General features: G+C 45.2%; 3 protein-coding genes across 13 annotated transcripts; 2 read left to right on the top strand and 1 right to left on the bottom strand.

The window, feature by feature from the left end:
* Positions 1-4,437: 4,437 nt before the first annotated feature.
* Positions 4,438-5,571, bottom strand: LBX1 (ladybird homeobox 1). Its single transcript, XM_050976425.1, has 2 exons — positions 5,247-5,571; positions 4,438-4,940 (listed from the first exon to the last, which is right to left on the bottom strand). The coding sequence occupies exons 1-2, from the start codon at positions 5,569-5,571 to the stop codon at positions 4,438-4,440; spliced, it is 828 nt and encodes a 275-aa protein (XP_050832382.1).
* Positions 5,572-97,774: 92,203 nt separating this feature from the next.
* BTRC (beta-transducin repeat containing E3 ubiquitin protein ligase) lies at positions 97,775-216,901 on the top strand. 11 transcript variants are annotated; one of them, XM_009087234.4, is made up of 16 exons: positions 97,775-97,913; positions 114,306-114,374; positions 125,000-125,107; positions 146,222-146,299; positions 157,505-157,594; positions 188,053-188,284; positions 192,845-193,031; positions 196,596-196,692; positions 197,580-197,717; positions 198,195-198,313; positions 200,624-200,873; positions 201,537-201,655; positions 205,805-205,915; positions 206,519-206,597; positions 209,893-210,086; positions 211,101-216,901. In XM_009087234.4, exons 1-15 carry the CDS (start codon positions 97,866-97,868, stop codon positions 210,052-210,054), a joined length of 1,887 nt encoding a protein of 628 aa, XP_009085482.3. In that variant the 5' UTR covers positions 97,775-97,865; the 3' UTR covers positions 210,055-210,086; positions 211,101-216,901. The 11 variants fall into 11 exon arrangements, with proteins under 11 accessions (XP_009085482.3, XP_018766219.2, XP_050831990.1 ...); XM_018910674.3 differs by lacking the exon at positions 211,101-216,901 and adding an exon at positions 210,271-211,063; XM_018910675.3 differs by lacking the exon at positions 114,306-114,374 and adding an exon at positions 123,277-123,392 and having other exon boundaries at positions 97,778-97,913.
* Positions 216,902-222,300: 5,399 nt separating this feature from the next.
* LOC103814146 (solute carrier family 2, facilitated glucose transporter member 5-like) lies at positions 222,301-230,047 on the top strand. The gene is given in 13 exon segments (XM_009087652.4): positions 222,301-222,370; positions 222,373-222,533; positions 223,473-223,571; positions 224,025-224,185; positions 224,267-224,391; positions 224,632-224,777; positions 224,858-224,990; positions 225,337-225,524; positions 225,651-225,761; positions 226,922-227,023; positions 227,570-227,645; positions 229,152-229,279; positions 229,495-230,047. Coding segments are annotated over 13 exon segments (1,725 nt in total). The 5' UTR covers positions 222,301-222,315; the 3' UTR covers positions 229,735-230,047.
* Positions 230,048-238,781: the final 8,734 nt, after the last annotated feature.

Genomic DNA, 238,781 nt, shown 5'->3' with positions numbered 1-238,781 from the left:
CCTGTGTGAAGTGAACAAGATCAAATATGGATCTTCTCCACCCTCCTCTAGGGAAAAAAAAAAAAAAAAAAAAAAAAAAAAAAAAAAAAAAAAAAAAGCGCTTAACTCCCCCCCGAAAACACTAAACAGTGCCTTTTCCAAGCAGACAACACCCCCCACCGCCTCCTCCCGTCCCGCTCCCTTCAGACCTCCAAACGAAATCTAAGGCAGTGTCAAGTTTGGGGATGAAAGATGGGTATGGCAGGGGCGGGAGGATGGGCGGGAGAGGGGGGACACGCAGGAGGGCATGTCCGGCTCCTGCGTTTGAGAAATGGGGTTTCTGCCGAGAGGGAGCAACAGTGGACGAGGTGCGGGTTGAACCGAGACCCTCGGGGGTCGCCACTCCCGCGCTGTCTCTGTCCGCACCTGTCCGCGCCCGCCCCGACACGGGGAACGCGGGGCAGCGCAGCCCCCGACGGGGCGGGTGATGAGCTATCTCCGGGCCCCCAGCTCGCTCCCGCAAGGCGCTTCCACGTTCCCTCACACCCTTTTGCTAGTTACTAGATTTCACCTCTCCGGGCCAGGACCTGGGGTGTTTAAGCGGATTAACGCCTTTATTTTTCTTGTCGGGAATCACCTGGGAAAGACCTTTGTCTTCTCCTGCCCCGTGCCCACCTTTTCCCAGAGAGAACCGCGGTGAGCCAGTTCCCAGGGCACGGAGCATCGGGCTGGGGGCGAGAAGCTCCGAAACGCTGCGGGTTTGCCGGGAGTGGACACGGGACGGACTGTGCCACCCGCTGTGAATCCGTGCGGGAAGTACTGGGGGCAGGTTGAAGGCCAGACAAAGGGACCGCTGTCCCAGGTGTCCCCGGCCAGGAAGTTCCAGCTGGAGGTCTCGGCCCAGCGCCCTCCTTCTCCGGGATAGCGCTGGACACGGACGGGAGCGCCCGGCGGCCCCTGGGACGGCGAGGCAGATCCGGAGATCCCTAATTTGTAGTAAATCTGGGAATCTGGGGCGGGCAGGAGGGGTTCCATGCCGCGTCCATGGCAGCAGCCCTCCGAGTGGGCCGGGAAGGGCTGCGGCTGGGTCAGCCCAGAGGGCACGGTTCAGCGCTGTCACCGCGTCTCTATTGCTGCTGCGGGGGAGAAAAAAAAAAAAACCAAAAAAAAACCCCCCCCAAAAAAAACCCCAAAACCACAACAAACCCAAACCACCCGACAAATAAACAGCAGTCCCACTCCCACACCCACCCATCCATCCCCGTCCTCCGAAAAAAAGAACAGAAACAAGGAAAAAACCCAAATAAACATACCAGTGAAAAGGAAAAAACAAACAACCCCCCCCCCCCCGTATTGCTTCTAAAATTCGAGGAAGAGCGAACCCCGAGCAATCGATCTACTCATGTAGGTGATCCTAGGGAACGGCGCACTTCAAACTAGATGACAAACGACGGGCACAAGCCAGAGCTTCATTTTTAAGCTAAAAAAAAAATCTTTTGTTTGTCAAAACGCAGATTAAACAGCCAAAATACCAGTTATCTGGAAATAGGGTGCTAGCCAAATTAACAGGCTACAAATCTTTAGGAGGAGGCTTTATTTACTAACCCGCCCCAGCCACGTGTGGTAAACTTCTGTGGGTGCAAGGCGGCCCGGCATCTCTTCTCTTTGCACTCAGAAGTCAATAGATCAGAAACCCAAATTAACTCCCAGCCTATTTTCCATACACCCAGCCACTCTCTTTTTCCTCTTCTTCTTTTTCTTTTTTTTTTTTTTTTTTATTTCTTCTTGGTTATAGTGAATTGTACTGTTTGCAGCCTCATTAAATCCATTCCAAGACAAAAGAATAAAAGACTGGGGGGAGGGAGGGGACAGGAGAGGAGGGGGAACAGGAGAGGGAATGGGGAAAAAAAAACAGATAAAGAAAACAAATAAAGCCCTTTAACTAGATCTTCACATAAATGTCACAGTTTCTCAGCATTTACGATTTCCCTGCTTAGCATAAAAACACTTAAGGACAAGAATGAAGGCTTTCCGAGAGATCTGGACAGAAGTCAAAGCTATCACTCGGAGGTTAAAAAAAAAAAAAAAAAGAAAAAAAGAGGGCATGGCGAAGTGGGGGCGGGAGGTGGCGAAAAACAAGTGCTCTTCCAAATAATACTAAAGAAAAGTGAATTTCATTGTAATTCATAGGCTTGTTCCAAATACCAAGAGAGAAAGAAAAAAGAATAGAAGCGCACAGATGCCCCGACGAAGGGAGAACAGCTCTGCTCCCATTGTTGTGGAGTTAAACAGTGGAAGGGAGGGTTAACCTAATCCATCAAATTGTCTGGAAATTGTGAAGAAAATTCAAAAACCATATGGTCTCCAAGCGCTCGCCTTCTCTCTGCTGCGGAGGGGCACGCTTGTTTCAGCATGGCGAACCGCAGGAGGCTGTATATGCTCCATTGTCGCTTGTCACTTCAGAGAAGAGGGCTCATTTGTCCCCAGTTTTCATGCTTTACGCTAAAAATTACAACCCCATCCATTCTCAAAGAGGAGAAAGATTTATTTAGCCTCGGAGAAACTGGACCAAAAAAAAATCCAACCCACAAACCAACCCCGTCTTATCTGGACACTTCTCTGCCGACTCTACCACTGTACGCCAGATTTGCCTTTCTCACATAAATTTTACAAAGAATAGGGAGAAACACACATTGGTCGACTCCAAAGGCAAGTCACGCTGCCAAGAGAAAACACATTCACCAGAGCTTTAATTTTGGCTGGAAAAAAAAAAAGAAAAAGAAAAAAGAAATTAAAAAAAATAAAAGAGGGAGGAAATTAAAAGAAAAAGAATTAAAGGGAGGAAACGGAACATTTTCCATCCCCGTGTCCCCGCGGCAGCTTTTGCCCAGGTGCGGAAGGCCTGGTCTGCCGGGCAGCTCCACCCGCAGCACACCCGCTCCTTTTGTCCAAATAGCTGATAACTCCTTGCTGCCGCTCGGATTTGCTTTTTCTTTCAGTTTTGTTTTATTTTTTCCCCTCTGCCCTTCTTTTTTCCCCTCCAATTTCAGGCTGGAAATGTCCTGCTGACAGCAGGAGGGCCCGGGGTGCCGGTGGTTCCGCTCGCCCCTCCGCACTCCCGCCGCCGCCGCGCATCCCCCGCGCCCGTGAAGCACTGCCCGCACCTCCGGCCTTATCGATGCTCCGCATTCTTCCCCTGCTTAACTCTGCCTGGCATTAGACTTAGAAAAAAACCCTAAATAATAACATTGGTCTAGCTTGTGTGCTCCTTTCCCCTCATTTTTCTCACAAGTACTGGTCTCAGAGTAACTTTAAATGCAAACGGGATGGGAGATTCCTGCGGCGGAAAAGTCTGGTATAGCCTCGGACCGGCGGGGTGTTTTTTCGGTCACAAATGAAGGACGTTAAAAAGTATATTAAAATGGTAAGGATTTTATTGTATCGGAAAAAAAGAGCTATCTGTACAATTTTAAGAGACAGTAAATAAAGCGACATTGTCCCTATCGGAACTTAAATAGCAGGCCTTTTAAAATTTGTACAATTCAAACAAAACCAGGTCTTAAATCTGTACAATTTTTTTTTAATTTATAGTGTAATATTTAAATGTATTGTTTTTGGGATTTGTCCTTTTTTATTTCCGTAGCATGCAAAATTCTAAAAAGAGTAAAAAATAATTCTAGGATTTTTTTATTTTTCCTTTTTTTTTGTTACTACCTTCATATCAAAAATACGAAAGGCAGCTTTTTAATAAAAGCACAACAATAGCAGAAAATGGTAAAAATAGCTTTTAATTGTTAAAATGAGGCAGAAATTGCATTGGAGACAAATCTCTATGCTCTAGGAAAAAAAGAAAGTATATATTTTTCAACTTGCATTATCACCCAGCCCCAAGTTCCCAAGATTGCAAAAGAAAAAAATATTTTTAAAAGGAAAAAATATTAGTTCGTGCACATCTGAAACATGCAAGGAAAGGAAAGCGGCTAATTTTTTGCTGTTGCCGTTTTAAGCCTAACTTAAATCTTCTCTAAAGTGGTTTGTTTCGGAAGTCTTTGAAAACAATTGCTTTCTCAAACATCTGTTGGAAGCCAGGTTTATTCCAAGGTTACGCATCTCCCTTATAGATAAAATAATCATCACTGATAGCTGTTAGAAAAAAATAATAATCAAAACCTCAAAAAGAAGGGGTAAGGAAAAATTCCAATATATAAGTTTAAATATTTATACAGAAGCCGTCCGTAATTGCACCGTTCCGAAGATGTGGCAGGCGGAGGGATATCGACTCTACCCTAAATTAATCGGGGGTGTGTGTCTGTGGTGGGGTTCTATTGCTTATTGCTCCGACCGAGGGGAGCAGCCGCCCCGCCGCGCTGCCGGGGCCGGGATGAGGGGCCGAGGGTGACGGTTTGGAGCTGTCGGGATGGGGGGGGGAGGGACATGGGGGGGGACGCCGGCCGCCCCTCAGTCATCCACGTCGATCTCCACGTCCTCCTCCTCCTCTTCCTCCTCCTCCTCGCTGTCCCGGCGGCTGCGGGGCCGCTCCGTGGGGGGCGAGGCGGGGCGGGGCGGCGGCGGAGCGCCGGGCTCCCGGGCGGCTGCGGGGGGCGGCGGCGGGGACCCGGGCCGCGCCTTGCCCCGTCCCTCGGCGCCGGGCTCCATCTCGGCCAAGGCCACGATGTCCACGGCGGGGTTGGGGCCCAGCTTTTTGGCCGATTCCACGTCGGCCTTCATCTCCTCCAGGTCTCTCTTGAGCTTGGCGCGGCGGTTCTGGAACCAGGTGATGACCTGGGCGTTGGTGAGCCCCAGCTGCTGGGCGATCTGGTCCCGGTCCGCCGGCGACAGGTATTTTTGGTAGAGGAACCGCTTCTCCAGCTCGTAGATCTGGTGGTTGGTGAAGGCCGTCCGCGACTTCCGACGCTTCTTCGGCGTTTGCCGCTGCCCGAAGATGGTCATCCCGTCCCGGCCTGCCGACGAGCCGCCAGATTGTCCCCGCTTTCCCGTTTCCACCCCGACCCGAGTCCCCGGACCCCACACCCCTGCCCCGTCGGTATCTGGAGGGAGCGGGACAGAGTCCCCTCTCCCGCACCCGAGGGCAACGGGGGAGGATGCTGCCGGGTACCGGCCGGGTGCGGGCCGCCCAGGGACACCCATCCCACCCCATGCGACACCCTGGGAGATGGCGGGGGACGAGGAAAGAAGGAAAACCAGGCCTTGGGGAGGAGCGGGGTACCCACCCGTTGGAGGACTCCCCTACTCTGAGAGGGGCTTACCTTCGGCCGCCTGCAGCACGCTGACTTCCAGCCCCTTGAAGGTCTTGCTGGCTAGCTCTTCCAGGGCGCAGAGGGGCGAGGTTTGGGAGAGCAGCGCCCGGCCGGAGAGGGGCAGCCCGGCCGGGGGGTGCTTCTCGGCGGCGGAGAGGAGGTGGGCCGTTCCGCAGAGGGTGTAACTCCTCCGCACCGAGGGCTTGTTGAGGATGTCCTCGATGCTGAAGGGGGTGAGGGGCTTGTTGGAGTTGGCCGGCGGTGGGAGGTGATCCAAGGGGCTCCGCCGCCGTTCTTCCCCCGAGGAGGGCTTGGGTTCTTCTTTGGAAGTCATGGTGGGGCCGGGCTGCACGGGGCTGCCTTCCCCACCCGCGACGAGGATGCGCTGCCGCGGGGAGAAGCCCCCGGCGGGACCGCGGGGTGACGGCGGCGAAGACAGTGAGCAAAAGTTGAAGCCCACCTCCAACTCCGGCGGAGCAGCCCCGGGTCCTCCCGGGGAGAGCCACGTCGGGCGGCGGGCCGGGCGGGCAGGGCGGCGGGCGGGCGAGGAGCGGAGCAGAGCTGCCGTCGGTCCCTCGCCGAGAGGTGGTCCTGCCGTACCTCTTGTCCCAGGGTTTTGGGTCGGAGATTTCCCCCCCTCCTGTCTGTCTCCTCTCTCTCTCTCTCCCTCTCTCTCTCTCTCTCTCTCTCTCCCTCCCTGTCTCTCCTCTTTCTTTCTCTTTCTAGCTGCTATTTTAAGAAACACCCCAAATCACAGCACTTTCCCTGCCCCCCCACCTCAAACTAATACCCACCCCAAAATAATTTTTAAAAATAATGGAAAAAAAAGAAAAAGAAAAAGCAGACTTCGTCGAGGGGAAGAGCAGCCCTCGTACCGAGACCTCGGACCAGGGGAAAGAAGCGAGAAGAGATGGGGTAATTGACTATTGCTAACAAGTTATTGTTGATTGGGAGGTAATCAATTATCTTCAATGACACTTTTCGCCCTCTCTCTCTCTCTCTCTCTCTTTCTCTCTCTCTCTCTCTGTCCAATGCAGGCTTTTGCAAGTTCGGAGACCCATTAATTAGGAGGCGGTATGGAGGTGGAGCCCAGTTGAATTATAATGCTGAATGCACTTGTCATATTCTGGCCCTGCTATTTGTTTGGACATATATATTTTTAAATTACATTACAAACCAGCCTTTATTGTATCAGGATAATACAGTATAGTGAAAAATAATAATAAGCGAAAACAAAACAAACCGAAAAATATCCGGCTGTATCTTTTTTTTCTTCCCCCCGAGATTTTTTTTGTTTGTTTGTTTGTTTTTTTCTTTCTATTCTCCCTCCTGCTAATTTCTGCTACCAGGTTATTCAAAATATCTCTCTCCAGCTCTACCCAGAGCCGTTTGATTTTTTTTTTTTTTTTTAATGAGGGGAAGAAGGGGAGAGCCTGGTTCCAGGTAAGGCAGACCTTTCCTTTCCAATAAAACCCGAAGGTTTCCGCCGAATTTGTCGTGATCCTCTTTCCCAGCGCCCTGTGTCGGAGCGTGCTGCGGGGGCCGGGGCGGGAGCAGGGCCCCCCGGTGTCGGGAGAGCCTACGGAGAGGTTGCGTGGCGGGCTGTGGGCCGGTAGCGCTCCGGGGATGTCTTGGGCTCCAGTGGCGCCGGGTGGTCCTGGCCGGGAGCAGCGCGGGGGAAAGAGTCGTGGAGGGACGGTTTCTGGCCCGAGTCCTTTTGCTGCGAGCCCACGGGTGGCTCTGGAGAGGGGCAGGGGTGGCGGGGTTTGCTGTGTCCCCCACTCTCAGCGAACCCGACCCGGCCGGCTCTCCTCGGGGCCAGACCCGCTCCTTAGTATTTCAACGCGGATCACTATTCCGCGTCTGTCTCGCCGTTTCGCAGGGACGGAGACAAAGCCCAGAGCCGGGGTGAACAGCTTGGCCCCCACTGCGGGCGTGAACGCTTCCCCACGGTCCCCGGGGGGACCTCGGCCGGCACACGAGCCGCGGCCCCGGCTGGGGCTGAACGGGACGGGCAGTGGCTGGAGAGGCGGTGGGGCAGGAAGAGAGACAGGGGCTTGGGTTGGGCCCCAACTTTCCCTCCTCACCTTGAGGGCCAAGAGGAGGACGGCTGGCAGCTCCCAGGCCTCTAGGTACCAAACAAGCACAAAAGAAGCAAATGGCTCCTCTCCTTAAAGCGCCCTCTTCCCATTTTTTATAGCTCTCTGGGAGTCTCTTTATGCAGTGACCTATTTTTAAAGGCCTATATTGGGTTATTCATCATATCAAATACTGCGAGGAGATGGGGGGGAGCCGGTCGGGGGGGAGCGAATTACACTGATTCTAAATCGCCCGGCTTCTTTGCTTTGCTAGGTGGATTATTTGCTTTGCTTTGCTTGGGTTTTATGAAGTGATTTAAACATATTTTAACCAATTAGAGACTTTCCTCCTCTCCCTTGTGTCCCCTCGCATTGTTTTCCAGCGTGTCGTTTTATGTCAGGATCCAGGTTTTATTGAGAACTCAGCCGGGGTGCTGGTGTTATAATTACAGAAATAAGATTTAAAAAAAATAAAAAGGAGGGGAAAAAACGAAAGAAAAATAGCTTCGTTTCTGAGTGCGAGTTTGGGCGGGCTGGCGGGCGTACGGGATGCTCTGAGATGCAGCCGGTTACCGGCTGCAGCCTTTTTCGCAGAACGGAGTGCGGACACGGGAGCAACTTACCTCCCCCCACCCCCCCCCAGCACAGCCTATTTCGCTCAGGGCACGGGCAAAAGTGCCTCAAACACAGCGAAATCCTGCAAACCGTTTTGGACCCCCGTTGTTCCCCCAGCCTTCATCTCCCCCTCTTCCTACACGGCAGGACAGGGCTTTCAAAGCACCCTGCTTTTATTTTGCTTTTGGCTCCCTTATAGGGGCAGAGCCCAGGAGGAGGATGGACAGCAGCCTCAGTACTCAGTACAGACCTCCTGACACAGAGAGACCCTTCCTCGTTTGCCTCGGCCGCTGCCTGGTAGGGGATAGCCGGGTTCATGCTTTGCATGAATAGCTTAGCCCGGTGGCTCGAGGCCTATCGCCTGCCCTTGTGCCCAGAGTCCCTCCCCAGATAGCACCTCACTGAAAAAAAGGGTGGTTGAGAGGGAAGGGGGCAGATCCTGGCCCCCTTCCCTGAGTCCCCCGGCTCTCGGTGGTTGTCCCGGAAGGCTTCGACAGAGCCCTCTCCTCTGCGCTCTCGGCTGCCCGGTGCTGCCTTTGGCCGATTTGGGTGCGTTTGTCCTACGCTTACTTTTCCTTTGCAACCGCTGCATCTCCCTCCTCGCAAACGACTCCCTCTCTGCACACTGGGTATGGGCTGTGCTGCCCCCAGCCTAGCTTAGGGGGTGAGCTCTTCATCTCCCCTCCTGATCCTTCGGAGTTGAATTATTTTAATTTTCTTTTTTGGCAGCCCGTTTGACATCCAACCCCGAATTAGGGACCCTCAGTGCCCCCCGCCGTGTCCCATTGCATCTCACTGTCCTCGGAGGGCACCTGAGAGCAAGGGAGCCCCGAGGACAGCCGGGGGCCTGCTCCAGCCACCGCCACGGAACTTCGCATCCTGCCGGGCTCTTCTGCCCGTCCCGCCGGGACGCAGCTGCTGGTCGTGTGTCCCAGCTTTGAGGTCGTTTGGGAAAGAACACCCTCATCCAATGCTCTCCAACAGCCTCCCTCCCCCCTGCTTCTGCCTGTTAACAGCCCCTCTAAGTGGGACCTGGAACTGACCTACTCCTGGGCCAGGCAGAAGTTTGAGTCGGTTCCCGATCGAGAGACGGGGACAAGCAGGGCTGGGGGGCACGGCAGCCCTTGCATGTCCCCGGGGATGGATGAGGGCTTCCTCCCAAACCTTTGGGGAAGTGTCGGTCTAGGTCCCTGCCTTCCATCGTGGAAGAAAAGCGAGTAATGCTGCGGCGTTTCCTCCTGACATAGGAGAAAAGTGCCGCTGAAACCAAAACTCCTCGTGAGTGGGAACACAAGGAAAAAAAAAAAATCTCAGGCTCCGAGTGGCGTCTTTGGAAGCTTCTCCTCTTGGCGTCTCCAGAACCGTATTTCGGGGTGTGGGCATAGCTGCCCTCCCAGGAACTGTCCCGGGCCCGGCGGGCAGCAGCAGGACGCTCCCGGGACTGCCCGGCTCTGGCTGTGTACGGTCCGCTCCTGTCCAGGAAAATGTCACAGGAATATAATTAAAACAGGCGGCATATATCATTCAAGTGTTGATCACCAAAGTAACTGCGTACAAATGACACCTCCTTTCCCGGCATAGCTGAGCAGTGCATGGCTTCCAGCTATGTCTGCCTAGTTTAAGTGGTCTAAACACGTTACCACTCCCTGTTAGCAGCGGGGAGAGGAGCAAAACTCCGTGCCCTCGAGCTGGTAGCTAGTCCTGGCACAACATCTCTCCAAGGCCGGGAGGGAGAGTCGGGAACCTAAGAAATAAACTGTTTTAGTCTTCAAGACCCCTCCAAGTTTGGGGCTGCGGGTGCCGAGGGGCGGAGAGGCCGCGGCGAGACCCGCGATGAAGGACGGAGAGCCACGGCGGGGTCTGTGGTCCCTTTCCCAGTCCGCTCCTGAAAAACGGCCGGTAAAAGGTACCTACAGGCATCCCCTGATGCCGCCGCCAGGCACTTCATGGCGTTGCTCTCTTCGGAAAACAACCGTCCCGAGTTGGGCGTCCATCGGCTCCCAGCTGTGATGGGGAGGGGGCACCGGGGTACCGGGGAACACTGTGGGGTTGGGGAAAATCTTCCCAGCAGAGCCCATTTCTGGAGCTCGTTGTACAACTATCGGCCGATCCTTCTTTCCCTCGCAACCACCTCTTTACAGGAGAAGAAACTTTTCTGCACCAAAAATAAATGTGACCCGAATGCTCGCATCCGGCCTGGGAGCTGGGGTCAGAGGCACCGCGCCCGGCCCGACCCGGCTGGGACACACCGGCTCCGCGAAGCCTCAAAGTTTCCCCGGCAGAGAAAGATGGAGAAGTCGCCGTTCCCTCGGAGGTCTTCGGCCACGGGGCCGGGACCTGAAAGAGGCCGACCAGGGACGAAACCCGCGGGCCCAGAAACCCAACCAGAAGCGGAACGTGAGGAGCAGCCCCCCTCGGGCGGACAGGCGATGCGGTGCCCAGCTCCCCGACTTCACCTGGGGATTTTCGTTTGCAAACCAGCTCTCGGGGCGACTCAGCGGCGCCAAGATCAGCAGAGCTACCGGGTCGGTGCACTTTCTGCCCACCCCTGGGACTGATTTGTTTACCTCCCGCAAAGTCCCCTCATAGTGGAGCTGGCACGGCAGTGCTCTCACCGCTCTCGCAGTGCCGCTGTGGGGCCGGGAGAGGGGGCGTGGGGTAGCCCCAGTTTGGGCAAGTCCCTGGCCTTGTGTAAGCAGGCAGGCTCTCGGGCTGGTGTAAAGGAAATAGGGGAGCCCGTCTCCCCCACAAGCCGTTTTAGAGCACAAATGGAAAGGAGCGACGGGGGTGGATCAACATCTCCAGCCTCCTTATCAACCTGCGTGGGGTCCCAGGGAGCATTTCCCATAGCGGGGAAGAAATGCAGGGGTGCCTCCATCCCTAATGTCCAGAACCAGTACATTGTCGCTCCTCTTAGCACAGCCGGGGGCCCTCTCGTCCCGCCACTCCTGGTGGATTTTAGGGATTCCCTGGGGTTTGTTGGAGCTAAAGAACCAGTCTGCGCTGATGGCTCCCCATCCAGACCCCCGGGTTTCCCCAGAGTACAAAGGCTCCAGTAGCTGTTCAAAGTTTTCCCGTGAGAGAAGGGCCAACTGAAGCGTCTGAATGTATTTAAATTTTTACATTCCAGTATTTTATCTTCTAGTCCAAGAAATCCAGTAGGACTCAAACTTCCTGGCAAAAACCGTCGGGACGTGCCTGTCCCAGCTCCAGGCAAGGCGAGAGCTTGATTTTTACCAATTCATAGTTTTAAACCCCCCTAAATACTCCCATAAATGCCATCCGCACAACGCCTCCGGAAGGCAGGGAGGTGGGATCGAGACTGTCCGGGGCATTTCAGGTCTCCTGCCCGTGTCAGAGTCTGTAGATGACAGAAATTTAGCAGCTCTCCGACCCTCTCTGTCCCGTCCCAGTTCTGGGAGAGGCAAGGCAGGCCGTAGGGCAAGCGAGGAAGACCCTTCAGAGGGGATCAGCGCAACCCCGGCTGTTCAGAGCCTGTCTGTCCCCTGGGCCGCTTTCATTTTGGGAAGAGGAGCAGCCATCGCCTTCTCTCCAGTCCCCCTTGATTCCAGGGAAGAGGATGGGAGAGGGGAAGGGATGGCCACGGAGCTGACCCTGGGACATCGAGGCTGGGCGCTGAGGAGGCGGGGGCAGACGGCTCTCGGCCCGTGCAGCTGCGCCGGGAGGCGGCTGGAAATAGGGCACAGCGCTGGGTTCCCCTGTCACCTCTGAGGCCGCGGGGCTGGTGGTGGAGTGTCGAGACCCCAGGTGTTGCCCATCTCACCCCGGCCCCGGGTATCCGTCGCTTCCCCGGGAGACAAGCCGTGGAGGGTCTGCCGCAAGACTTCTCCCTGCCCCGCAGCTGCGCTCCGGACTCGGAGCTCCACAAAACTTTAGTTGGCTGGTCGGCAGGGGGGACAAACGACACAGCCACCCAGGACTGTGACAGCCGAGCCGCGCTGGCTCCTCCGAGACCTGTAATATCTCTGCCGCTCCCGGCACGCGTGAATAATTCACCAGGCTGCCAAATGCAAGTAACGTTTGTGCCAGCTATGAAAGAGCTGGGGAGGCGAAGGCTTATTTTTGGGGGGCAGGAGGAGGTGTGGGGAATCAATTGAAACTTAATAAAGGGAGTGGGGGGGGACAATGGTGGAAATAAGGCAGGCAACTTCTTCTAATAACAACTTGGTGTTAATAATTCAGGAGCAGTCATTGGATTATAGCGCAATATCCGAAGTACACGTTGCCGGCACTGTGCGGGTGGATAATGTAATCGGAGCTCATTTTGCCTTCCAATAAATTACAGCAGCAAAAGTTTCCTCTTAAAGCAGTTATTTGTATTTCTTTTTTGAAGGTGATTCCCCTTCCAACTACTGCAGTAAGACAATTAATAAAAAACTAATATATCCATCCATTGCAAGAGCAGCACCAAGACGGAAAGCCACAGTTTGACTGTGATCTCTTCCAAGTTTCAGTGCTGCGAGGCTGCTCCTCCTTCTCACTTCTTTCTTTCAGTCTCCCTGTTTTTTCATCCTGCCTTTTTTTTTTTCATCCTACTCCATCTGGACTCGCAGGAGCCCTCCAAGCTCAGAGAAGTGCTGCTGAAAAGAAAACTCTCCCTGAAATGCATCTCTTAATGTTAGACTTGCCATGTTTGTTCCTCTTGTCCATCTCAGGTCCTGTCATGACAGGGTAGCAGCTAGAGGTAGGGTCAAACAACAGTTCACTTGTCTTTCTACTCACACATGAGGTGAGTTTGCAAGGCCTCAGATGACTTTCCTGTTTATTCCAAACTGCAGCAGCATTTAGCAGCAGACACATCCCCCAGACCCAGCCAGGGTATTGTAGCTTTACTTTTCTCTATTACCCTGTTTTTCTCACCAAAGGCTGGGCTATACCATTGCCTTCTTGTGGTGTTCATCTTCAGATGGGGTTCAAAAGATGGTTTTCAAACCTCTCCCAGTCTCTGCTGCTGGACACAGGGATCCACTGCACTGATCTCCGGTGCCAAGCTGTTCTCTGCATCCTCAGACCTGCTTCGTAAAGGAATCTTTCCCCAAGAGTTTGTCCATGACCAGCAGACATCTCTGATGAGAGGCTTTACACATATGTTTGTTTTATTCTGCTTTCTGTTTCAGGAACCCTTAACACATTCCTCAGCTGGTCATGTTTCAGGCAGGGCTCTTTCTATGGGTACTTTTAGCATCCTGTAATGGTGACTGGCATTCCCATCCTGCATAATAGCTGCTGTCAGCTTACAGTGTTTCTGTACTGATCGCTGTCAGATCAGGCTGTGTCCCTGTCTCCAGTGCTGCACGGAGGTATGATGGGAAAAGAGAGAAAAGGGCTTCCTGGAGAAGGCTGGAGTGAAAAAAATCTCTCTTGTTGTGCACTTTCCTGATTCCTACTCTTCAGATTCAGACTCTGAACTCTGAGGTTTAATATCACTTCAAAAATCTCTCATATGAGTCCACCTCTGAACATCCTGGAGTCCTGTCCACTTCCCTTCTCTGTTTTGTTTAGTTTGTGACATCTCTTGGCACCAAATTCCCACATCTTCTGGCCTGGCACCCAGGATTCTCATTCACCTGATGTACAATCACTTGTGACTTGTGGAACTTTACAGCCCGGACTTTTTTCTCCTGGTCACTGAGTAAAGCCTGTGTAGTGAACAGCCTCAAGATTTATTCAATTTTTCTCCTTGAAATCTCCTTGGGGTCCGCTTAGCTCAGTTGTTTTTTACAGGTGTGCAAATCAGGTCTTCACTAATGCCAAATACGCAGCAACAGTGGGTCTGGATTCTGCCTTCACATGGAAAAACCAGTCAGGTTCTCTGCACTTGCTTGCGTTGCTGTTACAACTTAACAAGGACCAGCCAGCACTCCTCAGTAAGAGCTAAGAGAATGAGCAAGGGAGGTATTAAGGCTGCACACAGCAGAAATAACTTGATCTGGGGTGTGCAAAGGAGTTGGCGGGCTGTTGTGGGCATCCCTCACCCTCAGGAGAGACTGGAAGTGGTGGGGCCTGAGGGGTCCCTGGCTGGGGAGCTGCCACTAGAGGTAGGGCACTGAGGGCAGCCATGGAGGGGCTAGCTCGGTCTGTCTGAGAGCACAGGTTAACTTCCAGAAGCAGCCCCACTCCCTCACTTGAAATCTTGGGGTTTTCTGCTTCAAAATCTGTGTACCTGCTCCTGCCACCTTTCACAGTCTCAGTGAAGCAATGGGTGTTGAAAGTCTCCTGTGCCCTGTGAACTTATTGCCAAACTCCAGATGGACCTATATTGACAAAGAAAGGAGCGTTTGTGCATCTTGGAGTACATGGACTCCAAGGACAGGAGAGAAAAACTATTTTAATTTCCCAATGTTAAATAAACACTTGTCGACTGATAATGCAATGTAAAATTTATAGAAGATATGATTTTTTTACTGAGATGTGTACAGATCTCTAAATGGCGACCTCATTACGTACAAGGAGCATAGGCAGTGGGTAAGGAGGTGTGGAGTCCAGCAGTGGATCACCTGTGCACCCATGACTGTGGGGCAGTTGCAATGTGGGCACACCAGGGCCTCTCTACTCTTTGGTCTTTGTCCTTTTGCCCTGTACGTGTGTGCAGTCTGCAATCTCACCAGCTCAGCCTGGTGGAGCTGGGCATGCTGTGCTGCAAGAACATGACCTTTTGCTCTGAAGATGGCAACAGCCTTGTGCTGGCAGCAAAACAACATACCCAGTACAAATAGAATCATTCTGATAATAAATCACCATCCATAATAAGAAGACATCGTTAATAATAAGTCATCCAGGGGCCTCTTGAGACCAGAGTACAACTTACTGTAAAAATAGATAGGAAACATGGTGTGATCATTACAAGCAAGATAACAAATAAAACAGAAAATGACTTTTATAGGCATTTAGCTCTTCTTTCCTTCTCCCAGCTTCCAACTAGTTCTGTTTTCAGTCAGGATGGCTATGATTTAAGTTTGGTCACAAACACAGACTAGATTTTTGCAGATGTAGAGCCCTGGGTTTACTACACCTGTGAGCTGGCCAGATCACTATCTGCAAAGGAGTTGTTAGGCAAAAATCTCTCCTTTTTTTCCCTTCTGTTCACAGTGTGATCCTTTAGTTATCCTGATTTCTCCAAAGGTGATAGATAGAGGCTCCCTGGCTATGATATACTGAAGACAACTGGGGCTTGCCCATAGATATCAGCTCTTTCTGTATCCTCTCAGCTGGCAGGATTTGTTTTCCAGCTCCCATGGCTTTGTTTTGGCTCAGCTGACGGGGTAACTTCAGAAACCAGAGGATAGTGAGGGGCAAACACATGGTAAAATGTGAGTTTTGAAATGAATGTATGTTTGCATCGAGAACTCACCAGACCCAGGAATATTTTCACACATAAACTGTCTGGCAGCAAAAGACTTGTGAAAATTGCTTCATGCACAGAAGAGAAGGGAATCTCACACATTTGTTTAAGGACAAATTTGCAAGTCGCCCTTGTACTGTTCTGTCAGCTCTAATCTGCTTGGGATATCAGTGCTGCTTCCTTACAGCAGAGGGGAAAGAGGCTAGAGCTGTTCAAATCTTTCTTGGTTTTTCCCCTTGTTTGCATTTGCCAGGAAAACAATAGCAGATGTTATATAGTCAGTTCGGTTTGCTACTAGTCCCATTATGCTCTATTTATGTTTCACTTTATTGGCTTTTTTTTTATTTTCCTATTATTGTTTCACTCTGGGGGAGGCAGAGGATATAATATATTCATCTTTATTATACAAAATCTGTGTGAAGCATTTAATAAAATGCTGTTTCCACACAGCTAGGAATATTACTGTTAGCTGTTTTTAAGTTAATGCTCCTATTAAAAAATGTTTGATGGCTGCAGTGACTGGAACTTGTGTGGACAAAAAGCACACACACCACTAAATAAGGCACTCATAGCAATTCAGAGATTTCCTGATGCCTTGTGGAAAAGTTCTGTTTAACCAGATTTCTGCTTATTTTGCATATTTCCAGCATTGTTCTTCCCTAGTTTTATTATTAGTTGTATTTGAATGGAAAATAAGTTTTATCTTTTCTCCTCAAAACTTTCCCCTGAGGTTGGAGGGGTCAAATCTGGCCCCCATTCCCATGTCTCTTTCCCAAGCAGGAGTTTTGGCAGAGTTTGAGCAAAGGCAAGTGGGGAAGGACACTGTTAGGAAGACAGTCATAGTTGCTCTCTGAAGCTGGACCTGCTTGTGTCCTGCTCAAGGTGCTTTCCTGTGCCAATGCTGCTGATTAACACCCAAAAATGTCTGCATGAGGTAGGCCAGGCCTGTTCTGCTTTACAAGTTGGTGGTCAGGGGCAGAGGGTCTATGCTTGCTCATGGATATGAAGCTGGGCAGTTTTTGAGACCTCCATGTCACTGCACTTGGTTGTGCCAGGAATGGGGGTGGCTCTCCATGGACCAGGAGCACAGGAGATGGTGCTGCTTCTGGGGGTACTCAGGGACTCATGCGAAATAGCAGTGAAAAGTCAATGTTACTGCATCAGGTGAGAAGAGATGAACAATGGAAAAGAATCTGTTCCTGAGAAACAAGAGAAAGATCTTTCATAAAGGTGTTTCCCTAATTGATAACTTTCCAGGAAAGACTGGAAACCACACCCAAGACAAGACTGACTCAGAGAGTCTAGTTTTAGACCCAGAGTTCAGTCAAGCATGCAGCTTAACACCACGCTTATCCCCAGGACAGGCAGGGGTCTGACATGGAGATGTGGGTCTGTGAATCCTTTCAGAATCAGATGCTTTATCCCTTGGAAGTGCAAGGAGGCAATTCAGTGATGTGAATGTTGCATGCTTGCAGGATCTGAATGGCAGTTGGCTCGGCACTGATCCATACTGGATGTGAGAGGCTGAGGAAGGCCATACAGGGCTTAATGAAATTCTGATTAGCCTCGTATCCTGACTCCATTGCTGCTGCTGCTGCTGGTCATCCTGAGAGAGCAAAAGACTCAACTGTATTATATAAAATTCTGTATATTATTATCATCCAAACTTTAGTAAGTATATGTCATGCTTCCCAGGGATACTTTCCCAGCTCTCAGCTGATTGTGGTTCAGAGACTCCTGAGCCAGAAGTGACACCTTCATGTCTTATGGCCCCAGATAGATTGTTCTTGCATGAATGCATCTAGCTACTTGTTCTACCCATATAATCTTCTGGCATCCATGAAATCCCAGGGCAATGTGCTTCAGGCCTGATCTACCAGCTATGTAGATGAGATCTTCCTTTTGTTTGTTATGAATCTGCCACCTGATAACTCTGCATCCACTTGCACTTGTTCAGGAAGAGGTAGCACACACTTAATCCCTGCTCACCCCCTCTTCAGCCTGTCTGACAGCACAGAAGTTCTTTGGTAGAGCCTGTCAGCCTGCATGGGGCTGGCGTGGGAGAGGTGAATCTCCTGTCATTCATGACTGAGTACTCAATGGAGAAGACCAAGGAAAGTTAAGATGCACCTCAGAGGGAGGATGACATTAATGGTGTGGTGGGCAACGGGGCAGCCTCTGGTGTTCCTGGTTGAGCAAACAACTGAGGAAGGTGTTGCACCACCACAATGAGTTGGAGGAAGTTTCTTGGCTGATAGATGGGGTTGATAGCTCTCAGTGTGAAGGGTTGGCTACTGGGGCCACAGTGGTGGAACAGAAACAGTGGGGACCGAGGTCATCTCAATCCGACAAAATCTCCAGAGCCTCCTGAGTAGTCAGGAAAAAGCAGACCAGGAGTTTGGGGCTCACACATCCTCCCTTGGAATGAACCTAAGCTGGGCATCACTGCATTGAACAGAGAGCATCCACTGGCTGAACCCAAGACAGCACTGTTTGGACAAAAGACTGTCCCTCAGCCTGCCCGCCCCATTGTCTGCAATGCTCTGGGTTTGTTCCTTTGCCCACCCAGGTTTTGGTGCCTTTGTGTACCCCACATTCTCAGGGCTGTGAGGGCTTTGCAGCTGCAAAATTAAATCTAATGGACTTTTTGGTCCTGCTTTGAAATTGTCATGCTGTGGGATGTTGTAGCAGAAGTGTAAGGACAAGTGTGCTCAGTATTCACAAGGTTTTTCTCTAGACGTGGCACTGTTTGGGAGGGAGAGGAGCTGGGGGAGGACATGCCTGCTGTCAGAGCAGTCATTTCATGACATTGCACTCTCCAGACAAGAGCACCTGCAAGACAGGAAGAGTTTGGTAAGCTTGAGAAAGTGGAAGTGTTTTACAAAAGCACCATAAACATCTGCTGAGAGATACCTGGGAATGTGACTGTGAGATAGAATGAGGAGGTGAAGTGGGGAAGGAAAACAGGTCCTTAAAACAGGTGAAAGCCACCAGCCCTGTGGGAGTGATGTGAAAGTCTCAATGGCACTGTGAGGGACACAAACCCTGCCAGGCTGAGGAGGAAGCCCCTGGGGAGACTTTCTGAGGTTTTTGCAATGTGGTAGGAGTAAGGAAAGAGACAGATTTGCTTGAAATACTTCATTTTAGTTGCAGAAGGCTGCCTGCCATCTCCTTGCTGTCTTGCTGGGATGTGATTCTGTCTCAATCATACACATGTGACTTTTGGACTGGTGAATTGTGCCACTGATGGGCAAGGGCCAAAATGTCCTTGCTGTAGGTATCTCCTCCTGTTTAGACAGACCTCTAGGACTTAAACCCTGACCATTGTCCTGCTGGGCAGACTCTTCAGGTCACCCAGTCTCACTGCTTCACTGGATTTTTTCCAGTTTTTAAATTTCACTCAAAATGTCACTTGGAGACAGTTAAACTTGTACATGTGGGTTTTCTCATCTGAGTTTTGTGGTGACAGAAATACCCTTGAAGGTGAGTGAATGTTAAGAACAAACCAGTCAGGGCAAGGGACATGGATAAGCCACTCTTTATTTCATTGGTTTAATCATTCTCTTATGATTTTGAACCTGCTTCCCAGTTTTTTTGGCTGCTTGGTGTTGACAGCACAGAAACAGAGCATGGGTTTCCTGCCAGGATCCAGAGTTCTAGTGATTTTCCCAAATCCCTCAGTCTCCAGAAGCCATTAAACAAAATAACTTTATGTCCTGTGACCTCCCATTACAATTCCTGATCTGCAGAGTGGTAACACACAGCTCCCAAGGCTGCATCCCAAGGGGCACCTTCCAAACCCCATCTGTCTGCTGAGCACCTTGCAAATGAACTGTGGGTTCAGCTGTATTTGATGTGCTCCTTGTTGATGAAGAGTGAATTTTGAAGGGACCAAATCTGCATGCTCCAGAGGCAAAAATGTGGTGCAGATATTTTACCCCACAATGTAGATCTGGAAGACCTAGAAGAACCCTTGTGCTTATCCAGCCCTTCATCCTATAATGGTAATTAATAATATTGGGATTTGTGCAAAATACATCACTTTTCCCAGCAAGTGATCTCCATTGCTTTAGGTGAGGACCCTGAGACACAGAGAGGTGATGATACTGGTTTTCTTTTTGTGCTCTTTCCTATCTCTTGAAGGCTTTATGCCAAAAACTTCTCCTCACTGTAATTTCCCAGTTCAGTTTCCCGTAACCAGCACTGGATAATCTTTCTCCACCACCTAACTGCTTATACCCCAGACCTGAAACTGCACTGCTGAAACAGTCCAACTGAAACAGCTCTACACTACTGTATTCCTTTTCATCAGTTCAGAACCTGCCCAGAAATGAGTGACAAATATCCCTTGTGAGGCCTAAGGTAGGAGCTGCCTCAGTCCAATCCATGCTGGTGTCCTGGTGTGGGTTAGCCACCTTCCCACTGCAGGGCTCGTCCTTCCCCTAGACCCCAAGCTGTGTTGCCCTGGGAGTAGTGCCAAGTGGGATTTGCAGACTTACCTGTCCAATCCTCACTGGTAGCTGAGTTCAGAGGAGGGATGTTGCCATGGTTGTGGGGCCATGGAAGAGCAGGAGTCGTGGCAGTGGAGGACACTCCCTTCCCATGCAGAATCAACTCTGGAGCGTGGAGACTGATGAGGGCAATGGGCAGAGTGTCAGGGGCAGGCAGAGCATCGCAGGCAGCCCCTTACCATGGCATCACTGCATGGGAGCAGATCCCTCCCCATCCCATAAAACTTCCGTTCCCTGCCCAGGAAGGGTCTTTCCTTTTCCCTCCCTTTTGGAGGGTTGGGCACATGTGCCTTTGCTGAGCCCTGGCTGCTTGCTGTCTCTGCTGCCATTTGCTCTGGGAACAGCCCACGGCACCGGCACTGTGCTCTGCTGTCTCGATGGCTCTTTAATCCTGTTTCCCTGGTTTCGCATGGCAGCGGCCCATGTTTCCTTGTGCAAAGCCTTCCTCTGGATTGTTGGCAGCCGTGCTTCCAAACCCAGCTTGCCGTTTTCCCCAGAGTGGTGGGATTGATTGGCTCCAGCCGGAATGGGCATGGCTCTCCGCTGCTTGGACCGAAATGCAACCATCTGTTACACCTCTAGTTAAAAGTACATAAAGTTGAGCATTTGTGTGTAGACAATTCCACCCCTGATACGCTTTCCACCACACATCCCTCTCACACTTTGGCAGGATCTTGCACCGCAATGGGCCCAGTACAGGCTAAACCAGCACTTTAGCTCTGCTGGAGCCAAGCAGCGTGGAGATGGTGAGGGTGTAAATCAGCCTTTCCTTCTTCTGTTGTAGCAGGCCACTGTCAGTTTTGCAGTGGGTTGTGCCCCAGGTTTGCCCTGGCTGTGGCTGGTCCTGCTACATGCTCTGCACTGGGAAGGCCTGCTCAGGCTGGCAGCCAGGCTTTCTTGTGCCTGATGCACCACCAATGCAGGTGGAAAGGGCAGTGCATTGCTGAGCTTCAGCCGATTGTTCCCATCGAGGAAAGGCACTGAGGCTAAACAGGCAGCAGACACTTGGGAAGATGGGACCGGCATACAAGATAGCCCAGAGAGTGGAAGGCGAGCATGGCAGATGCAACGTCTGTATAGCCCTGCACCTGCAAAGGCCTGGACAGCCCACCTGCCTGTTCCCTGCCCTGTGCTGCCAGCCTGGCCTCATGCTGCCCATTCCCTGTCTACGTGGGCCTGTGCAGCTTTGCCAGAAGGGGAAGGCAGGGAGTGGGCTGGGAACACTGCTAAGCCACTTCCTCCTACCTGAAAATGCTGGGCACAATAAGACACTGCTATGGCTATAAGGAGATTTTCATGGACAGGAGAATTCTGGCTTCTCCAGTGTTGCTTCCCAGTTCCCACCCTTCCACATCTTTTGAGACTTCCCTTCCCTGGAAGCTACAGAGAAATACTGCTGGGACATGAAGTTGGTTGCCATACTGTACTCCAGCAGCAGCTGCTTTACATCTGCTCACTCTGTCTCCAAGTCTTTGCTGTGGCTTTCCAGCAAAGTCCATGCTCAGAGATCCACAAAAGCGTCTAACAGACTCCTGCTGAGGCCTGGGCTCAGTATCTAACCTATGCTGGATGTGGGTGGGCAGGGAGAGCTTTAGCACCTGTAGGGTGGAGGAAAGCCTAAATGTGTGCAGCAACAGCCACAGTTGTTGCCATTGCTGAAGTACCAGATATCCCAGCCCAAATCATCCCCTGTTCCAGCTTCTCTCCTCGGAAGCTGTGGCTGCATTAATAAGGCAGAGAAGCAGAGGACGAAGAGAGGCACTAGGGTGGGAAAAGGTCCTGCCAAGACCAGAGAGCAGATCAGAGTCAAGTCATTCGTTTGCTCCAGCCCATTTGTAACACTGTATCACTGCACCATTTGCTTGGCCCTTTATTTTCACAAAAACACATGGCTGAATTGCTAGGATGGGGCTGCTCCTTTTGGAAAGAATCAGGACAGAGAGAGAGCAAACCTCCCAGCCTGCTGAGGCTCACCAGTGGGGAGTAGTCAGTGACAAGGACCCTCAAAATGCAGCAGCATCCCCCAGCAGTGTCAGTGACTGTCTCTGGAAATGCTAGTCTCTTGATGCTTTCACCAGAGCCATAATTTAGATGAAGTGAGAAGAATGCCACCTTTGCAACATTCACATGGGTGATGTCCCAAGGAGCCAATGGATATTGGGTAGCCAAGTCTTCTTCCAGGTCTCTCCTGAATTACAGCCTCCTGGATTATACCAGAGGGACTGGTGGTGATGTATCAGCCATCCCTGACCTTGCTCATCTTTGTGGGGCAGTGAGGGTAGTGGGAGAAGGGAAAGGCTAAATGCACATCCCAGAAGCCAGGGTGGTTCTGAAAGCTGAGAGGAGAGCTGGGGGCTGGGGAAGAAGAAGAGACATCTGAGCTCAACACAAGGACAGCAGATGGATTGGAAGGAGCATAACCTCGTGGCAATGCATGCTCTGGTCCCTGCAGCTGGCATTAAGGGTCAATTATTTTCAGTGTAACAACTCATTTCTAACTGAAAAGAGAGTGACCTGATGACACTGATAGAGCCTGCCGACGTCCATCTCCCTGCTGTGGGAGAAGACAGCAGCACAAGTCTTGAGCTTTGCTTGATGTGTGATCACAGACCACTGTGCCTGATTCCCTTCCAGACCTCCTGGTGGGCCGAATCCGGCACTCCCAGACCTGCAAAGGAAGTGCTCCTGCACACCAAGTTTTGAGGGGGCAGCAGCCTGGTGTTGTTGATGAGTCTGCATTTGACATTCATCCCATTTAAGTGCTCTAGGAAATGTCATCTCTTTCAACCCATCCATATTGTTTGGGTTTGGATCCTCTGTCCTGATCTAGGTCAGAGCCACTTCAGCTGGAGAGGGCTGGGGCAGGACCCTGCATGGAGGGGGCTGGATGCCAGCCTGGCCTCCAGCCCCAGTCTCTCACCTGTGAGTGTATGCTCGCCTGGACCCTGCTTCTTGTGGGAGAAGAACTCCTTAAGGCTAGAGGGCTTTCCCACTGCAAGGTACAGCCCAGCAAGGCAGCAGGGTTTGCATCAGCCCTGCTTAGAGGATGCAAGGCAAGGTTGGGGTGCTGTCCTTGCTGTGAAGCATGAGTCACCCATCTGCAGAAGGCGACTGCTGTGCAGGATGCTCCAGCATGAGCTGCTCTTTCATGCCAGTACTGCTTAATTTAACCCCTGGAGTGATAGAGTCTTGATTTTACAGATGTAGACAGCATCAAAATAACTTTCAGGAAAAGCAACTCCCTCCTGCAAGCTTAACAACCTTCCTGGTGGGACGATCATCCCCCAGGGGCTATGGTGGAGGAGAGCCCTGGCACCCTGACTTTGCCTGTACCACAGTCTGGGGCATTTGACAATCAAGGCACAGTCAGTGCCAGGGCCAGTGATTGCCTTGCTGTGTTTCCCTATTGCTGTTCCCATCAGTGGCTGAGCTCAGGAGCTCTGTGCTCCTTGGGAAGGGATCCAGCCCACTGACATGAGTAAAACCCCCACCAGCTTGTGCCATGCACGTCTGGGAGTTAAGTGATACACTGCACTGTGCCAGATCCTTGACCTGGGAGGAATTGTTTGTGCTGTCAGAGTGCTCTGGCCTGCACTGGCCACTAGACTCTGGGGGCAACCTGTTGTGAAGAGAATCCACAGCACAGCCTGGGGCAGTTTGGCATGTCTCCTCTGATCATCCCTCTGATCATCTCTCTCTGGTGCAGCCACATGACACTGGCGAGGTTCATATGATTGACCTGCTCCATGGTGTGAGGATGTGAGCACTAGTGGGGGAAGATGCTTAAGTAGAACACCCCCCGAGCTGTCTTCTGCCATGGTATGACATGGTCCCAGCATGGTCCCACGAACTGAGACCCATGGTCACCAGCACATCCCACCATGCCAGAACCAGTAAACACAGCAGTGGATTGGATGACACCCTAAATCACAGCAGGGCTGTTCTGGAGTCTACTCTGCCCAGGATGGTAGGAAGAGTATACACGGAGGGAGAAAGGGGACAATAAGGAACAGAGAAAAAGACCCAAAAAAGGCACATGGTGAAAATAACCAGCCCAGATAGCAAAGGAAAGGGAGTCAGTCAGACCTTCAGAGGCTGGGTGTAAAAGGATCTCAAAGGGAGAGGAAACAGGTCCTGTCAGTCCAAGGCCCAGACAAAGGAGATGATGACAAGCAGCTATTTTAGCTGATGGCCTGAAGCCATCCTGCCTGGGGTGGTGAACTCAAGTCTCCTAAACTAAATAAAATTCAGCCTGGGATTGGGAGTTAGGTCAGAAAGCTAAGGTGGTGGGATGAGGGGCTAGTACCAGACCAGCATCATGAGGTGCTACAAGACACAGGGCAATAGGGCACTGCCACCTCCAAGGGCGTCACATTTCCAACACAGTATTTGATGCAGCTTTATTGCTGGGGACTTCTCTGTCTGATTTTGCAATTATGGGAATGTGAGCTTCAGTATCCTGTCCCAGTGAGGGGATCCCAGCAGGGGATGCTCCAGGAGCTGGGGTCCCTCAGCTCACTCACCTATGAATGAGATTTACGTGCTGCTTTCTGAAAGGGCACCTCTCTCCTTCTATAAAACAGAAAATGAGTCAAATCCATGATTTTGCTGAGATGCAGAACTTATGCCTGCTCACGAGGTGCCTTGGGAACAAAAATGGAGAAAAGATGCTTTTCATCATATTTAAATTTCCTTTTATTTTTATATTTTTGGTGGTGCAACAAGGGTTGTGTGGGACTGAGGCACACTGGGGGAGCTGCTGGAGTGCCCTGCTCTGTGGCACAGCAGTGAGCTGTTGGGAAAAACAACCCGCAAATACCCAAGTATCTCTCCTAAAGCCTCTCACTGCTGTCTTCAAGGGACCATGGGAAGATGGTGCTTCTCTGGAAAGGATTCAGGACTCAATCCACAAAACACCTGCTTTACTTAAAGCACAAGCATAAATTCCTTGAAAGCCAGAGAGATTAAAACACATTTGGAGAGAAGCCTGGCTGCCAGCATGCTTGTTGAATCAGAATGGAGTCTGTTATATAAGCATAAAAACTGTTCTGCAAATGTGGCAGCTTTGAATTCACCACCCAAATTCATATGGAAGCACCTTTCTGTATGCTCTGGTAGCCAGAGCAGAGCTGCTGGGTCATGGGAAGCTGCCATTTATAGAAGCCAGACCCTAAGCTGTGCCAGGCAGGCGTGGAGCAAACCCAAGAATGTCACACATTATTTGAATTGAGACATCATTGACAGGGAGCAAAAAAACCCCAACAACCCAAAGCTCCTAAATCCACCAAGCCTTAAAATGGTAGGAGGAAACAGCCAAGTGAATTACACCCAGGATGAACTTGGACCTGCTGCTCCTTCAGCAGTGATTTCTGAGGCGATGTGAAGTCTGGCATTTTTATCTCCTCTGGCATTTTTATCCTATTTCATTCATTCTATTTATTTCTGATCCTGTTAACTTTATCCTATTGATTCAAATGCATTTTCATACTCCCTTATGGTCCCCTTTTGCATCACTCTCAGCTTTTAGGCAAACAGGATGGGCTTTTTCTGTCTTGGAAAAACAATGTTTCTTTGGGAGCACGCTTCTTCCAAACTCCCCTCCTGGTTCTGGGAGACTGGGGTTTATTTATTTATCTTAGTTAGACAAATAGCTTCATTTTCACGCAAAAGAGGATGTACTTCTGAATGCATACAGAGAAGGTCAAAGGGCTTTAACCATGCAAAGGGCAGAATCTGAGCCTGTTGAAATGTTGGTGCAGTCCAGAATGTCTCTGTGAATGGAGCCAGCCCTAAAGCTGCAAATGAATATATTGGGAGGTGGAGATTTACATACCTGACAGCTAGCAGATATATTCAAGCCTTCCACTGCAAAGAGGTCCCAGCTTTACTGCTGCCTTCTGCTTTGTGTTGGCTGCTGGTACAGATTTGGAAATCACATCTCTTGGAGATGCTTGGTTTTACTGTTGTCTGTCTGAAAGGACACCTTTGGCATTTAGATGTATCTGTAGCTGAATGCTGAACATCTTCAAGGCCCAGAGAGAAGCTCTGGTGTGGATTTGGGGATATGAACACACTTGTTTTGCTGATGGTCAAAGACAAAATGTGGCAAAGGAGCATGGGCATCTAAAACAAAGGTTTTATGTATTAGATTCCTCAACAGTAGTTTTTTGCCCTAAGCCAGTCAAAGGCCTATCTCCAGTGGAATTGTAGATACTTGGTATTGTGGGAGAGGAAGAATGGAGAAAGCAGGGAATTTGGTGTTTGCAAGAGCCATTATTTTCAACAATATTTTCTTCAGATTTGCCACCTTGACTCAACAAACTGGGGACCTTTAATAAGCATGTCCCAGTGGATTTAGACCTGGAAGCAGTGGGTGTCTCCCATGTCTTGGACTCATCAGCTTTTATCACCCTACAACTTTTCCTTTTGAATAAAATTTGTAGGAGCCCAGATTCCCACTGCTTCCAGATTGGGCCTCTGGTCGCACTCTTTTGAGATAAAGACCTGTTTTCTGGCACTTACATTTTGTCTGGAAAGAGGAATAAAAGACCTCACCGTAAATAAATACAAACCTCCAAATGGCATGCATGGTGCCTTGTTCAAAGAGCTCGGCCTGTTTGAAATCAGCAGCCCCATAAAATCCAAATGGGTTCAGAAACACTTGGAGTCATGGGATCTCTCCACATGAAGGGCTCAGCGGCTGCCCGTCACCGGGGTATCATGGCTCATTCCTTGAGCCAGTGAGGCTCCACCATTCCCCACCTCACAGCCCGGGGCTGCAGCTCAGGACACGTAAATCAGAGCCTTTGCCCTTCGCCGTGGCTCTCGGCAGTGAGGTCGGGGGTCATGAGCTCTCCTCTCAAAATAATCCTGGACAATCAGGAAGTGTTTCTCATTTGATGAATTAGGTGTATAAAATCCATGAAGGGCTCACAAACGGACAGACCTTTTCCTTTCTTCATGGGGATAATATTTCATGATTTGGGGAGGAAAGAGTGCAGAGAGAGGGGGGGAAATAATTAGTAATTTGTGATTAACTCTTTTCATGGGTATTTTGTTTCTTTGTTCTCTGGTGCTGCCTGGAGCCATTTAAAAAATGACTTAACAACAACAACCAAACTAATCATTCTTTGTAACTAATGGCTATGTCAGAACTTGGAAATCAAACCAAAGAGTCTTGGAGAAGTTGCAAGGGAGATGATGAGCACAGAAGAAGAGGTGGAGAGGAATTCCCTCTCTGGTATCAGATGGATGCTTAGAAAGGGCCCTGAGATAACAGCGATAAAGGGAAAGACAGGAGCCCTCCCTAGAAAGCTGGTTTCTCACAGATCCAAGTTGATCAGACTGCCTGGGATGCACCCTTTCCTCTCCACGTGGGCAAAAGATTTTTTTCATTTGCACTTGGAGACAAATTCCTCCAAAATCTTCACTTCACCTCTGTCTGATGATCATAGTATCATAGAATTATACAGGTTAGAAAAGACCCTTTAGATCATTGAGCCCAACCACTAACCCAGCTCTGCCAAGTCCAACACTAAACCATGTCCTTAAGCGTCACACCTAAATCTTTTAAATACCTCTGGTGATGATGATTCAACCACTGTTGAATCAAGCCTGTTCCAACACTTGACAATCTTTTCTGTGAAGAAATTTTTTGCAGTCTAAACCTCCCCTCACACAGCCTGAGTCTGTTACCTCTTGTTTTGTCCTTTGCTACGTGGGAGAAGAGACACCTATGAATAACCCGATCCTATGAGTTTTGGCTTTGGGCTGGCACAGAGATTCATTACAAGAATGTGCTGTCACTGACTCACCAAGGTGAGTCCATTCTCATAAAAGATTTGGAGACCTCTTCCTATGTAGACCCAGTGCCTGAATTAAAGACAGAGCAGCACTGCCTGCTTCTGGCTTTCTTGAGTTTGTTTTTTGCTGCAAAGTGAGGTGCCTTTCTGGCTGTCAGAAAGTGAGCATCAAGGAGTGCAGGTGGTGGGAAACAGAAAGGGATGGGATCTAGGGTAAGGTCTCCTTCCAGTCTTGAAGGCCACCAACAAGCAGCATGCGTAAATCAGGTTATCAGAAGTGACTGGGTCCCAAAGCCTTGTGGTCTCTAATTGGGCCATGCATAAAAAAGAGTTTCAGACTGAAGGCTTTTTGGAGCTTTGATTTAGAAAGGCAAATCCATTATGATATCTGATTATGACACTGACATTAAAAGCACTGCAAACCTCTAATCGATGAAGGTTAATTTATTTAGACCATAAACCAGGAATTAATTTGAAAGGGGCTGAGGTGGAGCAGCAGCTGAGACTCCAGCCATCCCTTGTATGATGTTGGTGGGGTGGCAGGGACCTGTTGGCCAAACTGAAGGCAGAGACGACAGTTCTACTTACTCTGTAGAGCTCTGCCTGTCCTGTGTTTTAGCCTTGTGCAGACCAAGGAGATCTTATTATGGAAAGATGAGAAGCTGAGTCTCAGATGAGTGTTATCTTTGATTTGCCCTACAGTGGAGACTATCCCTCCTTGGGCATAAGAGGATCCCAAATCATGGTGAGAATAGAGTCCTGTTTTCTGAAATGTTGCTCGCTGAGCACACAGTGGTGTGGCTCAGTCCTCCAGTAGGTACTGATGTACATTGTGCCCACACCTGAGACCCCTTGGGTAGATGTGGCCAAAGAGCATCAGGTCTGGAGGGGTCTGGACACAAAGGTTCATAGCAAGTAGCTCTGGTCCAGAGGAATGATTTACAGCTCCTAGCTCCTACCTAGGGGAGTGCTGAACTGGAAGAGATTTCCTTGGCCCGTCACTTTTATTTTCCTTGGTTATTGTTTAAAATGCAGAGATTATGGGGTCAAACTTTCCCAGCCAATATTTTCCTAATGAAAAATGTAGTAGGGTACGAGTCAGTGATCGAATCTATATGGTGAGTGTTCCACACTACAGTGATTTCCACAGACAGAACTTCAATAAATCTTGTTTTCAGAGAAATTATATGAGGCTGATGCTCTTTTATTTTGCCAGTTTAAGATCACTTTACCCCTCTGCTGTGCTCTCTCCAAGTGGAACTTTCCTCTTATAGCAACTCAAAGATCCTCATGGCTGCAATGCAAGCAGGGCAGGGCAATGAATGTGCCCACCAAAGTCCCTTTGGGGCCACCCCACATGGCAATGTGGTTGTGGGGTCCCTTTTCCAAAGAGGACCAAAGATGCTCCTTAGAATGAACAGCAGTACCGTCAATATTCCAACCTGAGTTCTGGCAACCCTGAGGATGTCGCCCTTCCCTTGTGGAGAGAATCACAGGCATTGGGTAGTGCTGCTCCTGCCACAGACTGTGTGGGACATCAATCACTGAGCTGTATTTGGTGAGAGACATGTATTTGTCCTTCCACCATGCACAGTCTTGCTTCTTGTCAGTATTATTTAATGTTGGAGCTGCCATGGCCTCAGCCAGCGCCCCGCTGTGCTGCGTGCAGTGCAACGGCAGCCCTGTCACCCTGCATGCCTGCAAACATCCCCGAAGTACTGATAGTATTAGTATTGGTTGGATGGATGAAAGAATCCTTCAATATCTTCTCTCCACTCAAGCCTAGGAGCTTTTTCCTGATTTCTATCCCGGTTTAATGTTGCTTATTGGGGAGGCAGATGCACGGGGGCAGCTTGTTGCCCATATTGAGTGCCCTGCTGTCAAATGCCTCCACTTGCTCAGTGGATTCGGCGACAGCCCGTGTACAACCATATTTCACAGCCTGCCCATAGGATCAATATGACATTTCCATTCATCATTAAATATGTCTTCTTTACTTTGTGCTGCATAAATCAACCTTTCAAACATGGCTCCTGGAGTAAAGAGTTGATCTCAGAGATCACTGACCAAAACAGGAGCTTTTCTAGGTGGCTTCAGAGTTATCATGTGCTGCTCATGTAAATGGCACAAACTTTGTGAAGACGCACAGAAATTAGGTGCCCCTTGCGGGAGTTGGTGGAGTTTTAAGCTTCATGCTGTGCCAGTTGCTCAGTGCAGGAGGAACACACTGCAATAGCATCTGCTTGCTCCAGGGATTGGGAAGATACCAAGACCATTTGGTCTCAGGTTGTGCTGGGTTTTTTACCAGTTAGACTGAACCCAAACCAGTTTGGTGTGAGCAAGGTCAGGTGCACAGGCACTGAGCTCAAGCTTGCTCTCAGATGCTGTTGATCCATACACTGGAGGGCAGGTAGCTGTCTCTGCCGGGGTGAGTTTTCCTGCCATCTGGGGATGGACCAGAAAGTGTGGGAGCCATTACCTCCCCAGAAAAGCACAATTGCTGCTTCAACCCACCTCCAGAGAGGTCTGGAAACAGCTGCTTTCTCACCTTCTGCATTAGATGTGACCCTGGAGAGTCTGGACTTTGCTCATGTGCTTCTCCTCCAGACATGGATGTCCTGCACCCACACCTGCTTGTGCAGCTCTGGCTCCTATAGTGGGGGAGAGTGTTGGACTAGGATTGCTCTGCTGAAATGGTGGGGAAAGACAAAAAGCACTGCATTCTTGGTGACACAGAGGCACAAGGATGGTGGATGCATAGGATCCATAAGATGTCTGGGCAGAAAGGTACGTTCAGACCTCTCCACAGCTGTTGTAGCCCTTGGTGGCAGTGGAGACAAAGGGAAGGACTTGAAAGGTGCACATGGAGCTGCCTCTGTGGCATGTTTTGATCTCCCCCGTGAAGAGTGGAGCCCTCCCCATGCGCTGGCTTTTTGTCAGCCGACTCCCTTGTCCCTGCTGCACACACACACACATTTTAGCACTGTCTGCAAAGGAGTTTGGGAATCGATATTGCAATTGTGTTGTAAGTGAATTAGTTATAGATCAGCTTGGGGTAGGATTAGCTTATAGATCAGTAGGCTGGCAGGTGCAGGGAAGGAGTGCAGGCAGACATGCACACATGCACATCCCCCAGCGTGCTCCACTACTGCCCAGCCAGGAGAGGAGGGTGAGTCAGGGCTCTGCAGGCCTGAGACTGCTGCCCTACAAGGTGCTGCCATACTCTAGCATTGTAGGCAGGTGAATGCTTGCTCCTGGATTTTGCAGTTGTTGGGACAGTGAGGCAGCGCTTCAGAAGCAGCAGAAGTGATGTTATAACCCAGTCTTGAATCTGCAGATGTGGAATGAGAACTCATCAGCTGGCTCCATACAGTCCTGGCCCCTTGGCTTGCATCCTTCCTGCAAATGCCGACACCTCTGGCAGGAAGCTGCTGGGGGCCTTTATCCCAGCATTTTTGAAAGAAGTGCATAAAAATACCACAAAGACAAACCAGTCCGCAGAGATTTCCTTTTATGTTTTCTCAGAGACTGAAAAAGTTGCTCTTTTCTAGCTGTCATCTGCACACATGAAGTCTTGACTCTTTCTTTTAGTGACCTCACATGAAAGCTGTATCCTCCCACAGGGATGGGCAAACTGAGGCGCCAATCATAAGCTGCTTGCTATAGCCAAAGTAGCTGATTCAGTGTATCCACACAGACATTCAGCACCAGTCCACACATGACCAGTCCTGGACCTCACTTTCTTCTGGTGCGCTGCCCACTTCTCAAAGTCCCACTGAGACCCTTGTCATGACTCCAGGATAGTCTGACTTCTTAAATTAGCCTAGTGCCTGGGTCCATGCTCAGGGGTTTTCCCTTTAAATAATCTCCCTGCCTCCCCTCCTGCTTTTGCTTTGACTAAGCATGCTGCAAAAACAACTTGCTTCTAAAATAAGCATCTCCTCTAACTCCCAGTTTAAACCTGAGTAGCTGAGCATGACATAGCAGGGTTGGGCTGGCAGCTGTGCCATCTCTCAGGCTACCTTTTGGTGCAATGGCACCTGGAACAGCTGGGGCGAGCACATGTGTGGGTTAGGGCAGTGTGGGCTTCAAAGGGGATCTGCTGGGAGTGTAGCAGGATTATGGGGTAAGAGAGAGAGTGTCCCCACAGTAGTACCTGCTGCTGAACAGTCCATCTTCTCTGAAGAGCACATTTGACATCAGGACGTGTTCATTTGTTGAGATGAAATACAGGCAGACCTCTGAGGAATGCCAGCCCTCTGGGCAAGGCATAGTGAAATGACTTTTCCCTGGCACCTTGTGCTGACTTTCCTAAGTAACCCTGTCTCCATCCTTCTTCTCCTTATGTCAATCCATTTTTCAGCTGTGGGGCCAAGTTGCTACAGCTCAGTTTACACCCACAGGATTTGAGCTGGGGCCAGATCCCAAGCTCAATTTCAGTCATAAATCTGGAGTAGTTCCACTGAAGTCAGGGGAGTTAATTCCAGATTTACACCCGGTGGCCCTGAGGTGGTACCCAGAGTGTCTCTGGCTTTGGGAGCAAAAGGGGTAAAGTCTACAGAGGATTTGCCCTGGCAGGTTGCAGTGCTTGACCCCTGGCAGTGCCTGAGTATCCCGTGGTTGGAGTTATTAGAGCAAGCCTTCTCTTTATTATTTGATATAATCTACTGCTATCCCACCGGGTTTCCCTCACTCTGCACTCTGGGAAACCGAGTGGAACTAAACTGAATAGGAGGATTACAGGCTCCAAATGGAAACGCCAAGCGGAGCTCCTTGCACTGAGCAAAGAGGGCGGCTGACAGCCTCAATGACATGCCAGCACTTAAAATGCTGGATGATGGATGAATGTCATCCTGCTGGGAAAGGAAAGGGGGGTAGGCAATAGGGGGGTTGGGGGGGCAAGGAGGGGAGGGAATCCAGCCTGGAGGAGCCAGGGAAGAAGAGCTGGCACCAGAGTTGACGTCCGCACTGATCCTCATCCGTGGGCTGTGATTCATGGGGAGAAGAGAGGGCTGAGCTCCTGTCTGCGGGCCCCACCGCTTTCTGCATGCTGGATTGAAATTTTACTGCCGCTGGCAGCTCTCTTGCCCACAGCACAGGCACATGCACAGATGCATACATTTCTATGTGCGCACATAGGACATATAGGAAGACTGTTTAACAGAGGTGTGTGCAAATGTATGTATATTTATATAAACATCTTCCCTTGACACACATATGCAAACGTGAGATTTCCTCCAAGACCCTTCATTAAAGGCCATCGTTGTCCCCACCTTTCACTGTATATTACAGCTCATCCACAAATCACATCTATTAAATGACTAAAGGTTTTTGGTAGGTTTTTTTTTTTTGTATTCCCCAGATGTCAGGGGATGTCAGTGATATGGCTGCATTACTCAGAATATTGCAGTCCTGTCTCCAGAGTGCCCGAGCAGGGGATTTCTCTCTCTGTCTCCTGTTGTATTCCTGACAGCAAAGTAATTTGCTTATATAGATTCTGGCAACAAGAACAATGCAAAGCCTGGCTGCTTGACAGTGTTGCATTTTTAACTCGAGGTTGAGCAGCTTCAGTCTGAAAGCCTCTGGGATTCCTCTTGCAGGGTTGCTGTCTCCTGGGATTTGCTCCAGTGTTGGGACCATACTGGTGTCTTCCTCAGGACAAGGGCTGGTGAAAGAGATCCTACTGTTGGCTGTGCCCTGGGCTGAGGACAGAACAGGACCTTTCCTCTGGGCAGGCTCCATGATGCTTTTCTGCTCAGAACCTCACACTGCAGGCATACCACCCCACATGCTGCCCCAGAGCTCTTCCCAGAGGCACAAGTCCTGAAATGGTCAAAGGTCCGTAGCTATTCTGCAAAGACGTGAGGACTAGCCAGGGGGAAAGGGATCCTGTGCCTCAACATGCTTGTGAGAAGAGCACGTGCTCTCCAGGTGCATGAGCACATCGATGCTCCAGCAGCCGGTGCTCAGCCAGGCAGCTGACATGCTGGAAAATGAAGAAAAATCCATCTCAGTGTGTGCAAGTCGTGGTTCTGCAAGGCCAAGGGGGTAGAAGAGGGGGCTAAGCCTGGGAACAGAGCCTGTAGGGGTAGGTGTGATCCCCGGGAGCGGCGGTGTTTCGGCAGGCGGCGCTCCTGCCCCCGCGCAGCGCTGACCCAGCACCCCCGGATCAATCCTGTCACCCACCTCCGACAGCAGCTGCTTAACCGCGCACAGCAACTCGGCACAGCAGTTTCGGCAAGAGAGCGAAGAAGCCCGTATCCAATTGAAACCGCAGGGGGGATTTAGGGAGGCAGAAGGTAATTTCCCGAGCTGGAATATGGCCAGCATACAAGGACTAATATCCTGGCTCTTGGGGAAACAGTCATGGGATCTTTGCTTGCTGAGAGTCATCCTGATCTCTGTTTTAAGTCAGATCTGGAAAAAAGGAAAACGAGACAAAGGGAAAACCCTTCCAAGATGTCAGGGCTTTGGGGCACTGCTTGAAGCTGCCCTCACCTCAGGGAAGATTTTACTGGAGGCAAAGCTGCCAAGCATCCCCAACACAGAAGCCTGGCAGCTGATACAGACCTGCTTCCCCTGGGGCTCCCCCATGCTCCCAGATGTGGCCAGAGTGTCCTGGCTCCCAGAAGGGAAGTAGGGTGCTAGTGTCCATCAGTAGCATTACACAAACTATTGCTGTAAGCTGATCATGCCCTTGTGTCAGTGTTTCCCTTTGCTGGGAGATACCAGGGAGGCTCAGAAAGGTCTCATGTCAAAGCAAATTTGGGGATAGAGGGCTGTGTGCTAGTACCAAACAGCCCACACTGCAGCTGTGGAAAGACTTCTTGGTTGTGTCCAAAATTTATGCCAGCAAAAAGATAACCTGCTGCAGGGTAGAAATTGCTGAAGAGAGGATGGAGTGGGAATAGAGGCAGCTGGTGGCCAGAGCAGTGTCAGTGTGTACACTGGAAAATGTTGCTCCCAACAAAGACAGCTCCCTTGCTTGGTATCTGCTACTGGGAAGGGATCCCACCCACTGCCACAGAGCAGGTAGGAGGGAAAAGCATCCGTGACACACTGGGGCAGGTGAGGGCAGGCTGCCTTGTGAGCTGGCTGAACTCACATCCCCAGCTTTTAAACTGTTGGTTTGGTTAAATGCTTTGCTCAGGCAGAGCAAGACACCCCCACCCTGTGCTTGTGTGAAGGCATCTCAGTGAGTGGTGCCGAAGTGTTGGTCTAATGGAAGTGAGGGCTGGGTTAGCACTGCTGGGCCAGCCCAATAGCTTCCTGCCTGCAGGAAGGAGAGAAAAGACCTGTTTTAAAATTTAAAACACTTGGAAACAGCACTGGAAGCACCTCTTGGTTAAGAATTATTGCTATTCCTATTGTGGCTAGAAAACCTTGAACGTAAGCTATAGGATAGTGTGTCTTTAATCAGTGTCTGCAGCAGGTTAATAGCTACTGCTCTCCTCACCTTTACAAGTGATCCTTTCAGGTCATCTTTTTCTTATGGCTGGGCTCCCTGTGATCTGCCTGCTGGCTGGCAATGACTTCTTGCATCATCCCCTTGTCTGTTGCTGCAACAGGGCAGGGGATAACAAGCAGCAGCCCATCTCACTGCCCCATACATCATGGCCAAGATCTGTATTCTGACAGTTGCATTTTGTCTCCTACTTTCTGAGCAATGTTTCCTCAGAAAGTCAGGAAACAAAAGTATCCTCGGGTTTGATTGAAGACCGGGGCAGGCAGTCACATCCTCCAGACCACCTCGGGAGATCTGGTTGCTGGGAGTTGCTGTCTTTCGAAATTCTATCAAGGGAGAGCAAGAAAGCTGCCAGTGCTTTGCTTTGCTTTGCTGTGTGGTCTCAATGCTTCGCCTGTTCCTCCACTTGTGTTCCTGGCCTGCTGGCAACCAGGAATGAAACCAGCCAAGACCTAATATTAGCAAGCCCTAACCACTGCATTGTACATAATGAGTTTAGTCTCTCGTATTTGGAGTGACTGGGCAGCACCTCTCAGAGGTGGAACATGGTTAGAAAAACAGAGTCACTGTTTACATGAAGCCAGTAGTGAGACACAGCATGGGTTTGGAGGAAGCAGGAAGATTTTCATGAGAAGTAAACCAAAGTTCCTGCCAGGACCTGTGTATCACTGATGCAGGGGCACATCTCTGTGCAGTGAATTCCCACAGAGACACAGCCTGCCCTTGGAGATCAGAAAAAGATCGTTTTGGCTATTATTAATAAAGATCTTGGTGGCAGCCTCTCGTCCAGCTGTTCCTTCCTTGATGGACCAGCTCCGTGTTTCCCAGCCTGGCAGAGAAACCATCTCCCAGTCTTCCCACTGTCCCTCCAAGGAAGCAGTGTTTCAGGAGCAGGGGAAGATGCAGCTCTGTCATGCTCAGTGGGGGAAGTTGCACACGTGTTTCAGAGCAGGACTGTATCGGCTGCTTGCAATTCTCTGAGGGTCCCGGGTGTTTGCAAAGGCAGCTCTGTCAATCAATAAAAAGCAATCACAGTAACGAAGTATCAAGTAGGAAGAAAAGATTTCAAGCTCTACATTGTTGAGGGATTGGGGGTTTTCTTTAAATGAGGCAAGAGAGGCTGGGAAAACAGAGCCCATCAGGGATGACAAATCTGTTTCTTTTGCATGGGGGAAGTGGCAGGACCGCAGCCCCACTGACCAGATCCAATAACAAGGGAAAAGCTGAGAGAGGAACCCCTTTCTGCAGACACAAAGGACAAGCCAGTGGCGGCGACTTTCTCTCTGAAAAGTCACGTTTGCCAGGGGAGGCTGTGAAATCCAAGACGTTCCCAAGAGCTTGTTCCCTTCCCGTCCCCCCAGTCTGGGGAAGAGAATAATTCTGATTTCGTTTTTATTATCGTTATTCCCTCCTGGGTAAGTGCTGGGAAAGTGGTGAATTTTGCAGCTGCCCAAGAGTCAGTGGGAAAGGGGATGTGAAGGATGCATGCCACAGCAAGGGTCTCTTCTCACCTTTTCCCTGCCTTCTCATGGGACAAGGCATAACTGAAACCAAAGTATCTCTTGTTGTCTTTGCCCTCCAACTCATTCAGCCCACACAACCTATTTCCCCCTCAGTAGGACCTGTGGGGTAGTTTGAGGCATGCAAAGTCAGCAGTACTCCAGTCATGCAGGAGTGTGCATTGGCAAAAGGAAAGGTATTTTTCTCACCAGCTGTTTAGGAAGCAAGTAATGAGCTGCCTTATACTGGAGGAGAAGTTGCTGGGGACTCTGGTTAGCAAGGCTGGTTAAAGAGGGGAGTTCCCAGTGCTTGCCAAACTGGCCCATCTTGCCAAGGAAAGGCTGGTCCTTGGCAAAACAGGGCTTTTTTAGTGCCTTTTTTAGAGATAGGTCACTCAAGTCATCTTCTGTAATTAAACCTTACACAAACTGTGTCAGTCTTTACCTGCAGCCATGCAGTCTCCAATAGGGCAAAACTCTTTCCTGCCATAGCAACATCAATTAAAAAAACAATTAATGAGATCTCTACCTGGCAACAAAAATCTCCACAGATCGATGGAGATAAGGGCTGGATGTGATTGTATGTGGTCTGGGAAGGCCTGAGAGAGGGTCTGGGATTACTGTGAAGGGATGTAGGTCAGTCACACTCTGTTCCACGTCTCTGATGCTAGCTTGTGAGGAATTTTAAGTAGTGTTTTATAGGTATGAATTCATTACAGCCACAACCCAGACAGGTGAGTAAGGTAGAGACAGGGACACATCCACTGCCACTTTTGCAGAGAAGAGATGCTCAATGTCCATACACCTGAACTTTCCTACAGGGCAGCTGTAGTCCCTGCACCAGCTTCACCTCTTACCTCTCCTCCCTCCTCCACCTAGTGCTCACTCTCTTTGATTGCACTGATTGCCAGAGAAGCATCCATCACAAAATGCCCAGATTCTGATAGTCTTTGAAGCTACTGATAGCATGAACCATTGCAGTGGCAGGAGGGAATGGGAGGCGCCATGGGCTGTGGGGGCCTCATCAGCGTCTCCCACATGGATAACAGTCTTGCCATATAATGTGTGCTGTCTCTCCAAGAGTGATGCAGAACAAAATCCCCTAATTTATTTGATGTTCTAGCAGAGCTGCTTCTTTAAGCAGGTGGCAGCACCTTGGGCTTCAGTGCTGCAGGCCCTTGGTATAAGGCAAGCTGCGCCAGCTGGGGACTGGCTGCAATTCTCTCCCTGGCCATGACATCCAAGCTCAGCCTGGGGAGATGTTGCACCTGTCTGCCACGAACTTTACCTCTCTACCAGCAGAGATCTTGTCTCAGAGACAGGGTGAGCTGTTCCTCCCGTCCTCTGTGGGCCTTGTCCTCACTGGGGGAGATGCAGATGTGGAGCGAAATGTGCCCTCTTGGCAGGATGGGCATAGCTGTACAGATGCTGTCTGGAAGGCATCTGCTTGCCTTTCCAGAGGAGGGAAGAAGAGAGAAAATACCACTCTATTCCAACTGTCTTCATGAGAGGAACACTTGCCATTGCTGTCCACCTTTGTCAAATCAAAGAGACAATGCTGGTCCCAGAGCTCACTGAGGTTTTAGTAAGGATTGAACCAAGAACAACACTGGTTTTGTTGGGTACTGCTTCCAGTCCAGCAAACAGCCTCCAGATCAGGCCATAGGAGATGGGAGGAAGAAAAGAGGACAGATTTATTCAGTGAAATTAATGGAGTGACACTGGATGTTAATGGACTATTTACCAACATGTCCTCCTCTGTCTTTCACTTAGCCTGAGAAGCTGCCCTGCTCTCAGCTATGCCCATTGCACTTTTCCCCCATTTTGTTTCATACTCACAAGGAAAGGCCCCTCTCTAACAGGAGCCCCAGGGCCAGACCCCCCCAGAAGACCTGACTCAGCTTACCTGAGTGTCTCAAGCCCACATGTTCTCACTCCCACCTTGTCTATACATGCTGGCAGGAAAGATGAAGTTGAACAAACCATTTACACGCCAAGTGGATTAGCCAAATTGTGTTAAGCTCCCGCAGGGATGTCCTTGTTCACAGCCTTCATTTGATTTCTCTTTCAAAAGCCCACCAAGCTGAATGTGATTATGGCCCCTTAATCCTGCCTGCATGTGTCCACGTGGGGTTAATGCAGCGTAATAGATGCCCTTTACAAGTGCATGCTGGTGACCATTGCTGCATGGCTAAACCTTCAAGCCCAGATGTTCAGCAGATGTAAACTCAAAGCTCAGATTCTAACTGCTGCTCTTTGGCCAAAAAGCTGCTCTCACAGGTAAAATATGGAAGGGAAATGCCATCTTCCTAAGGCTGAGCAGCAAATCTGTGTCAGAAGCAAGAACCACTGTTGGCACTCAGATCCAGACTGGTTCAACTCCTGCAGAGCCCAACATCCTTGGTAGATCCAGCCTGTGATCAGAACATGCTTTTTCCTGGAGGTTAGGAAATGGTACCAGAGTCCCAGCCCCATCAGGAGTGCTGCCCTTCCACTCTGATCCCTACTTATCAGCATCTGCAAGCCCCTGCCCAGGGGTGGCTCTGCTGACAGGCAGATTTCTTTGTGAAGGAGTATCACTTTCCTAAGGCAGAAGCTACAACTAAAATGTCATTGCAGCCAAACAGCAACAGTGGAAATCCATAGAGCTGCTCAACTAGGTATTGCAAACCTGTCTGGCTCTGCCCAGCCAGGCATGGGAGACTGTAAAACACATGGGAAGATATTAGAATTGTTGCCTTTTACAAATAAGGAACCAAACTGATGTTGGCTTCAAGGAAGGAGGTCCACAAAAGGCAGAGGGAGTTATTCCCCAAATCCATTCTGTTAATCACACTTAAAAACAAATCCGGGACTTGGTGCAGCAGGATTTGCCCTATCCAGAGCACCTCTTCCTGTTTTCACAGAAGAAACTGCCCCAAGCCACTCACACATTTACAAGGAAGTTTGCCACAGCAAGATGCGCAAGGTGCTTCGTTTAGGGAGAGAAACCTGCCATGGTTCAATCCTATTATCAGCAAGAAAAACCAACCAAACAAACCTCAAAGTCCTCCTTGTCCAGAGACAAGGGGGATGGAACCACAGGGGGTAATTTCCATAACTCTTTCAGCCACCATTCAGCACATAAACTCTCTTTTCTCAAAGTCAGACCGCCTGCCAGGGGAGCAAATCCATTCCTATGGTACCTCAGGACTGTATCACATAATCCCCTTAATAAAGCAATCAAGTCCCAGATTAAACACAGTTAGATTTCTACCCCGCTAAAAGGTTTTTTTCCAGAGCATCTCTAGGAGGAAACCTCCTTAAAATATGTTGGTTTTGCTGGACTGACCAAAAATAAAAAATAAAAAAATAACATTCCTCCCAACAAGTAAACGGTAAAACTGTTATTTCCCCATGGAAACTGTTGGGTTAGCCAGAATGATATTTTCCATTAAAAATGTTTTGCTGGAGAATTCCCAACAAGTCAGGCTGCTGCATCACTGATTTTAATTGAATTTAGAAATTCTTGTTTCCCTTTGTTCTTAAACTTATATTTAGGAGCAGGGATGGTTACAGATCTGTCTGCCTCCTTCACCAGCAATGTAATGTCACCCACCAAGTGACACATACAAAGAAAGATAGCAATGAAAACCCAACGTAGCTCTTGCTACACTCGGTGCTCCCCAGGCAGAGGCATAATCTCTCACAAGGCTGCCTCAGCTCTCAGAGCCCGCTTGATCTCCAGCTGGTTTTTTGGAGATGCTCATTTTCCTAAGCACAGCTCTAACAGTGAGGCTGTGCTGAATTCACAGATAATCAGTACCTAATTGGATTAGGAGCTGATAATATCTTTGACCTTTTTTTAATGGCTTGCCTGGCCTGGCTTTCTGCAAGGCTGAGGCTTAATTTTAGGCAGGAGGTTTTTCCACAAGTGAAGCGTGACCCTGTTAACCTCTGAATCAGAGAGGTGACCTTCCCTCTCCCCAAGCACTGTGGAGCTGTTTGAGATTGTGAGGTACACATGGGCTTCTCAAATCTGTGGACAAACAGACTGAACCTACCTACAGAAGTCTGAGTAAGGACCTGATTTTCAGCCAGAGCTGTGCTGGTATTGGACTAAATCCTCAAACAGAAACAATGAGTCAAAGGAGTGTGAAGCTCCTGTGTAGTCAGTGTCCCTGCCAGGGTCTTCTGCACAAGTCACCTCCTTTCCTCACCAGTTCTTCCACATGCAATTTGGGGGAAATGAATCGCCAGTGCAACAAAGGATCTGGAGATTGGGATATTGGGTGCTTGTGAGACAAAGGCACGAGGATGCTTGTGCGTTTGTGTGGTTACATCTTGCTCTGGCTCACCCAGCCCCATCATTGCAGCTAAGTGTGTGCTCCCACACAAGTGAGTGGGTTCCTGCACAAGTCCAGCACAGCTGAGAGCAGAGACAGCATGTTTCTGTTACACCTAGCTCATGCCCAGCACAGACACACTGTGGTTTGGGGCGCTGGGATTTAAGGAGATGCAGAGAGCACGAGGGGAGGGAAGGCTGCCTGATGAACAGCAGATGTTGATGATCATTGGATAGAGCTGTTAATTTAACTGGAGTTTATTGAATAGCAATTAGGTTGGGGTCTCATTACTGTAGCCAAGTGGCACAAAGATGTGCTGTAAAAACCCGGGGAAGAGGGATGTGTACCGTCAGAGTGACAACCCTGATGGTGTATTTAGGACCTGGGGCAGTAAATCTTCTCACTTGCCCAGAGTTCCTTCACCTAGGTGGTGCTGGCTGGAGCTTGGCACCTAAACCAAGCTGCTGGGCTTGTCTCAAGATGGGACACTGCAAACACAGTGAAGGGCAGTGAGTGTGTGTACTCGGGAAGCAGAGGAGAGCAGAGAAATGAAGGTCTGAAAACATGTGTCAGTTAAGAGGGGTGAGTGACAGCCTGGGTAAGACAGCAGCTCTCTAGCTCAGCCAGAGACAGGGATGGAAGCAGGACACAGGGTGGAAGAAGGGTTTGGAAGTCTGTAAGATACATTCAGGTGTCCTAACCTACCAGGGGATGAGACAGGGTGCCTTGGTGCTTTAGAAAAAGCATTACCACAAAACAAGCAGAGCAGTACTACAGCAGCGTGGGTTTCCATTTCATATGGCAGTCAGAGACCACATATTTAACTGCTACTTCTCCAGGAAGCTAGGATTTGTGTTTCACACCACTGCTGTGGAGGGTGGCCCTGACACTGACAGAGAGGGAAGTCACTGCCCTGCTCATGCTGAATGTGGGCATGAGATCCACGAAGCCTATCTCCCAAGAGAGCCCCAAACGTGCTCACAGCAGTACAGACTGAGTATTTGGTGTGGCTTAAACAGTGCAGCAAGGGCAAAGGCACATTCCTACCCCTGCACAGCCTGACCTGAGCCTTTCAATGTCCAGTGCAGAGTAAAACCCAAAGAGAGGATAGAGCCAGGGCAGAAAAGTCCCAAGCAGAGCTTGTTTCTAACACAGGTGACATACACTGACATATACAAAACCACATTCACTCTCCTAATGACAAGATTATATCTTGCTTCTGTCTTGGGGGAGAAATCAAATGATCCAGATTCAAAAAAACCAAAAAACTTCCACTAATGAACAAATTGCCAAACTAGAGTGCAGCAGGGATTTGGAGGGTTAAAATGTTTGGGATTAATTAACTGATTAATTAAGCCCTCACATCAGCCTTCATTCCTGCATCCTTGCTATTGCATGAGGGATGTACTGGGAATGTGTGATCCTGTCAGCATGATGCAGGAATGCTGGGGGGAAGGTGCTCAGCAAGGGAATTTTACACACACATTTGTGATTGTGGGGTTAAAATCAGCTATGCCCTGCAGACCTCGTGTGAGACACCTTAACACCTCTGCCCTGATTGGAGTGGCTGCACATCAGGGCTGCTGGTTGCTTTGAGATCTTAAAAGAAAAACATGGTTCTCAAAAGCCAGAGGGATTTCTCTCCCCTGAGGGCATGGGGCTTCCCTTCACTGTGTCCTGCTGTGACAGCAGCCCTGCTCTGCTCAGCAGTCCGTGATTCCCAGTGGCTGCTTATCCTGGAGAAAGGGAGCAGTGGGCGTTGTAGTGTGGTCTCAGAGGACAGTAGCTGTGGGGCTTTTTGCACGGGTCTCTAGCCCCATCTGAGTATTTAATGTTCAAAATTGGGTGGGACCCTTCATTTCACGACTGGCCAATCTAATTGCCTGAGGGAAAAAAAAAGGCATAATGCTTTTAACTTTTTGTCCCTTCCCTCCTGACCCACAAAACAGCCAAAGGAAACCTGTCCATGCTATGAGGCCACCTGTCTGCTTCCCATATCCTGACTGGGTAGATGTCTATTCACCAAACCTACTGTTGGTGGATCTGGAAGACCATCTGCTTCCTGGTACAGTCTTCAAGACTTGAAATACTGCTGTACTCAGTACTTCTAACACTTAAGCTGTTTACAACCATGCTCTTCTCACAGTCAGTAGGCTTAGTGTCTGGAAGGGCGCAAACGACTTTTGTTCATTAACAAGATCTGGCCTGGGCACTTCTCTTGCAGTTTTACAAAGCTGTGCTAGCAGATCTCTTGTATATCAGGAACAGCTTTGCAACCCCTCCCCCCAGAGAAAGTGAGAAAATAAAGAAACTCAAATGGGTTTGTACACACAAGAGTTGACCATGAATCTGAAGCAGGTATTTTTATGTAAAGCAAGAGCAAAAAAAGGAGAATGGTTATGGCAGGGGATTAAGTATGCCCAGGCAGATTAAAATAGCCTGCCTTGGAGATATCCTTCTGAGAGTGGATGACACCAGCTTAGCCTGTCTCACATGTGTTTGTTTTGCTGGGTGCAAGCACAGCAAAGGAAATGGCAACCGGAGCTCAGCCCACCACTGCTTCACAGCTTCACACTATAAATAAAGCATCAAGCTATTGCACCCACCAAATTCTTCCCTGTCTTCCGGTCTATGGCAATGGTATCTGGGCTATGTATAGCATCAGCCCCTTTGTGGTACCAGGTGTTTTCTCTAAAGCCCTAGCTCCAGGATTTTGGGATTACATGGTCAGCTAGGGTTTTCTTTTTTTTTTTTTTTTGAAAAAAAACAAAGAAGACACTGGAAAGAAAAATTTAAGATTAGAGTCCAAATGCATCTAGATAGACAGATCAGCTCTGTCTATCTAGATGCATTTGGACTCTAATCTTAAATGCATCTAGATAGACAGAGCTGATCTGTCTTGATGCTGGAATAACCACATTTTTCTCCATAAGAAGTTCTTTGCTTAAGAACTTCTTATGGAGAAAAATGTGGTTATTCCAGCATCAAGATCCTTATGAGGAAAATATTTTGATACAGTTTTTTTTATTTTCAGATCAGGAGAATCAAAGCAACAATACAAATCATTCCAGCTTCAAATTCCCAGGCTAAGCAGCAGGCTTCATTTTAAAATATGACAAGAAATTTCCTCTTCCCAAGTTACATGTCCAATGGCAAAAGAGATTTTTCTTGATGGTGTTTTCATTTTCTATATTCATTATTTACCTGCAATCTGCAGTTTGAGATTTTTTTTCTTTTGCTTTCTGGAATTTCAACTTTTCCTTCTGATTCCCCGCTGAGTATGATTTGGAAACGCCAAGATTCCAGCAAGTGAAAGTTTCTGTTTATTTTCTCGCATTTCCAGGCTGACAAGACAGAGGGTAAAGAGAAGTTACTCCAAGTTCCAGGCAGAATGTCTTGGTTCTGTGTATGAGCGTTGATTCTTGGTGCTGGCTGCCTCAAAGTCCCTGACTCTGTCCCAGGTGAGCACTGTGAGTGTGTGGAAGTACCTCAACAGCTCTCCCTGGGAGCTCTGCCTGCAGAATATCTTGTTGCAAAGGCACAGAGCTGTTCTGCAGAAGATGAACAATTTCCAGATTGCAAACCCCACAAGTGTCTTTGTTCATTTGCCACCTGCAAAGGAGATTACACCATGGTTGGTAGAAATGCAATTTTCATCGGCTGTCAAATAGGTGGCACAGGCTGTAAAGTCTGCAACATCCACACTTGAGGTCAGGGGGGCTTACCCAGCACAATGAATAATTTCTGCTGTTCTCAGGGTGGGATTCTTCAGCAGCTGAGCTCACCTGGGGGCATGAGGCAGCTCTCCCACAGGGCATAGGCCTGAGCTTACGTGGGAACAGAAGAGATTCCTTGTCATCAGATGCTGAGCAGCAGCACTGTTGACATGGTTGCTCTGTCCATTCATTCCAGCCATGCCTCTGAGGGTCCTCACAGTCCACATAGAATCACATACAATTCTTATTTTTCATTAATTTACTGTGATTGCAGCAGTGCCTGGACAACGCCAGGGAGATGCTGGTCCAACTGCTGGAGCCATTGCATATCTCCAGGGCACCAGACAGGTCAGGATCTAAGAAGAGAAGATGGATGCACAGCGCAGTGAAAAGAAACACAGTGACTCCTGTTTCAGAGGCAGGAGAAATGGAGCAGAAAAAAAAGATTAAGTCCTGGACTCCCCTAGAAAGTTTTGCTGATGAAGGCTTGAATGTATCCATGAATGGCAAATTCTCCAGGTATGAGTGAACCAGACAGCAGGATCAGGCCTCCCCCTTTGCAATCCCTGGTGCCACTGGAAAACACCTGGGTTTAGTACATCCTGGATAAGCACTGGGATGTGCAAACTGCTTTTCATCTCCACGGCTCTGAAGCTGCAACTCCAGCTTCCCTGTTGCTCTGGGAGGGCAGAGCTGAGGGTTTGCTGGTGCTGGTTGGAGGGGGTCCAGCCCCATGCAGGGAGTGTGGGTACCACTCACACTGAAGGTGGGGTGCTGGGCACAGAAAAGTTCTTCTCACCTAGAGAAACTTGGTGATGCCAGCCAGGATGGCCTGAAGAGCTTGATGATCCATCAGAAAAAGGGTGAAAGAAGGCAGCAGGCTGCATCAGCCATGAGCTGGACATGTGAATCCATCAAGTGACCTCGCTGATCTGTTTTTGGGTATAGCAGGAATTTACATGGACTCTGAGATGTACCAGTCGGGCAGAGGGTCAGAGAAGCCTCCAGAGTATGTTCCAGTACCCTCTGCACGACCACCGTCCACCCAAAGTCACCATCTGAGTGCTCGGACAGCAGGGATGGGTGACAGCAGAGAGCCCCCAGTAAGGGACGGCTGTGCGGTGCGGGGAGGGCAGCTCCGGAGCTGACTCGAGAAGATGCTACTGCGAGTCAGAGGCAGAATGCTCTCTCTGAGCGCCGGGCTGCAGGCAGGGGGGAGCTGCCAGCACAGCCTCCCGGCGCAGAGTGCTGACACTTCTTTTTGTTCAGCCTGACAGCGAGCACCTGGTGCCCCACGCGCGGAGCCGGCGGCCGCAGCGAGCGCAGGCACACACACGCGCTCAGCCCCGCAGCTTGGAATCGATGCAAACATATGCTGCCATTAATGTGAAAATCACTTCTGCAAACATGAGGGTCCCTCTATTCACGGTCTTCCTCTCTCCCTGCAGGGAGGAGGGGGGTCAAGTGCAGACCTTTTATGTGAAATCCATGAAAGGGACAAGGGGGAGAGAGGGGAGATGGATGGGACCGATTGTGATAGGGAAAACGGGACAACAGCCCAGACTAACATACAGGAGCTGCTCTACTGCCATGAGCTGTACTAAATCTGCAGTGTTGCCTTCCTTTCTCTCTAGCCAAACACCTCACTGGGACCTCCAGTTTTGCCCTTGCCTATTTCTGAAAAATGCGGGATCGGGCTCTGTAGAATGGTGTGACCAGATGCTGCAATGATGGGTGCTCATATAGGAACTGAGGGACTAAATTTCTGAGGGGGTGGCAAGCCGCCCTTGCATGGTTAAAAAATGCTGATGAGGAGTGCCAGCTAGAGTAGTTGTGGTGACCAGCATTAGAGTACCAAGTCTTCCCCTAAAGCACAGCATATATTTTGGCCAGCCCTGGTGTGCACGGTCATATCAACAGAGGCTGGTTATCCGGATGCTGCTCCTGTGCCTCATTGCAGTGCTTCAGTCTGCTTGCTGCAGACATTTTCAGCAGACTCCTCTGCTCTTTGGGCAAAGTGGCTTCTCTGATATCCTCTATACCACTGCCTGCTTGCTGTGAAACACCCTGAGTTCTTTGCCCAGAGAATGGCAATGTGGATGTGGGTGGGCAGGTTCGGTTCACAAAGCATCAGGGGTCTGTAAAACAGCTGGAAGGGCTCTCTGAATCTGAATGAGAAAAGGGACACAGCCAACATTAGAGGAACCAAATGGAGTTTCTGAACCTCTCAGTTGTTTGTCAAAGGCTTTAGGGCAACACTGTGAGATGTCACTTAAGTGCCTTGCCCCAACTCCCCCATGAGACAGGCTAGGTCCCTTGTCTGTTCTGTACAGAAACAACTTTATGTCAGCAAGATTCTTCTACATATCTGCAAAATCCCTGCAAACTCTCTTCTGGGCGGTCCTTGGTTGTTGGTCTGATACAAACAAAATCTTATTCAAAGCTTGGATAAACACCACCTTTCTTTGCATTTTGTTTCTCAGCACTGAGCTTTTCTTTGAGGGAGAAAATTTTCCTGGCTCAGCTTTGTGCCCATCTCAGACTCATCTCAAAGGACCTGGCACTTTACAGCTTCTCCATTTTGTTTCCTTGTGATGTCCTAGACCAAGTACGCGTGCTGAATTCCCCAGCATCTGGCCTTCGCCCATATCTATCTGTTGGAAGCTGAATGCATCTCTGATTTGGGAAATCAATCACACTTAATTGAAGGGTGATTGTTTTCACATACGAGCCTGCCACATCACTTTCATCTTTATCACATTCCCTTTCTCTCTGGGTTTTGTGTGACAAGATACTGCAGAGCAGGAGAGAAGAGGTTGCTGACCTTGGACCTGGATATAATTGAAAAAAGGAAGGCAGCATCTTCCTTTCTTTCCTCAGTGGATCAGTTTGCATTTCCTTCAGCTGTGGGACTGAGCATGTGCATATGCACCCAGAGCCATATTTAATGCAGCCCCACACACAGCTGTGCTGCCATGCTGCACAGCAGAGAAGCTGGTACCCAGCATGGCCCAGCATTGCTGTGCCATGGAGGTCTGGCCCCTCAGTGAACCACAGCAGGGAAGGCGGAATAACTCAGCATTGGTCTGATGGGGCAGAGTGTTTTGGGTGCCTGGTGTTTCAGGGTGACTCAGGGCATCCTGAAGAGTAGTCCCAGGGAGATCAGCGTGGCTTTTCAATGAAATTTTGGGGCAAGCCTATTTTCTGTTCTGTCTTGCGTTTTGCCTGGCCATACTAGAGACTGTCTTGAACCAGGATTCAGTCTTCTTTTACTGGAACATTATGCTGCACAGCAGGGCTGTGATTTTCTTCAAGAGCTTCCATAACACAGATGGTGCATGAGCAATCCCTCCCTGTGGGCTTTTGCAAGGACTCGTGCAGTCCAGTCCCACGTGGCCACCTGTATTGTCACCCCACTGGGATGTACCAGTCCGAACTGCTGCCAAGCTCTCAGCTCACAGGGCTGTCTTCCTGTCTGTACCAGCAAGCTGAATTGTAAGCTGCTCCCCAGACTCCAGTTTGAAGGTCTCTATAGTATTGACTTTCTCGCTCTTGGAAGTGCCTCATTTATCTTATGCTCTGCATTTGTCTTTCCTGCCAGTGCAGTAGTAAGCAGCTGAAGCTTGCTGCCAGCTTTTCTCCCTTAATGATATTCCACATATGAAGACAAGGATCTGAATCAGAGCTCTGGAGTCAGTCCCCACTCCTTCACTTTGGAGAAATGTATCTTAACGCAGTAGCCTTCCTTTGCAGTTTGTCTTGGGGCTTGTCAGTGAAGCAGCCCCAATACCTACCTCTGAAGGCTGTGGTCCAGGGCATGTGTCCAGATTTTAAACTCATTTGAAGGCTGATTGTGTCTACAGGAAGTCTGCTGCTGACTCTGATGGCTCTTGGACTGGGCAGTCCCAACTATTTCCAACTTTGGCTCTTTTCCACAGGGGACAGATTTATCCCTTACAGATGTGGGGAGACCCTTTCCCAGCAAAGACCCAGTACAAGCCTTTATCAGATAAAGGTTCTTTTATAGATAGCATGGGAGAAATTTTAGGTTCCTCTGGGTGGATGGTGCCTGTTTATTCTTATGTGCCTTCACCACAGGCCTCTCTTTCTGACAGGTGCTCATGACTTGCAGCCCAGGCAGACAGGACTGAGAAGGGTAGAAGGACTGGATTGTGTGATGGAGCTGTAGGTTTCATTGATTTCTAAATAAAACTTTCATCAAGACACAGAGCCCCACTTTCCTCCTAATTTTATAAAGCTTTTGTCAATCTCTGACACAGCTGCCAGGGCAAAAACCCAAAGCTGCTGGCATCATTGTGAAGGTGTGTACACAAGCAGAACAATGGGTGGGGAGTTGGATATCTTCCCTTGTGGAGAGGAAGCAAAGCCCAAGCCCAGTACCCAGCAACATAGCCACTCCCTGGCTTTACCTCAGGACAAAGTCACCCCAGCATGATGAGTGTGCTCTGCTTCCTCTGGGCCTGCTCTTGCCCAGAGGGGATTTGTGTTTGCAATTAACTTTGTGGTGACTGTGTGGGCTACAAATGACACTTTGCAAAGTCACAGTGGAGGTGGGCAAGGAAGAGTATGATGTCCATCAAGGCTGGGGGTACATGGGCAGAGCTCTGTGCTGGCCCAGCGATTGAATGAAGTCCCTGAGGTCTTCTTATGATGGTAGAAGGTCACCATCCTCTCCTAGACCTACTTTCTGAAAGCTGACAGGAGTGCCTCTAGGGAGCCAGCAGGACAACATTTACTGTGAACCACATCTTTGGTGGAGCCTTCCCCATCACTGGGAGGTGGTAGACTCACTCCTCCCAGGGCTAGTGGAGGACACACAATCTCCTTGCCCAGAAAATGCCATGTTCTGGAGCAGGAGGATGGAAAAATCAAGCCAAAAGCAATGATCCAAGTATTATTTGCCTCTTGTATAAAATTTGATGAAAACAGATGGAACATTTGCAGGTTTTTATTAAAAAAAATCAAGCCCAAAAATTTGAAAGCAATCTTGTATTTGCTATTAGTCTTTTCAGGCTTTGTTTTTTCCTCTTGGCAAAAGAATAATTGACAACATTTTCCATCACCAAAAAATTCCCCTACTGAGAATTAAGTGTAAAGACTGTGTTGAGCAAAGATGAGAGGAAGGAGAAATGGTTCACATTCTCTCTTAGTCCAAGAGGGACTGGAGATCTGCTGAGAGTCTGTCTGTCTGTCCACATCCAGAGGGAGCAGACACTCTCCAGAGCACTCTGAGTTGTTGCTCTGCCTGACTAAAGTGGCAAAGCTCTCTTTTGTGAGCATGAGGAGTATCTGCCATTTTCACCAGTGCCTGGGAGTCCAGAATGAGCAAATTTTGCTTGCTGGCAGAGGGAGCCACTGGAGTTTTCGGGGAGGACCATCTGTGGTGGGGAAAGGGAGACATCACAGTGGGGGTGTATGGGGCAGTGGACCACAGTGTGTCCTGGGGATGACCACAGGGTGTTCTGGGGACATCCCCAAGATAACAACCAACGCTGCAGTGGCCAGAGCATCTTGTCCTTGGAAGCTTCTTTACCTGCAAGAGTCAAGGGAATGGAGCCAAATGCCTTCACTCTCATCCGTCAGCAGGGATGGAGGAGCCCATGGCCTCCCTCCTCCTTCTTCCACTGGCATTTGATTCAGACATACACTAAAAAAGGAGCTGTCGGTTAAAGTAAGAGCTGCTTTTCTAGCTCCCAGAGGATCCCCCTGGTGTGACCTGCAAGGTGTTGCAATCCCTCTCTGCCACTGGCCTGCCTGGTTTTTGTCACACATGCACACACCTTCCTCCCCCTTCCACAGTGCTTATCACAAGCGTTTTGGTAGAACTGCCCTTGTCATATAAATCTAAACATAATTCTCTCTTTCCTGTTAAGCTAAAGAAAATAAACGTGTAGGGCTGTTACTGGAAGCCAAGCTGTAGGACTGCCCTAAATTCTCTTCTTATTGAGTCTGGGCTGAAAATCACTCAATTCTGCTGAGGACACACATCTATGCTTGCACACACAGGGAGGGAAGGTGGGAGGGGGAGGGAGAGAAAGAGAGAGAGAGAAAAAGAGAGAGAGAGAGGACACGGTGTGTATAAATATCTCCAGCTCTCTAGATAGTCGGCAGATTTATTCCGCTGCCAAGCCTGCAGAAAATTGACTTGTTTCATGGAGGCAGGCTATTGACACATTACCGCAAGGAGGGTTAGGAGAGAAAGCGGTGCGGCTGGCGCCCCTCTATTATACGATAATGTAATCAGCATTGTGGGAAATGACTGTGGGTAAAATGGCATCGCTGACATTTATATTAGAGGATATTGATGGCAGGAACTGTGACCACATCTATCGTACCTCCCGTTTGCCAGGATTGACACAGACGGCTCTTGTTGGCTGGATTTCCTCTCTCTCTTTCTCTCTCTCTCCTTCCTCTTAGCTCCGTTGCTCACTGCTGTCACTGCAGATAGATAATTGAAAAATGGATCTCACCTTTCCAGCAAACAGGAGTGGTTCAGGCAATTACTGCAGAGGTTATCTACTCAATCTCGAGGCCTCTTCTCAGAGAGAGATTCAGAGGAAATTGGATTTTACATGGATGTTTTATTCTACAAGGGCTTTAGTATAAACAGAGGCAAGGAGACTGTATGGGTGAGGATCACATGCAGAGGGGTAGGGTGAGGTTTTGACAGGGGTGTTTGGCTGTACATGTGGTGCTAGTACCATTTGGTGGCCCTCTGCAGAATTTCTGATCTCAATTTTTTTGGAGGTTGCTATTGGTTTCTTTTTACGTTTTGCAGGGGTTTCTTTAAGTGGAGGCTAAGAGAGTCTATGTCCATCTCCAGCCATTTGGTTACATTTTGCCCCTGGAATTTTAAAATTAAAGGGGGTTGTTCCCATAGGAAAGAAAGGCAAAGAGAGATCAAAATGCTCTGAAGATGAGAGGGCAGAGGAGAGCAAGATGTATTAAAAGAGCTCTGGAAACTGTCTGTCTCTGAAAAGAGAGGAAATTCTCTCAGGCAGGGAATATTGCCCATTGGCCTATTCTCCATCAGCATCCCTGAACAGCATTACACCTTGAGGTTTGTGGTTATATGAGAGGCAGAAATATACCCATGGTCCTTTCGTACACGCTGCAATGCCAGGCTTTGGGCTGAGCTTGGTGGTAATCCAGCCCTTCAAAGCAATTTGCAGCTGGTACCCTTGCCCTCAGAAACTGCTGAGCCAGGGAGGCCAGAGAAGGGCGTTGAGGGTCTTGGTGACCTTGAGAGTTTCAGTGAGCACAGAGGAAGGCTGTGGAGTGACCCTCAGAAAGGCTTGGCAGATGTGTCTGATCAGGGACCACTTTTCCAAGAACAGCAGCCATAAGTAGGGTCTTCCAGGGAGTGCTTGGAAGAAGCTCAATCCCCATTTAGGGAAATTCACCCATCTTTTCATGCTTTATGTTACCCTTTCATAGGTACCACTTTTTCATGTGGGGTGTAAACACATGTGGATAAATACTCATGCATGTGGGTAAGAGCAAAGGTCCTTGCAGAGTCCGATTGGTTTTACTCCCAGCCAGTGCAGGATGTGTGGGAGCACAGCTTTGCACCAACAGCTCTTAAACTGTAATCCCAGATGGAAGCAGCAGGGATGGTTTTGCAGGAGAAGAAATTCAGCACAGCATTAGACAGTCTCATCAACCCCTTGCTGTCCGCAGCAGAGATTCGTGCCATCCATGGGTGCTGCTCTGCAGCCCTGGGTCTCTGCACCCTGCCACGTGCTGCAGTCCCGCTGTCCATCACCAGCTTTTTCGCACTCTCCTCTGTCTGTCCCCTGATGTCAGTGCTAGAGGTGCTCATCTCTCTGGCTGATCAAATCATTCCTGACATGCACAGTGGCAGACTCTTCCTCGCTGAAAGTCTGTCTCCAGGGTCCTAGGTGAGGTTCTGCTCTCTCTTCCCTAGACAGTGAGAAGGCAGAGGTGGGGGAGGTGGGTGAGGAGGGGGTAGGATGGGCTCCCCCAGCCCTCACACCTCTTCTCTCCATGATGCTGGAAGCCAGAGGGCCCCCACAGCCTATTGCCTATTCTGGCAGTGAATGCAGAGCTGGAGATGAAGCCAAATGGCTTTGAATGAGCAACAAAATCCCCATTTTCAAGTGAAAGAAGAGAAAAGCTGCTGGAGCTCAAGCCTAAGGCAGTGATGGCTGTTATGTTCTTCAAGATCCCTGAGTCTGGGAGGGATGTTTTTTGGGAAGCTGAGCACAAGTAATGTGGCTGATCCTAACCCAAAATCTCCCAGCATTAGCTGGCAGGCTGGGATGGAGAGAGGAGGTCCAGGACAAGTAAGGCTTTGTGTTTGCCCTCGTCCTGCATCAGTCCTGGGCTTCCAGTGGTGGCCATGAGAAAAGGTCTGGTCTCCTGAAACAGGACCCCAAAGCAGTCATCTAGGTTCTGTAGAAAGAGGTGGCCAAGCTTTCTGAAACTGGCTCAATTAAAAAAAAAAATATGCGCAGGGTCAAGCCTGTGGAGTTCAAATTTTTGCACATCTTTTTTGAGTAAAGGAAATACTAAGTGATGTGACCCTAACCTGCATCTTTTGAAGCATGACAAAAATCTGTTTTTTGAGCTGCAATGATAGACCAAAAAGAGGGTGAGAAGAGGAAGAAATTTTAGAAATCAGCAGCAAAAATTTCGAATCACAGTGAAATAACACATTGGCTTCATTTCCCTCTGAATTTTTTCATTTAAAGAAAAAGGCAATGAAACGCTGCTGAAATGACATTTTTGACAAAGTGCCATTTTTCAGCTTGACCTCTTGGACCCATTCACACCAGTGCTGCTAACTAGTTCTGCATTCATCAAAGCCTGCAGGAGCAAGGGACAGAGCAGCATGTGCTGATGAGCACAAACACCTTGGATTTTCAGCACGTGCCTCAAATTTTTTCCCCCAGGTCTAAGTCCAAGAGCAGTTTTCACTGGAGAGGTTCAGGCTGAGCTATTGATGTCTGTGGTCATCAAGAAGCTTCTCTTATGGATGTGATTTACTTCTGTGGTCATCAAGAAGCTTCTCTTGTGGATGTGATTTACTCCTGGGGATTGCTGGTTCCTGACAGGCTTGTGCTGATACAGCTCTGGAAGGGATCATGGTTTGCGGAAGAGGGTAAGCTTTCCATCTCCAAGGTGTTGGTCCCAGTGGACAACCTCAAGTTAGTACATAAAGAAAAGCCTCCTGCAGAGTGCCAGAGCAAGGCTGTGCTGAGTCACACAGAGGAGACAGCAAGGCTCCTGCTTTCCCTGCTTTCAAAATCGGGAGCATATGGAACTCAGAGCAGGATGAGAGACCACACTACTGCCGAAGGTTTTAGTGGTTGACTACTGTAGGTTCTGAAGACCATAAAAGTCCCCTAATATATCCAAAGGCCTAGAGGTTCAGCCGGGTGTCCTGGTACCCTGTCTCTTCTACAACCTCAGTACTTGTCCTGAATATGGCATTTGCTTTCATTACTTTGTCTAGATTGTTGTGGACTGTTGTTACCTACCTAGAAATAGCTGCTGTGCTCCACCTTTGAGGAGATTGCATGCCACAGAAGTGGTGAGAAGGCTTTGCAGCTATATAAGCTTTCTTGAAGTGGGATAGATGCCATGAGACCACTTCCTTTAAAAGCTTAGAGCTCCTTGGATGGAGGAGCCCAACATTATTTTATTAGCATTACCACAATTATTAGTGGTATTACTAATATCAGTCTTATGGTAGACATAATATCTGCTCAGGATGAGAAATTATGAAGCTTGACTAGCTGAGTGAAATGCTCAGTCTCAAGCCACATTTCCCTGGTGGACACATAGTGATTGTCTACCAGTGATCCCAGCCTCACCACAGGAGAGGACATAAGCCCTGAAGATCTTGTAAAATGCAAGACATGAGCATGTTGTTATTTTAGTTAATTTTGCTTGTTATTACCCTACTGTGGTGAGATATGCACCTTGTATCAGGGTCCTGCCTGTCTCTCCAGTCCCAGAACAAAAAGAACTGTCTTCAAATTGCTCCCAGCCCTGATTTAGAGATGTTTAAAAGGTCCTGTGCTTTGCTTAGCTGGTGTTTAACCTTTTCCTACATCCTTGCCCTGGCCATGCTGGCCTTTACTCCCAAACAGAGCATCTTTTGAGGTTTGCTCTTCTCACTTCTCTTGGTATGTACCCGTGGGCAGGAGGAAGGTGGGAAGGATCCATGGCATTGATCAATAACTCTTTCCTGTCCAGCCAGGAACCCAACCCGCTCAACTTTATTGCTGCAACCAGATCCCAGCTTGAGGGATGTTACGGCAACCAGCCTGGGCCGTGGGGGCCAGAAGAACAAATACCTCCCTAACAGGCATGACTTCAGCCAGCACATGCCCCGCTGCCCGGATAGCTCCTCTGACAGAGGAAGCCCCTGTGAGGATTTACAAGTCCCAACCACTTCCTGAAATCACCACTCCTGCTGGTTATCTCACCCTCCCATCACCTGCAGGGTCCGGATACTGTTTGAAGGGAAAGGAGAGCCCTGAGAAGGAAGAGGAGGAGGTGTGTGAGTCCTGGTGATCTGGCCATTAGGCTGGGGGGTGGCAAAGGACCCCAATGATGAAATATCTGAGCACTCTGGCTCAGTCTTTTTATTACCTGCAATGGAAAATGAGTGCCAGCTGCAAATCAGGGATTTCAACAGCCTCTCTGAAGGCATGTCAAGCATTTTATGGCTGGAAATACATTTAGGGTTTATTATGGGCTGCCCACTGATCTTTCCTGCATGCACAGAGTGGCTGGACCCTGTTCCCACCCTGTCTTTGGATGGGAAGGGGTCCCCACAAATTGATCGGTTTTTGGATGGCGAATTGATTGGTTCCATTTGCTGCTTCTCTACTTTCTTTATCCCGAGCAAGGATTTAACCTCACATTGAGACAGGCTGGAAGCTGATTTGGAGGACAGCCTCAGCTGCAGTGGGATGCAGCACATGTTGCAGACCTGTCAAATGTCACACAGAACAGGTCCCTCCGCAGAAGAAACAGGCTCTCTCCCTTCCCAGTACTGTGCCATCACCTCCTCAAACTTCAGCACTCAACATTTGTAAACTCTACACCTTCATGGAGGAGCACCCCAATCATCCAGTCCCATGCTGGGGTCTTGGGAAAGTGAGCCAACTAATGGGAACAGGACCACTTGGAGGTGGGAAGCTGGCAAGACAGGATGTAGCAGCACAGCTTTGCAAACCAGCCTGCAAGCTCTACAAGAGTAGAGCCTGAACTGTTAGAGAAACTATCTCTTGGCTTCACTTCTAGACATGCTACAGCCATGTCTTCATTGCACCATGCACTCCTCAACCATCCAAGTGCTTCTGTAAAACCGAGTGCTCTATAGCTCCTTTCAATTTCTTATTGACTGGCCTCTGCTCTTCTTGTTACACTAACATCACATTTTGAACCTTCCTCTACCAAAAAAAAAAAAAAAAAAAGAACGGGAATTTCCCTGCAGTGTCCTGCTATTAAGAATTTGGATTTTGAAGGCCTGCAGAAAGTCATCACTACTGGCGATAAAACAGGAGAGGAGGGATAAAAACAGGGATGTATGTGGGGGAAGGACAAAGAACAAAGAAAGGAAACAGGGAGGGCCACTGGAGTAAACCTGAGGAGCTGTGGGAAAGGTCATGGTCTGCTATCATTCACCCCTGAGAGAACAGGGTTGCAAGGTCTCAAGTGGAAGAACCTCAGTACAAAAGCAAGCTGGGAAAAATGGGGCTGTATATCAGTTCTTGCCCCGTGCTGTGACAGCTGTTTTGGCCTGAGCCATGCTGACGTCTTGCCTGGTGCAGTGGCAACCATTCTGGCCTGTGCCATGGCTGTCACCTTGGCTAACCTACACTAACTGGCCACTGAGTCTACAAACACACCCCTGCCCCCCCCACCATTCCGTATCTGAATTCACTGCAGGAAGGGTGAGTCCTTCATGAAACTCACAGTGTCTGTGGCCTTGTCAATAAGGAGGGGCTGTAGCACCCCTTGGTGCCTTGGCTCTGGGTGCTGCTTTCTTGGCCGCCATTCTCTCTGGAGATGAGGAGCAACACTGCAGTGTCCAGCCAGGGATCCCAGAGTGGATGCCCATCCCCTTGTTTACTCCTGCTACCATCTGCTGGAAGGAATCAGCCTGTGCACTTGCCTGCCGCATGGAAACTGCTGGGGGCCATAACGGGAGAGCACAAGGACGAGAGCAGCATTGGGCTGAATCTGCCCATGGACAAAACAAGGATGAGGGCCATGCTGGGGTGAATCTGCCTGCTCTCTGCCTTCCCACCCTGTGTTCGGAGGGACCAGGACACCCAGTCTCCTAGGGCTGTTTAAAGACTGGAATTTTGGTGGCTTCCTTGAGTCTGACACCATCCTGCTCCAGAGCCTGGCACAAGGAATTGGATTGGCCTGAACCTCAGTTCACATGTTGCTACTTAACACACTAACCTTTGGTATGGCTCAGTCCCTACCATTTGACTTACTGTGAGTGTAAACATTGTCCCTTCCTAGATAGGTGCCATCACCTTCACCATGTTCCCATCCCTGCTCCTCCCCACCATTCCCAGAACAATTCCCATTGAGCAGAGCTCCCCTATAACAGAAACACAGCCACGCCTTGAATGAGGCATGAGGGCTGCTTATCTGTGACCACCTGGGAAAAAACCCTGTGCTGAAAGCCAAAATATCTGCTCAACACACTCTCCTGTGCAAGCTGGGCTTGGGACCGAAGACAGTCAGTACCAGGCTGGAAGCTTCTGTATTTTTGTTATGGGTTGTTGAACAAACCACACAGTTTTACCCCACAGGGTATCATAAATAAGCAATGAAAAAGCAGACAAGTGAAAAGGAAAAGTACTTGCCTGCAAAAATACACTACTAAGCAAATGAGTCAGAAGGATGTGGACTGAACTGTGCAGGGCCTGCTATATCTAAAAGTAAAGCTTTTATAAGGTAGGGAAAGTGATTTAAGAGTCTGAAGGTAAACATGGGCTGCCACGTATTGTTCTGGGGAAAAGTGGCAGAATAAATATGCAAATCCTTCTTATGTGACAGCCAGAATGGTGGAAATGATTATGAAATAGACCTGAAGAAGCCTGATTAATAATTTATCCTCAAATGGAAGTTGATTCTTGGCTGAGCAGCCAGGATAATAAGGCTGAGGAATCAATAAGAGCATTTACAACTCTGTAAAATGCGTTTACAAGTACAAAAAGATGGGTTGCTTTGTGGCCATGCCTTGCATGAGCTAGGAGAGAGGGAAGGGAGAGCACACAACAGTGACTGTGCAGCATTGGCCACACAGACAAATCTGGAGAGGGAGCTGAGCATTGTCTCTGGATCATTACTGCTACCTGAATGATTCTCCACCATTAACACATGTCCTGACAGCCTGTGGAGGACACATTGACACATTAATTAAGCTCAGTCACTTAAGAAGGTTTGCATAATGAATACAGTGTTGACAGAGCAGTTCAGTGGTATCTTCAGCCAGAATGTGACTATCCTCAGGGATGCAGTGTGGAAGTGACTGCCGGGACACCATGCCCTTGGGTGGCCTGTGCACATGTGGCCTAGCTAATCCCCCTCTTCACCACACCTGTATCACAGCACACAGGGTAGGCAACTCATCCCGCTCTCACAGAGAAACAAGTGACCATCAGCAGCCTCCTTTGATGTAAACTCTTAAAACTTCATGCCTCAGATATCTAAAAATGTCTTTGTCGAGATCCATTGTGCAACTAGAGGTTCATTGCTTGTCCACCCCACCTGCCCTGGGCAGCTGAGGAATGGGTACCTTAAAGCAGCCCTGCTTTGTGATGTGACAAAACTGGAGGCATTTTTATATGGCCTGATTCAGAGCTGTTAGCAAGCACCTCTGCCTTGAGGCAGATGAGAAGGATGGGGGTCTCTCAGCTTGGGTCCAGACTCTGTGACCCTGGAAGGGACATGAACGCATGACATGTAATTGTCACAACCATCTTCCAATCTGTGGTCCATGGGTTCCCAAAACTTCCCTGAAATATGAGAAAGAAAAGCCAGTGGGGCTGCGAATGATCAAAATCCACACTGCTTCAGCAAGTTTTTCTTTGTGATGTCTTCTGTAATGAGACCAGTGACATTTTGGGGTAGCAGAGGGAGGTGAGAAGGCAGCTCCCAATGGGGATGGGCCTGATACTGAGACCCTCCCTGCCTTGGGCAGAGAGTACAGATAATAGATTTGCACAGATTTCCTCTTACTGCTGCTCCTCCCCTGAGGGCCTTTGGCAGAGCATCTCCAGTGCCCGGCTGGCACGGTCTGTCCTGCCGAATGTTCGACAGTGCGAACATGAAGGGAGAAATGTGAGGCTGAAGGGACCCTGATAGACAGTCTTGCAAGACAGCTCTCCCCAAACCCTCCCAACAGATGGGTGTCCAACCTGCTGGTAAATACTGCCCGTGATAGAGGCTCCATCCCTTCTTGACAACTTGTTCCAGGCTTTGTGTGTGCTCAGAACTGGAGGAGTTTCCTAACATCAGACCTAAATCATGCCTGATGAAAATGGAGCCTTGCTCTTCTTATCTTGTCCTCATGCTGAATATGGAGAGAAATTCATCCTTGTCCTGCATAAAAACCTTATATACAGAAATACATTTTACTTGCCGCCTTCTGGTCCTTTTGTTTTCCAGAGGAAACAAGCCCAGTTCCTTCAATTTTCCTTCCAAGGTCAGATTTTCAGCATTTATTTTTGTTACTGGTGCCAAGGAGTGGCACTCTGTCCCACCTGCTGTGAGCAAAGAGGAATAATCAGCTCTAGAATGGACTCCTGGTCTTCCCCTCACAGGGCATCAGCAGGTCCTCATGGAAATGGAGAAGAGCTACAAGGATGATCGGAGGACTGATGCTGCTAAGTGTGAGCTGAGACCCTTAAGCTGGTGAAAGACTGGAGGAAGGATAGGTGGTAGAGGTGAATGTTATTGAACAGGTAAATAAGGAATGACTATCCAGTGTCTCCTTCAATGTAAGAACCAAGGCTGTCAAGTGAAAGCAGCAGGAGAACAAAGAGAAAGATAAACTGTGCTGTGTACAGCTAATCTGAGAGACTCCTTGCCTTGGAATACATGGAGATTACCTGTTTGAAGAAATTAAAATAGGAACTCAAAAAAATTATTGGGGAAAAATCCACAACAGCTGCTATTAAACGCAAAGCCACAATGTTTGACTGAGGAAGTTCCCCACTGAAGACTGGGAAACTATTCTGAAGAAACCTCATAGCACATCAACTCCCTTCTTACATATTGGTAACCTCTCAGACATGGTGCAGGATTGCATGGACCTAGATTTGACCTGATCGGTCTTTTCCTGTTCTGGTTCACACCATGCCTTTGTTGAGTACCCCAGAACCCCGGTTACTTTAGTGAACAACAGGCCTGGCTAAAAAATGAGTTCAGCATCAGCTGTTAGAAGGACACTTTGGCTCAGTCATCTAGAGTCTCTCAATAGCTAAAGAGAGGAGACCTGAGGAACATGAAGAAAGAGAGAAAAAAAGGCATCAGTGAGTCTTGCAGAAGCCCACATGAGAACAGACCAAACTTACTGGTCCTGTTTAGGAGTTTGTCCTGTAGCCTAACACACTATGATCCTAAGAACTTTGCCCAGCTAAAACTGCCTGCTGGGCTCATGTGGGACACTGAGGTGGGGGGATGCTGACCTGCCTTGCAGCCTTATGTAGCCACAGCTTCCTTTAAGTCTCTGCCCCTGGACTTCAGGCAGTTTAGAGTAAGATCACACACATCCCATCCTAGCCAGGTGTGAGATCAATTTACTGTCTGGAGCAAAGATTAAGCATCTTGAAGGGTGAGGGCCAATGCAAAGCAGTGTCTTGGCCCATCTAGGCTGAAGCTGTCGGCAGCCATGGCTTTTGTGTCTGTAATTTAAGCCTTAACAGACAGAAAGACCAAACTTTGTGAGGGAACTCTCATCTTATTTCACTTCAATCAAGTTTGGGACTGGCATACTCAAGAGCAGGAGATCTCTCTTGTTATTACAGTCCTAGCATGGGTTGAAAGATGCGTTTTACAGGTAGAGGACACTCAAGGCTTTAGAAGCCCCTGGTTTGTAAATGGTTTACTTCTACTGCAGCTCCTTCCAGAAAACAATGCAGACTAATCTATCACACAGCTCAGATGGTGTGAGCAGCAGCTGGTGAGACCCAGAGAAGGGCAACTGAGGAGAACATGAGTTTTTGCTCTGTTCTCACACCCAGCATGTGCCTGATGGTGTCTCTATTTCCTTCCGTAATAAAGATCATGGATGACTTTGTCCAGTGCTGAGCCATGACACAGGCTGTCTCCTGGTCCTCCATCTACACACATTTCCACCTCCAGGGTGCTCAAAAATATTGAAGATAGTATTTCCTGTGGGAGACACTGTGTAGCTGCTCTTATGGAGGCTGATGGTATTAGTAGGAAGGAGAGGGCAATTACTTAGATTAACAAGGCCCCAACACATGGACTGAGAGGAAGGGTGGGCACATTCATAGGTTTTCAACACTTTATTTATTTTTATAATCCTCCTGTTTCCCACCTCCCCCTCCATGGTTTCTTGGAAGTCAAGACTGACACCTGCCAGGATATGAGAAGTCCAGACAAAATCAGAATGATCCTCTCCAAAGCTGGAGTGTAAGGGAACTTTTTTCAGCCCCCACAGAGATCAAAGAGCCAGCTGGGTCTGAGGTTGCAGGGCTGGGCAGTTCCCAGGTGCAGGAGACTAGTAAGGTGTCAGTCATGTCCCCCTGCACATGCTCCTGCAGCCGCTCAGCATATGACTGAGGGGCAGCTGGTGGCAGCTAAACCTTGGCCCGCACTCCCCCTTCCTTGAGAAGCGTGACGGAAGGGATTAAGTGGCTTGTAAGGTGACACGGGGTTGATCAGCTCTCAGTGGCGTGGTGGGAGGGAAGATGCTGAAGTGGCTTTCCATCTCTGCTCCTGGTCTCCTCTCCAGTCTCTATCTGAGCCCAGAAGTCTGTTGTCCTGCTGGAGGAACAGCAGCTCCTGTACCTGTCACCCACTTTCAGACCTTTTCTCTCTGCCCTTTTCTCTCTAGGGGCGAAGGATTTGTCCCTCCAATCTCTTTATGTCCTAAGCAATGACATTCCCAGAGAAGTGTCTCCAGGAGCTGGAGGTGCAGAGGATGAAAGAGGGCAAGTAGATGCTGTTCAAGCACGGATGTGACAACTAGATGGGATGGACTCTGCAAATCTCTCTCTCCTTCTTGTCCTTGCAGACCTGTGGCAAGGCTTCAGCACTGCTCAGAAGATGAGGATTATCTGCAGCACAAAACTCTTCCTGCGTTCATCCCTGTGTCTGCTCCACCACAGTGACACAGGAGCCAGACATATCCAACCAGCTCATCTCCCACAAGCAAATAAACCATCACACACCCCAGCACAGGGAGGTTCCAAACACCAAAGAAAGTGCTGTGCTGCATGAAGAGCTTTCCCTAAGCAGAGGTGGCTCCAGTATCTCCCTGTAATCCCCTTGCTCTGCTTTCTCCTTATTCCTGTCCTCAGCCAGCTCCCTGGGCAGGCATCTCTGGCTCCACACTGGACCAATGCTGGTAACCCCCACTGCCATTGCCAGACAAGAGGATGCCAGCACACGGGTCTTGCTGGCAGGGTCCTAGCAGCCATAGGGAGCAGGATTAGCAGCTCTGTATTCCTCTATTACCACATGTGCTGTCAGCTTTGTTATTCCTCTGCAGCCTTCCCACCCTCCAGTGACACCCAGACTTTCTGTAACACAGATTCCTCTCATAGGGAGGCACCAGAGAGCAGGAAATAAATTTATAAGATTAGTTCATGTGGTCAGGGCTGAAGCTAAACAGATTTTTTCCATCTGATTAGTTCACATCCCTGCAGCATCTCTGGACCCCACCAAGGTCAGGCATGCTGCACTTAATCAGTGGATCTTCGGCAGACCTGCTGAGTTTCACAGGTAGAAGAAACACTTTTGATTGTCCAGTCTTCTCTGTTGTCTCACGGGCAGTTGCTGAGCTTTTCTTCCCTATGGCAGGTGATGTCAGATCAGGTGTGGGAGCACAGAGCAAGGCATGAGGATACTGCTGGCATGAGGACTATCTCTCATGGTCCTAATGAACATTGTTTCCCTGCTGTATCCCTCCTTCCTGGTCCAGGAGACTGTATGTCAGGCATGGATGTGTCAGTAGTAGGGGTCAAAAAGCAGGGGAGATACTCAGTGCCGTGCCCAAGTGATAGCCACACTGGCTGCAGGGCAGGAGACAAGGCTGTACACTTAATCCTCGAGGCATGACAGCGTGGCACTGCCCTCTAACAGGGATTCCCCTTCGTTGTGAAAGCCCAATGATGATGTCTCAATCCGAGAGAGGTGAAAAGGCTCAGAACTGGCATCGGTAGTGGAAAAACCCCCATCCTTAAGTGGCATCTCTAGTGGAAAATATTGCATCTCTAGAGTGGAAAAAATCCAGGCCAGTTCCTCTGGAGAACAAATCTCAGAGAGTACGGCTCTGTCTAAATATAAATCTCTCTCCATGAAGGTCCCCAGCAGCCTCTACGCTGTCCTGAGGTGATGGAAGAGCCGGAGGCAGAGGGTGCAATACAGACCTGGCAACATTAGAGGGAGCTTTGGGAAGAGGTCTGGGAAGAGTAGGAAACAATAACTAGATGTAAATTACATTTTGTGAGTTCGTTTAAATAAGGGATCCAGTTTAATCCCATCGAGTGCTGCTTAGTGTACAGCTGAAAATTAGCATCAACAATTTTATGCACACTAATAAATTCAAGCCATTACTCTCTCCATCTGCATCTTCATTCATATAGTTTAAGAATCAAAGTGATTTCCCTGTAAATTTCTAAGCCTCAGTAATTTACTCCAAAGAATGTAAATAGAAAGAGCCTGAAGGCCCAGAGATACAGTTTTACAAGCCTTCCCACCCCTCCCTCCTCTTCTCACTCATCTCAGGTGAAGATGATGGGAGATGTCCAGTCTGGTGAGCCAACATGGATATCACACTCTGGTCTCTGACTGCCCACTGGTGTTATCCTGCAGCTGGACACAGAACACATCAGCTAGGGAAAGGGAGCCCTGCACATTGGGATGCTTGGTGTGGATATAGCACCGTGCTCTGAGGCGGCTGCGAGGAAATCAATCATCTTTTATTGTTCTTTGCTCCTCCGGTCGGGGTGGAACATTCCTCCTAAAGAGAAACTTGTTATCCTCCCCGGCAGCGTCCCTGCCGAATTCCTGGCATCAGCGGCTATAAATAACCCCCTGTAGATGAGAACAGCATGTGGGCAAGGCTCCCAGGGACTGCAGGCAGTGCAGGATCCATCCTGCACACACACTGGGCCCTGCCATCAAACCCCCAGGAGAGCTTTCCAGCCGGCTGGGGAGGTTGTTCCCCCATTCTTAGCTTAAAAGCCAAGGCAAAAGAGGCAAAAGACTGCAAGGAAACCAGCTGGCTGGAAATTCTCACTCTGGGGTTTTAGGCTAGGCCTGTCCAGCTGGGACAAAGTTAGGATAAAGTTCTATATCTTTATGAGTTTTACAGTCTGAGACCTTGAAATGTGGCTGGAATTAAGATTAGAAAGTCCTGTTTTTTTGTTTTTTTTTTTCCCTGAGAATTGCAGAAATATCTCATCCCCAAGTCAGAACAACACCCACCAACAGTCACAGTAGCCCCTTTCCCATTCCCTGAACTGTGTGGTCAGAAATCTGGATGAACATTTTTGTATGTGCCACTTTGAGCCAGAGGCTTTCAATTTCCAATATTTCATCACACTATTTTATGGTGTAAATGTAAAAGTTCCTTTTAGGCAGAAAACATCTACTTCTTCATTGTAGAGACTGCAAAATGTTTAAAAAAAGTTTCCTTTTTTTTTTCTTTTATAAAATAGGAAATGTATCTAAAGCAGTCCATTGAACAGTTTAGCTTCAGCAAATTAAAAGATAAAAATTAATAAACCCATGTTCTACTTAGGCAAGGTGTTTATATTTTACAGCCAAGGAACTGGTGGATTATACAAGAGGTCTAGGACAGAGCAAGGGCATGTTTGGAGGAAACTAGGGGTGTTAAACTAAAGTGCAATAGAGGCTGCACAAAGATATGGTAAGAAACAGCTTTGGAGGAGAAAATCCATGCTTGTAAATGAAAAGCATTTGGCTACGTAAGAACTGAAGCCCTGGGATTTGAACTGACATTGAGGCTACCATTTTTAAATGCTTCTGTAGCATCGAGCACAATAAAGAGCTGGACGGAGCTCTGCAAAGTGCAGAAGTTTGCAAAATCCAGAGGGGAGAAGGAACGCTGAGAGTTCCAGATGTTCAACACTTAATTAGAAATGTCCATCTTGTTCCCTCTCTCCTTTCACTGATCTCAAAATTATCTGCAAAGGAAGGTCCTCAAGGAGCACTCCTTTCAGATCAGATTAATTAATTTCATTTTAATGTCAAGGTTTAAAAGCATCATACTGCTAAAATGTTAAAACAAAAAAGCTGTGTCTAAACATAGTAGTTTTTGAAAATTCAGAAATGAGGTCTTTAAACATTGACCAAACATTTCCTTTGTATTTTATTTCAAATGAATATCCTGGTAAAATTAGGCACCACTCTGTCCTTTTCCTTAAAGTTCAGGGGACCAAAGTGTCAAGAGGAAGAAGAAGCCTTCTTTCAATAAGCATAGAAATCACATGTTTAAAAACATTATTTTATTACTCTTGTAAAGCTTTCCTGACAAGTCAAAAAAAAGGTCTTATGAAGGTGAAAACAATCTTATTTCTACGGAGAAATAAATGATAACAGACAGATAGTTGTCCCAAATAATTTACCAAGAAGTCTTTCAGTAATGGAAAAACCAAAAAACTTAACTTTTGAGATGAAACACATCAATTGACCCATTTGACCTCAATCAGGGTGTTGCTTGGGCCTTTTCAAAAATTCAAGGGGAGAAGCAGGGAAGATATGAGAGTCAAGCATAGCAAGAAACCCTTACACAAAGCTAGAGAAGGGATCCTCTTCACACCTGTTGGGTGAACAGACTCTAGCTTATCCAGTTTTCCCCTGTTTTCCTACTAATATTCCCCAGGAGTAAACAAGGCTTCAGACTGTCCCTACAGAAGACCTTGGAAGTGCCTGTCTTGTTTAGGGTGACTGCTGGACATTGGTCTCTGTTCTGGAGGGGACAGGCGAGGCACAGCATCTATCCCCACTCCTGGCAAGGCGATGGCAGCCAGCCAGGCACAGGGGCTGGGGGGGTATGAATCCAACCCAGATGTGCTCCCACCTGGCTGCAGAAGCAAAGCAGCTGCACTGCTTCAGTGCAGGATGTCCTTATCACTTCTGGAAAGGGGAGGCTGAGAAAGCTCGGCTTGTTTAGCCCAGCATGACACCCGCTGAGAGGGGATCTGATTGCTGTCCATAAATACGTCAACAGGCCTAACAGCAGGGAAGAGCCACTGAAGCTAAAAGAGGACACTGGCACTGGAGCAAACAGGGCTAAAGCACAAGGAAGAAAATGTAGTCTGGAAATTAGCAGCAGATTTGTAGCCAGCAAAGAGGCTGGATAAGCATCCCACAGGGCCAGAGTGGGCCAAAGTCAATGTTTGTGTAAGACAGAGCCTGCTCAGTCCATGAAGGAGCTGCAGTACTGGATGTTCTCAAAGCATTATTCCCCAGCTCTAGCAATGTTTTACATGCAAGTCAGATATGGCTGGTGAGAGGCACCTTTCTTTGGCTTGTCTGTCTCTCCCAGTGGGGATGATGGCACTGGGAGTCCCCCTTCCTTAACTAGCCTCTCTACTGGGATGCATTCCATCTCCAAGCCCCGAAGGGCAGATGAAGGTTTGGTTTTCCACACATGGTCCAACCCATCCAAGACATAACTTAAGCTGTGCCCACTCTCTGTGCTAGCACAACCACACTGAGGTCATTTAGCACAGTTAAACTTGGGTTGAGTGAGCCACAGCAACATTATTCCTGCCTCCCTCCCTGCCTCTGCTGGAGAGACCAGCCCTGGGGTGGTCAGCAGAACCCACTGCTGAAGATGAATTTGCAGATTCATGACTGGGGTGGAAGCAGTGAAGGCCATGTTCTCTTTCTGCCCCTTCTGCTCCAAGAATAGCAGCATTTAGCAGAAGGGCAGGGCACCCAGCAAGGGAGAGCAAGGGATAACCCAAGTGTTGTAGACCAAGGTCAGATGTCATAGCACTCACCCCTAACTGCCCTAGACCCAAAGCTGCCCCTTTGCAGCACAGCAGCTGAGTGGCTGTATATTTTCTCCCAAAGTGCCACAGCCTAAACCCTGTCTGCAGATGTCCCTCTGTGCTGATGCAGTGGTGCCTAAATGCTTTTGGTAGCTCAGGATGGCTCTGGGCAGGATGCACGATGCATTCAGCTGTCTCGGGTTTCGGAGGGCAGCAACATCTGTGAGAGCATGAGGGAATGGCTGCAAATTGATGTATCACACATGCCTCCCATTTGTGTTGGGAGCTCGAATGCACCATGCTGACGGAGCCTGATGTGTTTAGGCTGCAGCCAGCCAGCTGGAGCCCAGGGACAACAAACCGACAGGTTTCAGCCATCAGCTGGGCACAAGAAACCTGGATTTGGTCCAGTTTCTGTCCAGTCCCAGAGCAGGGGTAACCGACAGCTCTGCTGGAGGCCCTGTGACATCAGTGGCTCAGGCAGTGGTTGGGTCTCATGGGGATTTGAAGTGGGCAGTGCAAGCTCAGCAGGTTTGCAAAGGGGTGACCCACTTTGCTCCAGGCTACATGTGAACTGTGTGACTGGCTATGGAGCTCCTCCAGTCCCTGCTATCCGCTTGGGCCAGACTTCCCTTTTCTCCTCTACACCCAGTGCAGATCATGTTTTATGACAAATTGAATTTAGTTATGTGGTTCATTGATTCTGTGCCCTGGAATTCCCTCACCCCAAGTACCTCCTCCCTTCAGCATGTGCTGGGAATCTACTCTGAAGCAAATCCCCTCTGATACTGGCTAATCCTTTTTGTCTCACTCCACACCACCATGACCTGAGCTGATACCGCTCTCTCCTCAGGGGAGCAGATCCTTCCCCAGTGACCTGCTTAACAGAAACTGCTGCAGCCTTCTGCAGTCAAACACATGCTCAGTCCTTTGCTGTCGTCTCTTATCTGGGCAGTGACACTCATTTTGGCTGATGGCAACTGGAACTGTAATTGGCATCCATAACACTCCTTTCCAAACAAGTTCCCTGGCAGCAGCAAACCTCAGAAGCTGAGAGCAGTGCTTCCCCTGAGCTCAATGACTGCCATGAAGTTTAGATCCTTGCGCAAACATCTCTTGAAGTGAAAGCCACCCCTTCATCTGCAGCAGCAGCATCACCTTCCCAGCCACCCTGCCTGATGACAAATAGCTGTTTCATGCAGGCACATGACTAAGAGAAGATGCCCAGTAGTTGTCTTTTCCCCAACAAATGTTGTGACAGTGGCTCTGAGGCAGGTAGGGGAGGGATACAGACCCAGTCCCTCTCCTGGTCTGCTCTCCTGACGACAGTGTTGTGTAAATGTTGAAATATGGCTCTTTTGTACTTCCAGTTATGAGAGGTGGGTATCCTGCTTCGATCTGTCTCTCTCATACACATTCATAACATTCAAATTTATAATGTAATCTTACTTGCCGTTCCATATTTATGAGAAGTTTTGATGGGTGTTTCTTTATGTGATAATATCAAGCAGAATGCTAACCCATTGCCTCAAACCACTGTAAAGTCGTTTTCTTACATAATTGACACCAGCATATTCTTTCATTATACAAGATTTAGCATGCATCTGCTCCACCATTGCACGGCAATAGATGACTTTTTCCAGAGTCTCCTATTATCAATTCAAATTAGCCCCATTTCCCGAAGCTACTGTATGGATTTTACAGTTGACAGTAAGGGAAAAACACAGGAGCATAATGACTCTATTAAATTATTCAGGCCTAGTTAAACCCAGTTCGGTCTGTACTGGAGAGCAAGGAAACAGGGAAGAGCAGGGAGACAGGCAAAAAAAGCCCTTAACTCCACGCAACTCATTGGTTATAAAATGCAGCCATCTTTACAATGAGTTATAGAGTGCATCACCTGCAAGAAGCCTGGAAGTCCTTAATCAAAGAGAAAAGTCTGTCATATGACAGAACATTCATTTTAGTTAGTGTAATTGGGTTCAGCAAGAGGCTAGGAAGAAAAGTTTGGTGAAGATATGGACGTTTATCACCTTTTACCTTCCCCAAATTTTGGTCGTGTTTGCTTTTCTTTCCAAATTGTCTCATGGGGCTTCCTGCCCCATCCCAATATTTCCCTTCTGTAAGAACAGGCAGCTGGACAAGGTGCCATTGGGTTTTGCCATCTGATTCCACCCTAACCAAACTCACTGTCCTTTGTTCCCTTGTTGGACAAACAAACAGGTAGACAAGGATGGACCTGTGACTTTGGAGTGGGAGATACTGTATGGGAATGGACAGGAAAAGGGGTGACAGCTGGCTGCTCATGAAAGGATTACTGGAAAGAGAAAAATGGGGCTAGGTGTTTTGACTAGACTGCATTTAAAAATGGAGGACAGACGTATCAGGCTACCTGAAACATGGAAAAATAAGGCTCAGAGACTACTCAGGTAGATGGTAAGTAGATGGTAGATGCCAAATTCCCAAATAGTTTTCTAGGGTCTCACACTAAAATGATTATATTGGACATGATCAGCTGTAAATGTTAGACAAACAAGCCCTTTAATATTCAGACAGCCACCTTCCCTTCTCTTGGCAGCCCATTACCTAGTCTTCTCAGCCAGTTGCACCTCCAGGTTTGGCTTTGTGCTGCAGAAACTTTGAGCTCGGTGCAGACAATTGGAAAACAATGGCTTCAGGTGTAGTGATGTTTCAGCCACTTTGCCTGGACTAGCAACAAGCCCTAATGTTTATCTCTATTGTGTAGAGTCTGCACAGTGAAATGATAACAATTTGTAGGTTGCCCAGCTATGCCTTTTAACAAACAGTACTAAGCCTACAGCACTCAATTCCCAACCAGACCCTGCCACAGCATCGAGACTTTCATCTCCATGAGCAAAGAAAACTTTGTTCTAACCCATGGTTGTGAAAGAACACATGAGCAGTGGAGCAAAATCCCCCTCTGTACACCATTTGCAGGAGGAGCAGGAATAAGTCAGGTATTGTTGGGTTTTTTGTTTTTTTTTTTGTTTTTTTTTTTTTTTTTTTGGGAGGGATGAAGACAGAGGCAGAAAAGCAGCCAGGAAAAAGACAAAGGCCAGAAGGAGCTTTCTGGGAGGCATTCTGCATCCCTGGGTTGAGGTTGCAAAAGGCACAAACAACCTTCTCTCAGCTGCCCTCTCCTGCTTGGACATATTTGCCCAGGTTCAAAGCAGCGGGTCCAGTACAGTATAAACTTGTTGCCTGATAGATCTATACAATGCAAAGAAAATCCCTTCCCCATTTTATTGCAAACAAGTATTTTGGCAGTTCTGAAGTGTTTGCCAGGCGCTAGAAAACTGAGCAGAGATTTTCTGTGGAACATGGTGTGCTAGCACCAACCACTGTGCTTGGTCCAGCAGCTGTGCTCTGCCAGCTCACCCAGTGCTTTGGTGATAGTTGAGGCACAATATATGGATTCCAGGCTTGAAGTGCCCTGAAATATCTGTTCTGGGTAGAAACAAGATGGGACCTGACATCACCTTGAGAATCCTGGCCAACCCAAACTGTTCTCCATTAGCAGGAAGGAGCTGATTTGGGACGATGATGAAGAGCAGCAGTAGCCCTCATGCCCAAGGTGGGCTCTGAGGAGCTTGCACACTTGTCTCATTTGAGGTCTCCCCTCAAACTGAGTCTTTGTCTTTTTTTGTTTCTTTCTGTTCAGGCTGTACACAGGCTTTTCTCATTCTGCATTTTTCATCCATTGCAACTTGCTTCAGTAGCTGTTCCTTGCTGTCTCTACAACAGTGTGTCCCTGGGGTCTCACTGACTGCTGGGGGTTTCTTTCACTTTTGCTTCATAGCTGCAGGTGATTAAGCCCAAAGAGAACACACCCTGGGGAAATGTGCCCAGTAAATTGCTGGTTGAATTGGAGAGGATCATTTAACAAAGCTGGGAATTGAGTGAACGGCTGAAATCACAGGATCTGAGGAGCAGCCAGTGGAGTCAGACTGAGGACCCATGCCCCAAATTCCTGCAGTCCTCATGCTCGGCAGATCCCAAAATGTTTTAGTGCCAATTCTGATGATGCTGCCTGGTTTAACAGAGTGGCACAGTGTTTAGTCCAGCTGGCTGGGTGCATGGGTTCACAGGTCCTGTTCTCCAGCTGCTCTTTACTCTTTGGAGTTGCAGGGTCTGGCTACAGGGTGTGCAGGAGCCCAGCTTCAAATTCCCCTGCCCAGATCATGGCTGAGCTTTCCAGAGAATTTGCGTCGAAGGGCAAAGTCTCTGCATAGTTTAGTAGCAGCTGTTTTGCCTGATTTATTGGCTGTTGCAAAGGCCTGTGTAAATGTAGCAAAGTGGTCTATTATCACAAGATATATCCAGTGCCCCCTGCCTTGCTGATGACTGATGCCCTGATCTAGCAGCTTATTTAACACCTGTTCAGTTTTAAGCACATGGGCCCAGCCCTTTGAAGTCCTCTGGGAGCAGTGGCAGAGCTCATGTGGTCATGGTTTAGTGTGTGCTTCAATATCTTCAGGAGTTGGGATCCCAGTGGGGCTTAGCTTTGAAAACAGCAAGGGGCAGGACATAAACCAATCTCTGTGAGGACTTTTACCCACTTACAGAGGGTTGGATAGGATTAGGGTACACGTGAACAGAGGCTCATCTCTTAGTGTCAGTGGGGACAGGGACATGGCTGCTCTCACAGACTGCAAACTCCCAGGAAAATGGGGTATGAAAATCCACAAAGGGGGCCTAGCACAGAACAGGGAAGGTGAAGCAGTCAGGTAAACCCCAAAATATCTTGTACAGGTCCCTGTCAACAGTTTTTGTTCCTAGTGAATGAAAGTGAAGCAACACCAAGAATACCCACTGATTATTCTCACCTCCCTTTTCTAGAGGGAATTTTCTGGATGTAGGGTTACTGTGAGAAAGTACTTTTGGAACCTCAGACAAGACCAAAGCCTTCTTTGAGGCCTTGTTTTACGAAACATATGGAAGTTTCTGGCCTGGCTGTGCCTGACATTTCTGTCTGCATGACATCTAAATCCAAGGAAGTTTTTTTGTGGATATTAGGAAACCACTTCATCCCTTCCCCAACCTGCTAATGAGAATATTGCTTTAAAACCCCAAAATACCTCATAACAGTAAATACTCCAGAGGAGATAGTGATGGGACAGAAACAACCTGCAATATTTTGTTTCATCAGTCCTGCATTCTTCATTTCAAAGGGGCATTTTTAATTTTAAAACTGGTCAAAACTTTAACAAGGGCAGAAAAGGTTACAGGAGGTACAAGTAGTTAAAATGAGTTGGAGCCACAATGAGTCCTGGAGTCAGTGATAAAAAAAGCATGTTCTTGATGGGAAAATGAGAACAGCGTGACCCTGTCACCCATCTGCAAAGTGGACTACCCTTTTCCAGCAATGATGCCTGGTGTTATGACAGCTTTTAATTAAGCTCCCTGTTAATGATCTGGGAAGAGGCTGCTTCATTCCTGAAGCCTGTAGGTGGTAGTAAAGACAGAAACAGACAGTGAAATGACACCAAAATATTTAGCACCCGGTTTCATTCCCAGTGGGAGCTGGATGAAGCCCATGGGAACTGTGACCTGGGGTTTGAAATAGCAGATGAAGGTCAGCTTGGGAAAACACAGCTGATCTGCAAAAGGAAAAGTAACAGATGGGCCTCATCAGGTTCGTTCCAGCCCCAAACCTCAAATACCCATTGGTGGCTTGGTTTCTCACTGGGGGAGAGAATCCTGATCCATTTTCACCTGCTCCACTTTTCATGTGAGTTCCGAGCTCCTCCTTTTGAGGAGGAGCTGGCAACTCACATGAAATAAATCAGTTTGCCTTTCTTCCAAATGGAATAAGCAGAATGGAATGTTACTATCTCTTTTTTCCAGTCTACGTTGGTTCACCTGGTATTGGAACACAGGCACAGCCATGAGTAGCCCATAAAGATGAGATTGCCATGGGAAAGGTGCTGATATGACTGGGGACTGAGCACAGATGCACAGAGGGAAGGAACAGCATGAAAACCCCTTAGCAGCTTTGTCTTTGGCCCAAGTAGAGTTCAAAGGGTCATTTCCAGGCCTATTACCAGAAAGCCATTGGTATGATTGGAAGACATTCAGAAAAAGCTATGAAAACAAGCAGAGGTGTAAAGGCAAAGATTTACAAGGAACTTTTGAGGGAGCTAACTGCGAGAGCTTAACCTAATGATGACACAGTGAGGACATGATGATAGCTTGCAAATATCTGAGGGGTATTAGCACTAGGAGCCAGTCATGGGGGACTGAAAGCATATAATTTAGAGGGACAGGCGTCAGGGAAAGGAGGCAAAGAAGGAGTTTCAAGACAGCTTCCAGAGAACCAGGACTATTAAGCAATGGGATATGCCTTTCAGGCAGTGGTTGAAAGCAACCATGGACCTATGAACAGCCTGAACAAGGAGCTGAAATGTGTGCTGGGGAGCATACCTGGCATGATGGGCAAGCTCGTGGGCTTTTCACGTTGCTGGCCCATGTGATTATTGGTGTGACAGGTTGGTGCATTGCTGGGGAGTAACAAAGCACTGGGTACTAGAGGCAAGCATTTATGGAAGTTCGGGGGGCCAGTGCCAGCCGGCCATGGCTGGAAGCCAGCTGAATCCATGCCTTAGTCACACTCACACGTCAGCTGGGATACATAGTCCAGGCCTTTGATGTCCAACCCTTCCCCTTTGCTTGTGCCCTCAATGTCTTCTGCATCTCTCCCAAAGTTCCCCAGTGCCAGCTCTGCCACTGCTGCTCAGGCACCCTTTTCTCTCTCTGTATCCTTGGGCTTTCCCTGCACCCTTGGGCTTGGCCTGCATCCCTCCTTTCCTCCTTACCCCTTCTCAGGGACCTTTGCACATCCTCCATGTTATGGCATGCCTGACCCTTCCCACCTCTGTTATTTCAGCCCTCTGTTTTTCCAAGGCAAGGATTCCCAACCATCCTAAGTAGCACATTGAGCGATTTTTTTTTTTTTTTTTTTTTTTTTTTTTTTTTGATACTGAATATCCACTGGCAGCAGGCTCTGGAGAGCATGAGCACACTGAGCCACCTCCCTGCATGTCCCCATGTGTCCCAGCAGTGTCAGATACAAGGTCACCTCTGGAGATGGGGTGCCATGTGGCACAGAGATGTGCCAGCCCTGTCAGCTGATGCAAACACTGCTCCTGCTCTGAGGGAGCAGTGCCAGCCACAGAGAAGAGAGGGGATGGAGGAACAGGGGAAGACTGATTGCAGGGCCTGACCTTACATTTGAACCTCCCAGAAACTCTGCCAAGGCTGCCCCCATATGCTTTCCCAATGAGCCCTGTCTCTCCCCTCTGCATCCCTTCCAGGCAGGATGGGGCCTTGGAGACAGCAGCCCCTCAATCACAGCCACATAAGGCTGGCCTGACAGGTCCTGCTTCTTGCAAAAACCCCTCAACATGTCTTTGAACAGAGAGACTCATCCTCTGGAGCAGGAACCCCTTAGAGATGGCGATAGGGTGGGCCACCCCCAGGGGAGCAGTGCTGCAAATGGGCGTGTCACAGAGGTGGCACGGGGACCATGACGGATCACCCAGTGCCTCCACTGCTGGACGATCAAAGAATTCCCCCAACTGGTTGGATTTATCCAAAAGTGACATGCATCTGGGCTGGGGGTGGGGAGAGGGGGCTGGCAAGGGACTCTCCTTATGGTAACAGCTGGGACCAGGCCTAAATATGATTAATTAACATCATAAAAAAAAGAAAGATCAAGACTGAAAGAGAGCAAGAGAAAAGGAAAATGAAAACCCAAATCACAGACACAATTAAGATTTATGGACTCAGAAGGATGAGGAGACTGGGGATGGAGAAGAACACGGAAGGAAGGAGAAAGAGTGCCAAGATGGTAGATTACAATTTAATGCTTCTTCATGCTCAAAAATTACAAGAGGCTGAGTGTTGTTCCCTGGGATGGAGACTGTTGGAGCTTGGTTGGGCAGGAGTGGGGAGGTGGGGGGGTGCAAGCTTGCTATACTTTTTGAGGGGGGAACGTGTCCTGAGCAAAATGCCACTGAAGGAATGTGCAGGCATGATTTACAGCCCACGGCACAGCCTGCCTGGCTGCATCGTGCCAGTGCTTTTGTAGCCCACAGGGACTCAATGCCATGGGATCCTGAATGATGTGGGACACGGGGTGGCTGACTCCATCCCCCCAGCTCTACCCACCCCACAAATGTCTCCTCAGAAGGAAGGGCTCAGAAAGGCAAGGGGGTGAGATCAAAGGGCCACAGCAAGGTGCCCACCACCACCCAAAGATTTTGCTAGACGATGCCAGGTCTGAAATCGAGAGGGAATAGGAGGAGGGGCAGGTGACCCACTTTGGATGAAATAGGACCCATCTGGGACCTCTTCCCAAAACCGCTGACCAGTCCAGCTCTACCCCCGTCAACTCAGCTGTAATTTATGGAATGGAGGGTACGTGATCCCAAACAGCCCTTTCACATCTCTGTTTAAGAGCTGTCTTGTACCAGCTAGAGTTGTGACATAGCATTGACATTTTCCTTCTGCCTTTCCAAGTTTGTGTGCAACTGCCAATGACTTCACTTTTTCTCCTTTTTTTTTTTCCTATTGATGAGTAAATACTCCAGAGGAGTATTGGCTGGAAGCAACCTGTCCTCCCTCTCTTCCGAAATCAGCTTTCAAAGCCAGATTTTGTAAAATGTGCTTGGCTTTCCAAAAATTAGAAGAAATCCCTGGTTGTCATTTTATTATTTTGCCTTGCTAAGACCCCAATTGGACTCAAGGGCTTTGCAGAATTATAAACAAAACAATAACTAGGGGAGTTCTACTGAACTGAAAAGTTTCTGTGAAGGGTTTGGTGGGCTTTAAAAAACATTTAGTCCAAAAATATTTTGTCACCCAGCTCCGTCAGCATTTCCTGCAGATGAGCACAGCTCATCAGCTGGGTTATCCTTTGCCCTTCCATGCTAAGACATCAGTATCACCAGTTCTGTTGTCTCTCATCTCACAAGGAAAATAAGGCTATGACTCCACTGACTCCATCCAAGTAACACCTTGCTGCTTTTCCCAAAACTACTTGTAGAATGCAAAGCACCATCCTCCCAGGATGTCTGCCTGCCCTCTGACCAGCTGGCTCCTGCAGCAGGCAGCAGATGTGAGGTTGGGCAAGCCAAGGGGTTAAAACTAGTAAAGAGGAAGATTGCTGCTCTCTTGTGCCCATGTCCCTGGGTGACTCCAGCCATGCTGTTGACCAGTGAAGGAAAATTTCCTCCACAACACAGAGGTCTTCAGACTTTTCTGATGCTGTGCAAATCACATGGTGTTTAGGGAAGACAGGGACTAGCAACTTTCTTTGTTTCCCAAAGTTCTGCAATGTTCATACCTGTTTCATAGAGCCATGGATTTGTTTGGGTTGGAAGGGACTGTAAACTTCAACCCAACCCCTGTGCCAAGGGCAGGGATGCTATCAACTAGACCAGGTTGCTCAAAGCCTCATCCAATCTGTCCTTGAACACTTCTACAGTGCAGAAAATCAGTGCAGAGGTCTTGGTGGCTGATCAGACTACACAATGTCACAGGTAGGATTGGGGAAAATACAGACTCAGGAGTATCCAGTATCTGGCCCTGAGGGAATGATGCTCTTGTGGGAAGGATGTTAATCCTGGCTGCTTCACTGCAGTGCTTCGTGCTGTGCAGAAGGGGACTGGCAAGCAAAGCACCAACAGAATGGCATCAAATTGATGTCAGAAAGTGGGAATAAGGAAAAGTTGGGGGTGTTTGGTTTCACTGCAGCAGATGGAGAAAGTAAAATAATATAAGGAATTTAAGAATTTAGACCGGAACCTTGACTGGACTTAGCACCCATCTGGGCTGTCCTTCATCCATCCATCCATCCAGGGATCTTCCATGAACCACCCATTCATCCGTTTATCTTCCTCTTCCTGCCTGCAGTAATTGTTGGCACAAGGCATTGCACAGAGGAAACCAGCTGCAGAGCACAATGTCAATTTTCACAGTACTAATTCCCCAGGAATGATGCTCCATGGTCCTACAGGCTTCTGAGCTGCTCTCTACACATTAACCCTTTGTGTGTAGCAGAACAGCCACCTCAGCATTTCCATGGTGCAGGGCCTGCTCAGAGAAGAGCATTGCACCCAATCTGCTCCCCATTGTATCAGGACACAGGGATGCAAGGAGGCTGGTGGTGAGGCCAGCAGGACCTGGAGCAAGCAGAGAAGGGATGGAAGCAGAGAGGGAGAGGCAGAGAGGGTTTGGATGCTGACTGATAGGAGATACCCAGTGAGGAGAAGTGAGGACAGGAAAAATAAGGGCTGTGTGCAGGAAAATAAGCAAGACACAGAGGAGCAAAGAGTCAGCAGCTGCAGTGCTGGGAGCAGATGGAGTTGTGCTGTGCTTGGGTGTCTTGAAGGGGGTCCTCCAGGAAAGACAGAGCTGAGAGAGGTAATAAGAGAGGCAGCAAGACCTGGTGCCCATGTCCCTTGGCATGGGCAGCGCTAGCTCCCCAGCCTGGCAGGCTGCTCTGTCCCATGCTGCTCCTCAGCCCCACTAGCATTTTTCCAGCTGTGCCCCCTCTCCAAGTAAAGCTCTTATTCCAGCAGAAAATGGCAAGAGAGCACACTCCAAAATGGGATGTTCACAGTAATTCACCCTTCACATCCCTGGAACTGCTGTGGGAAACAGTGGCTGGCATGGTGAATGTGAGCCACGTGTAACTCTCATCAGGAATGAGGCAGACAGCATCCTGTCCCAGGTGGTTATCCCACTCCTGTGGCACTGGGAGGCTGCCCTGATGCTGTGTCCAGTTAGGAAGGGAAGTAGAGGAGCTGGGTAGGGTCTGTTGGCCAGGACTATGGCAGGGAGCAGTGAGAACACATTGGGTCAGTCCTGTGCTGTGAGAGGTTTTTAACTGCATTATTCAAGTGTTTCTCTGCATTTCTGCAGGTTGGGCTAGACTTGCAAGAAAGCTGAGTTGTTATTTATTTAAGGCAAATGTGAAATATCTCTGTCCCTTTTCTCTGGGATCTATCCTCAGATGGCTCTTGATGCATCTTAAATCTGACCCAAAATGCTTCCCACTGATGAGCTTGGAAAAGGGACCAGGTGCTCTGAGCTCATGATATGCTCTGTTTGGGCAAGTCACCAACAAAGGTTTTTCTAGTGTGTTAGATCAAGGCAGCTTTCTCTTCACTCCTCTCCCCTGCAGCACAGATCACATTGGGGTCAGTCTCACTGCTTCTGGTTGACAGGCTACATAAACCAGAGGAGTTCCCTGGAAACCAAATCCCCCAGGATCCAGGGAACACATACTGAGAGAAGCTGGAGGGTGGTCTATGTGCTGGAGCCTGTGAAGCAAAATTTCCCCTTTGGAAACATATATGGTGGTATATTCTTCTCTGGTCTCAGCATCAGCACATGGCAGTAAGGTACAAACTCCTTGCGTCACCCCTATGTTCCCTGCTGTTTGGTCCCCCTGAAAGCCCCTCAAATTTTGTGTGGCAAGACTGGGAGAAGACACAGCAGGTGCTTTTGCTATTCTGCACAGTTTTCTCCATACCCTTACATTCTTCTTCAGATTCACTACTTCCCTGTTCTCTCCAGCTTTTCTACAAAGGAAAGTCTTTCCAGTCTCCCTGTCAGAGGTTCAGCCAGACATACCTAGGCAGGAAAAGCTGCAGTTTTCAGAATCCTTGTAGGGAAAAGAAATGGCTTAATGCTTAAATACCCTCCCTGCCATGTCGACACCTTCCTCCCCCCGACCTGGTGCATGTTGAGCGAGCAGCAGGGTACCCCAGGGAGCTCTGCTCCAGCTGCACGCTCATCAGCCAGACGGGGAGCGCGCAGCAGTGCTTCGCCACTAACGCTCACTGTGTTTAATCACACATCTGTGGGTTCAAACAGACTTAGCCAGCATGGGAAGGGATGCACCAGGTAGCAGCAGGTGACAGAAGTTGCTGATTCTGGTTAAACTGTGAAAAACTGATAAGCTAGGGACAGGAAAGAGGCAGTGCCATGGGAAGCAGGGAGCTAGGGGCATTCTGGCCTGGGCAGCTGGGGTAAAAAGACATGTGTGTTTGTGTGTGTTTGTGTGTGTGTGTGCACCCATGTTCATATGGGAATAGCCAAATGCTTGTACCACTTTGGTTACTGTAGGGTGTGCAGCCTTGGTCTGCTGTGTTCCCACTACCTGGCTCACACATGGATTGGCAGTGCCTGAGCATGTGGGTGATGTCTCCATACACAAAACAAACCTCACCTAGGTTTGGGCTGAGAAGTTTTTGAAGCAGCCAGTGCAATGATCCCACGTGGGTGTGTTGGGACAACAGTGTAGTGCTGTGTGTGACAGAGCTCTGTGTGGGCGTTTGGCAGGAGGAGACATTCAGTTTTCTGTAGGTGTTTGCTGAGGTCTGTGTCTGTGAGATGTCATTTTCTTTATTTGTTTGCATGCACCAGCAAAAAAAAAAAAAAAAAAAAAAAAAAAAGGCAGGGGTGCCATGTGCCATGTCTCAAGCAGTGGGAAATGATGAAATGTGAAATGAAGTTTTTGGAGCTTGGGCTCCTGCTTCTTGCATGCATGAGTGTGTGCTTGTTCTCCCTAATGGCATGTGCATGTGTGCAGGGACTGTGTGTGTGTCTCACACATGTTCAACCTAATGCTTGCATGCAGGCTCCTGAGGAAGGAGCTAAGTGGGTTGTAGTCTCCAGCTGTTGGCCATGGTACAGCCTGCATGACACAAAGGCAGCCCAGAGCAGCCCCTCTCTCCTTGTGTCTCTGGCACAGCCTCTCCTGCAGCTGAGGAGAGAGGGAGATGTCAGTCTGGTGCCAGAGCCAGGCACAGCTGGTACTACCATGCCCAGGGATGAGGAGCTGGGCATGGGGACCTGATCTGCTGCTCATAAGCAGCTATTTAGACAGTTCCCACTAGCCATCAGCACAGAGAGCCATGAGGTACCCCAGGCTGTATTTTACCTCAGTGATATTACCCAGCTGCCTGTATGCATGGCCTGACCTTCACTCTGCCTCTCCTGTCCCTGTCCCCAGTTCCATAGTGCCCTGCAGCCTCCTTTCCTCCTGCTTTTGAGCCCAGCTGGCAGCCTTCATGCTCTCCTGTTTCTCCAGCCAGCTCCTTGCTGCCATCCCAGCTCACTGGCCTTTGGTCCCAGCCTAGCCCGTGTCTGATGCACAGGGTGTCCTGGCTGGCAGCCACACTGTGACGGCTGGTGGAGGGGACAGGTGGGGTCACAGGCAGTCTCTGCTCTGCAGCATGGCACATTTTGGAGCTGCATTTGACTCCCTCAGTGGGAGGGAGGCGGACGAGGTAATGGCTGCTCTTTCGGGAACATGAGCATCCATCTGGTGCGCTGAGGCCACAGGGGGTTTGGCACCCAGGAGCTGGCTCTGCCACCACGTGTCATGGAAGGGCCAGGTCTGAGCTCTGCCTGGAATGGAAAACTTGTCCTTCCTTCCGACCTTGGTGCTGAGCAGTCCCTGTGGAGCAAGCGCATCCCTCAGTCCCTCTGCTCAGCAGCAGCTCTCCTCATAGGCCAGGCACAGCCCAGACTTTTCCTGTCTCCTCCCAGGCTGTGCCTGAACTGCGAGAGAAAATCTGGGTGACACTCTGGGTGCTGCACCTTGTGCCATTTGCATCAGTGCAAAATGTGGGTGGAAGAGCATTTCAGACACGAGGTGTGTTTGCAAATGACTGCATAGCAAACCAAAGGGTTAGGAGTCTGGAGAGGCACTGGAAATTCCCACCACAGTGCTGCAGGTCCTCATGGGGGGTTGAAAGGGAAGAGCAACAGCAAGATGGGAGGCACACAGATGAGCTAACTAAGAAGGTTCTCCAGTGGGAGTAGAGCACATTTAATCTTGCTATAAACCCCATTGAAAGAAATGATTGAGCATATTTCTCTGTTCTTCCCACGTCTCCAATATCTGCCTCACTTTACCTCTGCAGCAGTAGTTACATTTATTTTCCTTTTTTGTTTTTTAATAATTTACCCTCTGTTTCCTTCAAACTTTGATTTTTGTGATTCTCTCAAACTGTGCCCAGAAACACAAGGTAAATGTACCCCTTGGATGACAACACATCTCTGCAGATGCAGGAGCCTGCTGGAAAGTGTGTCCTTGGGAGGAGAGCTCAGGGACACCAGGTGCCAATACAACCTCAGTGTTACTGCTGACTGACAGATGCACAGTTCATAGTCTGTCTTTTTAATGTGTGTCCCTTTGGGATCTAAAATCTGGTGAGTGGATGTTGCCTTGTGCTGCAGTATCAGGGCACTTGCTTGAGTTCCAGGCAGAGCAGTAACTTTCCACCCCAGGATCTCCTCTCTGTGACTGCCTGGGGGAAGCTGATGATCACGACTTGTTCTCATCCCACAGGAGGTTTCCCAAGTGCTACTGCATGATGGCTAGCAGCTCCTGGTCTGGAACATGTTCTTGGACTTACGGGCTCTCCAGGATGCCAGGGGCAGGATGGGACCAGGACCTTGACATGAGTGACAGGGCTGGCAGAAGAGGAGTGAGGTTGGAGGGTTTTGAGTGTCATCCTTTGAGTGTCATCCTTTTCTTTGCATGGATTTTTTCCAAAAGGACTCATGTACATCCCCACTACCTGCTGCTGCTGCATGGAGACCCAGCACTGTCCCAGCTGCAAAGCTGAAGCTGGAGTTTGAAGGAGCAAAGTCCAACGTTGCTCCTTCACCCAAGAAGTTTCTGGGGGATGAGGGGGAAAGTTGGCTAAAGGAAGGGACATGCAGAGTCCACAGGATGTCACGCTGATTCTCCATAGCACGGAAATACCAGAGGCATCAATAATTCACATCCCCAAAGCCCTTGCAGTCCTCTGCAGCCTGCAAACAGCACCGCCACATTTACACTGATCCCTTCCTCTCGCTGCTCTGCACTCTCCATCACCCTGGATCCTCAAAACTGAAACCGCGGCTCAGTTTCCCTGGCATCACGAACAAACCGGGGCTGTGAGAATTACTCACAGGCAAACGCACCCCGGTGCTCACACCTACTGCCCCCATCCCTCACAGGCACTGCCCCCAGCCCGCCCCCGGCTCGGCAGCAGCCCGTACCGCCGGCAGCGGGCTGGGCAGCACAAAACCTCCCTGCCCGCGGCCCCGCACGGCGGGAGCCCCCACGCCTGCTCAGCAGTCCCGGCTGCTCTCAGTTTCTCCCTACTGAAGAATTATGTAGCATGAAGAAGCAGGCTCCACCATCTTGAACTGGCAGTGAACTTTGCTTTCTACATATAAATACAGATAGCAATCACACCCCAATCAGCACACAAGCTTCAGGGCATCATCACGGCAACTCTAACTTTCCCATTACGATAATGTGATTTTCACTCAGTCTATAATATCACCAGCCATGAATAAAACAACTGGCTTTTTCTCTCTTTCTCTCTCCCTTCCCTCTCTCCCCCCACCCTCCCTCTCCCTTTCTCTCTCCCCCTCTCTCGGATCACAGTCTTTGCATACTAATGATGGCTGAATAAGGCTTCCAGGGTGCGATCTCTGATGGATAGGGAGGTCAGGCTCTGTGTGGATCCTCGCTGCTCTCTAGTCCTCACACACGCAGCTTCATCTCTCTTTGACTTCCTGGGTATGTGGAACCGGACTGGACTGCCTTCTTGTCCCACCTGCATCATGCCCCTAGAGTGGGGCAGGGACATGCTGCATTTTGTGGGGCTGAGTAGAGGGAACGTCCTGGTCCCCAAAGCCTACCAGCCCCTGCCCGGCTCCCTGGAGCATCTCCATCTCAGCTCGAATACTCTGGTGTGTGGGAAATGTGTCAAGCCGGGATTAATCCTGCCCCAGGGCACCCTCACCCCTGCTGCTCAACCAAGCTGTTTGTCTAACCCCGTTCAGGTCTGCTGTCCCTGAGGATGTATGCAGGCTAGATCAGGGAAGCAATCCCACTGAAAACAACCCTATCACCAAAAAAAACCAAACCCCCCCCCCCCCAAAAAAAAAAACTTATAGGGAACAGGTACCTGATCCAACCCACCACACAGAACAGAGCAGTTGCAGGGCATTAGGGCATTGACTGGATTTTCCCACAGAGAGGCAGCTTGCTGGATCAGACCCATCCTCTTCTGGCTCCCAACATGATTAACAGCTGCTGCAGAGGAGAAACCCCTTTTGCAGGCTTCTCAGGAATTACCCTGACAAGGAGTTCCTGCTCATTTCAGCAACTCCAAAAACTGCAGCCTGATGAAAGGGTTCATGACTGATTTTGGTGGTTTCTGGCAGAGTGAGCATCACCATGCATGTTCTGGTGCAACTGAGGCACCGCTGTCCCTGTACTACATGCCTTGTTCTGCATTCAGCCCCAGCAAACATCCTGTGCCTGCTCTGCATGCCTCTAGCTGAAACTGGCACCCAGCTGTCACAGGAATGGCATGGTAGGGAGCACTCCCATATGGAAACACTCAAGATATGTCAGTTTGATTTTGTTTCCTATTCTCACTCCAGAAACTGTCATGCCAAGGCACAGAAACCCAGGAACTTTCCAGACCATACTGATCCAACATGCAAAGCCAAAGTTTAATTCCCTTGCATCCTTCCCACACTTGTCTGCTTTCAAAGTTTTCGGAAGTCTCTTGTTTGGGAGCACTGGTGGAGCACACAGGTTTTCTAACCCCAGAGTCTATCTCACAGACAAAAGCACTGTTCCTTTAACTCCTCTCCACCCAGTGTTTTGCTTAGGATTATTATCTCATGTGGATAATTAATTCTCTTGAACATCAGCATCTGGCCCTGGGTGGGAGCTGCGCTGGAGAGACCAGCAGAGCACAGGATTGTGTTATAAGGTGCTAGAACACCTGTTCGTACCTTTTGTGATCTTCCTCAAATCTATAAAGCAGGAGAAGAAAGGAGATAAGGTCCCTACTCTGCCCCAGAAACGTGCCTTTGGGCAAGCTGCATTGTGGAAAGGACTAGTTCTCCTTTTTGCAAGATAAAGGGGATGTATTGAGTACTAATTGCTCAAGTGGCTGTTGAAATGTCAGTGTTCCTCACGAGCACTCCTTGCTGTGTCAGGAGAGTTGCAGGGTGAGTGTTGAGTTACTGGGGCCCTCCAAAGGCTGAAGGAGCAATAAAAGGCATTTGGAGCAGAAATGGGATAGGATGGTGCCTAGACTTTGCAGTGGCTGAAATTGTGGATGTTAAGTGTGTGCTTGCAAGTTTTGAGTGCTCAAAAGGGAAAAACAGGCAGGAAAACAGAAAGGAGCAGCAACAGCCTGCATGGGGCAGACTCTGATGCTCTGAACTTGCCAATTTCTCGGTGAGCTGTGGCTGACCCGGCAGGACAGTGCATGCAAAACCAGCCCTGATGCTGTGAGCCTGAAAGCACATGGCCAGGGGCTGCCATGTTCATGGCACAGCTGTGCAGCACTGCCACTGCTCCTGACTGCTTTGCTGGAGAGCTACACAGGGAGATGGAAGACTCGGTCCCTGCAGCTTGTCTTTGAGAGAGACAGGATAAGCAGGGAAGGTGCATATTACAGACACTTGAATCCTAGTTAATATGTGCCATGGGGTAGCAGACAGGGCATCTCTCAAAATGAAAGACTGAGACAGGCTACCTGTTCACTCCTGCCTGTGAGCACTCATGACTTGTAAGTGTCCTTATATAAATCAAGCTTCTTTCCCAGCTGATGGCTGTCCTTGCAGTATAAGTGGCTTTAGGGATGGCTCTGTCTCTGCCATCTCTCAGATGTGATATAGGCTGATTCAGAAACTGTAATGGGTCCTGCTGCAAGCAGCCTGGAAGGTGCCCTCTGCAGATGAGAAAAGTGTGCTTGAGTGGTGTAGCACAAAAACCTGTGCTGGCATCTATTGCATGTCCTTTCCCCACCCCCAGCAGCAGTCTGGGGTATGGGTTGCTTTGGACTTACAGAGACAGGGAGGGATGAGTCCTCACCTTTGCAGCTGCTTTTGCTTCTTCTCTATCTGGAAAAGGCTTCCTTGCCTTCCCTGACATAAAGAGCAGAGGTGCTCCAAATACTAGAAGGCACCTGTGCCAACTGATCCCGGCACAGGGCTCAGCCCAGAGCAGGCTATGAGTCGCCTGGTGGGTGACAGAGCTGGCTGAAATGGATGGGGCTGTAATGGAGGTACCTGCCGGCAGGGCTACCTGGGAGACGCTCTTATCTGTCATCTGATTTATCCAGGTTAAAAGGCTGCAATCAGTCACCAAGGTAGATTCATTCCCCAGTAAATAGTGCCCGAGGGCTTCCAGGACCTATTTTACTGCTAAGCACTCTCTTTCCAATGCTTGAATACCTTTGCTCCCGATGGAGCTGTTGCTGGCTGATATATATATGATATGGGGAGTCCTGGTGACTTTTTTATTTTTGCTCTGTACAGCTCCTGGCCTTGTCTAAGCTGCGTCGGGCTGCACGATGAATTATCTGTCCAAGGCTTCTCGCGTCTGGGGACAAATCCAGCCGAGACTGCTCTCGGCTGCCGGGAGAGCTCTCTGTGAATCAGCTCTGCCTGAAGCCAGGGCCATTGGCACAGCAAGAGGAGAGGCTTGGAGGGGAGGAAAGTGATGCTGGTGGGCTGGCCCAGATTTTGGGCTGGAGGCTGGGAGGGACCAGCCTCTCCTGCCTTGCCGCTGTCACTGGGGTGCTTTGTGACAGGGTGACAGAGCTGGGCTGAAGGACAGTCATATGCTGGGGTGCCCAAACAGTTGCTTTCTCCAGTGACTTTTTCCTGCTGGATCTGCCTAGAGCCTGCCCCCTATCACCGGTGAGTCCTTTCCAGGTTTGTATACCTCCAGAGTCAGGGAGGCTTCTCGAGCTGTGGAGAGCAGTGACTGACATTACTTAGACAATGGTACTTGGACTCCAGTGATCCCCAGAAAAAAGACACTCTCTGCCCTCTGAGGTTCAACTGTCACCTCTCATGACCTGTCACAAAGCCAATGTGATTTCTTCTGAGCACTGAGGTCCTCTACCCTGGCTCTGCTCTCTGGGGGCATATTTGCATTAAACTTGATGGTGGAGAAGAGGAAATGTCTATCAAGAAGGCTGTGGACACAATAGCAGATTATATCCTCATTTTAATTTTTTACTTCTTTTTTTCATCCTGGATGAACTCAACAACAGATCCACCAAACTGCTGGCAAGGGGCTGCCATCCCCATCATGCTACCTGCTCCTCCATCCCAAAAGACAGAGGAAAGGCTGCATCCTGCCCCCTCCTTTGGGGAGGGCTCAGGAGCCCTTGTCTACTACACCTTGTTCTTAAGTACCTTCAAACATTTGTCCTGCAAACATTTGAGGTTTGACTGCTTTTATTCCTTTTCCTGTCTTTGACAAACCTCTTATGTAGTTTATCAACCCAAATCGGTTGTTAACTTCCTCCTGCTTTTCCCATCCCCTCCCACTCCTCCTCCCACTAATTGGAGTGAAGGACTAATGGAGTATTACTGTGAGGGACTAGGCAAGCTTCCCGAAGTGCTTACCTAAGAGGAGAGCACTTTGACTAATAGATGAGCATTAAGGCTGTGCATCCTCTTGTCCTGAGAGTGGGAGGAGGGGTCCAAGAGTACAGAGCAGAGCTCCAGACATCAGTATTACTGGCTCTCTCCAGATATTCAGATTGTACAGTCAGATCATCTCTGCTCTCAGATTCACCAGGTTTCAGATCTAACTTGCCCTTTGACAACAGCCAGCCACGTGGATTTGACTCCCAGTAGGTGCCACACAGCCCTTTGCCAGTTATGGATATCAGCTTTCCTGCTCGGGCAAAAGAGGACTTTTCCCCCATGCAGTGTTTGTACAACATCCAGCACAGGAGGGCTCCTTCAGTCCCTCAGGGGATGTTTTGAAGTGTCTGCACCAGTACTTTGAGTGTTGGATCTCCCAAAGCTGCTGTGGGACAAGACACTGGGACAGCCAGAAGGAGAGCAGGATGGGTCTGTCTGGAGGCACAGAACATTTCAGGAGCTGCTGTATACCTAGACCTTCCAGCCATGAATGTCAAAAGAGTTTTTTCCTGCTAGTCATCTAGCTTTGAAGCCTCCTATGCATTTTCCAGGGGCCATATCCAGCACTGGAGGAGGGTTTGAAGTTGTAACTATGCAGAACCACAAAACCTGAATTTTGGAGATGCTCTGGGATGATAGGCTGTGATGATCAATATGTGCCCCATCCTTTCTCCTGCAATTTGGTTTCTGAACCTATGCTGGGGTGCAGTACCAATTAGATCAGCCTGATGACCATCACCAACGTCATCTGCAACCTTCAAGTGTTTTGTAGCTCAATCCTCTGGACCCCTGGAAGGCATTGCAGTGACATTTATACATTGTAAATGGCAGCAGAGCTCAAAAGCACCAGGAGAAAGGTCAAGTGCTTCAGTAAGAGGTGGGCAGGTGTGGGCCTGCCATGGGCCTTCAGGGAGTGAGAAAGTATTCCCAGAGGCTAGGTTTGGAGAACTAAAGCCATGATGTCTGTGAAATGTAGGTACTCAGGTTCAGCAGATTCCTGATGGCTGGGTCTGGAGACAGCATCAGAGGACAGCTTACAGTATGTTTCTGAGACCCCTTGTTTCACCTGGGAACCTGCAGCTTGCTAAGTGGATACAGGATGTGCATGTGGCCACCCCTGCCTTTGTTTCACTTGGGCTCTCCAGATCCCAGATTTGTCTCTGCCACTTCTTACTGGGAGCCACCCTTAGGGTGTGTGACCTCTCAGCAATCTCACCTAGGTAAGTGCTGGCCCCTTGGAAAGCTCTTGTGTGTTCCTGGCTTTGCACCCTGATTAGCAGTAGCACTATAACAGGAGAGATGGAGTGATAAACAAGATGGAGTGATGAACACAGGACAGATTCAACTTGTCCAGCTTCACTCTCTATAGTCAGCACCTGCTGAGTCACTCAGACTTATGATATTCTTCATCAGGATGCATCAGGAGGAAACTCTGCCAGACTGGGCCCGAGTGATGGGAAATGGCTCTGTGCATCTCATTCATCTCCTCTTACACTGGGCAAGGCCATGAAACTCACAAGTGCAGACACTGGTATGAGAAGTGAGTTTGGCCCAACTGCAGCACAGATTGCAGTTTGTGTCCCTGGCTCTCAGGCTCTGGGCTTTCAAGCACTGGTAACTGACACGGTGTGCGCTGGGAGAATGAGGAATCCATCATAGCAAGAAGAGTGTTCTCAGGACAGCTGCCTAAGTGAACATGAAGATGAGGAGGTGGGATAAAACACTCTCCTGATACAGGGAAGGGGGTTGTCATCATTGTGGCCGCACCCATGCGAGGGGATCCTTCAATCTCTTTATGTGAGCACTGGGGAGGAGGAATATCAGAGCTCCCCATGAGCTGGACACCACTCCCTCCCTGCCCCAGGGAAGGCACAATGAGCGGCCACAGAGCGGGGTCACTCGGCAGTGCTCCCATCAGGGAGGAAGCCTTCCTGTGCCCCGGCAAACCCCTAGTGAAAGACAATCAGGCTCGCTGTCACCGAGCTAATTCCGACGGCATAAAAGCAGTAATGAAATTCACGGCAGGATTAGCCTCTCCATCCAATGGGCCGGCGCCACAGTGACATATCGTGCTTCTTGCCCGAATGTAACACACCATCTAATTTACGTCGTGTAGCGAGCGGGAATGAAATGTTCATAAAGAATTGCTGAATCTTGTCACCTTAACTGCGGCCCCGGGCTCTGAGGCATCTGTCAGGGAGAGGAGAGAGGAGAAGGAGGCTCCTGCCTTGTAAAGCTGCGACCAGGGCTTTGGGAAAGGGGAGATGGCTGCATTAATCTTCTGGGTCTGTGCAATGGAGATGTAGCATTGGATGAGGACTCCAGGCTGGAGGAGGGGGGCTGGAGAGCTTCCTTACATGTGCATGCTGCAGAGTGGTGATAGCAACAAGAAAGGGGCTTTTAGAGCTTCCCCACCCAGAGAACTGCATGCCTGGGATGCATGAAAATGGACCTGTGGTGGCATGGAAATAAGGGGCCACCCTTGGAGATACACATGCTCACAGCAGAACACAAGTTCCCAAATTCCATGTTGGGTCCCATGTGAAGGTACACACTATTTAGCAACTGCAGGTGCTCACCTGACTGGGGAAGCACGTGCACAACCTTTTTACTGTGGTTTGGCAGCCCCGTTCCCCCTCCCCTCCCCTCCCCAGTGTTTATTTGCAGTTAATTTTCATGGATTCTAATGGCTCAGATCCTGCTAGGGGGGATTGTGCTTGCCTCTTCAGTCAGAAAGTTTGCAGAAAAAAATAGCCCTTTCCTGTTGTGTTTGGAGTAATAGTGTCTTGGTGTCCAGAGGGGAGTTGGCAAGGAAACAGGGAAGTTTATTAAGAGTAAGAGATTGAATTCCACTGGGTTTAATTGGAAGTGCTTGAGCAAACAGCAGAGGGAATTGTCCAGTCCAGCTCTCTGGAAACAGCAGTACTAGCCCCAGGCTCATGTCCACGGAGCTGACTAGTCCCAGGGCCATCTTATTCTCTTGACTGTTAGGGAAGCTGCAGGGTCTGGCTTGTTTACTTCCTTGGGGTCATCTGTGCATCTCAGCCTTGGCTTTCTATTCCGTCAGTTGCTGGGTTCCTACATGGGATCTGGAAATGCATAAGATGCATTATTTAGATCTGTATTTTACTTTGGATGTTGGTTCAGGGCACAAAGTGTGCAAGTGAGGCATAGGTCCTGTCCTTCCTGTCCTCTCCCAGTCCTCTCCCATGAAAATCTGGCTTTTCTCCCTTGATAGGGACAGGACAGCTCCAGGCCAGGGCTCAGCAGCAGCTGGCTGGGCTGCAGGTATTGGGTATGCAATTTGCATCTGTGATATGTTTTGGAAGAGTAACCTAAACTTAAGGTGCCTGCTCTGCTTCCCCATTTTAAAGCTGAAATGCAGAAAATCCACTTCTGGATCCTCCTCCCCACACCATCCTTCAGGGCACAGAAAAGTCTCCAAGTCAGATTCCCATGGATGAAACTATCTGCCTGCCTTGGGCTGGTCTGGATGCTGCCTGCAGAATGAGCTGCAGCACCACTTTGCCTCCCCTGCACCGACAATCACAGGTATGCAAATTGGTATGGAAATGTGCCTTTGTGGTAGCAAAAGGAGCTGAGTGCCAAAAGTCTGATTCCCTCCTAGAAAAGCCTCTCCTTCAAGACCTTTTCACGCAGAGGCATCAAGTATTCTCCTTGCAGATGAAGGAAAATGGGGGCTCAGACATTTGCCTTGAATTCAGCTGGTCGCTCTGCTGAAAAATTCAAAATTAAAGAACAATAAATAATTTATTACTTTATTTACTTTAATTCAATAAATTGCTTCCCCACAAATTAAGATATATTGCTTCAAATTAAATGTTTCATTAAATCTGAGATTAAACTTTTGGGGGCTGGGGAAAGTAAGACTTTTTAATTTGGCTGGAAACATGAAAACTGCTGTTCCCAATTGTTTTAATTGCAAACTCTAGAAGCAAAGTGACACACATTTTACAAAGCAGGGTTGTGCTGGTTTGGTCTCTGCTCCCTCTTCTGTGGGAGACCAGTAGGTTTCTCCTTCTGACTCTCTCACATGGCTGCAGACTTTCAGCTGCAAATCCAAATGGAGCATGTCTCTAATCCCAACTAAACCTCACACAAATGTCCTCTAATTGAAGCACTTTGTGTCTTCTAGACTTTGCAGGGCCTTGTTTCTCCATAATCTTGTTTTATGGGTGAAATTGCCATAGTGGCTGGCTGTGTTCCAGCCACACTCTATACTCTTTGTTTCAAATATATATAAGTTAAATATATATTTATAAATTCAATATTATTATTATATAAATATATATATTTAATTTTCTTTTGGTGGATGTCCTGTGCTGCGACACTTAAAAGTGAGATTTCAGCCATATGCTATTTCCCAGTCTCCAAAAAAGGTTCACCTCTAATGAACATGAGATAAAACTTCATGTCTCTAGTGGTTTTATTCATGCAGAGCTCTTCTGCAGAATTTCACCAGTATGATGGCCTAGACAGAGAGATGAATGGGACAGGCAGACTTACAAATGTGGAAATCTACACAGACTGAAATGAAGGAGTTTGTTAGTTTCTTGGGCAGTGATCCTCTGGTAGTGCACCTAGCACGATTGAATCTGCTGCAGAGTGGGATCTCTGGGGCCTGCCTGGCTGCTTGATGTTAGTACCAGCTTTTGTAACTTATTAGAGACTGCTGGAGGGACTTCCAGCCAGTTCAGCACATGCCTCCATAGGAACTCATGCACCTCTGCACCAATACAGCCACTGCAGAGCACCTCAGAGCTCTGTGACAAAGTCTGTGCTGTTTAGTATAGGAACAACTTGCATGAACACAGTTTCAGGAGCAAACAATTGCAAAAGGGCTTCAATTTTTTCCCCCTCAAACTCTGCAAGTAGATGAACTGTAGGTGCTGTGAAACAGTGTTGGGGGATTTCTCCCTTGCTTGCATAACCCCTGGTTGGAAGGCTTCAAATAACAGAAGTGCTCAAAGTAGTGGCTTGTGGCTCTTTAGTGCCCTCTTTGCCCATGGCTACAGGCTTGTATCTCTGGGTTCTTCATTGTCTTGGTATCTGCTGCAGGTTTGCAAAACATGGTTGTCTTTCACAGGAAGGTTAGAGCAGCAAAAGGAGTGTCTGAGGTATTGGATGATGGAGAGAGAAGGTCTTGTGATGCCTACTCTGCTCTGAAGAGAACTGGTAGGAAGCAGGGCAGAGAGAAGGCTGTGTGAGTCATTTCCTAAAGGGAAATCTTTCCTGTGAGGGCCTTTTTTCTTTCAAGAGAGGTGTCCCTCTTGGGCGTATTTTCAAGGGCTGGGAAAATCTCCTTTTCTGAGCTCTCCTTCAGACACCAAATGACAAAGGGAAATGCCCCATGAGGAATGGGGTGCACATGAATGAGTGGGTTAACTCTGCAGGCAGGGTTCCAAACTCCTCTTCTGAGCAGTGAATGATGCTGTTGAAGCAACCTCTAAGAACTGCATGTCTGTCAGCTCCTGGAACCCAGGCCACACTTGGACTCATTTGGTCCATGGCAGAGGGCAGTTGCTTTTGGATCTATGCATTGTAATGTGGCTCTGTGATATGGAGAAAGGCACAGTCACTGCAGCAAGTGGGTTTTTGCCAGGAAAACTCTCTTATGTACTTACTCTCTAAGTCAAAAGTATTTACAGGAGATCTTGCTGCCTGTAACTTAAAGCTTTAGCGAAACAAATTGGAATTGCCTTCTGGAGGCCATTGTTATAAATTACAGCCCCAACATCTGTCCACAACTGCAATGTCTAGACAACCCGTCTCGGCTAGAAGAGCGAGCGAGGGGGCGGCTGTGATCACAGTGGGGAGGGGAAGCAAAGGGTTTGTGCTGGGGCTGGTGCCAAGCACCCTGGCTCATGCTGCCCCTCTGCTTTTGAGCATGATGCTTAAAGCATCCCAGCCTGGCCAGGAGGGACTTCAGGGGCATTCAAGGCAGGAGGAGAAACGTCTGCCTGCCCCCATTGCAGATTGATGCCAGCAACAAATTTGGCCCTTGGAAGTATTGACTGCTGTTGCCTCATTTATTGCATGTTGAAGGATGTGAGAGAAGGCAGTGCCTTCAGCCAGGCTTGTTCCTTGTTTCCTTGGCCCCTGTGCAGCACTTTCCATAAAGAGGCCAGGCCCGTCAGCTGAACGATTGTATTTTTTTACAGTTCCTAGCGAAAACCTTCTCATTTATATGTAAAGTAGCCATTAGTCATAGCTCTGTTCCCTCACACTGCCTGATGTACAATCACATTTTGCAGTGGATGAATCTTTCCACACAGCTGCTCTGCTATGAATAATCCGTTGCTGGGCCCATAAATCAGAAAAAAATCATGCACCTCCTTTGCCTGATCCTTACACAAAGTCATATATTTTACATGAGGACAAACTAAATATTCATGAGGCTTTAAAAGGCTGTTCTGACTACAAGGTACTTGTTGGGGTTGTTTTTGTTCTGTTGGGTCAGGTTTGGTGGTTTGGGTTTGTTCTTTGTCCTTGTAAGAAGAAATCTTTCTTTCCCCTTTGCCACCCTTCAGGCAGCAGCACTGAGCTCCCAGCAATGCTCCTCTGGACTCGTGTTTGCAAAGGACTGATGAATTTGTCATTGCTGCTGTGTCAAGGACAGGCTGATGGAAGGTGCTGCAAACACCAAAGGACACATCCCAGGGGAGGTAGCAAGGCCTCAGAGAGTGAAGGAGCTACTTTAAGGGTAAAGAGACACTTCCAGATCTGTGCTGGGGGCACTGGGCTGGCTGGGAGTTGGGGTGCATGTTTCTGTATGTGCCTGGTGCTCCTCACCGTGGCCTCTGGCAAGTCCACAGAGACTGGGAACGCTGCTGAACAGTTGGTCTAGTACCTGTGCAAGAATGCTGTCACCCTGATTTATTTTCATTCAGATTTAAAACAAAGCACCTGCAGAGTCTATGGAAAGGACTGGCACCAAGGCTTCAGCATCTTCTGCTTCCCAGTGGCCGTGAGAATCTGGTGGGGGAGCAGCACCATGCAGCCACCATGGTAGGATGGGAAACTGGGAAGTGAGCTCAGGTTTAATCTGCTCAGGATCCCTGTAAGGATTCCAAACTTTCAGGATCTGCCCTGTCCAACACACTCTGCCTTGGCCATCCAGAGCCAGTGATGATGATATTAGTGCAGGGAGGGCACTCAACCCCCAGGAGGGTCTGGAGATCCTGACAAGTGGGAAGACAAGAGTTTTCCATCTTCTACTTGCTGAATTAGCAGCTCCCAATAACTGAGAGGGAGCAGTTTCATCCTTCTCTGCCCTGGTCCACTTGCCCTTACTGCAGATTTGCCATTTGTGTGGCCACAAAAAAAAAAAAAAAAAAAAAGGAGGTTTGATTTGCCAGCAAAGTGTTTAGTTAATATTTCCTGAGTATAATTTTCCTGCCACTATAGTCAACTAAGCCAGCTCACTGTGCTAGCAAACAGGTTTTGGAGCCAGCAGAAGGTGAGAAGAAACACATGGCTGTCAGAGACAGGAGAGAGGATGCAGCTCCCCTTTTCAGCAGCACAAGGGATACAATCAGCTCAACCTGTAAATGTTAATCTACAGCCCACACTGCTGTGGCTTCTCTGCACACGAGCCTTTCTGTTTGGTCATCCCCTCCATACGTGCAGCCTTGCATGTCTTCTTATACCGAGTAATGAGTACTGTCCTGCTCAGTGAACATAATTCGTACTGTGTGGTCTTGGACTCCCTCCTTTCACTCTTGCATGACTGAGTGTCCCTTTGTCCTAAAAAAGACCCTTTGCCCACAGGTACAGGGAGCCATTCTGCCCTCAGTTTCCCCAGGCCACTGCACACCAAGTGTTTTTTAGCTGACATGCCAGAGTCCTGGGTGAGACATGCCACTGTTGGGGATCAGCTAGGCTGGAGAGGCTGAGCTGAACCACTGGAGTGTTTCTGGTTGCAGGGGTCCCTGTCACCTTCTCACAAGCTCCTATGCTATCAGAAATTGCCTGTGTGTTCAGCACTGTGAAACACAGCTCCAGTAGCAGCTGCTGCCACTGCTGCTGCCAAGTTCTTGCAGGACAAAGGGAACAACAAAAGATTCTTCCACCAGTGAACTCCCTTCTTTTCACTTCCCTTCCTTTTTGCTCCAAATTGGAAAGAATGAAGCCAAGGCACTGCCAAAGTAGAGGAAAACAAGGCCAAGCCCACACAGATGGTGACTCCACAAATTTAATTTAAAATCATCCTTTATTATTCAAAATTTAAAAATTCAGGCAATAATGCCCAAAGGAATTGCACTCATTAAAAAGTACCCCAATGTTTCATGGCCAAATCTTACTGCTTCCACCACGGGTCACTGGGACAAGAAGGGAAACCCCTCTGGAGTGCAGAGAAAGGTAGGGCTGTACCTGCTGTAGATCTCTTAACCACTTACTTACTGACCCAATCAGCTTCACTTGAAGCAAAGCACCAGCTGTTCCTTACCCAATTAATGACTGCCACAGCAAATTAACATGGCGTTACACCAGGCGTGGATGTGGTCCGCAGAGTCCGGAATGCACAGAGCAATATGCTATTGCAAAAATAATCACAGTAATATCTTTACTGTTAGGTAGCATCCTTCATCTGGAAGGATGGTGAGGCCCCTGAGCACTATATGGGCTCATTTCAGTGCTCTGCAGCGAGGGAGTGGAGGGCAGGGAGGGGGGGTATGGTTGCTGTTTCAAGGAAAAGTTAAGAGGAGCTGGTCAGGGCAGCTCTACTGTGGCAGAGACACCACAGACTACATGTGTCCAGGTCCTGCAATTCAAACAAATATTGTTTGTTTGGTTGTAAATCTGCTGAAGTGTGCCTTCTCCCTGCCTTATGCACCACAGACCTCTCCAACTGGTCTCTTTGCCTGCTGTGTGATGTGACACCTTGATGTCACAGCTTGGTGTGCTGACCATTCTCTCCTCTGGCCACAGAGGACATAGCAAGCTGGTGGATGCAGAGCTGGTCATTCAGCTGCAGGGAGCCTCCCACAGTGAGAAGGGGCCACAAGATCAGGCTGCAGATGCAGGGAATACAGATGAGGTTCCCACAACAAGGTGTTACTCCATGCTCAGTGCTGCTGGGCCAAGTGCTGTTTCTCTGAGTCCTTCCTCAGTCACTCTGTGCTGTGGTTAAGGCTCCTGCCCTGTCTCTCTGCAGTGGTTCTGCATTGTGGGTTCCTGCTGGCAGTGTGGCAGAATAACTAAGCCATGACTTTCAACCAACAAGTTTAAGTCCAGCACCTAAACACTCATTAGTTTTGGCTCCACAGAGTTCAGGGACATTAATCCCCTGTAAGTTACAGTCCAGACAGATCAATCAGCCTGGAGGGCTTTGGGACACTGGTGTCTAATGCTGAAGCATTACACTTTCTAATTTTCCAACAATTAGGTCGGCATCAGATATTATTGACAAATAAACCATGCAATCAAAGCCCCGAGCCTGCCACACTGCTACCAGGAGGATCCATTTACAACCCAAGCCAGCTGCAGGATGCCTGGAGGAAGGAGACATGGGAGAGCCCTGCCTCAAGCATCAGCAGCCCCTGCTTGCCTTCAGTGCTGTTACAGGAGCCCTCCCTTTGTAATTATAGGATTCCCTCATTATAATTACTGTTATTTATATAATCGTGGTGAGTGTTTTCAGCGCTGTCAGCAGTCTGGAAAGTGCCCAGCCCCACTAGAGCCAAGCATTTCAGGCATTTCACTGCTAAGAGTCTGGGCTTAAAGCATGACGGCCAGGAGCACGGCTGGGTCAGTCCAAGAATGGCAGCCTCTGGTCCTGGTGACATGGAAGCTCTGTTTGGGAGATTTCTGTGCCCTGGGATTGTAGAGGGAGAACATTAGGTTATCTCTTCCTCCTTCTCTTAGCCCACTGCTCTGGAAGTGTAGATCATGCCAGCATCACACCGCAAACGCTGACATTCCTTGTCACCTCTGCTGGGTCACTGGCTGCAGCAGACACTCCTGGCACTGGATCATGAGGCAGCACCTAGTCACATGGCCCTGGGAGGAATCCAGTAATGGGCACATTCTCTGCATCCTCTGCTTTCTCTCTAATCATACCGCCTGAAAATCTGGGGGAGATGGAGTGTTTAGAGAAAATGAGGGAAGGCACTGGGACTCAGGAGATACAGGTTTTGTACCTGCCTGAAGCTTCACTTTTGTTCCTGTGTCAAACACGGGAATGAAAACAATGGGTTTGAGCTGCATATGGGCAAGCAAGTGCTGATGGTTGTGGCTGGCTTCTTTGCATTTAAGTAGGAAGAAATTCAGAGTATCTCACTTAAAGTGCAGGGTCAAATATATAAATGCAGCAAGGAAAAGAATCCGAGTGTTTTACTAGATGACGAACTGGCTAGAAATCAGTGTTGTGTTTGCTACAGAGAAGTAAAAACTTATCAGGGTCTTATAGCTGGTATTAAAACTACAGGAAGCAATTCCTCTCTGCTGCTTTATACGAGGCAGCTTCAGTTTTTGGGCACTCTGAAAAATGTAGAAAAACTGGAAAGAGATGAGACAAATTTAATACAGAAGAGGATTAGAAACAATGGTTGCCACATGAGCTGGTCTTGTAGGGTGTGCAACAGAGAAAAAGGAGATATACTAAATGTTCTTCTGTCTATATGCAGCTGCTAGTCAAGGAATGCTGATCAATTTTTTTTTTCTCTTTGCTGCTTAGTACAGCAAAGAAAACTTGGTCCAATTTTCAGGGAAAATTGATCTAGAAACATTATTAGAAAAGGGCACCAAAGCAGCACGGGAGGCTTTTTATGTAAAAAAAAAGGATAGCTTCAAACAAACATCTGTCAAGAATGATGTCAGCCTACTTGATCCATTCCAGTGATGCAAATTGTCCTGTTTCACATCCGCTGCGGACCCTTGGTCTGGTAACTTTTCCCCAGACATTTCTGGCACCCAGAGCACAGGGCTCAGTTTATGCAGCAATCGACTTCAACAAGCAGCGTAGCCGGAGCAAAGCGTGGGGGCAGCCGAGCCCTCCTGGGGGGCATTTGAGAGCACGGGGCCGTGATCCAGGAGCCAGCCGTACCTTCCACCCCGGGAAGGTCTGGAGCTGGAAACTGCCCACACGGCACCCGCAGGACGCGCCTCCTCACCACCCTCCCTCGCCCGCCCGGAGCGGCCGCGTCCATCCCACCCCGGCCCGCACCTCGCACTCTTACATGTTACTACAACCCCCGTCGGCCCCCTGCACTGACACAACGCATGCGCCAGCCGGCTCCCAGCGTGGCCCCAGGTCCGGAATGTGCCGGGATTTGTAGTTTTATTCCGTAGGTCGGACCTTCGACAGGAATGTGGCCGGGGACTCCATTTCCCGTGGGCCTGCGGAGCGGCGCATGCGCTGTGCGGGCAGCGGGGCGAGGTTGGGGGGGGTGGGGGCGCGGGGTAGCGCAGGTTCCCGTCTGCGCTGGCTGCGGCCTTCACTGAGCGGGGGGGCGGCCCCGGCCCGGCCCCGCAGGACGATGGACCCGGCCGAGGCCGTCCTGCAGGAAAAGGCGCTCAAGTTCATGGTGAGGGGCCGCGGGGTTGGCGAAGGTGGCGCGGGAGAGTGGGCACCTCTATCTATGGAGGGCTGCGGGGTTGGGTGGGGGGGCGAGATGGAGCGGGGGGCAGTGGGGAAGGGGATCCGGGCCTCGGGGCTGGGCCGGGCCGGGCCGGGCCGGAGGGCGCTGGGCTGGCGGGCGGGGGAAGGTGGTGAGCGGGGCCCGGGGCGGGGGCGTCCTGCCTGCGGGGCGGGCAGTGAGCAGGGTTCCCAGATCCGGGCAAAGGGAGCTTTGGGAGGAGGGGGAGGCGGCTGCAGGTGCCACCTGGGAGCGGGAGAAGTTAAACTGGAGTGAGGCAGGACCTGGCAGAGGGGCCCACAGGCACCGGCAGGCTTTGCATATGTAATTCTTGGATTTTTTCTTTATTTGTGCACCTTAGACTATCGTGCTTTACTGCTCACCATCCCTCTGTAATTTTGTTTTTCCTCCCATTCTACTGCGAGATCTCTAAATACTGGCGTTTGAATCTTTCACTTGATGCTGCAGCAGCATATCACTGATGCGGGGAGCATGTACATTGTTTAGGTTTTGAGTTGGCCTTTGGTATGGAAAACAGTACATGGGTCAAGATGCTCTTCAGATATGGCTAATCTCCATAGATTTGAGGCATTGTGCACTCAAACTGTAGCTTCATTCTTTTTTTCTTCATCTGTTGATATTTCCAAGCATTTTGGCCAGAAATGTAAAATTTAGAAATGAAAACAAAGTGTTGCCAATTAAATTGAATGTAAATTTCAGGTGCCCCAAACTGTTCTTTCCCCAAGGATATAATTTAAATGACTGGCAACACTTGCTAAAAGTTTGTTTTGGATTAGTGCTTCACAGAATTAAACTTGAGCTCATCAGGAACAAGGAATTCTATTAAATCTTCAGAACATATGCCCAAAATGAAATTGAGGAAAGACTAGATGCAAATTTTAATTTCTAATTGAGCTTTGATACACTTGTTTGGCTTTTGATTTTTAATCTGGAAGAATTTGTTTCTCTCTTGAGACTTTTTGATCTGTTTGCCAGTAGTCTCCAAGTTTGCCGGATTTATAGAGTCTCAGCTAAGTGAAGTGGAAGAATGCTATGGACACCTAAATCAGCAAGATAGCAATTAGTAATAATGAATGGCCATTTTTGGTGTGGGATTGGCCAAAGGAGTGTCCCAGATCCTGCCTCACTTGTGTTTGGCCAAGCTTGGTAATTACAGCCTGCCTCTAGATAGTGAGTTTCACATCCCGAAAAGTTTCTGCTGAAACATTCTTGGCTGCTGCCAGACAGCATTGTGAACATGCTATGCTGACTTCTCATACGTCACTTTTTTCACCCCCTGTGCTAAGATTCTCATTCAAGGGCTTAGTCCAGGTGGTTTGAGATTGTCTGTAAGATTGGGCCTGGAGGCTGAGGGAATCCCTGTCCATCCTGCAGCTGGCAGGATGATGATGGACTCCAACAATAGATGATATAGATGGACAACAATAGATATTGATGGACTCCAACAATAGAGCTCCCTTACACTGGGGGGAGGCATGCCCATGAGAGGAAACTGCTCTTCTGGGATATGCATCTGTTAAGAGCACCAGAGAAAGGGAAGAATTATCAAGACCAGACTGCACTGAGATCTAAAAGCTAACCCACGTTCTTTCATGTTTTATTAAAAAGTGCTTCTTGTATGCAAAGTGCTTGTAAAACCTGCAGTGAAAGATGTGGCTTCCCTCTGTCCACTCTGAACTTTTTAGGGTTTTTTTTCTTACAGGTTGAGAGTAGAGTAAGCAAAGGTTTTGTTAAGCACATCCCAGGCTTTTGCTTTAGTGTGCATCAGTCCAGAACGTGGCTCTTCATTTGATTCTGCTGATCTAGTGAAGCGTTTGTCGGACCTGGGGGGGTCTTCTGGTGTTCCTGGAAGGGTGGCACACATAGATACATCAGGATACATTAGGAATCAGTTGCAAGTATCATCTTGGCCCTCCCTGGAAATGTCTTTTCTGGGCCTTGCAGCACTCAGGCAGTGCTCAGGCACTGCAGTAGTGGCACTGGTACAGTTATCCACACAGAGGTAGCAGATCAGCTAATGCTGAATCATTCACAGTGGGTTACCTTGTCCATCAGAGTGTGTGATATGCTTCATTTGCATCTTCTTATTAGGTGGCTCACAGTTTGACTTGAGGTGGGTTTTGCTATTAATTATTGATTTTCCTGAGAGCTTCCCAAGGAGCATTGTAGCTAAATATTCAAATACATTTTAGAGGTATGAGGCCTATTATCCAAGGCAGGAGAGACAATTTTGGTTTTGATATATGTTTTGGGTAGGTTTCATTTCATATTGAAAAGCAACCCTCTAGGTGGTAGTTTGTTTATGCCCTTCCAGAAAATAATACCTTTTTTCCACTAAAAAATGTCAGGACTTAATTTTTGACATTGACTTTGAGCAGCCCTTTTGAATCACAAGGTACCAGGCAAGATGGACCTGGTGATTTGATTTTCATTTTAATGTCCAACTCTAACAGAAAAATGTCATGGGAAAGCTTCATCCAGTGCTAATACTATGAATGAAATTATTTTCCTTTAAAGCATATATATTTGGTGCTTTGAAAGACAAACAGTTCTCTGTTGTTTTTCTGTCTGCTTATGTCTGTGCAACTTTTTGATGGGAGTAGAGGGCAGCTGCCTTCTCACTGCCTGGTGTTGGCTGGGTTACTTGCCAGTGAAGCAGTATTGCATTTAACTGATATCTGCTACAGGTTCCTGGTTATCTGTGCTCAGGTACAATATGTATAATCTCATATTTTAAGTAATTTATTTAATTTCATTTGCTTATTCAGTTTATGTCTTAATAAGACGTAATTTATTCCAGATATTAAATTGCTGTGTATTAACACTACACAATACTAAGCAACTGCTCACAAGGGAAGACTGTTTTTGCTGGTGAATGAGTGTCTTGTATCATGTGTTCTGCACATCATCTTTCAGAAGTTTTGTTGGTGGTTATTTTTTTCTTTTTTGAATGAAAGATGGTTGATAGATTTAAAGTCAATCTTTAAAATCAAATAGTCCAGTGTTCTGCACCTGCAGCAAGGATTTTACCAGAGTGGAACCTGTCTTAGTTCACTTCAGCCTCCTTTATTTTTTGTCCTGCTGATGAAAGTACACTCTTTATAAAGTACAGTGTTTAGGAAACTGATGCACAAACTAAAGAGAGAGGGGAACGTGCCCATTAACCTAAAAAAATGCACACAAAAGTCCCACTCAAAACCCCTGCCATAGAGAGCTCTGCTTTTATGCATTCAGGAATATGGGATTTCCATAGTCAGTCATTTATAAAAGAACAAGAAATTGAGGTGCTCAGTAAGTAACTTTCAAGTTTGAATAAGTGTTTGAAACAGTAGATATTGAAAGTATGAGTGTGATAGGCTCAACTGAGACTTTGATTAAATGTCATATATAGTAAACTACAAAAGCCTGCATAGACTAGTAGATATTTTTTCAAAGTAGCTTCAAATGGTTCTGTTAAGTATACGAATGTTCTGATGATTATCTTTTTAATTAAAATGAGAAATCTTTGTTTAAAGTGGCATTCTTTTTACGGCCTGTTACAGTCTCTGTAACAATCATTTCTTAAGTCTGAACGTTTTTAATTCCAGGAATCCATTTATATAAAACTATGTTTAGACTTAATTAAGGAATGATTCTTACAAAGCTTGTAAATAGCCAAGAAAAAAGGGACAGAAAATAAAACTGACATTCACACTTAACAGAATGATTGTTACAAGGTATGTAATATGCTATAAAAATACAATAAAGCCCTTTTTATAAGAGTTCATATTTTTTGTTCCTCATTTTGAAAGGTATTTAAGAAAAATATCAAAGCTCTATGAAGCGACATCTGTTTTCTTGAATGGACTAGTGACAACTTCAGTTGTGTTTAATTAGCAGTGCTTGGAACAGTACCTGACCAGTTTGGGGTCCTATGTAGGGCCATTTGAGAGGCAAAAGCTTGATACTTGAAAGAGTTTCACTTTCTCAGTTTTTATGAATTATTTAATTTGCAATAATTTACCTAATTTCCTGGCTCTTGAATAGGAAGAAGTCAGCCTGAGTGTTCTTTGTGGGTTTTTTCTGTTTCACCCCCAAAATACCATTTTCCTTTTGGTTTTGGATGGTCAGATTTTAGGAGCTGCTGATGGGCTTTCCAGTTTCACAGGAGAAATAGAGCCTTCTGGTTATGTATTAAGATTCATCTGTGGGTTGCTTTTTGGTTGTGTTTTCTTTTTGGGTGGCGTGTTTGGTGGTTGATTTTCTTTTGGTTGTGAGTTGTTTTAATTTTCAATGAGGGGAAACTCTGAAGTTTATTTATTTTTATATTTGCATGTTTGTAGGACCTCCCACATAACTGGCAGGTAATATAGCAAAGAATAATCAGTGTAATAGAAGGCTGAAAGGTAATAAAGTTGGAAATTTTTTTCCTGCTGTGTGCATGTATATATATGGAACAGATGGGCAAAGGCTTATACTTTAAAAGAGGCTCTGCTTGCACTGAATCTATGTCATTCATGGTGTCAATAGGACCAGAATTTGTAAGACCTGTTATTTGTTAGCTATTTTTAAAAAAATCTTTTGAGAACTTTACAGTCTTCCCAGTAAGATATTGGTGTCAGGGACATTGTGGCAGAGAACCCTGGGGATCCAAAGCAAGGAAGTCATGAAAGCAGTGAGAATAATTTTGTAAGCTGGAATATCAGAGCGTTGCCTCTTAAATGTGGGGTTGCAAATCCTGCTTGAATATTACACATGCACTTACCAGTTTTTCCAATGGTACTGAAATAGCATCCTGGTTTTTTGGGTGTTTGTTGGCACTAGTATATTATATGGAAAACGTTGATTAATTTTCTTCTACCCCAAACTTCATGCTACAGATTTTTCTGCACTTGATGCAGGCCTTTGGTACTTCAGTAACTTCACCCTCGCATCTCTGGTAATGTTTCATTTCAGCCACTTTGCTCCATTAAATGTATGCAATTAGAAAAGCAAATGGCAAATTTGCTATCGCATCACTGAAGTATTTAGTTTCATAGACTTAAAAAGCCAAATTTGTTGCACCATGCTCTCCTCACTGTAATATGTACTATAAACATCAGAGAGAATAGGCTGACCTTAATATTTGCTTCTCAGACTAAATCGCCGCCTTGCAGCAGTTATTTCCCACTGAATAAAAAGTTTAATTTCACGCCCTGATTAGTGCTAGTATGTGCAGGTGGATATTTATTTTATGCAGCTAAACTAATCTGCCTTGGCAAATTATTTGCCAGTCAGCAGAGCTATAATTCCTCTTGAGTATTTGGTACTAAATTATCATTCTCATTAGTAAGATAAAGCAGACTGTTCTAACCACAAAGTTTGGTTAGGCGAAGGGCTTCCTAAATAGTCTTTGGAAGATGTAAGATGTGTGGTGGCCTCAACATTCTCAGTATCCTAAAATGGTTTGTGATATACAAAAAGGTGATGAGGATTTTAAAAAAATAAAATTATTCTATAGTTGTGTATCATGTCTGGAGGTAAGGTAGGAATGTACAGTGTTCAGCGATCATCTCTTTAAGAGGTGCCTAATGAAGAAAAAAATCAAATGGTCATCTTTGGTTGGCCATGAAAATACTCCAAGCTCTGATGTCAGGGCCATAAATGAGATTAAATATAAAGTTATGTTGCTTTCTTCTTTATTTTCACTGCTAGCAGCTTCTGAGTTAGCAAAAAAAATGACTTGAGACAAAAAGTTAAATGGTTGAGGAAACTTCCTGGTCTGGTCTCATTTAACATTCACTTCACACTCCAAAAACATTTAAAGTGGGGATCAGAAAGTATTTCCTGACATACAAATGTTGAGTGGATATGTTTGTCAAATGAATGTGTTCATCCATTATTTTGTTTTCTATGGATTTTACTGTGCTGGTAGTTTGTATTCTAAAACATGTTAAAGAAAGATACTTATTTTCTGTTACAAGAAGAGTCATTTATACCGGAAATTAGGAATTCTCACTAAGTATCGTGTGAAGGGATCCACTAACTTTTTTTTATCTGTATGGGTTGTCATATATTGTTGTCATATTCATTTTCTCAGTCATCAGCAGTATTTATGGTCTCATTTAAGACCAGCAAGCTGAGCAATTTGATTTTTTGTATAAAAATTTTCCTGCTAAATTCATCAATGCAGATGGAATAGGCTGTTTTCTCACTTCCTTGTCTGCTTGTATTGCATCATCTTAAACTCCTTGCATTTGTATAATATTTAACTGTCCTCAGTAGCAAGCTTAACTGGTATTTCCAGTACTGAGTGTTTTCTTCAGTCTTCCTCATTTCTTCCTTACAATTCAAGGGATGCTCAACAAGGTTTATTCTTTATACATTATAAGTGATTTTGCACAGAAGGGCTGAATCCACTGTGTGTTCAGCTGTGGAAGCTGGAATTAATTGTAGCATAACAGCGTCCAGTGGCTGCAGCTAAAGAGTAAGTGCTCAAAATACAATTAATAAGCAATCAAACATGAAGCTGTTTCCCTTACAGGATACTGATTAGTGCTGTGAAACACTTCTTGATACCACAGGAATGGTTGAAAATAAACATCCTGGGAATTGCATTAAATATTTCCTGCTTATTAAACAACAGAGCTTTCTAATGCCAGTTTTTCTGAGATGCTGGGGAACTCTGGTGTTGGACAAATGCTACCCCTGCTTCTAGAAAGAGAGAGCTGAAGCTCAGAAATTTGCCAGGGGTCATGGGCTGGAGGAATTTGTGTAGGGTGATATGGTACACTGATAATAGGAGGCAGAATACAAAGAAATCAGTTCTTCTGATAGCTACCCTTGTGGTTCTGACCATGTTTTGGTTAATTTTACAATTGGCTAGCCACCTGTTAAGATAACCCATTTTATCATTAAACAAAATTAATTTTAAAAATGGCTTGAAACTGTCTGATTTTAATGGGATCTGAATATTCTTAGTTTTAATCTGCCTCATGAGGCTTGTCTTTCTTCTGGGAAGTACATTGTTACATCATTAAAATATCATCCCCTACTGAGAGAGAAATCGGTCCCATTCACTAAATGGCAATGCTGAAACAATGACAAGTATTTCTAAAAACTGCATTAAAATTCATTTTTTTCTCTTTGATGTGCAAGTTCCATGGTCCCATTAACCAATGGGTGCTCAGCCTATTTGCCACTGTGCATGCACAGCCAGATTTGTTAGCTGTGGTGGCAGAAGGGTTCAGAGGCAGACATGATGACTTATAGTTTTAAATTATTTCACTTTTCCACAATGATTTTGGAAACAAATGACTGATCATAATTTTGTTCTCTCTAGCTACTTCTAGTCTTCCTCTGTACTAAAAATTGAGAAACATCTGATTTAATTTTCCTTCCCCCACTGCTAAAACAGGGTCTTGTGCAGTCGTTTTGATGAGAGCAACGGAAAGGAGAGAATGAGGAAGAATGGGAAAGCTCAGCAAGGGGCCTTTTCAGTCTTCTTGAGGGAAGGACAGAAGTGTTTCCAGTCTGTGGGCAGGAGACATGCAGCCTCTTGGCAGAATCCATTGGAGTAACCAGTTTGGACTAGAAGCAGCAAAAAGGCCTAATGCTGGTTTAATTTGCTTCATCTCATGGTGAGAAGAGAAAGGTTGCAGGGGCATACTACAAAGGAATGAAGAATTTCTTAAGTACAGTTTTATGTTAGCAGAGCAATAATAAGTGTGTTCTTTTAACAGTAGTCTAGACAGACCTATCTTCTTCAGAAGCACCTGAAGAAGATGGTAGAGAGGGAATTTGGGTAACACCAGCCAATGAAGAGCTCTGGTGTGAATTTTGTCAGCTGGCTTAGTGCCCTGGATGGGATTTTTCTATTTGTGGGAATACTCACTCATGATATTTCCATCTTAGAACATAGTTATTCTTACAGAATTGTAAGAATTTTTCCCAAATATAGTGGGATGGATGAAACACTGTAGAGAAGGGTGTTGGCAGTCTTTGCTTGGCTACTAATCGGGGCTGGACTGTATGCTAACTAGGAAAGAGTCTGAATGCTTCCATGCTTGCCCATAGAGGAACAAGTACAGTCTCTAGTTGTTTCAGAGAAAAATGGTCTATCATGAAAGTCATACATTGTAGTCAGTCTCCCTCTCTACACACATCATCTGTAATTTATTGTGAGAGCAATACAGAATGGAACAGTGTTTAGGTGGGAGTTGCTTTTAGTTTATGGATAGTTGGCCTTGAATACTGTCTATTAGGGAGATGTTGGCGGTTCTCCAGGGGGGTTGTTCATTGGGACTGCTCAATGCCCTTAATTCTTTTTTGCCAAAACTGTCAGCGTGATTGAGAAATGCAGCCAGCTATCATTCATCTCCTGCAAATTAGAACAATGAGAAGGGGGTGTAGTCTCAAGAAATGATGGACTGATCTTGTTTTAGAAGATGAGTCTTAGAGGCATCTCAACAGAAAGAAATCCAAATAATGTTAACTGCCTCTTCAAGTGTGACAGGTGTTTCATGTTGCTAATATAGTCAAAAGGAGAAAAATCAGGTTCCCTATTCTTTTTGTAACTTTTTCCCTTTTATTTTTCCTTCTCTTGACTATGATGACTCCAGTGAAGTGTGTTATTCTAGTACTTTGTTACAGATGTTGTTATAAGCAAGCATAAATACCCTGTAAGTTTTTTACTGACAAGAAAATATTCCTGTAATGTCCTGACCTTAACATAAGAATTGAAGTGGGGACAATAAAGACACTGAGAAGACACGTGTCGGTATTGGACTGGAATAGGTCTTGTGGAGCATGGATTCAAGTCTGATATTGGCCACCAAAGTAGTCTCTAAAGCTTTTACAAAGTAGTGAAAGCAGTAGAATGCTAAGTGGAATTCTCTTTGCTAAGCCATTGCAGAGCTATTCCAAATTTGACTACTTTGAAAGTCAGAATCCTAGTTCTTATTTTCCTGCTTAACTCCATTCATGGCCAATTCATTCTCATTAGTTCATATACCAGAGTCCTTGAGCTTAAACAGCTCTCCTTGTTCCCCTGTATTCATCTGCAGATACTTGTGGAGAGCAATCATATTCTGCTCTGACCTGGATCTGATCAGGCTAAACCAGCATTCTTTAATTTATTTTTCCTTCTGTTGTAAGACATTTCCTGGAACTTTTGATCATCTTAGAAGACCTTTTTAAACAGCTGCAAAATTTGGTTAGTGTCCCTGAAACACAAATGATCAGAGCTATACAGAACATTCCAGTAAATATTTTATGGATTCCTTGTGCTAAAGCAGTGATCCTAATTCCTCTCTTCTGGGAATTTTTTACTTTATACACTATCCTATTTGCCATTTCCATGGCCACATCTTATGGGTGAACCATCATTATCTAATGAGTAATGTATCCCAGGGCCTCTTTCCCTTTTCTCAGTTACTGAGTTCCTAATTTATAATGGAATAATGTAACTTTTTGATTTATATGCATAATGTGCCAGTTCTGTTACCAAATCTTCAGGATGCTTTGTCCTATATATTTATGATGTCTCTTTAATTTCATTAGCACATTGGTAATTCTTGAGTATTTTAGCCATTAGTGAGAATATTTAACATTAATTTCAAAAATAATAATAGATTTCAATAAGGGTCAATCTATGTACAGTTTAATAGTTCCTTTTTCAAAATTGCCTTTGATGCTCTGCACATTTTAGTTTCTTAGCCTCCTTATAACTCTGGTATTAATCCTAATCCTCTTCATTTTAAATAGTAACTTCCTACATGTCATCTATCAAATGCTTAACTACTACTAATTTGTCTGGACTTCAATGATCTTCTTAAAGAAGAAGACTGGGTTAGTCTAGCACTAATTCTCATTTGTTCTAAATTGGGAGTAGATTTGCTTAGCCTCCCATGGTGACTGTTTCATTTTGTCAATAGTTATCAATACTCAGTCTCTCTAGATGCCCTTTCTCAGGAGACATACTGTTTGTGTTTTGGCTTTGGCTTTTTCTTTTTTAGCCAGCCATTTCTGCGACATTTTAGGTTCACTCTGGTTATAATTACAGATGGTTGTTCTGCATGAGGATGCTACCAGGAGCTGCCCATTAGGTGTCTTCAGCTGCTGCTGTTGCCCCTGGTTCATTCTGGCTTTGTAGTCCTCCAAGACAGCAGGTGATGCTTTGGTGTTTTATGGTAGAAGGAGGAGTTTGCTCTAGCTGAGCCCAGCAAAAGAACATTTGCATCCTATGCCAGGAATTGAGAACTTGTCATGGAGCTGAACTTGGCACAGGGTGTTTACATAAGGAAAAGAAATTTAATATATTTTGGTAAGTTTTTGAGTCAATTAGTTACAGATTCCAAGTTACTTCTGATGGGTAAAAAGGTCCTGCATTGTAATTGTAGCAGAGTGCTTTGTAAGGGAAATGTATTTGGACAGAATGGCCATTCCTGCAAAGAGGAAGTGGTTACCTTATTGAACAGGAAAATGTTTGGCTAGTTCTGGAGCCTGCTCAGAAGACAAGAGCTTGTAGCTAAGCAGAAAATGTGGTGGAGTGCTGAAGTGTGCTCTTCAGAGTGTCTCGTTCTCTTTAGAAAAAAAATGGTATTTCTTTTACAAATTCATCTGCTTAATGTGTGAAGTGTGGATTTCCTTCTAGGATAGTTGGTACAGACCTGCATGCTTTATGGTCTGTTACCTAAAATTAGGCAGGAGATTGGGAAGGTGAAAGTTAATACTGTAGGTTCTTAGGCTGGTTATGGAGATTGTCATTTTTCAAACTTAATTTGGTTTGCCTTGGCTGTATTTTTTTTTTTTTAAGTACAGGACTTTCTATTCCTGATGCTCTGAATTTCAGTGAAAAATCAGAATCCAGGTGAGCTCTCTGACTTTTCTAAGGACTTACAAAAAAGAGACACAATACTTGGAAGGCAGCGGCTTCATTTTGTTCTCTGGACTAGCTTCCAGCTGCTGTTTTATACATAAATGCTTGCACTGTGAATGTCACTGTTCCTGTTGGATACTTACCTGGCACAAAGTCAGGAAGTAGCATGAGAAGTGGTCTTCACCACCACAGATCTTGCAGTCTTGAATGAGGCTGGATATAGCACTTGAATTTCATACTTAAAGTGTCAAATGGTTGTGAAATCAAGCATGGGCACGAAGAAAATCTCCACACTGCTAGAGTAAGCATGTTTGTGGGTCTTGCTGTTACTTTGTTCAGAGATTAATGGAGTGCTGTCATGGGTCTCCATTTGGTTTTCAATACCTTAGCTTAGTATTCTTGTGAGCCCTAAAGAAGGTATCCAGGTGTTTCATGTTACAGCAGTAGTTTACCTGGTTGCTGCTGCTCTTGAACGATATAAAAAAACCTTGCATCTATTTATCTGTCAAGTTATATAAATAGACACACTCCAGTGGGAGTTGGTTTTGAGCAGATCTCAGCTGAGGAACTCAGGCAGATTCATTAAAGAGCTGGAGTAGCCATGTTCACCACGTGCAGTGAGCTCATTAAGTTCACAGGCAGTCAGAACCTACTGTTCGAGAGTGCTGTGTCCTTCTGAAGGAGCTTGTATCAAACTGTGAGACCTGACAGTCAGCTGACTCAGTGTTTGTTCCTTCTTTCTACAAAATCTCACAAAGGACACACTTAAATATTGGCAGCTTAAGCTTCTACGATCAGATAGCTCATGGGTTTTTCTCCTAATAACAATGAAAGATTTTGAAATCGTGTGTTTGGTTTTGTTGAATTGGAGTCCACAGATCTAACTCTGCTTTATTTTGAGTATTGCTTTGGGCGGTAGAGTCAGGGATCTGTATGGGCCATGAAGTTGTATATTCTGTAATAGGAATTCAGTTTATTGCTGTAATGGATGCAAACTCATTACAAGTTCTAGGCCACAGGGGATAGTTTTCTTTGCTGTGGAAGTCATCTCCACTGGACAATCTTCAGTGCAACTGGCCATGCCCTTCCATGTCAGTGACTGACAGATCTAATTCTGCTTTTGTAGCCAACAGCCTGTTAGTTAATGGAGTCCTGAATATTGTTACTCAGAGGCAACCTTCAGAGTCTTAAAATGCATTATTCCTGTTCCTCACTTGATATTTATCAAACAAGGTGTTATATCTAATGAATTCAATGCTATTGTCAAATAAATACTGTGTGTAGATCATGACTTAAAAGAAATGGTAATATAAGTAGCTTCATTATTGCTTTGCAGTGATGGAGAGAGATGGGTTTAGTTTGCTTTTTTAAATCCTATGTGATGGAAACCCAGAGTGAATGTCTTCTCTGAGGGAACAGCAAGCATTATGGGCGATATGATCAGATTAATAAGATCCTTAGTACATATATATTTCATATAGGTCTCAATTTTCCCCCTCCCTTATTTCTTCTCACATGGAAGCAGATGAAATGGAGAAGCAGCAGTACTGCTTTAGAAGTACCGTAGTAGGTTTCCTTTTATAATTATCATTCTTGACATATTTATCCTTTCTTATGGAAGTGAAGATGCAGATATTTAAGAACCCTTCTTGCACAAAAAAGCCCAATTTCCGCTCAGTACTTAATTAGCACTTGTTTATGACACAGCATCTGATTTGATTTTCGAAACAAATTGCACAGTAAAGAGGCTGATATTTAAACTGTATAGTAACCACAGCTCCAGCTGTGACTCAAATCTTGTAAGCCTTCAGGGGTTGTGTTTAGGCTTAGAAAATAGGAACTCAGGCCTGTAATTAAATGTCCTCTGAAAATCAGCCTTGGTAGAGAGTGGAGAGGGTACCACTGAATTTTAAATTACTGACTTGTTCTCAAGAATCATTCTCTTGTTCTGGACCTTGCTAGGGACTGCAGAAATCAAACGGATTAAAAATGAAAGAGTAGATTACTAAAGGAAAAAAAGTCAGGGGTGGCAGACAAAGAGATGAGCAAAGTAAGCTATTTTGGATCTCCAGTTTGTAGACAGATGCAATATATATAATTTTAATATATGACTAACGTATAGAAAACAAGTTCTGTGGACACCAGGAAGAGTAGAGGGAGAGTTAAGATTTCATACACAATAAAATTGCATTTCAGAACTGTGAGTTAGATGCTGATGGTTGTGGAATAAGCCATCTGGGATAATGGAAGGCTCGTTTTTAAAGCAAGGCCTCAATAATAAGCATGAATGTCTTGGAAAAGGATGTAGACTAAGTTATCTTGCAAATTAGTCACTGACCTAAATCAAAATGTGAAATATTCACAAAATAGCATGATATAAATTAGCAGTTAGAGTGCTTTCAGAGTTACTTTTTGAGGAAAGCAATCACTGTTGATGCTGTTGAAAAAGAGAGCAAAATTCCTCTAGCAGCCTGACTTCTAGTCAAGGAAAATGCTGGAGCAGATGCTAAGAGAAAATACTGTGCTTATGAATGGTATTGAACCATGAGCATAGATGATGTGTGCTCATGAAAATACAAAAATGAGTAGGTCTTGCTGGGCAATTAATTGTATTGATGGTGGAATTGCTTTGAATGGATCATAATCATGGAAGATTTTAGTGTTGATTTATAAATTAATACAGCTTCCAAACAAGACCGTGTTCTGGATCCCACATTTTTTAAGGCTGGGGGAAGGACGAAAATTTTATTTTATTTTTTAAAATTGACAGTCCTCTTACAGTCCTGTCTGCTGTCATTGGGGTACTGCAATTCAGAATATTTTAACCAGATGTATTACTTTAATTACCTTTCTCTGCTGAAGAATGCATTCCTAGGGGTCATTTACAGTGTGCCTTGGAAAACCACAGAAATTCAGAATTTAGGAGATTGGGTAAACTTTTACAGCCAGTCATCAATCTGAGAAATTTTAATTAAATTACACTTTTCTTTTGCTCTTATTTTGATGTTAATGGCATAAGCAGCAGTATGTGGGTGATGACACACATACCTTGTAAATACTGGTAAAATTTGCTTCTCTTTTGTGTAGTCCCTCATTTCTTCTTAAATGTGAGCAGGTTTATCAAATGCAGAGGAGACACCTCTGACAAATACAGTATTGAGGATGAGTGGTGGGTCTTAGTTTCTTCTATTTTTATGTTTCACTTCTCAGCATTAAAAAATAAATTGAGTTCAGCAGATTGGCAGCACAGTTGCTGCCAATCTGCTGAAAATCCTGATTGCTTTTGTTAAAATACTCGAGCAACTTTACTTTTGAGTCACAAAAATTGTGTTGATATGAGTTGTCTAAATAGAAATGCATTGTTATCTTTGCTACTGGAAACACTTCTGTTGAAGAGAAATCCTATTGCTGGCAACAGAACTGTTAATGCACTTACATATTTGCAGGACCAGGGTCTTCAAATTAAATGGTTCAAGTCAGTGTCTTTAAATCAATTATTCAGACTGCTCTGGCCTGATGGGCTAGCAAATGTTAAGCAGCCAGCTGGTCTGAAGAGCTTGACTGTTATCTTTTAATTTGTAGGTTAGGTGACAGAACCAGAAACAAATGAAGTAATTTTTCACAATTTATTGTGAATGCAATTTGATTCTAACATCAGAACAATTTGTTGTTTGAACTTGGGCACATCTGAGCCTGGTATTCGGGTCTCTACTTGTGACACTGATTTCAAATGATTGTTATTTCTGCTTATGAGGACTTTTATTTTTTTCCTGGATAGATACATATTGGGCTGTCCTACTCTGAAAAAAGAAACTGAAGCACTTGAGCCAGAAGTAAAATATGTATTTCTGTAGTGTTCTTGCTAGATATGCAGCACTTCATATAGTTCTTCCATTTCCAAAGCACATAGAAATGTCAAGAGCTCCTCTCAGCAAACCTGTGAGGTGGGTTAAATGAGTGTGGTCCCCATTTTACAGTCGTAGAGAGACTAACCACCCATGAAGTTAGTGCTGAAGGAAGGCTTAGGTTTTGGAGGATGATGCTTCTAGCTGTGTGAGAAGTCTCCTAAAACATAGTTTGTTAATGTGTTAAGCATTGCAAGTGCAAACGCAGCAGGTGAATGCAGTAACCAGACATACTTGACTTTAATTTATCAGCACAATGGTGGTTATTAAAATTCATGTTCAACTGAGATCATTGGCTAGGACACCAGGGCATAATCTTACTACTACTTTGAAAGATTTAGGAGGATTTAAATTCAAACTGGAGAGAAGCAAAAATAAGAAGTGCTTAAAGTATGCTGCAAAATCCTGAGTGTGTACTTTTCTTTAGAGGCAAGATTTTAGTCCCTTCTAGTTCTTATTTTATTTTAAAATTCCAAGCTTGCCCACCATAAGTGTGAAGGTTCGTCATTCAGCTGTAACACTTTTTTTCTCTCCAAAAAATTGTATGTTTTGGTGTTACAAGTACAAAGTGGATGCAGTTTGTACAAAGTAAATATTGTGTTGACTCAAGAACAAGTGAGAGTAAGCTTATCTTTAATAGAGCCATTCTGAAGATGAGTTTTCAAGCCTTCCAGGAGGAGTGAGTGGTAGGGGTGCACATCTGATTTGGCGGGGAAGGACTGTGAGTTAAGAAAGGGATTGTGAAGTAATTTCATGGGGTAAGAAAAATCTTTGGTGTTTGTTCTGTCCGGTCCTGTTGCTTAGATGTGATTTTAATTTCTAAGCATCTCCTGGTTTTGGAGGGAGGGGGAACACTTGAATCCACTTAAATGAGGGAATATCTTTGAACTACAAATAAATGTCATGTCAGACAGTGTTTTGGGGTTTGTTGCATACTTTTTCCTAGCTGTAAGTTATGCTGTAAATGTTTTGTGCTTCTAGAGCAATTTGGTGTCTTGCATTTCCTTCAATCCAATAAAGCGTGAAAACAGTAAATGGGGGAGAGATTATATTTGTCTGTCGATTTGAGGCATAATTTATGGCTGTGTGTAAGTATAGTAACCTGTTACCCTGGTGTTAAGGCTGTACCTCTTCAGGAATTTTCTGTCATCTCTTCATGTTGTCCAGTGTCTGGTCTGGTCATGTTGAGGATGGTAACTGTGAAAACACTCATAGCTTGACTACTGCTGTTTTGACACCATTTGCTTTTTATGTATTGTCAAAAGCATTAATGACCATTAGTCTTTGCTGTTGTGCCCACCACAGACACTGTGCTTATCCAAGTGCATTTTTGTGGAAATTAAAAAAAAAACCCCTATATATACTGAACTGAAATGTAAAATGGTGGAAAACATAAAAATGGTGGCTTTATTAAAAAAGTGTTCATGAAGCAGCTGTAAACAAGAACTAATCTGGGGACTAAACCTTCATATGGTGCTTAAAAAAATCTGCATTGTTTAAAGTGCTCCAGAAATTAGGCTCAGGTTAGCTAGGTCCCAGTGTAAAAGGAGGTCTCTCTTTATGTCTATTCTCTCCTAGCCCCGAATACACATGCCAAAAGATGGATTTCAGCTTATATCTTCTGGATACCAAGCATGGCTAAAGCAGGTTGGACTGTATTATTGTTATTCATCTCATGTGAGGGCCTGTGTTAGACACCTGTGCTTGTCTCATTAGTGAAGTACATAAATGAGGGTGTAATGAAGTTACAGTGCCATGTTAGCTGATACCCCTCATAGCCATCACTGTTTTGTGTTTATGCATGCTGTGTTTGTATAACATTTTCTCACCAGTCTGATGAATGTGCACTTCCTGTAAATAAAAGTTCAAAATGCAGTCACCTGGAAGCGAAGAGGGTCAGAGTCTGGAAACAGATCTACAACACCAGCTTGAATTACAGAATTAAAATGGGCCTTCAAACACAAAGCTGCATGGTGGTGGTGCTGGTAATAATGGGGAGGCCACTGGGTTAAAACTCAAGAGAATTGCATCTAGCATCTAATTCAGATCTGCCTGGGTGAACCAAGTATGGACACTTACTCACATCACATAACAATTGTGCAGTTTGACACAGTCTGACACTGTGGGGAGTCCCCACTCGGAAGTGGCCTAGTGCTATATTACTCTGGCTATTATTAAAGGCCAGGCTTTAGATGTCTCAGCAGTCTGCCTCTAGCAATTGCTGTCAGCTTTTCACTTTTGTGAGTGAAAAATCCCCCTTCAGAAAAAATAGCTTAATTTACAAATGCCCTGTACAGATCTCTTCTCTGATGAACATTTATGATGAATCCTGTGTCCTTGAGAATACATGTCTTAAAGTTGCTGTTTCTGTGGATAGCCAGAATGTGTTGTTATGGCAACAAAAACTGAAATATGAAAACAGCACAGATAAGCTGCATCCTGTTGTCATGGCAACTGCAGTTGTGAAATGACAAAACGTGGTGGTGAAGGGATCTTCAAGGTGGTACTGTGAGCCCAACATAAACAAAGAGCCAAGTCACTTGAGCAGAGTGTGAGAATGAAAAGCTGCATCAGCAAATCCCCTTAAAATATGAGAGTTTCCTTGAAGGTGCTAGCAGGATGATTTTGATTGTCTCCAGTCTGGTGTCAGTATCTTAGAAGCAGTAGGTAGTAACGTGCTTGTGCAGGCTGCCTACTGCTGTCCACTTACTGACAGAGCTTGAACACCGATTAGAAGATGGGCACCAAATCTTATATTTGCAAGCCATTTCTTTGAATGAGTGATGTGCTGCAAGGGTGAAGTGTGCTTTGGAGCTTCTCTCCAAGAGATCATTTCTCTCTCTCTCTCTCTCTCTTCTCAAGTCCACTCCAGTGAAGGTCAGTTGGGACACTGAAGCTTCTGTTTTCTTGATTTAAACTTTGCTGAGCCGGAGGCAAGGTGTCTCAGAGGAATATCAACTCTGCAATTATTGTCTCACAGAGCTCAAGTTTGTTGACCTATGGGGCATGGCATCAGTTTCTGTTTCCTATGTGGGTTGGGAGAATAATAGGAAGAGGATTGTGTGGCTGTTCTGTTTTCCTTTTACTTCTGAGGCCAACAGACCAGCCTTATATTACCAGTGCCATGATGCAGGTGGGATATATGCTTTTTGGACTCTGAAAAATACCAAGGGGGTAAAAAACCTAAAATGCACAGTAAAATTTCCAAGGAGGCTTTACACTAGGCAACCTCAAATAATTGAAGTACTTGCACCTTTTGGAAAAGATAATTTTTGTAAGCATGCTTTCCCTTTGATTTTTAATTTATTGATATTAGTTCTAATGTCTATCTCAATCTTCTTACTCCTTGATCCAAGGAAAAGTTATAAACCTGTGCTTGTCATCAGCAGATACTATCGTGGAAATAGCTTTGCTATTCCAATTTCGTGCTGTGATTTCACCACAGGAAGTGTAAGCGTAAGGCAGTTGATACAAAGGCTGGGAAGAGCTTTCGTGAGAAGCAGAGAGGTTAAATTTTTTTGAGGTGAGTTTGGTTTGGTATAGGATAGCTATTAAAGCTACTACCTGTAGGATTCTTTAAAACCATGTATTGAAAAGAAAGCCAGTTTTGATGTATGTAAAAGCATAATCTACATTTGCATCCAGATGGAATGGGGGCTGTGCATCAGGTTTATTCTCCTGTTTTCTGTATTTTTAACCGGATCCTAACTTAATGATTTTTTTTTCCCTCAGCATGGCTGAGTATTGATCTGGTGCCTGACTTACACAGGATGTGAGAAGTATCCCAGTAACATATTGTATTAATGTGGACTAAAAGCAGTTTATATTACAGATGAGGTGGAGGAAGATGGAGTTCTGCAAGACTGGACACATACTATAAATATCCATAAAACTGACAATTTTATCTAAAACCAGTGCTGGCTGCATTTGCGTATTTTCAGCCCTCTTAAACTGGAGATAATAGTTGAACACTACCTGAGCATGAGTTGCCCACACTGATGTCATTACCCTCTGCCCTTTAATGGCAGGTTTTATATTTAATGTTGCTTTGCCGTGCTCTAGTGGAGAGTTGTATTGTGTTCTTATGTGGGCTAGAGGAAATACATTACCAATGGCCAGAAATACATGTTGCTTTTAGACTGGCATTTTAAGTAACCTGCATTGTTCTCTTTACTCTAGCTCTTTTCTGTTTAGTTGTTTGTCTTTTTGTAGAAAATATGGTTGTTTTATTCAGCTTTGATCTTTGTTTAAGCTTTTGACTTGCTAGCAGTCTGTAACATCCCATCACCTAGATGCTGCCCCTTTGGAGACAAGCCACAATTGACTTCTGAAGGGGGACAGGGAGGGAATGTTTGTGTATAAATACAATCAATAGACATGACATTTTAATTCCTATATTATATGGACACTTTCTATAATTTAAGCCAAACTATGAAACTGGGCAAGTTAAGCTAATTAGGTAAAACACTTACAAAACCTTATTTTGATTATATAAGCAGGGAAGTAAAAGTATCATTTTTAGGTGGCTTCTGAAACATGATAATTCAGAGTTAAAGCTAATGCCTCCCTTTTTCATAGCATTGTGAGCAAGTATGCATTACATAGGATATGTAATGTAATGCACTCATCTGAGCCTTTCTGCCTCCCACTGTCTTTTTGTAGTAGAATTTTTAAAGCCAAGTTATAAACCTGTAAATGTGTTTTATGCTTTAAATTCTTGGTGATACCTTAACTAGATTGGTACCAGCAAAGGCCAGTATAATCAAAACAAGGCACTTCAGATATTAATGGTCTGCACTTCAGTCAAGTCAGCTAGAAAAGAGCATGTAAAAACCAGGACTGTGGTGAAACCAAGATTCTTCTGCTAGAATTGCACTTGGCTGAGAGAAAAATGAAATTATTCTAGATATATTTTGGGTTTGTAATTTTGTCATTTAGCATCCTTTCCTTAACTTCTAAAACATCTATTTTCAGTGGATCCATATGCTTTTTAAAATTCAGATACTAACTCCTTGGGTGGAAAGTTGAAATAAGATTTCTTTCTGCAGTTCATTTATTAATACTTGGCACTCATATAGTACATTATGTCCTCAAAGCGCTATGCAGGCATATCACTTATCCTTGAAACACTTCTGTGTGGTAGGTGCATAACAATAACTCTGAGAGATTTTATGGAATTAAATAAAGCTAGAGATGAAGGAAAAATCTAATGAAACTTCCGTTTCATATCTCCACCAATGTGGGTTTTTTCTCTGCAGTTTGTGTCATGAAAATAGAGAGGAGTTCTAGAAATGTTCCAAGACGAAGAGGTTTCAACGCAATTCTTAGTATGCTGTGTTACTCTGCCCAAATTCATGAGGAATTGCTTGTTATTGATCAGGCTTTAGACACAGAATTAGAGAATCATTAAGTTTGGAAGATATTTCTAAGATCATCAGACATAATGGAGTTTAGTAGCAACTGTTTCTTGCTTAGCAAAGAGCCAAGTGCACTTAGTTTTGTAAAATCTCCATTTTAGGCTTTCACATAGTTTCATGCTTTAGACCTTGGTGAGATTGCTCTTAGTAAGTTTGGTGTTGCTTAAAGAAGCACACACAAGTCTCTGCAAGTTTTACTCCTTAAAGAAGGGTATGGCACCTAAATCCTAAAGTTCTGCAGCTGCACAGGTTTAGATTTATCAGTTTCATGCATTGAAGAGCTATAATTATGAAAACATTAGTATTGTTGAGTTCAGATGTGATCCATACAAGTTTCCTCAAGCACTTAGCAAATGAGGACCTTGTACACCTTATAAATGGAAGTTGGCCCCTTGCTGGGGCATGTCATTTCTGTTGACTTGAAATCACAGAGGTTGAACTCCAGTAACCACTCTTGAGGAAAACAGTTCTTCACAAACATTTACTTAAAAGCTGTGATTTGATCCTCCCAGATCCCACTCAGGTAAGTTATTATTTGGATAATCTGGATATGTAAATCCTTTTCCATGTGTCTTATCTTTGATATTAAAAGTAGTTAGTGAACTGGAATGTTGTGTAAAAAGTAACTGTTAGCTAGGGAGTTACCAGAAGATTAGAGTTTGCATAATACGTGTGTTAAGGAAAATTTACTGAGCAATTACACGCAAAGTGGGTGGCTGAAGGAAAAAGAACCTTTACAGCAGTTGGAGTCCTGTGTGCACAGCAAAGCTGGCAGAATGTGGTAACACCCTGAGGGTGAAGGGGAAAACTGCTGCACTGAAGTCAGTGATCTGTACCAGGGTAAGAAGTCCAGTATTGCCTACGTTTGGAATCTAGGAAGAGTGTTATAATTGAATCTAGTAGCATGTTTCAGCCTCTGATTTGTGAGACCTAATTGTTTGGAAGTCAGACCCTGGTTGTGCCAGAAAAGTACGCTCAGCTTTCCCAAAGTGAAATGTTGGTTTGCTTGATGTGCAGTTCGTGAAAAATGATCCAAGGGTCTTTAATGAGATAGCTGAGCTTTGTTATGGCAAAGCTGGAGCACAAGCCACTTTGAATCATACCCATATATGCTTGTGGAAATGTGACCAAGGTGTCTGAACACAATAGAAGTTGAGGAATTGTGCTAAGCACTGATTGTGATAGCAACCGCATCTGGCCCTTCACCATTCTGGTGCAATATGTGCAGTTAGAGCTGTTGGTGGGCTGGTTGAGCTCTGCGAGATCCTTCTCGTGGTCACACTCCAAGGATTACTACTGTTGCCTCTTTATTTTTATAAATTAATTTGCTTACTGTGGAACGACTTTCAAGAAAAACTGCCAGTGACAAAGTCAGAATTACCTAGTTATAAGTGTGGAAGACGGTTTGGGATTCAAGGAGGTGCACATTTTAACTGTATGGCTTTTGACTGTTGTTTTTTGGTCTTAATTAAGACTTACAGCTTTTAATGTTTTTCTTATTTTCAAGTGAAAACAGGCAAAAAACTTTCTCCAAAAGTTATGAAAGTATTAATTTGCTCTGAGACATGCTAGTCTCTTTGGTAAGTTCATAATTGGGCAGAATTTTTTTAAAATGCATATTCTTGTCTCTCAGGTATATAACTACTTCATAACTGGTAAATCTGTATTCATATGTTAGGGTTTTTAAAGGCATATTATTTACACAATTCACTTGAATGGCTCCTCTGAAAGCTGTGTGGCTCTCTCATGTAATTATGTATTTAGTATGCCTTGCATCCATTGTTGGGATAGGGGAAAAGAAAAAAAACCTAAGCCCCGCAAAATCTACTAAAATAAATAATAAAAGAATATTCTCATTCTGTTTTGGCAGCTTTCTTAGAAGTTGTATCATATGCTTTTTTTTTTTTTTCAGATAAGAGCTACCAAAGCTAAAAAATGAAATATATATGGCAGGTTTTTTAATTGACCATATGCACTGGGAGTATTTTTTTTTAATACTTATATATATTTAATCTGAAAACACCTCTGAGACCAGAAGAGGGAAAAATAAGAGATACTTTTTCATTTTGATGTGTATGTGAGAGGTTAAAAGAATGAAAAGTGGATCAGGGAAAGGATCCAAAATAATTTTTTATCCAGAAGTAAATTTCTGGAATTGTTACTAAGTTTCATGAGACCAAGATTTGTAATGTAAATAGCAGCTGCCTTATCTGATATGTTTCATGCAATGTGTTGCATTCTGTGGTGACAGGAATAGTGCAGACTGAACACAATGTGAAAGTGATGTATGTTATATTTTTGGCATTGGCTTAGTTAAGTATGTGGCCAAAAAAGTATAAGAGGAACTGAGTGAGATTGAAAGGTATTAAAGTTTGTTCTCCTATTTTTTGTGGATAAAAATGATTCTGAGTATTAGGAATCCCAGTAAGATCTGAGCGTGTGTTTGATACAGGATTAAAATTCCTTAGGCACATTTCCTGAGAATTAGATTTTATAGAGCATGCAGGAAACAGTAGTGTAAAAGAGACTTTCAGGGAGAATTGTTCTTGCCAGCCATCCCATATTTGCTTTCTGAAGTGGTGATCTGTCTCCTCATATCAAGCTTACATATGGTTTATATATTTCTAATACCCTTCAGAGCATCCTATATGTTTTATCTGCTCCAGTTTGGCTGGTAGAATTTCTAGGGCCTCTTTTCCCCTCATGTCTTGGTTTTTGTAAGAGTTAGAAATTGTGATTGGTTTGTCTTTAGAGTTCACCTGTGTAAGGTGCTGAATTCTGTACTAGAAGGGAAACAATTCTGAACTAGGGAAGGACTGCAATAGATGTGGTTAGCATCTGAAATTAATCTTATGTACAGTACACAAAACACCGGGCCTTGGGGAGAAAATTTGGTTTCCTCTTTGGCTTTGTCACTCACTAGCTTGTGAAGATGTACAAAAAGTTATTAGGCTTCCTGTAAATCAAAGGTGTTTTAAGTGCATAGGTTGTCATAAAGTTCAGTACAGGGTTCTTACAGAGGAGTAGGTAATACCTTACTGTTTTAAAATGTGCCACAATTAGAGACAGTAATTCTGTACTACTGTCTAATTAATTTCTCTGAATGACTATGAAGAAAATATCCTTCAACTATTGTTTGACTTTCTTTTGGTCATTCTTGTTTTACAGTGAGCTCACTATAGTCAGTTTATGCTTTCATACCTGTGCACTGTAGTTGTGAACTGTAGTAGTTCAAGAACTTTATTTTCCCCTGTGCAGAGCCACTTAGTTTTACAGGACAAGGTGATATATTTCTGACCTGTAACACAATTTACTAAAACTGTGTTAGTTACCCCTAGTATATTGTATTTGCTGAAGGACTAGAAGAGAACAAATTTGATAAGAAAAACCCAGTCTGAAATGGTAATGTATAATCTTGTAATGCAGTAGCAAATAAAGTAAATAACCAATTTTTAGCACTGGCAAAAATTTAGCCATTGAATGTGTATTGAAATTTGTCTTTAGGACATCAGATAATTGGAAGAGAGGGTAGACTATTAGAGGCAGAACATCTGATGTAGTCAAAAAATGTTCTTGCAATATAATTACAAGAATAATTGAATAGGTTAAAATACATCTTCCTTCCCTTCAGCTAATGGTTACTGTCCACTCAGCTCAGGCAGAGGCTATCAATGCTTCTAGCCTATTTTAATTCGAAGTAAGGCAAACCCATTTTAATCACCAGTGGAGCAGCTGGAACCAGCCTCTGTCACAAGGAGGGTGCTGGTCTTGTTTGAAACTGTACTCTCTGTGTTTATTTAGTGGGAAAATACATTTCAGAGTTCAGGGAGTGGGATTTTAAAATCAATTGGAAAAAGAAATTGGGTTTTTAATCAAATAATTCCCTATTTTATGCCACTCAATGTGTATTAAAGATGCTTAGCTTTTCTAAATAAAAAGCTTTGCATCTCTGGGTCTGAAAGTTATGCAGACATCCGAAGTATTAATGCAGTTGGGAGTTAGGAAAGTAAAGAGATTGCTGCATCCTGGCCCAGTACTTAGCAAGCAATACCAGCATTCCCATTTGGCTCTAGTCCAAGCACTGTGCCTCTGTATCTTTGTTTTGATGAATCGATGTAGATTGACTTGAGTTCAGGAGAGGATTTTTTCAGTCAGCTTTCAAGTCATGAACATTGAGGCTGGTCCCTTGTTTGTGGAGCTGACAGTACAAAAGGGAGTGTTTGACACGTGGCTTGCTCAGTGCATGGGGATAGAGGCTGTTGAGATTTTTCAGAGATCAGGCTCTAAATGAAGTTGTTCTGGTGGGTCACTCATCTGATTTACACACAAGCTGTTTCTATTGAAGCACCTGGGGCCTTTTGTTCAGGCTTGTGAGTAAGCCTCTTTCAGTCACCAGCAGTAATTTAGCCTCTCTGCTTCCTTCAATAGGTAAAAGGCGAGTACAGGAATGACATTTCCTTCCACACTGTGCAACTTCATGCTTATGTTTTTAAGATAGGTGACAGAACTATGTCACTAATGTAGATTTTGTGATATACTGGAACAGATTCAGAAATCTTCTAAGGTATTGGTAGGTTTTTACTTCGTACTTCCTAACTCTGGAACAATACTAAGTGGCAGGAGTGCACGAGTGAGGAATGAAATCTTCTGTTGGACAGACAGCTCTGCAGAATAGCCCTTCAGTGTTTTCCTTTGTTATTGTGGCAATTTTAGAGGAAGACATTTCATTGCCCTGTACAGTTCCCTGGCACAATAGAGTGCCCTACCTGCAGATTGTAATGACTCTGACTTGAGCTGTAATCTCACGTAAACCTTGAGTCAACTTCAGCTTGCCTTTCCACTGACAAAGTGCTCCTCATTTTTCCTGCCTCTGTACCTTTCCATGCTTCAGTCAGTACAAATATTTAAAGTAACTTGTTTTTTTATATTGTCAGTGAGTTTTAATGAAAATTAGTTCTTTGAGTTCATTATCACAGTATGAAAACTTGAGGCAGCCCAAGGGATGGGAGAGCTTGAGAATATGGAGTAAATGATAGCCGCAAGTCTTGGATAACTCTGTATGGAAAATAAAAATCATCCCATATTTATTTTGTTTTATGTTATGAATCCTGCGATGGATAATGGTTAAGCAGCTGATCCTCACCTAGTGAATTTGCTCTGCATCGTCAGAGAAACCATGTAGTGAATCTCCTGTTACTGTGATGTTCTTGGAGACTAATAAGCAACTTTGATTTAAATAAATGAAATGGTAAGCATTTCACCAATTTTATGTATTAATATTTTTTAGAAAAGGTATTGTCACAACAGTTTTCAATAGCTGTAGTGATACATATTACATGGCAAAGAAAAGATTGCTGGCACTTGGATGGTTTTTTATGTGTGGGAGTGTTTGGGAGGTTAGAATGGTGGACAAGGAAGTATGGCTGACTTTTGTAGCTTGTTACAATACTATGGCTGTAAACTTTTTGGCTTCAGGAGGGGCAGTACATCCAAGTAGCAAGTTCATGTGATATGTAATACTGGGATGTACTCAAATTCTCGAGTTTCACTATCTTTGTAAAGGGAAGAGTTGTTTGGTTGGGGTTTTTTAAATGAAAATGCAGTGAGGAATGTATTTTAAGGTATCACAAACTTCTATTGAGAATGTTTCTGTAGGTTATATTCCCCAGCAGTCTTTAAATACTATTTCTGGAACAGCAGTGTAAATTGAAACAAAGTACAGCAAAGAATGTGGTGACAGACAAGGTTAATCTCTGTGTCTGTCTGTACAGGACCAGATTATGGATGTTGGTGATCACCTTTCTGCTCATTCAAAGATGGGTTATGTTGCTCTTACATACTCATTTAGTGCAAGATTGCGCAAGGTTTTCTAGCCCTCTCAAGAGCAGGAAGAAACGGAGGCTCAGAAGGCAGCTGTCATTTCATACCCATTCCAGCTGCCCTTTCCACTCAAATTTCCTCCCATCCCCTCCCCCTCTATTAAAAAAAAAAAAATGGGGGCAGGATTGCAAAAAAAGAAGAGTATGAGGGTTTAAAATCTCCAGCAGCTAATCTATCACATCCTTCAGTTTTCATGGCTATCTGCCAATTTAAAATACACTTTTTTTTTCCTGTCTTGCCAGTAATTAGACAAATGCAGTACTGCTTATGGCATCAAAAACTCTGTGTCTGGTAAAAGCAATTGCTATCATAATGCATCCCTAAATTTAATAGTAGTGGTGTAAAATGAATAAGCAGCTCTCTATTTCGAGGGGTAATGGCTTTAGCTATCAAAATGGCTAGTATTTTCCTTGATTGGCTGCTTTGGCTCTGTTTGTGTATTTCTATTTGTAGGAACTGAATCAATTTATAATAAAAATTGTATTTTATTTAACAAACAACAAGGCAAGCAGAAACATGAAACTCTTATGAAGTGTCACAAACTTCCTATTCACCTTGGATCATAGGTTTTTCCTTTTATCCTATTTACAGACAAAACACAAACCTTTTTTACCCCTGCAAGTATTAGACTTAAAGTTGTCATTTACTTTTCTGCTTTCCTTGCATTCTGCCTGGAACATTGCTGTGGATAGAGAAGAGGTCTGATTATTTGGAAAGAAACTTTCTATTACTGGGAAAACTTAACACATTGTTGTGGAATATTAATCAAAATTTACTTTCTTGATCCATAGTGCCTTTTTTTTTTTTGCTAATATGCCATCTGTAAAGCTTCTCTCAAGGAAAAGATGCTTCAGCAGTTAGTGCTCTCTTAAAGGGCAGTTGTGTTGATGCCATTTGGCTAAGCCTTAAAAGTTCCTGTAATCTGTGCCATCCTGTCTCATACAGTCCCATCTCATAGTTGTCCTTTCTCTGCAGTGCTCTATGCCCAGATCTCTGTGGCTGGGCTGCTCCAGCCTGGCGGACAGCATGCCCTCGCTGCGATGCCTGTATAACCCAGGGACTGGCGCACTCCCAGCTTTCCAGGTACTTTCTGTCTCTCCCCACTCCTTTTCTCTCCATCTGTGTGCGTGTGCATCTCCTTTACTTGCCTGCTTGACCTCTATTTATTCTGGTTCATACTCTATGCCTCTCCTCTGTCATTCTGATCTCTGGTATTTTAACCCGTCTTGTGTAGATTCAGGGCAGCTGGGGCGTTTCCATTTACCTTGATATAATTATTTTATCTAAGTTGGCTTGATACCATAATCTTTTTCATTGGTTTTAAATTGTGTCAGAAAGATACCACTTAATTATATCTGGCAAACAGCATCCATCACACCGTCTCCAATCTGGCTATTCTGGCTATTTGTGATTCCCCTCCTATCTAAATTTTCTGTGTGCCACTTAAAGGACTGAGAGGGTGAGTTCATTGCCATGATGATTATTGACGCCAAAAATTCTTTACTTCAGCTTTGTTAGCAGGAGTCTGGACATTTTGACTACAGAAAATTACTATCCAAGTAAGCTGTCAGTCAAAAAGCAAATCAAGGAAAACTTTTTTTTTCTTTGATCTCTGAGTTTGTTAGATTCTGGCTTTTCTCTGTCATGAGTCAGTTTTCTGCCAAACCAGTTTGTTCAGACCCTTTGGGTGACCAGTGAATCTTAAAAAATGCAGACATTCTCCCATGGGTAGAGAGTAAGACAGGTGCTGGGTAAGCATCAAGAAACCTAGTCAAGGCTCTCATGATCATTGCAAGCATTTTTGATGGCATGTGGACATAACAGCAAAGACTGGGCTCCGGAGATGTTATATTCACATTGGAAACTCTGAGGTATTTTATGAACTGCAGTGACTAAGGGACTTTAGGAGTATTTCTACAGAGAGCGTGTTTATTGAGCTTATTGTAGCATGAACATTTACTTCGAGGTTTATGCTGCTAGATTATGCTACTGCTGGCCTAACCTGTGGCAGACAGTTTTATTTACCAGCATCTTTCAAAACCAGATAAAAAGAAAAGGCCAGAATCTTTCTGAAATTTTCACTTGTTTTGGGGTAAGTTCATTATGTGCCTCTAAAGGAAAGCATGCAAAGATTATTTTAAGTTTTACTTCTTGCTCTCAGAGTTAGGATAGTGCTGTGGAAATAATCCTCTTAGTCCCAGAGGAGGCTTAAGTCTTGCATCGTTTTGGTGCAAGTCTTTTTGCTGACACAGCAGTAGCACTGATGGACTCTGGATGGTGTCCTGCCAGGCCTCCTTTGCTGATCCAAGCTTTTAGTGGGGCTTTCTGTGGGGGAGGGGGAAACACGACTTTTCATTAGTCTAAGAGGACTCTAGAGACAACAGGCAGAGTTTAGACTCCTAATCCTGATTTGCATAATTTGACTAAATCATATGGGCCTAATTTTTGAGCTTTTGGCTATTGAAGGAATCTCAAATCTCTTTAAGCTTAGCAGTATATGGAAAGTAATTTATAAACTCAAATTGAGACTTCTTCCTTTCTACTTGAATTATTTTTGATTACTTAAAGTAGGCATATATTACAAAGGGAAAGATTAATTTATTTAAGCTTAAGATGTCCTTACTAATGGCAGATATGAACAATAATTGTTCTGCTAGTGCAGTGCATTGATATTTGGGGTCAAATGAGTCAGCTGCACAGTGATTCATTGTGCTGGGATACTGGTGGGATTGACATTTGCATTTCTGCAGATTTTGAGAGACATTTCCATGTGTATTTATTGACTATGGGAATTGGGGAAGGATGTCCTACTTGCCATCTGAAATGGTAAACTGGTAGTCTTCACTGAACTCTGACTGTTGTCTTGAGGAACACATTTACTGCCAGTTGAGAGAGAAACCACATTGCCAGCAACGGCTTCTGCAGCACTGAGTCATCCACATTTCAGTCCATTTTTTTCAATGGGCTCTGATTGATCCTCATTAGCTTGCATGGTTTTAAGAAAACTCCCCTCTGAGGCATGGCTTCTGCATTTTCCAGTGCAGAATGGAGTGGTTTGGAGCCTGCTTGAAGCAGTGACGTTGCAGTATTTCATCATTCTTTAATGTTTTGGGGTTTTTTTGGTATCAAATCTTCAGGAAAGCATTAAAGACTTTCTTGTAGCCCAGTGAATTTTCTCATATTAAGTTACTTTCTTTATTCCGTAGCAAGCTTGAAGTAACTGGAGAAGCATATCAATGTTCTTTGCTTGTGGCAAAAGAGAAGATGCCATCTGGAAGGCTACTTAGTCTCTGCTGAATTTGTCTAGTTATTTACATGCCTGCCTTCAGATGCTCAGACAGAAATGTGGAAAGATGCTCTTTTTGAATAGCTCAGTTAAAGTCTTGCTGACTCCTCATGGGAAGCATTGGCAGGTAGTTGATTTAGAGATGATTCTGTTAATATGTCAAGTAATTTCATTTTTCTTCTTTGTGTTTTTATTATTGGAGACAGGTGAAAAGAGGATCCTGGTTCCTTAGCCCTGATTTTAGGCAATCATCTTGCAGTGGGAAAGGCTTTAAGGCTAAACCCATGAATAGGGGAATAAGGAGCTAGAAACAGTTCTTTTTTACATCTTTTATCTCAAAGGGCTTTGCAACTGATAGTGTACTGTGTAACTGAATTTCATAGCAATCATGGTGGAAGATGGCAGCAGATTGGAACATGAACTCCTATAAGGCACTGTGGAAAGTGGTCAAGTCAAAGAGGGTATTTGAACAAGAGAAAAAGGCCAGCTATTCCATTTTCAGTGTCTTGGATGCCAGATTTTACAGTACTGTTAATCTGCAAAGCAACTGAAAATTAGTTTGCATGTAGATTGTCCTAATAATAAAAAATAAATTATGAAGAATATACTCTTTTTTCTTAGAAATTTGTGCTTTGGAAGTTTCCAAATGTGCCAACAGGTGTCTGTTTTCATTACATTTTCATGTGAAGATAATTACTTTACCTGTTAAAATATTTTTCCATGCATGCTCACAAGGCTCTATTTATTTTGCTTTTCATAGTTGAAGCTCTTTGAAAATTCAAATTTACAATTGCACCCATCAAGTATGCCAAGGGAATGATTGTATTAATCCTTCCAGGTTTGCAGAAGACCGAAGTATTTTCTTGAATTAATTTCTGTAGTCTGTTGTATAAATGAGGAGGCTTGAAGAGGAATTTGAAAGTCTTGCCAAAGACTTTATGTATCACCATAATAGCAGAGAGCAGTCCATATCTTCCTTTTTACCTAATTCACAGCCAACACAAATACCAGCTCCTGTTTAGATTGTAAACTTCTTGGGACAAGAGTCATGCTTTTACTGCCTTTATCTGGAGCCTAGACACAAGTGGAAAAGAAAAGAGTTGTCTTGTCAGCTTTATTTTGCCAAATCTGAAACTTTTTTTCTGTTACAGGCTCTAGCAGTCAAAGGGGAGGATTAACTTTTGTGGTGCGGGTAGCAGCATCTTGTTGAATACAGAAGTATCTCTATAGAATGTCAGAAATTTGCCTTTTTTTTTTACTTGAAGATCTTGGCCGTAAAGAACTACACCTCAGGGCTTGTCAGGTGAAGGGGATGAGCTTCTGCTTGGTTTTGCAGAAGTGAGCATGCGTGCAAAACTTCCTCAGCCTGGGCTAAAAACCATCCTGGGGAGGAGGGTATGGGTGTAATGTGCTAGGCAAATTGAAGCAAAAGGGAGTGCACTTGAGGCTGTGCAGTATGGATGTGACCTCTGTGGATTGAGATTACTTTTGCAGAAAGGTGAACATGCAAAAGATGTTAAAGGTATGCAGTGATGGAAGTCTGTTGTCCCTGTGAGACAGGCATGAACTTATTCTTCAAATTAGTTTTACATTATTTTTTCCTAATGTTTATATTTTTTGTGTTACAAAGCAGAATATTTGTCAAAAAAGCATTGCCAGTGTATTGATAGAAACAGTTGTGTCTCTCAATTTCCTTCAGCCTGTTCATGCACTTCTGTGTTAGAAGTTGACGTTTTATTGCTGGAATGCAGTGTAAATGTGAGCAGTAGTACATCATTTCTGGTTATACAGGAGGTTAGAGCTAGAGTCTTGGGGTGGGCAAACTGCATGCTCAGAAATGTGTTTGTGAGAAAGACATTTGAAGGAAATTGTTTGGCTTTGCAGTCAGTGTTTGCTGGTGTGCATAGTTCTGTCTCTAATTGGGAAAGATATGAGGTGTCCAGTCATAGACTCCATCAACATGGAGACTAAGCCTGCTTTGTATTCACCCCTCTCACTATGCCAGTGGCTGTGTGAAGCCTGCCCGGGGGCTGTTTACAGTGCACCTCTAAAGGAGAATCCTAATTTTGGTGACTAATAGCCAGAGCATGCGGCTCCAGCACCCCCCTGGCTGGCAGCAGGCTCTGCCCTGGTTGTGAATGTAGTTAGGTGGCCCCCAACTGTTTACAAGACAGCAGAGGTGAGATCTTTGATTGACAAGTCAGAAATGCATTAGATCATTCCTCTGCCAGTCTCTGGTTCATGCTGTTAAAAATGTCAGCCTCTCCAAGTTTGAATGGCAGCCCGAGGGCCTCAGAAGCTTTTTGTTTTCTGAGATGGAAACACAAATTGGATGTGTGCCTGAGCGCTTCATCCTGGGCTGTAATTTCATCTTTTAGCTAAGAACCACAAGGTACATGAGCAAAGCACCCTGTAAACAATAATACTGGGGAAAAAAATAAACAAGGTCGTGTTTCTGGTACGTTGATCCACTGGTGTCCTGACCTCTATCACGTTGAACATCTCCACTCTGATTGCTGTTCCCTTTGGCATTACAATGAGAGGAGATAGACTGACACAGGAGGCAAAGATTTAAAGTTGCAGTGCTGTTGCACATTCCTTGTATTGGCTATGAAATATTGAACTGCCACAATGTGACATCTGGTTTTTTCAGCAAAGTTTCTTGTTGGAGGTGTTCGGCAGCAGTCTTTTCTGTTTTTCCTCATTTTCCTCCACCTGGCAGGAGCAATTATAAAGGCATGAGATGATAAAAGAAGGAGCAGAAATGAAGCCAAATTGTATTTTTGTGTTTGTCTCCAGCCCCATTTGTAGCTCAGACTTTTGGGAGCTACACTGTAGGAAGACCACAATGGTTAGCCTAGCTGGAGATATCTTTAAATAAAGTGCCCAGTGACTACAGAAGAGCTTTCTTAAACATATTTAGGATTTATCCTCTTTAAATCTGGTGACGTTTTCTGGCTGGTGGTGTCACCTGTGCAGAGGCTGGGTGATGCTGGGGAGCCCACCAAACTCAGGTAGTTGTCCAAGGTGTGCTCAAGATCTTGGCTCGCAGGTAGTAGCAACAGCAAGAGATACTTTCCTCCTTTCAGGTGGCAAAGAAATGAAGGGGACTAGAAAGAAATCTTTCTTTGTAGATCAGTGGGATGGGTTTGGTAGTTTTTTGTAGCAGATCACTATTCTAATTACATTGAGTAATTACATTTAGTAACAGAAATCGGCATTTGTTCTGCGCCTCTATTGATCCTCAGAAGTTCCATGTGCTTTTATTAGCTCTTTAATCTGGGTATCAAGAAGTGTGACAGTATCCCTCACTGAGAAATACCACCTCAGTGTTGCCAGCGCAATGATTAATTTAAACTGCATCGTAGCTAAAAGGCCTCCCCCTCCTTCAGCCTCGGTAGTGATGGTCCGGTTACTACTAATGTGCTTTTCCCGCTAAGGTGAGGGCAAGGTTTCTAGCACACCAGCACCAGTTTGACTGTTGGCTTTAAAAAATGAAACAAAACTCATCCGAGTTTTCCTTCCTCCCTCGTTAGGAGTCAGGAAGGTGTGTAAAGCCGTAGTGACGAACGGCATATGCAGCGCCGCGTTGGAGGCATACAGGTATCTTTAAAGCTAGCTCCGGTTCCTCAGGATTGCGAACATCTGCTTGGAGGTATTGTGGAGCTCCACAATGCACTAATTGAATTACTCTTTTCTGGAGTTGCAGGCTGCGCTAATTGAATTAGAAGGCGGCTGTGCGTGTGCGCGCTGCCGCGCGGGCGCGGCGCGGGGCGGGGGCCGAGCCATGGCGCGGACTGTGCTGCGCTCCCCCGGCCGCGCCCGGAACTGCAGCCCCGGGGCTCACCGGCCGCCGCCGCCGCCGCCGCGGGGTTTGGGACTTATAAATAACATTTCAGCGACTCTTCCGTGCTGCCCCAAAGCCTACATCTTTGTCCCTTTCTGTGGAGAAAGGAGGCTCTGAGGGTACCCCACTCCAAGCCCCTCGCACCAGTCATAGGTGGTCCAGTGCGTTTAGATCCAGTCTAGTCCCTGTAAATTGTCCCATTATCACTTTGGATTTGGTGGCTCCACGGGCAGGGAGGACTTCGAAGGAAGCCGGCGGCACAAGATCAAGTTGTATCTATTTGTGCACAACTGGCAAAAAGATAACACCAATGATTTTCATTTAAAAATGCAAATACGGAATTTTATGACAAATTTGGAGAAGTCATGAAATACTTCCTTACCCGTGTCTAAATTTAAGCAATGTTAGAATTCAGTCACTCTTAGGAAATATGCAGAGATAGTTCTGAATAATTCTGTGTAAGGAGAAGAAAATGAAATATTTCTTCTCTGAAATAAGGTGAACACATGCAAAATTTCAGGGAATCAACCCAAACACTCTCAGAAGAAATGCACTCGCTAAGTCTTTAAATTCATAGCTTGAAGTAGTTTGCTACACTGTGTTGGATAGATTTAATCTTATTTCCTCTGCTTTCTGTTGGCTATTACTTACATAGCGTGTAAAAATACTGAGGTATTCTCTTTCATGTATTCTTTCCTCTGCAGATAACCAGATGACTCACTTTTCCATAAAATCTCAGCTATTTTCACTCAGTTTTATCTGTGTTTGGTAGGTCATCTCATAAACATAAACCATATCAGAGACAAGATGGTATTTGTTTTGCTTTAATTGTTTCTTATGTTTTGTTAGATTTGAAATAAAAATAATTTGCTAGAATGCTCTGCAAACTAAGTAAAATTAAACTCTCCTTGTGAAAATACATAACCAATACTCTGTGATATGCATGATTCTTTTTTTATGATGTTTGTATACTTGCCCTGTGTCTGGTGATGTTAAGCAGGGCTTCTAATTACCAGTAAGAATCGGCAAAATTGCTACTAAAATTGTTTAACAACCAGCTGCCCCCCTAAATAAAAGGCTTTTTTTTTGTTAAATAGATGAAACAGGTTTTTGTTGCTTTTTGAGGAGAATTCCCAAAGAAGTTTATACTTTGCAAATTCTGTTTTTAAGATTTTATTTATGTTTATAGTTGTTTCTCTAGCATTTTTAAAATATATTTCCTTACTTAAATATTTGTGTATGTGTGTGTATAAGTGTAAAAAAAAAATCAGGTTGTCAGTCTTCTTGGCTCCCTTTCTAAGTAGTCAGGTAGACTGCTTCTAGTAGCCATTGTGAATGAATAGGCAAATAACTCATTGATTGTACCCAAATCTTTATTTAGGGCTCATGTCTAGTTCTTAAATGACTACCAATATAATTTGGTACCATTGTGGAATTTTCTAAATTGTGTCTGTATATAGCAAGATCAACCATCGCTTTTTGCCTACCTTCTACAAAAAAATCCCTGTGATTTATTCTCTCAAAGTACAACCATAGATCCAGCGAACAAAGGATGCAGCTCTTCATTCAGCCAATAAAGCTGCATACACTTCTGCTCTTTTAGGAATATACCTTGCTCTTCTATCACATCTTCAAAGTAATAAACTGTGCAGCAACCCTTTGATGTAGGTAATAACATTTGACCTTGCACCACAGTACGTTCCCTTGTGCAAATGAAGACAAACTTAACACGTTGGTGTTGTGGTGCTTGTTCATTAAAAAAACCCAAACACACGCACACAAAATTGGTGTGTAAGATAACACACTTCTATCCAGTGCCTTCTTTTGGTAAAAGTCAGAACTGAAGATGGTCGTGGTTAGACTGTCACCTTTATTGTGAGAGTGAATTTGGTGCTGCCTTAAGAGGCTGTAAATGGGAAAGAATCTATTCCATCCAGTGTATAGAGTGTTTTTAAAATCAATCTATTTCTAGAAACTAAATTGTCCTGGGACCAGCTCTTGATATAAAAATTCATAGAAACCTGTTTTTCCGAGTGTGGTAACTTCTTGCCATAGTGCTGTAGTGTTAGAATTCACATTGGCCAGGTTGTTCTGTAAATTAAACAGTGACAGCTTCCCTCGGGGGAACAGCCAATGTATTTATGATGATGTGCTGATTACACAAAATACACTGCAAGCAGAAAACAGCTGCAGAGAACAAACCTCTTAAAAGAATACAATTACAAATAGCACCCTCAGTATTTCTAGTGGTGAGAGCAAAATACAGCATGCTAATGCAGGCTTCTAGTTTGCTTCCAAAGAAAAGCGATCTACAAAGAGGCGGCTGAAGTATGGTTGGATGCACACACAATACCAGTGTGGAGCGGCACATAATCCCCTCCTGAAGGTGAAGGGCAAGAACACACCTCAGGCCTGCTTTTTAGCTGTCCTTGTTGCTTAAAATTCCTGTGACTGCAACGCCAGCAACACTGGCTGGTGAGGTGTTGGGGCTCTCTGGCTTGTCAGTGTTTTGACTGCTGTGGTTCATACTCTGTGTCCTGGTTAAGAGCTGGGATGTGATTAGATGACTAATTTGTGCTACCAGTATGACCATTATGAAGCAGATCGTGGGAGATACTATAGGGGAAAAAATAATGACCCTAGTTTAAAGCTGAGCTTTCTTTTTCTGCTAATTATTGCTTTGAGGGAACTTTCGGAAATAAATTCCAATTGTTGTTTGCAGTAGCCTGCAAGTGTTTGGTTTTTAAAAGGTTCCTGTTTTGTGTGTGTAGGGCAAGGTCTTGTACAGTCCAGTTTAGGATAAGATGAAACTTGAAACGTTATATTACTGGAAGATGGTGGAGGTGAGACTGTGATTATAAACTCAGGACACAGACACATGAAGAGAAAAAGGTCTTCAGCTGGAAACAAAAAATGAGAAGTAACTGGAATTGCTTTGTGTAGTGGAACTGTATGCAAGAGGGTTGTGATAAGGACCACTGTGGTGGGATTTTCTGTGAGGGCTTGTTGAAAATGAGGAGTACGTGGCAGTAGTAGCTCGCACAACTGCTAATATCTCACTTTGGAGGGTTGCAAAAAGGAAAAAACCTCCACAACTCCACAGCACATTCTTTTTCTGTTTGAGTTGATCTGTTGCACTTAAATCATTAAAATATAATGTTCTACTTTAGGCTATGCCATGTATGTGGGAGAGTGAAAATACAGAGAATGCTCTTTTCATCCACTTTCTCAGAGTCACCAATAGATAAGAATGATGCCTTTTAAGAGTCTGGAATTACTGGTGTTTGCTACCTTTATGTTCTGGGACTGTATCAATAAAACATATTTCAGGCAAAAAATTTACCTTTTTAAAATGAAGAAATGTGGTCCTTTCAACATACAGATCTGATTTTAGAGCAGATGAGCTAAAAGCATTGGTACTCTTATTTGGAAGGACTTAATTCACTAGCTTTGAAGTATCAGGTTTTCCAGCTATGGATTGCTGGCTTGTGCTAAAAGACTGTTATTCATCTGTCTGTATTTTCTTTAAATCGTTTTTGAGCCTGTGTGTGTTGTCCTGCTCTGCTTACATGTATCCCATGTGGCAAGAGGGAGTTTTGTATAATCACCCTGCTTTAATCAATAGAATAATTGATAAACCAGATAAGATTTAAACTGATTACCTCCCCGAGTAGAACTCCCCGAGGGCCTTGGACTCTCTTAATTTTGACATGTATGTTGTGTACCCCGTGGATGAAGTGCAGTTTGAATTATCTGTTTTTATTTGCTTAATGATGGGGAGGGTGTTAAAGTCAAATGTTTAATTAACCCAGCAATGGGCTGCGCTGTCACTTACACACACATCCAGCTGATTGAGATATCTCACCGAGAATACTGAATAGGAATGATAATGTGGCACTGAGACGGAAGATTGCTTTTTCAATCCATTTGCTGGGTCACTGCTTTGAATGTCTTACTGGATGAAAGGCATTCAGCCTGGAAAAAAAATTCAGCATTTAAGTACATTTTGTTTTCCTGGCCCCTTTCCACCAAGAAGTTAAATAAAACAGATATGCTGTAGGTTTAATAAGCCATTCATGTTGTAGCAAAAAAGCTGCAACTACTGGATCTCAAATAGGCGGTGGTCTAGAGCTGTATCATTTCCTATAGGAGCAAATTGTTTGCCAGCCCCAAGGTATCTGAAGGTGAGAACCTATGTACATCTTTATCTTTCCTTCTTTGGTTGCTCCGCTACTCACCCTATTTGATGGTCTCCAAAGCATGTCCAACTCTTTTTTCTTGCCCAGTGCAATGAAATTTCAAATAATATTTTGTAACTCCTTGTTCTAGTTAAAGAAAATGGTGTTGTAGAGTTGGAATTATTTTACAGTGGTAGAACCTAGTAGTGAGTTGTTAAATTTCAATGTTACAGGAGGGCCTGTTGTGTTGCCACATTTAAATTTGCTCCAGCCAAGTCAGGAGAACCCAAGGGTTTGTTTCTTGGGTGGCAGCTGTTCCAAGGCTGCAGTGCTTGCTAGCCAAACATTATAATGTGCAGTGCCTAATCTGTAACTTTCAATTTTTTTATTAGAAGATTATAATTTTTTTATTTTTGCTTAATGTGATTGAACAATCACACCTTTTTTTCATATCTGCAGTGAGGTTTTTCAGCTGCACTGTATGGAGGGAAACATACCCTGTATTGGAAGCCAACTAAATTTGCCTCATAGTCCAGTGGTGTGATTGATGCTTCTTGTAATAAATGTGGCTTTGGAAGCTGGAAAAAGCACTGAAGCCTGACTGTATGGACTAATTACTACTGTGAGGCACATTGGGGAGGTGGAGCTGTGTCATCCACACTGCTCCATGGTGACTTCATAGGTACTTTGAACCTATTCCAGATTGAGAACCAAGTAGCTTTGGCTGCAGGGTCACCTGGCTCATGGTGTCCAAGACAAAGATCTGGGTGCCTCCACATTTGGTGGTGTAGACAGTGTGCTGTGAATTCCCATCAGTCTGACCCTGCAGTGAGATCACTGAATCCCCATTTTTTAACAAGTGAGCTACTTTAGGGGATTGTGCCTAAAGTTAACAAGTTTTGTTCCCCTATGCTGTTATTTTTACTTTGGACAGTTTGTGCTTCATGCCTTTGTTTTTTATCTCATTTTCCCCTTTCCTGCAATAAAAATAAGGAAGGAAAAAACAAGAAGTAAAGTACAAAAAAGTACAGTGAGATGAGGATGGTGTGGTTGATTTAGGTATTTGAGAGTGAGAATGCCACAGGCTCTGAGGAAGGGATGTGGTGACAAGTGGAGGTATTTTCTCTGTTTGACAGGAAAGCTCAGAATAAGAGGTTTTAGAAAAAGATAATTATAATAATAAGTGTAAGGGATGACCAGGAATGAGAGGGGAAGGCGTTTTATAGTCAGTCCAGTAAGATGGCATTGGTTCTTTGAGAGAATAGTTTTAAAAGTTAGAAAATAGTGCTTGAAGAAGAATGATGCCTATATAACTTAGATCAAAGTTACAAGGTGATTATACAGCTTGAGTTAGAAGATATCAATATAATTTGATATACCTATATAGCGTGATATCAATATAACCTAAATCATGACTGTTTATATATCTATATAACCTGATACCTATATAATCTGAATTGTAGCTTTTTATACCCATATAACCTGAATTAAAACTTTTATACCTTCATAACCTGATATAAATAACTTTTGATACAATGTAATGGCTAGGATATGGTTAACTAGTTGCTTAATGCTGAATAGGCAAAAAAGAAGAAAAAAACTTGCCAGGTGGATAGCTTTAGAGATAGATAAGTGTAGTATTAATGAAAAATTGGCAAGTGCAAAGCCAGTTAGCCACAAAACAAAGGATTTAGGCCAGTTAAGACCAGGAACACTGTAACTGCGCTTGTTCCAAAGACAAAGTTGAAAAGTTCAGATGTGAAGAAGACCTTGGAAGCCTTCATCAAAGGCCCCCGACCTCCCCGAGTTGGGTGGCGCAAGCGCAGTGCAGCAGAACTGTCTGATAACCATGAGCTCATATGATGTAAATCAGTTCTGGCACCTGTGTGATGATGTTGTGGTGACACGAAACAGTACTCATGGTGTAAGTGTAGCACAGCACTGGACAGAGGTGGGTGAATTAGGTGGAGATATCCCTCTCACCACCAGCACTGCAATAAACAAATACCTGCTCTATAGACATTGATCGGTGGGGGTTTATTTCCAGCCTATCTTTCAGGCATCAAGGACATGAAATCTGCAGCAAAACTAGACACTTTTACAACTGGTTTCTAAGAGCACTTGCAGCTCCTATGCAGATGAAGCTGTAATAAATATTGTACAAAGAAAGTTAAGCTGTATCTAGAGAATTTTAATAAATAAAAAGTTTTTTAAAACTCTCCCTGGATCCGATGGTTCTTGCTAACTCTTGTTAGTACGAGAAATATGTTTTTAACATGTATTTTGAATGTTGGCTTATATTCCAAGTCTGTAAAAGCTGACTGTGCTGTCCCCCCACCCTACACGTAGGGGAAAAAAAATCAAGAAAACATCTTATTCCAGCATACAAAATCACTGATAAAAGCCTAAAATTCATGAGCATGGGAGGGAAGAATGCTGTGAACTGTGAATAAGAGTGTATAATTTCAAGCTTTGGTACTTTTACACTCTGGGATGAGTGTTGAAAATGAATTTTTGTGGAAGGAATGTAGCAAAATGAAAGCAACAAAGAAGTGAGAGCCAAGCCTGGATTGATTCAGTTCTTTTCTAAAAGGCTTATGTTGCATGCAAAATCCTTCTTCCTGAAGTATGTGTGGCACAATTCAGCAGTCTGGCAGAAAAATTTAACCCCAGCTGAAACTGTTATAAAGGAATTTTAACATGAATTTAAAAGATGGGAGAAATTACTAATGTTGCCCTGAAGAATAGAAAGGGAAGAATATTGTTTTGTTCAGTGTGAGGAGCAGATGTACAAGGGTAAATCAGTAGGGAAAGGCAAACCAAAGCACAGCAATAATAAGATTCAGAACAAGTCCTGACACCAGTCTTACATAGGTGATCTGGCTGAATATTTGAAAGTATACCCATATTATGTGTGTTGTGAAGTTAATTCGATGTTTTCAGCCATGCTTTTTTGGGAACGTGTGCTTTCTGTTCCTTAAAAAGATGTAGATAGCTTTGAACTACATAACATTTTGGAGTACAAAATGTACACTATAAAATCATGCATAGAAAGTGCTAGCTATAAAAACATGTGTATACCTGCGAAGATGCTGATCAATTTGTGCTATTTAGGAAAGAAAATTCCAAACCAGACCTGGCTGTGAAGAAATGCAAATAATAAAATTCAGCTAGAGGTCCTTGAGGCTTCTTAAGCTGTAACCTTGTTATGAGGAATGGGGAAGTCAAACTGCCTAATGCAGATGTCTGTGAGTTACAAAAATAACCAGATGTCCTGATTAGCAGAAGCAAATGTTCTTCCCTTAATCCACGTGAAATTACATTCAAAGGCTCTCCGGATGTAATGTGTGTGTAAATAAGAGGCCAACAAACATTGAAATAGGAAGAGCCATTGGCCAACTAGCTTGCAAAGCTTGAAAGATTGAATATTAAAAACAAATTTGCCACTGCTGACTCTCTTAAATTCACAGAACAGAACTGTTAAGCAGGGCTGCTTCCTGGGAAACATGGAAAGCCTGTTTTAGCTTTCCTCTCTCTCTCTCATTAGCTATTCTCTCTCTCTCTCAAAATATTGATGAAATGAAACCAGGTTTTTAAAATTCCCCTAAATGACTTGTTCCTAGCATCTGTATTTTGGAGGGGGGGGTGGGGGTGGTGATGGTTTTTTTGTTAGCTGTACTAGATTTTTGCTGTTCGAAATACATCTGTTCATCAGATCTTTGATATTTGTGCTGGGTTCTGGTATTTTAATGTTAAACTGAATTTGCTGTTCTAGTAATGCGGACTTCCCACACCATTAAATTGCCCTTTATAGCCAACAAGTAATTACTAAGTTAAAGAACGTCATAAGAAGCTTTTCTGTATGTTATGAAATTCTGTTATTAAGTCTCATTACTTTGAAAATTTATACTTTTCCAACTATTAATTTGAATGAAAAATTAAGAAGACCATGAAGGATCCATTCTACAGATGTGAAAAGCGGATTCTTGCCCTGGTTGTTGAAACTTTTGTTATCATCATCAGTGTTAACATGGAGGCAGACCAAATTAGGACTTGTGTGAACATGAATGTATGTGTCTGGTCAGAGGTGTATAGTGTTGTGCTTCCAATTTTCACTGCTGTCAGAGATTCAGTTTTAAGAATTTAAGTTTTAGTAGGTACCGGAGCTGCTTGGGCATGAATTTCAACTTGTAAGCGTTCCAGGTGGGGGGTGAAGTCTTTACCCCCATCACAGGGCATTTATAAATGTATTGGAGAAAGAAAAAGTGCCATGCTTCTGTGCCGCTAACAAGATAATAGATATAATAAACAGAATAGACATGTGTATATCAGTCTGTAAAGCAGACACTGAACTGGAAGGCCTTTTTAGTTTATTCCCTTTCTTTTTCTGTTATCAGTCAGTGCAAGGCAGGCTGCAGATTCTCTGCCCTCCCGTCATTCTAATGCACAGCCAAAACCCCTTGCAAAAGTACCATTTAACTTTAAACTTGTAAGAGCTGGGAAACTTGTCTGTGCCTTCATTCTAGGCTGAAGTCACCCCCTTGTGCCTACACGTTGCAATTTATGGTGTTCTCTAAAAGGATCTAATCTCAGTAAATGTTCAGAGCAGCAAATGCCAAGGAGGAATGGGGTCTGATACTTATCTCTGCATTTTCATTGCTGTGGATCTCCCTGTGTGTTATAGCTGTCATTTTTGTTTTATCTACTGAACAGCAGAGAATTGCCTTCAAACTTGCAGCTTTCATACTTGTTCTTCTCAAAGAGCATTACCAGTCCTAAGGACTGGTTTTATATATTGTAGTGACTAGCCAAATAAGTGTGAATTCGAATGTTTTAGATCTCATTATAGGAGAAAAAGGAGAAGCTATCCTTACATGTGTTTAGTGTACCTTACATACTTTTTTTTCTAACAGTAATACTGCTTCAGGCTGACACTGGCTATGCCAGGATTCATCCTAGCACTGTTTGAAATGGCTGAGATATTTATAAACTGACAGACAGCATTTATAAAATGAGGATGCTGACAGTCCCTTAACGATAACAATGGACTTGGACTCATCTATCACTTACAGAGGTTATTGGAAAGGGAACATAAGGCTTCTATGTGCTTCTGGTCTTAGATTGGCACTTATTTCCACACATAGCTCTCTCTTTTCAGTTCTCTTTGGCTGACATTGGCATTTGGCAATCACAGCTAATTTCTCCATACCTTTACCTGATGATGCTCTGTCCTGTTTTCTGCAAGACAACTAACTTTGCAGCATCTTGGAGCAATACCCTCATTCTCCCAAATTGCCTCCTCCTAAACAAGAGGAACATCCTGATTTCTGTCAGGCTGCTGGCTTGAATTAGGAGAGAAGAACAGCGTGCCCTGATTGACAGACTTAACCTGGGGCTGGGCAGGGGTTAAACAGGCCTTCTGCCTCCTTTTACTTTCATACAGCACCAGTCTGCAGACAGAATGCTGATGTACCTCTTTATTCAGTGGCTCCCTCTTGACTGAGAGAGTACCCTTCTGTCCTTGGTGAGGAGGACCAAGTGCAGCACAGGGACACTTCCAGGAACATGAAAAAGGATGTCAGTTATTTTCAATTTCTGATAAAATGCTGTGTTCATTCAATGCACTTAAGAGATTGAGGGTCAGGTCATATCAACAGTTTGCACTGAAAAAGGAAAAATGCACTATTTCACTGGTGTGTGCTAAAGCATGTATTTTAATGTGGCAGCAGAAATACTGAGACAGCTATGTCTGGCATCCAGTTTGCCCTTGGAACATTTACTCTACTCTAACTGTTTGCACACTGTGTTCCCACTGTATTATTTGCTTAGAGACCTAAAATACCCAAGTAGATTTCCTACATGCAGTTGGATCTGCTGATACCACTAAAAGCACACTCTGCACACCCAGGCTTCTGTTCGAACTGATGTATACGCACGCAATGGCTGGAGCGAGACTTGATTGGCTTGAGGGGGTCTATTTATCAGGGAACTCGATTAAAATACAGACTGCACATGACATCAAATTTGTAATCATTTTTCCACAGCAAGCAAGCAAGCATTTTCTGTATTGGATGCAGGTGTTTAAAGCAATAGTGTGTTTTAAGGGCCAGTGCCGCACAAATTCTGGCCTTTGGGATAAAGACAAGTGTTTTGCCTGCATAAACAATATATTTTTTTTTTCCCCTCCCTGAGGTCCACACACACCTAGTTTCCCTCAAGCTCATCATCTCTGTCAGGTTAATCAATAGGCACCGTATGGCAGAGGGTCAGTAATCAGTGTCATCGTGCCTTTAAATCGTGTTGAAAATTTGCTTAAAGCCTGGGCCAATTAACATCGAGATGATGAATGGATGGGTAGATGGGAAGAGCCTGGCGCTCAGGGGCTTTGTGAGAAGGAGATGCTCAGCTGTTGAGCAGCAGACACCAGCGAATAAAATCAGCCATTCATGTGAGCTCAGTCCACCCACTCTTAATGATAATGTCAATCTAGCAAAATATATACACATTGGAGTTGTCATGAGTTCATAAATCAAAGGAGTTTGTCAAAGGCATTCAGATTAACGAGGCAGCAGCAATAACAAGTCAAATTTGCATAGAGAATTGCCCGAATCTCAGTAAATTATGATCCTGTTTTTCATTTGATTATTTGCTAATGTCTCAAGAGGGAGAATGATTATATTAGCATGCAAAATCTACTCCAGAAGTAGAAATCCGAGGTATAGCAGACCAGCACACGATGACAATTAATCAGTTTCTGCATACTAGCATAAACACGCAAGGCCCAGAAATGAACTCCTTTTTTATTATTATTTCTCCTTGCTACTGATCCAAATGGTTCAGCTTGACAGAGACTTTATATTGCTTTAACAGTGTTCTGAATTGTGCCTGCAGGCAAGACATAGTTATGCAGCTATAACCAACCTATCCATCTGCCAACCAGATTGGAATTCTCCTATCCAAGGCTTCCATTAACCCCCACTGACAGCTCCAAACAGGATTAAGAATTTGAAAGCATAAAAAATAGTTGTGCTCTTCACATAGACACACGCTTCTCCCCCTCCCCCACCTCCACACACTTGGAAAAAAGGCTGTGTCTGTACTCTTTTATAATTAGTGCAGGGTAGAACAGCATCAAAGAAAGCCTCCCCCAGTTGGCAGGGGTTTGATTTCCACCACGAGTGAGGCGGTACTAAAGGTAGCTCTGCCCAATTGGTAGTCCCTGGGAGTGCATTTCTCCATGTATTATATCTCATTCCCAGCAGTGTTTTGCTGGGCTGTGTACACAAAATACTGCATGTCATCTCCTGTCAAATGCTTCAGTCTGGGGATTTTGAATGCATTGTAGCATGTTGTGTTTAGTGGTGGAGGAGGCTTCATGGGGAGAGTTAAATAGTAATAATTTTGTAGTGGTCTTTAAGACAACCTGCCATGGAGTTATATTCTGTTAATTACAGGCTGAAGTTTTAAATGCAAATCAGATTTAAAAGGATCTCATTACAGGCAGTAGCCATTTTAGGAAAAATGAGCTATGGAAGGCAGAGCCCCTTTGCAGGAATCTTCTGTTAGAGACAAATTTTCAAGGTTACAAGAACTATGAGCTTGGGTTTCCTGACTTCTGTTCTCACTACTTCCCCTGTCATTGTGTGACCTTGGGCAAAAAATAAAAAAAATTAAAAAAAAATGTACCTGTCTGTGGAAGGAGAGTGTGCTTTGGAGACTTCAGCATCTAATCTTCCCTGTATTTGTTCAAAAGAAGACACCCTTGCTCACAAGCCCAAATGCTTTTAGCTAGTCTGGCTTTAGTCAAGAAGGCTTGCCTGTGGGAAGTAAAAATTTTCCATGCTGGAAGGGAGTTTGTATGGCTTTTCAGCTTTCCATGTGCACTAGTTTTCTTTGCTTCTTTCTCCCTAGCAAATTCCATCGGTCCCCTACTATGTATGAAGTACAGTTGCTGCAGATCTTTAATATTCCCAGTGAGTACACCCAACTTACCGTCTGGATACCAAATGCTTCTTTCCAGGTCTGTGCTCGGGACGTGCATTTCAGTAACCACGAGAGGGTGCTCAGAGCGGTTCCTCCCTTTGTCTGCCTCTCCTGTGGCCGAGAGCATCGCTGGAGTCCTGCTGAGACAAACCTTATTCTGACCTCGCACATGTTTATCCCTCCTCCCACCTTGTTCAGCAAGGAGAAATATATAGATGTACCGTTTCAGTCGATTACGTTATGCTCTTCCCTTGGCCATGGCTAAGTGTTGCCCTGTCAAGTGAAATTCACTTTCATGCAGCTACAGTTAGTCCTGAAATATGCAGGGTCCTGTAGCTGCACCTGGATTGATAGGTTTCCTTTTCCTGAGAAATGAGCGGGAGTTATAAACATCTGTGCTTTTTCTTAAGTGTAACGCTTTCCAGTCATTCTGTCTTCACCAAGCGTAACTTACTTGCCGACAAAAGTGCATGAGCAGCGCTCCTCTTTAATAGTCTGCTATCGGAGCTGCTGTGTTGGTGCTGTAGAATGGTGCGACGCCAAGCTGTGAACCACCATATGCACTTGGCAGTCTTTGTCTGGTCTTTGTTCAGCCAACCTCTTAGCCTTGCCACCTATAAAGATAATGAATGCAAAATGGTCCTCTGCTTGCTCTTAAAATTAGATGCTCAGCTTAAAGAAAAAGTAGATAACTCGATGCTTTGCAGTAACCAGAAATTTCAAAATAAGGGCTAACAGTTTGCCAGCAGTTCCTGCTTTTTGATGTTTCTGTGAGGGAGGATCCTTAGTGGCTTTGAAAGGCGAGAAGAATGCGAGATTTCACTGTCAAAGAGAGATTATTTGGAAAGGGGAATCGTTCTGACACTTACTGTAGGGAAGGGGGTGGATGTTGAACATGAATCCAGAAGTACCAAACAACCACTTTACCCTACAGCCACAACAAAATGCTTTTCCTTTAGTAACTCACCTCAGGTTCTTACAGGTTTCACTCTTGATTTTTTTTTCCCCCAAAGCACAAAAATTAAAATCCTAACTTGAATGAACCACTTACTAAACTAAATTTCATGAGCAGAAAAGAGCAGCTTTAATGTCTGACCTTCCTTTTTGTATATATGCGATTCTAGCTTGTATGTTTTTATGATCACAGTTCTTTCAAAGCAGGATTTAATGTAATAACTTGGTCCTGACTGTGACCTCATACAAAAACTTTTAAAAGCTGCCCTCTTACAGTGATTTATCAGGCCTGTTTAGGATTGATTTCCATTATAAAACCCTGGTTACAGCATTCCAAATGTCATGGTGCCTTATAGGTTCTATATCTTGTTTAAAAAAAAAATAATTCAAAATCACTAGTTGGTCTGCAAGTCTTGATTTACTCCTGACCGGTTTATGACATCCCAAGTGTGGTTTTACTGTTGTGTTCCTCTTCCTCCACCTGTTGTCTGCCATTTCTCAGCAGCTTCTGTCCCTGTCCTGTGTCCTGGCTGTCCCTTTGGTCCCGTTGCCCAGAGCAAGCCCACGCTCACGCAGTGCTGCAGTGGGCACTCACTCTGCTCTGCTCTCAGCTTCCTGCAGCTGCTGTGCTGCTGCTGGCCCTGCACTGCCCCTGCTCACCCGGCCTGCTCCTCCTCTGCCAACAGATGCCACTTGTGTCTCCTGACGTGTTGGGCTGGAAGCTGTCTCTGTGAGAAGCCAGGCAGAGCCATGCTGAGCAAAGGACAGGTTATTTGGGAAACAGATGCAGAATGCAAACTTCTGCTGTAATAGGGGCAGTCCTGAGCTTGTCTGCAAGTAACTGGAAAGCCACCCTTTTCCTAGCAGAGCTCTCCCTAGGCAGTTTTTCTGCATCTCTTTAAAACCTGTTTAGTTGCTCACTACTGAATGTGTGGGAATGTGGCCTAAGGCTATGAATACTGTGGTGATCAAACTTATTTTAGATGTGTGTGTGGGATTCCCCCAAAGCTGGCTGTCATTTCTTCCCAGTGGAGTAGCTGAACCTGTGCAAAGGAATGCTGTCTTCCAGAGCAGCTGACTTTGGCTGTGAGGTCAGGATTCTCCCCACTGTATCCAGCAGTTTTTAACCAAGTATTTGCAAGAGACTATTCATGTCCTGATGCAACTATAGTTTGTCTTTAAACCAAGCAAAATTTGATTTTAATCATGACAGTAGCATGACAAAAGTTTCCTGGTTATATTTTTAACTCATGCTGGAAAAGCCCTTGCATTTCTTGTCTACATCCTCATCTGACTGATGTTTTTTTTGGAGGTGGCAGCTTACATTTTGGAGAATCAGTCTTTCTAGAAATGGTACATGTATGTGGAGTCAGGCAGCAGGAGAGAAAAACACAGCTGTATTATCATACACTACCTACACAATATTTGGGGGTGTTTTTGGAAGGATTCCCTGACAACCTCTTTTACAAGAATTTAGCTCCACCAAAATTTCTCTAAGATTTTAGGCAGCCAGGCAGACTCAGTGCAATTAGTAATTGTTAGGCAGATGAAAAACAGGGACAGAGAACAACAATTGCACCTATTAGCAACCTCTTGTTTTCAACAGGTTGCACCATTTTTAATGGTTATTCTGGGGTGTTCAGGAGCACCAGTGTTGCCATGCTGATTCAACCACCAGCCTTTGGAAGTGGTTGTTCTTGGTAGTTTCAGAATAAATCCCTAAAGCATGGGCTTCTTCAATGGATACCTGCACAGTGTTGCATTGTTGTTGAAGAGGAGAAATTCTTTCTCTGCCATAACAAGCTGTTTGGCATAAAAGTACAAGTTAGCCTCCAGTATGTGTATATATAAAATGCTACAGCCTGTGTAGGAAAAATATTCTATTTCTTTTCTCCTCGCAGAGTAATATTAGGGATAAGAACTGAATTAAAGCTTACTTTCTTTCACAGAATTCCTCTGAGAGAGAAGACTGTAATAATGATGAGCCCCCTAGGAAGATCATTCCTGAGAAGAATTCACTTAGACAGGTATGTGATCAGTCTCTTTAAAAATGCGATAAAACTTTCTAGCTATTTGAATCCTTAAATGCTTCTGGAAGCTGAAGGCTGGCTTGTGCTCATGGAAATCTTTTGTTTTCTTCTTTGAAGTCTGAGCAAGTCACATTGTACCCAGGAAAATCAGACACAGAGATTTAGCTTTCAGGGGAGTTTGATGACTCTGAAGAAATGTATGCTTCAGTATAATTCAGTCAACTGTGACTTTAGTTTTACCTTTCATCAGTTGGTGTTCATCAAGACCTCTTCAGCCTTTTCTTCTGTAATTGTTCCGGTCTTGTTTGTAGTATATTTTGCCTAGCCTCAGATCAAGACTCTCAAAATGTTGTACAACAATTAAACTTTTTATTGCCCTTGAAGGTAAATTTTCTTGGAGATGATATCCAGTTTAATAACCTGAAAAATGACCTGTTCTTGTATCTTTTACATTCATATAAATTACTAATGGGTAAAAAGGAGAAAGGATGGTTTACTAAAACAATATTTTTTTGTCCTTTATATATAGTAAAGCAATTCCTTACCAATTCAAAATAATTCCTTTTTTTAATCCCTGTGGCAAACAAAGGGAGGCTGACATGTTCTTTCTGGGAAATTTAGGTTGGGTTTAGTGATTTCTGATCCATTTTCACTTTGGTCTTTCTCCCCACTGCAACCTTCAGGCAGCAGAAGCAAAATTATGTCCATGCTTTGGCTGCCTGAGGTTGCTGCCTGGTGTATCAGAGTGAAACCAGTGGTGAATGTGACTTAAGTGAATACCCCAGGCCATACATTGCAACAGCTGAGGAATTGTTGCTGCATTTCCTTCTGCATCTCAGCCACAGGAGCAGCAGCCTCAGGCAGAGGAATAAGATGGCACAATCCTGCCCCACATCAGCTATTTCCAGGAGAAGTTGTGGGTCATAGTAAAGGAAGACTTATCTTTTTGATACAGTGCACTTGTGCTCAGAGTTGTTTGGTTTGTGTTGTTGGTTTGAGGGTTTTTTTTGTGTTTTAATAGGAGTGTTTGATTTTCTGGGAGGAGGTGTTATGTGAAGGACTGCATACATGTGACTAAGGTCCATCTAACAGATGTAGTCCATATAAGTCTTTTAGACATGAGGCAATATGCTGGCATAATGGCTGAGGTCCCATTTATAGCTGAGAAGGATTACCTTGCAGAATTCATTAAATGTGTTAGATGAAACTCAAACTGTTTCTGGCATTCAACAACAAGCAAGAGCTGGAGGAAGAGGGCAAACCTACTAAGTCCCTACTGTGTATCCCCAGGAGAGGAAACAAGGTCCTCAGCATGCCAGAAAATTGGGGTGGGGGGGCATTATCTTAGAGTAATATTATCCATGGCAAGCCATCAAGTTCAGCGAGAAGAGGTGTATGACTCGTCTTTAAAAGAAGATTCATAGTAAGAGATTTTAATTAAAAAGCATCATGAGTTATTTATTTTGTGTGTCTTCTCATCACACTGAATCTTTCCTTGTAATTATTGATTGAGGAAGCAGATATTTGCAAAGTGTATTATACAGATGAGGAAGGTACAGTTTCTTGAGTTGGGTTTCCATTTTGTTACGTCTCAATCTGCAGAAGTATTCGTAGTGTCACAGGAAAGCTGCTTTTCTCTCAGGCCCACAATTCATCATAATCAAGTAGATACCAGGAATACAACTGAAAAACCACTTGTAGTGCCCCAAGATTTCATATTGGAAAGAATTCAGTGGTCATTGTTTACATTGAAGATGGTTAGCTGTGTTGCACAATATTGTTGAGACATTGTGTCAGTTCTTCATCTTTGTGTCCAGTTCTTATGGTGAAAGATGCAGGACAAAATCCGTGGGTCTTCTATTGCTATCTAGGGCCTTTGTGTTGAGAACAGTCTTTGTAAATAAATTCAAGATGTAGTCTTAGTCTTAAAGCAAGTGCCCTCTTGTCTAGATCATAGGAGGTGGTTGTCCATGATTTTTTGCCTGTTATGGAGGGAATTCTGGTTCTTTACATAGGTAGAAATAAAGCTGTCTGAGCATTTTGAAAGCTCAGATTGTTCCTCCTCTCTATTAGCAATGGACAGGAGCAGTGGGAGTTTTCTGGGGTTCTCATTCCAGAAGTCAGGCACATTTAGCCACATGCCTAAATACTCGCAAAGAGTAATGCTTACTGGAAAGATCTGGATCTCCTATAGGAAGGTATGCAGAGTGACTGCTGTATCTTACATCTATCCACGCTTTGTAGAACCAAAAAGATATGACCTGCAAATGCTGTCAAAGCAATAATACACAAAAAATGCCTTCCATTTTACTGAAGAGGTGCTGACTTGGTAAATATTGTGTGAACAGTTTCGTATTTTTTGTTCCTCCCATGAGACTCCCTTAATATTTCATTATTGGGGAACATGGACCTACCTGCACAGAGAAATTGAGTGTATGGGGGTAGGAGTCTGTTTATTTAAATGGTCTTTCCAGTGGATGTATCCTCATATTTAGTACTTTTTGATTAGTCTTAGAAAACTAATGAGATGCATCAGACCACTTCAGGGTAAGTACTGTGTCTTGACATGTTCAGCTGCTAACAAGTTTAAGTAAAGGTGCCTTTTCTTTTCTTGCCTTGTTTGCAGTGCTGTTATGCAGCCTTAGCCATAACATTTTCTCAGGTGGTTGTGTGAATCAGACATACCGGAAGGTGGAAGTGTTAAGGAGGTGCAGTGCTTACTTACACATCTGAAGTTGTGTGCAGGAGCTGAAGACACCCATTGCTCAGTGCTGTGGAACTCTTAGTAAGAGGAATATCATTTTGCTGTTGATTAAAATGGTTTATGGAGAAGGGTGTCTTCAGAAGTCTCAACAAGTGGGGCTGTGTCCTTGAATTGATGGAAGTGGAAGGCACGACCACGGCTGGGTGCATGTGAGGGCAGCAAGAGAGGAAAGACATGGAGATTAGCACTGGGAAACAGAAGAAGGCAATGAACTTGACACTGTTTGCTGGGACAGTGAAAAGATCTAAGCTATGACAGACTTCGTAATATGGATGCAGACGTTCAGTTTTTGTTGAGTGCTTGATCTGACAAAATTAAATTTTGAAGGGATAAACTGAAAATCATAGTATGAAAACAGACCAGAAAAAAACAATGACAAGTGGCAAAAGTTTTTGGCAACTTTATTTAAGCTAACAAACGAATTTTCACACTGCAAAGTTATAAATTAATTTTAATAGGCTGATCCAGATGGTCCATTTGGAAAATGGATAGCTTGATCTGTTGAAAATTAAACTAAATTTATCTCTCTCATACTTCAAACTGAAGTAAGCGTGAGAAGAGTGCCCATTAAGTCCAGCTCATACAGATGGACCGGCAGGTCACACATGGGACTAATCTGATTCATTTTAAAAATAAATGCATGAGTTATTGAATCAGGTTCCTGTTTCAAGCCCTGCATGTGAGCGCGTGTGTGTGCTGCCCTTTCAAAGGGACTCACAAATGCTTCAGTGCATTTTTAACCTGTGTGTTTCCATTTTAATTCAACTTCCTTGCCAAAAAACATAATTAGTTTTCAGTGCCTATCATTTAGTGTTAGACCCAAACACTAGATTGATTAGGTCAGCCATTTGTTATTTTAAGGGCTATGTCTCCATCATTCATTTATGAAGAACATGAGCTCAATAGTCTTGGGGAGAGAGCCGGCCTTTAGAAACTGGGAAGGGGAAACTCTCTGGGGGCCCCTCCAGCCTTTTAGCTTCTGGGTGTTTTTAACAGAGCCATGAATGCAGATTTGTAAATTTATTGCAGTGCCATCTGTTTTTTTGCAGGAACCGTATTATTGTTGGCTCGTATCTGTCTATTGTGGTGGTCACTCCCCGGGAGCTTGCCCTCATAGTCCTAAGGAAAGTGATGAATAGTGGGGGTCAATATGAATAGGTCACAGGGCAGCTGTCCGGGGCTGCCCTGAACTTGATTACCCTACTGGTTTTAAAGAAGACGGGCACAATTCTGGTTGTTTAAAACCCTCCCTCCCTTCTCTTCACTGCAGCAATAATGAAGTGCCTTTTGCTGCTGTGGTTCATCTGTGGGCGAAGGTGCCTTGTGGGGAAAAGCTGGCAGCAGCAAGGCTGCCACAGTGTACCTCCTGCAAACCTCACATTGGACTCTGCTGTCTTTCTGCAAGCTTCCAGATGGAAGTCCGGGGGAAAAAAATCCCTGTCTGTTACCCCATTCAGACAAGCCCCTTAGCATTTTCAAGAATTCTCCCTCTTATGGTTTTGGCACAGAATATTACCTCAATTCACTCTTACAGACTTGAGATACTTTTCTAAAATTACATATAGCACCTAAAACATGCTCTGGGCACTATTTCAAAGTTAAAATAGGCACAGTCTGATCTTAAGAGTTTAAAGCCAGTACTCAAGAAAACCATGAGAAGCAGAAAGTGGCTGAAGAAGGTAGAGCAAAGGGAAAACAAGAGGTAGCAATTGTTAGTGGTTTACTTTCAGTTGGCAGCCTCATCCCACTGCTTAGGGCTCCTCTTCATGTGTATTTCTCTGCTGCAAAAGTGTTTCTGCCATGCAAGATCGAAGCCCTCTTCTTGAATGATGAGGAAAGTTGCATGGTGTGAGGAAGAGAGGGTCCTTCAGCTCCCTCCATCTCTCTGGGGAAGACGCTGCACTTCAGATTGACATTGTGTTGGAGAGCTGTCTTGAGGCAGGGCAGTCCTAGTCTATAAAGTTATCCCGATTACCTCATCTTTTACACAACACTTAGTAATAAGGAGTTGCTGATTGAAAAGCCCCCTGAAATTGCTAGAGGTACACCCTTAGCCTTACTTGCAAGATTATTCTTCCTTTTTAAGTTTTTTTTTTGCTCATTATTCTCAAACAACAACAACAAAATAATTTCCATTCCTTTGTAACACCTAGTGCGTGTTAAAAAGCCAGCCAAAGTGGGATGTGCTGGAGTATAAGTTACAATGGGAATGCTGCCTTGTGGCGGAAAGGCCACTGGGCTCTTTCAGCATTAGTGCTAATAGGAATCTGTCACCCCGCCGCATTGCTGCATTCCTCTGTAATTGAGTAAATTGCAAGTGTTGTCTGCTCCCCCCTGCCCTTTGTGTCCATGTCCACTTACCATCCGAAGAACGTGGGCAGTGATAAATAAAGCGCTGAGCAGGGCTCCCAGCTCTTTGAAAGCAGCATGTTGCCAGCCCCCTAGTTATATTTCTTTAAGTGTTTATGTTTTTCTGTATTCTTTCTCTTGTGTGGCTGGAACCCTGGGGATCCGAAGCCATGAGAGAGGCCAAGAAGCTAACAAAAGTAGCTGTCCCCTTGTTAGCTTGTTCCTTTCTTCTTTAAAAAACAAGATGAAAACCATCTGGCTCAGGGCATTACATTTTCCTCCCCCATGCACCTCTATAGATTAAGAGTTTCACCTGCAGTGAGGGTTTACATTGATTAGGGAGGGAGCAGTAATTCAAGCCTCCATCCACTTCAGTGGTACTTTGCAGTCTTTAAAGGTGCTGACCCATTGAGTTAAACTGTCAAGGGAGGATAAAAAAGGATCTTCATCCCAGGAGGTAACAGCTGCCAGGTTTTCAACACCTTGCACGCTGCTGGAAAAATGTCACAAATTGTCAATGGAAAGAAAAATCACTTGGCTGCCATCTTCCCTTAATGATACGCCTTATAAAATGAAAGATTTAAGGGTTTAAAAATCAGCAAGTAGCTGTTAGGAGGAATAAAAAAAATCCTGGGGGGTTTTGAACAATGGGCCCGACTAGATGTATCTTGAAAGACTGCGAATAATGCATCCAAGTTAGAACAGCTGAGTCTGATTGGGATGACCGTGGTTATGTCTGCATAGTGGGAAAAGAGGGAAGTGAAAGGAGCAGTGCTGAGGTCTAACATTACCATGCCTGTATTAAAGAAAAAAAAGTAGGAAAAGTAGTCTGATTCATAAGCCAGTGAACTGTGAGAAGACATACTGTATTTCTGCTCTTCTGAGGACAATTTGTTTTCAAGCAGCTACCAGATGGCTAAATACCACATTTTCTTTTTCTTTTTTTCCCCCTTCTTTAACAAGAGATCTAGTTTGCCTTGCTCTTTGTTTTTGTTTGTTTTAATGCTTTTACGTAGCTGAACAACCCTGTGGTGTTGGGCATTGTAGCATACTCCTTTTTGTGTTTCTCCCCCTTGTTCATTGATGGATGAGTTAAAAAAAATCTTCAGCTTTAATGTAATTTCAGGTAACAAGCATATTGGACTAAAGCTTTTTGTTTGCATTGTCTTGAGTTTTTTTGTTATAGGGGCCTTTTTTCCCCCATGTTTGTTTTAGGTAAGTCATTTTAATTGTACTGGGTAATTAGAAGGTACACACAGCCAAGGGAGCTTTGTTATGGTAATTGCTCAAGAAAACCCACTCCCCAACTACCACTGCCGTGTGTTAAGACACGTCTTCCCTCTAGTGGCAATATTAAGGACTCTGGCTTCACAGTCAGCAAGGTGTAATTGCAATATGACAAACTGTGCTTCAGGGAAAATCCTGTAAATGATCTAGCTTTTTGTTTGGCTAGTCTTTATTTTGTCTTAAGACTTTCTGTGGAGACTATCCTTCCCAAGGCTGGGCTAGGGATAACAAAAATTTTGTCTTAAGAAAATAGTCGAGGCGGATCCTGGGTAATGTCTCACAGCTTGACTTAATTCTAGTCTTCTTTTTAATTACCACTTTATAAAAACGTTTTTAAATTTGTTAAGATTACTTAATTCTTTCAGAAGAAGCACCTCATTTGAAATAAATAAATAAATTGCATTTATTTTAAATAGTCCATGTGAAAGACCTTTAAATGGTAATTAATACAAGTCTCCTAAGACTCTAAATAAGATGAAAGCGATCTTTCCAAATCTGCTGGAGTGATTTGTTTATATAACTTCCCACTTCTGCTGAATTCTTCAGAGTCTAATAACTTTTTTTCTAACCGTTTGGCAATTTGTGCTTAGCTACGAAAGCCCTTGTTCAAAAAGAACAGTTTAATAATCTTTTCCCTGAAAATGACTTGAAGGGAGGGTATGGGTTTTGTCTTTTTGCTGTGTTTTTATTAGTGTTATCTTTCTCTGATAAATCATGTAATTACTAACTATTGAGGGGGGGAAATCTTATTGAGCTCCTGGGTTGCAGCTTCTATTAAAAAGCGGAGCTTTGTTCAGGGACTGGGGATTCTTGGAATGAATGGCCAAAGAAATGGATTTCAGTTGGTAGAAAAGCTGCACATACATGGAGTTCTGCCTGGGGTTCAAGACTTCAGGCTGGTGCTCAGTGTTCATCCAGAGCTGCAAAGACAAGAGTAGAAATGTTAATGTGTTTGTGTCAAAGAGCGGGATCATACTTTCTTTAAAAAGAAAAATGTAACCAAAGACACTTACGGAATGAGATCAGATACAGCTCTATCTTTAGTGAACCATAGTCTAGTGCCTCTGTGGCATTTTAAGCCTTTGGCTGAGAGTGAATACAGCTTTGTGGTTCCCCTGCTTCTGACATGATTTGGTGCTCCCATATATTTGTAGGTTTCTTTTTTTCTTTCATTAGAGCGTGTTTGGCTATAGGGCTGCTTAACACTCTTCTCAAACGGCTTTTGCAAGGTTAAAGGAATGCAGCTTGGTAACAAGTTTGTGTCATTTTAAATATATACCTTCTAGTAAATAAGGAGGAGTCTTGCAATCAATCCCTTTTAGTGTGTTATATGTTTCACCTGACAACTAAACCCTCTATTGATTAACCATTACTTTGTTAGATAATCTTGTGTCATTGAAGCCACTGTAAAAATTAAACTCTTTAAAATGTTTTACCCTAGCAGCAGTGTGAAAATTGAAAACTCGTTCAGAATTACAGCCAGCTTCCACGAAGAGGGTAGTTTTCAACAAACTGGTTTATGTTTGCATGCTTTATATGCAATATAAAAACATATTAAAGCACTCCGACGCAAAGCTATCTGCCTGTAGCATTGAACCAGGCTACCATTTCAGAATACTTTTCCTTGATGAAGGAACCTCTTATTTTGATGAAAGGTGAGGAAAAACTTGAACAGGGATGTCTGGAAGAAATCTGTGCTGAATATCTGTGGAGCTGCTGTCCATGAGTTTGTTTAGTCCCTTTTTCCACTTCTGGTGATGTTTCTCTGCACAGGTCCTGGGGCAGGAGGCACCAGAAGTTCACTGCCAACCTTGAGAAGAAGTGTTTCAATTTATCTTCTTTAAATTTATGCTATACTAGTTCTGTCAAATGTTAGTAGTCCTGGTACTGCAGGATTTGACAAACAAGTTATGCTGGAAGTTCAGTTGGTGCTGTTCTCACTGAGATGTAATGTGTGGGTGAAAGTAATCAAAATTAAACAATTCACTAGAATAATTATTTGTATTTGCATTCTGACATGTATGTAACTTTTGAATAGTGCATAGTAAGCTTCTTTCGTTCTCAGAAAATGCTGATGTGTCTAGGTTTAGCATTTAGTATTTCACATTTTGTGTTTGGATTGTCTGCTCTTTCCCATTTGTAAATGTGGAGAAAGCCTGTTGTAAGCCCAGCTTTTAAAAAGCTGGCATGCGACCAAGATTTGTGCATACCTGTCTTGGGAGGAAAAAGACTGACAAGATTTGAGTTCATGGTTCAGTTCACAGAGCCACAGACTTCCCTGTTGCTTTCGGTAAATGTTTATGTGGCTGAGCTTTTGATCTGCAAAGTGGAGTTAGTAGTAGCTTTCCTCAATCAGGGCTCCTCATAAAACTTATAGTATGTAGCAGACAAGTTGTACAGAAATACTGCATATGGAATTCTAGGAGATAAATTGCAAGTGAAAAAAATAACAGGTTTACAGTAAATGGGTTAAATTACACAAATGTGAAAACTGAACAAAGAATTTTACCAACTCTTCATGGTTTTGCGCCTTCACAGTCTGGTTGAATTTAACTAATACCATGCCTGTAAAATGAAGTTTACATGGTATTGTCTGAATATCAATGCAAAGCAGATGGTATCAACTTTTTGTCTATCAGTTGGGGTGCTATATCTAAGCCCCAGTATATAGTAGTTTATACCATTCTGATCCTTTCTTTTGAGGAGAAAGTTTTATGCATACCAGGGTGATAGTTTTATGATGTTGGCAAATATTTGCAAGAGGCAATCAGACTTCTGTTTGCTTGTGGCCTAATCCAGTTTGAATCTGAGCCTCTCTTGCTGAAAGATGCACTTTGTTCATCTGCACAGCACCTTGAAAGAATTCATGTGTTTGAATTTTTCAGTTTCTCCTTCTGGGTCTAGAGACAGAAATTGCTTGTTGGCTGCTAGTCAAAACAGATATCAATGTTGTGACATGTAAGGAGAACTGCTGGAGCCAGAATATTCTGCATTCCTGTCTGTCACTGGTTGTTTTCTGGTTAGAGAGCTAGCTAAGAAATAAAACTTGAACACTAAAGCAATGGAGAAGATAGGGTTTCTGTTCTCTCTTTTGTTTCTGTTTTATGGTGAACTTTAAAGGGGCTCTGTAAATAGGTAAGGTGGAAAGGACTGTGATTTCCTTAATTTCTCCAAGAATGTTTGTACCGTGCTAGTCCAGTACAGATCCACCTAAGGCAGTGTACTGATTTCCCATGGTGTGCCGTAAGGAATGTTTGATGAGGATCATAAGAACTTAGGTGAATATTAAACTTAGTGCCCATCAGTTGGTGCTTACCTGAGCTGGGGGCTGTTGGCAATGCTGGCTTTGTGGACACACCTCCTATCGCTCAACATAAACCCCTCTTAATCTCTTTGTATTCTTGCCTCTGACATCCTTTGCCATGTGCCCCTCTCCCAGTTTTTGTGTTGCTGCTGACAACATTTTGCACAGAGTCAGGCCTCTGGAAGAGGGGCAAGAGAGGGAGATTTTTTTTTGGTTCTTGGCACTGAAGGAATCTGGCTCTGGTGATGGAGCTTTAGGGCAGAGGGAGAAGTTTAGGAGCCCTTATCATGCCAGTGTTGTCCACAGGTTTTGTAACCTGTAGCAGGTTTGGGGTTGAAGTAATTTCAAATCAAGCAAATGGAAATCATAGCAAGCCCTAAAAAAAAATCTCCAGAGCTTGCTAGTGAGTATTACAGGGAGATAACTGACAGGCAGCTCACTACAAGTCTTTGTGCATCCTCCCATTAAGGCAATCTTAAAATATAATAAATGTTAGTATGCTTTACTTAGTGCTTTTGAAAATGTCTTTGTAACAAGTTTAATTTCATTCTTTTTCAGCATCTTTCTTGGGGTTTCCCCACACAACTTTTTGAGGTGGCAACATCTTCTCTGTGGTCTGCTTTCTACTCTTGAAACAAATCAAGTTGGTGCTTGCTTTTGAGCTGCCATTTTTGCATGGGAGCATTTTTCTGTAAATGGTGGCTGGTGTATCAATCCCATACTGAAGCTCTTAGATGCAAAGGTGCTGGGGGTGAGGAGAAGAGCCTCAGTTAGAAGCTCCTGAGTTCTTCAGGCATACTAGTTTAAACAGCCAAGTCAACCAAATTATTTTAAGCCTACTTTGTAAGTATTGTTCATACACTTCCCTCAAAAGGGAGAGAGACTACGAGTGATGTATTCTGCAAAGACTCTGAAGTCCGCAGCCCCAACTGGAAGTCACTTGGGCAGGACAGCATCAAAGAAAAAAGACATTCTACTTTAAAAAAATTTAGAAAGCTTTACATAATTGAGAAGATTAAATACAGCAATGAAATGTGGTCTGCATTTTCTCCCTTCTGATTATAAGCTTTCTTGTGTCCCGTGTATTTTACATTTTATATTCTGATAAAGTCAGATTTTGATCTTTATTCACATTTGATATACTCTCTGATAACTAGTGTGTAGAAATCACCTTGCTTTAATTGTTCCATCATGCAGCATTTTGTGAAAGAATGAAAACTAAGATGAGATTTTTTTTCCTTTTTCAAAGGAACAGAGAAGAAAAATCTTTGTCTTTGTATTTCCATACTGTAAAATTGTACATGGCTTCTCAGAGAACATGCATGCCCTGAACATAGACTTTTGCTATAAACTAGTTTATTTTGGTTTGAAACATTTACATCTTAGAAAAAGGAAATGTAGTAGAGTTGTAGAGTTAGTGTAGGTTCCTGTGCCAAAAATGTGGTGCCTGAAAGAAAATTGTGTTCTTCTATTCATAACCATTTTAATCTTTCTGCAGACCTACAACAGCTGTGCCAGACTGTGCTTAAACCAGGAAACAGTATGTCTAGGAAGCACTGCTATGAAGACTGAAAATTGTGTGGCCAAAGTAAGTAAGAGAATGGCTTTGATTTTGAAGGATTTTTAGCAAATTGTTCACTGTTAGTTAATGAAAAGTTCTGGTTAAATGTTACAGTTAGGAAAAAATATTTAAACAAAGAGGAAGTATTTTGGTAGGCTTTTGTGTCCTTCAGTGTAGAATCCTGTTTTGCTGTTTTTCTCTGCTGAAAATGATTACTTGAGTCCTGAGCTATGTGGGATTGAAGGGTTCATTCTGCCATACAAGTAATAGGCTTTTCCAGTGGGATGACCTATGCTGGCCACATAATTAGCTGTGGCAACTTCAAATGACAAATGTCCAGATATATATTAGAAATACTGCAGGAGAGCTCTGTGCATCATGGTTCCCTTGCTTAGCTACCAGAAGGGAGGTGCAAAAAGACTTTGCAATTAAAATACAGTGAACACTGTATTTAAAGGAAAGGGACAAGGGAGATATTACAGTCAGAATGATAAGAAAATGAATTTATTAGCCTGTCGCAATTAAGTAATTTCTTGACAATTAAGGTAGATGTGATTGGAAAAGATGAGGTGCCATTAGCCACACTCTTTTCTTAGAATTCAGCATAACTAGAGTAAAACAATGTACAGCTTGGTCTCTTTGTGAATGGAGGACATTTGAACCATGATGATGTGTGGAAAGGCTGCATGAAAGATGCGTTTAGTCTTGTGCAAGCTTTGTATTTTCACTGAAAGGAAGTTTAGAATGGGCATGCAGGACAGATCTGTGCATGCAGCCATCTGTTACTGAAACCAGCTGGCATTTTGTTGCTCCTCTGTCACCACAAACCTGACCACTCAAAAGCCTGTTTTCTCTTTCAGTTATTATTCCTTGATCTTCTTGAAGTCCATTTCTTTCATACTTTGATTGGTTGTTAAAGGTGCCTTGTCCCTTCAGGGGCCACTTTTGTACTGACCTTTAAGATAATTTCCCAGCTAAATCTTTGCTGGGGTTTTGCTGGTGAAATTTGGATGTCCCATTACTTTTGACTCTTGTCAGGGAATTGGCTACCATAGAAGTTTGTAATGGTGCTTGCAGGTGGCTTAGCACTCATAAACTGTACTTGACATGCCAGTTACCTTCCACTGGAGAAGCACATCTGAGAGAAGCTACCAGTTCTGCTACAAAGTCGTGGTACAAAGTTTGATACGAACACTTCCATTCTTAACATGACTGGTCTTGCACACTGCTTCCTAAGGTGCTTTATGATACAGACTAGGTGAAACTCTTTAAGCAGAGCAATTCTGGCTGAGTTGTCTCATCACAGAGCATTGTTTCAGTGCCATAAAGCAACTCACAGCAAGCTCAGGAAGTAAACCCATTCAACCCCATCTGCTCTACAGTGTCCTGTTTGGCCTGATTGTCTCATTAAGGAGCAAGGGTGTGCAAGAAGTACTGCTAATTTAGGTGGTGCCTCTTTTAAATAAAAGCACATACCTTAATAACTTCATGTCCTTACTAATAAGTTCTCCAAAAGTTATGTTTTCAGCAGGTTTGTGGTGAGAGGTTTGGGTATGGCTCAAGGCAGGAGCATCATCCTGGACATAAAAAAGTGTATGTTTTTGAAATATCATTCCTCTATATGCTGTAGGGCAATATATGTGTATATATACTCTTGGACAGTCTGCCATCATGTATGTATGGAAAACCACATATAAACATACAAATATATATATGCATACATACATGCACATACATGTGTATATATACATATATATATATCTTTCTCTAAAAAACATAAGGACTTTTCTGGGGGTAGAATTCCTCCAGTACTGGCTTCCCTGTCTGTTGTATTCCTTTCCTTTGCCTTCCAATCTACAAACCAAATGAAGTCGGTTCTAAGAAAGCTTGTCTTTCAAATTCCAGAAGCTTCAAAGCATTTATAAATCCAGCTGTCTGAATGCAGATTGTTCAGTGATAGCATAAGCAAATAGCACAACTGTTAAATGTTCCCTAGTTGAAGGGCTTAAATGGGATTTAGGGAGTCCAGAGGCCTTCTCCCAACGCATGCACACAGCGAGTTTTATGCTCCATGACTGATGTATTTTTTAGCCTTGGACTTTAAAATGTTTTGTCAGGGAGGTGAATACTGGAAGGTGCTGCAGTTTTCATTATCTGCAGCACTTTTCCAAATGTAGGGGGCTCAACTTTTTTTAAACTTGCAGTGAAACAGAGAAAGGGTTACTTTGAAAATCATTATTTATTCTTTTCTGATTCTTCAGTGCAGTATCAGCCCTGACTGGGATCCACTGTATGCATTATCAGCTGCTTGTCAGATGTATCAGTCAGTCTGCCAGCTGTGGTTTTTCTGGAAACTAAATTTCTGATTCTGCACCTACTTGCAGAAAAGATAATTGTGCTCTCTTAAGACTGTATTAATGGCATTTGCTGATTGTGTGCTTGACGTTTCTAAAAGTTTGTTCAAAGAATGAAATGCAGTTCCCTTGAGGCCACATGTATCAATTTTGAGGTATCTTCTCTCAGACTGGAGCACTGCCCATTTGTTAAACTCTCTTGTGAGCAGGACATCCAGTGTAAACTACCAACCTAACAACTGGTGTTCTCCTAAAATAGAAGGGGGGAAAAAACAGATACACCTATTCAGGTGTGGAAAGCAGCATAGGGCCCACAGTATTTTGATCACTCAAGGAAGTTTGTGTTTGTTAGGAAACCTTGTCTGTCTGGTTTTGTGTACAGTGTCATGCTGACTCTGCAGCCAGGTGCTCAGTGCCTTTTGCAAACCTATGAATTAACTGGTTTTATTCAGACATTTTAAAATAAAGCTAGAATATAATATTTTGATGAATCTTTGTGTCTTGTTCTTAGCCCTTCTTTTCTGGTATTTGTCCTCTGAAACTCCATTGATAGGACTTGGACGTGTTTGGGTAAAAACAAACAAGGAGCATTAGACATTGTTTCAAGTGTGTGCATGTTTTGACTGAATAGCTGGGATCTTAAATTAAAAATTATGCATTTGATGCATAGATTTCACATGTGTGATCTGTTACATCATTTCTTTTGCATGTGCCAGAGTTTTTCTGTTATTTTTTGGCATCATTTTGCCCATTGCCTCTGAGTGATCAACAAATCTGATGGACATTCAAGCTAATGTCTTTTAAAAGGAAATGCAATCTCTAATTGTGTTTTTACATGTGTGTGGACACACAGAGGCGTATATATAAAAACTCCTTTTTGTTTTTTTAGATACCAAAAAAATCTCTGTAAGAGGGTTTCTTTTAATGATACTAATGGTGTGCAATCACAAGTGGACAACTTCCTCCGGAATTGGTGCTAGGTGCTTAAATAAGGTAGAAATGTATCATGAACCTGGGCTCCAAGGACAGGGTGTTTGGTTTTAATGAGGCTTATTGAAATCTGGCCAAATGAGCATCTGTTCCTATTGTTTGTTCCATATTTTGTAAGCCAGTATCTTCAGGCAGATAATGGTGTTGGTGTGTGCTTCATCCTCAATTAGAGAGGGACATAGTTAAAAGTCCCCTGGCATCTGGTATGTCACTAGGATTCTTTTGATGCTCCTGGGTGTGCAAACAAGTTTCTTTTCTGTTCTGTACCCAGGAAATCTTTCTGTGGTGACCTTCACACTTTCTGTTTGATGTATGGTGAGGGATGCTCTAGTGTGTTTCCAGTCTCCTTGGCTGAGTATTTGCTTGGATGGATTGCATACAGTCTTGTTTTTAAACAGAGGTCTTGCCTTTTCACACTTTTATGTCGTGTGTTAGGTCTGAGTTTTGCTGTTTGCTTCAAGTTTGTGAAATTTTACATTACCCTGGATCCTAGAAATACCCTTTTGATTCCAAGTGCTCTTTCCTTTCCCAACAGGACACTGGTGTATAGCTGATCTCAGAGTTCTGCAGTCAATACCCATGTTTTCATTCATTAGATTGGTCTTACTGTTTGTTAACTCCTGCAGTTAGTTCCAGTTCATCTGTATCTCCTGTACAAAGGAGCGTTCTCAGTTTCGTTTTGCACTTTGAATTCTTTCCTACTTGTGCCAGAGACAGGCACCCTATGGCATCCCTTCAAGAGACAGCACTCATGAGACACCTTCAAAATGGCATGCAGCATCCCCAGGTTTCTTCTTAGTTCTGGACACAGCAGCAGCAGCTGGGAGAGGTTCTCTGCCCCTACCTTGATCTAAGTAAAATCGGAAGAAGAAAAATATAGTCATGCATACCACCCTTGAAAAATCAGATTTCATTTCAGACCACTGCTTGCTACTCACATAACTGGTCCTACAAGTGATAACTAGTCTTGCTTTTTAAGGTCCTGGCAAACTAACAGACTTCTCAGGGTCTTTCAAGCATTTTCTGTCTTTTCTGTTCATCATACTTCTAAAGGTGGGACAGAGCTCTAGTGTGCTTAATTCTGGAAACATAGAACAGGCCTTGGCACTTCCAGCATGCTATGTGAAATTTCCTTTCAAAGATGCATCTTATTATTCAGCTATAGCTACACATTTACACTCAAGGGTGATTCAGCTAGAGCAAGGAGTGGTGGAAGTAGCTGGTAATTGAAATCTTCTTTCCTTTGTCAGTTCTTTCTGCATCGCTACTTTTGAATTTTTAGAACAAACATTGTCTGCACAATAATAACATTAAGTCTGGAATTTTTATATGAATTTAAAGGAGCAGCCACAAGCACTCTTTAATAAAGAAGCGTTTAGGGTTCCAGGCTGGATGTTCCAGTTGGCAGTTGGACAAATTGATCTGAAGATGTCCCACTTGTACTCTCAAGTCCCTTTATGTCACAGATTGATGGCTCTTTTTTTCCAGAGTGTGTGACTGCGTTTACTTTGCATGAATAGCACTACCAGCTTAGAGTTCTGCTGTGACATACCACTGAGTCAGTGCATCTTCAGATAATGCATAGTTTTCTGGTGCTTCTGAAGCCTTTCCAGTCCCTGAGATTGAAATTAGAGCAATTTAATAATGAACAAATATTTGACTAGCAACATTCAGTTTTGAGATATTTGTTCTGCTGTTTTAATAAGAAAGTATGTTAGCTGCTTTGTAATGATGCAGAGGGACTGTCAGTGGACATGCTTCCAGCCCCAAATCCCTCAGTAAAGTATCCTCTACTGTGTCTTTGATATACCTTTCTCTGGGAGGGACAGCAGTGTCCGAAGTTGTTGCAAACTGGGTAAAACACCACCTCAGCCACTGGCTGATAGAGATGTAAGCATGTCATTTTACCCTTCTGTTGGAGGTGTTCTCTCTGTAATGAGAATTGTGTGAATGGCAGGCATTGCAGGAACATTGCTGGGAGTACTTAACATGCAAAAGGTGCTTTGAAAGGGAATTCTCAGACAGCAGAAGTAGAAAATGGCATCAGAGTTTTATCTAAAAGCTTTGCTCTAATGATGATTTTCCTGTCACAAATATGACTATTTTCATCTTCCTTGCTAGTTCATCTATCTTTTTTTAGGTCAAGACAATCTTTATGTTTTAGCTTCATCTTGGTCTAATAACCTCTTTGCAAATGATGGAGAAAGAAATGTGGTATTCTTGTTCCCCCCACTCCACCCCACCATACACATTCTCCAGATTTTGATAGACTTGTTTTATTTATTTCCAAAATTATATCCGCAGGAAACAAGCTGTTTAAATTCAGATTATGCTGAAGCAAAATGGTCCTGGTATGAGAAGCAACGTGCTGTTTTATGAGCGCAGAGTCCCTTTTCTCATAACTGATTGATAGTAAATATTTTCCTGAAGAATTATTGCCAACCATGAACAGTGCAACTGTTTCACTTTTTTTTCTGTGCTACTTGCTGTACCAGCCATTGTCTGTAATTAAGATCTACAATTCACAATGCAGACGTTTGCACTTCCTCTGGGTCTGAGCTATTTATAAGGCATTTCAGCTGTTCAGAGTTTCTTTTGAGTGTTAAACTATGTGTAAACAGGCTTCTTTAGTCTTCAGTTACGCAAACATTGTGGAGTGGTTGTCATTTCTGCTTCTCTTACCACCCAAAAATGACTTTGCATGTCAATGAAACCACAAATTAAAAAAGAATTACACTTGGGGTTTTTTTTAATGCAACAGAGACTTTGAAGAAATAGCAATATAAAAGCTAACTCATACATTGCTTTGTAGCTGAGGGTCTCTTGAGCCTATTATGGAAATCAGTTCTCCAGGCTCTGCAGTAAGGATGGTCAGGCAGGGGATAGGCAAAATCTTGATATGAAGAATCATTTTCAAAGTTTGATCACCTCAATGGAGATGTTTCTACATCTTGGACCCCATGGTTTGGAATCTTGATAAAGCAAATTGCGTTACATTTCAGATTGAATTCAGTAAATACTGGAGGGTCCCCCCACAGATGTTCGAAACTCCATCTCATGTTTGAGTGGTTTCAAGGAGGAGTTTTCCTGTGGTGATGACAGTCAAGCTGGAGCAGGTTACTTGTGGAGGCTCTGCAGCCTCCATCCTTGGAGGTTTACAAGACCAGGCTAAATGAAGCCATGAGCTACCTGATCTGACCTCATAAAGCACCCTGCTTTGAGCAGGAGGCTGAGCTGAAGAACTGCAGGGGTCTCTTCTAAGTGAAACCATCTTGGAATCCTCAGTGTACAGACAGTGAAGATGTAATAGAAGTCTTGTAAAATATAGAACTTGACCTGACATCCTTAATCAAAATTCCTCTGCGACTACATTATGTGTAGTATCACATGCTGTTGTTCCTTGCTGTGTGTTTGCTGGTTTGGTGATGGGTACTCTGCATAAAGAATTATAGCCTTGAGGTCTTCATTCCAGATCCATCACATCTTGCAAGCTTGTAAGAAGTGTTTGCCAGGGTAAGTGTTAGAACCAAACTGGACTTGCATTTACAAAGTACTTTAGGATCCTTCATGCTGGAAATGTGAAACAGTTTGAAATCCAAGTCTTCGGTGGCTTTGGTGATAAATGGTAGCAGATATGGGAAGCATTGCTTTTTAAGAGTGCTGCAGTGACAGCACCCTCAGATGGTACCGAATACATGATATTAGATGTATTTTTAGTATTTTTCAAATACAATAATTAAAAAAGTTGTTTGAAAATATGTCCAGTTCTTGTGCTAAAGCTTGTGGTATGAAATGCTGTAGTAACAGTTTCCTAGTGTAGCCCACTGCAGGGAAGCCACTGATGTGGCCAAGTATCGCATTTCAGAAGGCAGAGTGAGTTCTGGGTTCAGCCTAGCAAGAGAGCACCCAAAAATGAGGCTGTTTTTGTAGCCTGAGGAGGGCTAAGGTGGGATGAGCTCCAACATCGTTGCTGTTGGGAGCGGGCAGGGGAGGGGAGGTAGCGAGGAGCGGGTTCATGGTGAGGCGCGCACTGCAGCACTGCCCACTGGTGCATGCCGGATCACCCGCACGCAGAGATCACATGGCTCCTCCAAAAGTCAAACGATCAATTCGCCTCGTTTTGGCTCTGTACTTAATGCACAAACAGTGCGATCTGCAGGGCTGTAATTGCATTGTTAGGGCCAAGGAACAAGCCTGTGCCTTTTCAGCAGACAGCTGGCAGGGAAAGAGGCATGTTGTTAGGAAAGAGAGAGGCAAGGCAAATAAAATTACTGCTAACGCTCAGAGATCGGCAGGAGTCCTACTTGCCTAATCTTACCGGTGGGAGCAAGCGGCTGTTGTAATCCAATTATAGCAGCATAAGCAATTTGTTAGACACTCCGCATAATGTAACAATTTCCCAATAAACTCTGACTTGTAATAACGTCGGCAAGAGCCCACATAAATCTGCCCGAATGGTGGGGGCTGGAGTGTTCGGCTGGGGGCTTGTAATTTGTGCCATCAGCACGTTTTGTGGAGTGTGGTGTGGTGCAGTCTTTCAGTGCAGGAATTTTAAGAGGAAAAGCGTGGCACGCCCCTCCAAGAGAACACCATTAGCAAGGGTCAAAAGAGATGCCAAACAAAGCTAGGAGGTGGCTTTTCTGGGAGGGAGGAAAAATCAAACCCCAAACGTGCGGCTCTAGCTGATGAGAATTTAAAAATATTAAAAAGCAGTAATGAAAACTGTAGCATTTTAAATTACATCAGAGGGAGGAGGGGGAACTAGAATTACATCTGGTTTGGAGGGGGGCAGGAGGAGAATACCCTTCTTCATATTTAAGCCATTTAAATATTAAAAAGGATGCTCAAATCTTGAAAGGGATGCTCTGTGCTTACAAGACAGAGAAACCACAGATCCTGTCCCAAGCAATTCATAATCGAAAAAGGAAAAAATTAAACCTTTTCTACTATCCAGTTACTCTCTCCCGTTGTCTTTCTTGCAGCTCCTAGCTGGCTTCATGCATATTGGCACAGCATCTTGATGATGCATCTGAGAGATAAAACGTAGGTCTAGAACCATTCACTTTGAGCGTACCCCAGTGAATTTAACTTTTTTGGCACAATGATGAATGTCCCCTCTGGTTCATGCAGATCTACACAAAGAACTAATCTAATTTGGATATTATTTAAAAGTAAAATCAGTCTGCTGTGCTCTGCCTGTCACTCTTGGAGTACACTGCCAGTTAGAGCATCGTAGACACCAGTTAAGGGTTTATGTTTAGCAAGATTTAAGGTATCATATTTCTGTTAATCCCATTATTTAGCATTTCCCTTTGCTAAAATGCAGATAGGCAGCAGGCAAAATAAAGTATGACCCTTTATATACAACATAGAGACAGTCAGAGGTCCAGAATTTTTGGCGTTTTTTAAACAGTGCTGTGGTGTAAAAATTCCTGACTTCATACTGCTAACAATACTTTATTCATTCATTCACTCTGGGATCCTGTGAGGCTTTAGTGTGGAGTGACATTTCTGAATGTGTTCCCAAATTGTGGCAGCTTAATGCCTTTGCGCAGGGTAAAAAGTAGCTCCCAGCCATACAAAAGAGTTTCTCTTATTTGGACCTTCTTCTCTCAGACCCTGTGTTTGGATGCTGGGCTATGCAGGTTCTTTTGCTTAGCCAAAAAAAAAACCAACAGAAAACCAAACCCAATACTAAATCACTGACCTTGTACATACAGCTCACACAATCATGCCTGTACCATGTCTGCCTCTATGGTAGTACTGTATTTTGTGTGAATATGGGGTGTATTTACATATTCACCTGCCCCACTAGTCCTGAGATGATTTTTATTTAAACTGTAGAAGAGTAGCTGAGACGTGCACGCAGGCTGCCGTGCAGATAATGCTGCATATTTTGCCCTTCTTTATGTGGAAGTCAAGCTTCCATTGTTCTTAATCTTTGTTGTCTGCCAGCATATCAAAATAAAAGGCTGAGACAGCAAGCATTTCCAAAAGTATCCTAATAAATATTTTCTTGCTCCATAAGTGCACCTTAAAAAGTGTGTTTAAAGAGGACAGGTATTATCTTAGTTTACCGAAGCTGAATCAATAAACTGCAGTGCTTCTAATAAAGCCACTCAGTGTCTGGGTTTAACTAATGGCTGATTTTCACGGCTTTGACAGTGAGCTGTGTGCGTTATTTTCTCCTGATATTGTAAAAATAATGAGAGCAAATTAGAACAATCAGTTTACCCCGATAGCTGCTGATTGGAGGTGATGGGCAATATGGCAGTGGGTAATCCATCTTCGGGCTCCTGTCACATTAACTTCAGCAGTGTGGAAAAGATCAGGCGGAGCGAGTGGGAATCCTGCCCAATCAGAAAGCTGAAATTAATGAGAAGAGCATTGTTCTGTGATCAACCTTTTAATTAGCAAGAGTGGAGATGGAGGGAGTGATGAAGCTGGCAGCACAGCTGCACAATGTTGGGCATGTTTTCGGCGAGGGGGAGGAAAAACATGGGTTTTAAATTACCCCTTCTGTGCTCCCTGTACACCAGCAGTGTGTCTTCATTCTAACCCCCTTAAAAGATCTTAATAAACAGCCACATCCAGGTTAATATTGCAAACGTGGCTGTTACTAATGAGTAGTTTCGAAGTAGGTCGTTTCAGGGGTCATTTAGGAAAATGTTGATCACTGTTTACAAAAGAGAGAGAGAGAGACAGGGTTTGGTGTTAACGTTTCACTGCATCAAGGAAAGAAGAGGAGGGAGATGGATAAAATTAGAGTAAGGGACTGCCTGTTTTAATACTCCTCTCCTTATTTAGTATATGTTTGAAATAAGATTCCTCAGCATATATTTGAAACAAGACTCCTCAGTTAAAAATACTGTGTACCATGTGGCTTTCAGCAGCAAAAAAAGAGGAGACATCAAATACTGGGTTGATTTCCTAATGCTCCTTTTTGTTGGTTTTTTTCCAGTGTGTTTTTTTGCCCCAGTATTTTTTGTTTATTCACTTATCAACAAGAAATTATAATTAAAAATATTTGACTGCTGTAATTGCTAAAATTGACTTGATTTTTTTCCTGGTGGTTTAAGAAAATCAGTTTTTTTCAAGTGCATTCTAAAAACAGATACTGGAGTTGATGGCTGTCAGTTCTGAATACCAGTCTTAGGAAAATCTTTATTTTTGTAAAGGGAAAAAAATAATGTGGTGGGGCAGAAAGTGATATTACAGAGCAATTTCTAAAAAGGAAAATAAGAAATGTTAGAACATAATATTTGTGTTTTCAGTGGGAATGCAGCTCCTTCTGATTACCACAGTTCCTGTTTTTCCTTCTTTGCTCTCTGTATTGTTGTTTTCAGGCAATTCTTTTCTCCCTCCCCATGATACCCAAAGAAGTTGTAGCGCTAGAAGAGTGGGGCTCCATCACACTGCGCACAGCAGCTGTGCTGCTTTCCTTTCGTTTTTCCAGTCAGAACACAGGCTCTCTTTACTTTGAGGTATTCCACTTTGTGATGCTGAAAAGCAAATAAACTCTTGTCAGTTTGCAAGAGAAGGCAAAAGCCAGCGCCCTGCACCCAGCGAGCCGTATGGGCTGTTGGGTGAGCTGTGAGCTCACTCCCAGCAGCAGCTTCGTGCTGCCTACTTAGGGTAGGCAGCAGTGAGCTGGGGAAGAAAGCTGCTGGGGGTGAGCTTGGCTGCTTTGGGGTTCAGTTCCAGGCAGATCTCACCATCTTTGCTTACTGTAGTATTTGGAACATTCCAACTTTTGTAAGAGCCATGTAATCTTTTCTTCTCACCCCTCTTTATAAAATGAGGTCTTTGTATGAGTTTGGTGGTGTCCACATAGCTTTTAAAAGCTGAAAGACACTGCATCTCCACACAGAAGTTAACCTGGTAAAACATAGGCTTTTTTGTACTATCTAACCAGTTGTATTTCTAATATAATAATGAGTGGGGCTTGGAGTTCTGCTTGTAAAGATTGTCTTAATATTTTTATTTGTACAATACAGTTCCAATTTTCTATAACTTTTTCACTATTTAACCCTTCAAAGTAACATTTTATTTCAGCCTCCCACTCCCTGCAGCCTAAGGCAGAAAAAAAATTGGTGTTTGGGATGAACTGTATTCACTTAACAAACAGCTGTTCAATATTTTATTTTATTTGTATGGCTTGTTCTGTGCCTCAGGCTGTATTTATTGCATGCCTTTCAAATCCTGGTCAGAATATGGAAATAGGGACTGCCTCCTGGGGGTTTCCCCTACACTTTCAGTGCTTCACAAACCTTAATTAATGCTTCCAGTGTTTCTTGGGCTGAGTGTTGGACTCACAGCATCCCTTTTTTGCAGAGAAGTTCAAAAGTTATTTTAACAACTGAAATTTAGGGAGGAAATAGTTTATTTGTAGTAAGCAATGAGGTCTCACAGGGGGAATATTTGATTAGGAATTACAACACCAGATTTTGAGATATCTTTTGTCTTTGCCATATTCTGCTTTTCTTTCTCAGTTCTTTCATCTCTAGAAGGATAATGCTGCTTAACATTTCCTCATTAGACTTTTGGGAATCTAGAAATGTGGTATCAGTTGAAGCATGTTTTGTATTTAAACACTATTTTTGTTTATATACACCTCACGTTGATTTGGGCTCTGTTGTTGTGGCATCTTCTCTCTCCCCAAGACCAGGTACATTTTTTAAGGGCTGTGTTAGGCATACATCTTGGGAAAGATGAACTTACCAATGGTTGCATTCTAATTGCAGTCAAATATGATCCTTGTGGGAGGCAAGAGGAAAGTCAAAGAGAAAGTGGACAGTTACTAAGCCAAATTTTCTTCTTCTTGTGTCATAAACCACCAAAAGCTCTCAATGGCTTTTGTTCTCCTTTAATAAAACTCAAAACTCAGTAAATTATTACACAGCTGCTTAAATCAGTTTGTCATCTTCCAAAGAGATTCCCCTGTGGGTGGAAACCAAGTGGTAAATTCTTGCCCCAAAGTAATCATGCTGCAGGAGAATAACTGGAAAGATGCAGTGTGTTGCAGAATCCACCTTAAATATGGAGCTTACCACCGTGACTCTGTAATGGGATGTCCCAACATGGGGTATAATGTCATAAATACTGTAAATATGTCATTTGTGAACTAATAGGCAGCCTTGGGATTGTTAATGTTTGTATATATGTTAAAATGAACGTAGAGCCAATATTAATTCTTTCTTAACCTAGTAAAATAATTCATTCTAGCTCTTGGCTGGGTTTTGCAAATGTATGTTTTTATCAGTGTTAAATTTCTTGGTTGGGTCTATATTTTACTTAATCTGACTATAATTTCTTTCTTTGCTCTCTGAGGGCTAGCAAACTGTCTACTAGCTCTTGAGAGAATATCAGCAACTTTTTTTTAAATTCCTCTCTTTTTTAAATTTTCTATAAAAACTGTTAAAAAGTTACAATTTTCAGACTCAATTTAGCCTGACTTTTGCATGTTGAAAAGTAACAGCAAATTTCATATGGCAAAAGGTTTTTAATACTCTTTTTTATACTCTTTTACATACAGTATATACATATACTCTTCCACAGAAATCCTTCTTTTCTTAATGCAGTAGTATTTATTATAGGTGAAACACTTTAAAATTTGAGATTCATAATTTTCACTTGGTTTTAACTGTCCCTTCTCATATAAGCAGTATGAGTCAATGTGTGATACATAGCAATTTTATTTCTTGGGTAGTGAAACATAGTATCTGTTCTATAAAGTCTGAGTATGTTAAACTCATTAATAACTTTAAAACACAAGGATAACATTTATTTTAAAAGAAATAACTTTGTAAGTTTACTTATTAGGGTTTTTTTGTTAGCTAAACTGTTTTTGTTAACCAAAGCAGTTAGTTTTTGTTAGCTAACCAGTTACTTGTAAACTGTTCCAAAATGTAATTTGTCTTTTAAGAGATTATAAAACCTTAGCTGTACTAATGAAATTAGTGCATATTTTAAAGTACTAGTTCCTGACATATGTCTTGTAGTTCCCATGAAGGTGGGTCAGAGGAATGTGAATTTATGGATTGCATAGGTAAGTTATCAGTTGGGAAATGGAAGCAGCACTGTTGAGTCTGCAGTCTCATATCCTACAGTAATGCTTAATAGAGTACAGCAGTTCTCATAGGACAACCTGATGTCTTGCCCTCAGTTTACTTCCAAATATGTAATTACCTTTATTTCTTGGCACTTATTACCATAGTAGCTTCTTTGGATCAAGTCCTGACAGGTGGAATCCCTTCTAGTATGAAAAATCAGATCAACATGCTTCAAATCCTGTCCTCAGGTGGAGACACATTTATTTTCAGAGTTTCCTGATACTGCACTAAAGAACTTTTCGTCTGTCTTATGTGGGACCTCAGGTGACTCAACATAAATAGTTGTGTGGAGGTCAGACACTTGCCTCCATCTCCATTCTCTCAAAGTAAATCACTATCAGCTGGCAGGACAGGTTTTGATGGTTGTAAGAGTTGATTTGGTGTCATACTGAGATCCAGCTGTCACCTGAGTCTGAAATTTTGCTCTTTGCAATCTCAGGAGTTTTCAGATAGCCACTGCAGTCTATATCCACGTAACTGATCAGTTAAAGGCACAAGACAGCAACAAGATTAAAATAAACCGTGTAAATTTTCTTCTAATTGTGGAAACAACAGACAATTGGCCCTGCAGAAAATGGAGTTCATAGTTGCAACATCTTACTGCCCAGCAGATCTTGGCCTGATCTTCCCAGTTAGTGACTTGAAGGCAACTCCTCCAGCAAAAGTGACTCCATATCAGGGACTCCAAGGTCACTTGCATCACTCACATCTGGATCTTCATCTAGCATCCAGACGTCACATGAATGAAGAACTTAAAGCTTTGTTACAGATCCTGTGAGAGTTTACCTGGAGGCAGTGAAGGTATGAAAAGAGATATTCTCTGTTCCCATGTAATATATTTATTATGAATGTATCAGACACCATGAGGGATATCCTGTGAAACCAGTGACAAGCACAGTGAATCTGGCCTCAGTGCAATCTGAAGTTACCTGGGACTTTCCTGGAGGCAAGATCAATGGATAAAACACCACCAGAATAGGTACTGTTCCTGTGTGCAACTCAGCAGTTCAGCACATGGTGGAAAGGTGTAGGTTGTACATTTCATAAATCTCAGGCTCAAGCTCACTGGGCACTTGCCAGGACTGAAAATTGACAGCTCTTCAAGTCATTCATGGGAGAAGAATAAAGCCCCATCTTTGTGTATTAACAAAGTGGAGTGCACAGTCCCATCAGTGTTCTCTACTCATTCAAAGTCAGTTTGCTCAGCTGACAATCAGCAAGTTTGCATCTGTGCCTTTTCAGGTTTGCTCTGAGCTGTGAAGTGATGAATGTCTCTTGCAGAGCAAGACATTACCAGCCTCGTTACACCAGAAGGGCTGGAAGGAGGATCCAGGGAACTACAGGCACATCAGTCTGACCTTGGTGCTGGGGAAGGTCATGGAACAGATCATCTTCAGTGCCATCATGGGGCACATATGGGACAAACAGGTGATCAGGCCCAGTCAGTGTGGGCTGTGAGAGGCAAGTCCTGCTTGTCCAACGTGATCTGTGGTAAGGGAAAGGCTGTAAATGTGTCTACCTAGACTTCAGTAAAGCCTTTGATGTCATGTCCTGCAGCATTCTCCTGGAGAAACTGGCCAAGCCCAAAGAGTGGTGGTGAGTGGAGTCAGGTTCAGCTGGTCACCAGTTACTGGTAGTACTCCCTAGGGCTCAGTACTGGAGCCAGTTCTGGTTAGTATCTTTATTAACAATATGGACAAGGGGATCAAGTCCACCCTCAGTAAATGTACAGATGACACTTAATTGGGTGGAGTGTTGGTCTTCTTGAAGGCAGGAAGGCTCTGCAGAGGGATCTCTGCATCTGTAACTGGCTGGGTCAATGTACCAAGGCCAGCTGTGAGGTGAAGTGCCAGGTCCTGCACTTGGATCACAACAACCCCACACAGAGCTAGAGGCTGGGGCAGCATGGCTGAAAACTGCCCATCAGAAAAGGACCTGTGGGTACTGGTCAACAGCAGCTGATCATGAGCCAGAGTTGCCCAGGTGGCCAGGAAGCCCAATGGTATCCTGGCTCGTATCAGAAGTAGTGTGGCTGGCAGGACCAGGACACTGATCATCCCCCTGTACTCAGAACTGGTGAGGCTGCACCTCAAATCCCCTGTTCAGTTTTGGACCCCTCACTATAAGAAAAATATCGAGGTGCTGGAGCGAGTCCAGAGAAGGGCAACAGAGTTGGTGAAGGGTCTAGAGCACAAGTGCTGTGAGGAGTGGCTGAGGGAGCTAGGGGTGTTTAGCCTGGAGAAAAGGAGGATCAGGGGCTCCTTATTGTTCTCTACAACTGCCTGAGAGGAGGGTGTAAAAAAGTGAGAGTCACTCTCTTCTCCCAAGTTACAAGCAACAGGACAAGAGGAAATGGCCTCGAGTTGTTCAGGGAAGGTTTAGATTGGCTATTATAAAATCATTTTTCACTGAAAGTTTTATGGAGCATTGGAAGCTGCCCAGGGAAGCTGAGCCACAGACCTGGAGGTATTCAAAAGGCTTGTATATCTGGCATTTGGTTTAGTGGTGGACTTGGCAATGTTAACAGATAGACTTGATGATCTTGGAGGTATTTTCCAGCCTCCATGACTCTATGATTCCACCTTCTGGAACCTTGCAGGTCACTGGTTCCAGCCTCTTGTAGATACTACTACTTTTCAGTGTCTTCTAGATACTACTTTGTCCCTTTGGTGAACTTACTGAGTTTCATCTTATAGTCAGTTAAGGTCTGGTCTGCAGTCTTTTTTTCCACTGTTTCCATCAGAAGATTTTTCCAGAACCCAGTTGTACCACTGGTTCTTTGTTTCTTCCTTTTGTTTTAATAGTTCTTGTTCCATTTTTGATGTTTATCCACATATAGTTTTAGAGAGCTCTCATACCTGCTTTGTTTTATTAGGACAAATTGAGTGGTCCTTAGGGAGTTGTATGATTTAAGAAATGGAAGAGAAAAGATGTTTGAGCATTTGTGGTTGAGGACTTTGTTTTCTAGGAAGGATTTATTTACCTTTACTTTTCTGATGGCTCTCTCTTAGGCAAAAGTTGTCAGATTATTGCCCTGAACTGTACTTCAGGTATTGACAGTCTTAAATACATGTAAAGATTTAATTCTTCTGGCTGATGCAGTGACACAGCCGCCATCCTTCTAAATGAAAGAGAGGGCTTGGACTAATCACTGCATCCTTCAGCTTGTTATTGTCAGGTATCAGGGTCCCTTGATTTTCCTGGAATATTGTTCTGCCCTGTGCAGTACTCAGCAAATACTACTGCTTGACTGGAATACAGAATCATCAGTAGTCACTGCCACTAATTGGCAGGTTTTAAAATTTATCGTTTTCTCGGAGGGAACTTGTAATGGGAAATAACTCACGTTGTGCAGTAAAAGCAACTGTTCCATATTTTCCTTCATGTATATTTAACACAATCTGTAATTTACAAAAATAGATTTGAATTAGTCTGCCTGTGGAAGCTCATACCTAAGATAACTTCAGCAAGGCAGGCAGTCCCTTGTTGCTTGTAACCGATGGCTTCGTTGAGGCTGCAGCTTCAAGGGAGACAGCAGTAGTCACTGTATGCATTGCTGAGCCTTACTGTTGAGGAAAACTAAAAATGAGCAGCAAAGTAGTTGTGCTCACAGTCCTGAAAATAGTATTCTAAGTGGCTGCAATTTTTAAAATTTTACCATAATAATGAATCTTGACAGGCAAGTAGTCCTTACCTGCTCACCTCATGTGACTAGGCTGTTTGCCTGTGCCCAGCAGGCAAAGTTGCCTTCATGATGCCCTGAATTTTTGAAATACATCATGTCTATCCTAAATGTTTGTGCACAGGTTCAGATTCAACTGTCTTCTTATAACATTAAAGTCTGAAAAACTCCTGTTGCTTCTCAACACATAATGAAACCTTTGTAACAGTGACGACAAACTGAGAATTCAGTTAAAACAAGACTAAAATATTTCAGCATTGTTTTTTTCTGACCTCGCTTCTCTCACTTTAAACAACTGCTTTTGTTTAGACTAACATTCATTTAGAAGAAAATAAAAGTGAAAACCACTTAACAACTATACTACAAAAAATTAGATGGTTAATTAACTAAGACTTGTAATTTCTCAGCAAAGAAAGCTCCCTCTCTGACAAGTAAACCTTCCTTATAGGTCTTTGATTGTAGGTAATAAAAATGTTCTTAATTAATGCCAATTATGTGCATTTGTTGTTTTCTTTCAAGTCACTGTATTTTACAAAATTGTTTGAACTACAGAGCTGAATCAAGCTGTTCTCCTGCCATGTTGATTTACATCTGTCAGCCCTATTCTGGATCATCATCTGTAATCCCAAATAGTTCTGAGGTGGGTTGTAATGGGAGTGTTTCAAAGTTCAGTTGACTTCACAGGCAGTTAATTAATATTAAAACCTGAGTTTTGAAACTGGTTCAGGTCATAAATGAAGATCTGTTTAGAATTTAATAATTTGTGGAGAGTATCAGCAGTAGTTCCTAGAGAACACAAGCATCATTAAAAAATCGATAGTTTTTGAAATTTTTTTTAATAGTTGGATGGATGTAATTGAAAGTCAGTATTGGATGTCTGAACAGATGAATACTGCTTGCTCTCAACTTGTAAAGCCAGAGGGCAGGTATATCTGCAGTACTCTTGAAGAACCTGGTCTTTAATGGCTGCAAAAAATGAACACCAAAGGCTTGTGAACCCTAGAGCTGGAAAGTCATATTAAAAAAAATTATTCCCTATACAGCATCTTTTTTAAAGAGTTCCAGATTTTGCTTATGAGAAATTTTATACATCAACAGCCGACAATTGTAACTATCCAAAAGCCTGTTAAGTGTATATGAGCTTTGACAGTGAGGTTAGAAATACAGAGTCACTTAGGTTGGAAAAGACCTCAGGAGGTCCAATCTTCTGCTCACAGCAGCATAGTCAATATTGAATTCATTACTCTCAAGTAAGCTCCACTGCCAGGTACCTGCTTCTCCTGGGTTTTGCATCTACAGAACATCTACCTACAATCTGAGGTCTCAGACTACACAGAGAAATGAAGCCAGCACGTGCTTTGCATAAGAGGGACTTCTTTTTGCCCTAGCTATGCCTGCCTTTATCTCCTAAGATAGCACCAAGGACCACCTCAAGTTATGTAGTCCTGAAGTAACAAAGACATAAAAACAGCTGTGAGCTGTTTTCATAAAAGGAAGGGCAATATATTGCTGCTAATACACAGAGAAGTGATCACAGACCTCAAAAGTTTCAGTACTTGGTCGTGTATGTGGGGGGAGCTGCTGCTGCTGCATTCCTGCTGGGTGGTCAGCACCACCTTTTACCTGTCTCATTCAGACCTAAGCCACAGCTCTGTGGAGCTGGGGGGAGAACAGATGGATTGTGGTGTCAGCCCAAGAGACACCCAGCTGAAGGTCACCAACCCAACCAACTGATCTGCAACTGCAGAGATCTTGCTTTCACTTGGGATGTCCTTTCACTGCTGCTGGACAGGTCAGATGTCACACTATAATCCTTTCCTGCCATGTGCAAGAGGTCTGGGGACAGAGAAGTTGTTGGCAATGCTTTTCTCCAAGTCCTCTTAAGGGGATAAAAGGAATGGCCTTGGATGCCATCTGTACTGCAGAAGGAAGGTCTGTGTGTCAGGATTTGGGTGCAGCAGCAGGACTGTGTACAGAGTTCGGGCCCAAAATGGCAAGGACAGCTGACAGATGGGACTGAGGGACATCAGCAGGCGATGTTGGGAAGTTTTGGTCAGGTGCTTCTGTCATCTACTCGGGTCTAGTTACTTCTAGTCTTTCTTATTGGACTTGTCAGAGACATAAAAACGTAGCTGTGGATAGCCTAGCACATCCTACTGTATTTCCTCATCTCTGTCACATACAAATATTAAAATCACAAACTTCTAAACCCAGGTGGTGTTCTGAAGTCCCCCGGTGGTTACACGTCAGAATTGCTGTGATGACTAAAGAAACTTACCTAAAGCATATCCTCCCTAGGGCCCTTAGCTTCAGAATGTGAGTTGTTGCCATGTCTGTATTGATTTTGGAGTGGTAGCTGGGTGTTTCAGTTTGAGAAAACTCAACGTGAAGTTTTTTCATAACACTTGCCTATTGGTTCTGCTTTGGAAGGCTGTGGAAACAATTAGTACTGCTGCATTTTTTCTAACTGGTGAAGTGAGACCATGCCTTTACTAACGAGTCTGTTTTGTTTAGCTTTCACATGACAGATTTGCTTGCTGACACTTAAGAGGAAGTTTACACTTGTATGGTGTGGTGTCACTTTGTGACATTGCCTTCAACCAGCACCTTTGGTGCTGGGGCTTCATTCCCAACATTATGCAGTGCTTTGTCTTTGTGTGAAGTGTGTTGGGACACATCTATTTAACTGACAGACTTGTGAAATGGAGTGGCTTGCCTATGGCAGCACAGGAAGGGAGTGGGAGAGTTAGGAATAAAACTCAAAAGACTTGGCTCCCATTTCCCTTTCTCATTTTTACATTTGTTCTGCCAGCTTTCAGTTTATCAAGAATTAATAAGTAATAACCTATGATTGAAAAGGCCTGACACTCTTTCTGTTGTGAGATGTTTCTCTGTCTTCAGCATTGTGCAGAGCTCAGAATTGTTGCACCTTTTTAGCTTTACTTAAGTGGCATTATTCAATATTTAATGTGAAATAGAAACGCGTAATTCACAACTGCAGTCAGCTGCATTGGAGGTTCGTCAGCCAAAAGGAGGTGAGGTAGCTGAACTTTCTTATGCCGTGAAAATTGAAAATTTTCCAACAACTTTTTCATTTAGTTTCTTGCTGCATCTCACATTGTACACACAGCTGACATGATAATCCTTCAGCATGTCCTAAATTACATTTTAAAATAGAGATCAGTTAATTACAGCAATCTGAATATTTTTAATCAGTTGTAGAGGGAATTTCTAATGACACTTGTTTCTCTTGAATTTCAGATAAGCTAGTGGATGTGTTCTTAATTATGCATGTGACAAAAAAAGTAAATCAATTAAAAATTACAAACAACACTACCCAAGACTGTTTTGAGTGAGATCAGATAGTCACAGCTTAGCATCTATGGCTCTTCTGTGTGAAGAGTGCTAGAGGGAGCTCTAACCCCTCGATCGAGGAACAGGCTGTCAATGGTGCATCTCAGAGTTTGGGCTGTGGCAGAAAACGTTGACTTTTTTTGACATTTCAAGTTCATTTTGTAGCAGGAAGTTGCATATGGTTTTTCCAGTCATGAGCCCAAATTGCTTTTCCTAGATGAGAAGATGCAAATAGTGTGTTTGTGAGTGTACTATTGTTAGATTTAATACAGCTGTTGTGAGCTACCTGAAAATACAGAAAACAAGTGAGAGGTATCACTGAGATGTTTAGCAAATAGAGTGCTAAAGTCTAATGGTCTTTTCCTTTCACAAAGGAGAAAAAATTCTCACCATAGAGGACCTAATGGTATTTAAAAGAGAATACATTTCAAACTGTTGGAAGTAGAAGCTACTTTACTCAGCATGTAATAGGTTCTTAGATGTTTAGCCAATTATTATAGTAGAAGTTATAGAAAATGGTGGTGGTTGTTAGATAAATTTAGAAATGGGATGCATCATTGCATGAGGATGGAAGAGATTTCTCACATCATATACTCCACACTGGTAACATTGTTATATGACAGAAAAGTAACTCTCAGAATGGGATGAATAAAAAGAAAAGAAAACTTGTTTTTTATTTGTAGAAAGGGAAATATAGGTGAATGGTATTTTCATTGTTTATTAATAAACTCACTAAAAGGAATAGCAGACTCATTGCTTTGAGTGGAGGAACATTATGTGGAAAATACAATATGTTAAAGGACCAAGTGAAGCTAGCAGATCTGTTTTGCCACAATTTACTGGGGGATTTATATTGTTTATATGCTACTTTCAAAAACATCCATTTTGATTGAGTCTACTATAGGGAGAAGAGTAATGGAAAGCTTCCTCCCTCCTTTAGTTTGAGGTGTTTTTTTGAAAGATTATTGGCAGCTAAACACTGAGCCAAGGAGGGATCCCTAGTGGAACAGTCTGTGACTTGGGCTTCTGAGTTATGCAATTTGAGTGTCAGCTGATAGGGATAAAGTCTGCTCAGCTGTGGAGCTGCATATGCCTTTCTGAAGGCATATGCAGCTGTTATGGTTAGACCTGGTCAACTGCTGTAGCAGAGGCTGCTGGTTTCTGCCTTTCTTCTGTCATGTGCTTTCACATATCAGCAGCAAGTGGCCTAACCCAACTTAATGCAATTTCTGAAGATACAGAATTCATTGTCCTCAGCATGGATTTTTAGAGTCTGTTCCTCAGGTCGTTAATCTTTTGCCAGGTACCAAATGAAAGAATGGACCAACACAATCTTAAGATATAAAGTCAAAGAAAACTTCAAGGTAGATTGGACCTCTGGATGTCTGCAGTTCAGCTGTCTGTTCAGAGGAGGATTACTTCATAACCAGTCCATTTTGCTTGGAAGTTTGTCCACTCATATTTTGAATATCTTCTTTTTAAAGTCCAGAGCTTTGCTTGCCTGTTGCTGTTGCCCCTCTTCCTGTCGTAAAACACTTCTGGAAAGATTCTGTCTATTTCCTCTAAACCTCCCTTTAGGTAGTGGAAGGCTGGTGGATAACCCCCAGTCTTCTCTAGCTGAAACACATCCATCTTCCTTAGCAATCCTAGGGGTCCTCCATGGGAATCCCCCCAGTTTGCCAGGAAGGTAATGTTTGACTGAAAGTTTAGCAGAACACCTCATCTCAAGAAGACAATGCTCATTAGTGAGAGAGGGGTTATTGCATGACCTTGTAGAGGTTATAGGAGGCTACAAGGCAAAATCTCAAGATTTTGGCTGCAGACCAGTGACCAACTTTAACATAGCACTGTACAAGAATATTTAATGGATATTTGTCCTCTTACAGCTGCCTCTGTGGTAGCTGCTAACAGCAGTAGTATTGGTATCAGCCAGTGTAAGCTGCTGAGATGTCCTCTTCTAGATCTGGCTGTACTGGTGGAAAAGAATACCATGCAGCCTTCACCTGGCTGCTGCAAGTTGCTGCCCTCCAGGATCTGTCAGCAAAACTGCAAGCCTGCTCTCAGTTAAGATGAGGTGTTTTAGCGTAGACAGTTTTAAATAGCAGGTCTCTGCTAACAAGCTTATTTTGACTGAAATAGGTTAGGGAGTGCTCATGTAGCCAACTCCTCCAGCAGATCCAAGGAGTACATTTTCAGTGGGAGCAGAGCACATACATGAATCTTGTGCTTCTTCAGAATGCTGCTGGGTTTTTGTTTTTTACATCTCCCCAGTATGCCTGGAAATATGTATACTCCTGTAGCTGGGAAATATTATATGATACCCAGTATGTATATTCCTGACTTCCAGTTCTGAATCTCTCACATTGCCTTGGCCGAGAAGTTTGGTGTGCGTATGCCCTCTTTGTTGTTGGTAACAAAATGCGTCTCAAAGGAAAAACTCATGGGAAATACTACTGAGTAAGCCATCTTGGAGGGCTTGTGTTTCTTGGTGCTGAAAGTTTTACATAGGCAGAACCAAGTGGTTGGAAAGTCTCAGTAGTGTTATTGAGAGCAGATAACAGGTTTTTACGATCATTCTCTCTCTCTTTGTGTTCTTCACAGTGGTATCAGTCTTCACTGCTACTTCCATGTTTTGAATCATTTGAGTCCATCTACCTGTTCCTGATTGCCTTTCTCTCTGTTAAGGGAGCACATGAACTAAGAAGGAAATCAACAGTAACACCCATAGTGACTTCATTCAGGCAGTAGATCATGCTTGAGTGTTTTAAAAACAGAAGCAACTGTTCCAGAAAACTGTAAAACTGCTGCTTAGAGCATTGTTTACTTATGCCTCTCCCTGACATAAATGAGCTCTTTGCTGCTGCTGGCCATTACCTGATGACTTCAGTAGACTGGTTCTCCAAGTCATAATGTGAATATTCCTTCCCTCCATTAACAGTAATAACATGTAATGGTCCCAGCAATTCAAGTGTGGTTCTGGTAGCCATGCCAAGGAAGAAAGCATTTCCTTTGGTGGTTTCCCCTGGAAGAGATTTGTTGTTGCTGGAGTGTCTGCTTTGAAATTAGTATATGATCACTTTACAGCTAGTAAAAGGTGTGCTCTGAAATCTATCCCTTTAAGAGTGATGGTGCCTGCCCTCCCCACCATATGTTTAGGTAGGCATTTGGTTAGGGATCATAGTTTGGGAAAGTAACATATGCCAGTGCTGTGCTGATGCAAGCAGATTTCTCATCAGTGCTTGTTATTTGCGAAGACAACTTGGAGATGAGGAGGAGGAGAGGGACTCCCAATTCACATCCATTGCTGGCATCAGAGAAATTTTATTTTGGAGGTTTTTGTCAACACTTAAAATCTAGGTGGGAGATCTATATCGAAGGAAAGTTTACAGTAAGAGCTATGAGATTCCAGACAATTAAACTTTATTAGCCTGTCTGAAACATTAGGTATTAGCTTAAAAGAATAGTTTTTTAATCTCCTCCCTGTTGCTGTTTACTGTGTAGCAGTGTGGGAGGGGAGCATCTTTTCCAGCAAGGTATTATTGCTGCTCTTTGTATAGCCTATGTGCAAGTGCCCATGGCTCAGTTCTGTCTCCCCAGTCCCAAGAGTCCCAAGAGAGCCTCCCCATGTTACTTCTCTGGTGCCTACAGCTTTTCCTGGCCTTGAACAAAATCAGCCTTTTCCCTCTCTTCTGTATCTGGGGTAATATCCTTAGCCAGGTGCCCTCCAGGCTGACACCATATCATAGGTACTTAGATGGTACCTCTGAAAACTATTGCCCTCCCAGGATTTCAGAAAGTGCAGCAGGTTGGGCAGCTGTGTCCAGCGTAATTCCAGTGATCTTTCATCTAGATGTATCCTTTCTTACAAAGCTTTTCTGCAGTGTGATTAGAAACCAGATGTGGACAAGCAGCCTAAAGCTCCAGAGAAGCAAAATTGCTAGTTCCTAGGGTGCTGTTAATTTCAGTATGTGTGTTTTGAATTTTCTCTTGAAAATAAACAGTAGAGATGCTGTGGTTTCTTTCCTGGTGCTTTCTTTTTGACTCTCAGATGTGATTGATGATCATCTACTTCTGGGTTATGTTCGTTTTTCAGAATGTTTCAGTGAGCTTTGCAGCGTGGAAAGTAATTCACTACTGAGCGAGTAAGTCCATATATGAGCTAAACCCATGGTTAACCTCACAGAGGCTGTTATGTGAGATGGAGGCAGGCAGAAATGGGTAGATTCTAAACTGAGCTTTTAAAATAAAAGTAAATGGAGTGAGTTGTTTAATGACCTAGCATTGTAGCCTTGCTGTCAACTCAAACACTGGAAAAACAGGTTCATCCTACAAAGGAGAAAAATGAGGAGCTGGCTGCCCTACTCATGTCTCTCAGGTGCTATGGCTCATGAGATCGTGTTTTTTATGGTGAGACAACCCCCTCACCACCCCCCAGTTCTCAAAGCGAAGGAGTTCTTTAGAGGGAGCTGCCAGTGAAGAGCTGCAAAGGAACTTCTTTCCTCTCTGCTTTGCCTTGGCAGTCTGGGAATCAGTTCTGCAGCATTTGGTAATTGTAAGCCTAAAAAAGAAGAAGCCAGCCATAGAAACTGAACCGGTATCCTCTTAATTATGGTGTTACTGCCTTTAGGCCATGCAAAAAGCACCCTTTGAACTGCATTCTCAAATAACTCTCTCTGCCTTTATCAGCCATGGAGGGCTGACATACCTCAGCTCCATTTCACCATTTTTGTTACATTGCTGTGGTTGCATTGTTGTGGCACTGAGTGCTACTTCATCAAGGGCAGTAGCAAGCAATTCCATGGCCACACAAGTAACTTTGGGAAAGTCAGCTGGGCTGAGGTTCTTTGGCTAAGAGCCCCTTTTCAGGCATCAAACCAAATCATCCCATGGCCATGCTGGTACTTTTTAATCCCTCTGCTTTTCCCACATGCTTCTAACTTGATCCTGAGCTTTTTGCTGCTGGTGAAAATAGTTTCATGTTTGGATTCAGATTTCTGCACATTTTTAATGTGGTCAATCTTGAAGAATATTCAGGATATAGAGGCAAGCATGGCTTTGCTTCCACTGTGAAGCTCCTGTCTTTCTTCACATTCCTTGGCTTCTGGACATACACCTCTGTGGTTCCTTTCTTTGTCATTCCATTGCTTGGGTTTTTTTCCCCAGTGTCTTTTATCTTGTGAGTAAAGTTTGAACAGTACGCAGAAAGTTAACTGCCTGGAGTCTTTTAAATATAAGTAACACGCACCCAGTAATAAGCTGTCGGTTGTTTTTTTGCTGCCTGCAAAGAAACATAAACACAGCGCTCATTTCTGGCAGGTTTTTACTGTCAGAGTTTCTCCTATTATATTTATCTTACAATTTGCCAGGGGGTGAAGTTATTAAGTTTTAGCAGCAGCCATCGATCAAGTTCACAAGTTAACACGATAAAGGCTCTGTGCCGCTCCGATCCGGGAAAATGATGATCCTCACTCGGTAATTAACTAAATGAGAAAGTTAAATCTTACTTGAGAGCTGGGAGAGATGAAAGAGAGGTGTTTGTCAGTTTCTCAGTGGAAATTAGAAGCAGTTTTCTGCAATTCCCTAAGCTGCTGCTCTGTCATATTTTACATAAGCACTGGGAAAACGTCTTGTAATTAGTGCTGTCATGGAGGATTTTTTTTGCTGAAGGATGTTGGAATAATTCATTAGATTATCAAGAAAGGCTTGTGTCCTGAAATGATTAGCACAGTGAAATTTAAACCATTAACGATAACAAGTTTAGAGCTTGCTGCAGTGCAGAGGCACCCGGGGTATGTCTGTGCCTATTTCAATCATTTCTTATAATTAAACATTATGTCCTCTTTTTTCCTCCCTTCACTAAGACCCATCCAAAAGTCCTGTTAAGGTGGCTCTGTCTAGATCAGTGACTTAACCACAATGGGCAGTGCAAGCAATTGGAGGTGAAATGCTGCAGTTGCAGAAAAGCAGTAAAGGACATTTGTCTGTGTCAGAGCTTCTAGTCCCAGTGAGTCCAGGAAGGAGGGAAGAAACCCAGTATGATCTGTTGGTACTGGACCATGGAAGAGAAGACCTCTCCTCTTACCTAGGGAGAAACTGAAATTTGCACTGGTGGTCTAAGCTCTCAGTATTTTCAGTGTGAAGATGTCAGAAGGTCCCAAACCTTGCTGAGATCATTTAAGCCATTCTTAATATTTTAGGAGGCAGTTTGTCCTTGACTTGAGGACATGTCTTCTAGCATTGAGTAACACAAAACCTGAATTCGTCTACCCAGTGAAAAGTGCCTGAACAAAGTCTTCTGCAATGACTAGAGGATGTAATTTTTTAAAAAACTGTATAAAAGTTGTGACCACTCATATTGGTGGGTAAACACTATTGTTGTTCTACAGTTGGGAAAGTTGCTTGGTTCTGGTTTTTTCTGTGCTTTAGGAGGCTCCTTGGTCCTCTGTACAGAACAAAACCAAAAGAAACCTTAGTTGTCATATATGGGTTACAGCTGTGATTTACCATAGCTGGTTTGTTCCATATGCAAAGCAGTAGATTTATCCAGTCTTTATTTATCTGAGTTGAAATATTGCACCTTCCTACAGTTGCAAGCCATTATTTAGATTAAAGTCCTTTCATATATTAGTCCTCTTCTACTTCACTGGGCATACAAATGTGCTTTGTGTTAAATGTAGCCATTTGGAGAAATGGTCTTGTAATTACGGGCTGCACTGGAGCATAGTACGTGGATCCCTGAGCTAGTACCAACCTGAGGCACTCAGTCCCCTGGGTTTCCTGGCACAGCTTATGAGCTCAGCTCAGCACTGTCAGAGGACACCTCTGCCATTCCTGCAGATGAGTCATGGTGCCCAGAGCCAGCTGGAGCACCTCTCAGCCCTCACACACAGGCCTTTGTGACAAGGGAGCTGGTAAAGCTTCATCTGTTCCAACTTAGGAGTTTGCTCTGTTACACCCAAATTTCTTCCCGGATGATGATCTACCAGTGCTTATTCTTATTCTTTGCCATTTTTGGAAGTGAAGTTTATAGAAAATGTGATTGTGAACAGTGCATTTGGATGGATATTTACCCTAGCAGTGCGGATGGCAAGTAGAACAGGTTTTTCTTTTTCAGGTGACGCCTGATTATTGTATCAACAGAGGGAAAAGGCTGTAGGTGATTCAATAGTACAGATGCTTGATGATGTTGTTTTGTTGATGCTTTTTTTTGTAATAGGCCTTTTTCACTGAAGTGCCAGTGGATTTTCAGGAATCTTTAAATTAAAATTCTGGAACTTTTGTTCTAAACTGTAGTGTGAGTGATTTGAAACTGTCAGTTTACCTGTCTCTACTCTGCAGAGCTGGCATGTTCATGGCATGTCCTGTCCTCTTGATCCTCTGCTGGCACTAACCATATGCCATGCCGGGCACACCTCTGGACTTATGCTCACTCCTTTTGGTGTGAAACCAGAGCAGGCAAGGGTGCAGACCAGGTCTCAAGTGACATTATCAGAATGCAGCTGAAGTATGAACCTAAAAAATATGGTGTTCTCATGTCCACTGATTAGGACATAAACACTGTAATGTTCTTTTCTTTGCAGAACCACTTTATAAATCTGGAGTTCCACTTCCAGAGCTGTTAAAAGTGCTGGTCACTGGATTCTTTAATTTACTCGTTATTCCTATCCAAGAAGCCTGTGTTCAGGCAGAATGAATTGTTTTGTCCCATCTAAGCCATCTATTTGTACATGCATAAGCCATGACTTGTATTTGCAGATGTTGCAACTTCTGTTTGATACCACAAACCAGTGGTAATTGGGGAAGTTGAAGGCTGCTGGGAGAAGGGTGTTCAGAAGACAAGGAAAGGCCAGAACATGGTGCCACCCTGTGAAAGGAGCTGTACTTTCATTAGCTTTGCACATCAGCTGTATGCTCTACTCAGGCTCAGCATGTTAGTCAAACTTCAGAGTCCCTCAAATTAAAAGACACTTGCATAGGATTTTAAAGAATGCTTTGTAGAGACAATCTGTTTTTGTAAGATGCACAGCAAACAAAATGAAAAATTAAATGAGATCAAACTTGTAGGTTACATGTCCCCACTGTCTTAATCCAGCATTTTTACTGGGGTGCCTGTATTGCAGGCAGTTTAACTGCAGCAAAAATTACCAGAATCCCTTAACACAGGCGTTCAGTCCACTGGTAAGCATCTTTTGCCAGGCCCTTAACTACTGTGGCCTTTGCTAGAAAAATTCCAGTCTTTCATACACAGGACTTGATGCCCACAGTCTCTTTAGTGATTTCTCTTGGCCCAAGAGAGAGTTTTTCTTTCCTGCTGCCCAGTACTGGCTCTGTGACTTGTTTGCAGTAGTGCTGTCCATGTGAGGATTGAATGAAATTGTACCTCACTGTCTTTTTCTTGTATGATCTTGCTGGACATAGCCACACACAGCCACAGCCACGTATTTGCAGGGAGGAGTGGGGGTAAACCTGAAAACATTGCGCTGCAGAATGGAGCACTGGTGGTGTGATCACCATGTTCTGTGTTCTGAAATAAGCTTAAGTCAAACTGTAATCCAGAAACAGAAAAAAGCTACTTGTTAAAAATCACAGCTCTTTACTGTCTTTTTCTACCAAAGGAAGGTTTGGCTCTCTAGAAATGTTGAAAAGAGTATTTAGGTGCATTATGTCTAAGGAAATGAAATGTATATGGTGATCAGTTAAGTAGATTTTCAAATTTTCAAATTTTGGTGTTCCAAAGTCAGGATTCCTGTTGGGATTGGGTGGTATTGAAGTTCAGGAGTTATTAATTCCCAAAAAATGACAAATGTCTGCATTCCAAATCTACTACTGGTAACTAAATTTTGTGGTCTCTAAATAGCCTGCTGTTTTGGCACTTGCTGAAAAGAGGCTTTTTTGTTGTTTTTCCTTTTCCTGTAAAATTGATTAATCATTACATACCTTTTAGTTCATTAGATATCTTTGCAGAGAGATTTAGGGATTCATTTTTTTCCCTTAAATTTAGTAAGGGCCCCTGGCAAGGTCACTGCTTGGAATTATTATAGAACAAAAATAAGGCGTCCCTACCTCAGTATTTTATGTGTTCTTATATCTGTAAGTTATTTTTAATTATTTGATAATTAATGAAGAACCTCTGTGTGTATTTTGACAATAAAAAAGATGTGAAAATATTGACTGTTGTTATAATGCTGTCTGGTGTTAAACTGTTGCAATGAAAGAGAGAAAATCACATGTTTTCAGCTTGAAATAGAAACTATTTGACCAGTATAAGAAAAAATAATTTCCCAGCAAATGGTTAATCTTACTTTGACAAAGGATACCCTTGCAATGCAAAATGCACACTTTTCTTCCAGTTAAATCATTTAGAAAGCAGAATTTATATCTTACTATCAAGTAGTAAATTGAAATGTCAGTGTTTTGTTTTGTCCCTGAAACTCTTCTTTGAGCTGGCTCCTTCTGACAAGATATTAACAGTGCTCAGAAAGTTGAAAATATTTTATTCTGTGAAAGAAGTATTTACCAAATGTCAGGGTGTATTTTAGCTGGCTTTGCTCTCGAGGTGTAATTCAATTTTTTTCATCCATTTCGTGCATTCCCTATGAATTTTAGCAGCAATGCATTCTTCAGAAGAAAAAAAAAACCAGAGTACAAATGCAATTTGCTGTAGGTGCATTGAAGTAACTGGTATATGTGTATTAGAAGTCCAAATGTATTTTACTGTCTACATGTTAAATAAAGTTGTGTTTATGTTAAACTGTTGCTGAAGGTTTCCCATGTGACCAGAGTCCTTTGTGTGCAGCTGTGGCACGAGGCAGTGCATTGTCCTGCAGGCTGCACTCGGGCTGACTGCACCAGCCGGGATACGTGGTCTGACAGCTTTCACATGTCGGAGTGCTTTTTGCCTTCTGTTGTCTGCCCTCTAAAAGAAATTGTACAACTGCTTGTGTTTCTTCTCATATGTGTTATTTGGGTTGTTCCTCTCCTTCCTGTTTACAGACGAAACTTGCCAATGGCACTTCCAGTATGATTGTGCCCAAGCAAAGAAAACTGTCTGCAAGCTATGAGAAGGAGAAGGAGCTCTGTGTCAAGTACTTTGAACAGTGGTCCGAGTCTGACCAGGTGGAGTTTGTGGAGCACCTCATCTCCCAGATGTGTCACTACCAGCATGGACACATAAATTCATACCTCAAACCCATGTTACAGCGGGACTTCATCACTGCACTGCCAGGTACTTCTGCAGGCAGAGGGAGCTTGCTCCCTGTCTTTCAAAAAACTGTTCTGTTCCACCCTACCCTGCTGGAGAGGTCTCTCGTAGGGTCAGTTTGCAAAACAGATAATAGCTTTTGAATGAAAAGCTCAATACCAGTATGAATGTCATAATATTTTAATTTGTGTTCCTACTGTATGTCAAGGCATGATCTAACACTGTCATGGTTTGTCTAGGAGTAGCTGATAGCTAATCTATGTATTGCATGGGTAGTTATCCCAAGCCACAGGGCAGGTAGTTGTGCTCTTAATGCCCACAACGATGCATGAATAACCAAAATTTTTAAAATTAAAACTACTACTCTTTCTGGTTGCTCTGCTGAGGTTTTCCCTTTTCTTATTTAGATATTTGTCTCTCTTTACTGAAATAACTTTCTGAAGCCATTGCTTTGATTATGTGTTTATTGCTAATAGAAAATGGAGGGCATAAGAGCAAAACATGGAAGTGTTCTGGTTTTTACACCTTTGTAGTGCTTTCCATTGAAAATATTATCCCAGCTATTCTCAGATGTGGCATTGGGAAGATCTCACAGAATGCACACATAAAGTAGTGTACATGCAGTTTTTTATCCCCCCTGTCTTATAGATCGGAAAACTAAGGTGGTGAGAGATCAGCAATAGAGTTTCAGAACCAAACATAAATTCCTGGCTCTTTAGGTCATATTTTTTCAGACCATTAGGTCATACCTCTGTAGATAGATAAGTAGTTAGACACTTAATAGATTAGCATTCCCACGCCATGGGTCCTTAGTTTGAGAGGAACCTGAGCAAGTGGTACAGGTGTTGTCTCTAAAGAGCCAGTTGAAGAGAGGTGTTTCTTGCCAAAAGCCTATTCCATGGATACCTTTATAGAAGTGCTGAACTTTTGGCAATTTGATCAATCTAGTCACTTGATCATTCTTCAGAAGGGAGTTCTCAACATGAAATATAAATTCTAGCCTTAAAAGATGGAAAAAAGCATGTTTAACTGTGAATTGTATAAAGCATAAAGGCGCTGCAGGAGTTTTGCTAGGAAGTTAAATAGGTAGACTCATTGGATTTTAAGCTCATTGTGCCCAGTAATCAAATGGCTGCTGTAGCATTAAAAAAAAAAATCTTAGTTATGCTAAGTACCTGCTTTATGTTAGTTTTTAGTAGTCCAATGGCAATAATCTTCTTGTACTTAGAGCAGCATTATAGCTTGTGGAGCTTCTCTGTTTCAGAAAAATAGGAAGTGTTTGGAAACTGCATTGGTTTCCCCACTATTAAAGTGGAAGTATACATGTAGGTGCTTACACAATTTTCCCAGGTCTTTCTCCATGGAACCCCATGAAAGCACCCCATGAAATCAACACATCTCACTGCTCTTGGTTAATTTCTTCCTACAGGGCTTTTTCTGAGAATTTTGGGCAGGTGCTATAAATACTTGTAGAGACATTCCAAATTTCCTACCCATACCATATTTGTTACTGGTCTATTCCCAGTTGCCCAAGAAGCAGCTGATTTTACTCTATCAGAATGCAGAATAAATAGGAATCAAGCAGTTAATATGTGAGTATTTTAGTAGTTGGGGGAAATGTGTGCGTAAATAATGTATGTGCATCAATTTACATATTTACAAAGTGCAAATGTCCTAGTGAATATCACTCTGAGGGAGAAAATTAATGGCAAGGAATTGCACTGGTGCAGACTCTACATTCTGTGCAGGATGTCCTGAGTATAAGCAGGTTCTAGTGAAGGGAATGGGAGGGAGGAAGGTAAGAAACTGCCTAGGAGAAAGTGATGAACACAAAATTCTAAATTAAGTCATATAATGAAAAAAAAAAACCTAAACTCTGAAAATATTTTTTATCTTTCTGAAATTCTCAAGCGTTCAGTACTCTGGTTTCATTTTTACTACTTCATTCTCTCTCCTGCTCTCCCCCTTGAGTGAATAAAACAATAAAGCTACTTCAAAATCATGAGGCATCTTATCTCTGTCCTCCTAGCACAGTCCCAAGGAATGACCAGAATTAAAGGTAATTTCAGATCATGGGCGTGTGTTACTAGTATAGAGTAAAGTTGGCTCAGATTATTTTCCCAGTGCTTTGAACAGAATTAAGGTTGTTTGAAAAATACAGCTTAACTGTGTACTTAACAAAGTTTGTTCAGTTTCTGAAAAAATAAGGCTTCTGCTTAGCATTTTCAAGCTATTTAACATTTTTTATGAGGAAAATAATTTTGATAGGGATTTCATGTGTCAAATAGCTGAAACATTCTTGTTGGTTCAGAGAGTTGAAGGGCTAATCGTGTTTCACATCCATTTAGCAAAATCTCCTGTGAGCAGAGTTTTCCCTTTTTAAGGAAGCAGTGCTTTGTTAGATACATGCCTCAGTGAGTTGTGCTGTTCCTAAGAAACAAAATAATAAAATTGTGTTTGCAGCCAATAGCTCTGCCCATCCACTTATCATAAATGTGAGGAGGTGAGGCCAAACCATTAATATTCTTCTGCTGCAAAGGGTCTAGTATCAATGGCAAGGGATGACTTAAGGACATGGCAGTAGTTAGAGCCCCTTATTGCAGCCAAGATCTAAAGTGCAACTCCTAATGAAATAGAAAGGGCACATGGGTGAAGATTACTGTGCCCAGGTGTTGCAGTGTAGCCCTGCTTCCTAAAACCACCAGTTGTTCCCGATATATAATATTAATTCATCCAGTGACACTGCTGACTTTAGGCCACCTGTAAGGATTCTATGGAGGCAGGCATTTGTAAGTGTCCTGGTGGGTCTGTAAATGTCTGTGAGCCTGCTGGAAGCAGCACAGACTGGGAAATCTGCCATTTGCACATAAAGCTGCAGGAACAGGGCAACAGGATGTCCATGTCTACCCTGCCAGTTATGGAATTCCTGCAAATTCCTGTTCACATTCACTAAACCATTATCTTCCTCTTTCCACTATTTGCTGTGGAGTCAATTTAAATTTACAAACACTTTTTTTTTTTTTAAATAGTTGTCATACATGTCTTTTCAGATTAAATACATAATAAAGGCTGATGATGCTTTTATTTTGCAGGTTGACATCTAATATTGCATCTCTAAAGATAAGAAATGTCAGACCTCTTTCTCCACTCTCTGGTTGTGCCTGGTATCATTCACATGCTTTTTCTACATAAAGATTAAAGCATAAAATGCTGAGCAGAATGTCTGACCCAAAGTATATTCTAAGTTTAGTATATTTGAAAGCAGCAGGAGGAGCATGCTGAATTGTCTCATTTTCATGCAGTGGGAGATACTTTTGAGATCTTTTTGTTGAGGAAAAGAAAGGTTGTGTCATTTTTGTGTCATGAACTCTAATCAAAGTCAGCTGGTTGCGCCCATTTGGGTTTGCAAAAGTCCAGACATGTGACTGTAAAAATATACTTACTGCTTTTTCTTACCCTCTCACAAGCAGGGCCTGGTCTTTGAGGCTGTTGTTTTAAAAGCAAGAAAACATGTATTGAACTTTGTCCCAAATGTGAACCAGAGGGGAGATGCATGTAATACCAATCTGCAATGCTTCATTTTTGCTTGGACTGAACATTATGCCTGAGGGGTGATGTGGTCTAAACTTTCACAAAGCGTATGAAATTCAACCTGTGAAGTGAGATAATCTCTTGGTGGTGTGTCTCACTTGTGAACTAAACAGCCTTCAAGAGAAGCTTTATTTACACAAATTCTTATTTAAAAGGCATCTTATTTTTCTGAAGTCTTGATTGTGATTAAATTTGAGTTGGTAAGGGCACATTTTTACTGACTACATCCATCCAGTTAAGAAATATAGCATAACCTTCCCTACATAGACATTTCATTGAGCTGCTTGGTGCTAACCAGGCAATTGCTTTACATTTCATTCCAGTCATGCTGAAGTAAAGCCAGTCGTGGTATTCACACTGGAAAATATTTGCAAATGGTATTATTTTGGTGCATATTTTTTCTTCACCCACTAAAATAAATGAAACTAGCAAACCTGCTTCACTTTCTCCTTATGCAGCCTCTCCTTCCCTCTTGACGTCCCTGTGCATCTGCATATCCTTCCCTCCCCACTGTCTAAAGGTACCACTACCCTTCAGGGCACACATTGGGAATATATATTTTTTTCTTCATTACATTTAAAAGCTACTGCTTTAGCAAAAACAGCTTTTGAGCCGTTGCAACATGAGAACAGCTGTAGCAGTGAGATGAGAAATGGTCCTAATATAGAGAGATTTTGGGGGCTGCGTTGCTGAGTTGGAAATGCCATCCATAGAATATCCCCCTAGTGCTAAAACCCATCGAAGTAGATTGGAATGACTTCTTGGATTCTTTATTATTTTTAATGACTTGTTGTGTTATATCCAAAGGAAGTTGGATAACACTGCTCACTCCTGAACTTAGTCTCAAATGCTCTTCTGTGCATTTTGTCCAGCTCCGCATGCAGAAGAGGAGATGGAAGGAGAGTGTATTTTTGTACTGGCAGGGGGAGTTGTCTGTCCAGCAAATAATGTTTTTCTGTTGTTGTTGTTGTTGTTGTTGTTGTTCTCCCCCAGCTCGGGGATTGGATCACATTGCTGAGAACATTCTGTCATACCTGGATGCCAAATCTTTGTGTGCTGCTGAGCTGGTGTGCAAGGAGTGGTACCGGGTGACGTCGGATGGGATGCTGTGGAAGAAGCTCATTGAGAGAATGGTCAGGACAGACTCCCTTTGGAGGGGTTTGTCAGAGAGGAGAGGATGGTAAGGAAACCGAATCTTTACCTCTTTTGCCCCCATTCAGGACTGGAGGGATTGTGTGTTTCAAACCATATTTGAAGAGGGTTATTCAGCACTGAAACGTCATGTTCGTTCCAAACCTGACAGTTGCTCACACCAAAAGTCAGCCATTGGGGAGTTAGGTGCCACATTTGGCTTTGTGGCAATGTGGGGGATTTTTTCTTCAACTTCCTCTTCTGATCATGCTCTTAGCCCACTGTGACAAGTGAGATACAGAGACTGAGATTTTTACACCCAGCTGTCTTTCAGTTCAAATTAAGAAGCTGTGTGTGCCTCAGGGGAACCCTAAACCGGTCAGCAGTTCAGAGCAGAAGAGCTTTTTCAGGAGTGGCAGTGGGGGAGCATGTGCTATGAATTAGTTCTTTCCTGATATAGGTCTGTTTGTTTTCCTCAGCAGATTTTCACTATTAGATATCTGTTTAATTTTCAAACTGGAAGCTGAGGGTAGGTACCATGGAGAATAGGGGACTTTAGAAATGCAGATAGATTAGTTAATAATCATCTGGAATAGCCTTACTACAATGTAGGTCTCACTCAAGTTTGAAGCTGCTCTGCTAACATTTCATTAGAACTTTCTCTCTCAGGGGTACACCCTTTAATACATAATTTTCTTTTCCAAGGATGTCCCTAGGATGTTGGCAGAAGGGAAACTGGGTATGAATATTTCATAAACAAGATAAAAGTGACAGCTCAGGCATTTTGGTTGCTATTAAAAAGAAAAAGATACAGAGTTGCAAACAAAGACTCCTGGTTTATGGTTAATTTTGTTATACTGTTTGTCTCAGGAAGTAAAGGCAAGTAAATCAGGATTATGAGACATTCTTAAAAAAATAAATACTACTTTGATCTGCTTCCAATACTGCAGTGTTTCTAAAGAGTATAAAATAAACACAAGCATGACGGTGGTAACTTTTGCATTTCTTTTAGTGCCTTATTCTCCTCAGGACTTCAGTCTTTTCTCCCTACTGTTGAGGTCACAGCAGGTCCTAAGAGGAGCTTGAGAGGTCATTTAGTCCTTTTTGTTTCCCATAGGAAGAGACATGTTTTCTTAAGTCATCGCAAATCTGTGTCTTAACTTGTTCTTAAAATCCTCTCCTGATGGAGATTCCCCAGGAGATGCCTGGGAAAAGAATTCAATGGTTTCACTTTTTTATTCTTTCTAACTTCAGGGTTTGAGAAGTTTTACTGTTATCTAGGTTGTCTTCCTAGCTACAGCTTGACTTGTTACATTTAACCTGCACAGATAAACAGGATAGTTTCTCATTCTCCTTTTTGCAGTAATCTTGTCCATGCTGGAAGATGAGCATGTTTCCTATGTTTTGGCTGCACTAGCCAACCATAATGATGTGTTATCTTGTCCTCTTACTATTTTCGGTTTTCTCTGTTTAGACCATTCCCAATTCCCATACTCCGTTCTTGGAGTATTGTGTAATCAGCTGAGTGTCTTCTGCTGAGGCATCACTGGGGTTTGCTCCCTTCACACTTTAGAAATAACATTAACACCAAATACCAGTCATAGAGACACCTGACATTTCTAAATGACAGGTGCAAAATTTTGCTTCTCATCTCAAGGACAGTCACCATGTTACTGCAGCTCTTCTTCAGGTTTTTGCTACGTGCTGGAGGTTACTTTGACACAAGAGCAAGTTGTGCCCAAGTCTTTCAGATTTTCCTCTGGTTATCTCTGTGATGACCAGATAGAGCTGTGTGGTTAGGAGATGCAGACAGGAAATACCCAGTGGAATTGCATCTCTGCCATATAGAACTTGTAATCAGTGCTAGCTCTGTGCATGGCACAAGGAGATTACTAACTGGACGGTTCAGAATGATGAACAACTGGTGTTACTTGGTTGCAGCTCTTCAATTTGCACATGAACTGCCTGATTTCAGCATTTGCAGTTCATGATTTACAACAGAAACTGCTCCCCCCCCACCCCATTCTGCAGCATGGCAGCCTTCACTGGCAGATTGTAAGGGTTACACAGATTTAGAGAAATATAAAACAGAAGCCCAAAATCTGGGCATGCTTGTGTACATCTGATTGAATTGGCTGGTCATCAAAACCTGCAAACAATAGTTCCTTTTATCCCAGAGCTACAGCGCAACAGTTACTGGGATGCCGTGGAAATTCCAAGCAATCCTTCAGCTGAACAGTAAACAACTGACTATGCATGCAGCAGGGCACCACTTACAGGTAGCAACCAGACTTTGTGTTACATTAGCTAGTAAAGTTAGAAAGAATAAAAAGGTTTATAGGCACACAGGCTTCTACACAGGTTTTTCTAGACCTGCCCCAAGTCTTCCAGGATGTCTCTGAGGTATTCTGTGCATCACGAAAGAGGTTTTCGTCTTCCTTGACCAGTAATGCTGATTTTCATGAATGCACTTCCAGGCATACAGGGATCACAGTAAATAGGCATCTGCCTAGTTAGTGGCTCGTCTGCATCCTTGTGTGCCATCTTCATGTGTTTGTTCCCGTATGCATGTCTGCTGGTCATTATATTTAAAGAAAGAGGTAATTCCTCTGTCCAAGCATGAAAGCACCTTTCTCTTGAGTTGTACTTAGAATTCTTGACTTAAAGAAGTATCAAAAGTTCTTTTCCTGAGATTTGTCATTTTGCTTATCCAGTCCTGTAGTTTGGTATTGCCTTACAACCCAAAGATTTTGGTGCATTGTTGTGATCTCTCCAGTTCAAGTATATCAGGGCAGTTAATGTACAGTCTCTGAAATTAGTTTTGAGGTGTACTATGTAGAAAGGATGGGAAGGAAATGCACAAGGAACTATTGAACAATTAATTATGCTGTAATGGAGCAAGGGAGGGAGAAGTGGAGAGCTGGCCCAGTGTAAACTCTGTGCCTCTGATGCCAGGATTACACTCGGAGGCATTTGTGCCTCTCTCCATTTTGTGAGGCATGTTGCCAGGCAGAGCAGCAGTTAGTACGCCCATGGTGGGGTTTACTAGCTTCCACACCGTGTTTGGTGGCTTCTTAACTTCAGGATGAGAAATTAAAGTTTTTTACACAGCAGGCAGTGATTGTCGTTTACAGATTTTTTTGGTAACAAAACTCTAGCTTGGGATATGAGTATTCCAAATCAGTGTTGAGATGAGGGAGGCACCACAGATGAGGTGTTGCTTACCAGCAGAGAGAAGTAGCAGTAAAATGTCCATGTACCCAAACTGATACTGTTCCTGCTAATGCAGATAAAAGCTAGCCTTGAATGTGTAGAGGATTTGAGGGTTCCTTGGCTTCTTTCATTTGCTTTGCATGCTTTATTTTAAAGCTGACCTCTGATAATGTGTGTGAGTATTGCAAGCATGAACCACTGTCAACCCTTACTGAGCTGAATGGGCCCATGTCCATAATAGAGAATTTATTTCTCTTCCCCGAGTTACAAGACACAGATTTTTCTTGGGTATTTCAGTATTAAAATGCAACACTGACATGTGTCAGGCAGGGCAAACAAACCTTTCTCCAAAATGCTGAAAGATGATTTGTGTTCAATGGAAATGTTCTTTGTCTTCCAGGGGGCAATATCTATTTAAAAATAAACCTCCTGATGGAACTGCGCCACCCAACTCCTTCTACAGAGCACTTTACCCCAAAATTATACAGGACATAGAGGTAAGAAACAGCTGCCAGATATGGTGGTGTTTCACTGTTGGTTTTTTAGTTTTGTTTTTTTTTAAACGTACCTGATTTATTCATGATGCTGAAATTCTGGGGATATTCCATTGCAGTGTAATATTTCATTAAATCTGACATGTCTGTGTTTGTCTGGAGTTCATAGATCTGGGATAGTTATAAAAGATCCTGCTGCTCCTTTAGACAGAGGATGAGTTGCATTGTTCAGTGAGCTATTTGCAGGTGGAGTCTCCACACTTTGCACATCAGCAAAGTGCGATATCACAGCAGCACTGTAACATCTTGGGTTTCTGTTTTCCATGGTACTTTGCCCTTCATGCTGCAATGAGACCTAATAGGCTGTTACAGGAAGATATCAAGAGCTGCAGCAGGGAGAAAGTGCCATTTTTAAGTCTGCAGTCCTAAGACTCAGGGAAACAGGAAGCAGCTGAGCATGTTTGCCTTGCATTTAGTGTGAGCAAAATGGCATGTTCTGCTTGTTTCCTAGCGGCAGAAGCAGTGCTTGGGCACTGTTGTGACAAGTTTGTAAATGCATTTAGAGCTCAACTGGGACTTTCTCTTCAGTTATGTAGCTGTTGAGTCACAAGGGGCTAAAGGTTGGAGATAGAAAAAGGCTTTTAGGTTACTTCTTCCTCACTGTTCCCAACAGCACAGATCAGTTTAGCCACGATATGTTTTCCAAACATTTGTCTGTTTAATTGGTTTTATTACATGTATTCTAGAAAGCAGTTATGTCATTGTATGGGCCTGATTGTGGGAAAAAGCTTAGAGTGTCTGCTGCCTTCTTAAACAAACAGAAAAAAAGAGGAGATAGTTCTGTGCTTTTTTTCCCCCTACATCTCATTTGTTTCCTGTCTCTCCTCAAGACAATAGAGTCAAACTGGCGGTGTGGAAGGCACAGTTTACAGAGGATCCACTGCCGAAGTGAGACAAGCAAAGGGGTTTATTGTTTACAGTATGATGATCAGAAGATAGTAAGCGGCCTACGAGACAATACTATTAAGGTGAGAATGCTCCATCATGGCATACTAATGGCTTGGAGTGCCTATGCCATAAATAATAGTGTCCTAATTTCAGTGACACCTACCCAGTCTCTTGTTAGTAACCTAGCCTTATCCTTCCCCTTCCCCCATCTCCCACCTGCACAGCAGCTATTCTTTTATCTGGCTAGAGAGACTGTTTTCAGACAGACAGGCTTCACCAGCAGAGTTTCTGTCCAGCAGTAATTACAGGCTATGTAATTACTGGGCCCTGTATGCTAGTGAGACGGGTAAAACCAATATTCGTAGTAAAGCAGTAATATCAAAGATGTCAATGTATTGCACCAAAGAGCCTGTAGAAGACTCTGCAGATGCCACTAAAGAAGTTCTAAGTGCACTATGGAAGATGTGCTGTAGTAAAAAACAGTTTAGTCAAACCAGTAAGTGCTGAAAGATGAAAACCTTACTGAACTGTCCAGTTTTGAATGTTTGCTGTCTTAGATCTGGGATAAGAATACATTGGAATGCAAGCGAATTCTCACCGGCCACACTGGTTCTGTCCTGTGCCTCCAGTATGATGAGCGGGTGATCATTACTGGATCTTCAGACTCAACAGTCAGGTGTGTGCCCGTGATTTGCACCTTTCTGTTTGCCTCTTAAGATTTCAGCTTTGCAAGCTGCTGAAATGATCTCTTCTTAAATGTGTGCTGTTCAAGCAGTTCCATGAAGTTGTTCAGCATTGTGCTGTCCTTATCAGATGTCCATGCAAATCGCTGTCATGGAGAAATGAGAATCTAAGCCAAGGCCAGTCAAGGTCAAGATGACTTAGGAAGGCCATCTGGCATTTCACCAAGCTTTTGCATGTTTTGACACTCCCTGAGAATGTTATAAATTCTCTTTGAGAATAACTTTTAAAGAGTTGAGGTTTTCAAAGCAAGTTTGAAGGTTTAGTTGTCCATTGTCATTTAAAAAAATATGTATGACTAGATATCCTATGACTTTAAATTAAATTTTAGCATGATGTTTCTTTTCATTAAATCTTTCTAACCCTGCTTTCCTTCAAGTCTCCAGAAAAGGGCTGGACGCCTCAAAGTAGTGCTTGTGGTGCATGTTGTGCATTTGTGAAGTCCACTAGTCATATTGGAGGATACCAAAGAGTGTAAGACCTGTAGTGTAAATAGAGGCACGATGAGTTAATGAATTGCAGTATGAACTTGGATGTGAACGGGCAGGTCTGACTTCTCCATGTTGTTATATACTCCTTCCTTGTCAGAGTACAAGCACTGCTCATGTAGTGAAGTTAGACAGCAAAAAACTGCATTGGTGGCCTTTTCTGGAGCTATTACCATGCATTCAGATGGCTGCAAGCTCATCTGCTTGTATAAACTACTGTTGTTAAGCTAATAGTAGTATTGTTAAGCTAATTAAATTGAATTCCTAACAAGTGATACATGCAGTTCTGCTAGGTTTTGAGGTCCTGTCATTCACAGGAATCCAGAATTTCAGCAACACTGCCTGCCTGGAGGTGATGTGGGAACTGCACTGGGCTAAACAGATCGCAGAAGAGAGGCCGATTTCTGTAACAAGCACTGTCATTTTCCATATCAGGCCAGGCAGGCCAAATTGCAGACTGGCTACTTGCCCAGGAATACTTTGTCTCCCACTGTATCTATAAATGTTTGTGCAGACCCCAGAGGCACATAGGATGCATCACTTTTATCCTTGGGTCTCCTCAGGAAGAGAGGTTTCATCCAATAGACAGTACAGATGGGCTCTTAATGCTTCTGAGATCTCAGGGATGCTCTTGTCCAAAGAAGTCAGTGGGTCTCCAGTTCCTGTTCAGTTTGGCAACCCTGTCTGCAAACTGTTCATATGTTAATGGCTCAGGTCTTTAGGTTTTTTTTCCTTTGCATTTTCTAATTGGAATGTGGTTTTCCTTCTCATTTAGAGCTTATAAGTTGATGCAGTTTAGTTTCCATAAGTTAGAAAATAACACATTAGAAGTGCTTCTCACATCTTGCCTTTTCTTATTGCTTGCCTTATTGGCAGCAGGAAGTTTTAACTTCTGCGAGGTCTGATGTGCCTGATGATACAGCCATTTTCTGCTTTCATATAGTGTATCTGGGATACAGGTGTGATAGTGCCAAAAGAAATCTCTTTATGCAGGGCAAAAGAGGTTTGCCAACAGAATAGCCCAAAATAAATATTTTTAAGGCTTAAAATTTTCATTTCAGGTAGTAAAAGTTCTGTATGAAGTTTTTGTCTAACTTGCATCTTAAATTATCTTTCAGTTGAAACAGTTGGTTCCAATAACATTAAACTGACATAAATGCTACGTCTTCATTTGAGTATTCAGTGCATTTCTGGAATGTAGCTGTGTACCAGATGCACCGCAGGGTAAATGCAAATCATGGTGCAACTTGTGGCAATTACTTGTATTTGTTTGAAAAGAATTGTCTTGTCTTCTGCTTCTGTATAAATTACCACTTGAGCTGATAGTCCTGTGAGAGAGGTCAAAAATTAAGCCTGTCAGGGAATTTACTTCTCCACATTGGCTAGAAATGAAGTGTATAACAGGCTGGCACAACCAGGAAACACCAGTCTTTAAGGCCATCAGTCTTCTACCTTTCCTCAGCATTAAATTCCCTTAATTAAAGAATGTTTTTTTCCTGTGTACATTATTTTTATGGTGTTAACTGCATTGCAGGGTTTTTGGCTGCTGGACTGTCTCAATGTACACATAATCAACAGGTTTATCTAATACATTTTTTAATGAACTATTTAATAGATGTAGATATAACTTGTGGTGTTTGCTTCTCTAATATCGCTAGAGAGTCAATTACCTCTCCCTGGCCCTCTCTGGCTCTGCAGAAAAGTCACAGTGCAGGTTGTTAACTCTCTTGTGTCTGGTTTGAAATGTGAACCTGCAGAGTGTGGGATGTGAACGCAGGCGAGATGCTGAATACGCTGATCCACCACTGCGAGGCCGTGCTGCACCTCCGCTTCAACAACGGCATGATGGTGACGTGCTCCAAGGACCGCTCCATCGCCGTCTGGGACATGGCCTCCCCAACAGACATCACCCTGAGGAGGGTGCTCGTAGGGCACCGAGCTGCCGTCAACGTGGTGGACTTTGATGACAAGTACATTGTATCGGCATCAGGTGACAGAACTATAAAGGTGAGGTGTTTCAGAGGCTTTTTATTTGCTGCTCTGGGGTATTTATTAACAAAGAATAGTGACCAGATGGGGAAGGTGGCCCTTGGCAGGATCTTCCTTTAGAAGCACTGTTCTTCCTCCTCCTCATTTGCACTTGTCCCTCCGCAGTTGAGCTGGCACAGCTCATTTACAGAACCTATAGCAAATCAGTTCCAGGTACAGATGCAGTTAAAAAAGAACGTTTTTTTCTGTGTTCTTTTTTGACTTGACCGCTTCCATAACCTGTTCAGTCATTTAAACAGTTATTAGAGGGCAGCATGGGGACAAAAGTGAAGGTGAGTGGATAGGAGACAGTTAACTGTTGCTGCTACAATCCCAGCCCGCAGCATTAAACCTCAGGAGAATCTGTATCATGTGTAAATAAAATCATAGTCCAAGAATACTAAAACTGGAAGCTAATTTGATACTGTGTGGCAAAAATCTTCTGTGTACAGTGACCCAACCTGCTATGGATTGCAGACTATAATCACAGGTCATCAAAGGGGTGATTTTCCCAGTCTTAATGGTAGCATCTTCATTAAGAGCATTCTGGATGCATCTATTTATCATACAGACACCATCTTTTGTTAGTCTCTTCGTAATAATTTTGTCTCTGTGTGGTTCCCTCCCCGCTTCCTGTCACAGGTATGGAACACTAGTACCTGCGAATTTGTGCGCACCTTAAATGGCCACAAACGAGGCATTGCATGTCTGCAGTACAGAGACAGGCTAGTAGTGAGCGGCTCTTCAGATAATACCATCAGGTGAGAGACACCTTCCCCATCGCAGGGTTCTATGCAAGCACACTGTCTCTGGTGCCCTGGGACATGCTGAGCTTAGGCAGCTGAAGTGCTCTGTACCCTTGTCAACTTTGAAATATGCTTTCTTTAGTATAGAACATTGGGAACTACAAGAAAGAGATATTAGAAGCCTGTTTTACTGTGTTGTCTTTCACCTCTACATCTCAAGAGTCCCATACTAATCAACAAGTTGCATTTGCTCTGACAGTTCTGGTGTTTGAAAGAGCTGGCAAGTACCACTTTCTACGATGTCCTCTTGTGATATTTTAATTGGACTATGTGTCTAGTTAAAGGGGTCAGATTTGCAGTAAGAGGCATTTAATCCTCTGCAGAAATCCTCCTGGGCTCTCGCCAAACTCTTCTTGTGGTACTTGGCACCTGGTTAAGTTTGGAACAGCTGGTTTAGAGCATGAAGTTCAGTTTGCTGCCTTTTGCACTTCTCCAGCTGCCCTGGTTGCAGTCTGAGATTTAACTCTTTCTGGTATCACTAACCAGAATTTCTCCCTACATCCTGCAGCTGCTGGCAGAGGGATGTCCCACTAATTTCAGGATGTATGGAACAAGCTTGAATACTAGTTACATGATATAAAAACCGGCTCTGTCATGGAAATGGGAGCAACAGCAACCTCCCTTTCCCTTTGTCATTTTTTTTAAGTAATTGTCTGCCTTTTGGTGAAACTTGAAAGCTGGACAGTGTAAGCAGAAACCCTTCACTTCACATGTCAGTAATGATTCTTCCTCAGTGAGAATGACCCATGCTGTTGTTTGCCTGTGGACTTGGTTTGCAACATGCTGCCTCTCCCTGCTCTGCATTCTGTAGAAAAACAGTGGTCCTTTGGTTGACATCACCAGGTCACTGTTCCAAATTTTAGTACAGGGCTGTCTGGAACATGATCAAGAGAGCTGAAACTTCCATCTCTTAATCAAGGGAAGAGGTATTACAGGCATTGTGTAAGAACTGCACCACTGCTGAGAACTGCACTTCAAATAGAAAAAATAATCCTCTGCAGTTGTACCATGAAACTTGGCCACAGAAGTAGAGCAAGAAATAGTTAAATACTACAGCAGCTAGGGAAGGATCTAAAATATGCAATGCTAATAAAAGTAAATGTGAAGATAGTGATAATGCTAAACAGGAATACAGTTACTTTTATGCTTACATTGGACAAAATCCCTACTTAATAGATAAATTGTGCTAGAATTTCAGGAATGTCAACAGTGAATCTTAATGGAAGTCAAGTTTAGCAGCAGTGTGAGCAAGGCAAAAGACTTACCCGATGCTGAAAGACAGTTTTCTCCCAGCGATTAGCAGAGGGTACAAGTCAGTAGGAGGATGATTAAAAAAAAGGTTGCTAAGTCATCTTTGTTGATGGCTTGGTGCTTTGTAGGTTTGATTTTAATCCGCTGTCAGATGTTGTATGCTGGACTTCAGTACAGGCTGATTAAAGAGCCCATTATTCCTCAGTTGCAGAGAAAGTTTTTTCTAGAAGATAAATTTGTGATTTCTAGTTTTGCAGCTGCAAACATTGAGGACATGCGAAGTAGCTGAGACATAGAAAAATTATTTAGGTTTTGATTTAGGCCAGAAATTTCACCTACTACATAGACATCGCTATCATTGTGCTAATTTCCATCTAGCAGAAACTGGTCCATCAAGTTTAATCCAATCACTTCAGTATCTTAGCTTCTAGGTCCAAAGTTCTTAATAGCTGCAGACAAAAGGAAAAAAAAATATGTAGAATTAAAAAGGAACCAGAGAATTTAGGGCAAGAAAATAAAATTAGACAATATCATCTTGGTTTAAGTTTTTAATGAGTAGTTGGTCTTCATGTGTCTATTTCTAGGGTGTGCACACATAAGGATCTGATACCAATCTGTTTAGACAACAGCATTCTCTCTAAGAGGTGGGGATTCAGACTCACCTGCCTTCTGTACATGTCCCTGCTCTGCTTTCAAGTGAATTAAAGGCTGAGATAATTGCAGACCTCCCTCTATTTCCAGAAGTTCCCCCAAAGTTATAGGAAAGAGCAGTGGTAGTGGTTTTGACTGCATACACACTTGTAGTGAGTTTTTTTTAAGTTAGTTCTCAAGCCTTAAGTTTCGTTCTTTTACTGTTTGTTTCTTGGAATATGTAAAGAAGTAGAAGTTGAAGAAACTTATTAAAATTGAGAAGGACCCTTGGCACCAACTCTGCTAAGAGACCCTACTCTTAATAGCAGTTATCCCCTTTGTACATGAAAGCCCATTTGCGATGTGACAAGGGACATAATCACCTCTTGTAATCCCATCCAGGTGAAACCTCAGACTGGGACCTGAAAATACAGGCCTGAGTTAGTGTGATGCAGCCTCCCAGAGCTGATGGCAATTTCATGATCAGTGGCAAGGAATGGAAACACATGGCACAAAAGTTCCTGGCACAATATTGCTCTTCAAACCTTTCTGCACCAGTTAATGTCTGGCATTGTCCATCCTGTTTACAGTCCTTGAGAGATGTAATGCTCTCTAGCAGCAAGAGTGCCTTTGGCTGACCTTTGTCATGGAGTTGCTTGCTCTGACCTTGACTGGTGTGCTGTACTCAAGTGAAAACTGTTGGGCCCTTCACAGATTCCTGAAAGATCAACTTCACAGATTGAAGAATCACTTTGAGCTCCTTGTTGGCTTCAAACATGTGCATAGACCTATCCTTTCTCAGTTCTACAGTGACTAAAACGTTCTGTTCATTCCTCTGTTGTCCAAAGTGAGAGCAGCTTGTTGTGGCAAGACAGCTGCAGTCTATCCACCAGCCTTGGGCACACATCAACCAGATCTGGATTATTGCCTGGGGAACCTCAGGAATAAAATACATGGGGATGGTTTATCTCTTTCTTTGTCTCTCAAGAAAAAGTGCCCTGACCTCTCAGCAGCTCCTTCAAGATGTGTCACCCAGAGAAATTCCACAAACCGCCATATTTCTCACTGCAGTGAAGTTCATGCCAGTCAGAGACTGAATGAGCATTTGAGATAATTTGTGACTGCTTTCTTTGTCTGTGTGTCAGGGAGTCAGAGCAAATATTGCTATTACAGGATTGCTGTGTGAGCAGAGCATGTCTCAGCCAGAGATGGAACACCTCTAGACAATACATGTCAATGAATTTCAGTTCTTGTAGGCAAATAATCTTTTTTTATCCATGGTAATTGGGAATCATGTCAAAGAGCTGGCAAAAGTATGGAAAACAAATAGACCTACTTCATAACTGTTTGAAGCCTTTAACTAGTTTTCATGGTAGTGTGCAAGTGTAAAAATTATGTATTTTGATTTATTCTCCATGCTGAAAATCCATCACAAGAGCTAAAACTCTGGGATAGTTACAGTTGAGAGAATAATGTGTTGCTGGGCCTCTTACTGTATACTGGCTTGGGTGCCAGAACTTTTTAAAAGTACTGTATTAATAGAAACAGTACTTTTCACATAGAGCCAGAGGAATTGTTTGAGAGCAAGAAGATAATGCATTTAAAATAATAAACACCGAGCATCCATTTTAGCTTATGCATATGCCTGGATTACAGATTAAACATACCTTCAGGAGGAGAAATGACAAAGGAAAAGGTCTTGTTAATTCTTGTACCTCTCATCACCACATTGATAACTTAATTTGTCTGATGGAAGTCTCCAAATCAGAAATGGGCATGTGGGGGAACAGAAGGGGGCACATCCCCCATGAAGGTAATCATATCAATTGAAACAAGCTGCCAAGAGGATTAGTAAATCTCCCTCTCTTAATATCTTAAAACCAAGGCACAGCACTTTTACAGACTATGAACCTCAGTAAAATAAAGTGAGGCTCACTGTGAAGATAACTGGGAGATGTCCTGTGATGCTAGAGCTGTACATACTCGACACAACTGGTTTGTGACTCATCTCCTGTGTGTTACTGTAACATCCTAGGGTCACGTGGAAAATCATGTATCCATTTAACTGTGGGAAAAGGAGTGATGAGTGTGGTTTGTTTGTCTTTGTTGTTCCATCATAATCTTTATTTTCAAGTTTCCATTAACTACATGCAAAGACCAAATGTTTCACTGCATTGCTAAGGTATTAAAAAATTTTTAATGTTTCTTTGTACTCTCTTCCAGGCTGTGGGATATAGAGTGTGGGGCATGTTTACGAGTACTGGAAGGCCATGAAGAGTTGGTGAGATGCATACGCTTTGATAACAAGAGGATAGTCAGTGGGGCATATGATGGGTGAGGATATCAGTGCAGTCAATGCTTTGCATCTTCTGCATGTCTCAGTGTCTCCCATCCCACTTTGTGCATCTTCCATACAAATATCAGACTCTCTGTCTGTCATTCTAAGAGGACCTTTTCATAGCCAGTAAATGAAAACCATGCTATAGAGCATAGCTTTCATTCCTCTTTTGAAATAAGTCCATGTGATTTGATGTGTGTGGTCCAGTTCTTGTGCTTGGTAAGAATATCTGACTGACTTAACCTGAAACTTCGTCCAGCTCAACCACTTTTAAGAACAATCTTTCCCATCTGTGGTTGTCTGCAGGACCATTTGCCATTACAGACAAGTTGTCTGCACTCCCGTGTGTTTCTGTTAGTTATTACCACCTGCTTTTTATGTGTTTTACTTTATTGACAGCATATTTTTACCTCCCATCAAGTTCTATAAGCTTTACAAAGGGGAAATGCAAGAAGCAGGTCTCAAGAGCAGAAGGATTGCTGTGATTTTCCTTAAACTGGTGTATTAGCTAAGTTGTATTAACAGTTACTCTTTTTCTGTGAGTACTTGCTCTTTTCTCTTTAACACAACCATGGTGTTTGTCTATTTTTCACCACTAGGAAGATTAAAGTATGGGATCTTGTGGCTGCTTTGGATCCCCGTGCTCCAGCAGGGACCCTCTGCTTGCGAACTCTTGTGGTAAGAGCTTTAGATAGAGGTGCTGAGGAAAGTGTGCTTGTTCAGAGCTACCTTGAGCTGTGAAAACTCAAGTCAGTTTAGCCCCAGTCTGCAGGATCTTGAAATAATTTCTAGGGGTCTGGCTTTTTTCGGTGTCCAACTTCTTCTAATTTTGCAAGTTATTAATTGCAAGCATTAAAAGTTAGAATCGCTGACCTTTTCACTCCACTCTGGACTTTTCAACAGTTTTATTCTGTGATTTGAAGTTAATAACTGAATCAATTTCTTAACTCATCCTTGGAATCCATATGCTAGTGGGTTTACATTAATCTGTGTGTACCTGATGATGTAGTAGTAAGTTCTCTGAATTGTTGACATGAAATTTCTTAAAAATATTACATTCCAAATTTGAGGAACAGGGAAAAAAAAACATACTTGGGATTGCTTTTTACTGCCTTTTGGATTCTTAAAGAAAAAGCAGGACAGAAACAGACAGTGAAATTGCCTTATGGTTAAACAGCAACTACTCTTTTCATGCTGTCCACTGGTTTCTAGTGCAGGTCAGTGATGGTGTGGTTAAAATGTCATTATGTGAGTGTTAACAACATTCACAGTCATGTTTAAAAATGGCTTTGCTTGGTCTTAGAATAATGTGGGAAAGTTGTGAGAAAAATGCCAGGACAGCCAAGGCCTTGGGGTGGTTCTAATAAGTGTTCGTCCACCACATTCGACCCAAAAAAAGGGCACTGTTGCTGGGGATAAAGCAAGATTTCAACCAGTACCAAAATCTCATTGAAAAATAAGTACTCTATGTTTTTATTTCTTAGGTTGAAAGTGTTTGGGCAGTCTTTCAATAGGTGTATGTTAGAACTTTTCCTGCTGTGGCTCATGACTGTAGACTGTGCTCTAAAACAGGATCGTACCAAGGCTGTCTGATTTTCTAAAAGTGTGGTTACTTCTCACCAGCTGAGCTGTGCTGGCTGACCTTCTGCACACCCATCAACCACCTGAACTGCTCCTGTAGTAGATTTCACTGAAATGCTTTACGTCACATTTGGTGCAGGCTGTGAGGTTACTGGGACTCAGTTGACAGGCAGTAAGATCATTAAGTCGTGCTACCCTTTTCCAATCATGTATTTGGACTATCAGCTACAAGATCAGAGTCCATGAGGGCTTTGACTGCCCGCAGGTGCTATGTTGCAAAACCTTCTTGTTAGCCAAATAGAAGAGCAAATAGTTTCATGGCTAAAATCCAGAAAAGCCCTTTGTCATTGGTCACCCAGTTCCAAGCTATGGAACAACTCTGTCCCCATGAGCTCATATTCTGAGATTCTAAGACTTAAGACTTGGTATTTCTGCTCCAGCCTGAGACAAATGTGTGCCTAGTAACCTGTAGACTTAATTTAACTGGTGTTATTTCCTCTGCATTTTTCCAGCAGTGGACAGCCAAAGTGCCCCAGCTAATTATATTATAAATCAGAAGCGGTGGGATGGCAACACTGTAGGAATCTTAACACATGGATACTCATAAATCCCTGTTTGATAGCAATGGAGGGGGCCAAAAGCAGGGTGGGGAGCAGAGGAAGCTGTTGTGGTGCTTTTAGGACTTTAATGACAACAGGGTGTCCTTATACCCGCTTACCCATGCTTTGGTGTTTTTTCCTCTTCTCTCATCCTCCAAAATTAAACCTGGCTGCACAATGAACATCATGAGTCTCCTGCTGCTTGTGTTCAATTTTCAAACAGTAGGAGGAAAGTGCACAGATAACAAATGTTCACTGCATGCCAGGTCCCTTCCAGTTTTGTCTTCCGTTAGCTGGAACAGTGGCCACATGAATTTGACAGAAGCTTTCCGTGAACAGAATAAGCTCACGGTTCAGCTTTCCTTATGACATGAACAGTCCAGGTAGGGCAACCTTACTTAGACCACAGTGACTGGGATCAAAAAGAGAGTTTTGAAAAGAACTTTTGAAAGTACGTCTCCCTCTCTCTCTCTCTCTTTTTCTTGGTCTCTCCCCTCCCACCATCTCAGTGAATAATCCATTAGTAGATCTGACTGTTGTAATGATACTTTTTGAAAGAACTTCTTTACTGCTATAACATAAAATCTGGAAAAAACCCTTCCCTTAAAAATAAGTGGGGAGACAGCAACTCATAAGGTGTTTATAAAACAAACTCAAGTTAGAAAATGAAAAAGGTTCCATTGATTAGAAAGTCTAAAAAATTGATCTTAGAATCTGGCTTACATTTGCATTTATTCTTAGGTAATTTTGATTTAAAGATTCAGAAATTCACTTTAAAACATCTGTTGTTCTTTGTAAACTGAGCTGTATTTTTGTAGTCTTGTGCTATAAGACAAAGATTTCCCATTTAGTAACTAGCAATTCTCTTTTGCCTAAATGTTCAGTATTAAAGTAGATTCAGTATTAAAGTATTTTAAGACATGTTTTTTTCCTGACCCTCAGAATCCCCTTACAATGTGTGAGCACTAAAGAGAAATGTGTGTTCATGGAAGAGACAGGGCTCACCATCACTGCACAGTTTCTGTTCCCTGGTGACCAAGGAGGAAGCCACTGCTCTTGTAGTGTCGTGAGCACCAAGAGAAAATAGGCAACGCACAAGTGAAAGCAGAGCGGATTTGCTCTGTGAAATCCAGGATCTTGCCATTGCCTCCTGTTAATTATGGTCTGAACTCTTGCCAAATTGTCATGCCATTTCCACTCAGCCTAAGAGCAGAATGCAAACTGCCTATAAGAATGCCCTTTCTAGATCATATTTTTAGAACTGCTTAGGAGGAATTACTGCTGTGTCACTGGACTTTACAAGAAGCTCCTCAGTGTCCTCCAGTGTTAAGCTGTTCCCTCTTCAGCAGTGGCAATGATGCCAGGTCTTGAATGCGAAGTTCTCATCTCTTACCCTGTAACCTACTGTACCTGGGAATGCTGTAATTTCAGGAGGGAGTTTTGCCATGGAATAAGGAAGACAGTGCACCTGTCAGACTCACCAGATGGAATTATGTGGGGAGGGAGTTTATTCTGCACGGTGTGTGTCTAATACTGGGATTTAAGGAGTAGTGAGACAACTGTAATGTAAGCTTCCTGCAAGTCAAGTACTCAGATATTTTCCTTGTACTCAGACTTTTCCTTGAGAGAGCATTTAATTTATGCTCTGGGATGGTGATGCACAGTGTGTCATCTGGGGTTTACTGACAAATTAATATGATACCAAAATCAAGCCCAAGTTCATCTTCCCTACTCCATCCCAGGTATCAGCTAGTTTGCAAAGTAAAATGCTCTGTCTCCCACTGGCATTTCAGGAGCATTCTGGAAGAGTCTTTCGACTTCAGTTTGATGAGTTCCAGATTGTCAGCAGCTCACATGATGACACCATCCTCATCTGGGATTTTCTGAATGACCCAGCTGCCCAGGCAGAGTCCACTCGTTCCCCGTCCAGAACATACACCTACATCTCCAGATAAATAACACTACACTGTACCTCACACTCGCACAGGTAAACAAAAAAAAAAACCTTTAAAAATAAGGTGAGGCTCAAAGGTGTCACTGTAGTGTGAGCCTGCTGTTTGAATAACTGGCTGGGTTTAGCAGTGTTTGTCATCTTGGTTATACAGTAATTACAGTGTCCTGTAAAAGGACAGGAATTGTTCTGGTACCTTAGAATAGGGACTTTATTTTAGGATTTGTGACATGTGGTGCCTGTGACTCCCCCTGAAGAACTCCTCCTCCTCTGTCCATCATCATCAGTAATTAAATCAGTTATACTGCTGTCCAGAAGGAAGAAGGGTTTCTGCAGAGCGAGTAGAGCAGCTGCTGCCTAACAAGAGGATGCAGATGGCCTGACCCTGGGCAGTTGTCACCAGGCAGGAGGGTTTTGCCAAGAACCTCCCTCTGAAGTGATGACCATTCTCCTCACTCTGCAGCAAGCTGATTCAAGATTACAGTTTGGCTAGGGGAGGAGACACTGAGGCACATGCACAAGCCCAGGCAAATTAAATCGAGATGCAACAATGTGCAAAATAATTTATGGATAGGGCCTAGCCCTTGTTCTCTCTTGCATGGCATGGATGTTAAATTATTCATATCAGAGCCTGGTTGGTTTGCTCATCACCTTTTGTCATGGCCAGCACAGTTTGGGGAGTACAAAATATTTCATATTTTTGGGTCAGCTGTAGAGTGAATTTGATGCATATGAGTGAAGTGGCATAACATGATTGCCTGTGTGGGTGGGTACATGCACAATTACTGTTAATAGCAGTAAACATAAGAGAGAAGAATGGCAGAAGAGCTGACAGGCTTCTGCAAAGGGGTGTCCACAGTGACATTTTCCCATGAAAGTGCTCTGTCATGGGACACATCCCATATTCTGTTTGGTAACTGTACAGTGATGCTCTGGACCTGTCAGATCTTGATTTTCTCAAACACTCTGGTCAATCAGATGCTATTTTAAATCATTAAAAGGCTTAATATGAATGGGGTTTGTTTGGTTTGTTCTGTGTTTTGTTCCCAGGACTCATTTAAGCTGCAGTATTTAAATGCCAGGACAAAAGAACTATCCACGTAACCAATACTTGCTGAAGAGAGAGGCTCTCAGACTTGTTTCTGGAACAAAGTTGGCATGCGGTTGATCTCAGACAGGGTCTACTCAGCGCGGCTGACTGCTAAAGTGCTGCTATATCAGAAGATGACTTTTATCTTTCATGAACAGTTAACATTTTTAAACCTTCCCATCCCTTTCTTCCCTCATTGCCCTCTTCATGTTCACTCTTCCCTTTACCCCATTTGATTCCCCTCCAAGCCCAGTCACCAATGTCCTATGAATATATTTAAGATGTCGCCAGAATGTGTTGCTTTGCTGTTAAGCAGAAGACTTACAGCCACAGTGCATCCTGCTGAGAGTCACTTCAGGCTGGGAGGTTGGGTGGTTGGTTGGTTGGGGAGGCTGCTACTCTCAGGCTGAAATCAATATCCATTGCTAGGCCTTTGAAAAAGCATTCAGCTCTGAAGAGCAGCAGAAACACTTATAACAGCCAGACCATCATCCCCCCAACCCCAGCTTCCCTGCGGCTTTTGGCTGTTCTAACTGCAGACTTATTTTTTGTGGAGAGAGGACCCTTGAAATTTGACTATTATGAGCCAAATCCATCTCTTTCCTCTCCTGCCTGCTATGCTAACTCTTTGGAAGCTGGATGTGTATTGTAGTCTCCCCTTAACATCGGCTTTGCTGGGGAATGCTAGTCAATGAAAAGTTAAACTTTCTCCTGCCAAAGTCCCAAGCATGATGAACTGGGGCTGAGATCCTGTCCACCCCCACTCCAGGTGAACTATTGGCCCAGGACAGTATTTCACTAGCAAAGGGATTGTCTGTACCATCTTCCTACTGCTGTTCTCCCTGAAGACAGTATGTTGCTGATGGCTTATGGATCATTCTGGAGAAAGTTTGAGGCTGGGCTAAGAAGGAAAGCTGGACATTGCTCCTATCTGTCCATTCCTTCTCCCTCAGAGAGGCTGTAGATGGGTACTGGAAGAGGGAGCTGTTAAAAATTTCATGGAGCTCTCAAGTGCCACCCTAGAGTGGACACACTACACAAACATTCTGGCCTCACTTGAATGAGCAAATGCACACCCTGGAGATGGTGGTTGAGTAAAATGAGTTGGCCATGAGGACAACCATTGCATTTAGCAATGACTCCAGGCCAGTTATGCAGAATTTTTGGGACTGGCTTTGCTAGAAGGGATTGAGTAGTTTTTGGTCTGCTTCTGTAACCTATGTACTGCCTTGCAGTTTAGGGACACAGGCTAATTAGTCCTTTTGCTGATAGCTGAGATGGGTCTTTGCTTTCTGGCTGAGACTTCTGCTAATTGTCATTGTTTAGAAGACAAAAATAGCCCTGAAGAGTAGGTACATGAGAAATAATTCTGCATGTCTGACCTAGACAGAGGTCTGGGGGTAAACAGCTCTCTTCACAGAGCTGGAACAAATTGCAGCTGGCCTGCATTTAGATTAGAAATGACTCTGTAAATCAGTCCCTGGCCATTCCAGGTTTAGGCCCAGATCTTCTGCTGTAGGTATGGAAAAATCTCCACTGCTTTAGTAGGGAGTTGCTCTAATCCCACAGTAGGAAATCAAGGTCCTTTGTCTATGGGCTGGAGAGCTGCCTGCTAACTGGCTTTAACACCCTCTGAACTTGGCAGATGGGATTTTTTAAATAAGTATTTCTCATCAACTTCACTTTACTGGGGAAGCTGTTGCATTGTTTCTAATTGCTTGGGATGTGCTTTTTCCACCAATGAAATCTAGTAAGGAGCTGGCCCAAGAGTCCCCAGAGAGCAGCCCAGAGGCTTGAATAATTTAGGTAATTGCTAGGACAGACAAGAAGGCAGTGGAGTTAGGGAGGAGGGCAAAGCTAGTTCTTGAGTAGTACCTAGTGCATTTCCTGAAGCCTGTGGGCAGCAGTGTCAAGCATCTCAGAGCATGTGATGACACTCCTCTTTTCTGTTTGAACTATTACTGTAAAAGAGTCAAACAGGTTAACAACTCTGCTCAGGTAACAGTGACAGAGTGCCTTACCTCTGCAGAGTCATAAATAAGTTCTGAGTCACAGTGTTTATCCACAACTAATTTTAAGTCCAGGAAGGCTGTTTTGGCTTTCAGGCAGCTCTACATATCATGAATACTGCAGTCCCAAAGCCAAAGTGGCAAGGGAGTAGAGAGAATCAAAGTTCACATCCCAAACTTTGTTGAATTCAAGTTCTGAGTCTTAATACTATTTTAAGAGTCTCTCTAAGTTCATGTACTACAAGGTCTGCAGCATAGCTGCATATCAGCAGGGGTTTATACAACCTTGGGTGAAGATTTAATAATTATTTTCCCTCAGTTTGGTCATCCTCTGTCTTTTCTATTTCTGTTACTGTAGAAAACAATGATCTGTTACTCCAGCTACTGAAGGCTGCAGAACTTCCTAATATTTTAATTGCATCTTTGTGGTCAACACCTTCAAGGATCTGATGTATTTTTGCTGGTTGAGAGAATTCGGGAGAACTGGCAGACTGGCTGGCCAAACACAAGAGATACCACCACTGCAAATTATCCTTGGTTGTCATAGCCCTGCTGCTCTATGCTGCTATTCTGTTGGGTCTTCAAGTGGTACCATACTTGGTACTCTGCTGTATAGAGCTCGTTAAGGTACATTTAGCAAGCAACTGCTGGAATCCATTTTTGGCACGTGGTAAGAAAGGTGTGTCACCCTCAGGAAGGGACTGTGTGTAGGTACTTCAGACAGGACTGCAGAAGGGTGAGGATTCCTACCCCACTCCCCAAGTTGTACAAATTTTCTGATGGCTAAGAAGGAAACTGAAGTTAACTGATCTAACTTGAACTTGAAACTGCCACAGCCTGACATTTGGTGGTGTTTATTGTGCACCCAGGGAGGACCAATCTGGTAAGTAGATCTCCCAATGTCAGAAGAAAGTGGCTTTTTCAAACTCCCTTCCCTTAGGATATGTGTGCATGTGTGTGTGAGTGTTCAAGAGTGCATGTGAGAGAGAGGTTTCAGCATGAACAGGGTGGATAATCCCTCAAACAGATTGGAGTAATTGCAGAGTTTATAATGAAAAGAACTAGAACATGCCTATAGAAAGGAGGTAAAAAAGGGCTGGAAGTGTCTGTGGGCTTTAAGTGTTGCACATTGCTTTGAAATGAAATACCTCTGCTGCTTAGAGATCGTCACTTCTCCCACAAGTAGGAAGCTCATGCTAGCCTTCCACCTTGGATTATGGGATGGAAAGTACTGGACATGTGGGACAATCTGTTGTGGCCACACCATCTCCTGCGTGTGACTCCTTTCCAATAGGGCACAGTTTAGCTGCAAATATTTCTCATCCTCAGAGGAACACAGCTTGCTTTCAAATATGCAAATAGAAAATGGCATGAAGGAGATTGCAGTGAGAAAACTTCTACAGATGTCTCCTCTGGAGCAGCTCCCTCTGCTCCCTGTTAACATTCAAGGACAGACACATCCACTGTTGGAATGGAAGGATTCAGGTGACAAGTTGAGAAGTCTGTGATCATCAGAAACATTGAAATGCTTTACACTTGTTTCTAAACTGGAAGCTGACTTGGACCACCATGCTCTACCTACCCGCCTCCTGCTCCAAAGGATCCTTTTTCTTGGGTTTTTTTTTTTGTTGTTTTTTTTTTTTTTAACACTGAAAAAGCTGGAGAGTATCATGCATATTTCTCCACTCCCAGGTATATGTATCTGCCCCTTCCACATGTCCCTTCTTCAGTCTGAGCAGAGCTCCAGGCTTGGTTCTGAGTTTTTTGGCATCCCACCTCCATTGGGAAGCACCTCTCTAGATTGGGCTCTTGCCTAACTTTGTTAGCTTTCTTTAACATGATTTTGTATCTGCCTTTTGTGGCTTATTATTCCTTAATTCACTGGGGAAGGGCAATATTTGCATTTAATAAATCACAAATACTAGCAGCTCTCCTTTGCTAGAGAAGGGAACAAGAAGGAATGTCCAGCCTTCCTACTGCAGGCTTGCTCTTAACTGTGGGAGGAAAAGGAGGAGATGACCCAAGTGATTGAAAAGTAGGCATATGTGGGGATGGAGATGGATCTCTACAGAAGTGGGGATGGTGCTGAAAACAGATCTTTTAGCTTGTGTGGTTGGCTGTGAAAAACTGAGGTTTTCCATGATCAGAAGTCATCAGGAGGTGATCAAGTAAGGCCTCCAACTGTTGAACTTGCCAGTTGATGCCCCTTTTAGGATGCAGTGGAGACAGAAGGAGAAAGGGATGATATAAACTATGCTTGCCAAGAGAAGAAGGAGTTTTGCCAGGGTCTCCAAGTGGCATGCATGATGCATTTGACATGCTGAGCTTTGCCCTACTGTTCCCCCCAAAATTATAAGCAGCAACTTCCCAGAAGGAGGGGGGAAACAGCAAGTGACCCAGGTGTCCTCAAAGGAGGTCTCCATATGAAATTTGTTTATCCTTCTGGGAACTGGATTGATTGGCATGAGGGGGTTACAGTCTTTCTGGCCCCACTTTTTATTCAGAGATGGGAGCAGCAGGTCCCTTGGGTGTGTTCCTTCTCCAAAATCCCAGTAATGGGTTGAGAGGAATGGCTGCCTGCTGAGACTGAGCATTTGGTTTCCCCTCCATTCTCCCCTTGCCTCATTTTTTTAAAAGATGAGGTGTAGCCAAACTACTGGGTAAAACTCCCAAAGCAAATCCCATGAGGGAGTCTTGGCACACTGCCAGAATCATCCTTAAATCCAGAATCATCCATGACCTGCCAGGTCATCCTTTGACTGGTCAGAAAACTCTTCCCATGACTTTGTGCTTGTTCCCAAAGATCGCTGGGCTTCCACATATCTTGTCCAGCAGATAACCCATGGGAGCTGGCAACACTGGTTGATCCTTGGCAATGTTAAGATAATACTCTCAAAATCAGAGGGATTCTGATGTACATGGATGTGCAGCAAGCCCTTTAGATACTATAGACAACTTCTAAATAAGTCCCTTTTTTTAATAGCCTATCACCCTAAGAGATACCTTGATTTCTGCTCAAGCAGGAGCCAAGTGCAGCTGTGGCCAGAAAATCAGCGTGAAATACAAGTCTTCATCACAGAGCAGCTGTGATTGTTCCTGCACAATGAACAGGTTTTTGCCTTCACAGGCAAAGTGTTTTAACCTCCTGGCACTGGAGCACTGGTTTACCTCTGAGCAAAACTCCACGTACAGGAGGCAGGTCAGTGGGCTGTTTGCAGTGGCTTTTACAAGGAGCTACCTATGAAAATGTTTGGACAATTCAGTATGAAAATCTGGAGCTGCTTGTGAGTGTAAAACTTTGCTTTGGCTACTTTGTCTTTATCATGCGAGGCACTGCAGGACTTAGCCTAGCCCCAGTTTTAGCATGGCAGAACAATAGTGTGGACCTCAGCAAAGTGTATTGTCCTGTTTCTTCCCGTCATTTTCCATCACTGCCTTTAGGAGAGCTGCATGCCAGCCAGGCCAGCCTGTGTTGCATCACTCCAGCCTGCTCTGGCTGGGGGGGCTGTGGAAGTGGGAGAGGTGAGAAAGAACATGGTTTCTCCAGAGTTTTCTGTTTGTTACTCTGCTATATTTGTTATCTGGATTCTTAAGTAATGAGTGCTTTGAATTTTGTGATTATGTTACGGTGATGTGTAGTTAATGTACTAATGTTCACTTGAGCTAGGATCATGGTAACAGTGTGGTTTGTTTTTTTTGGTTTTTTTTTAACTGTTCAGAAAATAACTTAAATACAAAGATTAAGCTGTGAATCTCTCCTGTTTTCCTTTTTGGGGAAAGATGCTGTCAAAATACCAATCCTGTATCTTCCTCAAACCATGTGTGTGGGTCACACTTCTGCTACACATGTACCATACGCAACATCTGCAGTGTGAACACCTGGCAGTGCTGGGGGTGAAAGGTGGACAGCTCTGCCCCAAGCCTGAGGTGGATGCAGCTTCACTGGACACAGAGTCTGCAGTAGCGAGTCCCACCTCAGAGCTGCTGCCCATTGACAAATGCAGCATAAAAGACTGCCCTGGCAGTCAGAAAAAAACCACTCACTCCTAAAACCACAGCATACTTTTTAATTAACACTCTCTCCATTTATAGGTAATGGCCTCTGGCTGGGGGAGATGAGTCTGCCCTGTGAGCCAGAGAGTGGATGTGACTGACAGAGAAGAGTTGGAGCCATCCTGCCCATTAAAAAAGTGTGGGGGAAAACCTGTAAAGACTTTGTGTTTTTCTGGGTACTGTTGCAAGATCCTGGTAGGAGAAGCACAAATTTGTTTTATAAGCTAATCAGAATCCTGCTGTTCAATAATGAGTGAGTAATTGACATATCACAGCACCACCACGCAGCTCCATGGCTGGGGATGCTTCCACGCTCACCGCTCGCCCAAATCAGAAGGCAAGCACCCTTGCCCTCAGAATACCTTCCTCTTAAAAGTGCTTCTTGGATAGCAGCCTTGGATCTTCCCATTTGACTTAACAGCCCCTTTTAAAACAAAGGCCACCGCAGTTTTAAGATCCTGACTCCAGGGGTGGTCAGAAAACAAACAAAGCCCTGCACTCCCGACATCTCTCTCCCTGCTGGCTCCATTCTTGGGAGCCAGCAGGGGACTGGAGATTGGGAAGGCTCCTGCTTTTCTCAAGTGCTGGGAGCAGGATTCTTGTCTCTTCCAATCTCCATCTCTCTTTCTGACAGAGTTCCCAGCAGCCCCGTGCTTTATTTGGCAAGGCTTTGGTATTTATATGTGTGTGTGTGTGTGCACACATATATAATAAATATTTTATATACGTACTTATATGTAATATATATATTTGCACCGCTTTAACCTTTTCTGTTCCCTCTCTGCTATTTCCTCCCATCCAATAATAGATTTGGAAGAGGAGTTGCAGTGACAGGCTACATCCATTGTTTTGGATTGGTCTGTAACAGAGAATGCAGCTTGATTTCAACAACCTGTGAGTGCCAGCACACACAAATGAGACCCCTTCCATACCCACAGTCCCAGTTGTCTGTGTGTACTCAAACAACACACATACTGCCTGCTCCCATGAGAAACAGGTTCTCTTTGTGGGTTATTTCTAGATGTTCCTTAGATAGTCCTTCCCCTTCTTCTCCTTGATGTTTAAAGATGAGAATCAGGGTCTTTATTCCAGATTTTTAGGACTAGGACAGTGCTGTCCTGCAGGGCATTAGCTGGAAAATTTCTCCCAGGAAATCTGGACCGGAATCCAAAAATCAAGTACTAAAGAGAGTCTTTGAGAAAGAAAAGCAATCTCAATTGTAAATTTCCACTGGAAAAGAATGAACAGCTTATCTTAAATAGATTCAGTGGTTAATTACCCTTTCTGTTTAAAAATGTGTGCCTTATTTCCACTTCAAATGAAGAAGGAAAGTAATGTTTGCCATAGCTTCAAATTAACAGCGTTTGATCAACCTACAGCTTTAAAATGAAATCTTCTCTTGTTTGGTGGTTTTTTATTGTTGTCTTATATACATGCTTTCAAGAGTATAGTAAGGTACTTTTTGGAAAGGGGGAATTGGCCAGCATAGATTAGCTAGGCTAGAAAGAATGTAATTCTCACAATAACTGTTTAGGATGAATTTAGCAATTGGTGGTTTGAAGAGGATGATGAGCTCTCGGGAGAGGAGGCAGCGTGGCCACAGAAACAAAAGGCCCTGAGCAGACAGACGTGCTGTAATACTGCCATATATTTCTGTGGGTGAGCTGTCTGTCTGTCCTGGGAGTAAAGGCTGGCTGTGCCTGGCTCCAGCAGCGTCCTGGCCCCTTTTGTTCCAAGGCAGCGTGTGGCACAGCTTCCTGTGCAATGGCACACGTCAGTGCCCAGGATGTAGAAATGATTTAATGTTTTGAATCATGAGATGGAAATAAGGAGGGAATAATAAGATGGAATAAGAATAATTTTTAAAAAAGGAAAACTAAGCTGCTGCATGCACTCTCCCATGCAGTGGGCTGCAGCCATTAGCGATCTCAGCCCGACCCCTTTGCCAGCTGACCCATGCCCAGCAGTGCATATCTGTGAGCACCAGCCACTTTGCTTTACCCTAAAAGAGCTTAGACCATATTCATTATATCCCCAAGAAAGATATTCTTTGTTTCACATCCATGTTACCTTCCCATCCTGAGCTTTCTCTCCAAAATTATTTGCTGACATGCACCTGGCTGGTAGGAGCTGCTAGAAATCTCCAAACCCACAGAGAGGTTGCTGAGCTGTGAGGCTGATCAGCCTCACCACTGAAGAGGATAAGGAATATGACCAGGGACACCTGGGCTGGAAAAGTCTCACCTGTCCAGGTAAATAGCCTTCTTGCAGATGGAGAACAGTCAGATGGGCTTTCCAATGCAACGAGGCAGGCACGGCAGCCTGAGCAGGGCTTTCACTGGGGACAGCACTGATTTCCTTGTGGAGACCACTGTGGTTTGAAGAAACTCAAGCCCCTGGTTAACATCACATAGCTGATGTGTCCAAAACTCCCTGTGCCACGCCCCAAGCACTCTGCTGGCATTTACCAAGGTGGATCAAGGAAGGCTTCTCCAAGGGGCGGTAAGGTGGGGAGGCTGCCAGACCATTTCTGTTTCTGCAGTGTCAATTCCCAAAGGGCAGCTCTGGCAAACTGCTCTGACCTTCGGAGCGGGGCCGATGTATGTGAGCAGCTCTGCCTACCCAGCCCGTGCTGCCCAGTTCCTCTCCTCCAGCACAGGCAAAGGGGTCAGTGGCTGCTAAGCTATGCATCCTTTTGCCTTTGCATAAGCTGCTTATTGCTTCCTCGTGGAATTTATCTAGTTTGGACTAGATGGTGCTGGGCAAACCTCTAGAACCAGCACTGGGACCACATCCTTTCCAAGGGATTTCTATCTCATCTTGAAAAAGGGGACAGACCTCCCAGTGGGGAGCTGTCAGCTCAGGGGAAGTCCTCAGGTATTCCAACTGCTTCTCCATCCTTGTGACCTCAGCAAATGCCATCACTCTGCAGGATGTGTGCTGGGACAAGCTACACCTGCTGCTCTGCCTCTGCCGGTTCTCATGGGTTTCTCTGTGTGCCTCAGGCAGTGTGTCAGATGCCTTGAGGAAAGGAGCTATGTCAAGATCCCGTGACATGGAGTGCTGGGACACGACAAGAACAGCCCCAGTGCTGTGCCTGGAGTCTGGGGCAGGAGTGGGACAGGAGCTCTGGGAGTGACGACGGGTGGGGATCAGGGTGGTTTATGGGCTCACAGCCACTTTCCCAGCTACAGAGAATATTATAGCCAGGGATACCTTGCATGGAGGCAAGGGAGGAATGCCTGTAAAATGTGGAGACAAGCTCCCTTGCAGCTCAAAGCAGTGGCTGTTTCTCACCAGCCCTTGTCTATCGTGTGCCACTATCACCAGGTCAGGTCACAGGAGTGTCTCCAATTAACCCAGCCCTGGTGAGCCTTAATTGGCGCTCCAGGCTCTCCTCCTCCCCCTTCTTGCCCTTCTTGAGTTTCTCACCTCTACATCTGCTGCTGAGCCTCTGCTCCCAGCATCCCAGCCACTTCTGGGAACCGGTGACCATAACCCATATTTACTCCCTAAATAAAGGCAGCAGCCATCCCCTGCCTTGGAGCTGTGTCCTGAAGACGTCCCTGCTTGGTGCCTAGCATCAGGCTGTGTGGCAGGAGGAGGGGCCGTGGCTGTAGGGATGAGCAGGGGGCCCGGGCACAGGTATGGGCTTCAGTGCAGAGGAGCTGGGAAGTTCCAGGAGTGTTTTTTGGTAGGTACTTGCTGGGAGAGTACCAGAGAGGGGGAGAGATGGCTGCTGCTGTTTCCTCTTTCCAGTGCTCTTTCCAGAGACCACTGGATACATTTAACCCTCCACATGCTGCTCCCAGAGGTGAGCCATGTACCTGAATGACCAGAGTTGGAGCAGGCTGCAGGACACAGCATGGCCTGGCTCATCATCCTGTCCCAGGTCTACTGCTTTGCTTGGGGTGAGTCCTGGGCATGTTTAGGGCTGCCCTGCAGCACTGCAGGTGCTTTGGGCATGGCTGGGACCCACAAGCTGCATGTTCTCTTGCTGAGTCATCTCACCCATGGTTAGGTCCAATAAAATGGATCTTCGTCCTGCTGCTCTGGAAATGAACCAGGACCATCCTCTGAAGGACTGAGACTCCTGCAGGTCTCCCCCACTGCAGCACTGTCACCAAGGTCCCTGCAGCCACTCAGCAACACCTGCACAGAGGTAAAGGTGACGCCCTGATTTCTGATGTGAAGAAGGCAAGTCTGGGCAAGACACAGGAACTCTTGAGCAGGGGCCAACACTGGGAAAAATGAACACTGGCAGGCTGGCAAGGGCTGGTGGCTGGGGGAGAGGCCCGATGCTTTCAGGAAGAGCTGGAGGCTCATGTGCAGGGGGGAGACCAGAGCTGGAACATCCTCCGTGGGAGAATGTGGTGCCTGGACTCTCCCACAGCCCAGACAGCCCGGCTGGGGCTGGCACGGCAGGCCTAGGGGTGCCTGTGAGGCTCTCCCAGCTCCGCTCTGCTCTCCTGGCCCCGCGACACCGTCCTGAGTGGGGCCAGCCTGTCGGGACCTGTCCCTTTTAAGCCCTTGGAGCTGTTGCCAGCAGTGGCTTAGTGGGGTCCCCATCCTTTCAACTGGCTGTTCGGCAAATTAAGAGCTTGCTATTAGGCTGCTAATTAAAGGCACTTCATTAGCAGCAGGGGAGGCAACTCCTGGCCGCAGCAAAATTGGATTCCTCTGAGCTGCCATGAGCCGATTCTCTCCTCCCTGGGGCTGGGGGCTGTGTCCCTCCGTGTCCGGGGAAGGCAGCTGCCTCCAGTCATGGCTGTGGGCTACCAGCCTCCTTCCGAGCGCGGGGGATGGGGCACATCTACCCCCGGTGGGAGAGGGGCCGGAGGTGATCGGGGTGTTGGGTGATGTGGGGCCGCCCCCTCGCCGCCAGCCTCGGGGATGGTGCAGCGGTGCTGCCCCACTTACGGTTCCCGGGTCACTCCCGTTTAGAGGGGACGTGCGAGCGCTCTCAGAGGTGACCGAGCATCACGTCAGTGGTTCCGCTGCCCCCGGGCTGGACGGTAACCCCTCCGCGGGCTGAGCAGTCCGGAGGTGCTGTCCCTGCCCCCGGCGAGGGGAGAGGCTCCCGGACTCCTCCTCCGGCGCTCAGGCGCCTCCAATGAGCCCCGGGGGCGACCGGGCTGCCCTGCTCTGCCCGGCCCTGCCCTGCCTTCCCTCACCTCCTCCTTCTTCTATCTAAAAATGGGAGAGACCAGCCGGGCCGCCGAACTGGGGCTGCCTTCCTCCCCCTCTCCTCCTCCCTCCCCGCGCTCCGCCCGCAGCCTCTCGCCGCCGCTCGGGAAAGGGACCCCGCGGCCCGGCGGGGACATCACCGGGGTGAGCTCCCTGAGGGCCGGGAGGGCCGCCCCATCCCTGCCTCCCGTCTGCCCTACGGAGTCCCTGTCCCCCTCTAGCCCCTGGCCTGACACCCCTCGGCCTGACATCCCCCTCCTTTCTTTCCCAGCTTGGGATTCCTGGTGGGATTAGGGGGGATTTGCTGTGCGTGAGCCGGGAGCTTCTGGGTGCTACGAATCCGGCTACCGTGCGGGGGGCGTTGCGGGGAGGGTCGGCTGTGCAGCTGGGGAGCGGGGCTGCTCCAGGGGGACGCAGGCTCGTCCCATGTCCGCACCCTGCGGGAACGTTCGTCTCTCCGGACATTAATTGCAGCACCCGGGGCTGTCCCTGCGGGTTGGGGTGCTGTGAATGCTCCTGAGCACCCCGATCCTGGGCTGGGCTGGGTCAGAGCTGCAGGGTGGCTGTTCCCCCGCGGCCAGCGGCTCCCCGCAGTGAGGACCCCCAGGAGGAGCGGGAGGCAGAGTTGTTGGAGGGGGTGAGGGTTCAGGGCGTGGGTCCATGTGGTGTTTTAGGGGGCGCTGGGACCTTCCACGGGAGCATTTCAGTAGTGTTGGACCACTCACAGCAGCACCACTCAGCTGCTCCACTGAGGCAGGGGGATGGGTGTCCCTCCTTTTTCCACCTGCCCCCTTCCATCTGCTGCCTCTCCCAGCTAGGCAGGGGTGCCTAGGTTACCCAGGCTGGGTCACTACCACAGTAAAAAACCTCACACCTCAGCCACAAGACCAGCCACAAGGAAGCTGGATCAGCTGGGATGGGTGCTGGGCACTGGCATGAAGCAGTGCTCAACACAGGATTCCATTGCATTGGGGTCTTTGCTCTGGGCCAGGGTCATCCTTGATGGAAAAGGGGCAGTTCATGACACCTTGGCTCCTGGCTCTGCTAGCCAGGACTGTGCTGATCCTTCCTTCTCTTTCCCAGCATCTTACCTTCCCCCTGCTGTCTGTCACCCTTCTGGTATCCTTTGGCTCCTCCATGCTCTATGGCTACAACCTTGCTGTGGTGAACTCACCGGCAGAGGTAAGGGATGGGCAGCCTCTCTGGGAGCAGGGAAAACAGCTCTGCATCCCTCCCTTGGAGGGGGGAGGGACAGCTGTCCAGCAGCCCCACATCAAAACACTGGCATTTCCCTTGAGCTGTCACCCAGAGAGGAATGGCATGGGAAGGACATCAGAGTCCATTTTCGTGTACTCCAAACTGGTCCCCCCAGAAAGCAGGGCCTGGAAAGCTGGTCACAACCTCCCTGCTCCAGCTTGAGTGCTCTGGTATCTCTAAGCCATCCTTAGGTGTCCCAGGTGCTGAGACTTGCTGAGCAACCAGACCAGCACATCCCAGTCGTCCCCAAACCTGTTCTGCTCTGCATCTTCTTTAATTCTGTTAAACCCACAATATTGTCCCTATAGATCCTCTCTTCCCCCTGCCTTCCCCTTTCTGGCAACACATCTGGTGCCCGTGTGTGTCTCTGTCCTGCAGCATATAAAAGCTTTCTACAACGCCACGTGGTCCCAGCGGTTCGGGCATGGGCTGGGCCCTGCCCCCCTGACCCTCCTCTACGCCCTGACTGTCTCCATCTTCGCCCTGGGCGGATTGGGGGGCTCCCTGCTGGTGGGGGTGCTGGTGGAGCGCTACGGCAGGTAAGGGTGTCCCGCCAGGGACCAGGGTGGTCCGGAGGTGGGTGGGACTGGAGGAGCTGCCCTGCTGCTTGTGCCTGCCAGGAATGGGGCTCTGAGCCGCAGCGCTCTCCTCGTCCTCCTGGCCAGCGGCTTCATGGGCTTCAGCCGGGAGCTGGGATCCCCCGAGATGGTGATCATCGGCCGCTCCATCACAGGGATCCACTCAGGTGGGTGCTCCTTGGGCTGTGCACAGCCCCTTCCTCATGGCTCAGTCCCCTACAGCCATTCCTAGGGGGATGGAGAAGGCTTTGTATTCCCCACAGGCTCTGTGGAGGGATTCACTGGTACAGCCAGGCCACCTCCAACGCCATGGGGTCCCCACTGTGTATGATGCTGGACATGGGAGGAGATGGACCTAGAGTCTGGCTTCTCCCCACTGCCATCCCAGTCCCTCCTGTGCCCCCCAGGTATCTGTCTCAGTGTGGTGCCCCTCTACCTGGGAGAAATCGCTCCCAAGAACCTGCGGGGATTCCTGGGCCTCATGCCCAGCATCTTCATCTGCCTGGGGGTTTTCTCTGCCCAGGTCCTGGGCCTGCCAGAACTGCTGGGCAAGGTGAGCACAGTACCCCAGCCCACACATGCTGGACACTGCTCTGCTCTCTCCATGACACATCCCATTTCCACTCCTCCCAGGACAGGTTCTGGCCCCTTTTCTTGTCAGTGGTGGTTGTTCCTGCCTCCCTCCAGCTCCTGCTGCTGCACTGCTTCCCTGAGAGCCCTCGGTACCTGCTGATAGAGAGAAACGATGTCTGTGGGGCCACCAAAGGTGAGGGGATATCCTTGGGGAGATTGGCTCTGGAAGGTGCTGGGTGCTTCTACAAGGTCTTCCAAGACCAAGGTGCTTCCTTATGACATTCTTGCATGTCCAAACCTGACAGCCCAATGCAATCCTGATGGTTCAGCCCTTCTGTCTGACCTGGTTGTGCCACAGCATTTCCATGGTGCCCAGCACTGTGGTGTGAGGCTTTTCCCCATTTGCTATGGGTGCTGAGCCCCACATGGGGCTGCTGGGGAGGCTGGGCTAGGGTAGAGCCAAGCCCTTATCTGGTGCCATACCTGTGAGCATCCGCCCTGTGCTGGGGACACATGTCCATGTCCCGCTCTCCCCACAGCACTGCACCGGTTCCTGGGGAGTCCCGATGTGCAGGATGTGATCGAGGAGATGAAGGAGGAGCAGCGGTCGCTCTCCTCCATGGAGATGGTGTCCGTCTGGCAGCTGCTGCGGGAGCGCTCGGTGCGCTGGCAGACGCTCTCGGTGGCGGTGCTGAACGCCGGCATGCAGCTCTCAGGCATCGATGCCGTAAGCCCCACGTGGTCCTCGCCCCGGGACACAGCTGGGCACACTCTGAGCTGAGACCTGGCAGGGCATTTCCCCGAGTGCCCCGTGGCTCCATCCCCCAGCTCACGCTGTGTCCCCTCCTCGCAGATCTGGTTTTACACCAACACCATCTTCGAGAACGCCGGGATCCCCGTGTCCCAGATCCCCTACACCACCATGGGCACCGGTGCCATTGAGGTCATTGCCGGGCTGATCGGGGTGAGTGAGGGACAGACAGATGGACAAAGCCTCTCCATGCCAGAGCCCTCTTGGCAGCTCCCAGCACCATTAAAGGAGGGGACAGAGTGGACCCCCAAATATCATCTGTGCCACGGCACAGCCCCTTTTCTGGGGAGCAAAGGATTTGGCATGGAAATGGGGATGGGAGATGGGATAAGACAGGCTCAATTTAGGAGTGGTGAGATAATTTTAGGGTGCAGGGAGATTGGGTAGAGATGGCAGGCAAAGAGAAAGTTGGAGATGATGGAGGGGACTAGGAGTTTCTTCTGGCTCTCGCTTTCATTGTCCCTCTGTTAGCAGAGTCACATGTCCCCATTTCCCCCCGCCCCCAGCCAAGCACTGGCCTGGCCCCAGGCTAGCAGCCCTGGCCCCCCCCAGCCAGCCCTCATTTAGCTGGAGAGTTAGCACTGGGCCAGGCAGATTTATGGCCCTTGTCCCATCTGCAAGTGTCACCCAGGGCCAGCCCAAGCCACCCGGCACTAAATCCACTCCCTGACAATTACAGAGATGGATGGGGCTGGCTGCTCCCAGAAAAGAGGGAATGAGTGGGGGACTGCTCCTCGCTTTCATAGCCCAATCCAGAGCAGAGTGGGGTCCCCTGCCTCTCTGAAGGGTACCCCTACTCCCCTCCCCTTTCTGTGGGGGTGTCCCAGCCCCCCAGAAGTCACCCAGCGCTGAGCCAGATTGCTTGGGAGCAGCTCCACAAATGGCCCCTGATGGACATGCTGAGATTGGTTATAAAATTACAGGCATTTGTTCTGCTGTCAATACCCTGCCTGCTCCCACTGCTGCTGCGCTGCCTGCCCACACCCTGCTGTGCCCACTGCCCCAGAAACACCCCATTCCCCAGCACCTCTGCCTGGCGCTGATGCCAATGTGGCTTGCAGGTCGCCCCAGCCAACCCCAACCCTACACCCTCACCCCTGCTCTGTGGGACCCATCTCCTGCCCCATGCATGCTCACCCCTGGCACTTTCCATGCCCCAGCCCCAACCCTGGAACTCTGAGCTGGGGCTGCCCTCGATTCCCAGATGCCACCAGGAGTGTCCTCCCACCTACAGCTGGATCTGGGGTTCAGGGCTGGTCCCATCCACCCTGGAGCTGCCCAGCACCCCATCAGTCTCTGCTGTCTCTTGGCAGTGCTTCACCATTGAGAGGGTGGGCCGGCGGCCCCTCATCATCACCGGCTTCTGTGCCATGGGTGTCTGCTCGGCTGGCATCACCATCTCCCTGCTGCTGCAGGTAGGGCCTGGCCACTGCCCCCCCCGGGCCGTTATCTGGGGCTCAGTGGTGGAGGGATGGGTAGAGTCCTGTGGGAAGGAGCGTGCATGGAAATGAAAGGTGAGCTGGCTCTTCCAAGTTATGTTTTCCCTTCAAAGTTAAAGAGAAGGTAAATTTAGCACCAAGAACAATATCAAAAAAAAGAAAATACAAATCCATATGAGAAAAATCCTGCTGCTTCTGGTAGCTTTTTTCCAGAAATAGTTGTTCCCAGGGAGGCAGATGTGAAATGCCAAGGCAGGTGAAGGGTCCTTCTCCTGCTGTCTGCTTCCAGAGGATGCTCCCGTGGCTCTGGGGATTCTGCACCATCACGAGATTGGCTGAGGCTGACCCTCACCAGCTTTGCCCCAAACCAATGTCTGCATCTTACCAATGTGTCCTGTGTGGCCACTGTCCCCAGGAGCCCCCACCAAGTCGAGGCCAGGCCTGAAGCAGTGTCCAAGGGGTGCTGGGTGTGGAGCTCAGGGCCAGCCCCAGCAGCCTCCCCAGCCCAGTGTCCCCTCACAGGCCACCCTGCCCTGGATGCGCTACGTCAGCGTGGTCTGCGTGGTCGGCATCATCGCTGGCTTCTGCATGGGACCAGGTGGGTCTGGGGCTGTGGGAGTGCTGGGCTGGGAGTGGGGGCTCCAGAAGACCAGCAGGGTTTGCAGGCAGGTGACAAGAGCTGAGCCTTGGCCCCGTCCCCGTGGTCCAGCCCTGGTTTATGATGCTGTACCTCCAAATGAAAGCCCACCACAAACCCCTCCAGCCCCACACATCCCCAGGGCACACTCTACCCCCTCCTGCTGGGCCATACTCCAGGAGGAAGCAGAGTGAAAGCCCTGGCAGCCTTCCCCAGACCTCTGTGGAGGTGTCACCACTCCTATCACAGTGCAGCTGGTGCGAATCATCCTGCCCCTCATGGAGTGCAGGCTCCAACAGCCAGGAGTGAAACCTGGACTGGTTTACCCAGTTGATGTATTAGCAGAGCTCTTAACAGATCTATAATTCATCCTCAGCCCAGACTTTATTCACTGTAATTACATCTTTAATTAGGACTTTAATGGCTCATTGTTCACAAACAATGATGAATAGGAGTTTTAAAACAAAAAAAATATATATCTCTGTTCTGGGCGAGCTGTGAGTAAGAGTCCGTCAGGGGCCCCACTCCTCCCTCACCTCTTACACTTGGTTTTTGGTTCATCTTTTCTTTGCATTTATAAAGAGGTCCAGTCAGCCCTGTTTCAGGCAGCTGGGACCCCAAGCATGGCACTATGTCAAAAACAATCCCTTGCCAGATTCCTGCGTGTCTTGGAAGGTACTCTGGGCCATGGATCCTGCCCCCCAACACAGGGACAGTCCTGGGACCCAGGACTTCTGACTCAGTGACACTTGGCTGGAGAGGCTAAGTCCTTCTAGAAGAAATAGCTTCACCCTGTGTCCAGTTTTCAGATCACTTACAAGTTGACTTGGGAAACACTTCCATACATTTTGGGTTTTTTCACTCTGCATGGGAAAAGCAGATTGGAAAATGGCATTTCTGTGTCCTGTGTGAGATTCTGATGCTCAGAAAAGTGGTTGCTTCTTTCCTCCCTGAATCAGCCACAGTGGCAACAGAAGCTGATTGATAAAAGGAAGTTTTTTAAATTGTTTTAATCAAGGGAGTCTGGAAAGGGCATTATGGAGGGAAAAATCCAGGAAGATGTTTCTCTATGCCTGTGATCTCCATGAGATTTAATATCTCAGCATTTAGAAACATTTTTGGAAAATGAGGATCCACATGAAATTTTCCACCTTTATTTTGACTCAGTCTGAAACTTTCCAGTCACGCAGCTTGGGGAACTGGCACCCAGCAATGTGCCAGTGTGGTGTGTCAGGGGGACATCACATCACCCCCCACAAGACAAATCCCAAGGGAGACCAAGCGTAGGACACTGCTCCACCACACTCCCTGTCTCCTCCAGCTCTCCCAGCACCCCCAGTTTGAACCATGAGCCTTGCTGGGCTCCAGCCCTTTGGCCACAGGACTGAGGTGGGCAGAACCTCAGACCCCAGGGGTACCTGAGTCACCCCGTCCTCCATACCCTTGATGTGTCCCCTCCCTCTGTAGCTGGTGTCCCCTTCCTGATGACAGCTGAGCTCTTCACGCAGTCACACCGCCCGGCTGCCTACATTGTGGGGGGCTCTCTCAACTGGCTCTGCAACTTCACCATCGGCCTAATCTTCCCCTTCCTGCAGGTACAGTTCAGAGGGGCCCTGGGAGATGGAGGGAACGGACACAGCCCTGCTGCTCTCCCAGGATGGGGTGCCAGGGCAGGGATGCCTGTGCACTTGGCTCAGCTCAGTGCTGGACAGAGCCAGCCCAGGGCAGGGGGATGGGAGGGGGCACTGTCTCGTGCCATGCCCAGTTTGGGAGTGCCTGGCTCTCTGCCTCATCCTGGTCTTGTCCCCAGATGTCAGCCGGTGCCTTTTGCTACCTGGTTTTCTGTGGTGTCTGCCTGCTGGTGGCCCTGTACGTCTACCTTGTCATCCCTGAGACCAAGAACAAAACCTTCATGGAGATCAGCCACATCTTCGCCACGCGCCGCTCCGTGCTCTCTGTGCCAGCCCACCTCATTGGCATGATGAAGCTCGATGGCTATGGGACTTTGGAGAGCAGCTCCCTGGAGGGCTCAGGCTCCAGCCTGCCCTGATCTGAGTGGGCTGGCGGCATGGGGATGGTGGAGGAGGCTCGGGGCTGGGGAAGGATGTGGGGGCCAATTTGTTCCAACCTGGTCATCTCTGGGTCTCCCAGGACATCTCTCTGTGGCACAGTCTGGGTCCAGGATGAGCCCCATTGATGCACAGAGGTTGCACTGACTGCTGGGCATGATCCCCATGCTAGAAGAGATGGTCCCACAGAGACAAGGGGACCTCCTGAAGCAGGGGGTTCTCATTGCTCCTGGCTGTGGGGCCTTGGCAAGGGCTTCTGGCATGAGCTGTTTAATAAAGAGCATTGCCACCAGAGCCAGTGTTTGGCAAGTTTACCCTGGAGTGGCAGCAAGCAGGAATGTGCTGGAATGGGCAGGTGCTTCTCCAACATCAGGGAAGAGCAGAATGGAAAGAGGGGCTTGTCGTCCTCCTCCCTGTGACTGGCTGGAAAGGTCAAAGTCACCCCACATTTTCTAGGAAGGGTGGTCAGGATGGTTCCCAGGCTCTTGCAACTTACCCCAAGTTGGTCATGCTAAGCTGGAGGCTGTTGCAGAAGGGACATGGAGCAACTCTGAGCTGGGGTGACTGCCCAGCCATTGTGCCCCTCCACAGGCTGCTGGAAGCCCTTGGTGCCTGGCCTCATGTGCTGGCCCCACAGAGTGCTCCCATGGGAACTCTGCACACTCCCAAGCTCCCTGGAGGACAAAGGGTTCCAGGATAGACCCTCATCCCCTTACTGCACCCCATGAATTGCTGTGATCCCAAGGTGCTCTCCAAGCACGACCTCTCCCATGTCTCTGCCCTGAATCCTGGGGGCTGTGTTTGGAGGGAGAGGCTGTCCTGTGTCCCAGGACCCCACAGCAGCTCCCACAAATACCATGGTAGACCATGGGGTTCCCAGACCTGCCAGGAGCTGTCATTTGCAGGAAAACTACAACATTTTGTTCTGGTGAGAGGTAAGCCCAGGTGGGGGGGAGGGCTGTGTGGCCAAAACACTCTCATGCCAGCACAAACATAATTTTGTTGCAAATAATTTAGCCTTTTTTTTTTTTCCCCAATTTCTCTCTCTGTGACAGGTCCACAGCTTGGTGTTTGGTGTTTGTGGTCACTTAGTGAGGAGCCCACCCTTCCTGCATCCCTTGTGGTCACTTCACCCTTCCTGCATCCCTTGGCAAAGCATCAGGGTGCCGCTGGGTGTGCGTGGGTGCTGGACCCGTGGAGACAGGGACTGGGCCATACTGGGTCCCCAGTGCCTGCTCCTATCCCTTCCATCCTCAGCCTGCAGCCTGGGGCTCTGGTGCATGCTGAGCTGTTTACAGGACATCAGTGAGAGCAGGGTCAGGCTCTGCAGCCCCAGCCCTCCCCACTCCTCCTCCCTCCGCTCTCGGCAGCAGAACAGAGCGGTAAATATGTGCAGCATTACATATGTATAATGGAGTGTAAATAACCCCAAAAAGTGCATTGTAAATAGACTCCAAGTTTATCCTTTATTAATGAGGCACTGAGTGCCCTGCTGTTTTAGAGCAGCGAGACTTTGATAATATCAAAACCTAAATTACACTTGTGTCTCTCATTCCCAGCAAACGACAGCATCATTTCAGGCCTCTTTGCCACTTGTATTTATTTATTCTGGTATTTATCTATCTCTCCCACCCAGCATGTGGGGCGGCTTGGAGGATGCCCCCTGCCCTCCAAGTGTGAGGCAATGGCCCCCCTGGGACCAGCCCCCCATTCCTTGAGTCCTGGCATAGCCAAGGAGTGGGAATGTTGCCTTATGGCCAAGGACTGCTCTAAGTGGCCAGTGAGATGGGACAGACCTGGGAAAGATGGGGTCAGGACCCATTTCTGTCAGGGTTTCAGACGCCACCAGAGCTAGAAGTGCCCTCTTTCCAAGGACTGGGGGTCACTGAAAAAAATTCTATGGTGTCCTTTGAATGCATTTGTTACTGGGGACTTGTCTGAGGATACCATGTCACAGGACATGTCCATCCTGTTTTCCATCAGGGCCTGGGGGTGAGGAACCCCCATGCTCATGGAACACTGGAAACTCATCTGGTTTTTCTGAGGCTATTGGGGCAAGATTCTTTTGGGGGTTGTAGTTCAAACTGCCCCATACCACTGACCTTTTACTCTTGCAAAAGAGGGATTTGGGCTTCCTCTCTGCTTGTCTTCCCAAAAAGCATTCCCAGCTGCTCCCCTGCTGCTTCTCAGGAAGGATATGGCTGGGTGAGCTCTGAGCTGCTTTTCCTTGTCCAAAGCTGCTTCCCCATGTCGAAATCCAGCTCCCTGGATTGAAGCCTCCAAAAGCACTGGTTCTGTCTGGTGAGGATAAAGCTGTATTCTCTAGTAGTGTCCAAGCAGACCTTGAAAAACTAAGGAAGGTGCAAAGAAGAGTCTGAGAAATTACTTGGACAGCTGGAAATGCTGCTGATCCTCTTAAAGTTTGCAGAAACAAAGATGAAGGTGGCTCTCTTCAAATGCACATGTGCCTTCTCCTGATGTGCCCGGTGCTAAAGGCTGGGTGGGTTCAAGTGCTAAAGGCTGGGTAGGAGAGTACCTGGCTCAAGGTGAATGGTCACATCTCAACTGGAAAGCTGATTAAGGCTTGCTGGACACACCCTGGTGTCCCTGTACAACCACTGGGATTGGTGAGGCTATAAGTGACCACAGAGAATGGTCAGACAAGCCACGGAGCTCTCACACCCTGCCAGTGCCCTCAATCCCTATGGCTCCAGCAGAGATGGGCTCCAGGAGGATGGATCCTGGGAATCCACCAAGCCTTTGAGGCTGAACCCTTCTCACACTGGGTTCACCAGGTATTCTAACAGCAAACTGTCCCTGTCACCACAACGGGGATGTCTTCACTCCCCACAAATCTCACCTGGCTGCAGAGCTCCACCAGGGACCAGTTTTGACTGAGGGTGGTTCCTGTGTGCTCCACCTCCTCTCATATTCCATGTGGAAAAAGCAGTGCTGGGGCAGCACCCTGTTGCCCCACAGAGTTTGGAGCAGAATTTGTCCCTGCCTCTTGTCTCACCAAGACTGTCCAAGCTCCCAGCTTAGCAGCCATGGAAGGAGGGTGCTGGACACAGGGAGCATTGCCTGGGGTCAGCTGTGTTTGGAAATAGACCCAGAGTTTGCAGCCTGGGTCCTGGATGTGTTTGAGGGGTTCAGGGACCGAGTCAGGGACTTGGAGGTGGATGAGAGGCTGGACCCTGCAATCCATGCCTACAGCCCAATCATGTCCTGGGCTGCATCACAGGAGGTCTGACCAACAGATCAAGGGGTTCTGTCTCTCTAGTACACTCCAGTGATTCCCATCTGGAATACTGTGTCCACCTCTGGAGTCCTCAGCACAGGAAGGCCACGTGCCTGCTGGAACAAGTCCAGAGGAAGTCATGAAGATGCTCAGAGTGCTGGAGCACCTCTCCTATGAAGACAGGCTGAGATGGCTGAGGTTGTTGAGCCTGGAGAAGGCTCAGGGGAGGTTTCACTGCAAGAGGGTGCAAGAAATTGGGAAGGGACTTGGTACAAGGGCATGAAGTGATAGGATAAGAGATAATTGTTTAAACTGACAAAAAGCAGGTTTAGATCAGATGTTAGGCCGAAATTCTTGACTGTGAGAGTGGTGAGGCACCAGAACAGGTTGCCAAGAGAAGTAGTGGATGCCCCATCCCTGGAAGTGTTCAAGGGCAAGTTGGCCAGGTGGCTGCCCAGGACCCATGGGCACTGCTCACATAATAACTGCCAGGATACACGTCACCCAGAGGGAAAAGATTGCACACTCAAAATTAGGACATCCCCCCGAATGGTGAAAACTCCTCTTCTGTTTTGACAGAGCAGAGGAATCTTTCAGCACCATCCCAGGGAAGGGTGATTCTGCCTGGGAAGGGAGATTTCATTAAGGTTCCTCTTGGTGCCCTCTTTTGTTTTTCCTTTGCCTGGTGGTGTCAGGAGTTTCCCAGGGAGTGGAAAAAGGACACAGAGGCAGTGTAGGTGTGTCCATTGCAGGTGTCACAGCCCCATGGACACTCCTGTGCTATGATAAATTTGTCTTCCTAGTGGCTGAAAGTCATCCTCCAGCAGGGCCTCCCCAGGCTGAGACCACAGCTCTCACCTCCTTACAGTGCAGAGCCAGGTCCAGCCTGCAGCTCTCATGGACTCTGATCAACAGTCTTCCTGCAGGTAAAAATCTAAAATGGGTGGGGTTTTTTTTCTGTGTTCTGGGTAACAGGAACTCAGCTGAAACCCAGCACTTCAGAGGGGTGATTTGGATCTTTTAAAAGCCTAAAATATTTCCCCACCACCAACAATACCCACTCAGCGTCAGAAAAAAAAATATATATAATGAGAAATATTCACAATTGGGTGGGGGAAAGTGTTTCTTACCCTGTGAGAAATATAATAATTGTGTATGGATGCCTGCAGGCCCGTGGCTGGTCCTCTGCAGGTCTCTGCAGCAACTGTGGGGTGCCAGGACCAGTCCGGGCCGGGTGGCCGGAGCCAGGGTGCCCGGCGGAGGGTGCACACCAGCAGATGGCACTCCCAGAATTTATTGCTACAGCAAGCTGCCTCTCGGAGAGCAGTCATGTAGGAGATGTCCTATTATATGGGCAGTTGACTTTAATAGTCATTGTGTGCTTAAAGCACAGCAAAACAACAGTGGGAAAAAAAAAAATCCCCACTCCACTTGGATGGCCCTTTTCCCCCCAGCCCTGCTAGTCTATTTGTACAGTAAATTAAAAATATGAATCACTTCTCTCTACTGCCTCCCCAAACACTCATCCTGTCAGGCTCTGTGTTGTCTTCATTTGTATTACCTTAATTTAATGTTAATTATGTTCTTCATTTACAAAGAACAAGCATTTACACTCCCTGTCTGGGGATTTTCCACACTCGCGGTCTCCACAGACGGAGGAAGGGGAGCGGCGGAGGAGCGGGGCCGGGGAGCAGCAGCTCCCGGGCCGTGCGAGCGGGGGGCGCGGGGGTGCCCCGCCCCGGGCGGGCCGCTGGCGATCAGCGCTATTGCCTTTCGATTTATGAAACCGTATCGCTGCCTGTGCTTAAATCCCCCCTAATAAATCCTTTTTAAAAGGTCTTCGGCCAATGCAGGGCAGTGATTTATGGCGGGGAGCTGGAGTGGAGGGAGGTTTGGTGGCAGGGTTTGCTGCCGAGGGTGTTGGGGATGTCTCAAGGTTGGGAGCCTGAACACTTCTGGGCAGTCCTAAGAAAATTTCCTGCAGACTTTCATTTTCCCTGATGTCTGCAGACTTGTTGGATGTTGCTGGTGATGGGATGACCTGTTTGATGTGGATGACCCACGGCGTGGATGAGGACTGCAAATCCTTGCTCCATGCCTCAGTTTCCCCACCAGCACCCAAAGAAAACCACCCCCTCCCAGCTCTACCCATCCTCAGGGCTCAGGAGTGAGCCAAAGGCTGGGGTGCGCTTATGGCAATGACTTGTGGGGATGTGTGTGCAGCAGTGTGTGTTCATGTGCACACACCTAAAGGACCCAGGTCTCCAAAAACACCCCACACCTCATCCCTAACCTGACTTTCCCAGGCACAGAGCCTATGACTGGAACAAGAAAGGACAGAAGAGGAGAAAAAGAAGAAAAACAATGAAAGAAAGAGTGGTGGGCTTTCCTGGGCTATGGGACATGTTTCTCTTCACAGTCTGCCCTCGACCATCCCCATGATGGGGGACGTGGGGGTGAAGGCTCTGTGCAGCCACGTTTTCACACCATGAGCCCCCTGTCTGCACTCAGCAGGGTTTCAGCACTGCCCACGCCTGCCTCAGCCCTGCCATGGCCTGTTCTTCTAGCACCGTGTCCACCCACAAGTCAGGAACATCGGGGGATTTTCCCAGGGAACCTGAGGATGGGATTTGAGCAGAGGAAGCATGTCTTTGGTCTCATTTGTGTAAGAGCTCCTGGAGCCATATTTTGCAGTGCAAACTGGGGTTGCACCAGGACATCATGGGAGCTGGGTGGATCTGACTGACATGCCCATCCCCAAATCTTCAAAAACCCCAAGAAAGATAATTAAAGAAAAAAATTTTAAAAAGCAGCCTACCAAGCCTACCTGTTCTGTATGACACAGGAGCCCCAGAAAAGTCCAGAAAACAAGCTCCCACTGCCAGGATGTCACACACCACCACCTATTTCCATGGCAACAGCCACACATTCTGGGGTGGGGACCTGACCCCCCATTGTCCTGCCTCAGGACCAGGGCAGGCCTCCTCACTGATTGCTTGGGGGGACACCTCAGGTTTGACCCTCTAGACTTCTGCCACAAGCCCATCTTGCAGCTGCAGAGCCCTGTCCCACACCCCTGTTTGCGGGGGCTGCAGCCCCACAGCCCATCCCACAGGCCACTCCTGCCCTTGGCCAGCTATGGAGCAACCCACGGCAGGGTTTCCTTCCCCTACCTCATCCTTCTGCCAGGTAGATTTGAGGCCACTCACTTCACGACAGAAGTGACTCAACTATTCCCGGTGGGACAAACACGCCCCCGCTCTAGGGAGATGACGATCTCCTCCATCCTCCACTGGCCATGCCTGCGCCCTCCCCACGTGCTCCCATGTGCTCTCCCTTATTAACAATGACCTTTCCACCGCGCTCACCGCTGATTCCCCAGTCCCAAATATCTTTTAAATGGGTTTCAGGAGCTGATGTGAGCTCCGTTAAAAGGCCACCGCGCCGCACCCGCCCCGCGCCGCGCCCTCCCGCGCCACGGCCCCCCCGTCCCCACGCGGTGCCACCCGCACACACGCTCACACTCTCGCACTAACATTTTAATTAATGAAAACCCCCTTTTTTTCCCCCCCTCCCCTCATAAGCGCTTTAATGTGTGTTCGCAGCCCGGCTGATCCCCACAGCCATGGAAATATTAGGTTGACGGATGTGGTCTGTCGCCAGCGCTCCCTCAACGGGTCTGCCTGTCAGCTCGCCGATGATGACATTAACACGGGAAGAAAGTGATGACAAATGCCCGTTATCAGGGAACGAGGCCTGTGACAAATCGCACGGCGCCTCGCGAGCAGCCCCATTACGCTGTAATAAAAAAAGATGGATGGCTCAGCGCACCGGGGCCCCGCGCTAATGCGATTTCGCCCGGTCTCTCCGGGTTCTAATTAAGGCAGAAAACGGAGAATGAACAGGAGTCCCTGGTGCCCGGCTCCCACCTAGTCCCCCCCTCCAAAGCCCCACGGCGATGGGCACTCGCCCTCAGGGACGGTGTCCCCCAGCTGCCCTGGTGCCCCAGAGCTTTGGGAGAGGGCTCTGGGGCGGATGCAGATGGACAAGAAGTGCAGATGTCTGGGGTGGGCAGGACCGGCGGGGGCTGGGGGTCCCTCAGCCTGTGCCTGCCCATCTTGCTTCTGCCAGGTGGGCTCAAGGTTCCCCCATCCAGGGCGAAGGGAGGAGGGGGGACACGGCCGCCGTCAAATGCGTCACTCGGAGACAAATGTCACCTCCACCATCTGCTGCAGCGTGTGAAGCGGCGGGGGGAGCTCCGCGGCAGAGAGGGGACGGGCGGGACAGTGTCACCCTGGGAAGAGGCTGTGGAGCAGGGACACCAATACTGGCCTGTGGGGACACAGAAGGGGTGGCCACTGACGGGGCTGACCAGGGGTGCGTGGGATGCTCATGGGATGCAGTGACTTGCTTTCAGACAGGAGTGGGAGAAGGCAGTCCCTCCAGGAGTTCTGTGTGTCCACACCCACTAGGCACACCGATGGCTGTGCCCTTGGGAACAAGGACACGACCACAGCTGCCACTGAGGTGGGAGCACCTGCTGGGGGAAAGGAGGAGTCAGCCCCTGCCAGGGGTGCACAGTGGGGATAAACACCCCACAACCCGGACGGGGTGCCCGGACTGTGCAGGCAGGCACTTTCCCCACTGTCCCCACACCTCCCCGCTGCCACCCAGCTGCCTGCACAACTCTCACCCCCTCCCAGCTCCCCAGCAAGGAGGTAGGTCTGGACCTCCTCTCCATCTGTGCCCACCCCACATCCCCAGCATCCTTGGGGGTTTTCACCTGGAGAGAGAGATGTGCAAGTGACAGCTCATTCCCTGTCCTCTGCCCGGAGATCTGAAGAGCCCTCACAGATGTGAGTCAGACTTGTGGGCTGTCTCAGTGGGCTGTGGAGACACCCAACAGCGCCTCCAGTCCAGAGGGTGGAGAGAGGAGCAGTGACACTGCCACCAGGGCCCTTCTGTGTGCCTGGACCCATCCCTGATTGCACCTTGCAGATATGCTGAGGGGCCACACCAATGGAGTTTTCCAATCTTTTCTACATGCAGGGAAGGTCTGGGCAACTTCCAGCCCTCACCAGACCCGATGAGGGTGGTGCCAAGGGGATGCAGCCCCACACACACCCTACGCTCCACAGGATAGCACAGCTCCTGCTGCAGGTCCTGGCCACATCCAGCATGTATTTACCTCATGCCAGGCAGTCTGCAGGCTCAGGTTCTCCATTTATCTGGCTTTGTGCCATACATCTTAATAATTCCAGGCAGGACACAGCATGGTATGGCGAGCAAGTGGCACAGGGACCTGTCAGGGAATGTCACTGTCCTTGGGTGATGGAGAAGAGCCTGGGACAGAGGCTACTCCCTTGTGCTGCTTTGAACCTGCTTTTGAAAGTACTTTTCTTTTTCAACGGAGAGGTAGGTTTGTTCAGGAAAGATCCCTGAATGATTCTTGTCATGTCCTGGGGGATTTATTGGTCATTTCAGGAAGATTTTTAAGGCTTACACTTATTACAGCTCCCCACGCTCCTTTCACCTGTCCAGGCCTTCAAAGGGGCTTTGACAAACTTGAAATATTGCTGGAGCAAAACTGATCCCAAAAGGCAACCATTGTCAGTGGGAGCATCCCAGCTCTGTTGTAAAAGCTGCTAATCTGAAGCCAGACTCATGTATCTGTTACCATCAACTTTTGTATCCCAGACCTAATTTTAGACCTATTCAGAGTGAGAGCTGAGCAAAGTCTTCCAACAGCTTCTTCTGGATGAAACTCAGCCTCTGGTGCTGCCTAGCAGC

The sequence above is a fragment of the Serinus canaria genome, chromosome 6 (genome assembly GCF_022539315.1).
Source record: "Serinus canaria isolate serCan28SL12 chromosome 6, serCan2020, whole genome shotgun sequence".
NCBI classification, from domain to species: Eukaryota; Metazoa; Chordata; class Aves; order Passeriformes; family Fringillidae; genus Serinus; species Serinus canaria.
Note: the sequence above shows the minus strand (reverse complement) of the source record. Positions and strands in the feature narration are given on the sequence as shown.

What these genes read in the sequence shown, in the direction of transcription:
- LBX1 (XM_050976425.1), bottom strand. Translation starts at nt 5,571, where the DNA reads ATGACTTCCAAAGAAGAACCCAAGCCCTCCTCGGGGGAAGAACGGCGG. An exon ending in CGTGCTGCAGGCGGCCGAAG is followed by an intron (nt 4,941 to 5,246) that starts GTAAGCCCCTCT and finishes GCTCGTCGGCAG; the next exon opens with GCCGGGACGGGATGACCATC.
- BTRC (XM_009087234.4), top strand. Translation starts at nt 97,866, where the DNA reads ATGGACCCGGCCGAGGCCGTCCTGCAGGAAAAGGCGCTCAAGTTCATG. An exon ending in ACCAAGCATGGCTAAAGCAG is followed by an intron (nt 114,375 to 124,999) that starts GTTGGACTGTAT and finishes CTTTCTCTGCAG; the next exon opens with TGCTCTATGCCCAGATCTCT. An exon ending in GTCAGTGGGGCATATGATGG is followed by an intron (nt 205,916 to 206,518) that starts GTGAGGATATCA and finishes TTTCACCACTAG; the next exon opens with GAAGATTAAAGTATGGGATC.